This window comes from Molossus molossus, unplaced genomic scaffold (genome assembly GCF_014108415.1).
Source record: "Molossus molossus isolate mMolMol1 unplaced genomic scaffold, mMolMol1.p scaffold_m16_p_20, whole genome shotgun sequence".
Taxonomy (NCBI): domain Eukaryota; kingdom Metazoa; phylum Chordata; class Mammalia; order Chiroptera; family Molossidae; genus Molossus; species Molossus molossus.
The window spans coordinates 17200541-17488898 of NW_023425356.1; the positions used below are offsets into that span (position 1 = coordinate 17200541).

Consider the following 288358-nt stretch of genomic DNA (forward strand, 5'->3'; position numbering starts at 1 on the left):
AAGTATCCAGACCTGCTTCACTCCCAGCGACTCCAAAACAATGAGCCGATGTTATGGGCCCTCTAAGTGGAGGGCATCAGAACCCTCTACGCCTCTGCTCTTTGCATTCAGTTGAAGGCTGTATGTACCTATCACCCTTCCATGGCTGTACCCCACCCTCAGTGAGGGTTACCAGACTTATTAAATAAAAATACAGAAACCCACTTACATTTGGATTTCAGATAAACAACAAATACGTTTTTAGTATAAGTATGTGCCACATAACATTTGGGATCTGCTTATACTAAAAAATTATTCATTGTTCATCTGAAATTCAAATTCAAGTAGGTGTCCTATATTTTATCTGGCAAACTTCATAGCCTGAGACTCAGGAGGAATTCATAGGCCTTGGGATCCACTCGGCCTCCATGTCTCTCCAGAAGTCATTGGAGGCACTTTGTGAAGGAGAAAAGCAGAGAACTGGGCCTCTGCTAGGATCCTGGGATCCTGATCCGATCCTGTCTGGTCCCCTCATGCTTCTTCTGGGCCAGCTCTGGGTATCCATGAAATTACACCTTCTTGGTTCTTACAACTCTGTTGGCCTTTCACTGGCTGCATTGAGAAGATAAAGAGTGAAAGCTCACTTTCTAGAAGTGTCTAGACAGTCTGTAGAGGTCACGATGCCCCTTGTCCTGTGGCAGCACCAAATGCTCAGTATCCCGCACGACTTTCTAGGGGATAGTTTTGCACTTCTTCAGCCGTGTCCTCATGTGTCCTTGAATACCTCCACCCAGCTATGCCTCAGGTAATCTTCTAGTCCAACCCTCCTGGGTTTCCTGAAGTACCAGTGCCTCCAACACAGTCTTTAGAAATGTGTGGCATTTTTGGACCAAGTTCATTGTAGCTGGGTGTCTATAATTCACTTGAAGACACCTAGACATTCCAAGGTGTGTTTGATAGCAATTTTTTATTTTCCGTGCAACTGACCCAGTAATGACCTCCTGACCTCCTAAAAAAGAGAAGGAAGTTGGTCTGATGTGCTGAGGTTGACACCATTTTTCAGGCAACTCAGACTCCCGTCACCTCTGCTCCATTAGAGCATTAGCAGAACTCACTGTGTGCCAGGCACTCTCTTTTTTAAAAAATTAATTTATGTATTTTTGTTACAGATGTTTCTCCTTTTTCCCCCACTGACTCCCCTCCTCCACCCTCCCCGCCCTGTCCCCAGCTTTGTTGTCCATGTCCATTGTTCATGCACACATGCATATAAGTTCTGTGGTTTATCTCTCCCCACCACCCCCTCTTCTGGGTATTGTCAGTCTGTACCCCACTTCCATGTCTCTGGGACTAGCCCATTCCTCAGACTGTTATGTTCATTATATTCCACAAATAAGTGAGATCATACAATACTTGTCTTTCTCTGTTTGGCTTGCTTTGCTTAGGATAATACTTTCCAGGTCCCTCCATGTTGTCTCAAAGGATAAGAGATCTTTCTTTCTTACAGCTGCATAGTACTCCATTGTATATATGTACCACTGCTTTTTTATCCATTCATCTACTGATGGACATTTGGGCTGTTTCCAGATCTTAGCTGTTGTAAATAGTGCTGCTATAAACACGGGGGTACATATATTCTTTCTGATTGGTGTTTCAGGCTTCTTAGGGTATATTCCTAGAAGTGGGATCACTGGGTCAAATGGCAGTTCAATTTTTAATTTTTTGAGGTAACACCATATTGTTTTCCATAGTGGCTGCACCAGTCTGCATTCCCACCATCAGTGTATTAGAGTCTCCTTTTCTCCACACCCTCGCCAGCACTTGTTGTTTGATGATTTGTTGATGGCGGCCATTCTGACAGGTGCCAGGCACTCTTTTAATGACTTTATTTATAGTAACAAATTTAATGCTCCTAATAATCTTGAGATATGTGCTGTTATTATTGCTGTTTTATAGATGAGGAAATCGAGACAGAGATATATAGTAACTCTTCTAAATTCACACACATAAAACAGTTGCTAAGAAGTAAAAGCTGAAATTTGAATGTGGGCAGTCCAGCTCTAGAGTATATCCTATTATTATTATTATTATTATTATTATTATTATTATTTAATCCTCACCCAAGGATATCTTTCCATTGATTTTTTTTTTTTCCAGTGGGAGAGAAGAAAGGAGGGAGAGAAAGAGAGAGAGAAACATCAATGTGAGAGACACTCATCAACTGGTTGACTCCCTCATAACCCTGACTGAGGCTGGGGATTGAACCCACAACTGAGGCAGGTGCCCTTGACTAGAAATTAAACCTGTGACACTTGGGTCCACAGGCTGACAATCTAACTGCTGAACCAAACTGGCCAGGGCCCAGATTATATTCTCTTAACCTGTGTGCCACCTTTTGGCAGCCTGTACCCAACTTGGTTCAACTTTACATTGTTGGGACTAGTGCTGGCAACACTGTGGAGGGGCCGTCCTGACCGAGGAGGAGCCCTGTCCTGTCCTCCACTGTCCTTGTTTGGGAAGGAGAATGATTTACTGTCAAGATGTCTTCAAGGCCTAAGGGTGTAAGACCAGATAGTGAGCTCAGTCTGCAGTGGCCTGGAGCAGCCAGGACAAAGCTAGAAGCTCAGCTCCTGCTATGCAGGTGGTTCGCCTTATCCCATGTGCCTTGAATATTCCATCAGCTACACAGCCAGCCACAGAACCACAGAGCAATGCTGATATTGTAAGCCTGGGTACAGGCGGCAGCAGAGAGACACCGCTGGGAGACTGTGGCTTGAGTATGACGGTCATCTCGGAGAGGTGTAAAGAACCAGGAAGGCCTCTGTGTGAACAGCGTGATGTGGATGCCACCAGGAAGGCCCAGATGCAGCAACAGCTTGGCCATCTATCTGTTCTGCTACCAAAACACAATCTGTGGCCCTCTCAACACGTGTTCTGGTACACTACCATGGCAACCCTTGGACAAGACAACCCGTGCTTCCTGAAGCGCAGCTGTGACTCCTGAGCAGCACACGCCTCCAGAACTCCATCCATGGGACTTTGATCCCCGTCTGCCCTCTTGCCCAGTCCTGACTGTCTGATGCTGCATAAAGCCGGCACCCTTCCCTCCCTGTGTCGCTCCTTCATCCACTCCAGTCACTTGTACTCTGGTGGGTAAAAGAGAGTTCCTACGTCCATGGTCTGTCAAAGGACTGCTTTCCAACCAGAGCCTTGGACCTTTCAAGTCCACGTCCACCTGCCCACCACCCCTGGATGGAAGGCAAAGGCAGTGCTTAAGGAACACCTGCGTTCTTCTACCTCTTCCCCACAGCTGGTTGCTCCAGTGAGTGTCACTGCCACGGACTTTGCTTTCCGAATTTATTGTTTCTCTCCTCCTGGAATTACTTTCCTGCAAAACAGTGGCCTTCATCCTTACACTTTCCTGCACCATTTCTTCCAGCACTATTGATACTTCTGCAGCTAGATAGTACTTGGGAAGCTATGCACCAACTGAAGGAACTTTGATGAATGTGTCATGTTCTGGTACAGAGAAAGGTTTGAATACAGGATGCCATCTAATTGTCCCCCTAGCAAATCAAGTGTGAAAGGATTGTTGATAACAACACCACCAGCAACAACAGCTATCATTTAGAGCACTTACTATGGGCTGAATGCTTTGCATATATTTTTTCAATTAATCCTACAACATTGCAATGAGGAGGATACTATTTTGCCTCCAATTTATAGCTGAGAAAACTGATTGGCCAAAGATCCATGAGTAAGTAGTAGGGGCTAATTTTGAACCTCAGTTAATTGAAAGCCAGGCATCCAGCCACTCTGCTGACTTCCTCTATGTCCAGTCTCTTAGCTGCTGTTCTTTTCTCCTGATTCTCCAACCACCACCCCAGTGATGAGGGCGGGGGGACATGAATTGTGTTCCCAAGAGGGAGCAGACTCATTATGACATGGCTGACCACACCATCAGGACCATGGGAAAGAGTGAAGACATGTTTTAATTTGGCCCTTTGACACAGACCCAGCCCGAAGAAATGAGGAATTTGTTATAACTACTTTCCTGTTTTGTTCAGTGCAGTGATGGACTCCAAGCATCTACAACCACCTAGCTCATTAACAAACATTAGCAACCCCCCCATCCACCACCACCACCGGAAAAAGCCCAGGAAGTTGGGTTTGCCCTGATGAAGACACAGGAATCTGGATGGCATGGCAGGAAAATAGCATTTAGTAGAGCCAGATGACAGATTCTTCATGACAGTGATACATCATTTCTCAACTACTCTTTGCAGGTTTGCTTTTTTGTGTCCTATTTCAACTAAGAAATATTGTTTACTCTTCATGTATTTTCTCTTCTGCATAATTGTTGCTTATTTATAAATGCTGCTGCCTTATCATATTGCTCTGCTTTCTCATAGCTCTGGTTTGTAGAACCATAGTCCTCCATGGCCCCTACTTTATTATATGGCGTCCTTTCAACTTCAGTTTTCATCGGTAGTTTTCAACTACCTCATTATCTCATGTTTCTCAATTCAAATCCCAGAAGGAGAGAATCTGATTGACCTCATCTTTTGAATCTGATTGAACTCATCTTTTCCATTGAACTCATCATTTATGCCCTGGTTTTTGGAGGGGCAGCCCTCATGTCAAAGGCCAATCCTTGGTCCAATCAGGAGCCATCCCTGTGTAAAGAACAACCTAGCTCTGCTCTCAAAACAGGGGGCTGTGGGTGGGGCAGTTTCATCTTGAAGAGGAAGTTGGGTGTGGCAGGCGCTTTGTTGACATATCCAGTATAGGAGTGCTCCTGGGAGCCCATCTCTCACCTCTGAAAAGTGACTTCGTAGATTAAGACTTTTAATCAGGCATTCCCAGGAGAGCCCAGACAATGCAGCTGGGAATTTGCTGAGTTTGGAATTCCTCTTGGCGTACCATCTCCTTGTACTCTTCCTTCTGGGACTACCTTGATCTGTCAGCTTATCACCTGTTTGAAGTTGGCTTGTTTCTGGACTCCCTCTTCTACTTAGGTGAGTTGACTTCTGACTAGACTGCTTAACTCTTGGACAAGGTGAGTGTTTGGATTCAGCTTTGGTCTTGGATCATGGTTTTAGCTTGGATGAAATGGCCTCACCTCTTGCCCCTTTGGTCCCCTTACCCCCTCTCTTCTACTCAAACTTACTCTGCTCCAGGTTATCATTTATCTGAGGGTACCTTCCCAGCCCACCAACATATTCCTGAGGGAATGACATTAACAAATAGTTGGTGGCTTCAGTGAGAGCACTTTTAGAGGGATGATTGGGGCAGAAACCAGATAGAAGCAAGTTGAGGAAGTGGAAAGAGTGAGTATAAGACTATTCTGAGAAGTTTAGATGAAAAGGAGGGGAAGAAAACAGCTATGTGTCAAGAGTTGTTTTTTCAAATGTTTAATTTACTTCTGAATATATGACACATAATTTTGTAAAGCATTTTGAAAAATAAAAATGATAAAGAATACATTTATAATCCCTCATAATTCAACTACCCACATAATCATGATAGTTACTAATATTTGAGCACCTACTCTATAGAAGAATCATGCCAGTCACTTTATAAATGGTGTTGCTAGTCACTGTGTCATACAAAAGCCCAGATGAGCCAGAATGAAGACAGATAGGTCTTTGATGCAGAGCAAGACAATATCCCTTCCCCTCAAGCAATGATTGGCAGCCATTGATTTATAAGGGGACTGAGAAGCTTGCTGGGGGGAAAACGCAAATCCTGATTTCAGTAGTGTTTTAGTTATGGGTAGATATGTCTGGGGGGAGTTCCAGAGGTAGGCAGATTGCTGGTGGGTATAATGGGGCTCCCAAGGAGCACACAGCTTATTGAGGAAGAAGTCTGCCATGATAAAGCTGGGCTTTAGTCCTGGAAGGCCATGGCCAGTCTGGCTGTCATGGGGCTGGGCCTTACTCAGCTTCCCTGCATATCTTTCTAGAAGAAAACAAAGAAGGACTTCTGTGTAATAGAAAGAACCCTTTTATGACACTCTGCAGAGCTGTAGGGCCTGTCGGTGAGTGGGTAACTGAGTGTGGCACCCAGGAAGAGAGCTTTTCCTTTCACACTTTGAAAGAGGATGCTGGCAGACGTCACAGGGGTAGATTATTACAAATTTCTTACAAAACTAGCACCATGGGGCCAGCTGTGGTGGTAGAAACTCTTTTCATCTAACTTCAGCAAGGTTACAGTAGCTGACATCAGTTCAGTAACACTTCACCTTGAGCACTGATACTGAAGAAATGGACTCTCTTACTTCCTGTTTTTCAAAAGCATTGTTGACTAGGGGAACAATGCAGGGCTCCGAAGGGGGCACTGGTTGGGCTTCTAGTTCACTGTGGTGCTGTCAGAGCCAGCATCGTGGCGTCCAGCTAAGCCAATTGTAACAATAAATGATGATATGACTGTTTCAAGAATAGAGGTAGGATCTGGCCAGTAATGTCTTTGCACAAACAACACCTTTTCAACGACATCACCCTGTATAAAACCAAACACCCCTCCCTTCTCCACCCCGGAGTCCAGGTCTATAACACTTATCACCATGAGAGCAGTGTCTAGGTCTGTGTGTTTATTGCTGTGTCTCCAGAGTCCAGATCAGTGACTGGCACACAGTATTCAGTAATCACTGAGTTCATTCATTTTGTGGGTTTCCCAAAATGTTTGGGAAAGGATGAAAACTATTAAGATTTTTAATTAGCATCTGCCTGGCCTGTGTGGCTCAGTGGTTGAGTATTGACCCATGCACCAAGAGGTCACTGGTTTGATTCCCAGTCAGAGCCTATGCCCAGGTTGTGGGCCCAATCCCCAGTGGAGGGCATGCAGGAGGCGGCCAATTAATGTTCTCTCTCATCAATGTTTCTATCTCTCTCTCCCTCTCTCTTCCTCTCTCTCTCTAATCAATAAAGAAAAAAAATTTTAAAAAAAAAGATATGTGCTCTTTAAAAAAAAAAGGCCCTAGGCAGTTTGGTTCAGCAGTTAGAGCATCGGCCTACAGACCAGAGAGACCTGGGTTTGGTTCCTGCTAAGGGCACGTACCTTGGTTGCAGTTTGTCCCCAGCACCGGTTGGGGTCGTGTGGGTGGAAACCAGTCGATGTGTCTCTCTCACATCAATGTTTTTCTCTCTCTCTTCCCCCCTCTTTTCCTCCCGCTCTATCTGAAGATAAATGCAAAAATGTCCTTGGGTGAGGATAAAAAAAAAATTTTTTTTTAAATTAGCATCTGGATTTATAGCCTGGGGAAATCCAGGACATTTTCTTTCATTTATCATAATACTACAAGGCATGTACTATAATGTCTGTTAGACAGATGAGGAAACTAGGAATTAGAGCGAAAGCAACTTGCCTTAGGTCCCATCAACAATAAAGGCTGGGACAAGTATGAACCAGTATAAGAAGTAAGAAGGTCATGTAGGAGGTACTGCTATAACAAAGGCAAAAGCTATCAAAAGCCTTAATAAATATGGTAGAAATGGGAGCAGAAAAAAGAAATGGAAAGGAAAGAAACTGTGAAGATTGATTAGAAATGTGGGAGACATAATTCAACACATTACTGGAAGTAGCCCAAAAAGTCAAATGAAGAAAGGAAGATTTCTTCTAAGAGGGAGGTAGTTTCAATTTCTTTCAGAAAGAAAAGACTGGCTGGTTGAAAACCAAGAACAAAACAGACCAAGTAAGTTCAAGTCTTTGGAGCACTGAGTGAATCTTTTGTAAAGATACATTAATGTAGATTTCATACTTGAATTTTAATTGCAAAACAGATGAGAATATAATACCTTATGGCAAAAGAGTCAAAGTTGAGTCATAATATGGAGAAGAATCTGGCGGTAGTGTCCAAGGAATGAGTCAGGAAGCAGTGCAAAGCCTTGGGGAGAGCGGGTTCTCAACATTAGGACTCGGGGTTGTTAATCACGAGGTTCCCGGGCAACATGAGAGACCCTGCAGACAGGCCTTGTCTTAGGGGAAGGGAACTATTGGACCCAAGTAAGAAGGTCTGGCCCACTCCACTTTGCACCTCACTTCAGCTCATCAGCTGGTGTTGCAGACTATCCCGTGATCCTCCAGGGGATTTTGGAAAGGAAACCAGAGACAGATAACTGTCAGAGGGGCCAGCTGGGATGGCCAGCCACACATGATGAGAGGCAGACAGGGAGACTGCCTGTTAATGCATGTAAGAAGCTTCAAGAGGCTAAATCCATCCCTAGTTACACTAGATACTGGCTAGGGGGTGGCAGCCTGTTTGTTCATTCGATCAGTATTTACCCAGTGTTCTTTATAGGCTAGGCATTGTGCCAGGCATTGGGCTTAGTGCTGGGATGGAGCTACAAAAAGACTACTTCAGCCCTGGCCGGTTTGGTTCAGCAGTTAGAGCATCGGCCTGCGGTCCTGAGAGACCCGGGTTCGGTTCCCGCTAAGGGCGCATACCTTGGTTGCAGTTTGTCCCCGGCCCTGGTCGGTCGTGCGGGTGGCAGCCACTTGATGTGTCCCTTCACATCGATGTTTCTCTCTCTCTCTCTCTCTGTTCCTCTCTTTCCCTCCCACTCTACCTGAACAAAAAATGGAAAAATGTCCTCGGGTGAGGAAAAAAAACACACAAAAAAACAAAAAGACTACTTCATGATCTTTCTGCTCCCCTCTGGAGAAAGAATTGGAATGGCATCTGGCTCTCATTGGCACAAGGATTACGCAGGGCTCCATCTGCAAGAGACCGACATCGGCCTGGGCAGAGAGTTCAGATTGGGGACAGTGTGGTCTGGCTGATAACAATACTTATATTGTACTTGGAATTTGTTTATTTTCTATGCTCAACTTGGCGTTTTAAAAAATATTTAATAAGCGCCCTGGCCGGTTTGGCTCAGCGGTTAGAGCGTCGGCCTGCGGTCCGGAGAGACCCGGGTTCGGTTCCCGCTAAGGGCACGTACTTCGGTTGCAGTTTGTCCCTGGCCCTGGTTGGTCGTGCGGGTGGCAGCCACTCGATGTGTCCCTTCACGTCGATGTTTCTCTCTCTCTCCCTCCCACTCTATCTGTACAAGAAATGGAAAAATATCCTCGGGTGAGGATAAAAAAAAAAAAAAAAAATATTTAATAAGCAGCCCTGGCTGGTTTTGCTCAGTGGTTAGAGCATCAGCAGCAGACCAATGAGTCTCAGGTTTGATTCCAGTCAAGGGCACGTACCTCGGTTGTGGTTCATCCCGGGCCCTGGTCAGGTCTTGCAGGAGGCAGGGGTCATGTGGGAAGCAACCAGATGTGTCTCTCTCATGTTGATGTTTCTTTGTCTCTCCCTCTCCTTCCCTCCCACTCTGGAAAAAATATCCTCAGGTGAGGATTAAATATATATTTATATATATATTAGATAAGCAAGTTAACTACTTTATATTTTTTTATAAATGATTTCTAGATATATAGTTATGATATTGGGGAGGGAGGGGCTTTTGATTTTTAGTCTTAACAGCAATAATATGCCTAAATTGCTGGGCTTGACAATCATCTAAAACAACTACATTTCAAATCACTCAGTAGAAGCAGCAGCAAATCAGAAGAGGGCATGATCCGTCACCCCTTTATTACGTGGCCAGACCATGAATCACAGTGGAAAAGCCCCAGTAGTGTGTAAGGATTTTAAATCACTACAAGAGCAGAGGTCAGTGTGCAGATGCTCTGGAGAGATGATCCCACCCAGAACTCTTTAAGATGCAACATTTGGTAACCACTTGACTCATGAGGGCAGCCTGGCAATGAACTTCCCTTAGGGCGTGTGCCCTGTTTCACTCAGCCTGCAAGTTGGCCTACAAGATCACTCCTGTTCTCCCAGGCAAGAGTATTTGTCTTAATTACTCCAAGAGAATGGAAGAAACAGAGATGGTGTCATCAGTAACCCTAGGCCTTTGACTTAGTAAATAGAATAGAGATGAATACTCAAACAATTATTTGCTATTGTGGAATGTGTTTTCCCTAGTAACAACACGGTACATGTTGTAAGATCTCTGTAGTAGTTTATCTACCTCTGAAACACACATGTGGTTGACAGCTATACAGAATCTAGCCCATGGCTTTACTATAACTGGAACTCAAATTACATTGATTGAAAAGCATGTTATACCACTAGAAAGAGGGGAAAGAATGAATAGGAGAAAGAGCAAGAGGAGGAGCCAAAATAGAAGTTCACTTTTCAGCTGTGTTTAATTTTGGCTGTATGTTTATAAGTACAGGGTCTAGCTGAAAGACCTCAGTCTCTGCTCGGATGTACACAAGGATTCTAGGAGACAGAAGATTTTAGGATCCACTTTTTAACGTTTCTAGATCTGTGGTCTATATTATTTCGGTCTTAGTCCTATATCCCATTAAAAACTGAGGACATTTATTGCTATGAAGAATTTTAATCGGTGTAATTCAATCTTAACATTTATGAAGTGCTTACTGTGTGCCAGGCACTTTTCTAATCATTTTTTTGTTTTTTGTAGGTTTTTTGTTTTTGTTTTAATCCTCACTGGAAAATAATTTTTCCCCATTTTTAAAAAATTCAGATACAGTGAGGGGGGAGAGAGAGAGACGTGAGAGAGACATGTCGATTGGTTGCCTCCCGCACGACCCTCACCATGGCCGGGGACTGAACCGCAACCAAGGTACGTTTGACTGGAATGAATCAAACCCGAGACTGGTCCGTGGGCCGAGTCTCTACGGCTAAGCCAAACCGGCCAGGGCCATTTTGCATGTATTTACTCATTCAAATTTCACAAAACTCCGCCATAGGTATCATTACTGTTTCCATCGTACAGATGAGGACACTGAAGCACAGACAGTAAATTGTTCAAGATTTCATGACCAGAAAGTGACAGAGTCAGACTCACAACCAGACAGTGACTCTGGAGACCGGCCTGCAGCCACCTCGCTGCCTTGGCTCTGCAGACTCAGTTATCTGAGTGCTGATCTCCAAGGAAATGGTTTGTTAAAATAAGCCTCGGGTGTTTAAATGTTTGGTCCTCATTTGTCGCCCGTTGAAATCTGTTAACTTTGTTTCTACAACAAAGCGACAAGCCTATTTTTTTCAATCATCTTTTTCTGCCCTCTTTTTCACAAGCGATAGTAGAAACATTTTAAGAAACAAAATAAATGCAGAATTACTTTTGTAAGGACAAATGGTGTAGGGCCATTCTTACATAAACTGGGCCAGCATTCCACAACCTATTTTTAACAGGTACCCTTGCCTGTATGCAAAAACGGCCTACATACCAATGAAGTTAATATTCAATAATAACATAAAATTTGTTTATTTATAAATATGCATTAAAATTTTCCTAGATAGCAAAAGATAACTTTCATTTTTCTTTTTCTTTCTTTCTTCTTCTTTCCTTCCTTCCTTTCTTTCTTTCTTTTTACTTTCTGCTAAGTTTAATATTCTAATTCCATTTTCTTCACTTGAATAAAAATGCATTATCTAATAAAACAGTAAAGTGAGCTAGGAGTTAAAAGATCACATCTTTAGTGCCTCTTTCTTCTAATAAGATGTCAATTCTTCATTTATAAAACAAAAGTGAATATCTAAAATGCAGTTCTAAAAATATGACATTGTGATTCTTTAATAGTATTTTAAAATTTTATATACATATTTGGAGAAACAATTACATAATTTTTCATATAATCCTTGATTAACCAATGATTTGACTGCATTAGAAAAGAATAACTAAAATCCTAGATCCTAAATCTTATAGCCAAATTACCTTTTCTATTTATTTACTTATTTCATTTGATGGCTGAAGATCTCAGTGGAACTGTATATTTTTTTTCAATTACAGTTTACATTCAATATTATTTTATATTAGTTTCAGGTGTACAGCATAGTGGTTAGACAATCATATACTTTACAAAGTGGTTCCCCCATATTTGCAGTACTCACCTTGCACTGTACATAGTTATCGTGATATTATTGACTATATTACTTATGCTGTACTTTACATCCCTGTGACTACCCATTTGTACTCCTTAATCCCTTCAACTTTTCCAGTCAGGCCCCCAAGCTGCCTCCCTTCTGGCACCCACCAGTCTTATTTCTGTATCTATGAGTCTGTTTCAATTTTGTTTGTTTAGTTTGCTGTTTAGATTCCACATACTATAAGTGAAATCATATGACATTTGTCTTTCTTTATTTGATTTATTTTATTTAGCCTAATAGCCTGTAGGTGTATTCATGCTGTTGCAAATGGTAACATACCACTTTTTATGGCTGAGCAATATTATGTTGTATATATGTACCACAGCTTTTTATCCACTCATTTCTTTCTTTCTTTTTTTTTTAAAATCCTCATCTGAGGATATTTTTCCATTGATTTTCAGATAGAGTTGGAGGGAGGGAGAGAGAAAAACATCAATGTGAGAGAGACACACCGATTGGTTGCCTCCTGCATGACCACAACCAGTACTGGGGATCAAGCCACAACCAAGGTACATACTCTTGACTGGAATTGAACAAGAAACACTTTGGTTAGTAGGCCAATGCTCTAACCACTGAACAAAACCAGCTAGGGCTATCTACCCATTTCTTGATGGGCACTTGGGTTGCTTCCATATCTTAACGATTGTAAAAAATGTTGTAATGAACATAGAGGTGCATATATTCTTTCAAATTAGTGTTTTGGGTTTAGTTGAATATATACCCAGAAGTGGAATCGCTGGGTCATAAGGCAGTTTAATTTTTAATTTTTTGAGAAATCTTCATACTGTTTTTCATAGTGGCTGCACCAATCTCTCTTCCCACCAACAGTGCACAAGGGTTCCCTTTTCTCCACATCATTGCCAACACTTGTTTGTTGATTTATTGATGAGAGCCATTCTAACAGGTGTGAGGTGATTTATAATTAAGGTTTTAATTTGCATTTCTCTGATGTTTAGCAACACTGAACATCTTTTCATGTCTATTGGACATCTGAATGTCTTCTTTGGAGAAATGTCTGTTCAGATCCTCTGCCTACTTTTTTTGTTGTTTTTATTAATCCTCACCCGAAGATATTTTTCCATTGATTTTTAGAGAGAGTGGAAGGGAGGGAGGAAGAAAAAGAGAAACATTGATGTGAAAGAGACACATCAATTAGTTGCCTCCCACACGACCCCAACCAGGGCCAAGGATTGAACCTGCAACCCAAGTACATGGCCTTGACCAGGAATTGAACCCATGACCCTTTGGTCCCAGGGTCGATGCTCTAACCAATGAGCCAAACTGGCCAGGGCCCTCTGCCCATTTTTTTTTTTTATCCTCACCCGAGGACATTTTTCCATTTTTTGTTCAGGTAGAGTGGGGGGGGGGGGGAGAGGAACAGAGAGAGAGAGAGAAACATCGATGTGAAAGGAACACATCGAGTGGCTGCCACCCGCACAACCGACCAGGGCCGGGGACAAACTGCAACCGAGGTATATGCCCTTAGCGGGAACCGAACCCAGGTCTCTCAGGACCGCAGGCCGACGCTCTAACCGCTGAGCCAAACTGGCCAGGGCCCCTCTGCCCATTTTTTAATGCGATTGTTTGTTTTTGTGATGTTGAGATATATGAGTTCTTTATAAATTTTGGATATTAACCCCTTGTCGGATGTATCATTGGCGAATATCTTTCCCTATTTAGTAGGTTGTCTTTTTTTTTTTTTTTTATAGTTTCCATTGTTGTGCAAACTTTCTACTTTGATGTAGTCCCATTTGTTTATATTTTCTTTTATTTCTCTTGCCTAAGGATATATGTAAGAAAAAAAATATTGCTATTGCTAAGAACAATGTCAGAGATTTCGTTGCCTATGTTTTGTCTTAGGAATTTTATGGTTTCGAGTCTTAACATTTAAGTATTTAATCCATTTTGGGTTTATTCTTGTGTATAGATAGTATAAGAAGGTGGACTAGTTTCTTATCTTTTTAAAAATTTTTCTATCCTCACCTGAGGACATTTTTGCATTTATCTTCAGATAGAGAGGGAGGGAGAGAGCGAGGAAGAGAGAGAGAGAGAGAAACATTGGCGTGAGAGAAACACATCAACTGGTTGCCACCCACACAACCCCAACTGGGGCCATGGACAAACTGCAACCGAGATACGCACTCTTAGCGGGAACCAAACCCAGGACTTTCTGGTCTGCAGATTGACGCTCTAACTGCTAAGCCAAACCGGCCAAGGCCTAGTTTCTTTTTGTTTTTCTTTCTTCTTCTTCTTCTTTTTTCTTTTCTTTTCATATCTGTCCAATTTTCCCAACACCATTTATTGAATAGACCATCTTTACCCTAGTGTATGTTCTTGTCTCCTTGGTCCTATATTAATTGATCATATAGGCGTGGGTTTATTTCCGGGCTCTCCATTCTGTTCTGTTGATCTATGTGTCTGTTCTTATGCCAAGATCACCTTTTTTTTTTTTATTACTTATACCTTGTAAAATAGTTGGATATCAGCTAAGGTGGTACCTCCAACTTTCTTCTTTCTCAAGATTGTTGTGGCTATTTGGGATCTTTTGTGGTTCCATATACATTTTTGGATTATTTGTTCTAATTCTGTGAGCAACATTCTTGGTATTTTGATAGCAATTGTGTTGAATGATATTAATTCTTCCTATCCATGCTTTCATTTATTTGAATCTTTTTTCATTTCTTTCTTCAGTGTCTTATAATTTTCTGAGTCTTTACCAATTTGATTAAAATATTCCTCCCTGGCCTGTTTGGCTCTGTGGTAATGAGTTGCCTGAGGACCAAAGGGTCTTGGGTTTGATTCCCCAATGAGGGCATGTGCTTGGGTTGCAGGTTTGATCCTGGCCCCAGTTGGGGTTGTGTGGGAGGCAACCAATCGATGTGTCTCTCTCACATCAATGTTTCTCTCTCTCTCTCCCTTCCACTCTATCTAAAAATTAATGAAAAAATATCCTCTAATGAGATTTTTTTTGCAAATGTAAATGTGATTGTTTTCTTTGTGATAGTTCATTATTAGTATACAAAAATGCAACTGATTTCTGAATATTTATTTTATAACCTGATACTTTACTGAATTCATTTATCAGTTCTAGTTTTTTTGGAGAAAGCTTTAGGGTTCTCTATATACAGTACCATGTCCTCTGCAAACAATTGCAGTTTTACGTCTTTCTTTCCAATTTGGATGCCTTTGATTTCTTCTTCTCGTCTAATTGCTATGGCTAGGGCTCCCGGTACTATGTTGAATATGAGTGGTGAAAGTGAATGTCCTTGTCCTGTTCCTGAGCTTAAGGAAAAGACTTTAATTTTCCCCATTGTGTATAATGTTAGTTGTGGGTTTGTCATACAGGGCCTTTATTATGTCGAAGTATGTTTCCTCTATTCCCACTTTGCTGAGTTATCACAAATGGGTGCTTTTTCTCCATCTATTGATATGACCATATGATTTTTATCTTTTACTTTAGTTAAATGGTGTATTGTATTAATTGATTTGCAGATATTGTACCAAACTTGCATCCCAGGAATAAATCCCACTTGACCATGGTGTATGATCTTTTTAATGTATTACTGAATTTGATTTGTAATATTTTGTTCAGCATTTTGCATCTATGTTCATGAGGGATATTGGTCTATAATTTTCTTCTTTTGTCTTTGGTCTGGTTTTGGAATCAGGATTATGGTGTCTTTGAAAAGTGAACTTGGGAGCTTTCCCTTCTTTTGAATATTTTGGAATGATTCTAGAATATTTGGAATAGAGAAGACAGGTGTTAGTTCTTCTCTGAATGGCAAAATTCACTCGTGAAGCCATATAGTTTAGGACTTTAGTTTTTTGGGAATTTTTTGATTACGGATTCAATTTTGTTGTTGGTAATCAGTCTGTTCAGATTTTTTGTTTCTTCTTGATTTAGTCTTGGAAGATTGTATGTTAATAGGAATTTACTAATTTCTTATAGATTGTTCAATTTGTGGCATATTATTGTTTGTTGTATTTTCTTTTTTCTTTTTAATCCTCACCTGAGGACATTTTTCCATTTTTTGTTTAGATAGAGTAGGAGGGAGAGACAGGAAGAGAGAAAGAGAGAAACATCGACGTGAAAGGGACACATCAAGTGGCTGCCTCCCACATGACCCCAACCAGGGCTGGTGACAAATCACAACTAAGGTATGTGCCCTTGACTGTAATCGAACCTGTGACCCATTGGTCCATGGGCTGACACTCTAACTGCTGAGTCAAATTGGTCAGGGCTGTTGTATTTTCTTATAATCCTTTGTATTACTATGTGTCACTTCTGATTTTATTTACCGGTGTCCTGTCTCTTTTGGTTAAAGTTTTATCAGTCTGGGTTATCTTTTCAAAGGACCAGTTCTTGGTTTCATTGATTTTTGTATTTATTTATAGACTCTATTTTGTTTATTTCTGCTCTGATATTTATTATTTTCTTCCTTCTACTCAATTGGGTCTTTGTTGTTCTTTTTCTAGTTCCTTTAGGTGTAAGTTTAGATTGTTTATTTGAGCTTTTTCTTGTTTCTTGAGTAGGCTTGTATTGCTATGACTTTCGCTTTCAGGACTGCTTTCTCTGTGTCCCATAGATTTTGAGTTGTTGTATTTTCATTTTCATTTATCTCAAGGTATCTTTTGATTTTTCTTGATCTCACTTAAACCGATACATGTTCAGTAGCATGTTATTTAGCCTCCAAGTGTTTATGTATTTTTCAATTTTTTTCTTGTAATTGATTTCTAGCTTCATACCATTGTAGTCAGAGAAGATACTTGATATGATATCAATCTTAAATTTATTGAGACTTTTTTGGGCCTATCCTGGAAAATGTTTCATGTGCACTTGAAAAGAATGTATATTCTGCTGCTTTGGGGTGAAATTCAATATAAATATCAATTAAACCCATCTAGTCTAAAGTGTCACTTAAGTCCCCTGTTTCCTTGTTGATTTTCTGTCTGAAAGATCTATCCATTGATGTCAATGGGGTGTTAAACTCCACTACCATGTCTGTATTACTGTCAGTCTCTCCCTTTATGTCCATCAATATTTGCTTTGTATATTTAGGTGTTCCTATGTTGGGAGTATAAATGTTTGCAATGGTTGTGTTCTCTTGTTAGATTCATTTCTTTATCAATTTGTAATGTCTTTTTTTGTTTTGTATTATAGCCGTTGTTTTAAAGTCCATGTTGTCTGATATAAGTATTGCTACCATAGCTTTTTTGCCCTTCATTTTCATTTGCATAAAATATCTTTTTCCATTCCTTTATTTTCAATCAGTGTGTTTCTTTTGATCTGAAATGGGTCTCCTGTAGATAACATATATATGGGTCTTGTTTTCTTATTCATTTAGTTACTCTATGTCTTTTTATTGGAGCATTTAAGCCATTCATATTTAAAGTGATTATTGTTCGACTAGTGTGGCTCAGTGGTTGAACGCTGACCCATGCACCAAGAGATTGCCGGTTTGATTCTTGGTCAGGACACATGCCCAAGTTGTGGGCCAGATCCCTAGTGGGGCGTATGCAGGAGGCAGCCAATCGATGTTCTCTGTCACTGATGTTTCTATCTCTCTCTCCCTCTCATTTCCTCTCTTTCTCAAATCAATAAAGAAAAAAAAAATTTAAGTGATTATTGATATGTACAATGTTATTGCCATTTTATTATTTATATTTATGTTCCTTCCTTCACTCTCTTCTTTCTGGTTTAATGTTTGGTTATGATGATCTTTTTTAGCTTATTTATTTGTTTATTTTAAATCAATTTTACCTTTTTTTATTATTGACTTTTTAGAGAGAGAGGAAGGAAGAGAGAGATAGACACATTGATGTGAGAGAAAAACACCAATCAGCTGCCTCCTGTATGCCCCCTACTGGGGATGAAGCCAACCCGGGCATGTGCCCTGACTGAGAATCAAACCAGGACCTCTTAGTCCATGGCACAATGCTTAATCCACTGAACCACACTGGCCAGGCTATTCATTTATTTTTAAATCCTCACCTGAGGACATGCTTAGAGAGGAGAAGAAGAAGAAGAAGAAAAAGAAGGAGAAGAAGAAGAAGAAGAGGAAGAAGAAGAAGAAGAAGAAGAAGAAGAAGAAGAAGAAGAAGAAGAAGAAGAAGAAGAAGAAGAAGAAGAAGAAGAAAGAGGGGGAGAGAGAGAGAGAGAGAAACATCACTTGGTTGCCTTTCATACATGCCCCAACCAGGGATTGAACCCACAATGTAGGCATGTATCCTGACCAGGAATTGAACTGTTGACCTTTCAGTGCACAGGACAACACTCAACCAGCTGAACCACTTCAGCCAGGTTTTTGTTTTTTTGCACTTTTTGTCTTTGGGAGCTCTTTATTTCTCCTTCCATTTTATGTAATTTATTTATTTTTTGTTTAAAAAATCTTTTTAAATCTTCATCCAAGGTTATGGTTTGTTTGTTTTTTAAATTGATTTTAGAGGCGGAGGAAGGGAGAGGGAGAGAGATAGAAACATTGATGAGAGAGAACATCAATTGGCTGCCTCCTGCATGATCCCCACTGGGTATTTGGCCCACAACCTGGGCATTGCCCTGACCGGGAATCAAACCAAAGTGACCTTTTGGTGCATGGGTCGATGCTCAATCACTGAGCCACACTGGCTGGGCTTTTTTTTAAAACTGATTCTAGAGAGAGCAGAAGGAAGAGAGAGAGAGAGAGAGAGAGAGAGAGAGAGAGAAACACTGATCAGTTACCTCCCATACTCACCTTGGCCAGGGATCAAACTCACAACCTAGGTATGTGTCCTGACCAGGAATCAAATTTAGTTTGATGATGCTCCAACCAACTAAACACCCAGCCAGGGTTCTCCTTCTATTTTAATGATACACTCACTGGATAGAGTATTCTTGGTTACAGCTCCTTGCTTTTCATCACTTTGACTATTTTGTGCCAATCCCTTCTGGCCTGAAATGTTTCTGTTAAGAAATGAGCTGACAGTCTTATGGGAGCTCCCTAGTAGGTAACTGTCTTTTTTTAAAGACTTTTTCTTTTTCTTTAACCTCTGACATGTTTTTTAAATCCTTACCTGAGAATATTTTTTCATTTATCTTCCGATAGAATAGGAGGGAAAGAGAGAGAGAGAAATGTTAATGTGAGAGACACATTGATTGGTTGCCTCCTGCATAACCCTGATCAGGGCCAAGAACCAAACTGCTTTCAAGGTATGTGGCCTTTACTGGAATCAAACCTGTGACTCTTTGGTCCACAGGCCAATGCTCTAACAGCTGAGCCAAACCAACTAGGGCGACATTTTATTTATTAATTAATTAGTTTATTTATTTATTTACTTATATATTTATTTTTATCCTCACCTGAGGATATTTTTCCATTTATCTTTAGATATAGTAGGAGGGAGAAAGAGAGAGAGAGAGAAACATCAACTTGAGAGAGACACGTCAATTTGTGCCTCCTGCACGATCCCGACCAGGGCCAGGAACCAAACTGCAACTGAGGTATGTGCCATTGACCAGAATCAAACCCATGACTCTTTGGTCCACAGTCCAACACTCTAACCACTGAACCAAACTGGCCAAGGCTAACCTCTGACATTTTAATTATAATGTGTCTTGGTTTGGGCCTCTTTGGGTTCATCTTGTTTGAGACTCTCTGTTCTTCCTGGACTTGTGTGTCTTTTTTCTTCCCCAGGTGAGGAAAGATTTCTGTCATTATTTCTTCAAATAGGTTCTCAACCCTTTGTGCGCTCTCATTTTCTTCTGGTACTCCTATGATGCAGATGTTGTTATGCTTCTTATTGTTCCAAAGTCCCTTAAAATCTAATTTTTTACAGTTCTTTTTTCTTTTTGCTGCTCTGATTGAGTGCTTTCTGTTACCTCATTTTCCAAATTACTGATTTGATCCTCTGCTTCATTTCATCTGCTTTTGATTCCTTCTAGTATATTCTTCATTTTAGGTATAGTATTCATTTCTGAGTGGTTCTTTTTTATGGTTTCTATGTCCTCTTTTATGCTTGCTATCTCTTTGTTGAAGTTCTCACTAGGTTCCTGAACTGTTGTTTTGAACTCTGTATGTGGTAGATTGCTTGCCTCCCTTTCATTTAGTTCTTTTTCTGGGGATTTTTTTCTGTTCTTTCATTTGGGGCATGTTTATTTGTCTCCTCATTTTGGCTTCCCCTTTGTATTTGTTTCTGTGTATTAGGTATACCTAATATGTCTCCAAGTCTTGGTAGGGTGGCCTTATATAATAGGTGTCCTGTGGGGCAGTCTTTCTGATCAACTGAGCTAGGTGCTCTAAGAATGTCCTTTGTGTAGCTTATGTAAACCCTCCTGTTGTTGTTTAGTTTTGATTGCTTTTGGCCTATCTGTGGGTGGTTTTGGCCTTCAGACTGGCTGACTGTGAGAGTTGACCCTGACCACAGTGTATGACTTACTGTGCAGGAGCTGACCCTGTGAAGTAGAATTTGTCCCAGCAGGTTCTGGTACCTGCCAAGACATCCCTTTGGGTTTGCTACTTGTAGAGTTAATAAGGTTTCACTCTTGTGCACTGAAGCCAGCCACTGAGTATATTGGTTCTGGTACCTGATGGGAAGGATTCCAGTGCAGGTCAATGTCAGATACTGCTTGTAACAGGCTCTGGGCTCCCTATTAGGAGCTACAAAGTGATTCACAGTTGGTGGCTGCCTGTTGTAGGCCTGGTGTGTGTGGGAGGGGCCAAGCCATCTACTGAGCAGGCTTCCACCAGTTCTGAACCTGGGAAATATCAGCAAAATGCCCAAGGCACCCAAAGATTCGTCTCCACCTGCTGGCTGCCTGTTAGGTTCAGCCATTGAAAGAGTCTGTGGTGGTATATGAAATTTGTGAGGCAGGTTCTGAGTCTCCAGGCAGAGGTAAGTGGTGTATACCAGCTTGATATAGATCCAAGCTCAGCACCAGTGCTGGGTCTGAGGCCACTCAATAAAAGTCTTAGTGTTCACCAAGGCTAGCCACCACCTGCCTGGGGCCTGTGGGTCTTTGTAGTGGGCTGGGGTCTCAGGGAGTCATCTGGGTGGGGCCAGTAGAATTCATCAGGCTAAAAAAGATTAAGGTTTGGCCCTGTGAAGGGAGGACTCTGCATAGAAACAGTGGTACTGCTTGGGGCACTCAGGAAAAAATGGCCCTAGCCTCAAAGCCACACAAATCAGTCTCTTCCTGTGTGTCTCTAACACCTCCCAAGTCTGCCCATACCTCCTTAAGAGCCTTCCAAAAACAATTGCAATGCAGGATCACACTGGCTGCAGCCAGCAGACTCCTCCACAGGGTAAGAACTTGGGAGGGTGGGAATCAAGAGAGTGGGACTATTGTTTTCCCCCAGGCTGGTGCCACATGAAGGGGAGTACTTGACCCAGGAAAGATGACATCTGTGGGTAGCATAAGAAAGGGACTCAGTACAGGGACATTGGTGGCTGTCCGTTTAGCCTTCTCCCTGAAGCCACATAACACAATCTCTCCTTGTATGACTCCAGTCCTCTTTGAGCCTCTGTTCCTCTGCTGGAGCCCAGGGTAAGTGCCTGTGAACTAGATATGTATGCTGGTCCTTTGAGAGGGCACCTGGAATTTTAGCTGTCTCCCATCTCATCCATGTGAACAAAATCCCTGCTGATTTTCATAGCCAGATGTTACATGGGATCCTCTTTCCAGCATTGGTGCTGTGGGCTGCAGAGCTTAGCATGGGGTTGAGAGACCCCTTGCTCTTCAGGGGGTACCTTTGCAGCTGAGATATCCCTCCAATTCTCAGTCATATTCTCAACTGCTGCATGTGGGTGCAGGGCCAACCCTTTTCATGTTTCCACCTTTCCTACCAGTCTCAGCGTGGCTTCTTCTGTAAATCCTTGGTTATAAGACTGCTGTTCAGCCAGTCTTCAGTTGGTTATTCAGTCGATTGTTCTGTGATTGAGTTGTAATTCTGATTTGGTTTGGGGAGGAGGTGAATGTAACTTCCACCTATTCTGCTGCCATCCAAATACCTTTCATTTTCATTATCTGCCATTTTCTAAATTTAGTACACAATTCCCTCTCATTTCTCCCAGGTTTGATATAAGGCTAGCCTTTTCACATTTGCTTATTTTTTAGGGAAAAATCGGCAAAAAGAAGTGGATGGGGAAGTATTTAGACTATACATTAATTTGTGATATTTTAGTATTTTAGTAACTTATCATATTATTTTCTCCAGGTTCTGCTAGGGCCAGGGTGGGGAAGAGAAACTTATTGGAGTGATACTATTTCTTCTTCCTGTTATTATTTCTTGCATAGGCTATTTAAATATTTTTTATGACCATCTCACTTTGGAGATAAGAAAAGGAACAAGAAGTACATCCTTTTTATTGGGAATTTTCTTATAGAATGTTATTTTGACTTTCTTCGTGTGATAAAAGAGAAGCTAAAATTATATCCTGCTTAAGTTTGAAATAGTGCATGTTGGTTCAGAATTTACTGTGAATTTTAGAACTTCCTATCATGTCATAGTGATCTTGCCAGAGTGTTGTTTTGTTTAGTTTTGTTTTTTTATTACTGAGGACTGTTAATTTTAAACCACCAAATATTTCAGATACAGTTCAACAAATGAAAATGAGATGCTGTTAGTGGGTTCAGGGGTAAATGAGCCAGTGAGAATAAGCCCCTTAAGAGTAACAGCCTCAAGGAAATGGACCATTCAAGGATAGTCCTGTCTCTTCTCAAGTACTGGAACACTGTCAGACCAAGGCCTTCTCTGGAGGCGAAACTGCTACATTACACATCTTGTTTGTTTGGATGACATTGTGAGACCCAAATCCACCCTGTTAGCTCATTCTATAAGAACACGCCAAGCAACTGAAAACAGAGTCCCTGCTCAGCTAAGTCAAAGCCCAAGGGGTTACTAGCATCACAGGCTTCGCCCGCCCGCCTAGAGCATGAGAGAGTGTGAGAGAATAAGGGAAGGGTGGTACCACAGCTCGCTTTCTATTTGCGTCCACCGAACTACTAAACAGGCCTCTTTTTCTCTTCTAAAGTCTTGTCTTAAAGGAAGATCACTTTATTTATTTATTTTTAAACATTTTTTTTCCCTTTATTTGATTTTAGAGAGAGAGGAAGTGAGAGAGAAAGAGAGATAGAAACATCGATGAGAGAGAATATCAATTGGTCACCTCCTGCATGCCCCCACTGGGGATCGGGCCTACAACCTGGGCTTGTGTCCTGCCCGGGAATCATACCAGCGACCTCTTGGTGCAGGGTCAATGCTCAACCACTGAGCCACACCAGCTGGACAGGAGGATCAATTTAATTGACTCACTTCCAAGTTACTGTAGCTGGTTTACAACCCATTTTGTGAAATTATGCCCTAGTACGAATTTATCAGCTATATTTTATAGTAAAAAGGAACCCAGGGACATTGTTTAGTATGAGAATATGATCAAAGTGAGAATAGACAGTATCCTAAGAAATTAGATCATTTATATATTTGAGCTCAATACTCGATAGTGAATGTTATTTCTTTTTTTTATTTTTATTTTTTTATCCTCACCCGAGGATATTTTTCCATTTTTTGTACAGATAGAGTGGGAGGGAGAGAGAGAGAGAAACATCGATGTGAAGGGACACATCGAGTGGCTGCCACCCGCACGACCAACCAGGGCCGGGGACAAACTGCAACCGAAGTACGTGCCCTTAGCGGGAACCGAACCCGGGTCTCTCCGGACCGCAGGCCGGCGCTCTAACCGCTGAGCCAAACTGGCCAGGGCAGTGAATGTTATTTCTTAGGACAAAGCTAATATGATATTAAAGTTTAAGAACAAAATTTCTAATGTATTGGATTTAAATAATTATATTTCAGTACCAGTGGAGAAAGATGATGCGGAATATATGGAGGAAACTTTTAATTAAAAACTATTAATTTAATTTAATATTTTATTAATGAAGAAAAACAGGCGGCCTAGAAAGCAAGCAATCCAGGTTGGACGAAGAGAAGGAAAGTCTCCATGGAGATCTGGATAAAAATCAAAACTAAACTAAACTAACATACTTAATTGTATAGAAAATAGAATCAAGAGGCATATTACAGAGCTATTGAAGTATTTAGAATGAATGATTGTATAAATTAAGAAAAAATAAAGTATCAATAACTAACTCCAGGAATATTTGAAACCTTTGAATAAGAAAGAAAGCATGCCCTGGCCGGTTTGGCTCAGCAGTTAGAGCGTTAGCCTGTGGTCCGGAGAGACCCGGGTTCGGTTTCCGCTAAGGGCACATACTTCGGTTGCAGTTTGTCCCCGGCCCTGGTTGGTCGTGCGGGTGGCAGCCACTCAATGTGTCCCTTTCACGTTGATGTTTCTCTCTCTCTCTCCCTCTCACTCTATCTGTACAAAGATTGGAAAAATGTCCTCGGGTGAGGATAAAAAAAAAAAAAAAGAAAGAAAGAAAGCATAATCATGCTATACTACTTAGCTCAGCTCCCCTGCCCCCCAAATTTACATAGCCATAATCATGTAAACTCTGAATGTTGATTTACTTAAAAATTCTGATATAACTTAGGAAGAATGGGAATTACTATGAGATTTCTAAAACTATGTTCATGAGTTACTTTAATAACATTAAAAAAGAGAAAACCCTCTGGATAAAAGATAGCAAAATCATATCGGCAAAATACTACTAATATAATAATAATAATATGTTTTATAAGAGAGTTCACTGAAAGCTATAGTCTCAGCAAGAGAGGGATCACATAGAAGAAGGGCTAAGAGAAACCTTTGCTTTTTTTTTTCAGTAGAAATTGGCTCTGTTCCTAGAAATTCTGAATTTTAAATTCTGGTGATCGGGCCAGTGTTCCACTGATGAAGCAGAACTGGGAGAGCATATTCTCCTAAGTCAAAGATGTATGAAAATTACGAAGGGGACGGGGCGTAACTGGCAGGGCTTTGTGTATTCTGCTGAGCTCTAAGTAGAGAACTGACTGATTTAAGGTGGATAAAACTCAGGTTTCTCTCAAGCGTCTAATGTTTTCAAAATGTATTTGTCTTATCACTTAAAGGCTTAGAATAATAATCTAAGTTCTGTTTATTTTTCTCAAAAAAGGAATAAACCTGTGAGGAGACAATTCTGTATCCCTTTGGCAGGAAGAGCCTGTCCTTTTACCGTGTGAACAATTTAACCAGAATCCTTGCTCACTATTCAGAGAGTGGTTTATATAACCTTTGGGTCAACTTGTGCTTCATGGTGCACTAAGTTCTTGACACTTGCCTCTATAAACTGGAGACAGATTTGTTACTTGTATTACCAAATATTGACTGCAAACTTGCAAAAAAAAAAGGGAGCCTCCCTTATAGGATTACAGAATGTTAGAGCAAAAGGGAACTGATAGATGAGCATGACTAAGGCACCATTTTGTAGATGAAGAAACGGAAGCACAGAGTGACCTGCTGATGCCTCCCCAAGCTGGAACGCGAGCTGGCCTGGAGCTCAGCTCCCCTGACTCTCAGACCCGTGCTCCAGCACTGATGTCATGGAGCTTCTCTCTCACTGCTTGGTGAATGAGCAGTGTCTTAGCCACTGAAGGGAAAAATGAGAGACATAAAACTTGACATCAAGGAGCTCAAAATCTAATAGGGAGAATGGATATATAAACCACCCCCCAAAAGCATCATATTGCACTCAGTACACTGTTGCTAGAATGATCTCTCTAAAAATAGAAATGGAAACATCTGTCCCTGCTTAAAACCCTGCAGTGGCTCCTTGCTGCCAGGTAAATCCTCCTCGTTCTCTGACCTCTTGTCTAACCGCATCAATGTTCATGTCGAATATCAGCTGTAGAGAACCAATTACTTTTCCCTAAACATGCCATGCTGTTCCATTCTGCTAAGACTCTGCCTGGAATGCCATCTCCTCCTCCTCCTCCAGAAGGGTTAGCTCCTTTATAATCCGTTCCCTTAGGTTCCTCTCCTCTAGTCTCCATTCCACAGGTGGAATGAATCACTCCCTCCTTTGTTTATGGCGCACTGCCCTGCTCACACTTCTCCTATAGCACCCACTGTGCTTTGTAACACTGATTTTTAAAAAAAATTATGTATTTACTATTAACACTTATGTCTTTCTCTACTGATGGAAGGTAAGCTCCTTTATGGCAGGACCACCTTCTTTGTACCCCTAGAACGTAGCTCAGCACCTGGCTCATAAAAACTCCACTGACTGAACTGCCCACATGCAAAGTGCTTTGGCAATGCAACGGAAGGAGCCCCGTCCTGCACTCGGAGGAGCTGCCCAGAAGATAAAGTATGTGGACCATGTCTTAAATGATCAGTCGCCCATAAGGACAGAGGGTAGGGGTTGGCTCGTAACTGGAGGCAAGAATAGAATGCACAAAGGTGCAGAGGCCCGCGAAACAGTGAGAGCGGTGGCATATTTGAGAAATGTTAAGGAAGCCTGGGAGGATGGACTATGGGATATGGTGAGTTTGTTGCTGTTGCTAAAGTAGAAGTGTCTACAAAAGCCAGTCGGGGCCTGTGAAAGTCCTGGTAATCCATTCTAAGAAAGGAGTTTTGATTGTTACGAGGAGGTAGTAAAAGAGTTGTGAAGGTCAGCATTCAAGGGTGTGAATAATCGGATGTGCCTGCAGAGAGAAAGGACAATGCAGCAACTGAGCAGAGGCTGCTCTAGAGAGGGCTGGCCTGGCAGCTCTGAGTCCGGTGGGACATTGCTGGTCTGAGGGGTGAGAACTGAGGATGGTCCAGGTGAGAAAGTAACGGGAGCCAGAAGCAAGGCGGTCGAGAGGGAGGAAAAGTGAGTGACTAGAGAAACACAGCAGTGGTGGAATGGTGAGTGGTGACTGGTTGAAGATGAGGAACGAGAGAAAGAGAGGAGCATTTATCCTGAATGTTTAAATGGAAGGCAGTGTCCTGATATGGAATGCAGGAAGAAGAGGGTTTTGAAAAGTAACATTAAATTGAACTTGTGATGCTTGTGAGATACATACACGGACAGGTGAGAGAGCAGTTGGAATCACGTGTCTCATACTCAGGAAAGAGCATGGGTCAGGGAACCTGAAATGCTACAGGAATTCATAGGAGAGGAGGAGAGCTCCTGGAGATCATGTGAGTGACAGGAGAAGCCTTTGGGAAAGGAGGAAGGAGAGGAGCGCAACTCCGCAAAGACTGAATTGGTAGTAGACAAGAAGTAGGATCAAATCCAACGTGGAGTCATGGAAGCCACAGGACAAGAGAGTCTGTTCCACAGGGAAGAAAGAGTTAGTGGTGCTCAGACCAAAGAAAAGATGAGGAGGATGAGGACTGAAAACAGGTCCTGGAAGAGCTGTAATGTAAGGCTGCAAGCATGCTCACTGGGGTTTGGAGGAAGTCCAGCGTAAGCCAGCCCCAGCGCTGAGCCAGTGAGTCGGAGACAAAAGGCTCCTATTTCCTAGTCCCACCCAGTTCATAAGCCTGAAGTTGAATTCAACTATGATCTCTGCTAAAATGCCTTAGTCTCTTTAGGGCTAGTGAAATCAAGGTGGTTGGACTATCTCTGGCAAGAACTTGATAAAGAATTGAAGGGCTTTCACATTAACTTTATTCTTCATTTGAGTGAGTTGGGATTGGGTTAAGGAGGCATCTGACTAAAGAAGTAAGAGACAAACATGAAAAGGAAGGGGAAATAAGAAGCATTTGCTCTTTAAAAGGTGATGTGCCAAACAGTAGTTCTAGAACCGTTATCTTCCTGCCTCCACGTAGTCGAGGGCCTATTTACAGGAAAACTATAAGCTAGCACCGCCAATATAGGCTTCAGTGGGCTGGCAAAAAGTGTGGTCACCATATAGTTTTTTCCAATTTCCTCAAAACTGTTTTAGTAAGGGACTTGGTAAGTATGGGGACTCAAAGTGTGGTCTGTGGACAGTGTTGAGATTGAGAGAAAGAACTTAAAAACGGTCAGAGCAAATTAAGAATGCCGTGACGTACAAGCATTTCACCAGCGGACTCACCGTCGAGCAGCGTAGGGGTGAGCTTGGGTGCCTGGGCTTTAGTCATGTGCAAGAGGACCAGGTGTCAGACCACAACAGTCTGGAAATTAAAAAAACAAACAAACAACAACGAAGCCACAGATAGTTTGAGAAGCACTGCTTTTAGATCACAACTGATTTGTAAGTTAAATTTCTTAGTTAGTTTGGGACAAGGTAGTTGACAAAGAGCTTGAGCACACACCAAAAAATTAGACATAAAATGAAAGGAAATTAGAAGTCATTGTAGAAGATGTGACTTGGTGCTGGAAATGTCCAAAATTACCTTCTGAAAGACTGTCTAGATTAAATGCAAGCTGGCTTATTTTCAAAATTATTTTGTTCATTACAAGATTCCCTGGGTCTGTAACAGTACCTAGTACATGGTAGGCACTAAATAAGTATCTGTTGAATATTGAATTAGTTGTTCTAACTGCAATGTACAGAATAGATTGGTGGGGGAAGGTGAGCATTAGGAAAAACAGCCAGGAGAATTTAAAGACAATCTAAATATAGGTTGATGGGATTAATCAGCCTAGTGGACACTAAAATAAAAGAAAATATAGGTCTAAGAAATATTGAGAGAAATCTTGCGTTTTCCCCATCTGAGTAGGCAGCATGGCTATCCATTAGGGCCCAATTCAGAAATCTGGGGTCATCCTCGACTCTTCCAGTTGTCTTTGCCCCCAGTATTCTGTCAAACAAGTCTTTATTCTGACTTCTCCTCCTACTCATAGGGCGTTAGTTCAAGCTGTGGCTCCTGCCCCAGGCCTTTCAAAGTAGCTTCCTAGACCGTCTCCTGGGCAGGCTTTTTCCTGTCAGCCTTTCTTTCAAAATTGCCAGTCTGGTATTTTCACTGTTTTTGAAAGCCATGAAATGGCTCCCAATTTACCTCCTAAGCTTAAGCAACACCTCAACTCCGCGGTAGCACAGCCCCTTCCAAGGCTCTGTATCCTCTGGTACTTGCCTCACAACCCAGCCTTTTCTTCTGCTCCTGCTCTGGATCCTTGAACTCAGCAACGCGAGGCCGACTAAACCGGGGCCCAAGGGTGTGCCCTGCGGGTGTGTGCCTCTGTGCATGCTGTTCCTTTGACTGTCCCCCACCCCCACGCCCTGCTTACCACTCCATCTGCATTCGTTCCTATCGCTGCTGCGACGAGTTATCACAAACTTAGTGGCTTAAAAAAATGACACGAATTTATTGTCTTTTTTGTGAATCGGAAGTCTGAAATGAGTGTTATGGGCCTAAAACCAGTTGTTGGCAGAGCTGCACACCTCAGGAGGCTCCAGGAGAGAGTGTGTTCTTTGCCTTTTCCAGTTTCTCGAGGCCACCCACCTGTTCCGGCTGATGGCCACATCATTCCCACCTCTGCTGCCCTTGTCACTCCCTGCCTCTGACACTCCTGCTTCCTGTCACAGAGGGGTCCTTGAGATCACATCCGTCTCACCTGGGCGATCTGTAACCTTTCCCTCTTCCCTGAATGTGATCACAAAGTCCCCACTTCCGTGTAAGGTAGCTAGTCACAGGTTTAGGACATGGACATCTTTGGGGACCCATTATTCTCCTTGCCATACCATCCAATACCCATAGATCTCTTAAAGTTCAGCTCAGATAGCATTTCTCTCTGAAGCAGCCTCTGGTTGTTTTTTTTTTGTTTGTTTTTAATGATTTGAGACAGACAGACAGACAGGCAGAGAGATTGATTTGTTGTTCCACTTTTTTTTTTTTTCCTCACCCGAGGACATTTTTCCATTTTTTGTTCAGGTAGAGTGGGAGGGGGAGAGAGGAACAGAGAGAGAGAGAGAGAGAGAAACATCGATGCGAAAGGAACACATCGAGTGGCTGCCACCCGCACAACCGACCAGGGCCGGGGACAAACTGCAACCGAGGTACGCGCCCTTAGCGGGAACCAAACCCAGGTCTCTCCGGACTGCAGGCCGATGCTCTAACCGCTGAGCCAAACCGGCCAGGGCTATTGTTCCACTTATTTATGCATTCTTTGGTAGATTCTTGTATGTGCCTTGACAGGCATCAAACCCGCAACCTTGGCGCATCAGCACAACTCTCTAACCAATGGAGCTACCAGCCAGGAGTCTGAAGCATCCTCTGTCAATCCTTCCACGCAGAGCTAGTCACTCTATTTTGTGTCATATATGTGCTACCATCTGCATGGTAGCTGCATGGATTAGCTCGTATTGCACGCATTGCATTTTTAAACAGGTCTCTCCCTCTACTATACTTTGAGCTCTTAAGGGAGCAGCTTATTTCTCTTTGTATCACCAGCACCTGGTACAGTACCCAACAGATAGTACCTATGAGCAAATTTATTTTTAGAAAATGGATGTGCCAGGCACTGTGATGAGCCATTTTCATGAGCCCTAGAGAGGTCGATTTAAATGGTGACTGAAGCTTGTGAGTCCTCACTCTCCAGGGTCATCCGCCCACTCCCACCCCCACCCCTCCAAGCCTCACCCTCCAAGCTTCACCCTCACACCTACTATCCCTCAAGACACATGGACTTTCTAACCCTTCTTTTCTCTGCCATTCCCATCCTCATCTCTCTGAATATCTATTTCTTCTTCAAGGCACAAATGGAATTTTTTTTCTCCTGCAATGCTTTGTATGATCTCAAGAGAGAATTAACCACGTCCTCAGTTGGGTCGCTAAGCTATTTTGTGCGTATCTGTACTACATGTCTCACGTTGTGCTTTGCTTGGCTCTGTACATATCTATTCTCTCACAAGAGTGTGCAAGGACCACATCTTGTTTGTAGCAGCGATAGGTGTACAGCAAGTGATCAACCGTGTTTATTAACTTAAACAGAACATGTACATGCATGAGCACGGAGGGCTACAGGAAGGACTCAAAGATAAAGGGTGCTCTCAAGAAGAGTGAGGAAGGAGGAGGTGGACATGACACTTACAGAGCGTGGTGAAGACCAGCGTCAGAGTGACTGCCCTGGAGCTAGAGAGGAGAGCAGGGGCAGCAGCTCCGAAGGCCACTGAGATGCTGACCTGGGGAATCAATGAGACAGGCCACTGAGAGAGTCTAATGGTTCTAGGAAGCACGGCTTTGAGGGTTCAGTCAGGGCCTCAGGTCCACTCTGTTTTTAGGTTAGGAGAGGAAGGATCTCCAGAAAATAAATGAATTGAGGAAGAGGAAAACCAGACTTCTTATTCCACCAGCCTGTTTGAATGCCGGAGGACGTGACACCACAGCACAGCTCCAGGTCAGGCTGGAAGGCTTGGTTCTTTCATGTGATACAGAAGGTTCAAAGTATGGGGTACTTCTCAGGGCATACAGGGGCCAACTTGAGGCACTGCCCTGTGATAATCAGCTGTTTTCATCACTGGGGCACAGTCAGCCGGGTGGTCCAGGGGCTCTTAGGATCAAAGGCGAAATGGTCAATCTGGCTTCAGACCTGAGAGCGCTTTCTCCCCGATGGAACTTCTGTGGGTGTCGGGATTTCTCTGTGCGAGGCATCCTCTGACCCACTGGGCCAGTGTTTTCCACGCCTCTGCCTGTCTTGAATTTTGCTCTCCTGTCTTCCACCAAAACTACCTTCAGCTGCATTCTCCAACCTATGTCCTGCTTGGCTAACCTCTGTGGCAAGCTGTCGGACTTGACCCATACTAATCCTGATCTAGGCAAACTCCCATGCTTGCCACCTGCCTGGATGTCTCCCCAACCTGATTTCATCTCGCACCTAGGGCTGCGACCTGCTTCTGTTGTGTCTGCTCTGGTCTGCTAGGTCATGCCTCCTCAACCGGAGTGAGGATGGTTCTTGGGGAATTAAAAAAAAAACTTAATTTTTTCATGTATAAAGTACAGACATACATACAGTACATAAACTGATATAATAATATATCTGTGGTATTAAAATGTCATGGGAGAGAAATTTTGAAATGTCTAAAAAGGATGCTTAGGAGGGCAATCCAGGGGGAAAAGATTGAGAAGAACTGTGAGAGGCTATGAGACCGAAATTTGAATCACAAGAGGAACACTGGGAGAGTGGATGGTGAGCAAATGGAGGTAACTGGGGTTGGTCACTTGCCTGAGAAGTAGATTATGGAGAAGATTCCAATCTCAAAACAAATTTTGAGCTCTGTGGCATGAACTGTGTGGAAACCTTCCACATTTGTTAGCAGAAAGCTTCTCCTCATTTCAGACTCGGTGTACACAGACAATAGCAACTGTTGCGTTTCCATTGAGCTGGTAGCCTACCTAGCTCCTCTCAGCTTCAGCAGTTTTTATGCTGATTGTGCACTGGGAGGTGACTCCTCATTCACATTTTGCAATAGAAGAAAATGAAAAACACAGCCCAGCTTGTGTTTGTAGAAGCTCCTTTCATGGCAGCCTTTCAACCGGTTGGGCAATTTAAAAGATGCAATTGTAATCATGACTAACTCATTAAGATGCTTAGGGGAAACCTGAATATCCTTAACCTACTTTTGAAAAGAGAGGCAAGGGAAATACAGGGGTGAGAATAATCCAAGGAAAACAATTTCAAGTCGCTGAACAATAGGCAGACTCTAGAACCTCCTTAGCTTGGCTTGAGAGAGGGTAGAACCAGAAGTCTTCCTTAGAGGAAACCGGCAATCACTTGTGTCTACTTGCTCTTCTAGAGTATGACCTTTATTTGTTTTTTACTTTTAAAATGCTCTTCTTTGTTCTCTCGTAGCATTCATTAAGAATTTACCAGTAGCCTGGCCGGTTTGGCTCAGTGGTTAGAGTGTTGGCCCGTGGACCAGAGAGACCCGGGTTCGGTTCCTGCTAAGGGCACGTACCTCGGCTGCAGTTTATCCCTGGCCCAGTTGGGGGTCATGTGGGTGGCAGCCAGTCTATGTGTCTCTCTCACATTGATGTTTCTCTCTCTCTCTCTTCTCCCCTCTCTCCCTCTTGCTCTATCTGAAGATGAATGCAAAAATGTCCTCGGGTGAGGATAAAAAAAAAAAAAAGAATTTACCAGTCAGTCTTTGCATTTATACCAGTCGAATCATCTATGCTACGTATTCATCTCCTGCACTTGACTCCTGAGCCTTCCTACCTTGTCATGAGGGCTAAAGCAGGGACGATGTTGGGGAGGAAAACTGAAAGGGAAGATTCACAGTGTCCACTTTGAGTCTATAGCCAACTCCTGGCAGCTTATCCGTGGCAAATCTTGTTTTCTGCCTCTTGTTGACTTTATCACCCACTCAGTGTGCTTAGCTCTTTGATGGATGTTATCATTAGCTCTGTTTATTCACGATGCCAAGAGCACCAGTTGAACAGGGAACTATTCAGGAAAACCTCCTCTTTAAGGGTCAAGTTAACCAGGAAAAAAGAGAAACATTATTGTGTTTTATTAAAACTGGCTTTGTTTTAGAAATAGTCATTTATATTTAGTCAAACTAGTTGTAGGTGCAGTCAAGGTCTTACTCCTTCTTCCTGGTCATACTTTGCACTCCAGAGGGAAGAGAAGGGGTGAAGGGAATATTTTAAAACACAGCTTCAATGGGAATGGTAACCACAGGTAAATGAGTGATTTAGAGGGTAGGGAAGCATCTCTGCTCAGGTGCATGCAACTGAGAGGGACCACTGATTATAGGAGAGTGGGTGGGGACACTGGTGGGTAATTAGGCAGCTTTTCCAGTTCTGGATCATTTTCACATGGTGACTTCAACATGCTTTTAAAGTTTTCTAAATTCTTGGAACATCGGACTTACCTACTCAAACAACTCTTTCAATAAAGTGAATATTTCTAGGCTGCTCTGAAAATCAGGACACCTTGAATTTAATCCCTGCTATGACATTGGCTGACTCTGTAACTTTCAGCCTTTTCATTTCTCCAAGATGGTATGAAAAATGGAAAACATATAGGCTTTGGGATTATTACAACATGGGTTCAAATCCTACCTTGTTCAAATCCTACCCCTACCACACTGATCAGCTTGTTGACCTTGGATAAGTCATTTAATTTCTTTGAGCCTCAGTATCTTTATTGTTAAATGGAGATAAAGAGATCTACCTTGCAGGAATCTTGTGAGGATCTAATGAGATCATGTATGGAAACATCTAGCACATAGTAGTGGCTAAATAAATGGCTGCTTTCATAGGAATATCTGCACAGAGATAGGCAAAGGCTGGGTGACAAAGGGCAAGGCCTTCTGAGCTCATTAGCTCCTAGGTGCTTCCTTAACCTTATGGTATCATTAGAGAACAGAAAGAATGCAGCTTGGCCACATAGAAATCCAGGCCTGTACAAATCATCAAACAACAAGTGTTGGCGAGGGTGTGGAGAAAAGGGGACTCTAGTACACTGCTGGTGGGAATGCAGACTGGTGCAGCCACTATGGAAAACAATATGGTGTCTCCTCAAAAAACTAAAAATTGATCTGCCATTTGATCCAGTGATCCCACTTCTAGGAATACACCCTAAGAAGCCTGAAATACCAATCAGAAAGAATATATGTACCCCTATGTTCATAGCAGCACTGTTTACAATTGCTAAGATCTCGAAACAGCCCAAGTATCCATCACTAGCTGAGTGGATAAAAAAGCTGTGGTACATATATACACAATAGAGTACTATGCAGCTGTAAGAAAGAAAGATCTCTTATCCTTTGAGACGACATGGAAGGACCTGGAGAGTATTATGCTAAGTGAAATAAGCCAGTCAGAGAAAGACAAATACCACATAATCTCACTTATTTGTGGAATATAATGAACAAAAAAACTGGTGAATAAAACAGACCCAGAGACATAGAAAAGAGTATGGTTCAGACTGACAAACCTCACAGGAGAGGGGCAGGGTGGGGTGGGGATGAAATAAACCAAAGAACGTATATGCATGTGTGTGTAACCAATGGACATAGAAAACAGTGCTTGGTGGGGAATGGAATGGGAGGACGGTGTCTTCGGGGCGGGGGGGGGGGGGGAGAAACATCTGTAACAAAAATAAATTAATTCAAAAGAAAAAAGAAGTCTGGCCGGTGTGGCTCAGCAGTTGAACGTCAACCCATGCACCAGGAGGTCGCCAGTTCGATTCCCGGTCAGGACACATGCCCAGGTTGTGGGCCAAATCCCCAGTGGGGGGCATGCAGGAGGCAACCAATGGATGTTCTGTTTCCTTGATGTTTCTATCTCTCCCTCTCACTTCCTCTCTCTCTAAAACCAATAAAGGAAAAAAAGAAAAGAAAAAATAAATTCAAGCCTATTTTTTTGTTTTGTTTTGTTTTTTTAATCCTCACACAAGGATATTTTTCCGTTGATTTTTACAGAGAGTGGAAAGGAAGGGGGGTGGGGACATCGATTTGAGAGAGATGAGAGACACATCGATTGATTGCCTTCCACACAACCCAGACCAGGGCCGGGAATCGAACCTGCGACCCCTCAGTCGGTGGGCCGACACTGCTGAGCCAAACTGGCCAGGGCTAGGCTTGTTGTATTTCTGCAGGGTCTGGTCACCACAGAAATCAGAACGTGCCGGGGACCGGGGGCGGAGAGGATAGGGAGCGTGGAAAGGATCTGTTCGCCCCAAAGCAGACCGTGTGCGGCACTGCTTCAGCAGGAGCACAGACAGCAGAGGCAGAGGCTGCCGGCTGTGATGTGCTCACCAAACAAAGCAGCCAAGGCGTGTCCTGCTCAGTCTCCACACATGGTGCTCCTTAGCTCTGGATAAGGCCCCTGGAGAGCAGTTTGTCAAAAGCAGGAAAGCCAGCTGCATAACTGCCTCGGTCCCTGGAGCTGACAAACCAGTCTGTCATCAAAGAAAGAGAGAGTCATGGGAAATAAAAGCCGGTGGTTCATCCACAGTCAGGGAGTCAGGTGGGTGTGAGGTGGCATCTTTGCTCTTGCTCATTAACAAAGTTTCTCTTCATGTTCTCCTCCTCCTCTTTGCCTGCCTGCCCACTGCTGGGCTCCACTGGAGAGGCAGCAAGTCCCTCCCAGACCATTAATTATGTATTGCATGTGTACCCAACATTCATTCAACACACCTACACTGAATGTCTTCTATGAGAACAACAAGCAGTAAGATAGATGGGATGTAAAGTGCAGCATAGGGAACATAGTCAACAATATTGTAATAACTACGTGTGGTGTCAGATAGGTACTAGACGTACCGTGATCACTTCATAGGGTATAGAATTGTCTCATCATTATGTTGTACACCTGATACTAATATAATATTGCATGTCAACTATAACTTAAAAAATAAATTTAGCCCGGCTGGTGTGGCTCAGTGGTTGAGCGTTGACCCAGGCACCACGAGGTTGCCAGTTTGATTCCCACTCAGGGCACATGCCCAGGTTGTGGGCCCGATCCCCAGTGTTGGTGAGCAGGAGGCGGCCAATTGATGTTCTCGCTCATTGACGTTTCTATCTCTCCCTCTCCCTCCCCCTCCTCCTCGCCCTCTCTCCCTCCCTTCCTCTCTCTCTAAAAATCAATAAAAGCAAATATATTCTTTTATAATATTCTTTTAAAATAAAAAAAAAACAATAGAATCAGACTGTGCACTCAGGTAGGTCTCAATACAGTAGTCACATGTTCAACTAATTGTTAAATGATATATATAATATTCAGAAAGCCACTGTAGAGGAGCTTAGGGAAAGAACCAAAACTGAGGAGGGCCTCCCAGAGGAGATGACATTTGACCTAGGGCTTGGGCTGGACTTCCCCAGGTCACAGGGAAGATGCGGTAGAGTAGGTGCGGAGTAAGGGCTTCCGGAGAAAGAAAATGCCTGTGCCGAGGTGAAGAGCACACGAGCTCACAGCATTCTGGGACTGGCTGGTAGGCTGATGTGCCTGGAACATAGATGTGCAGTATGGGCAGCAGCCGGAGAAGAGGTAAATGTGGCCAGAATGCCAATATTTTTGGTTTGTTTTGCTTCATTCCAGCCTATGGAATTTGGGCTCTGACCACAGGGAATGGGAAGCCATTGGTGGGTTTTAAGTACAAAGTGGTAGGATTATACTTGTATTTTGGATAGTCTTGTGGCCTTCAGTGTAGTGAAAGAATTGAAAGAAGGTGAGACTGTACTCTACTTCCATGTCTCTGGGACTACCCTGTTCTTCAGACTGTTATGTTCATTATATTCCCCAAATAAGTGAGATCATATGATACTTGTCTTTCTCTGTTTGGCTTGTTTCACTTAGGATGATACTTTCCAGGTCCCTCCACGTCGTCTCAATGGAAGTAGGGTACAGCCTGACAATCCCCAGAAAAGGGGTTGGGGGGAAAGATAAACCACAGAACTTATATGCATGTGTGCATAACCAATGGACATGGACAACAAAGCTGGGGACAGGGCAGGGAGGGACAGGGAGGAGGGTGTCAATGGGGAAAAAGGAGAAACATCTGTAACAAAAATAAATAAAATAAAATGAAATAACACTTAGAAGATACTAAAAAAAAAAAAAGGTGAGACTGGACACTGGAGACCAGTGGAATAAATCATCGTTTGTATCGAAATGCTGTGAACTGGTCCAGGAGGAGGAGGACTGCGGAGTTCATTGGATCTGGCAGTTGAAGATCTTTGGTCGACCTAAAAGTAATTTTACTAGAACAATTCGAGCGGAAGCCAGGTTACTAAGCCAATAGTTCTCAAAGTGTGGTCTCCAAACCAATAGCCCTGGTGTCACCTGGGAACTGTCTAGAAATGCACATGACCCAGCCTCACCCTAGACCCCACCCCAAAGCTCTGGGATTGGAGTCCAGAAATTTGTTTTCACTTACCCTCTGGGCAGTCCTGGTGCATGCTCAGGTTTGAGAACCATTGACGTAAACAAATCTTACTCAACTCTTAACAGTAACTGAGCTGTCTGATATTCCCTAAGTAATTGGTAAGACTGTGGTCTTCCAGACTTCTGCAAGAGCTGTTTCCTGTCCGCTGTGTGCTCTCCCTACTCAGTGTCCACCTGGCAACATTGAAGTAATTGTTCCAGGCCTAACTCCCGTCACCTCCCGAGGAAGTCTTCCCAGTTGCCTCTCCAGACAGCCCTTCTGCAGATATTTTTGCACGTATTTCTATTATGACACATTTGTGTTGTGTGTTTTGGTTTACTATTTGTCTGCCCACTACCTAGAAACTCAGGAGTAGGGACTGCCTTGTTCATACGTATTTCCCCATTGTTTTCACATAGTAGATGCTCAGTCAGTGCAGGGAAAGGAAGCTACCCTGGGTTGAGGAGGTAAGAACAGCAAAGGATAAAGTACTCTTTTAAGAGGTTTGGGAGTGAAAAGAAATAGAAATTTGTCTGAGCCAAATTAATGTTGTATGTGGTGTGTACTGCATTAAGGCTGAAATAGAACTGTTGGCTGAAGAGATTGAACCAGCACAGAAGAGGTGAATGACGACGACAGTGGGGGCAAGAGGATGATGAGTGGCAAAGTGGTCTTGCAAAAGGCAGATGCAGGTGAAATCAATGGCCAAAGCAGAGGGATTAGCATTGGAATGAAGGGAAGACTTTTCTCTGAGATGTAAAAAGAGAAAGTGAAGGTGGGTGCATGAGAGATAAATTGTGAGGTTGAGAGAGAGGGGTTAGGGGGATTTTTATACCCCCCCACGCCCCAAGAGTGTATAAGTGGGAGGGCCAGGGAAGGTTTTACAGGGGAGGTGATATTTGAGCTAGGCGATGTCTTTACTGAAGTGGGAAGTGAAGCCTTTTGCTGGGAAGGGAACAGGGAACAGAAAGAGGGAAAGAGGCCCCAGGAGAGCGGTGCAGTCTTGCAAATGCCATGGATGTAGGGTGGGGGATGGTATGAGGTTAGAGAGCAGCAGCAGGGGTTTCTTTTGGGCTGATCCATTTCAGCTGCTGAAGGGCCCACCCATTCACCCCACTGGCCTTGGCAATGGAAGCAGTATGGGAGGACTGTCAGCAGGGGCTGACTCAGCAGTAAGATAGACAACTCTGGACCCAGAGCCCAATACCACTATAGAAAGCTTTCTAGCTCTGTGTATCATCAGTGCCGAAACACAGTGCAGAAACTCCAGTGCTACAATGACAACTATGGAGCAACAAAGGAAAAGGTGTATGATATATGAATTAGCTGAGAAAGCAGGATAAAAACTGCATGTATGTCTTGATTATAACTATTGGAAGTGTGCATATGAAGGAACAACTAAATAAAATAGTCCAAAGTGCTATTGGTGGTGGTATTATAGATGATTTTCCTTTAATTTTTAAATAATATACTTTTTTCATTTATAATTTAAACAAAGATATGGCAATAAATGAAATTAGTTTTTTCCCTACTGGCTTTTTTTGTTTTTTAAATGCACACTTAGGAGAGAGTATTTTAAAATAATAAGTTGTAGTGTGGAACCAACCTGCAAAATTGTCTGACTTTCGCTCATCTGAGGGGAAGAAGTAGGGACATGATGTCCCTGAGTTACCTCAGGGTTGGAGGCCGACAAGCAACACACTGGGTATCATGCTGTAGGGGAGCTCGAAGGATGTATGTAATCAAGCCTTTGTCTCAAGAAACTTGGGAGACCAGGTTTACAATGACGACAGGACATCTTTTCCATGCTCAAGTGGTAGTCCAAGCAATGATGGGATTGGATCCCGGAGGCAGAGGGGGAGGCGTGCGGACGACACAGAGGTCAACTGTGTGCCACTGGAGGTGGTCAGCTGGACCTGGGCTGTGCTAGTTTACTGCTGTGTGCTTTTGAGCAACTTCTCAGGTTTCACTGTCTACTCATAAACTGGTTGGAGCATCACACACAATAAAGTAGGTACACACAGTAAGCACTCCATAAATATTTACTGCTTTGACCACTGTTAACATGATTATTATTCATACTATGCCCAGCGATTGATGATGGCGGGAACTGACTTGGACTGGGGGCATTCTGAATTCTCTGGAGGGAGTTCAGAGATGGCTGAGGACACCGAGGGCACTTCTCTCTCGCCGTCCGAGCAATGCCGTGGGTTCACCCCAGGCCTTCGGGAGGGAAGAGGGAGATGTGCGATGAGGAACTCCACGTTGGTTCTCCTTCTGCTAGCGTCTGTGCTGCTTCCCCACTTCTGAACAGGTGCATGTCACTCCAGAGCACCCTTCACCTTCCTCCCCCTCTTCTGCTCTGGGTCTCTTCTCTTCAGCTCTTCTTACTTCCCTTTTCTCCTCAAAACCCTGAGTGATGGATGAGTAAGGAACTAGACTACCTTTGGCATGTTCCAAGTTTGCCCTTTTGAAACTTGAAGGCTGTCTCTTAATTCTAGTTTATGTAAGTCAGTCTGTGTTCATCCAATCCATTTCTTCACTAACTTAAAAAATAACTATACCCCCAACCACTGTCTTTAGTAAATACTCTTAAATGATAGTCATCAGTAGACAGACAAGGATTTAGGACCATAAAAGTCCAATTAAGGAAGGCTCTTTTGAGGTAATTATATCTTGCAAAACAAACAAACAAAAAAGCCCAAAGAGGTCTGAACTGTGCACAGGGCTCTCCTTGGCCATGAGGCGTGTTTTCCTGGACCCCGAGGCAGCTCTCAATATGGGAAGCGTTCTCTGTCTTGCTAGCACCTGTTCTTCTTGTCTTCCTTAGACTTTTCCTAAGTGTGATAAGAGGAAGGGAGTCAAAGCTGTGACAGAAAAATAATTAGACCAGTGGCCTGAGTAAGAGAATAGGGTAGTCATATTACATTATTCTTTTTACTTTATTTATTTATTTATTTTATCCTCACCCGATGACATCTTCCCATTTTTTTTCAGGTAGAGTGGGAGGGAGAGAGAGGAAGACAAAGAGAAAGAGAAACATCGACGTGAAAGGGACACATCGAGTGGCTGCCACCTGCACGACCAACCAGGGCTGGAGACAAACTGCAACCGAGGTACGTGCCTTTAGCGGGAACCGAACCCGGGTCACTCGAGACCGCAGGCTGACGCTCTAACCGCCAAGCCAAACCAGCCAGGGCACATTATTCTTTTTATTTTTTTACATTTAAGAATAGTTGGTATACAATCTCATATTGGTTATATTAGTTTCAGGTGTACAATATAGCGCTTCCACATTTTTATACCTTACAATGTGATCACCCCACTAATTCTAGTGCAGAAATCAGAATGATTAAAAACAAAAACAAGTTGGTATCCAGATCAGTACAGCCACCACCACTCACCTGCTGAGTTCCAATCTCACATTCCATTCCACATTGATTAATAATAATGATGTACGTTCAGCTTTGTTGGGAACTCTGTACATTTACAAGGTCATTATCTGTAGCAACAGATACCTGCGCTGAGCCCAGCAATTACCTCTGTCTCTGCACACGTACACGCCACAGCCCCGCAATTACCACCTCCCTCCCTGCACACATTAGCACACATACACAACACTGATTTGTACTTTCCTATAAAATTACTCTTTCCCTTTTTAATTAGAATGTTTTCAGAAGCAAACCCTATCGTTAAGGCCATGTACGCTTCTATTATAAATACCAGTTTGCCAGCCGTTAATTATCTCCTGATGAGTTACTTTAGAAGGAGGCTTTTTAATGCTTACTTAAAAAAATGGGATTTCTTTTCTTTACTTCTGATGCCCCCATCCTCACACTTTGTTAGCCATTTTGAATTCCACATAGTAAGAAAATATCCCTTTTCCTTCTGCTTCAGGGGACTTAGATGTGATCTGCACTCAGAGAATATGAAGATGTTTTCCTATACTTTAAGGTAGGAACTTTTTGTATGTCTGGACCTCACTGTTCAAGAATTTCTAGGCTAACCCATGCGGGAAGAACATAACAATGTTGGGTAGAAACAACTGGAGTCTCTGAGAACAAATACCATAACATTTCACAAATATCTAGAGTTGTATAACCATTGTAGTGACTGAGGCATTGCACTCATCCAAGAACATGGTGGTTTGATAATTATGCAGTTGTGGATTTATGCTGCCCTGTGTTAGGGAGAGATACTGGTGCATACAGGTCAATCCTTTTTTTACATTATTATATATATGACTTAGGAATTGAAGTGTAATACCTCCCAGCATAAAATACTTAAAATAATTTTTGTGGTTAATCCTCACCCGAGGATATTTTTTCCATTGATTTTTAGAGAGAGTGGGAAGGAGGGAGGGAGGAGGAGAGACAGAGAGAGAGGGAAACAGAGTTGTGAGAGAGACACAGTGACTGATTTCCTCCCTCATACACCTGGACTGGGCAGGGGATTGAACGGGCAACCCAGGTACCCTTGATGGGAATTGACCATTCTGTGCACAGGCTGACACTCAAACCATTGACCTCCACCAGCCAGGGCTAAAATAAAAACTTAAGTCATGTAATGCTAAAGTGAGCATTCCTATACTAACTTTCCTGCTTATCTCATGGGTAGCAGAGCATTTTGGATTCCTAGGTAAGTTTTATAGGTACCATTTGTCATACAGTACATACACATGGGGAGAGTTAAATATACAAGGACAATCTTAAATTTTCCTCTCCTTGATATTAGATAGAAACAAACACATTTCTAAAAGGGCAAAAATACATCAAGAAGCCCAAATTACAATTTTTTATATTGCTTATACTCCCCTTTTTTTTTTTTAATCGTCGCCCGAGGATATTTTTCCATTTATTTTCAAACAGAAGAGGCGGGGGAAAGAGAGAAACATTGATGTGAAAGAGACACATCGACTGGCTGCCTCCTGCACAACCCTGACGAGGGCCTGGGACTGAACCGCAACCAAGGCACATGCCCTTGACCGGAATCGAACACTTGGCTCTTTGGTCTTCGGGCCAGCACTCTAACCACTGAGTCAAACTGGCCAGGGCCATTGCTTATACTCTTAATCAGAGCAGAGACAATTGTGCCTATGCTCATTTAAAGGGTCTAACTGGTTCCTAATTCTAAGAGTAGTTTGAATGTGGTGATTGACTCCTGTCCTCTGCAACTTGTCCTCTGGCTGAAGCGGGTGGCTCTCTGAGAATGTACACTTACTCTATGCCTTTTGCAAGGCAAAGAATCACCTACTGTGGGGTTTACAAACACCACCAAAAGATGGTTCTGTGTCTACACTGTTTATGGTTCAGTAGTATAGGCCACCTCAATTCATTCACATCTTGTAGGCTGGGTGGGGACTGTACAAAATGAAAGTGGCCTTAGAATTAATCTCAGTGCTCTCTACTTCCCCTTAAGTCCTGTGCTTTATTTCTGCTGTAGTTATGTTGTTTGTGTGTTGTTCCCCACCCCCTTCAATGCTCTATGATCTCCAGAGAACAGAGGCACAGGCTGATACATGTCTGTACTGCCACAGAGTCAAAGATGTGCTTGGTAGCAGAGGGGCAACTCTCAAAAAGTGCTTTTAAATCAAAGAGTGCATTGCTTACTTAGGCTACATAGTTACACAGTGTCAGCTTGTTCTGTACCAATATGGAAGTGATAGGAAGCTGGTGGACCTTTGCACAGAGGTCTCTACACTAAAATCGTCTTGAATGTGCTTCACACTGTTGCAGGAAAAAAGAGTGGGATGAAGTGGAATCAGAAGTCAGAAACTGGGTTCTGTCTCAGCTCTGTCACTAATTAGTTATTTAACCTTGGGCAGACACTTAAACTCTATCTCAGTGTCCTCATCTGTGAAATGGGGATAATAATGACTGGCTTGTCTATTTCCCACGGTTGCTTTGATAGTCAAATGAGATACATACCTAAAAGTGTTTTTGGAAAGCCTACAGCACAGCACATATGCAAGGCATTATTTTGTAAAGAAACCTCCCTTTTAATTCATGCTTCCCTAAACACATCCCTGGGTTCCTGGGGTACATGGTGAGATATGTGGAGTAGCTTAACCTATGCTTGATATGTACCCCAGAATCTCTGCTACAACAGCTATAGTGTTTCACTGACTCAGCATGGGATTCTCCAGAACACCTAGACTTTGTCCCTCATTCATCTCTCTCCATTCTGCATTTATTTAAATAAATATTTAACACTCAAGTTATTTAAAACATACATTATCGAGCACGTATGTGCACTAACTATCATGCTAGGAACTGGAGCAAAATAGAGAAATCACACAGGATCCTGCCCTTGAAGGATTGTACAGCCTATTGGACCTGAGAGAGCAGATATGAGAGCAACTAAGTAACCAATTCTGCATTTGTTTTGGGAGGCGATTTTGTATATGAGCTTGAATTAGTAAAGAAATATGTGTATATTTTTAGTTTTGACTAAAATGAAAACTAGTGGTGGTCCTTACTCATGTTTTTCTACTGCTAATGGTCTGTAGATTTTAATCTGAGCTTGGACACAGATTTTTTTTTTCAGATGAAAGTTGTGAGATCCCATTTTTCCTTGTGTCAGTGAGGCTATGGAATTTAAGGAATAGCAAATAGCTATGATTAGTTATAGGATCAACTGAATGTTTTCCTGCTAATCTCTCCTTTAAAGAAGGATTTACTTTGACTAGAAGCACTGTTCTCGGAAAAGACCATTCCCAATCCAGTTGAGCAATTAAACTGCTGAATACATTTGGAGCTAATATCTCCAGGCAGCTCCTGGTGTTTCATGTCCTCAGCTGCTATTTGAGTTTTATTGTTTTTGTTTTTTTATCCTCACCCAAGGACATTTTTCCATTTTTTGTTCAGATAGAGTGGGAGGAAGAAAGAGAGAGAAATGTCGATATGAAAGGGACACACCAAGTGGCACCGAGTGGTTGCCACGCAACCGAGGTACGTGCCCCAGTGGGAACCGAATCCGGGTCTCTCTAGACCGCAAGCCAACACTCTAACCGCTGAGCCAAACCGGCCAGGGCTGCTATTTGAGTTTTGAGACACCACCATAAGACCCCCTGGCTTCCAAAGGGATCAGGGAAATAGTGAAATAGCCACCTAAATGCACAGTGGAATTTTGGAGAAGGCCAACAACAGAAAGCATCTTTCCTGGCAAGTCCATCCTTTTCATCAGTCTCCTACTCCCAGCCCTCCCTAAAGCAGTCAACAGTCCCTGCTGCTACTAAAATTTCCCCACATCCGGCTACATTGATCTCTTATCTTGCCTGCTTATCTAATCTATCTAACCTCCTTTTCCTCTCCCAGTACTTCCTATGTCCATCATGCCTCAAGATACCAAAGTCATTGCTAATGCCTTGATCCAAGCAGTTAGTAGTCTTAGGAGCCGATGCCCACCTTTCCTGCATTCCCACAGCCCCTGCCTAAGTCTGTATCTTCCCACTTCAGGGAACAGGCTCTGGTCTCTACACTTGTTCCCTTGCCTGGAACAGCCTAGATCACTAAACGCGAGAAATCCTCTTCTTCTGTACCTGATTAATCGTTTGGTCTTTCAATTCTTAGTCCAGCTGTGGAGGTTGTCCTGGAAGCCTCCCCTGCCCACCCCTGGCTGGGGCAGGACTCATAGTCCCTCGGCTGTCACACTCGTCTCTCTTTATCCTCTGCTCCTCACACAGGATCTGGCCTGTGGCAAACATTCATCCGAATGCTGGTCAGTGGGTTGGATGTACTCGTTCTCATCTCTCAGTCTTTGTGGATTCCAGTTTTTTCCCTTGATTTTCAGCTCCCTTTTTGTTTTGTTTTTACCCATTTATATCCAGAAATTCTTTCAAAACATGTCTTTACTAACACCTTTTCAGTCACAGCCTCACTTTCACTCGTCACATTTACTCTTTATTCTTCTTGTCATGATGAGAATGTATGCAATAAGTTTAACATTGTAACAAATCCAAAAACTGTTCTAAGTGAACATAATAATCACTTTTCTTAAAATAATCACCTTGAAAAATTGTGCACCTATTGTCACAGCAATGTCACAGCCAGTCTTTCTGGAACTGCTCTTTAGGGATAATCACATTTACATTTTTCTAAATCTACTTTAATGGTGATGTCTAATCCTTGAAGGTGATTTTAAATATACAGTCAAGCCACAATAAAGTATATTTAGTGAGTAAAGAGAATGATCAAGCTGATAACTCTATGCGTCAGCCAATAAAAAGTAATGTTAAACCCTGGCCAGTTTTCTCAGTGGTTAGAGCATCGGCCCTCGGACCAAAGGGTCATGGGTTTGATTCCAGTCAAGGGCACGTACCTGGTTGCAGTTCGGTCCCCAGCCCTGGTTGGGGTCGCGTGGGAGGCAACCAATCGATGTGTCTCTGTCATGTCAGTGTTTATCTCTCTCTCTCTCTCCCTCCCACTCTATCTGAAGATAAATGGAAAAAAAGCATATTTGGGTAAGATACTTAAAAAAAAAGTAATGTTATTATCTTTTCCTGAACATATTTGCAACGAGGGAAATTCCAAAAACAATCTGACTATGTTATTTTTGAAAAGAGTTTCTAGCATCCCAAGGTGACTACTTTTAATAATAGCACTTGCTTATCTATTATAAAGTGCTTATTAAAATCCGGTTGGGAATCTCACAGACCTATGATCATACTAACTTGTACTTGTTTAGTGTTATTTCTCATTCTAGTCCATCTATTATGTGATAGACACTAGGAATGAATAAGGCCATGGTCCTTGTCCATAAGGAGCTCCTAATCTAGTTGAAAAGACAGAAATACAAACAGTCCTGTGTAAAAAATAGATATCAGTGTAAGATAAAGAAGGAGTACAGTGGAGGGACTGTCTGTGAGGGGGAGGAATTTGTTCCAGTGTCGGCGAAACCCTCTCAGGACTGAAGGATGAATAATTAGAAGTTCACCAAGAGGAGGAGGGAAGGGACTACAAGAGTCATTCCAAGTCAAGGGAACAGAAGGTACAGAGACTGAAACAAGAAGACATGTTTGGGGGAATCTCAAGTCACTCAATACAGTTATTGTGTAAAGTTCACAATGGGGCAGAGAGGACAAGAGAGGGGAGCCAGTGAGGAAAAAGCCTTGTATTGATCATTTTCAGAAGTATGGACTTGATCCTGCAGGAGCCAGGGAAAGGCTCTGTGAATGGGATTTCCCCTCCCAACAGGATCATAAACGTCCACATCTAATTAGTCACATAGGGTTGCCTGTACTCACCCTCCCACCCCCGCCAAGTCTTTTTTGTTTGTTTGTTTTTCAAGATTGTCTCATATCCATCCCTTTCTTTTCATTTGACATCTACCTCATTAATTCAGGTCTTCATCATCCCATGCCAGCAGCAACCCTCCTTTTCTTAATTATTTATTTATTTATTTATTTTATCCTCACCAGAGGACATTTTTTCCATTTTTTGTTCAGATAGAGTGGGAGGGAGAAAGAGGAAGAAAGAGAGAGAGAGAGAGAAACATCATTGTGAAAGGGACACATCAAGTGGCTGCCGTCCGCACGACCCAACCAGGGCAGGGGACAAACTGCAACCAAGGTACCTGCCCTTAGCGGGAACCGAACCCGTGTCTCTCTGGACCATAGGCCGACGCTCTAACCACTGAGCAAAACTGTCCGGGGCTTAATTATTTTTTTAACCCTTACGTGAGGATATATTTATTGATTTTAGAGAGAAAGAGAGAGGGAGAGAGAGAGAAAGAAGGAGAAAGAGAGAGAGTGAAAAAACATCAATTGGTTGCCTCTCGTACATGTCCGAACCTGCAACCTACCTAGGTATGTGCCTTGCCTGGAAGTTGAACCCACAACCTTTTTGGTGCACAGGATGATACTCCAACCAACTGAGCCACCCAGCCAGGGCACCCCCTCCTTCCTTTTCAGCTTGTCATTCAAGGTCCTATGTGATCTGGTCCCAAACCCCTTTTCTCCTTGACTCCTGTCACTGCTAATAGAGCCAGAAGTCACCTACTGCTTCCCTTATCTGTACCCTTACTTTTAAATTTTTTTTTTTTCTTTATTGATTTTAGAGACAGGAAGGGAGAGGGAGAGATAGAAACATTGATGAAAGAACATCGATAGCCTTCCTACTGCATGCTACCCACTGGGGATGGGGCCCACAACCTGTGCATGTGCCCTGACTCAGAATGGAACTGGTGACCTCCTGGTGCATGGGTCGACGCTCAACCACTGAGCCTCACCGCCCAGGCTGTACCCTTACTTTTATGGTGGCTCTCCCTTGAATACTCTACTCACACAAACTTTTGTAGTTGTTGTTGATTGCAGCTCTTTTCTTACAAATAACAAGCCCACTTGTACTCATGCCTGATCACATCCCCCACTTTCCTGCCCTGGCAGTAACCAATATTCTGGTTCTATTCTTTTACTATATACTGGGTGGTATGCATCCTTAAATAATATATCATATTGTTATGAAAAAATTAAGTAGATATATGTGGCATACTTTATATCTCCTTATGCAATTAGTTTTTTTCACTATCATTTTATTTTTTTAAATTTATCCCTATTGACATTTGTGAATACAGTCTTTTCAATTGGTGTATATCATTTTATAAATACACCATATATTATTCATTCTTTTATGGGTGGGCATTTAGGTTTCTAATATAGGGCTATTATAAACAATGTTACAATGAATATCCCTAGCTGGTCTTCTTGTCCTTACAAATTCGACCGACCTTTTAAGACCCTGCTCTCATCCCAGCTCCTCCACGAAAGCCTGCCCTGAATCCCGCAACCCACAGCAGCAAAATCCCGGTCCTCAAAAGTAGCCTGTGCCTCAAGCGTCTTTAGTACCATTCCATTGTGCTGAGCAAACGAATGAGTGAATGAATGAGTGAATGAATGGTGCAGCACAACCCAGTTGCTGGCTCTGTTCATTTTAAGTGGGCTTTGGCGCCCTACCCCTCATTTCCTTGACAGCACCGGTCCTCTACCGCATTCCCCTAGTGAGCCCAGGAATGTGTGGGTGGGTGGGTTTGGGGGCGATACTAGCGCACTGGGTGAGGGCTGCCTGTCCCTGCAAGTTCAAGATCTCGGAAAGCCTGCGGTCCGAACTTCAGTGTCCGCCTTCCGCGGAGGCCGGGCCCAGCGAGGCCCTCCGGCGTCGATGGCGTCCAGGCGCGGGGACCCGACGCGGGTCGGGGGTGGCTGAGGCTGGCTGAGGACCGCTGAGGACTCGTAGTAGATCCCTCCGCGCGCGGCTCGGGCCGGCGCTTCTTCCTGCGGGAAACCCCTGGGTGCCGAAGGCGGCCGGGCCGGGCCCGGCGACAGGGGGCGGGGTTTGAGGTGGGAGGAGGCGGCCGAGGCGGAAGGACACACGAGGCGGCTTCGCTGCACACCCGAGAAAGTTGCAGCCAAACTTCGGGCGGCGGCTAAGGCGGCGGCCCCGGACCGACTGACTGGGGGAGCAGGGAGTGGAGGCACTCAGCCTGAGTTTCGGGGCGCAGCGCGAGGCTGTGAGCCGCAGAAGTAGAAAGAGGGAAGAGAAAGTGGGGGCTCCTCTGTCGGGACCCCCTCCCCATGTGGATCTGCCCCGGCGGCGGCGGCGGCGGAGGAGGCGACCGAGAAGATGCCCGCCCTGCGCCCGGCTCGGCTGTGGGCGCTGCTGGCGCTCTGGCTGTGCCGCGCGGCCCCCGCGCGTGGTGAGTATCGGGCTGTCGGGCTGGGGGTGCTGCCCCCGCGCCGCGGTCCGCGCACTGCTGCCTCCGTCTCGGCCGGCCACCTGGGGCGACCCTTCGGTCCCCTCTTTGCGAGAAGGCCGGGCTCGGCCGTGGGCTCGGAGTGAGGCCACTTGGTTCCCGAAAGTTTGGACAGCGTGGGGTCCCCTCCCTGGGCGCGTCCCCTCCCCCGCGCTCCCCGCCGCCCGCTTCCCTCGGTGGGTGGCCCCACACACACCTCCTCGGCGGGGCAGCGAGGCTCAGAAACTCCCTTTCTGGAGCTCGGAGTTCGGGGTGTTGGGCAGTCTTGCCCTTTTGGTTCCGCGTTTCCTGGGGTTAAAGGGGAACCGAGGGCGGGCTGCCGGTAACACACCATCGCCGGCCGCGGACCGCAGAGGGGCTGAGCACAGGAATGCCAGGTTCTGGCCTGGAGGCGCGGGGGCAGGGCCTCCCAGCCCAACTGCTTGCACCTTCCAGCCCGACCGAGTGTGCCAAAGGGGAGGCACACAATCCGGGTGGGTGGGGTTGGTGTGGATGGGGCCAGGGTTTTGCGGTGCGCCTGGGTCCTGACACCCGAATCCGTCGTCCCGAGGAACCCGGTGGGTTGTGCTCGAGTCTCTGAAAGGTGGAGGCAGGAACAGTAGGAAAACTGGTGTGGCTGCATGCTGGGCCACATGATTTAAAAATCTCAACTGCTGTTTATTCTTTCCGAGGCGCGGAGCTCGGGCGCTGTTTCAGAGTCTGTGTCCAGCCCCAGGAATGTGGTGTGACGATCACCAACTCCTCCAACCTGGCAGCCGCGGTTGCTGCTCTTTTGGCAGGTTGGGGGTAGGGCAAGGGAGGGTGAGGAAAAGTGGAGACGTTAATTCATAGTGCTTCCTTTAGAAACCCTCTTTATGGCTGAATATTTGCAACAGTCTTTCTGAACACGGTTGGATCAAGGAAAGGAAAACAGATCATTTTTTTACCCATCTCACCCACAGTCTCAGATTCCAAATTTCTTCAGCATGTTTAGTAGAAAGAGTTTGGGCTTTGGAGCCCTGTTCTGTAAACCTGGGTTCAAATCCAGCTCTGCTGTGTGAACTCACCAATAAAACGGGAATGAAATTACTCAGCTAATAGGATTAATTAAGCTAATGTATATTAAACCCATGGCAGTCAGAAGGTATTCATAAAGTCCTTTCAGGACAGGGCTGTGTTTTATTTATCTCTGAACTCTCTGTTTCCAGTGGGATGGTGGCATGTGTATGTTTGTTGAATTGAAAGTGGCCTAATCTGAAGGAATCTTTACCTTGACCAAAAAAACTGGTAATGAGCTATGTCTCTTTGCAAAGAAAAGGTTAAGAAGATGAGCTTCAGAAAAATTTGCTCTTTGTTCATTGTTAACAGGCAGTGGACATGCCACTCACAGCTGTTTAAAGAGAACAAAGTTATCACAGTGCTGAGTTATTTAGCACCAACCAGATTCTTTTTGGAAAGTTCAAATTCATAACCCTCTAGGTCCTTAAAACTTTCAGAAGTGGATGAGGAGACTGTGTGATGATAAAGCAAACCTGTTGCTTTGGGAACATTTAACAAAACACATACAATGGTATTTTCGCCCTTCCTTTTTCTTTGAGTGAGACCTTTAGTATATGTGTAGATTTAGAATAGAGAGGAATATAAACAATGGGCTACTCTGAGGGTTACTATCCTTGGTCTACCATTAACTTATTTTAGTAAATAACTTCATCTTCATGATTTGTAGTCTCCTCACCAATGAAATAGAACTAAAGAAATAACCTACTTTAGAGAGTTGGAGGAAATAATAAATAATGATTGCAGAGCAATTTGCAAAATTAAGTGTTAAATGATAAGACATAAAAAACAGAATTATTCAGACATACAGGGCTTCTCGCATTCTAGGACCTCAGTACTAGAAGATTTCCTCTTTTTAAAAAATCTTAATGCAAGGACGTGCTTAGAGAAGGGGGTTGGGGGGAGAAAGAAACATTGATGTGAGAGAGAAGCATCAATCAGTTGTAGTTGCCTTTCATACGTGCCCCTACTGGGTATCGAACCTGTAACCCAGGTATGTGCCATGACTAGGAATCCAACCAGCAACCTTTCTGTGCACAGTACAACGCTCAATCAACTGAGCCACTCTGGCTGGGCAGATATGCTTTTTATTTCTGCATTGGTAAGGTATTGCTATTACTAGCTAGCTTTTAGGTGGACAAGTTGAGTGTTAGTCAATTAGCTCAAAGGACAGGATTTAGATAGTTTGACTTTTAGGCAGGTGTTCTTCAGATGCTAAATTGCAATAGAAGACATTAAAAAAACCTGTTTCTTGGTACAAATCTTAAATCTTTTCAGAGTCTGGCAGTGATGGCTTTTTGACTCTTCTTAATCTTCTATTATTATTGTGTTTTGCCAAGTTACCAATTGTAACATACCATTCCAAACTTTTGAGTATTCCTGTATTTGGCTTGTGGCCAAGTGTTAATTTAAACATCAGTAAGTTCCTAAGGCAAGGAGCTGTCAACCCATCTGTCTGATTGTCTAAACAGCTATCCAGGACCACCCTTTGCTCCTTGTTTTCTTTTGCTTTGCAATGTGAAGTGACTCCCGGTTTTGCTGCCTGCTAGATAACTTCTCAGCTGCATTCGTCTCTTGCTTTTAAAAAAATATCACAAAGAGCAGTTGTGTTTTGTGTTTTTTTTCCTCAGAGATTAAACTATTTTTCTTTTTACTTCTTCCTATTCTTTCTATATTATTATTCCTTTTGGGGAGGAAAGGGGAGGAAGGAGAGTGATTATTTCTAGCCTCTCTTTTTTTTCCCAATGTTTGGATTTGAAAAAATATTTTACCCACATCTTTGCACCATTTCCGCTCTCCTGCCTCTTTTGTAGTCTTCTTGTGAGATGGAGGAGTAACTTCTGGTTCATCTGAATTGTAGTTGCCGACTTTGGGACCTTTAGAAATGTTTTAATTCAGTGGGATATGTTTGGGTGCTTCAGAGCACCCTAACAATACATTTTAAAAATACCATACCCACAGAAATTTTATTTTGCCCACAAAATTTGCATTGATCTAGTTCCCACTCTTTGATGCCATTCCTCGTCATCCTCCTCCTTACTCTGTCCACTGTGACAGAACAAAGCTCTGTGTCCTGGCTGGGGTGATTGTTGGGCTTAACTAACACCCAGGGATTCTAATACAGTAGGTCTGAGAATCTATAGTTGTCAAGGTTTACAGGTGATTCTAATATAATAACTTGGTTGGAACCCAGTGATAGTTCGTTACTCTGCCTTCAGGTGTATATATGGGGGTTGTTGTTCTTTTTTTTTTTCCAAGATGGAAACAGTCTGGAATTTCTTCTTTCTTTTTTTTAAATCCTCACCCAAGGGTATTTTTCTTTTTATCTTCAGATAAATAGAAAAGAAGGGAGAAAGGGATATATATATATGTCTATATATATATAGGGATATATATATATGTCTATATATATCTAGATATCTAGATATATATGTGTATATGTGTGTGTGTGTGTATATATATATATATATATATATAGAGAGAGAGAGAGAGAGAGAGAGAGAGAGAGAGAGAAACATCGATGTGAGAGAGACACATCGATTGGTTGCCTCTCGCATGACCCCAACTGGGATGAACCACAACCAAGGTCCCTGTCCTTGACCAGAATCAAACCTGAGACTCATCAGATTGTGGGCTGATGGCAAAAGAAACCATTATATATAAATTGCATTTAAGCATTCTGCAATATATAGTGTTCTTAGTGTAACTGGAGTGCAAATTATCTACATACACAAATGAAACATTTCAGAAGCAAGTGGAGTAAACAAAAGCACCAGTTCCTTAAATTACACTTGATCACATACATGAGCAAGTCTCTGTGATAGTTCATCCTGTTCCATGGAAGCAACACAGGTGCCAATAGATCCCGTCTGACCTGTAGTAATTCCACATTGAGATCAAGGCCAGCTTCACCTGCCATTTCTTGAAGCAGCACATCCACTTGGCTTTGTGGTGTTGTTAGGGTTGTAGTGCTGCTACTCATTGTGTCTTCCATTTGTTGTGTTTGAACATCTACTGTTTCAAATTGGTGTTCAGATTTTTCATCAGAGCAGAAATCTTTTCAAGGTTCGTATTCCTCAATGTAGCATCCATGGACTAAACTACACCTGTCATGGACTTGGTTACCTTGCCCATTGTTACTGCAGTTTGAACTCTGGCTGCCACAGCATCAACCCTAGCACTCATTCTCAAGAAATTAATTGCTTGGTTCTTCTGGAGGATTGCATTTTCAGCATGTATTCTTACAACTTCTGCATTGCCTTTCTGAACAGCCTTTTTAATCGTGGCCTTTTCTTCTTTACCACATTTCTTGGCATTCCTTTTAAACTCTTTTGCAGCAAACTTCAAGTTAAATAGGTGTTTCTCCATATTCAACATGGGCCCACTTTTTTGGGAAGGCGACAGCCTGGGCAGCGGCACAAGTTTGATGTGAGGGAGCTCAGTATTCCCGTCTTAGTTCAGAGGTGCAGCCAGCCTGGCTCCTAGGTTTGAGATCCCACTTTTTGTTTTGGCCCGTTCTTCTTAATTTCAGTAATTTCTAGTATGAACCTAACCTTAGCCATTCCAGAGTTTAACCCTCTGTTTAACATAAAAGCTGTAGAGTATAATGCTACTTCTTTTTGTTCATCTGGGCACAGTAGGTCCCCATTATCTCTTTAGAAAGGCTTTATATATTTGAATGATATTATAAGCCCCCTCCCTCCTTTTTCTTCTCTGTTATCTATTTTTCTTCAAGCTTCATTCATTTATATCATTTGAACCATCTGTTTATTTGCCCTAAGTGGTTTTAGAGTAAAAAATTCTAAGCCATGATTTGGATGAGAAGATAAGAGATTTTACATAATCCAGATATTGAGTTTCTATTCCTTATTTCTTTTTTTAAAAAATGTGTATATATATATGTGTGTGTGGGGGGGTATACATATATTTTTTCCTATTTATCTTCAGTTAGAGGGGTGGGAGGGGGGAGAGAGAGACAGAGACAGAGACATCGATGTGAAAGAGACACATTGACTGGTTGCCTCCTGCATGACCCTGACCAGGGCCGGGGACAAACTGCAACTGTGATACGTGTCCTTGACGGGAATTGAACCCATGACTCATTGGTTCTCAGGCTGATGTTCTAACCACTGAGAAAAACTGTCCAGGGCTATTCCTTATTTCTTGATATTTCTATCTGGATGTCACAACTTGAACCTGTCATTTTCTTCTCACCCTTTCCCAATTCTCCTCCTCTCGTCTTCCCTTTCTCTGCAAATGACTTGAAAGTCAAAAGGTTTCCTTTTCTTCTACTTTTCTCTCTTTATGTATGTATTTTATATGTAAAATATATGTATGATCTTTTGGAAAGATCACTGGACTAGGAGCCAGAAGGATGGAATTCTCCTCCGGGTCTGTTATTAATTAGTCTTGTAATCTTGTGGAAGGGGTGCTGTTTGGTCCTCCATTTGCTCAGGTACTTTGTCCGTAGTCACTGAGCCAATTACAGAGTTGAGACTAGATTCTTTCTCTTCTGGCCCTCAGTCCAGTGCCTCATTTACTCTCCATATCACTTTAATCTCTTGTACAAATGAGCCCATGTACACAGAGACACTTAGAACATCCTCAAGTGCTTATTGTTAATGTGTATTTCTTGAGGGGGAAAAATTGTCTTTTCATTTATGTGTTTATTCTAATTCTCCCACCCCTACCATTGTACCTAGCACAGTGCCTTGGCCTCTAATAGGCTGCCAGTAAAGATTTATTCAGTTAAACACTAATTTTAGTTATTTTCTTATTTTGCATTACTGTAGTACTCCCAAGTTTTGTATTTTTTTAAAAAAGTATTTGCAAGAGTTATTTGGGGAAAAACCAAATTTTTCCCTTCCCCAGATACTTTATTTAAACGTGCTATTTTCAGCTGCTCTCTCTTTCTGTTTTCTTCTCTCTCTCTTTTTGATCACTTCTGCAATTCATAAAGGTCACTTTGACTTTGGAATTCAGCCTCAAAGGCACTGGCATCCACCCCCTGCCTCTCACTGGAGTTGCTTTTACTGCTCCCTGCCTATGTTAGTGGCCAGCAGTTTCTGTTATTTTGTTCAGAGTGTCCATGCCTTCTTGTAATTTGATCATTTTAGGGACTATTGGAATAGTATTTAACATTTTTTAAAATTAGAGTTAACTAAGTTTATGTTTCGATGATATTTTTGGAGATGTTATTCATTGTGAGTTGGATATTGCAACTTGTACTCCACTAAGAATAGGTACATTTAGTAAAATTTATTTGTTTTTCCCCACCAAGAGAGTTCCCAGAAAACCATGACCACAGACAAAAACTCTGAAAAGTGAGACAATACATAAATAGGTAAAAATGTGAGCGAACATGCGGTATGTGAGCTCTCTCTGCCAGGGGAATGCTCCTTGAGGGCAGGCCCGATGGCACCTGCGCCCCTCCCTGGCCTGCGGAGCCTGTGTGTGTACGCCCAGCACGCAGTCGGCCAGCAGTGCGTTCTGGTCACAGCACCGAAGGTTCCTGCTCTGCCCTTTCCACCTCTGGCGCATTCTGGAGGACAGGCTGATGGTGAGGCAGGGGTGTGTCTTCATGTTCATTTCTCCTTTGAAGAGAAAGATCAGTCGAAAGCTGACCCCACCTACAGACTTTTATGCTATCTCTTTTTATTAATTAATGGGTAGCTGAAATTTTCCTCCTTGTTGACTTATGTGCTGGCAGGAACTTTACATTTCACCGAGTCCTTTTGTCCACTCCATGCTGGAGGTCATCCTCTACAACATCCTGGTCAAGAGGTGGCCTACCTTCTTTCTGCTTGCACACCTCTCGTGATAGATGATAGCTCCCTGGCTCCGGAGGCCGGTCTGTCCATCTTCCGACAGCTCTAATTCTTAAAGAGATCTTTTTCTATTCATCTGTCTTATTATGACTTTCCTCCATTTTCTCAGGAACCTGTCTTATTATGATTTGCATCTTCTCAGGAATTTTTCTCAAAAAGTCATAAGCCTTGTGTGGGTGACAGTATCTAAAAGGGGTACATGCCCTTTACTGAACTGACATCTGCCCCTCTGTAGGAGTTCAGCCCAGTGAGGAGCATGGAGATGATCCCATCTTGGGTGTTCTCCTGGACATGTGACTCACTGGGTCTGGAATAGTGTCTGAGAATTTGTATATTTAAGAAATAGCCTAAAAAAGCCGTGGTACATATCCACAATGGAGTACTACGCAGCTGTAAGAAAGAAAGATCTCTTATACTTTGAGACGACATGGAGGGACCTGGAAAGTATCATCCTAAGTGAAACAAGCCAAACAGAGAAAGACAAGTATCATATGATCTCACTTATTTGTGGAATATAATGAACATAACAGTCTGAGGAATGGGCTAGTCCCAGAGACGTGGAAGTGGGATACAGACTGACAATACCCAGAAGAGGGGGTGATGGGGGAGAGATAAACCACAGAACTTGTGTGCATGAACAGTGGACATGGACAACAAACTGGGGACAGGGCAGGGAGGGAGGGGGAGGGGGGAATCAGTGGGGGAAAAAGGAGAAACATCTGTAACAAAAATTAATTAATAAAAAATAAATAAATTAAAAAAAAAAAAAGAAAGAAATAGCCAGGTACTTTTGACATTAGGGAAGGTTTGGAATCACCAAGGAGTGAATCGGAGGAAGCCAAGGGCTTCTTTCTGTTTGTTCTTTGATAGTGCTAGTGATGTGGGTTGCTTTAACTGGGTCCTGTGGTCATTTTTCTTTTTGAAAGTGTCTGCTTTTTGCTGAAACCCTAGGTCACTAGACAGAGGAAGCTGCCCAGATATCTCCATAAGGCTAGTAGTTATTTTGTCTTAAAAAAGAATCTGCAAACTACTCGAAGTTGTAGGACTGCTGTGTGTGTGTGATGCGTGACTGTGATGGAATGTCCCTCCATCAGAACATTGGCTGCAATGCCGGAATACACAGGTGCTCCACAGTCCTTTTGGTATCCACTGAGGAGTTCTGTCCTCAGCCTTGTGAATGGCGCTGCCTTTGAGGATGTCTGCTTTGTTAACCCATGAACACATGTCTCATGTCAAGGGTTTCCTCCAGATGTGTTAGTGCAAAAACATATAAAGGTCACGTATTCAGGCAGCTCTGCTTTGGGGTATCTGGGCTGCTGAAGCAACTAGAATTGAAAAAGAAGAATGAAGGAGGAATTAAGGACCTCTTGAGCAGAACAGAGCAGTCTGCGAGGAGGGGCCCACGGGTGCTCCTCTGACAAAGACACTGATGTTGAACTTGATAGGAAGAAGGAAGTGGCTTCAGATCTGAAAGGATATGCTCATGACCTCTGGATGGGACGAACTGGTGTTTATTGGTGGTGGCAGGAGGTTAGCTGTAGCTCTGTTCTGTTTCTCCTCCCCTCATCTTTGAGGGGAATAGCAGCTGTGTGGCAGAAAGTACATCATGACCTTAAAAAGAAGAGTAAAGCCAAGGAAAGGGGAATGATAAAAGACATAGGTTGGAGTTAGAAAAGTGAAGCAATTATTGTATTAATTTATTTCTATATGTTGATATGTTTCCATATAGTATTCTGGTAGGAGCGCTACTTATTAGCTCTAAGATTAATTATCTTAGTAATTCTCTAACCTCTGAGCCAAACCGGCCAGGGCTATCTTAGTAGTTCTCTTAATGGTATGTTAGGGAGGTTTGTGGTGTGTTTTCATACTTAATTTGTGTATTTCCCTTAGAGTCATGTGGTAGGGAGTACAGGGTATTCTGTTCTAGATGTGTGGGAATCTTTGACCAAGTAGAAGATAGGGTCCTGCTCCCAAGGAGCTGACATCATCATGGAGACAAAAGCACACAAATAGGAATATGAAGGAGTCATTTAGTGACTTCTCTCTATGTTCTAAAAGCAGTTTCCTGCAGTCAGGGTGACTGAGAGCTATAGGTCTGGGAGAGTCAACTCCAGGTCTGCCAGGGAACAGTGACCCCCAGCTCACCCTTGCTGGGCTTGTGTGCTGTTCTCTTTTTCTGCTGTAACTGAGAAATAGAAAAAACTTGACTTGGGGAAACACAAAGACCCCTTTGTCTGGTGAGGGTGTAAATATAAGTTTGGCACATGTCGTGGCGTCTGTTATGTCTATTAGTTGGTTTGTGGCAAGAGACAGGGCTGTGTTTTCAGTCCTGATGCCAAGCCTGATCTAGACTAGTTACGGTGGAAGTATCTTCTTTGGAAGATCTAGTTCCCAGTGACAGTAACTGAAGGAACTTCTCTCACAGCCCGGCAATGACTTAGGTGTGGCCTGGACACACCCAGAGTTGCTGCCTTAGGTGGGTGGCATTGATTAATCATTCTAACATCTCCCTCACCCTCTTGTACTTGTCTTGGCAAAACCCTGTTCCACCAGCTCCTCAAACTTTGGGCTTTACTAGATAGGATTGAGCAAACTCTTGGGTAGGAGTGTCATTTTACTGTCCCTTGACACTGATGGACTACAGACCTGTTGTCTTGGTCTAGCTCTGGTGCTCTTGGTCTTCAGCCCAGGCAGTGAGGGACCTGGATCTCTCTTCCCATTAGACTAATGCACCTTCCCAAGAGGCCTGCCTTAGGGCAGTTTCTGGTCTTCATCTCAGTTCCTTTTGTAGGATATTGGCAGCTGGGCAGTGGCTCTGGTTCTTTGAATACATCAGCCAAACATCATGCCAAGACAGACTCACTGTCTCACAAAGACAGGTTGGATCTGAGGGTGTTGCAGAACCTGTTTCTGGGTGAAGAGTAGCACTCCCATCCTCATATACTTATTCATATGAAGAAAGTGTGTGTGTATTTTGTGAGGTAAAGAAAACATGATGAAAAAAAACACATGATGATAATATTTTGATTGGAATCAGATATTGTCTTCCTAATAATGTGTTGTCTTTTTTAACAAATAGCATCCTTTTAAAATACAATTTTGCTTGCTGAATAAAATGTTGTATGAAAAGCTGTGGTTAGTCCTGGCTGGTTTGGCTCAGCGGTTGGAGCGTCGGCCTGTGGACCAGAGTCCTGGGTTCAGTTCCCGCTAGGCCCTAGTGGCTGGGGGCACACACGAAAAAGAAAAGATGTGGTTGCATTCCTAGTACTACCTTGTTCAGAGGCAGGTACGTTTTAAAGTTTGCTTCTTTTTCATCTCTTTTTACTCTCATCCCTCTTTTATGAGGAGATTCTGAAAGGCTTTTACACTTCAAAGATGAAGTGTAGCCTGTTTTAACTAGTACCCGTATTATTTACTCACTAATATATTCTGTTGAGTTTTTGAATATGAATAGTTAGAAAACTAGATAGTGCTAAGGTTTAAATTCTCAAAATGGTAAATGTGGTAAACTGCAAAGAAACTTTTAATTCTTTGCTTTCACATGCTTTTTTTTTTGTCCAGAAAATGTTGAGACTCATTGAAGTATGAGGACATCTATATTTTGATTATTACTTTTTATTATGTTTTCCTTCACTGTGAGTATGCCTTTATTTGCTAGATCTTCTTTAATTGGAAACATTAAGGACAGTTCGTTTATTACAACATTTAAAGCACTTTCTAATCTTTATGAGCATTATTAGTGAAAAAACATGTCCTGTGAATCGTGCAAGTCTTTGGCACTATGTTACTATTTAAAGTAAGTAACAATATTTCATGGCTCCTGTGACACATACTTTCTAAGAGATTTAAGGAAAATGGTTGTAACTACAAACAAACATTGTAACACTTGAAGGTAGGTTTACATAATAACAGCATTATTTCTTAAGTTTACACTTAATTAACTCATCTATATTTTGTCAGTTTATTCTGGCACCTGTACAGGATTTACCGAGGTGGTGGGGTGGTATTTTACTGTTACTGTTTTGGTGTATATCTTTCGGTCTTTTTTCTACCTTTAGTTTAAAAAAGTCGTTGATTCATAAGATATATGCAATTTTCTGTTCTGCCTTTCTTCAGTGGTTATAAATTTTTTCATAAATTGAATTTTTATGGTTAAATAATATTCTAATTAATAAGTTTACTATGTTTTGATATTTCTTCTTAAGTTTGCCTGTATATTTGGTTGGTTCCATCATTTTTTTTCTGTATAAATGCTACTAATCATTTTTATATAGAAAGAAATTTTCCTGCTTAGAATTTTTTTTTCATTAAGTTAAATTTCCAGAAGAGACATTAATATGTCAAAGAGAGTGATTTTTAAAAATCAGGAAAAAGGATTTAAAAAATCAGGAAAACATACAAGAAAATAAAAATGTCCAATAATTCCACCATCTCCAATCAACACCCACAGTTAATATGTTGATACATTTTCAGTGTTTTCTTGTGTCTGTTATTGTAATTGGGATTTTAATGTGCATATAGTTTTATTATCTGCTTCTGTACCACTTAAATATTGTGAACATTTCCCCACATACATAAATATAAATGCTCTTTAAGAATGTGGTTTTTAAGTATATATAATATGTGTGTGTGTGTTTGTGTATATATATTAATTAATTGTTGTTACAGATAGTTCTCTTTTTCTCCCATTGACACCCTCCTCCTGACCCCACTCCCCAGCATTGTTGTCTATATCCATTGGTTTATTTTGTTCATCAGTTTGAAATGTTCATCCGTTACAAAAAAAGTGAGATCATGTGATACTTGTCTTTTTCTGATTGGCTTATTTCGCTTAGCATAATACTCTCCAGGTCCCTCCATGTAGTCTCAGAGGATAAGAGATCTTTCTTTCTTGCAGCTTGTAGTATTCCATTGTGTACATGTACCACAGCTTTTTTATCCACTCCTCTATTGATGGACACTTGGGTTGTTTCCAGATCTTAGCGATTGTAAACAGTGCTGCTATGAACACAGGGGTGCATATATTCATTTTGATTGGTGTTTTGGGCTTCTTAGGATATGTTCAGAGAAGTAGGATCTCCTTGAGTAAAACGGCAGTTCCATTTTTAATTTTTTGAGGCTTTGTAGTATAACCTGATATCCGATATTATGATCCCTCCTACTTTGTTCTTCTTTTTCAAGATTGCTGTGGCTATTTGGGGTCTCTTTTGGTTCCATATAAACTTTTGGAGTATTTGTTCTAGTTTCATGATATATGTCATTGGTATTTTGATGGGGATTGCTTGAATCTATAGATTACTTTAGGTAGTATGGACATTTTAACGATGTTAATTCTTCCAATCCATGAACAAGGTATATGCTTCCACATTTTTATATTTTACGTTATTTCTTTTTTCAATGTCCCTGCCCTGTAGTTTTCTGAGAATAGATCCTTTACTTCTCTGGTTAAATTTATTCCTAGGTATCTTAGTTTTTTTTGCTGTTGTGGTAAGTGGGATTGTTTTTTTAGTTTCTCTGTCTGTGAGTTCATTATCGATATATAAGAGTGCTGTTGATTTCTTTTTTTTTTTTTTTTAATCCTCGCCTGAGGACATTTTTCGATATTTTGTTCAGATAGAGTGGGAGAGAGAGAGAGAGAGAGAGAGAGAGAGAGAGAGAGAGAGAGAGAGAGAAACATCGACATGAAAGGGACACATCAAGTGGTCGCCACCCACACGACCCAACCAGGGCTGGGGACAAACTGCAACTGAGGTACGTGCCCTTAGCAGGAACCAAACCCGGGTCTCTCCAGACTGCAGGCCGACACTCTAACCAACCACTGAGCCAAACCCACCAGGGCTGCTGTTGATTTCTTGATGTTGATTTTGTATCCTGCTACTTTGCCCAATTTATTTATTAGCCCTAGTAGATTTTAGATAGTCTTTAGGGTTTTCTGTATACAATATCATGTCATCTGCAAATAATGACAGTTTCACTTCTTCCTTTGCAATTTGGATTCCTTTTATTTTTCCTTCTTGTCTAATTGCTGCAGCTAAGAGTTCCAGTACTAGGTTAAATAAGAGTGGTGAAAGTGGGCATCTCTGTCTTGTTCCTGTTTTTAAGGGAAATGCTTTTAGTTTTTGCCCATTGAGTATGATGTTGGCTGTAGGTTTTTCATATATGGCCTTTAATATGTCAAGATACAATCCCTCTTTTCCCACATTGCTGAGCATTTTTATCAGAAATGGGTGCTGGATTTTGTTGAGTGTTTTTTTTAGCATCTATTGATATGATCATATGGTTTTTATCTTTCATTTTGTTTATGTGGTATATCACATTTATTGATTTGCAAATATTATACCAGCCTTGCATCCCTGGGATGAATCCCACGTGGTCAAGGTGAATAATATTTTTGATGTATTGCTGGATCCGATTTGCTAATATTTTGTTAAGGATTTTGGCATCTGTGTTCATCAGGGATATTGGCCTGTAGTTTTCTTTCTTTGTACTGTCTTTATCTGGTTTAGAATTATGCTGGTCTCATAAAATTAGTTTGGAAGTCTTCCTTCTTCTTGAATTATTTGAAATAGTTTTGAGGAGAATGGATGTCAGATCTTCTTTGAATTTTTGATACAATTCCCCTGTGAAGCCTTACGGGCCTGGGAAGAATGTGGTTTTAAAGGCTGCATACTGTTGTACCTTAAGAATCAATTGTATTGTATTGAAATTGAAATCTATTTGTAGTTTCCAATTTTTATAATTATAAATAATGCTATAATGAAAATTTTTATATATAACCCTCTGTAGGAATATTTATTTCATTAGCATAAACTCCCAGAAGCCAAATTATTGTAACATAGAGTATGGACCGTTCTGTGGCTTTTCATACACACTGCCAAATTCTCCTCCATATAATTTGATCAAGTTATACTTCCATCAGCAGAATATCAGTGTTCCCCCAACCATTGTCATCATTAGTTTTATTTGGAAAACTCTACCAATTTGATAAGTGGTAAATGCTACTTCATCCTAATTTGCCTCCCTGACTACAGTGATGGTGAATGTTTTTTCATATGGTCAGTAGCCATTTGTATTGCCTTTTCTTTTATTTACTTATTTTGGTAAATTGTTTATTTTACCCATCATGGTGTTTATTTTTGGTTACTGATTTGAAAAAGCTCTTTAAATTTTAAGTATATTACTCCTTTGTCTGTCTTAAATGTAGTACAACGGGTATGGACAGGTTAAAAACTACATAGCATAAAATTGTTACCAATATTGTTATAAAGTTATTGATAGGTTAATTTCTTTTTTTATCCTATGATTTCTAATGAGCAGGGTCAATTTTCTGTGTATTTGTTAACTGGAATTTTCTGTAGCTACTTAAAAATTGTAATCTGACTATATCATTAATCAATAATCTGTCAGTTGTATATGCCCAGGGAATGTACATTTACTTTAATACTTTATAAAAGGACACTGGAGGAAAACAGTATATTCTGGAGCCAAATATGTGGTTTTGAGTGGGCGGTGGATAATCTGCTTCTGTCCTCTCTTCCTAGACATCCAAGATTGTGGAAGTAACATCCCTGAAAGGCAGCTCTAATGCATTACTAAATCTGACATTTGACCTAATTGATCATTGTACAGTGGTCTAGCCAGTCCGTGTGGTCAGACAACTGGGTGACTAAGATTCCCTCCCCTTTCCCTCACCAAATTGATTAGTTGTGGGACAGAACTGACTGAATCAACCTGTTGTTTTGACACCCCATGGACACCACCTGTTTTTTCCATTTCTCCGTCCAGCCTCCCACTGCCCTAGTGCAGTGCTGTGTGCACAGTGGGTAGGAGATCAATGTTGTTGCTGAAGAATGTGCAATAAAAAAAGAGTAGATTGCTTTTTGTTTCACATTTGTGTGTTCTTAAGACACCCTGCTGCTTTTGACATTAAGAGCTCCAGCTGAACTGCTCTGTGCAGAAGCCCTGCAGGTCTTATGTGTTTGATTCAGAGTAATTTCAGGCAATATGAATGCTTTCTTAAGTATTATTGGAATTTACTGGGCTGGTTGTTTGCCAGCTATTACCATATTTAGTATGAGGAGACCTGGAGAACAAGGAAATGCACATTTCTGGACATTTCTGACCAACCAAAGAAGGAAACCTCTCTTGAAATATTGAGACTTCTTTTTAAAGGCGTAGTTAAGAGAGCACCAGTTAGAGTGGAATTCCAGTTTTGTCCAGTGGTCTTTGTTTCTGGGCCTGAGCCACAAAATTAATTCACGGACAATGATAAACGAGATTTGTTAGGGAAGCTCTTTCTCACCCAGAAGTCTAATATTGTTTCTGGGAGGAAATTAGAGAATTCCTATGCCTAGGCTGTGCAGTGAGAGGCTTAATCAGCAAGAAAAGCTGTTGATTAAAAACAGGTTGATGGGTGTTCTTCTCGTCTTTCTTCTCAAAGGCTTATTAGTTTTCTGCTTTGTCATGGTCGGAATTTGTTTTGCCCAGTCCTTTCCCTCTATGGCTTAACATTTCTCTGCCTCAGTTTTCCCATTTTAAACATGAAGACAATATTTGGAAGGACTAGTCAATACAATTAACATAGCACTTATTTTTATAAAGTAAAACAACTCCAAAATGCACATAGAGTTGACAGATGTGCGGCTGCCTCACCCACAGTTTCCTCCGTCAATCCTCCCCAAACCTCGATGGAAACTGAGCCTCGGAGGGGTTAGTTGGCTTGTATACCATTGTTTGGCCCTAGATAATAAGTGACAAAGCTGGGACTTGAATTGTGGTTTGACTTTTAAACCTTAGCTTAAATTTTTTTTTTTTTTGTCAAATTCTTACTATGTGTTTGTCATTCTGCTAGGGGCTTTACATGCATTTCCTCATTTGCATCACATGGTTATCCTTTGAGGTAGACAGTGTTTACCTATATTACAGATAAGGAAATTGGAGCTTTGATTCATAGCTCTGGGTATTGGGGTGAATCTCATGGTTAGTGAGGGATGCAGCCAGGATTCAAACGTCTGTCTGGCTCCAGGGCCTGCAGCCAACCATGGTGCTTTGTGTGCATTAATACAGTTACACATCACAACAACCCTACACGATGGGGAGTAGATAAATTGGGGAAACTGAGGCCAAGAGCATGCACAGGAAAATGCAATTAATAAATGGCAGGGTTGGGATATAGAGGTAGGTTTGTCTGTCTCTACAGTCCTTACTCATTCCTGTACACTGGAGGTGCATGTTTTGATAATACGTAAAACTAAACATTAGTTAATAAGACTGTCAGTATTTTGAATGTACGGGCTAGCTGTTAAGGAATTGTATGTATCTTCTGAATAAATAAGCAGTGAGTGGGCATTCGTTGACTGATGGACCTTGCCTTCTCTCAGCTGATTTTTGTCACCAGGACAAGCAAGCTGAGTTTGGGCTGAGAAGAGTAGAGTTCCCATTAAGGATGAGTATTTTTTTTGTTTTTAAATATCCTCACCTGAGGATATTTTTTCCATTGATTTTTAGTGAGAGTGGAAGGGAAGGAGGGAAGGGGTGAGAGAGAGGAGAGAGAGACACATCAATTGGTTGCCTCCCACTTGCACCCTGACTAGGGCCAGGGATCAACCTGTAACCCCCAGCCCTTGACAGGGAATCGCACCTGAGACCCACACCGGCCAGGGCAAGGATGAGTCTTTAAGCCCAAATGGGCCACAGCTATGAGCTTTTCAGAGGGCTGCTCTCAGGAGCAATGGCCTGACTCCTGAGGGCTGTACTTGGGGGCGTTCCTGTCTGTATTTCTGGAGACTTCTCTTTGCAAGGGGTTGTCAGCTAATGGGGAAAGAGTGGGAATACATGCAGGTCTGGCTCTAAATGTACTAGCCCTGAGTCCTGGGGAAAGTTCCTTAACCACTCTGTGCCTCAGTTTTATTATTTATAAAATGGAGAGAATAGCAGCATGTACTTGTTAGGGTTGTTACGAAGATTAAATAAGTTAGTGAGTGTTAAATTCTTAGTACAGTACCTGGCACATAGTGAGGGGCAGTGAACAGTAGTTGGTGGTGGTGGTATTTTATGTTGCTGTATGGACTGGGTTTTTGTTGCTTTCACTTTTCTTTGTCAAAAGTGGTGAGAAATAGGAACTTCACTTTGGTGGCATGCAGATTGTTCACTGGTTTCTGGTGACCCTGTGAATATTTAGGGGTATTGTATTTGAGTCTGTTCCCTTAATGGGGTATACGTCCAATTAAATGTCTGTCAGTTATGAAAAGCATTCATAGGTGTTAATTTATTTCCCTGTTATTTATTAACCAGGCACTTGTGGTTGGATGCTAGTACAGAAACTGATTTTTCTGAGGCATAGCTTTGAGGACAACATCAGATCCAACACTTTTGCTCCCTGATTTCCGGTGCTATGACAAACATCATGTACTGTCCACTGTTACTATGTGGAATACTAGCCTAAAGCCAAAATATTTGATGTTTTCATTAGCCTTATAGCACTTAATGGACTATCTCTGTTTGATATTTTTAAATAATAAAAATATCCCAGGGTCTGTTAGTGAAAGTTCAGGGGCTTCTGGAGATTTTGGGATCTTAGGCTGGGAATCAGCCATGTAGTACCATCCTTGTTTTACAGATGAGGAAACCAAAGCCTGAAGAAGTGAAGTGACTGGCCAAGGGCCTAGAGCAAGGTCAAGGTTGGGGCCAGAATCCACTCTCTTGTTTTCTAGTCAAGCAGTCTTTCCTCTATACCCACTACTCAAATGATGTCTCAGTGTGTCCACCCTCTGCTTTCTGAGATCCGAAAGTGGAACAGTGAAGGAGCGGGAAGGGTGTGGCAGTGGAGAAGGGGGCCTTACTGAGCATGTCAGTGACAGAGAGAAAATATCTGTCTGTGAGCCCCTGCCTGTCCGTTTAGACACCTCTGTAGTGGTTAAGGCAACCCAGCAGGGCTGGTGTCATTAGTGATTCAGGACTGGATTAGCCAGGACTGGTGGAGTTACTTTCTCAGGAAAGGGTTTCATATTTTAACATTTGTTTCCTATGACAGTTTGCTTATTCTCAAGTTTTGGCCGCCTTGAGCAAATGGTTGTCAGGTTTTTTGTTTTGTTTTGTTTTAAGACAAAACTCCAAATTTTATTTTGCCAAGTTAGTAAACTGCCTTCTTCCTACCACTCCCTTTTGCTCACTATGTAATTATTTCTAAGACTTTGTTTTTCACTTGTGGGAGTACTGTGAAAGGTTTTCTTTTATAGTCCGAGATATTTATAATTATGTGTAAGCACACTGTTTACAGAAAACGTAAGTGGTGTGTATGTTAGCTCATGTACCCTTAAAACACTTAAAATATTTTCCAATAATTTAAATCCTTTAAAAAAAAGCAGCTGAAGCCACTTACAGTAAAAGAGGAGGTATACACTAAGGATAGCAGTCTTTGAGTATAATTAATAGAGAGAAATGTGAGTGTCACTTGGAGGAACTGGGAGTACTTGCATGCCAGTTGACCAGGGCAGGCCTCCTTATTAACAGAGTGAACAAAACAGACAAAAATCCCTGTCTCAGGATGCTTGTAAGAAGTAACAATAGCTTCCATATACCGAGGGTTTGTTACGTGACAGATGCTTGGGGAAAAGTACTTTGCCTCTTTCCTTTAGTCCTCACAGTAGGTGTTGTGATTCCTGTTTGCGGATAGGTTAAGGGATGGTCACCCAGCTCACCCAGTTGCCAGTGGACAGAGCAGCAACTGGAGCCCCTCTGCCCGGACTCCAGAGCTCACACGCTTCTCCACTCAGTCATGCCATGGTCTGTCCCGCAGAGAGTTATGTAACTTCGGATTTACTGAGATTGTGTGTACTAAACTGACTTAAGTTTTGCTATTCTTAATCTCTTTCCTCGTAATGAACATTTTCATACTGTGGAAATGATTTAAACTTCAAAATTCCATTTGAGGAGTTGCAGCTTTTTCTAAATCTTTTTGAAAGGAGAAGAATGGATTTATGTTTGTCATAACCCAAGGAAGGTTATTTAGTGTTTCCTTCCCTGTTAACTTCTTTATCCTAAATGAAATTCTTTAGTAGATTAAGAACACGAATGAATGTGTAACTTTTTTTCCCCTTGTTAATAAAAACCATTTTTAGAGATTGAAAATGGCAATCCAGAGTCGTATTTATGCCAGTCTTTTTAGTTACAGATAGCTTTTTCTTGACTGTGCACTTGTATGCTTATTGTATCATTCTGAAAAGGATGTAAGAGACCATGTAAAATGATTGGAATGCCTCAGCATATGAACAATGGACATAGCCAATTACTAAAACGACTGAGTACTAACCTATCTCGGCCTGGGAACTTTGGAATTAACTGTGTGCATTTCTACACATATCATTATAGAAAAAGCACGAGGATAACCTTGGTTTTTTTCTTTTCTGGGAACTTTTTCCTTATTATTATCCCCTTTGTTACTGAAAATTGGTGGTTGTCTGTACTAATAAATGAGAGAAATCTGTTTGATACCAACAGATAAACCCTTCTGTTTTAAAATACAGTCCTATAGCCCGGCTGGTGTGGCTTAATGGTTGAGTGTCCACCCGTGCACCAGGAGAGTGCCACTTTGATTCCTGGTCAGGGCACATGCCCAGGTTGTGGGCCCAATCTCCAATGGGGGGGCATGCAGGAGGCAGCCAGTCGATGTTCTCTCTCATCGATGTTTCTGTCTCTCTCTCCCTCTCCCTTCCTCTCTCTCTAAAATCAATAAAGAAAAAAAAAAAAAATACAGTCCTATATGTGAATGCTGAGACATGTGGGTCCTTGCAACCCTACTGGGATTTCTCTTTAAGGTTGAATTGTGTTAGCTGCCAGTTAAATGGTGAAGGAGAGACTGTCCAGGGATATTGAGGATAATGAGAGAGATAAATGACAGTGAAAGTTGATTGTTTACTTTAAATTATCTCTTGGAATGACTTTTAGATACCCTTCCCCACTACATTTTGATTTTGACTTCAGTGTACTTAGTTTTGGAACCAGCTAGACCTGGCTCTGATTCTCAGCTAAGAATATTGGGCAAGCCACTGAACTTAGAGCTGAGTCTCAGTTCCCTTCTTTATGTAACGGGAATAATAGTAGTAGCACCTAACTTGCAGAATTGTTTGTGAATGTTAGAAACATTTAATAGCATGGTTCTGAGCACAAAACAGGCACTCAAGTGCCAGGGCCCCCAATGTTTTGAACTTCATTAGCCTCATGGTAATTCCTCGTTTGGAAGATACAGACTGGGAATACTTGTCTCCGGACTCTCTTGTTTCAATGTTCTTTTAATGATTCCCTTTAGACTCTGCTCCAGTGCCAAGGCAAGATTATGGGTCACCTAAAAAACAGAGGAAAGCACTATTGTTGAGTAATTTCAAGTTTATAGATTAACGGTGTGAATTGAAACACTTCTGCCTGCTCATAATTTGCAGCATCTTGCACCTTGCACTTCAGAAGCAATGGATTCACAGAGAAAAATATTTAGTGTTCAAATCAAAGCCAGAAAACTCTCTCAATAAGGAGGATCTCCTTGGTTGGCTTACTTGTTTCGATCTTTCACTCGAGTCTTCATGGAAATCAGGTTTGAAATGTTAGAAGCAGTTGGTTCCCAGCATTGGGAAGGCTTATCTAATCAGGCATGTGAAGTGGCCTGTGTCGGTTTCTGTGCCAGAGGAGGCTCGGGGAGGTGGGGAGATTATCACTCTTGTTTGTAATTCCTGAGCATTGTTGAGACACTAGCAGAGCAATGGGGAAATAAAAAAAAGATTTTTGAAGTTGGTTACACTAGCATATATTTATCTCCCACCCCCATTTAGGTACATATATTTATCTTCCACCCCCATTTAGGCTGGTCTTATAATATAGGTATATGTGACTAATTTGAATCATATAATTAATAGTTAATCATTTCTGGGTTAGATGATGAGGATTTTTTGTTTCACAGAATTTAGGATTGGGGATTTTACATAAAATAATATTTTACATTAAATTGTGCTTTCCAGTTTATGGTCACTTTTCTAAACGTGATTTTATTTGAACCACAAATAAACTCTGCTAAGGAAGGAGAGCCGATGATACTGTTTTACAGATGAGAATAAAAAGTCTCAAATAGCTTATGGGAATTCCTCTAGATCACATGGGAGTATATGGCAAAGTCAGGATTAGAACCCAGATCCTGGTTTCTAGGGCAGTAGTTCTTGTTTCATTATACCGCATTGTTTCCATAGTGTCCCTAAATCTGAATCTGTCCCCATGATATGAAAGGATTCTCTTCCTTTCTGTTTGATTAGCTGTGTCAGAGCAGGTCAGCAATGAAGCAGAAGCTGAGGGTTCTTTCCCCAAATGGGTCATTAGCTTTTCTTCACACGATTCTATGCCCGCAGTAACCAGTTGTCCCTGTTACCTAGACAGGATGTTGATCCAAAGTAAAAAAGTCATCACAACTTTCATGTGTTCTGCCAGTAGTGGACAATGTCATGTTCATTCCCATGCACTTTGTGCTCTGATGTCTGCTTCTTAGCACCTCTCCTCAGCTGTTTTTAATACCTCAAGCCTCAGTTCTTCCTGAGTGGCCTGAAGTGACTTTGCTGTTCCTTAAAGTTTAAGGTCTCTCAAGAGCACACAGCATGAGCTTAATGCAATTTCATTTCATAGCTCTTGGCATTTCTCTCCTTAATCATCATAACCTTAAATTTAAACAGAGTATAAATTGTGTGTACTGAGAGGCATGTCAATATTGCACTGTCATTTATGTAAGTGCACTTTAGCATTTCGTCTTTCCTTTTAATCAAAATGAGGAAATAGAAAATGTTTTGTTATGGTAGTTTTTACACATACACCCACAAGGAAATGTGTAGCTAGCTTCTGTGGGAACTGTAACTGATACATTTCAGGGAAGAAAATGCATGATGGGTAAAATTTTAACTCTGCCAAATGTTCGTGGGGCAAGGAAAATGATCAAGCTCACACATTGCACTTCAGGTTAGCTTGCCAATTCGAAGGCTATGAACTTGTGAGTCTCTGCCTTGGTTATATCTGCTAGTGTGGAAGCATGCTTGCTTTCCACAGAGTGCCTTTCAGAAGGGGTGCTTTCCATTCGAGGGAGCCCTCTCAGCAAACGTGCTTTCAGGTGTACAGTGTAGGACAGCTTATTGCTGTAGGACAGCAGTATGGAAGAATTTGGCACTTACGTGTCATGAGAGCCGGGATTCCCCATTCTCCATCCTGAGAGCTTCTATAGCAGGGTTGCTCCTGAGGCACTTAGGTTATCCAGAATGTATATCATTTGTTCATAGAAAATTAGAATTGATTATATTTTTTATTTATGATAGGTTGAAATTAATAGACTTGTTACATTCACTGCAGTAAGGGAATATTTATGGTATGGGTAAAGTTTCAAATTGGATGATGTGAATATTTGAAATAAACAAATATCCCTGGTGTGTGTGTGTGTGTGTTGGGAGGAATAAACTTTGGAACTCTTTTTTAAATATTACTTTATAGTAGTGCCTGTTCTCAGTTGGCAGAGAGAATAACTATCTAGAATGTTGCTCAGATCTAGTGAAAAGATTTAGGGAAGTTGTAACTAGTTTATTACCATCTGTGGAGTGACATAGATCGACACACCCAATTACACAAGACCCGAGTCTGAGAACTGTTGATGTGCAATCATCCCATCAGCATCTGGTCGTCATTATCAACAACAATAATGGCTCCACTATTTCTTTGGGGCCACATGAAAAGACAGTGTGCCCATAGCAAAGGGTAAGTCATACCTGACAAAAATATAGCCCTTGTTCCCAGACTTCTCTTTAAATATACCCATTTGTGAAGTTTTGAAGTAATTCACTCTATTTATTGTTTTTCATAAATTTTCCTTCTTAAATACCATGTCTTTCCACTTCAAATTTTTGCCAACCCAAACCAGGAAGGGCCAAAGTGCTATGGGTCATTTTTCTAACATATATCTTTGTCATTCGAGAGACGTCACAGCTGTGGTTTCCTGCTGCTCTGTGTATGAAAGTATTCAGCATTCATTCTGGTTTACACTTATGTTACAACTGCTATCAAACGACTTATGAGCACTTCCTAATGTAAATCATTTTGGTGAGTGGGAGGGAAGGAATTGTTTCACAGGAATAAATTTGCATGTTGAGAAGATACTATCTTATAGTTTGTAGTAGCTAAGCACTTTCATGTGCTTTATCTCTTTCACTAGGCTGTGTGTTCATTTGTGGAGATGGAGTCAGAGACCCTGTGAGACCTAATCCAAAGTCACCCTATAGGTACCAGGACGAGCTGGAGAACCAAAGCTCGGTCTTCTGTCTCTCTCTCTTGATGTGTAACTGGATGATTATTTTATTGGCAGAAATATGGAATCGCTCTGTTTTTAAAGGGTACCCTTTTGCACTTGGAAGGTATGTTAGCAATTCTTTCCAGAGTGGAAAGAAGATAGTTATATTTTCCTCTCTTTTGACAAAATCATGTGTTTTCTTTAAATCTTGTTGTTTCTAAATAGAGTCTGGTGGCACTGCAGGGCTTCTGACTAAGGGGCCTTTTGGAAAATTAAGGTTTTATAGAAATTAGCAAGCTTTTCCATTACTTTCTGAAGGAGCAGACTATATCTAGTCATGCAGATGTGTTCTTTGATTTATCAACACATTACCTTATCAACATGTTAATTTTGGAGTTTTAGTACTTACCTTCTTCCTGAAGCATATATCTCTGCACAGAATGGTTACTTACTAGTTCTCATTGATTTGGCAGGCGGTCACATGTATGGTGAGTGTTGGTACAGCAGTGCCATATAACTTCCGTGCCAAGGTTGCTCTTTGCAGAGCTCTTTGGCTTTGAGACCTAGCTCATCTTTTGAGAAGTGATGTAGAATTTTAGGAAGCGTCCTGAGCCTGTGGTCAGAAATCCTGGTATGGAACAGTTGTAAGTCCAGGGAACATGCTTAGCTAAGAGACCCTTTAAGAAATAGATTTTGCATTCCTTTTAAGAGGCAGGCCTTGTGCTGAATGTGAGTGGTTGTTTCAAAGGGCTTCTTTGTCTAGTTTAGACTCCTGTTGGTGAGCTGAGGAGAAGCAATTCTTGGGAACTTCCCTTGGAGGTTATAGCTGGCTCTAAAGAGTCTTGTTTGGATTAGATGAGTAACTAGTTCCTAGGACTAATGAACTTCCCAGGGGTCCCTTTGGCTGAACATGTAGCTCCCTGGGGTTGCATATGGTTCCAAGTCATCATGTTTTGAAATAGTGGTTTTCAAACTTGAGTGTGCATCAAGTTTTGGAGGGGTTGTTAGAACACAGATACTAGGCCCACCCCCAAGGTTCTGATTCTGTAGGTATGGAGTGGGACCTGGCAATTTGCATTTTTTATAACTTCCCAGGTGATGGTGCTGCTGTCCGGGGAACTGCACTCTGAGAACCATAGACTTGGAGCAATGTCAGGTGTTTTGAATTTTAGGGCAGAGGGAGCTGTGCAAGCTTGGCTGGAATCTTTTCACAGCTCTTCTAGTGCACGGAGGGGAGCTTCCAGTTGTATTAATTCATTCATTCAACAAATATGTGAGTGTCCACTATGTGCCAGGCACTGTTGTAGTTGTTAGGGGATGTGTGAAGAAAGAAAACAAAAATCCCTTCGTTCGTGGAACTTCAGCGAGCATAGGCCAGGATTAATCTGATACCAGTCCTGCTAGTTATTGGAGCCTGCAGACAGGCCTGTTGCTTTTCCTAGCTCCCTTCCACTTACTTTACTTTCTTCTGGAATCTTTGCATTTAGTAATAAACATTGCTGTTATGAGTCATCACCATGGCTTCTGATTGAGTGCTTACTTACGCTGTGTGAGACATAGTGCAGCTAAGTGCTTCACATTCGTTACCCATTTCATCTTGAGAACAACCTTGGTGTTTTCGTCCTGATCTAAAAGATGAACTTTGAAAGTGTTGGTAGCGTATCCAGGATTATGCCACCGGGTACTGGAGCGGGTCTGCCTGCATGCGAGGCCCCGCTCTTTACCACCCTGTGTTTGTTAGTCCAGCTTGTTTAAGCTGCAGACTGTGATCACTAGTGGATCATGAAACCAATTGGGTAGGTCTCAACCAGCACTTTTCTGAGGGGAAAGTGTAATAGAATAGAAAATAGTAAGGATAAGCATTGTTTCTTGAAATTTTTGTTTTCACTGTGTATATATATATATACATGTGAATATTGAGTTCTGACTTAAAATATATTTCTTACAGTAGAACACAGTCAAACATGTTTATAAGCTACTGCCTTGTTGACTATGGGATCATAGGTCATCAAATCGTTTTTTAAAACAGACTACAAATTTAGGTGTTAAAAACGTAACTCAGTTTCCAAGAGCACAAAAATAGTCAGTGGTACAAAGACAAGGTGTCTGACTTTTAGCCCCTGGCCCACTGATTACTTAAAAGTGTACCATACTGCCTGGAAATTGAGTATTATCTTTCCATGTGATGGGAAATATGCCACAGATGTTGACAAAACCTGAAAAGGGAAGTTAATGCAAGCCTGCTCTAGGTAGGTGAAAATTCTGCCATGGAGCCCCCAAAGTCTGCAGATAAAGATATAACATTTCTGCCCTGGCCGGTTTGGCTCAGTGGTTAGAGCATTGGCCTGTGGTCCAGAGAGACCCGGGTTCAGTTCCCGCTAAGGGCACGTATCTCAGTTGCAGTTTGTCCCCGGCCCTGGTTGGGTCATGCGGGAGGCAGCCACTCGATGTGTCCCTTTCACATCGATGTTTCTCACTCTCTCTCCTTCCCACTCTATCTGAACAAAAAATGGAAAAATGTCCTCAGGTGAGGATTAAAAAAAAAAAAAAAGATACAACATTTCTTCTGCTAGTTCTGGTGTGCTTGATAGGATGAAGATGATAATAGAGTATTAACTAATGGTGCCAGGCTGTAAGTGCGTTTCCTATAGTAACTCATGTAATTAGTAATTATTTTGACAATGTGGCTGTGGCTGTTTTGAGTGAGAGGGGGCATCCTCTACCAGTCTGAGTTAACACTTCCCTATGTTGTCCTCAGTTCCTCATTTTGTTCCTGCCGAGTTCAGAGCTATTTTCCTCACGGTCTCAGCTTCATTTTCTTGTGCCAGACCATATACCATAATTAGATGGGTAATTTAGGTCCCTGTAACTTTCCCCCTTAAATTAGTATATTGCTGATTTGCATCAGGGGCAGGGCTGTGGATCATCAGCACGATCAGGTGATAATATATGTTGGTCCCTGTGCAGAATGCCGCCCCAACACTACATGAAGGGGCTCACAGTCTGTCCAGGAGTGCTAGGGGACACTTGGAAATAACTTGAGAATGCTTAAAACCCTTCCAGCAAGTGTGCTTTAGCATTGTGCAAACAGTCAGTGGAAGCTGAGGGTTTGCAAAGTCAGGGCCTCGCCAGGGAGGAAGGCACCGGCTGGGATTGGCAGGGAGGAGAGGCTAATGCATTCTCATTAGAAGAATGACACATAGAAGCAAGTAAGGATGGGATGAAAACCTTAACTTCTGAATCATAAAAATTGAATGAGAAGGAGCTTAAAAGGCCTAAAGAGTGAAGTGATTGACCTTCAGTTAGATGTAAATGAAGTAGAAACACCAGGAACATGTACCAGGTTTATCCAGTTTCTTTGCATTTCCCCCCAAATGCTATGTGTGTCCTAGTTGTGAAATGCAGGGGAGAAGGCAGGAAACACCAAACTTTAAAAAGAGATGGATGACCCAAGAAAAACATTTTTTTGGAGCATAAACACTCCAAGTAAGTAAATAGATATTTATAAATTATATACATGTACAACTATTAAATCATACATGTCTATGTTAACTCTTAGTAAAGTGTGATTATATGTTTTTTAGACTGTAAATATGTAGACATTCTAAAAGTTTTTTCTGGTATTCCAGTGAATGATCTTGCCCCCCTCCACCTCTGGGATACACATCTCATTTTGCAGACCACTGGTCCAGAATGAAAATTGAAGAGTTTAATGTTAGAGCTATTGGTTCTTGCATTAGGTAATTTTTTTTATTTTTTATTTTTTACTTTAACTATTTCTAATGTCCCTCTGCAACATAGTTTTTGAATCGAAGTTTTGAATTAAAAAGCCATCTTTCCAGAGTGGAAGAGATAAGGATGGAGGATGTATGTGAATTAGGTTGACTCTCTCCTTGAGAAAGAAGGCTATTTTATCCAAGGAGAATGAATAGCTTTCCCTTTCATGGTCTGTGTTGGTGAAAGACTTGTGTTTGATGTCATTAAGCCTTCCTTCCCCTCTATTATAGTGATTAACCTGCTTCCTAACCCATAGTAGGGTTTGGCAAATGTTTGCTGGTTTTAAAAAAATGCTTTCAGCCTTAACAAGGCAACAAACTAGAAATGACAGTAACAGAATGGAGAATCTACAACACTTTCCTATGGAATGCTGTTGAATGATACTGGTACCATGCAAAGGTTGTTGATTTGTTGCAGGTGTTGAGCAAGACTTGTAATAAGTCAAGACAATACATTATTTTATTTCATTTTTGGCTTATGGGGATTAGCTAAAAAAAAAAAAAAAGATGCTGAATAAATGCAGTGAATGATTATTTTGGTAATTAGAAGAAATTCCATTTTTTGTAATGAAATAAAAAGGAATAACACTGGTCATTGTGGAGAGACTCTGGAGAGCAAATTAGAGAGAGAGATAAAACTCTCTTTGGCTACACAACAGAGCCAGGCAAACTCAGGGACATAGTCTATATATGTAGGTATTTCCAAATGTTTTTCTCAGTTGTGTAGATGCAAATCATTTTAATGTTAGAGCAGTTCACTTCATTACTGTTACTGGAAAAACGAGTTAAACCAAGCACATGTCCTACTGAGGGTGAGTCAACAGTGCCATTTTAGCATAAGGAGGGACAGCACATTAAGTGAGTTATTCCAAGTCCTGTGGTTTTCCTCCAGCTGAGCAAAGACAGCTGTTGCTTCAGAAGTGGGGCTTAGATACAAAAAAAGAAGTTGCCCATTTCCTTTCTTTCTCAATTATAGCCTTTTAGTTTTCTTTTTGCTTGAGACTTTTCAAAAATCCCTTTTCTTCTTAGATTTCTATCATCAGATTTCCTGAGTTAGAGAGTATATTATTTAGTATAGACTGATTGTAGTTTAAAACTTTATTTTGAATTCATCTACCAAATTCATGGAGCAGGGTTGGCATACAGTAGCAGATATCCTTTAAAAAACAATGTTTCATAAGGAAACAGAAAAGCAATCTCTTATCATGTCATCATTCCTTACAGTTCTTTGGTGGTGTGGCCATGAAGTAAGGTGGTATTTTATGGAACAATATACCAAACTGTAGTGATGAAATGTATCCTTTTGACTCTGGAAGACAAGAGTCTGGTGTTCTCAGCTTTGTGGAAGAATAGTGCTGTGAACTGTCACAGGGGAGCCAGTGTTATTAAGGGCATGTGTCTGGAGCATTTATTTCTTGGTTTGGGAAGGTGAGTTTTTGTCTCATTGTCCCCTCTCAGTTGATTCCTTTAACTGGAGAGAAACAGACCAGATGAAGAAAATATTCTCTCTCATGGCATCTTTGGTTTACCACATTAGTTATTCCCCACCTTCTCTGAGTAGCAGGCCACATGGTTCCTGTTTAGTGGTTCCGTTTTCACCAACTTAACTGCAGGTGTGTTCTTTGAAGGGCTTTGTTTCTTATCAATTACATTACGGATAGCTTTATCAAATAGTGATGGGTTGCCTACTTTTAATAAGGTCACCATTTTTAAGAGTAAAATCTTGTCAAGATGAGGTGTGATCATTGTTATGCTCTAGTTCCATAATTCCCTTTGCTTGTGGGATGCCCTTCTGTTACTGAGAAGAAATGGTATCTAGTTACAGTTTTACAAAGGAAGAACGCTATACAGTTTCACCCATTCTTTAACTCACAGGGTAGTTTGTTTTTGTGTTTTTCCTGAGAAATTATACGTAGCAGTAGATTGAAGCCTAGAGTTGGCAAGTTTTCAAAGTGGGGTTCTTTTCTTGTGGAGGTAGGGCTGATACTGATGAATGGATGTCCGTCCTCATTAGGGCAAGTTTATGAAGAGTGGTCCTGAAGTGCAGCTTTGGTGGCCCCTCTAGTCCTGGGAACTCAGCCTTGGGTTTGTTTGGAACAAACATGTGATCATTAGCTGATATTTGGCATAAATGTCTTTTATGGACATAGCTTGTATGTAGGTGTTTATCTACATGAGAATGTTATAGTCACAAATGTGTACTATGGAGGTCTGAAAGTTTGGGTAGACATCAGGTTTTTCTAACTGCACCTCAACAGATATATTGAGTGAAAGGATGCTGGACTACTGGATAAAAGATTTGTGTTCTAGTTCTGGTTTGGCCATCTTGATTTGAATGACTTGGGGCAAATCTCTCATTTTTTTGAGTTGTAATTTCCTTTTCTGTAAGGTGGTGTTAACCAATTTACATGCACTACAGGGTTGTTGTGGGGATCAGATGAGAGTGTATGAAAATGTTTATAAATTATGAGGGCACTTTTATTATAGCATTGTCTTTGCCCAGTCGGTGTGGGTTCATTCAGCCTTCTCAAGGCTGAGAAATTGAGGGTTGTGAGCTAACTTTTTGATTTGTTTGGCCAAAGTGTCACATTGATTGGCCTTGGAATGCTTGTAGGTTTGAGTTGGGAACACAGACAAAAATCAGCTGAAAATTCCTGCCCATTAGCAGCTGGGATGTTAATCCTAAATACATGTTGCTAACTCAATACCAGCTCTGTCTTTAGTAGGGCAGGTGCTTGTTACTCTTATTTTATTGGAAGGACACTGACCAGCCAACTAATACAGGATATGATGAGCTAATTACTGAAATTTACATCTTTGGAGTTATTCCTTAAGGGTAAGGTACTGTGTCTATGGAAGGATGCTGATTTGGGGTTATGTTCTGTGGAGGTGGAAGGGAAGCGCATTGTGCTGAAATGTATAAACTTGTCTTATTTAACATTATAAAGCCAGATCGCATGGAGGGGGAGGATCTTGGTTCACTTGACATTTTAAATATAAAACTGAGAGTATTTGAGACTTTCTGTGATAACTTATATTTAGGCCCAGAGCCAAAGTGATTACAGGGCCTTGGTTTTAATATTTTTGATGAGGTAATGTGTGCTTTGGTGGGAGGAGAAATGTTATTTAACCACTAGCACTGCACTAATAACCACATTCACTAAATCCTTTGTCCCATTGCTTGAGTTGAGGGTGACTTGCTTTAATACCGGTTTCCCAAAGGACTTAATCCTGTTAATGTGCTGAGGTGATGGTGAGAAGGACATTCCCACTGAGCCTGAGTGGTGTAACTGGTAAAACTCCCTTTGTAAGTCCCTGTGTTTAACGTGGTGTTACTCCTATGCCCCCAGAGTGAAATGAATTTTTATTGAGGAGGATATTTGAAGAGTAATAAACAAAAGAGATTAAATTATCTCCTCTGCCAGGTCATTGTGATCTTAGAAAGCTAGAATAAACTATCATTTTGCAGATTATATTTTTGTCTTCTTTTATGGGAAATTAACGAGTTGTTTACGTTTTCTTGGAGGGAGATAGAAAACTACTGGCCTGCTCCTTCAACAGTTTGTCTTGGCAAACACTTTACAAGCGTTTTCGATGGGCCTGGCATCACAGTGGGTTGAAGCTAGGTTGAGCAGACATTGCATAGGTGTTGCCCAGTCCAGGTCTGTCTTTTGCTGGGACTCCCTTGGGGTGCCAGGCAAGAGGAATGGCAGTAAAGCAAATGAAATGGATTGTGGGCCAGGCATCTGCTTTTTAAAAAAATTGCTCTAGGAATTTGTGACTTATTTATGAAAGTTGGGAAAGCACTGGTCTCCAGAAAGTCAACACTTATTACAGAATTTACTCTCCCAATTTTTAATTTAATATATTGGAGTTTAGGTCATTTCTTTTGCCCTTTCTGAGAACTCTAGACTGAAGCTGGAACAGGAGAAGTCTTTTGGCCTCTCTAAAACCAAAAAACAAAAACATACCCACAACCTTTGTCAAAGGCAATGTGACTTTTGGGTTTGCTGAATCAGGTGTTGCTACAAAGGAAGACACCTAGATCTCCTGTTTTTGAACACAGAAACAGGGAAAGTTGTAAGGTCATTTATTGGTATGCACCCATTTTCTGTCTTTGCTGCCTTTCTTTGCTCATCCAACAATGATTGAATGAGCAAGAATGGACATGAGCATTTGCAACCCAGATCATTGACTGTTGTTAGTGTTTTGGGCTGTTTTTATTAAATTGACTCTTAAAATTTCACAGAAATTAAGTAGTCTTGGAGATCAATTCTTGCTTATACTCACAGTCAACAAAGAATATGAGTAGTTGAAAGGTTCATGGAATTGGAGGACAGGGGTATTTAAGAAGAATTGATTGAGCATTGAAATTATGAGCTCTTGCCCTGACTGGTTTTGTTCAGTGGTTAGAGCATTGGCCCAAGAACCAAAAGGTTGCAGTTCAATTCCCAGTCAAGGGCACATACCTGGGTTGCAGGTTCAATTCCCAGCCCTGGTTGGGGTTGTGCAGGAGGCAACCAATCCATGTGTCTCTCATATCAATGTTTCTCTCTCCCTCCCTCCTCCCTCCCTTTTACTCTGTCTAAAAATCAATGAAAAAATATATTCAGGTGAGGATTAACTTAAAAAGAAAGAAAGAAATAATGAACTCTTCATCAGTTATCTTTAAGTATACTTTTTTCCCTATTGACCATGGAGCCCAAGTTATGGTGGTGTGAATTGGCATTGATTTGTGCTTGAAGAAACAAAAGAAGGGAGCAATTAAAATTAATAAAAATCAAAGTTTGGGGCTGTATTTCATGTTTTTTTTTCCTGTCAATATTTAATAAAGACTTAATATGTTTCTGCTATCTTCTTTCCTGTTCCAAGATTTTTGCCCCAGGTATGTTCTCTTGAAATGAAGACAATATGCTTTGACCATTTCCAGATTTTTCTTTGCATTGCTGGTATCTGTGCTTATCAGGGATTTTCTACATATGAGTCCAGGGTTTATAGAACCTTTTGAGCTCTTGGGTTTTCGCAGTTCTCGGTGAGGTGTACAGGAATTTGGAGTTGACTATTGTCCACTGGCCCTGGCCAGTTTGGTTAAGTGGTTAGAGCATTGGCCCGTGGACCAGAGAGTCCTGGGTTCGGTTGCCGCTAAGGGCACGTACCTTGGTTGCAGTTTGTCCCTGGCCCCAGTTGGGGTCATGTGGGTGGCAACCAGTTGATGTGTCTCTTTCACATCGATGTTTCTCTCTCTCTTCCTCCCTTCCTCCCTCCCGCTCTATCTGAAGATAAATGCAAAAATGTCCTCGGATGAAGATAAATATATATATATATATATATATATATATATATATATATATTGTCCACAGGCGAATAAGGTTAGTTTTGGCTGAAGGTATAGAACCTCTGTGACCCAGATAATAATATAGAAATAACCTAAATGTTAGGACCTTAACTTCTTCAAACCATGGCTTCAGAACAGTTAGTTCTACATGTAGTGGGACTCAGACTCCTGTCGTCCAATAGCACAGTGCAGTGATTATGGTGTTCTGTTAACTCAATTCTTGGTAGCTTTCATTGCTTCCAAGGGTCTTTTTTTTTTTTTTTTTTTTTTTAAAGGCTGTAGGGAAGAATGCCTGTGGGGAAATCTGAGTCTGTTTTCTGGATTTCCCCCATTTGGTTTTGGGAAGTTTCTATGATTTTATATAATAACATACAACAATCTTAAGTTTTTCCATTTTCATTTTTAACATAATTTTGTAACATTTTCTTTTGGGGGGTCTACTCTAAATGAACAAACAATAGAAATTGTCTATTGCATTTAAAAAGCATTCTCAAACAATTAAAGCTAAAAGAACACTTTGTTTCTGTTGGGTGGGTATCAAGAAAATTATATATATTTATAAAATTCTTTTCCAGCAAGGGTACTTAAAAGTATATATTTGAAATTAAGGGCTTTTTAAAAAATGAAGCTGTACTTAACAAAGTCTTTAAAAAGCTTTATAAAGGGAACATTTACTAAAAGCACAGGAAATTGGTGACAGGCAGAATTTGTCGCTGATAACAGAACAGATAATAGATATAAAATAAGACTAAAATAACACCTCGGATTGCCCTTTTTTGACCACTAAGCAGTGCATAAATATATATTGACCTTTGTGTAGAGAATAATTTAATGTCTAGATATGATATAACTTCTTCCCCTCTGTTGGGTTTTATTATACCTAGACCCTGAACCTTTTGGAAATGTAAGCCCTGTAATTGTATTGGTCAGTGTCATTTTACAAAGGGTTAGATACTTAAAGCAAAGAAATACTTGGAGGCTGTTTGGATCAGATTGGTGCATATTGTTCTACGGATGTGTATCAGTGAATCTATTCAAGGGGAAAATGGTTTGTACAATGAAAACATATTATCTTAGCTTACTGTTCACTTGGAATTTTTATTGCTATGTTTTCTGTATTTGCCATTTAGATGTAAATTATTTTGGCTTCTATTCAACCCATTTTAATCAATTCTTAACATAATACACATGGCCTAAGATTCATGGGGTAGGGTGGGTGAGGGTGTGTCTGCATTCATGCAAATTTTGAGGCAGGAATTTCCAAAGATGTTTTAATTTTGTGAGGATTAGAAAGGCATAGTTCCACTCTTAACTTCATCCTATTAAAGGCCGGGAAATCTGCACCATCTCATTTTACTTTTCTACTTTTATACAAGTGTATTAATAGGATTAATAAGCACAGTAACATTTGGGTATACCCATGCTTATTAAAATTGGAGCCTTAAAAGGAGAAACATCTGTAACAAAAATTAATTAATTAAAAAATAATAAAAATTGGAGCCTTAGAACATATCAAATACATAAAACTGAGTTTGCTAATAGGTTTTGTCTTAGTTACAGAGAGCTGTTCATTGAATATCTTATATGAGTGTTGAGTATACCTGCTGTGGTCCAGACACTGGACTAGGTCCCAGGAAATACAAAGATGAGCCAATCATGGTCAGTGCCTTTAAGGAATTTGCGCAGAGGTAGGTGAGAGAGATGGGAAAGTCAGCCCTTATAACACATCTGCCTAGGATGTAGTGAGAGAACAGAGGAGGACTATCTAAATCAGACTGGAGGGTCTCTGAGGGCTTCTTAAGCAATGTAATGCTTTTTCTATGGTATGAAATATAAGTAGGAGTTAGCGAGATGGAGAAGGAAGGAAGGGAGGGGAAATATTTTCCAGGTGGAAGAATGTATATGTGTGGTGATCACTAACAAATTGGCCACGTCTGATTTATAAATATATGTGGATTTTTTAAATCTTGCACTTCATATGGAAGAGCTAAATCCATTTTCATCCCCCACACTGAGAAATTAAAATTTAGTTCACAAATAAATTAAAACTTTCTGCAGTCTTTAAAAAGAAAGAAAAATAAAAGAAAAAGGAAAAAACACAGTGTATATTATACGTCAATATAGCACAGGAAATATTGATGGATTTTGTTTTCTGAAATTATAAAATAGGACAAAATTGGAATTTTTAAAATAAAAGATTATTCTAGCCCTGGCCAGTTTGGCTCAGTAGTTAGAGTCATCAGTCCACTGACCAAAGGGTTACAGGTTCAATTCCTGGCCCCAGTCAGGGCCCTGTGGGAGGCAACCAATTGATGGGTCTTTCTCACATTCGTGTTTCTTTCTCTCACCAATTGATGGGGGTTTCTCACATTCGTGTTTCTTTCTCTGTCTCGTTCTCTCCCTCCCTTCTTCCCTCCTGCCCTCCTCCCCCTCCACTCTATCAAAAAATCAATGGACAAGTATCCTGGGGTGAGGATTAACAAAAATAATAATAATAATAAAATAAAAGATAATTCTAGATTCATCAACTCATTAGGAGGAACTTACTGGGATGAATATCTTTAGAAAACAAAACTTCTATTAGTAATGTCAAAAATACCCTAAGTTATTTATACTCACTTTTTGTTGGTTATATTTTCTTAAATCAAGGCATACCTGTTTTTAAAAAGCAGTACTATTTTGCTATGAACCCTATAGGCTAAATCTTAATAATCTCTTAAGTAGGAAACACATTTTCTGTTAGATGATATCTGTAAAGGGCATAGAACTCCTTTGAACGTTATCAGAAAAATAAAATTGGTATCTCTTTCTTGTTGCATTTACTTGCCTTTTAATCAAGACGAATTTCAAGGAGAAGACAGATGTTTCTTCTTTTTTTTTTTTTTACTTAAATGTACCACTTGGGATTTGAAGCTTCTGCACTTTTTCTGTTTGTTTGGATTTTTTTTTTTTTTTTCATGGCTTGATCCCAAAAAATGGAATAAAAAAATGTAGTGAAAGTTTTGTTGTTTGAAATTGCAGGGTGCTACAAGAATTATTGCAAATCCCTGATGTCTCCCTGTCTGCATTCAGTTCTCCTGTTTTTGACAATAATGCAAGCAGTCATTTCAGAGAACTGTGCTTTGTTCATTGCACGGAGCCTCTTCCAGACACCATGTGCCTGAAGCAACAGCAGCCAGCCACAGCCCAATCCTGGGGTGCAAACTCAGGCTTCATCTTTCTCAAGTGCTGCTACTTGAGATTTGCATAAACGTTGAAAAGAAAATTAAAAGGGCCCTGTAGACCTCCTCTTCACACATTTTAGGAAGCCCAACTTTAAGGCATTAACATGTCTTTTGAGTGAACAGTGGATATAAGTGAAGATACCACACCGCAGACAGGGAGCAGGGTATGAAAAAAAGCATGTGGGATAGACAACAGACAGGCTTATTTGAAGAGGCTACAAAGCAACAAGTAATGCCAATTTAACATGATTACATGTTAATACAGCAAGTGAAACAGAGTGAAGGCTGCTCAGATTACACCTGCTGGGGTGCAGGCTTAATTACTCATGTCAGAGATTCCTAAAACAAAGGGAGGCTTTTAAGCAGGTGACAGGTACCTGGCACCATACTGAAAGCCCTGGAAAACCTAGGTAAATGCCTAGAGAAAATTTTAGGGGTGATTCTGTCAAGTTTGTATACTGCGGGCCTCTCCCTAAATGGGCAAATCCTGAGGCACTGGAACTGGTTAAAATCAATGACAGCTTATTCTGTTGTTCGCAGTTGTGTTTTCAGGCAAAACCTTGGAGATATTTTGGGTTTGATTCCAGACCACTGCAATAAAATGAGTTGTAATCTATTTGCTGGTGGAGGGTCTAGCCTGTATATACAATTGAGGCTGATGAACTTGAATAAATACTAGACTCTTGTCTGGACTGAGTTACACTTAGTACTAAACAACAAGGGTTAATTGCTTAAAGGTTCTTTTTGGAGTGATTCTGCCATTGTGTTAAGAGGATCTGCTAGAGGAATATAATAAAAGCAATTTTTATTTTGTTCATATTAGAGTCATTTGGTTAGGTCACATTCCCTCTGTCCCTACCCCTAACTTCCCTCTGTTAGATTGTATAGACCTTGAGGATAGGAATTGCTTTATTCCTGTTTATTTCCATGCAATGCCCAATTGAGGGCCATGCTCACAGTAGTTCAACAAATATTAATAGAACTGTATTAAAATAGAATGACATTTTTGCTCATATATTATGTATTTTACCTTTAGCAAATCACTTTTGTTTTTATCCTCACCCAGGGACTTTTTTCCATTTTTGTTCAGTTAGAGTGAGAGGAAAAGAGAGAGAGAGAGAGAAACATCGATGTGAAAGGGACACATTGAGTGGCTGCCTCCTGCACAACCCCAACCAGGGCCGGGGACAAACTGCAACCAAGTTACATGCCCTTAACGGGAACCGAACCAGGGTCTCTCTGAACTGCGGGCTGATGCTCTAGCCGCTGAGCCAAACCGGCCAGAGCAACATTGCTATATCTTTTTATTTTATTTTTTAAAGAGTAGTGACCTTTGTTTGTTGTTTTGATTATGTAGTAGTATATCTTCTATCGGACTACCACTGATGGCAACTGGGAAGAATTTATTCCATTTATTGATATTTCATCGTAAATCGCCTAGGGCTCTTGTGCTTTTCCAGATTTCTCAGTTTGTTTCAAATGGAGTTGATTGCTATACCAGGTTTCCCTAAATACGCCATTTATTGTGCAACCAAGAACTGAAGTCCCTATTATGTGAGCTAGCCGTTTTTGAGCTCTTACCGTGTATCAGGCATTGTTTTATGCTCCAGTGTATTAATTCAGTTAATTCTTAGAGCTCTAAGAGATTATTTGACCGATGAAGACACTGAAGCACAAAGAGGATCCAGAGAGAGAGAGAAGTAAGTGGTGGAGCTAGAATTCAAACTCAGATCCCAATTCAGCCACTAAACTACATTGCCTCAAATCTGCAGAAAAGAAGAAATGTTTTCTATTCTCCAGATTCTTAAAAGTGAACAAGCAGAGAGAGTTAGAAGACTATAGAATCAATTGCTAAGTTATGAGTGTTATTGGAGTAGGGGTTGGCCTATGAAGACCAGAACCATCAAGAGGATGCTTTGTGGGTGGGGCAGGGGTGAGCTAGGCCTCAGAGGAATGAATACAGTTTAGATAATAAAGGGGAAGTAGCAGTCAGAGGAAGCTGAGATACAAGTGGAGGTATGGTGATCTGTTCAAGCAAGAGAATGCAGAGACTGCATCAGAGTGGTGGGAGTCATATTGGGCAGGAAAGGTAGGCGGCCTGCCATCTTGTAGGTGCACATGAGGGTTTATTTTTTATTTTTATTTATTTTTAATCCTCACCTGAGGATATTTTTCTATTTATCTTCAGATAGAGTGGGAGGGGGAGAGAGAGAAACATCGGTGTGAGAGGGACACATCAACTAGTTGCCTCCCGCACAACCCCGACCAGGGCCAGGGACAAACTGCAATCGAGGTACATACCCATGGCCGGAATCGAACCTGAGTCTCATTGGTCCTCAGGCCGATACTCTACTGCTGAGCCCAGCCTGCCAGGACGAGCACGAGGGTTTAGACTAGAAGTAAGAAATGGCTTGTCTCTGGAGGAAAAACGCCGAGCTTGGCACTGTGTGAAGGTACTGCATAGACCTCTCAGCTGGTTCTCCTGAAGCCAAACTGAGAGTAAGTTCTAAGAATTAAGAACTGAGTCATTGCAGATTAGAGCAGCGATTTTCAACCCCCGGTGCCACAAGAATTTTTAAAACATGTAGTGCCTGACTATTTAGTCCGGGGCACTGATCTCTTTTCCTTTAGATTATTAAAAAAAAAAATGGTAACAGCCAACACAACGAGCGTTCCAGTTTGAATGAATCAAAATTATACTTATTTTTTTGTCAAATCAGCAGAAAACCTTTTTTTGGTGTGCTGTAGAACTTTAGTAATTAGTTTATGTACCACGAGATGAAAACGTTAGAAATCGCTGCAGTCGAGAGTGGTGGAGTGACACGTAGCAAGTGGTGCTTCTGGGAGGTGAGATGCAATCAGAAAATCTTACCATTTTGGGGAGCTGAGACAGTGGGTGTCTTCAGCCTAGTTTAAAAAGGGGTAACTTGAAAAAGCTTATATAAGAAGGGAAAAAAAGCGTTTATCTCTGAAACATTGTATAATTTTGACTTTTTTTCAGACCTAAATCTGATTGTGTCATGTTCTTTGCTCAAAGCAGCCCAGTAGTCTACCCTCACCTTGGAGGGGAGCAGTGCCCTCACCCTGTTTGCTTCCCTGGCCTGTCTCCTGTTACTTCCCTCCTTGCTTAATAATTTGTAGCCATAAAATCTAGAATACCAGACTCATTCCTGTCTCAGGGCTGTATACTTGCTGTTTCCTCAGCCTGGGGTTACTCATATGTTCATGATTCTTGTTCATTTAAATCTTAGCTTAAAGACACCTCCACAAACAGGCTTTTCCTAGTCATCCAGACTCTGTGATTACTTTGTATCCCATAACTGGGTTCTGTTTCCAACAGAATCTATCACTTACCACCTTCTGAAATGATTTTGCTTATGTATGTATGTATGTATGTATATATATATATGTATGTATTTATTTATTGTCTATTCCTAATAGAAATAAGGGACTTTATTTTGTTAGCCATTGTATCCCTGACATCGGGGCCTGTACCTTATGTTGTAATAGTAGATGCTCTGTATGTTCTGAATATTAGAAGACTAGTCCCTAATATGCTGCCCAGAAAATGTGTGAAAATTGAAAATTGGTTTCTAGATTTTATGTCACATTGCCCTGTGATGGAGTGGTGAAATTGAAATCTGCTCCTCCTGCTTTTGCCTCTTGTCGCGGAGGGGACGCACACACACACATGCGCGTACACACATGCACATACACTATGAGATTGATTTTAGCCAGCCAGTATTTATTGAGTGATTACTGCCATTTGTGGCTTAGAATGAAAATTTGGGGAAAAGTCACTCTTTTTGTGAATGACTGGTTTCTGAGTCTATTAAAACGTCAATTTAAGCATCAGTTCTTCAACAGTGGTATGATTAAGCATTTTGTTTTTTGCTCTACAAATATAAAGCTGTTTTCAATTTTATTGTTCAATTGACATGTTTTACATTGGGAAAAAAGTAAGTTGCAGTTTGAAAGGAGGTCTTTCCCAGTCACTGTCATGGTTTTGAGTGATCAAAGTTTTAACTTCTCTTTGTATAGCAAGTAATTACAGTATTCATTTAGAAAGCCCCCAGGCAAAGTCATGAGTCTCAAATTTTACTTTATTTTTCTTCAGTTTATTCAGGCAATATGTTATCATCTAGATCATCCAAGATCTCCAGTGGATTAAATAGTTTTAGGGGAGTCCTTAAAGTGGACTCTCATGCATTAGCACAGTTGTTCTCAGTGTTCCTTCTACCAGTAGCATTAGCATCACCTGAGAACTTGTTAGGAATGCAAATTCCCAGGCTCTCTCTAGACCCACTGAATCAGAATCTGTGGGGGTGGGGTCCAGCAAACCCTCCAGGTGGTTCTGCTGAACACTAAAGTTTGAGAACTGTGGCTTAGTAAATGTTAAAGGTTCAAGGTAGCATGACTCTACAGATTAGCCAAATGGCATTAATTATTAGCCTTATGAGCCCACCTTCTTTTTGGTCACTGAATTTGATTGGTTTACTAAGGCTAGACTGTAAAGTTATTTGGTAGATTGATTGCCACATATTTACTTTGTGGTGTTTGTATTTCTCTGAACCTGTTACTGTATTGATTTGCCAGGACACTTAATAGGGACAGAATGTGATTTTTTCTTTTTTCTTTTGCATCCATTGCTTTCTGAGTCATGGGCCACTGGGTCCTTATGCTTTTCTGGACAAATTTCTCCAGGTACCAGGCATGCCATTCATGTAGTTTTAATGAGGGAGGTGTCACTACTGGGTCACATGGGACCTTCAGAAACATTCAGTTCACCCTAGATTGGTTTACAGGTAGGGGAATGAGCCCTCAGGAGGTTGTGCTTTGCTTGTAGTAAGTAGCACAGCTAGTGAGTGGTACAGGCAGGATTTCAGGTCTCCTGACTCCCTCTGCTACACCAGGATTCCTGCAGGGGGAGGACAAAGCTGCAGTTTGCTCTCTGCCTGTGGGACATTTCTTTCCTACTGAGAGGTTTTCTCTTTTATTTAAAGAAAAAAAAGCAAATAGTAAAAAGTCAGGAAGTTCTCATTGAAACTAATAAAAATGTCCAAAGAGAATGAAAAAACAACAACAGAAAACCAGTTTGAGAACTTTGGTATGGAGGAAATAACCTGACATTAACTGTTTTAATTATAGTTGTTGCATTGGGCTTATCAGTGTGGGAAGAGGGAAGTGGGATATAGACAACAAGATGACCCCTTTCCCAAGTCTGCCTGTTCGGGCTGCAGCCTAGTGCTGCCTGTGTGATCCTGACAGCAGTCTTCTTTTTTTTTAAATTTTTTTTTCTTTATTGATTTTAAAGAGGGAGGAAGGGAAAGGGAGAGAGATAGAAACATTGATGAGAGAGAACATCGATTGGCCGCCTCCTGCATTCCCCACACTGGGGATCTGGCCCACAACCTGGGCCTGTGTCCTGACCGGAAATCGAACCAGTGACCTCTTGGTGCCTGGGTCGATGCTCAACCACTGAGCCACACTGGCTGGGCAGCCGACAGCGGTCTTGAAGAGGGGAATGGAGTCAGTAAGAGACCTGGGTCCCAGGCCCAGCGCTGCCAAAGTTAGTGGCGTGATGCCCTATGAAGAGGTCACGGAACCTTCTTTGACCCTCACTTCCTAGTAAATGGGTATAATAATGCCTACCCTGCCCATCCTGAGGAGAAAAGTGGCAGATAGTGGGAAGCAGTGTATCCTTGTATTTAAGAGCACAGATTCTCATGAGACCTAGAGTTTCTAGGTTCAAATTCTGACTCTTTAATTCACTGGTGTGATCATAGGCAGGTTATTTACCCTTTCTCTGGAATGGGCATAATGAAATTAACTACTTCATAGTGTTACTGGCATTAGAATTTTTGGGTTCTCCAAGATAGAAATTGAGAGGCAACCCCAGAGAACTTTCCAGGCAGAGTTTGTTAAGCTTATGCTCGAGCACAGGGCGGCAGCGCAGGAAAGGAAGCCTCTGAACGGGCTGGGGCTGCCCTGCCTGCTGCTTTCGTACACGCGGACTACATGGGCCTGCGCAGAAGGCGGCTCGTGAAGGCTTGGGGAGTGGCATTTTTCATGTTGGGGCAGGGTGACTTTCTCCTCCTGTTGGGTTGCTTGACAGCTGCCTCTGCACCTGCACTATGAGGCCAAGGTGGTGGTGTAGCTCATTGCTGCCACCCCAGGAAGGGCGTGTAGTGGCCAGACCTTGATCAGCTGCGCATGTGGACCAGCAGTTTAAGCAGGAATTTAGAAGGGCGAGAAAATCTGCTACCCTGCGTTTTTAAGGAGGGAGTAGAGGGGTAGTTAATGCCCTTGCGTTCCTTCTAGCTACCTGGTCTCATCTTGGCTTCTTGGCCACCAGGTATTTTCTATTCCAGGGCCAAGTTTCTGTACTATCTCAATTGGGTTGATGGGAAGATTGAATTAGTCTATGTAAAGGACAATACCTGGTATTTAGTAAGTGATATGTGTTATTGTTATTACTGTTTTTTAGTATTATTTTAAGAGATGAAATTTCTGTAAACATATTCTCAAGTAATTCCATCACTTGATAACAGTACTGGGCAAATACAGGGATCTTCTACAGTAATTGTTAATGGAGGAGGTTTCTTTTTTAATGTTTTTGTCTTTATTGATTTTAGAGAGAGAGGAAGGGAGAAGGAGAGAGAGATGGAAACATCAATGAGAGAGAACATCGATTGGCTGCCTCCTGCATGCCCCCCACCGGGAATTGGGTCCACAACCTGGCCATGTGCCCTGACCAGGAATCAAACTGGCAACCTCTTGGTGCACGGGTTGACACTCAACCACTGAGCCACACTGGCTGGGCATAGAGGAGTGTTTTTTTTAACATGCAGTTTGTGCCTGGGCCCTGCTGTGAAAAGAAGCTGGTTTTGATGCCCAGGAAGGGCAGACCTTGAGACTCTGATATTGTGCCTTTTATTCAGAGAGTGGTGTGGCTAGAGGACACTCGGTTGGAGACTTCCCAGTTTTACTTTCAGGTACTTCTATGTGAACCATCCCAGGACATGGAAATCTTAGTAATCTTCCCAAGAAAGTTCATGAACTTTAATTTTTACTTTTATTGTTTGACTAGGTTTCTTTCTGTCTTGCCTTGTCAGTTGTTATTAGAATTATAATAAGCATTTTGGTGATGAAAATTCTAACTCTAAAAGCTAAACAATCAAGGTATTGTAATTATATCGTTAGTGAGGGACAGACATTGGGTAGCTTTTCTCCTCTTTAGGCTTAAATCAGTGAAATTTTCTACTTTTGCTGTTTATTTCTGAGTAATCTGTTTTTGGGAGGGATTAGGGTGGTGAAATGCCTTCTTGTTGTCTTGTAAAGGGATTGGGTTTCAAGAATTTGAGAATTATTATTTTGTCTGTATGTGTACATGAACTTTTTCATTTTCTTTACTGTGATTCCCTCTCCTCTACAATCTTTATTCATGGTCTGTTCTCCTTAAAGTTAGAAATTATGTTTTATTTACTTCTCTATGTATTCTATTCCATTTCTCCTTTTTCCTCTGGATCCTAACATAATGCCTGGTGCATATATACCAGGCTCTCACTACATTTTATTGAATGAATATTGTTGATGTATCTTGATTACTTCTTCAAGTGGCCATTTCTGAAACCTAACCTGAAGGCTTAAGTAATTAATAAATATTGTGGTACCTAGACCTGGGTAGCTACCTAGTAGCTTCCCAGGTCTTTCTAAATATGCTTTGATGAATCTTTACATTATTTTTCTGAAGTATCCCAGTCCCAAAATGCTCATGGCATGTCATGGATATTATAGCTTGTATTTCCCTAGTATCACTTGGAGATAGGGATATAATAGCTGGACACGGAGAATTAAAAACATCATCTAGACTGTAAAACAGTTATTGTGGGAGGATACACTGGAATGAGCTTCCATGCTTCTATGACCCCAGAAGCCAAACAAACAAAAAAAAATACCGATTAAAACTCTAAAAGGAAACCCAGGTCAGGTTGGATATGGGAATGAATGTTGACCTAGATTGGATAACATTTCTTTGATGTCTGAAGGTTATGATTTGTGACTTATTTCTAATGTATGTTTGTTTCTATTTTTAGCATTGCAATGTCGAGACAGCTATGAGCCCTGTGTAAATGAAGGAATATGTGTTACCTACCACAATGGCACGGGATACTGCAAGTAAGTTTTTCTCTGTGCTTTTTCTTTGTCATATATTTTATTTTATCTCAATAGGACACTGGACAAGATTCAGTTCTGCTCTTCTATTTTTAATATGTCTTTGAAATGTTATAGGGTCTCTAATTTTCCTGATATAGTTCTAGTGTGGATGGAAGGATGTGGTTGTCAGGTAAATGGCACATAAGAACTCTATTACTTTATTGTTATCTTTCCCATTATGAAGAAGACTTTTTAGTGAGTATTTTGAATGACTAAGCTTGTTTTTAATTAACTAAGCTACTTAATATATATTGAGTACATTTATTTATTTATTGTTAAACCTCATTCAAGGATATTTTTCCATTGATTTTTAGAGAGAGTGAAAGGGAAGGAGGGGGACAGAGGTTTGAGAGAGAGAGAGACATATGGATTGGTTGCCTCCCTCACGACCCAGGGATCAAACTTGCAACCCAGGTATGTGCCCTTGACCGCAATCGAACTCACGGCCTTTCAGTCCTCAGGCTAACACTCTAACCACTGAGCCAGACCAGCCAGGGCAATTCTCTTACATTTTGTAGTTTAAGGCAAACCCGTAGAATCATTCCTAAACATGTTAGCTGTGATCTTATTTTTAAATCAAACTAAATGGATATTAACACTTTACTTCTGCCTAATGTACATGAATATTATAGCCATATGACTATCTTATGTTCTCGTGTGAAAATTCTGAAAGAGGCTGTGACGGAGGAGATGCACACTTGCATGTAGGGACGGGGCAGGGGCAGGGGCTGGGGTGAATGCCGTTGTATGGGCTTGAAAGAATAGGGGTGAGGAGTAGGACTAGAGAGCACAGGCTGGTTCTCAAGAGGGTTTCTTTTCTTTTTCTCCCAACCATGTAGTTAGCCATATTTTTGTTTGTGGAAGCCTGTGAAAGATAATCTCATAAATAGCTTTTCTAGGTTTCCTATGACCATTTTTTCCCTTCTACCTCAATTGAAAATTTTTGATAGGAACATGTATTAATTCTATTTATGTCATGGAAAATAAGATTTGATAATAAGAAATTTATGTTCCTTAACATTTTTATGGTGTGTGTGTAAAATATATATATATATATAGCTTTGGTTTAGGTATCTGTTTAATAGACGTTTTAAGGGAGTTTATCCAACACATTTTTGTTTCTTCTCTGGATCTTTAATCAAATACCATAGAGATAATAATGACATTTATTCCCGTTAAGTTGATTCTGACGAGGATCTAGCTTCTTAATGTCATAAACAACAATTTTTTCCAAGTCAGAAAGAATTTTCTTCACTGAAGTGAAATATTTTAAGCTGTGATGAGAGGCTTAATAATAGGTTGTTTGGATTGGAATAAAGATCACATTGGAAATGAAAACTTTTATGTAACTGATTACGTGCTGTTTACTTAGTTTCCCTAGCTGAAAATAACCCACCTCAAAACATGGGGTGCATTCTCCTCTTAGGGATGGAAACACAACTGGAGATAATAAGGGAAGGAACTAAATACCTTAGAATTGGCCACTGAAATCTTGTTTCAGCCCTTTTTACATCTGGTGTCTTAGTTACGTGCTTTATTCTATCATTCAGCTCTCTTGTGATAGTTAACCCATTATATTATGATCATTTGTTGATATATTTGTATCTCCTACTAGGTTGTGAAATCCTGGTCTTACGTATCTTTGTACAGTTATAATGCATAGCATGTAGCTAGTGCTTAGCAATGTGCTTCTTAAACCAAAAAGTACTTAGTAGATATCATAATTTGCATTAAAAAAATCTATTTGTCTTAAATAAAAATAAACTGGTCCTCTCCTATAAGGATGTTGTTTGCTTCACATAGTATCTGGGATGGTAGTATCAGAGAGGCAGTTTAGTTTACTTCCAAACTATTTGGAGATAATTCACCTTGGGGACGTGTATAGGGAAAATTCAGATAGGTTCTAAGAGTTAGCCTGCGTCTTGTGGTCTGACATAGGGAGAGAGGGTTGCTAGACCAGTTTCTGAGCGCTTACCAGGAAGGACACCGAGGCCCACCGGTGGGAGCAGACAGGGCTGTGGGCTGCCTCTGTCACTCTCCAGCCAAGGGGAGAGAGCCGAAGCTGCCCTCAGGTTCGGGAGGAAGCACTGCCATGGAACCGGGACCCACTTTGTGAATGACACAAACGGAGCTGCCTGGATTCTGTCCCTGGATACTCATTGTCGACGGGATGGGTTGCTTATGGACGTCGTTCTGTCTGGGTCCCTCAGATACCCCCAGCCCTCTTGGAGGGAAACTCTTCCTGAGAGAGGCAGAGTAAGAAAAATAAATGGGCGAGGCCATCCTTTCGTGAGACCAATATGAACAACAAAACTCAGGAAAAAAGAGTGTTTTTCTACCTCAGTAAAAGTATTTAGCATCTTCAAGAGTGGCAATGTCAACATGAGTGGAACCGCAAGGACGGTATCAGAGAGGCCGTCAGTCATCCCTACAATTCCGTGCCAATCTCCATAGAATGTTCAGCAAAATTTTAAATAGAAATAACATCTACTTAGCAGACCTTTCAATGTAGCTCAATCAACTTTGCTTTTTTCCCTGGGGAAAGGAGGTAGGTAATCCAGCTTGTTCAGTAAATATTATTTTCATAGAATGGTAAATGAATATTAGAACACTTAGAAGGTTTGGAAGAATTACATCAGACATGCGGGACATGTGATTATCTTTTTATTTATGAGATTGCTTAGTGGATTAAGAAAAGAAAGTTAAAGCCGAATCCCTTTGGTGGAAGAGTGGAAATTAATGGAAAACGTTTTAAAGTAGAAGGTATCTTAGTGTCTGTTTAAAGAGCGTAATGCTCCCGATTCAGCTAAAATATAATGGTTGTTTACAGAAATTATAGGAATCCTTGATAAGATCACATTGACAGATGAGGCTAAGTACTTGTAAAGGTTAGTTTGTACACAGCTCAGCTGTTTTTTTCCTCACTGTTAGGAGCCTAAATAGTCAATCACTCTGTGATTATATTGGGTTGCCAGACAAGGAGAGCCTGTGTAATCTTGCATAAATCTCAATTACTGCTCCTAAATAGTTGTTGTCAGATCTTAATAAAACCCTCTCACTACAGAGAGATAAGACATTTCATTCTCTGCCTTGTCCTACTGGGAGGTGTAAATATATAATTAAGTTTAGCTGTCATTAATCACTTTCAGGTTGTTTGTTTCAGACATTCAGGTGTAAACCGTTCCAAATCCCAATTTGATTAATAATCATTGGCAACTCAAGTTTATGAGAATGTTGGGAGTGGGTGAGGTTATGATTTGTAAAATTCCCAAAGTGTGCATTTTTATGACATGTTTATCATAATTATTTAAAGTCCTTGTCTGCCAATTCTTAATGTCTGGCTTGTCTTTGGGTGTGTTTTTATCAACAATTCTTTCTCTTGATTGTGGGTACAATTTTCTTTTGCTTCATATTTGTGGTCATTTTTGTTTTTATTATTGATTGATTGATTGATTTTTTTTTTTTTATAATCCTCACCAGAGGATACTTTTTCCATTTATCTTTAGAAAGAGTGGAAGGAAGGGGTGGGGGGAGAGAAACATCAGTATGAGAGAGACATTGATTGGTTGCCCCCCACATGTCCCCGACCAGGGCCGGGGATGAACCACAACCGAGGTACGTGCCCTTGGCTGAAATTGAACCCGTGACTCTTTGGTCCGTGGGCTGATGCTCTAACCACTGAGAAAACCGGCCAGGATGATTGATTGATTGTTTGAGAGAGAGAGAAATGTCGATGAGAGAGCACATCAATTGGTCACCTCCTGCATGCCCCCCACTGGGGATTTGGCCCACAACCTGGGCATGTGCCCTGACCGGAAATCGAACTGGCGACCTCTTGGTGCATGGGCTGACGCTCAACCACTGAGCCACACCGGCCAAGCTACAATAGTTTTTATTATTTACTGGACATTGTGAGTGATGCATCTTAAAGTTTATCTTCTACTAATGCTGAGTTTTGTTCTAGCAGGCAGCTACGTTATTGGAAGGTCACTTTGAGCCTATGAAAGATTTGGTTTTAGACTTTGCTCTGGTGGGTCCGTTTTGCCCTTAGTCTGATAGTTTAAGTCTTAGTCCTGGAATATGGGCTTTACTCTCAAGGTATAACTCCTAAGGGGGTTCAGTGGAAACTTGAAGTGTTTCCCAAACCCAGGGCATTTCCCAAGCACCTCTACTTGGTAGGACTTGAATTCACACCTCCCACTATCCAGAACCATGCTCCACCTTTCAGCCTTCCTCTTGCTTTCTCTGGGTTCCTAAATATCATCGTGTTCATGCATAGTCAGGAGTCATTTGCAGATCTGAGTGGAGTTGTGTGCATACTGTGGGACCACCCCTCAGTGGTGCTGTCTTTCCAGGCTCCTCAAATTGCAGCTGCTTGGACAGTGCCAGACACCTTTGCTCAGCCAGTGAGACTTCCTTTTCTGCTTGCACCCTGTTCCTCTTCTGCTGCATGGCAGCGGAATACCTTCAGGGAGAAAGCTGTATAAGTGTAGGTTTTACATAGTTTGCTTTTCTTTTTTTGAGTCTTATATCCCTTCTAGTTTTTACCTGCTTTTGGTTGTTCTCTGGTACCTTTATTATTTTGTCTAGAGTTTACAGTTATTGAAAGCAGGTGAGTTGGTCTGATATGTTACTCAGCCATTAATTTTAATGATAAAAATTATAGTTATAAAGTAGTCCTTCAAAATTGTCTATATACCCCTTAGGAGGTAACTAGCACGGTGTTTGTTAAACAAGGAAAGTCACCGTGAGTTACATGGGTTCCTGTGGATCGGGGATTGCTTTTGAGAATTGCTATTTTTTGCTAAAGTATCTCACTAAAAACAACATTTTAAAGTAAACCATTATAGCCCTGGCCGGTGTGGCTCAGTTGGTTGAAGCATTGTCCCATATACACTGAAGGGCCATGGGTTCGATTCTCAGTCAGGGCACATACCCAAGTTGTGGGTTTTATCCCTGGTCGGGGTGTGTACAGGAGGCAACTGATCAATGTTTCTGGCATTGGTGCTTCTCTCTCTCTCTCTCTCTCTCTCTCTCTCTCTCTCTCTCTTCTTCTCCCTTCCTCTCTATCTAAAATCAGTGAAAAAACATCCTCGGGTGAGGAATAAAAATATAAAAATAAAAATTAATCATTATAAATATGTTACAAACTACTACAACTTTGTGTCACATTCTATCTAAAATTTGCTAGCTGTAAGAAACATTAAATATTAATGACCAACGATGTTCCTTGCCAGGATTAGGGAGTAATGGTGGTGGTCCAGGCCTCCTGCAGCCTTTGCTTTTGTCCTCTTGATAAGTTTCTGTATAGTCAGGGGAGAATAGACACTCGGAATCTTCCAGAGCCTGGCTTGTGCAGAGGATGCATTCGCAGTGTTTGTGTGGTGATGGTGCTCCCCTAGAAAGGCATCTTCAAAGGTCATGGCTGGCAACACGTTCCCTTGCTTTCGCCTGGTTAGGGGATTCAGTGCTCGTCACAGGCAGTGGCAGGTCAGAGAAATGCCCTGGGGAAAACAGCAACTGTTAAGTCCCTTTCTCTTTCTCCTCTGCTGAGACTGGCTGTGCCAGCACCGTTCCTTCAGGTGCGTGTTGTTGAGCAGAACATCACATGCACAGCTTGGCTGGCGATGCTAGCGAAAGCCTGGCCCCCTTTTCATAATTCTCTTATCTTTACCCCAAAATGAAGAGTGCTACCTTTTGGCTCACTAAATACCTTTCATAGAGTAATTTTTGTGTGTATTTTTTTTTAAATGTGATGCTTAAGGACTTATTAATTCAGGAATTATGCAGTGCATGCTATTTATGTAACAATATAACAGATAACTCAAGTCTGTGGTAGTAATTAATTGATATTGTTATCACATTAGTTCACACTTCTTTGGGAAGCCATATAATAATTATCAGTTTGTCACTGGTAAGTGGACTAAGGCATCTGAGAGAGCCCTGCTGGTGATGGAGAGGACACAGGATTTTAGGTCAGATAGACTTGAGTTTGAACCATAATTCCTGTTGTAACTCAGGTCTTTGATAAGTTAAAGAATATTATGCTAGCTAATATTTATCAAGCACTAATTATGTACCAGGCTCAGTGCTCAGTTAGCTCTTTACATGCTTTTTAGTCCTCATATGAAGTAGTTACTCTTTTTCATTTTTTATTTTTATATTTTGAAGTAGTTACTCTTAATATCCCTGTCTTACCAATGAATACATGGAAACTGAGAAAGGTTAAATAATTTGCCTAAGATCACATAACTCTTAAATAGCTGTCTTCTTAGAAAATGTACTATATCTCTGAGTCTCAATTTGCCTCTGAGTAAAATGGCACAAAATTACCTATTTTAAAGTGCTACTACAAACTGGCTTTCTGTAAAGGAAAGGTGGAACATTTGAAAGATCAGGGATATGATAGAAAACTCTACTTTATATTCCTGGTTTTAATATAGAGACAGTAGCATTAGATAGGCCTAGGCAGCTCAGAGAATACTAGGTGTTGATCCTGCTTGTAGCCATGTGAGTGTACGTGGACCAGGCTCTTGTAATGCTGCATTTCTGAGAAGTGACCTTTGACTGGAAATTTCAGTGAAATTACTGCAGATGAAATGTAAGAAGAAGGCAGTGAAGGTGAGGATAGGGGATATTGTCCATTAAGATGTTTTTGGTAGTGAGAACTAAATTAAAAAACTTAAAACTTCTTCCTTCTCTTTCCTAATGGAAGATGAACAAGTTCAGACAGATTTTATGCAGCTGTGAAATTGAGACAGGTCAAATGCAGCGACTTCTGATAAATGTTGCTGCCAGCACATCATCACCTGCTGTTAAACACGGCGCCTTCCATTTGCACGGTGAGGTGCAGGTGTAGAGGGTGTGTCCTGTGAGGCTGTCCTTGTTGAAGACTTGCGACCTGGACCTCAGACAGTACCACTCACATGTGATTCTTCTGACTGAAACATCCCTTAACAAGTATACTAAGTGTTCTTCGGGAAGGTCTCATAAAGAAAGTCTTGATTATCAGCTTCTTATCAATATATAACAACAGAATTCCCATACTCTTTTAACTAATCTGTATTCTTTAGGTTGGAACCTTCATAAACGTCAGCGTTAGGTGTAAGTAGGAGAAGGGAGTTCTTAGGCTAGGACTTATCCTTTTGCCTGTCTTGGGTAACTGCCAAAAATTAAATCAACTAATTTTGGCCTGAAAACCGGGCATGAATAGATGTGAGTTTAGCTAGACGTCTTTCAACAGAGCCCCCAGGTTAGCCATAATCCCATGTAAAGTTTCTTTCTTACTGTCCCACAGTGGCATGTCAGGAACATTAATTTCGTGTAGGAATTCTTCTGCCTCCTTTTTTCTTGTGGTTAAACAGGATGAGAAATACTTCTCTTTCAGGACCTTGAGTAGCTTAATTAAATCCTTCATTTAAAATTTTGGCTATTTGTCTTTCATCAAGGCTAGCAAGATTGAAATCAGAGAAGTGGAGGATATCAGAATGTGATAAAAATGTAATTATCTAGAAATTTCCAAGTACTGTTTTCTTTGTCAGCTACCATAAATGTGTGTGTGGTGGAAGTTTTCATTAAACCTCTTCTCAACATGCTGTACCTGGGAATTCTGTAGCTGGGAATGAACTTGAGTGCCTTCTCCACCCCCACTGTGTGTGTGTTGCGTGAGCATTTTGTTTTCATATTTGTCTTAGTTATGTTTTACTTTACATCTTAATTTATGGTGTACTACAGATTCCCTGGGGCTTCTCAAAGTTTTCCATACTTTGCCATTGTCAGTAATTTTCTCTAGCACTTTATTCTCTGTGTCCAAAAATGTATTATTGATTCTTAAATGGGTGGGTGCCTTCAGCCTTTCCTCATTGATGCAGTTATATTCTGTTTAAAACATTCCTCTCCCAATCAATGTCCTACTTGGATCTTTATGTAAAGGCTTTTATAAAAGAAAAGTGAAAGCAGAGACTAATAAGGGTATTATTTAAGTGACAGGTGGTATTACTCAGTGAACACATCCAGCTGGAATATTATCTAGTTTTTTTTCTTCACCTAAGTATGAGGAGAAGGTGGGTGTTAACGAGAAAATACCCTAGTTAGGACTTACGCGGAGCAGTAGCATTTAGGGTTCTGAATCTGTATAGATTCAGGCCACTTTCCTGCGGTTACCGTGTCTGTAAACGTGTGTCCCGAGCGCTGAAAGTCAGACACTCTGAGACACTGTCGGATCCTCACTCTTGTCCTAGTCGGCTCTGGCTGCTGTAATAGACTCCCACAAACTGGGCGGCTTGAACAACAGACATTGACCTCACAGTTCTGCAGGCTGGGAAGTGCGCGATCAAGGTGCCGGCTGACTTGGTTCTCTGTGAGGGCCTTCTTCCTGGTTTGCACATGTCCACTGCCTTCTCACTGTACCCTCACATGGTCCCTTCATCTACGTAGAAGGGCACTAATCCAATAGTGCGCACCCTACCCTCATGACTTCGTCTCCCTAAACCTCCTGAAGGCTCCACCTCCAGACACCATCACATTGGAGATTAGGACTCAACATATGAATGGGGGGGGAGTGCAGGGGGGCAATGCACAAACATTCGATCTGTAACTCTTAAAAGAAAATTTAATTTTCACCACGCTGGTATTTATTGAGCCAGCCACTATGACTGTGAAGAGACAAGAGGCCTGTGCCGTCTGACTTCCAGTCACAAGCACACACACCTTGCCAGTGTCTGGTGGCGAATGTTGTGTCTCTGGCTCAGGACATGTTGGCAGTCCTCTGACATCGTGCCGTCTTGTGGAGATGAGGCATACTTGTGCGTATAAAATAAAGGCACTGTGGGGATTCAGACAAGGGGGCAGCTGTGGGACAGAAGACTAAAATCAGAGGTGTTTTATTGGGTAACTTAGTTATAAATCTGAAAATACTGACGCTGCTTCAGGAGGTGGATAGGGAAAGTGATGGAAGTGGAAGGGCTATCGTTCCTGGAATAGTCATCACCAGTATCCTCATCATTTTTCCTTAACGACAGCTTTAACATTTTTCTACATCTTGGTTGCTCTCTCTGTCTATACTTCAGTTTATGTGAGGTTTACCAAACCGGTAGGTGGATTAATCTGGTTTCATAGCAACAGACAAGTGCTTTAACAAATCATTTCTTTAGCAGATGTTGTCTGGAATGCTTGCAGATAGAATGTCTAGAGTGAGGGATGCGGGGAGGCCTGGGGGCAGGAGGAGAGGGCAGCTGGGCAATCAGACCTTTCTGGGCTTGGCTGTTGATTCTTGTGCTGCTCCCAGAACAGACAGCCAGGCAGGCTTGGGGACAGTTTATAGTCAGAACTCAAGCATCTCTGAGGCAGGAGGAAGAATGGGCTGGGATCGGAGGAGGGATGGAGAAGCAGAAACACTAAGACAGCATCAATCTCTATACACAGCGTAGTGCATGGTCTTAACTGAGAATCCAAGCATCTTGACTTTAAACCTCCTCTTTCCAGCATATCACCGGCCTGGTCCAGTTCAGTTCAGGGATCCAGAGAGATGCAGCATCTGTTAGCCAAATCTTTGGTTACCCCAAATTAGCTCATGTCTTTTACTGCTTGTTTCCTCTGATTATATAGTACATATCCAAACCCTCAATTATCCAGAATAAACCAGGGCTGCCTATTCTGCCTGGAAAAAATTTGACAGTGGTTATGATTCTTCTGCCTAGACCATGGTAGAGCCTTAGCCATTTAATCACCTGTCCCTTTAAGATTTTGAAATGCTGGTTCTTGTTGTGTAAGCCAGACACGTCTCCTTGAGGAATCATTCTCCTGGGCAACTAGCCCCTTGTGAAACCTCAGACCTCTTGAAAAGTACCTCAGGAACCTCTTTGACCTTAATTTTTCTTCTTTAGTCCTATTCGTGTATAATTGCGGTGTCTAATTCTCTTTCTCATATTGTTAGAATTTATAGCCTTGAATTTCTGGGTCAGTCTTAAAAAACTGGACGGACTTGATTACTAATGAAAAGTTGACTCATTTCCTTCCAGGCAGAGGCTGACACTGACTCTCCGAGTTCATAATTAGTCTCCGTAGTAGCAAACTCTAATTATGGAATCTCACCTGTTTCCTAAAATTTAAGCATCACGAGCTGGGGAAGTAAGCTAGGCCTTTGTGTATGGAGAGGATACATAAAAATGATACCTGGAAAAAGGTCCTGCACGAACTTAGTTAAGTGGCCGATTCCCTGCACGTTTGAATGGGGTGCATCTCTTCCCAGACCATTGTCTCACACACACCCCAGTCATTTTAGCCTTGTGCAGTGTATCAGCAGCTTGGATTCCGTGAAGAGACTGCAGGGCCTGCCACTATTCTGTGCTGAGGAAACAGGCTCTCCTGTTGGCCAGTGGTTTGGGGAAGATGCTAAGACTTTTCTTCCCCTTTTAGGTTCAGGATTCCTTTGTATCTTCCATATCTTGTTTAAATATCTTTTTCTTTCTCCTTTGCTTGTTCTTTGCTTCCACATACTTCCTGTGAGGGGTTAGCTGAAAGTGTAAGTTGTGCAACAGCTCATTTGTACACGCATGCATGGAACTGTGTGCGCTTACAGGGATAATAGGGCAGCGTGAAGGATGTCAAAGAAGAGACTCAAGGTGCACTTGTCCCAGGGCGCCCTTGCTCAGAGCGGGTTGGTGGTTAAGACATACACAACCACTGTGACCCCAAGCAGTAACATCAGCAAGTATCATTACATCCTTGGGTGATACTGCTGAGGGAATTCAAAAGCCACAATTGTAGAGTCATGATGAAGGGACTTTGGTGAGCACCTTTTATATGTGAGGAGCCCACGGCTCAATATGGCCAGTGACTTAGCCTGTGTTATGTAGCTAATTAGAATGTATACTGGACTAAAAGTTGTTTCTCCAACTTCACTAGGTGATGGAAAGAGTCAGGACTAATTCTTTTCATTCTTGGTACCAGCCTTCAAGGAACTGATGTGGGTGAATGTTTTATTTATTTATATATATATATGGGGAAGGGGAGAGAGAGAGAATTAAAAAAATAAAAACTTAGGGCTTTTCTGAGGCTGTTTTTCTGAAAGACCAATCATTTTAACTCTACCTATACATTTTTATTTTTTAACATTGCATGAAACAAAGCACTGGAAGTTCTTCTGAGTCCCTCACATAACTAGCCTATGTGAAAGTCCGAGGGGCCATGGAACATACCTAAATGGAATCCTATAATTTTAGAGCTAAAGAAACTATTAGAGATTATTTTCCTTTAATACATGAGGAGGCCGAGGCTCAGAGCGGTAACGTGGCTTGTTCAAGGTTAACATCCAGTAGCAGATCTAGGGCTGGTCAGAGGGAAAGTTTGTTGAGAGTTGCTCTATGGTCTTGGATGAGAGATTTTTGTAAAACAATGTACTAGTTGTATTTTTATGAATATATATATATATGTATATATATTTGTTCCAATGTGTCCTAAAGATATCTCACCTACCCCTTGACATGTCTTTTTTTTTTTTTTTTAAGCAGAGTGGTACAGGAACGTGTAGCCTGTCAAGTGAGGCTTTGCCCTGACTCAGTGTGGTAAGGGAAGTGCACTCAGTGTCAATGTGAAAACAAACATAGGCTGTGATTTATACTATGGTTTCGACTATAATACAGCTCTTTGTTTAGATTTGGGAGGTGTTTTTTTTTTTGGTACGTGCCCCTAGCGGGAACTGAACCCAGGACTCTGGTCCATAGGCCGATGCTCCAACCGCTGAGCCAAACCGGCCAGGGCTAGATTTGGGAGTTTTGTTTTGGAGCTTCTGCTTGGTTGCTACATACAGGTCCGGCCTGGGCCATTTCAGGCTTCACAGTGTCTGTTGTGCTTGTTAGCTCCATCTTTTCGGTTTTGGGGTAAATGTACTGTATTCTCAGAATGCATTTATCTTCACTTTAAATAAACTTGAGTGTATTTATTCAGGATGCTTGTTGGATACTCAATTTCTCTGGTTTGGAGATTTGGAAGGGCACAGATCATTGTAATATCTAAGTTGCTTTTTTTTTAACCTATTGGGCCATAGTCCTGTCTTTTAAGGGAAGTGTAGTGGTTTTGTCCTGATGTAGACACTGTTATTTCTTTTCCTATAAGTCCACTATTTTTATCTGTGGGTCTAATTAAGGACATTTACATGGGATTTTGTATTGTTTCAGAGCATTCTGAAATTGTATTTTCCAGTTATTCATTGAACTGTTTTGCATACCTGCACCTAGGATTACTTTGAGAATGATTTATTCAGAATCTACAGAGAAATACTTTTAGCGCTCTTAAAGTTTGAAGAAAAGCAGATTTCTCTCCAGCTTACTTTTACATTCACTTTTGGTTTTATATGATTTGGGTACAATTATTTTAAACTAGGAATCTTTTCAGATCAAACCATAAGCTTTTGGAACTGTTTTGCTTTCAGGCATTTTGGGAGTTCAGAACTTTGAAGGTACTCATCCACTCACATTGGAGAACAGAAAGCAGGCACCACACTTACTTTTCTCCCTCGAAATCTTGTCTGATTTTCACTGCTCAGTCTCTGGTCCAGCAGTTCACGCTTCTGAGGCTGTACATGTGCCATCCTCGGGGCTCCAGGCCCTGGCGATGCATGTAGTCAGTGTTTTATCAAAGATGACCAAAAGCAAAAGAGAAAATGAAGACTCTGTGTGTGAGTGTGTGTGTTAGTTAACTTCATATTTTGGGGGGAAATGTGATTTTAAAAAATCTACTCCATGCAGCATTGCCTGGCCCACTTTGGATAATTTAGGGGTAAGTGAGGGTTAAGAAGTCCTCTACATTATCAGGAATATTAATTAGTTTTGATAATCTTTGGGTAAGTATCTCAACCTAGTGGTTCCCACATTTTCAGTATAAAGGGTCTTTCTAAGGTCTAAAGATTCCATGGACTCTTGTATTTTGCCTTTTGGCTTCTGTTAAGAATATGAGCACTAAATAGTTGACCGCTTTCTATGTGCCTGTTACTGTGTGAAAAACCCGGAGGATGGCAGTGAACAAGCCATACTCCGTTGGGGAGGACACATATTCATAATGAAATATGATAAGAGCTATGATATGTTTGGGTTATGGAAATATACAGAGGGGTATTGAGCCTATTTCTCTGAGGAAATGGGCTTAGCCATGAGAAGCAGGTGGGGAAAGTTTTAGGCTGAGTGAGTAGCATGTACAGAGAGGTCTGGAGGTAAGAAGCCATGTGCTGTAGCACATTGTGGGAGCCGCAAGAAGCTGAGCCTGGCAAGAGTGTAATGCATGAAAGAGAGAGGACCATGAGACGGAGCCATGTCTCAGTCTCTTGTTTGAATGCAATGCATAATGGCAAAAGCCACTAAGAAATCAATAACCATTTTATAATACCTTTATATTTTAATAAACATAAGAGCATCTAAAATCCACTTAAATATGGACAGGACATTATTTAGTAGTCTAGAGAGAGTTTTATAAGCATTTGCAGGCTTCTTGCCATAACTATTCAGTTCATAGGTTAACTCATTCGTTTTTGCCTGTTACTGGGAAGGGTGCTTTCTGTCAACGCCTGTGTTCAGAGTACGTGTGCCATGCTTTAATCACAAGTGGACGTTTTCTCAGGGTTCAGTGCAGCGAAGTATGGTAAGGTACTGATTGTGTGCGAGAAGACAGGGGCAAGACCACCTTCTGTTACAACAGCAACACAGCTCTTCAGCACCGTTTGTGTGCCCTTGCCCAATCTTTCAAGAGATGATTGAAGAGACTGGGTGCTCAGTTCAGCTTTTGAGTTCTGATAAATGAGCCCAGACTGTAAACTGGAAGATAAGGGCATTTGCAAATTCTTGGGTAAATAAAGCACGGTTTCCCATTGCAGTGGTAACTGATTTCATAGTCTGTGATGAAGATGAATGATGCTGTGAATTAACAGCTTCAAAGCTTGTACCACTGCAGCTTCTCTTGGGTTTGGATTTACTAAAATCAGTGTGTGTTTACTACTTCATTCAGATGGGGGCAGTAAAAAGTCTGAACACATGAAAACCAAGTGAGGTGGTGTTTCAGATGATTCCCAGCCTCACAATTCCCCGTGAAATGCTTTTCCTGTGGGAAACTTTTAATTTGGAAGCATTCAGCCTAATGTGGGAACCAAGATTAACATTTTCTGAAATACCTCTACAAGAAAAGCAGAAATGTTCTGTTCCGGAAGCTGAATTTACATAGTAGAAAAATAGGCTGTCCTGCAGTATTTGGCAGTTTTTGTTTATTAGTTGTGGCAAAAAGGGGTGTGTGTGTGTGTGTGTGTGTGAGAGAGAGAGAGAGAGAGAGAGAGAGGGGGAGAGAGAGAGAGAGTTGATTGTCTATTTGTCTTTGTTTCCTTTACACCCAACCAGCAAAGCTCTGGAAAGTGTGTTTTACCACAAACCAGCCCAGTTCTGGTCCTAACTCTATACACAAATACTTTTTTTAGTTCTTTTTGTTTTTCCTTCTTGCTGAGTAAGCTATAGTGGGTTGGGGGGGAGTGGGAGTGGGAAGAAGAAGTCAACACGACAGAGCTGCTTCCCTTTTCTCCCCCTCTTCACCAGGAAGTGAACTAGAAGTCTCCATGCATATGTTTCTTTCCTTTTTTTTTTGTTTACAATGTCAGTAATTAGCATTACCCAGAGTTTACACAGAGTTACAGAATTAACAAGTTGACAGTCTGATGAGATGTCAAACTGGAGGTGCTGGGAGGAGCGGGACCATGAGGTTAGACGAATAGGTTGGGCCTCTTGAATGCCAACCAGAGAGTTGATTCTGTAGGCCCTACGGCATCTAGAAGTTTGTAGCCAGAGCCTTGGGAATTCAATGTAAAATAGGAACTTTCACTGGTTACAGTTAGCCTTGGCTGTTAGCAATTATTTTTATCTACTTTAACAGAGAGAGCAGGGGTGGGAGCAGGAAACTAAGCTGGCATTATGGTCACAGAAAAGAACAGGGTGATTTGGGGCCTTTCAAACTGCAGACCTTTGTTATTGACCAATGCTTAATTTGGTTTCTGGGTTTTGTCATTTTTTCTCCCCCTGCCCTTACCTCATTTACCTTAACAACAGTCCCCCCATCTAGAGCTCAGCTAGGGCAGGCAGCCACTGCGGATTGGGGGGCCAGGAGGCCCAGAGCAGAAGAAAGTGGGTTGAAAGCAGAGTTCTGTTTAAAGAATTTTCTGCTGGAAACTAGCCCAGAGGGAGTAAAGAGGAGCTTTAATGAGGAGCAGCTGCAGGGCCGACGCAACCCACACGAGACGTTTTTTCCCCTCCGTTCCACATTCTGTATAGTTTTTTAAAAATCATGGTTTTGAAATAGCTGTTTTGTAAAGCCCGCCCCTCTTTTTCTTCTCCTTGTATGTGGTATGGTTTTGCTTTGTTGTTCTATTTTTTTTAATGACCAAATCCTCGCTAAAAAAAGCTAAAGGCAAAGCTGCAGCAAAGCCCTGGATGCAACTTGGGCTCGCCCTGCTGATACAGAACGTTCGGTGGAGAAAACAAGGACAGAGAACACTGTCTTTTATTTGGAAAAGGGGCTTATTTCCTGCTCAGACTTCAGTCATCTTGGAGCTGACACGCTGCTACAGTGTTTTCAGCTTTTCTCTAGACGAGTGGCTATTCACTTAGGAAGCTTGAAAGAACAATTTTTTTTCTGTCCTGTATTACTAGGGAGACTGATCCTGAGCTGCAGCCATTGCCAGATAGATTGGAATTGCTATTCAAATCCCAGGGTCGTTGAAGTCTGTAAAGTGGCTACATGTAAACGGATCCAGGCTGTCCGTGACATGTGAGAGCTGAGGTCTGGTTCTCATCTGTTTTACTGAGGGGGCCATGCGGGCATCCTTTCCATTGGAAAGTGTTCTAGTTCCATTAGGAAGAATCCCTTATTTTTTTCTTATTTTTCTCCCTCCTTCCCTCCCCCTCACCTCATTCCCCATGTGTGTATTTGAACAGTAACAATGAAAGAGTAGACCTCTTCATGTCAGAAATGGCAGACCATTTTTTAAAAGGCACTCATACACACACATACACACACACACACACACCTGAATGACCTGAGAAGTATTCAGGTCAGTTTGGGGAATTACTTTATAGAAAAAAAGCACCCCCAACTCCCCCTGTATTCACCGCCGCCTCTGTGGATGCTATTCTTTCCGAGTTCCGAAGCTAGAGACGGGCAGGAGAGGAGGAAGTCACTGAGGGAACCACAGACAAGTGATAAATTCCCTCCAGGAGGGAGGTGTTCAAATAGTTTTGGGCACAAAAGGCAGCTGTTAGATTGATTCAGTTATATTTTAGAATTTTACATTTTATATTTTACATAGACCTTTATTCAAGATGTAGACCACTTTCTAAAAGTTTTTACTGGGGTAACTTAGTACGACTACAGATTTGTGAGGGAACTTGGATGACTAGCTGTATTTCCAGCCTCTAACCAAGCGCAGCTTGAGCCGTCTCAGGAACAGAGTTAATTAAACTCCTGTTTTCAGGCAGAGCCTTAATTCTCACTCGGATTAGCAGGGTATGTGGTGTTATGTGTATTACAGTTGAACAGGGATTTATGGAGTTGAAAGGCCTCTGCCTTAGGAAACACGGGTCCTTTATTTCTAGCAGTCGAACTTACCCATTTCTCCCCTTTCTTTCCATGTCCATAGTTCTGCTGAGTCTCCTGTGGATTGAGGGATAACCTTGTACCTCGGGATGATTCGTAGGGTTGATTTGGCCTGTGTCCTACCAGGCAGAGTTCAGTGTGGGGCTGGAAGAGGGTTTTTAGCAGATTTGGCCCAAGAGACTGACTTTGTCATCATATGACATTGTACCTGCTTGGAATCAGGTGCCTCATGGTACACAGGGGCTCGTGGCATGCAAGGCACCTGCACCAGGGTCTCAAGACATGCCCTTCCTCTCCCGACACACAGAAAATCAAATGGGAGCTGGACAGAGGCCCAGGAAAGACGTAACAGTGGCTAAGATGACAGAGCCACACTGGTAGAAACACCATAGGACATAACATGGCACTGCGCCTGCTGTTGGAGGGTCAGAGATGGGCAAGATGGTTCGGAGGAGGCCAAATGCAGGACATAGGTTTTGAGCAGATCTTTGAAGCAAAGGTGGAAGAAAGGAACATAAATGAGACATAACAAGGGAAAACACAACGTTTCTCACTAGAAAGCAGGAAGATTTTTACATAGGGAACAGCAGACGAGTGCGGAAGTAATCTGGAGTGTGAGTTAGGGACTACTAAGCAGTAAGACAGCCGGTAGGAGTGGGGCAGACGAGCAGGTCACAGATTCTAAGGGACTTGGGTTTGAAGGGCTGGGCACTGATGCTAGTTGTGAAGGGTTATTCTTTTTTTTCCCAATATTTTTTTGATTGATTTTAGAGAGGAAATGAGAGGGAGAGAGAGAGAGAGAAACATTGGTGTGAGAACGAGACATTGATTGGCTTCCTCCTGCACACCCTGCACCGGGGATTAAGTCTGCAGCCCAGGCATGTGCTGTGACCGGGAATCGAACCAGCAACCTTTTGGTGCATGGGACAACACCCAACCAACTGAGCCACACCAGCCAGGGCCTCCACAGGTTCGATTCCAGTCAAGGGCACGTACCTCAGTTGTGGTTTGTCCCCGGCCCTGGTTGGGATTGTGTTGGAGGCAGCCAGTCAATGTGTCTCTCTCACATCGATGTTTCTCTCTCTCTCTTGCTCTCCCTTTCTCTCCTTCCCTCCCACTCTATCTAAAGATAAATAAAAAAAATATCCTCGGGTGAGGATTAAAAAAAAAAAGTGAACACAGCTTTAGGCAATAATAGTAGAAACATAGTGTCCAGGTGATGATCCAGTTCTGTGCTGGTCTAGTAAGAACATACGTACTATGTTTTTTCCATTTTGGGCCGCACATTTTAGAGAGGTTTTTGATTAACTAGAATCATCTAGTTGGGGGAGCAGGATGGGTTTGATGCCTCTGCTACCTACAAGCTGTGAAATCTTAATCTTTCTAAGCTTCAAGGTCCTCATATACAGAATGGAGATGATAATATAATACACTGTTATAGGGAATAATACAAGCTGTAAAATGCTTAGCAAATACAGAATACATAGTAAGTGCTTCAAAAATGTTAATGACTATTATTACTACTATTGTTATCTTAAGCATAGAAGAGCCACTAAAATAGTGAGGAAGTCGGAAAATAATTGTATACCGAGGAATGGGCCAAAGCACTGAATCCTGGAAAAAAGAAAACAAAGAGTCAGCACAGCTCTCTTCAGATTCTTGAAGGGCTTCCATAGAGAGCAGAGGCTTGTTCCTTTTTGTTCTAGAGGACAGGGGTAGCCAAGAGGTAGAAATTGTAGGGAGGCAGAATTTAAAAAAAGATATAATTCATATACTATTAAATTTACCCCTTTAAGTGTACAATTTAGTGGGCTATAACATATTCACAGATATGTGTAACAATTACCACTATCTAATTTCTTTTTGAAATCCTCACCCGAGGATATTTTTCCATCCATCTTCAGTTGGAGTGGGGGGAAGGGGGGTGGAGAAATGCAAGAGAGACACATGGACTGGTTGCCTCCCGCATGACCCCGACCAGAGCCAGGGACTAAACTGCAACCGACCATTATCCAATTTCTAAATATTTTCATTAACTCCTCTCCAACCCCAAGAAGCTCTCTAGTCCTTAGTAGTCATTCTCCATTTCCTCCTCTTCCCAGCTCCTGGCCGCACTAATCTATTTTTTAATTTCTATGGATTTGTCTATTCTGGACATTTCATAAACATGAAATCATACAATTTGTGGCCTTTTGTGTCTAGCTTATTTCACTTGGTATGGTGTTTTCAAGGTTTGTCCAGGTCATAGCATGTATCGGATCTTTATGCCTTTTCATGGTCAAATAATATTTTATTGTATGGATATACCACATTTTATTTATCCATTCATGAGCTATGGACATTTAGATTGTTTCTCCTTTTTGGTATTATGAACAGTACTGCTACAGACATTCTTTATAAATTTTTGTATGGACTTATATTTTTGGCTATCTTGGGTATATACCTAGGAAGGAGGTAGAATTTTAAGAAAACATCAAGAAGAAAGAGCTTTCTGACAACGGGAATGCCCACACCAAAGACTGTTCTCTTGTTGAAGTAGTGAGCCAGTAATTTTATTTTACTTAATAAATGCATAGTGTTTACTATGTACTAGATATCATTCTAAGTTTTTAATTATTTAAAAGCCCTATGAGGTAGGTATGATTAGTCAATACATTTTACAACAAGGAGGGTTTAGTGATTTGCTCAAGATCACTCGAGTAAATGGGAAACTGGGATTGAAATCTAGGTGGTCTGGTTCTAGAGTCTGTACTCTTAATAGCAGGAACAATAATTTCAACATTTATTAAATTCTAACTATTTCTCAGGCACCGTGCTTCACTGTTTGCACTCAAGAAGAGCTGGCAATCATCTTTTAGTGATATTTTAGAAAGAATTCTCTCACTGGGTAGAAATTGCTATAGGCTGTCTTGAATCCCAAGGTTCTGTTATTCCAAGGATGGATGGAAGCAGGGAATGACCCAGCAGTGAGATGTCTGTTCTGAGGCATTGAAGACAATCAGAATATATGAATGATAGTAGTGTAGGGATTCAGTTAACAAAGTTGTCAGAACATGGTAATAAGTTACATGTAACTTAAAAGGATTAACCAAAAGTATGCTTTGAGATTATGAATGGAAGCCTTAGAAAATTGGAGGAATTTGAATTCTCATGGAAGAATGATACCACTTTTGAAATGTTTTAATTCAAGTACTGGCAGTATAGATTAGGGTAAGCAGATGACTTTTAGTAAACTGCACATATGGAACTGGAGCTGTATATTTGGGGGTCATATACATGATGGTAGTTCTTCAAAACTAAATGAAAAACAGCAATAACAAATGCATATGCGAGAACAGAGTGGGACAGACTTAAACTTTAAGGCGACCATAAAGATGGGGAAGAGGAGAAGAGGAACCGGCAATCTAGACTGAGCATTCACTGAACTTTGAGATAGTCAGGAGTCACAGAAGCCAAACATAAAAAGATTAAAATGACGGATGGTGTGCCTGGCAATACCTCCTATAGGAGAGAGAATTTCCTTTTGATGAAATCTCAGATGAGACTACTGAAATTGACAAGGGAAAGTCATTGATCTTAGAATCTAGTTTCTGGGCAATAATTAGAATGAAACTTGTGTTACAAAGAGACAAGAAGTAGATGGAAAAGAAAGGAAAAATACTTTTGAAAGTAGTTACCAAGGTTTGGCTGTGAAGGAAGAATTTATAAAGGGAAATGGGGCTTAGTGAAAAATGTAGATTAAAAGAAACTTATACATGTTTTAAGGTAGAAAGAAACGGATGTCTAGCCCTTTAGAACATAAAGTTTAAATAAGAAATTAAGTCTTCATTATTATACCAACAATAGGTCTAGTTTCACATAAAAATAAGATGTGGTTCTATGCATGGACTTTAGGAGAATAAGTCGTTATGTTGATCATATCTAAATGTTATCTCACTAGAGTAAAACTAAATCCTTCTTAACAGGGGCCTGAAGGCCCCTCATGATACACCTTTCAGTCACAGCCGTCGTCTGTTTTCTGTTAATTCTTTCTCTTAACCCCTTTGGCAGAACATGCCAGGGCTGTTCCCTGTTCTGGGCTTTTGCATTTGCCGTTCCCTCTGCCTTGAACACACTTGCCCCAGATACCTGCAAGGCAGGTCCATCACCTCAGTTAGGTCCTGACTCAAATGTGCCTTTTCAGGGAGGTCTTCTCTGGGTTTTCCTATTTCAACCCCAAATACATGACTTTTACCTAAACCCTACCATCCCCTAAACCCTACCATCCTCAATTCCATCACTTCTGTCCCTCTTCTCTGTTTTACATTTTTATAGCACTTAACTCCACCTAACAGATTATATATTTTACTTACTAATTTTGTTTTGTCTTCTCTCACTAGAATTTTCACCTCCACGAGTCTGCATTTCCTAGCACTAGAATAATGCCGAGTATGTAAGAGGCACTTACTAAATAAATGTTTGTTGCCTGAATGAATGAGTGCAGTATTCTTTGTGGAAACAGATATGAGAACATTCCTTTTCATCATCAAAACATCATTATTAATAAGCATGTAGGGTGCTATTTATAGAATTAGGCTTCATATATTCTCACTCAGGAGCTGACACACTTTTTCTGCACCAGATAATAAGTGGTTTCGTGGGCCATATAGTCTCATTGCAGCTATTCAGCCCTGTTATTGTAATGTAGAAGTTGCCATAGACAATCTATAAATAAATGTGTGTGCCTGTGTTCCAATAAGACTTTGTTTATGGACACTGAAATTTGAATTTTACGTAATTTTTAAATGTCATGAAATATCCTTCTTTTGATTTTTTTTTCCCCCCAACCATTTAAAAATATAAAAACCATTCTCAGCCCATGGGTCATATACAAAAATAGGCAGTGGGCCAGAGTGGACCCTCAAGATATAGTTTGCCAACCTCTGTTTTTACTGGTTTCCTAAGCATACTGTAGTTGAAATTTATTTTTCCATATAGGGAGCAATAATATAGATTAAATCCTAGTAACAGATCACTCAGGAATACATTTGTTTGGCTCCAGAATTTTTCGTAGTATTTCATTTTTGTTTTCCTGAGAACCCTATGGTTCCGTGGCATGTTTATGATGCTGCTATTTCAGTGAGTTTGCATTCTCTGAGCAGATGCCACATGATAGTGTTGGGGAGGCCAGGGTAGTGTAATAGTCCAGGAGCGAAGCTGGGCAAAGCCCACCCACGTGTAAAAGTTTGCTATTATTGACAAGGTGAGTAATTCCCATGGGTGGGCCTCGAGTGTTGTCAGCCAGACTTCTTGTCCAGAGGGCCACAGTCCCTGGGAATGAGAATTGTGGTGCAGTCTTTAACATTATTCCGAACAAATGCTTTTAATAATATAGCTCAGGCTTAATTTTAGCTAGGCTACGCTGGCAGTTTTTACTCCCCTACTTTAAAAAAATCAGGAAATAACTTATTCTATTAGCAAATCAAGCTGATTTAAGTAATGTGTCATATTTTCCTTAGTAAGTACAAAAAAAGAAAAAATGCTTTTCATTTGCACGACATTTTAACAAAAGATTTTTTGCATACTTGATTTTATTAGATTCTTATAACAACCCCATGGTGTGTAAGTAAGTAGCCTTATTAACTGTTTAAAATCTGAGAAAACTAATACTGAGGTTAAGAATGTTGTCCAAGGCCACGACACCAGGACTCCACATCGGCCCGACCATACGAGGTGCAGACTGCTTGCTGGAAACTGGACCCAGTCTGTGGTTTCGGTGCTGGGCCCTGCCCCCACTGCCTCCCCTTCACTAGCTGTACCTGCTCCTGGAGTCGCTCGCGGCTCCGGCTGCTCCTGGCTCTGCTGCGCTCACACAGCTCTGGAAGGGGCAACGGAGCGCCCTGAGTACGCCGCTGCCACCGTAGCTCCTTGTCAGCTGTCCCTCCTCAGCCATGTCAGCCATGCGCAGTTCTTCTGGGCACATTCCGTCTCAGTTTCCTGATGTCTGGTTCTCTTCTCGTCTCGATAACTGTGACCTCTGAGGACTTTACCTTGCCAGCCAGTGGCTAATTAAAAGCACTGGGTATGATTGGCAAAGACAGGAAGGGGTAAAACATGACAGACGGCACCAGTGCCTTGAGAGGATCAGGACACGATGGTTGGACTGAGGAAGCTGTGGTAGGAGAAGGTGATTGTTTGTTTGCTTGCTTGCAGGTTTTCATTTATTTATTTATTGTTCAATTACAGATTACTTTCAATATTATTTTGGTTTCAGGTGTACAGCTTAGTTGTTAGATAATTGTATATTTTACATAGTGTTCTCCTCGACATTTCCAATACCCAGTGGCACCGTGCGTGGTTATCGCAACCTTATTGACTCTGTACCCTGCTTCACTTCACTTGTCCATGACTGTTTTGTGACTATCAGTTTGTACTCCTTAAGTCCTTTACTTCTTTCTCCCAGCCCCACAGTCCCCCTCCCAGGAGCTGGTTTTGAGGGGGAAGATGTAGGGTTTAAATGTGTTATCTTTAAGGTAATGGTGGAACAGCGTTCTAGATTTAGTTTTCTGTGCTCCAAAAAGTAAAATGGAGTAGTTTGAACCAAATATCTGGGGTGACAGCCACATAGTAAAATTTGTAGTTAGAATCTAAGTCATCCATTGTATTCCTTTTAAATGCTTCTTAGAGAGAGGTCCCTTTTAAACAACCTCTTCGTTATGAAAATGGTGACTTTCGATGCATTTTTCATGCTGTTCATAAAAAGTTTTCATGCCCTTGCTGGTTTGGCTCAGCAGTTAGAGCTTCAGCCTACGAACCAAAGAGCTGTGCGTTCGATTCCAGTCAAGGGCACCTACCTTGGTTATGGTTCATCCCCAGCCCTGGTTGGGGTCATGCAGGAGGCAACCAATCGATGTGTCTCTCTCACGTTGATGTTTCTCTCTCTCTCCCCCCTTCCCACTCTATCTGAAAACAAATGAAACAATATCCTCGGGTGAGGATTAAAAAAATTGTCATAAATATTTCAGGCAATTTGGGATGGCTGTATATGTTATGAATCAATGGGTGGCATATACAGAAATTCCTCAACACACCATATGGAAAATGTTATAGAATGTTATTCTTGAATTGTTTTTCCTTCATCACTTTGATGTCTGTATGGTACCTTGGATATTTTTAATGTCATTTAGTTATATGTTGTGTTTTTCTTTATTTGGTTAAAAAAAGAAGTGGCCTACTACTTACATCTTAATAGACTTTACTAAGAACAAAAGCCCTTGGGAACGTTCCTCATTTCTGTGCCTCTTTTTCTTTCTTTATCATAGTCTCAACCCCCGACCATAACCCAGGGATCTAGACTAATTGATGTCTCAGTGGGAACAAGAAAAGGAGAATTTACTGCTTCTTAATGCTTAATTGAGAGAAGACACATGGTTTTATGTATTTTTTATTTTTTGCTGCTGTTGTCTATAAGAAACCCATTTACCATTTTTTATTTTCCAATTACAGTTGACATACAATATTATATTAGTTTCAAATGTATACCCTGGTGATTAGACATTATATAATGTTCTAAGTGATCATCCCAATAAACCTCACGCTCATCTGATACCATACATAGTTATTAGAATATTATTGATTATATTCCCTATGCTGTACTTTATCTTCCCATGACTGTTTTATAATAACTGATTTATATTTCTTAATCTCTTCATCTTTTTCACCCAAACCCCATACTTCTTCCATCTGGCAACAGTCAAAATGTTCTCTGTATCTACGAGTCTGTTTCTGTTTTGCTTGTTCATTTATTTTGTTTTAAAAATTCAGTAGTTGATACTGTGTATTTATTGTCATTTTATTATTCATGTTTTTGTTGTTAATCCTCACCCAAGGATATTTTTTCCATTGATATTTAGAGGGAGAGGGACACAGGAGAGAGAGAGAGAGAGAGAGAGATAGAGAGAGAGAGATCGATGTGACAGAGACACATTGATTGGTTGTCTCCCTTATGCACCCTGACTGGGGCCAGGGATCAAACCTGCAACCCAGGTACGTGCCCTTGATTGGGAATTGAATCTGCAACCTTTTGGTATGCAGGTCAACACTCTGACCACTGAGCCACACTGGACAGGGTTATTGTTCATATTTTTTATCTTTTTCTTTTTAAAGAAGGCCCTTTAACATTTCATGTAATACTGGTTTGATAGTAATGAACTCCTTTAGCTTTTTCTTGTCTGGGAAGCTTTTTATATGTTATTTGATTCTAAATGATAGCTTTGTTGGGTAGAGTAATCTTGGTTGAAGGTTCTTTGCTTTTCATCACTTTGAATATTTCTTGCCACTCCCTTCTGACCTGCAAAGTTTCTGTTGAGAAATCAGCTGACAGTTTTATGGGAGCTCTTCTGTAGGTAACTAACTACTTTTCTCTTGCTGCTTTTAAGAGTCTCTTTGTCTTTAACCTTTTGCAATTTAATTATGATGTGTCTTGGTTGTGTGCTTCTTTGGGTTCATCTTGTTTGGGGCTCTCTCCACTTCCTGGATTGTATGTTTATTTCCTTCACCAGGTTACAGAGATTTTCTGTCATTATTTTTTCAAATATTTTATGTGTCACCTACCTAGTATTCTGTCACCAGCCTAGACTCAAAAGGACATGGAAATATGTGTTTAAGTTCTCTAAACACTTCTCCTCAAGCGAGGCAGTTTTACAATTGTACCTTCAGGTCTTTCAGTTCTCAATCTAGTGTTTTTTGACTGGAATGCATTATCTTGTAAGCTTTCATGGATTACTTTCTTTTCCTCACAGATGTCCAGAGGGCTTCTTGGGAGAATATTGTCAACATCGAGACCCCTGTGGGAAGAACCGCTGCCAGAATGGAGGGACGTGTGTGGCCCAGGCCATGTTGGGGAAAGCAACATGCCAGTGTGCCCTGGGGTTCACAGGCGAGAACTGCCAGTACTCAACCACCCATCCCTGCTATGCATCTCCCTCCTGTCTGAATGGAGGCACCTGCCACGTGCTCAGCCAGGATGACTATGAGTGCACCTGTCAAGTTGGTTTTACAGGTATCAAATGGGACTCCTATTCTCAGTATGTGTCTTTATTTAGCATCTTTTAGATCTTGACATCTGGCTCTTAAGGGTCCCCCAGCTTGGTACATACTTAACATTATAGTAAGGAACTGGAATGTTCCAGACAACTATTTTTAGCTTCCTTTTGGAGAATTTTAAGAGAGGAGAAACAGAAAGAAAAAGAGTCAAATACTCAGAAGTATTTGACTGCTTAAAGTATACATGTCAGGATTGGGGACCAGAATCACATCACTGTTGCTGGAAGAAGAGCTGTTTGTGCTATTAATTACTTACTTCTTGAAATCTCCTCTCCCTAGATGTTCAGGACTTTCTGAACTCTGATTGTTCCTTTTGCTTCTGCATTGCTTTGTCCTTGTCCATTGCATTTTTGTGTTCCTTGGAACTCTGTTTTGAGGCCTCTTTTAACTCTATGAAGCTCTCCCAGGGAATCTCAGTATCTCTGGTTGCTTGAGCTGTCCTCGCCTTCGTCTTCATCATTTGCCGATGACTCTGGTAGTCATCTTTTTTGCTTCACCCTGACCCTGACATTCAGACTCATATTCCTCACTATGTATTGCATATTATCCTTGGAAATTCAACAGATATCTCAAACTCAACATATTAATATAACTTGTGGTACACTCCAAGTACTTCAAACTGGAAACTCCCTCTCCATCACCCTTACCCCTCTTCGACTCAATCATCCAGTCCACCCTCTGAATGACCTCTCACCTGTTTACTCCTCTCTATTTGCTCTCCTACTCTACACCCGAGGTCCCTGTCATCTCTCACCTGGACTCCCACAGCCATTTCCTTACTGGTGTCTTTGCCTTTACCATCTCCACATCTTGTTCACCTGTCACATTGCCATGTCTTTAACTATAAATGCAAATCCTCTCATGATCTCCCCTGCCCACAGTGCCTAACGACTTCCCATTATCCATGGGGTAAGCTGCAAACTCTTTTACATCGTTTCCATAGCCCTTTACAAGTCTAGACCTTACATCTTTTTATAGCCTCACCTCCCCTACAAGCATCTAGCTTTAGTCATGCCGTCATTCTTATCATTTCCTGAAAATGTCATATTTCCTGTTGCCTCCGTGCTGTTGCACACCCCTTTGCCAGGAATGCCCTTTTCTATAATTGGTAGTTGCTCAGTGATATTTAAAACGCTGTTGTACTAGCCCTTTCATGACTCCTTTAGGCAGTTAGCCTCTGCGCTCTATTATTTTATGTGTCACAATTTATTGTAATTAATTTTTTACATGTCTCTCATCTGACTTGATTATGGGTTCTTCAAAGGTAGGTCTGAGCTTTATCCAAAATGAACCATACATGTTTATTGAGTTAGATGAGAAAAGGAGAACCGGCTCTGGCTGGTTTGGCTCAGCAGTTAGAGCGTTGGGCCAAGGACCAAAGGGTTGAGGGTTTGATTCCCAGTCAAGGCCACGTTCCTGGTTTGCAGGTTTGATCCCTGACCCCAGTTGGGGTCATGCAGGAGGTAACCAACTGTTGTGTCTTTCTCATATTGATGTCTCTCTCTCCCCCTCCTCTCTCTCTCTCTCTCTCTCTCTCACACACACACACACACTTTCTCACTCTCTCTTACCCTCTTCTACCCTCCCTTCCATGCTATCAAAAATCAATGGAAAAATATCCTTGGGCAAGGATTAACAAAAAAGGAAAACCATTTTGTTCCCTATAACACCAATGATTCTGTAAATCTAATAAGCAAAAAGTGAAAAACTCTGAAAACTAGACTGGATCAGTTAGTTTGGAATTCTTGTTCTATTTATTTTCCATTAAAGGGTGTTGGTAGGGGTAAATAATAGTCAGGAGATCCATTAGCTCCATCATGACTGTGACTGCATCGAGGCTGGGAGTCACTGAAGAGATTTGGTGGTTGAGAGAAGAGAGTCAAACCTCGGTTCTCCCATCTCAAACGGTTCAGTTCTCCAAGTTGTCAGGGAAATCATGTCTCGGTTGTTGAACAAAACTTTGGTTCTCGACCTGAAAACCCTTTCAGCATGACACAAAACATCTCTCAGGCCACAAACAAAGGAGAGAATTCAAGTCAGTTTACTGCTAAATCTTTGGTTGTTAACATCTCAGGAAGTTGTACTGTGAATATTTTTATGTTGTTTTTTGGCTTTTGTTGTTGGCAAAATGGATGATTATTTAGCACAATTTTAAAACATAAAGGGACCATCAGGAGTGCTAATACTGCTACGGGTGTGAAAGGAACAATGACCACAGGCAGTTGAAGAGGTAGAAACACTGTCGATGATGTGGACGAAGGGAAGCAGTGAGCTGGTGGCGGGGCCTGGAGGCAGTGGGGTGTGGAGGAGCGAAGCCGCTGCCCTGAAAGACCCCCGGAAGGGCGCCCATGCCATCCCTTCAAGGCCAGTAGGGGAGGTTCGAGCCTGTGAGAAAAGAAGTGTTTGCTTATAGATCAGAGAGCACATTAGACATGCACTGTATATAAGAAAGGTTAAAATGAAGTCATTTGGGGGTCTGGAAAGAATTAATTCAATTTACATTCTTTCTAATGGGAAAAAAGGATTCAGTTTTTGAACGAATCTTTTCTTGAACAGCCTTCCAGCATGAATTAGGTTCAAGAACTGAGGTGCCACCGTAATTCTTTCTCGATGATCAGTTGTGAGTTGTGTTGCTCCACAAGGCAAAGGGAGGCCATGCCCATTTAAAACAGTTTAATCCTGCCCTGGCCAGTTTGGCTCAGTGGTTGGAGCATAGGCCTGCGGTCCAGAGAGACCCGGGTTCGGCTCCCGCTAAGGGCACGTACCTCGGTTGCAGTTTGTCCCCGGCCCTGGTTGGGTCGTGCGGGTGGCAACCACTCGATGTGTCCCTTTCACATCGATGATTCTCTCTTTCTCTCCCTCCCACTCTATCTGAGCAAAATATGGAAAAATGTCCTCAGGTGAGGATAAAAAATAAAACAGTTTAATCCTAACTAGGCAAAATGTCAGTAATGCCTTCTGTTTTTTTTTTTTATCCTCACCCTAGGAGTCTCTCTCTGTCTCTCTCTCTCTCTGTGTCTCTGTCTCTGTCTCTCTCTCTCTCTCTCTCTCTCTCTCTCTATATATATATATATATATATATAATTTAAATGTTACTCTGAAATGACCCTCAAATTAAAACTTCTTCCTTTGCATTAAAAGGACTTCTTCATGTTCTGCAGGGTTCTGGTCATCTTTTCACGTCACTACTTTGGTCTGTCACAGGTCAGGTTCACCCTTTTGGTTGTGTGATAGCCTCATACCCTTCCTAATCAGACTTGATTAGCGAATGTCCACTCTTAGATGAAGAAACAGAGGCAGGAAGTGAATGCCCATAGAACATAACATCTATGGGAAACCAAGTTCAGAGACCTTTCTTTCAGTTATAGGCAAATATTCTGATACACATGATTGTCAGAAGTAACCATTTTAATCTCCTCTCCACTGCAGGTAAGTACCTCTCAGTGGAATGAAGAAATAGTAGGAAGAAAAATAGTAGTTTTTTTTTCATTTTCTCTCTGCTTAGCACCCTGAGATATGTATGTTGTGCCCCACTTTTTATGGCATCTTTCCCCATTGACTTGATATCCATGGTGGGCAGAGGGCACCTCTCTGTGCTCGGATGTCATCTCTCTCTTAGGAAAGCTATCTTGACTCTCACTTGCTTCCTGATGAGGGTCAAAAATTTGGTATTTCCTTTGACAAGCACTTGGAGAATTACAAATTCCGGAGGTTCTCACATCTTTTGTTTAAAAAAAAAAAAAAAAAAAGCTTAGCCCTGGCCAAGGTTTGGCTCAGCAGTTAGAACGTCCGTCTTCAGATCAAAGAACTGTGGGTTCGATTCTGGTCAAGGGCACATACCTCAGTTGCAGTTTTGGTCCCTGGTCCTGGTCAGGGTCTAGAGGGAGGTAACCAATCCATGTCTCTCTTTCTCGCTCTCGCTCTCGCTCTCTCCCCTTCCCACTCCCATCCTCCCACTCTATCTGAAGATAAATGGAAAAATATCCTCGGGTGAGGATTAAAAAAAAAAAAAGCTTAAGTTAATGACAACAAAAAGCCACATAAATAACAAATTTATTAGCAGCATGGGCGTGTTTTCTCCTCCCTTTCTACCTCTTTCTGCTTTGCGTCCTTGGAGTCGTGCCTTAGAATCTAGCACATTAGAGCCTGCTGCTTCGGGTACTTTCCTGCCTGAGAGTCCACAAGAGTTCCCTTTCTAGACCTTTAGTCTCATGACAGCTTCTAGTTTGGTGTAGTTTTCATATACAACGAGTCACAGATTCTTCATGCTCTTCAAACACATCAAGCAATATTTATAGCCAGACTACATGTAATAAACTGTTTCCCAGAATATGTGTGCATGTGTATTATGCTTAAAGGAGAAAGTAGTATTGACCTGTTTATGTCTTCCAAGAGGTCTGTTTAGTAGCTATATACTGTAGAAAATATCAATACACTTTATTCATTCAGAGAGCTTAGGAATTCTCCATGTAGTAACCCCTGATGCCACTTGTTGGGTAGGGGGGGGGGTGTTGAGGATGGGGCTGACTCCCACTTCTGAGAGCAGTACTGATTCTCTTATCCTTCCAGGTAAGCGGTGCCAGTGGACTGATGCCTGCCTGTCTCAGCCCTGTGCCAATGGAAGTACCTGCATCACTGTGGCCAACCAGTTCTCCTGCAAATGCCTGGCAGGCTTCACAGGGCAGAAATGTGAGACTGATGTCAATGAGTGTGACATTCCAAGACAGTGCCAGAATGGTGGCACCTGCCTCAACCTACCGGGTTCCTATCAGTGCCAGTGCCCCCAGGGCTTCACAGGCCAGCACTGTGACAGCCCCTACGTGCCCTGTGCACCCTCGCCCTGTGTCAATGGAGGCACCTGCAGGCAGACCGGTGACTTCACTTTTGAGTGCAACTGCCTTCCAGGTAAGGAGTCCCCATGGCATCCTGGGGTTGGGAGGTGCACCTGCTGCACTGCAGGAGGGTGGTGGGTGTGGCTGAATTGGTCCTTTAGGAAGTATCCTTCCCAGCAGCAAAAAGGGGAAGTGAAAATTTTGTGTGAGGTGGGTTACTGGTGAGGGAGGAGTTTTATGGGCCCAATGTGGTGTATAAACTGAGCAGGGGGTGATTTAACATGTCAGGGTTTATGATGATGAGTGGCTAGGAAATTGTTTACTGTCCTTTTTGGAGAAACAGTAAGAAATAAGATAAACAGCGGTGGGAAAGGGATAGGCAAGTCTGTAGAATGGCAAGTCAGTGAGAATTAGACATTGAAAAATAGGTGTGGTTAGTGAAGTGCTTTAAACTGAATTAGCAGTAATGGGTGATCAAGTTTCCCACATGCTTTTACCTCTAAAAAAAATAGTTTCCTATCTACTTAAATGTACCCACCTATCTTTCTGTAATTTTCCCTGGGCTTCTGGCCCTCAGAACCTCTCCAGGTATCCTCTCTGACTTTGGGGTAACCCTGCCCTGACTTGAAGCTAGATAATTTTGGAACTAGGGTGGGGGGGGGTGCTCTGGTAATCAAGGAGCACTTTATGATGAGCACTGATAGATTATATGCGACACAATTATACATGACTCTGAAATAGAAACAAAAGGAGGAGCAAAGGGTGAGCGTGGGGGCCCCGCGTTCGTTCCGCAGAGGTAGAGAAGGGCGTGAGCCTGGCCAAGGCTGTCCGCGCGTTATACAAGTGATGAGGAGGCTGAAAACCGAGAATTTTGATTGGGAACAGACAAGCAGCTGGAGCAGATGAATTACTAAGCAACAAAGATTCTGTTTTTTATACAGATATCCTCAGTACAAAAACGAAGGAAAACTGTTGGGGTGCATAATGTGCTAAACAAGCAGAATTGCCTCAAAAGGTTGTTCTCGCTGCCTTTTCGGAATGGGAATCTTTGATTCCGGTGTCAAGGATGGTTCACAATTAATGGGGTTGTGTGTTTTATTTCTTGGGGATTAAAGGTCATATGTTGGTCCCCAGTATAAGACCAGATGGTAATTTAGTCATTTTATTCAGTAACAATGTATTGACTGCCAGCTGTGTTCTAGGCACTGTGCTGCATGCTTGAGGTACATTCAGTACAAGACACTGCAACATGATAAAAAAGTTGGTGCTACTTAACTGTAAACCACAAGAGTAAGCTGTTATTGTCTTATTTTCAGTTTCGCTTTCAATGAAGAATAGCTAATACTATCATTCTAGACACTAAATAAACTTTTATTGACATACTACTGTCATCTACATTAGAAAGAATAATTAAAAGATATCTTTCTTTACTCCTGCTTTCATTTTGCAGGGATAGGGAATGTCTGGCCAGTACCAGCTCACATCACTCGCCTCACCAAATCAGCCTGACCCAACACAGCAGCTCGTTGATAATTCTGTATGGCCCTCGAATGATGTTACAAATACCCAAATAGCCTTTGGCAGAAAATAGGTTCCCCACCCCTGTAAGGGTTAAGTGAGGAAATAGAAATGTAAACAATTTAATTTTACAAATATTCCAATAGTCTAATATTCTATTAGTCTACTAGGCTAAGTGGCTAGTATTGAGTTTAGTGTGATTTATTGTCGAAGGCTAAATGTGTTTTTCAGCTTCAAGAGAATTACTTTTAATAGTTGCCTAGAACAAGAGGTTGATTTGGCAGCAAAATACGGACGGGAAGTTCGAGAAGTCAATAAAGGAAGTTTTTAGCTAGGAGAGAGTGATTACTCACTCCCATAGTCTCTGCATTGTTATCCATTAGCCACGATAAGAACCTTAGGGAATTCTGAGAGTGTGTCCAGGAAAGGATCTGTCAAACCAGAATAGTATCTCCTCCTTGAGAAAGGAAATAACCAGGGATTCCACAGCCGAGAGGCTGCCAGGGCTAGTGGGCTGGAGTGAGGAGAACTTGGCTCTCTCTTACGCTCTGCTTGTAGTTTAAAGCAAGACATTTATTTACTCACTGATGAAGAGTGTGTGTGTGTGTGTGTGTGTGTGTGTGTGTTGGGGATGCGAGGGGGTGGGGAAATTTGGTGACGAGAAAACTAACATTTATCTAATGCCTTTTATGAGTCAGGCACCATGCCGGGTTCTTCTGCATCTGTTAGCTCATTTACACAAAATCTTGGAGATAGGTATTATTTTTCAAGTTTTCCCTGATGAAGCAAAGCATGTTAGGAGATGTCAAGTGATTTACACAAAGTTGCACAGCTGGCATGTGGTCAGGCTGAGTCCTGAAACCCAGGCAGGTTCTTTCCAAAGCCTGTGCGTTTGCATCTTGCTGCGCCCCCTGCACTACTTGTCTTCCCTGAAGGTGCTTGGAATCTGTATGGAACTTTCCTTGAACGCTTTGAGGTGTTTGAGTTAAAAGGAAAAGTAGGTTCATGCTATGAGAAAGAAGAGATACTTTTAGTTATGATCAACTAGTATCCATTATCTGTCAGCCTATGTATGACATCTTGCAGACATTTAAAAATAGGTAGACTGGTTCTTGCCTTTCAGAATCCCATGATCTATAAAACAGATGACATCAGCTTGGACTTTGTATAGAAAGAAGTTATAAAAGAATGCAAAGCAATAGATGATACAGTAACACTGTGAATAAATAGGTATTTATGCAGTTTGTAAGATTTTCTGTTCATTGTTTTTATGTCCCAGATGGAGTTTGGAAAATATTAACTATATTTCCACATAGGAAATAATGCCTGGAAGATTTTTTTTTTTTTTAGAAAGTTTCTTGATAATTGCAATACCTTTCTCCTTGCCCTTCCCTCCATTGCCCTCCACACTATTCTAAACGACTAAAATGTTACTTAAAATGATAATCACCATCTCAATGTAAATAACACCCTTATTTGAAGAGAATCAACATTTCACTTCTAAAAATGGGGAAACCAAGTCAGCAGAAGGCAGAGTAGCTTGTGAAGGTGTTCAGTAACTCCTAGGGGGCTACTTCCTGCCCCAGCTCAAGTCTTCCCACATCCAGTTGAGGCCTACCCTGATCACTCTGTTTCAAATTGTAGCCATCCCTAAACCCCCTTCATTACTGGCCCTCGTCTACTCTTTCTTTTCCTTTTCTATAATGCTTATCATCTTCTTACTATATAATTTGCAGTATATAATTTATTTCATATGTCTATTGTTTATTGTCTGTCTTTTCCAAATTCTGCTCCCCCATTCCCTCTCCAGAGTGAAAGCTAGGATCTTTGTCTATGTTGGTACTGTATCCCAAACACCTATAAACAGTGCCAGGTACGTAACAGGCTCACACATATTTATTGACTGACTGAGGTTAGTATAATATCACAGTATTGAGAATGTAACTTTGTGTGGTCTTCTCATTTTCTTCCTGGTGTCAGGCGTCTCAGACATTGTTTGGCTTCTTTTGTTTTTGAATTCTGTAATACTGGATAAGAATTTTAGAGTGCTTTTCAACGGAAAGTCAGTGAACCCCACATGAGTTAGTGATTATATTGGAATGGTTTAATTATAGTTCTTTTCCTGCAAAGGACACTATTGTTGATTTTAGTGTTATTGTAAGACTCCTGGGGGGAATTAAAATCGCAAAAATGACTCATCTTTTGTGACAAAGAAAGAAGTATTTCTCTATAGAGGGAAGAAAAAAGAATATGTTCAAGAAGGAACTAATAGACTTAAACCAAGGAACCATAGTTCATCTTCCCCTTGAATCAGCAACTGTTAACGTCCAGATGTTCATGAGCTACCATTAAGTAAAGCATTTAGTAGATGCCCTGAGGAGGGGCACTCAGCCATAAGAGCAAAGTAGAAAATAAATTATTGAATCATTGATTTCCAGTATTTTAGGGTTAGGGCCAACTAGTGGGGAGAGAATGAGTTAGGCTGGTTTTGTGTTTGTGGATCTTTAGAAGAGTCGCCCAGATAATCAGAAAACTGGGGGTTGTTTGAACCTACTGGCCGCGCCTTGTAGTTCGGCTGGATTGAACAGTCCTCAGGTACTTTCCCTTTTCCTCCCCCCCACACTTTCATTCCTCTGTGATTTTTTAAAACTTCATTAAAGCTGTCTGATCGGTCCTCTCCAAACAATGAACATTTATCTTTTGGAAACCACCCCTCTACTTCACAGGGGATTCTGGGTACTATCCCTGTATCACTAAAATAAAGCTCGATGAGCACATGGCATGGCTTTTGTGTCTGCTCTGTCGTTGCTGAGCTTAAAAACTGTTAGAAATAATCCCTCCTGCATTCCCATACCCGGGGCATGTTCTCTCGGGCATGATAGTAACATCCTGGCAGGTTTCCCTGGAGCAGATGCTGAAAGCTGCTCATACCCCTATTCAGGGCGCACTGATTTAGTTCCTGTGCCATGGGCCCCAAGTCCAGTTTTACTAGGTATCCTTAGAGGTGTTTCCTGTTCTCCCATGCTCAGTAGTTTCTCCCATGCTATGTCCCCAACTTTCTGTCACCTTCTCCCCTATGCACCCCCAACTTTTATAGAGAATTTCTTTGTAATGCATCCCAGGCACCCATTTCACTGAAATGCATTCTCTAATCCCTACCCCCTTGGGGATTGGAGACCCTCTAGCATTTTTTGGCAGCCTGTGTACCTCTAGCAGATTATTTGTTTATCTTTCCCAGTAGACAGTCTTGTTTTAACTCCCTCACCCCACCCTCACCCTCTGATACCCAGCTTAGTACCTGGCACAAAATTGAGACTCAGTGAATATCTGACAAGTGAATGAATTGAATGTGGTAGAGAAGAGAATCCCTATATTATAACATTTTTTAAAATGTACTGAATTTATTATTATTTTTGAATCCTCCTATTAATTTCTGTGACTTCTTTGGTGATAAAGTTAGAAAGGAAAGTGGAGAGCATTGGGGAGATCCCAGGAGGTGCAGCCTGGGTGCGTGCTGTAGAGAGGGGATACGTGGGCAGTCATGGGGGTCAGTGAGCTCATCCGGGCTCATTCAGAGGATGGAAGACATATACTAGGAAATTCAGTTGGACCTAGATGGGACCAGTTGCTTTTGTGACAGGCTTCTTTCCAAGGGGCTGGGTGGAGAGAGAGTCTTGTAGACTTTTACCTTTTTGCCTTGGTCCCCGCTATTCCAGGTATCCCTGTTTTTTCCCTCATTAATACCTGTGCATGGAAGCTTTTCCTGAGGGCTTGCAGCCTGGCCTGAGAGAATCCTGGTTGTGCCATCTCATCTTCTCCTTTTTCTCTCTTCTTTATGCCCCTCCACGTAGCCTTTCCACCCTCCCACCTTCTGGGGTCTGAAAGGGGGGAGAGATGGATGCTCTCTTGAGAATTGCTGTTCTCTGTGTGGGATGACAAGTTCAAAAGACTCTTCTGCTCCCCTCCCTCACTGTCATGACTTGTCAGTTACATGGCCCACAGTTTTATAACAGCACGGTCTTAAAATGTTCCTTCTAAGTTTAATTTCTCTGCTTGTAGCCTTTTAAGGACGTGAATTGGCTTTAAGCAGTAGATTCCTTTTTCTACGGTCATGGGAGCCTCTGTAAGTCTGCTACACCCATCCCACACACAGGTCTGAGACTTGTCTGTTTCCTTTTCCCCTAAAACCTTAAAATATATTTTAAAGAAGTGATTGCACTGTAACTTATTCGTATAAACCTTACCCTCTACCCCCCTTCATAGACTTCCTTACAAGAATTTGCTAGCTATTTCCAAAAGGAGGTCTGTATCTCTATTTTAAAAGTATAAATCCTGTCTTAACTTTGGAGAACTGATTTGGCTTGAGTTTTTCTCAGACACGGGAACTTTTGACCTAAGGTCAGTTTTTTAGATGATTGAAAGAGACCCCTGAGGTCCCATGGAACATACTGATTGAAACTGGGTAAAGTTCCTAGTGTGGTACAGACTCCTACCTACTAGTCACGTAAGCTTAGATTTGTGTTCCTTATAGTAGATAATCTCTAAGGTATGCTTTGATCCCATTGATTAATAGTATTTGCTAATATATGTAGAACAGTTATTATGCATCTGGTACTATTTTTAAGTGCTTTCCCCCTTAATATAAGAGCTTTGTTGAGATATAATTTGCATATTGTATAATTCGCCCTTTTAAAGTGTAAAACTCAATGGTATTTAGTATATTCACAGATATGTGTAACCATCACCACAGTCAATTCTAGAGCATTTTATCTCTCCAAAAGAAACCCTGTACCCATGGTAGTCACTCCCCATCCTCCCTGCTCCCTCCTAGCACTGGGCAACTACTAATCTAATTTATGTCTCTATAGAATTGCCTGTTATGGATATTTCATATAAACACATAATATGTGATCATTTGTGATTTGCTTCTTCCACTTAATGTTTTCAAAGCCCATTCTGTTGGTGGTGGTATCAATACTTCATTCCTTTTCATGGCTGAATAATATTCCACTGTAGAGATTTATCACATATTATTTATTTACTCATCAGTAAATTGACATTTGGACTGCTTCTACTTTTCTGGCTATAATGAATAATGCTGCTATGAACATTCTGGCACAAGTTTTTGTGTGGACATATATATATATATTTATTTATTTATTTTTTAATATTTAATAATTTTATTTATTTTTTTGTTACAGATATTTTACCTTTTTACCCCATTGGCACCCCCACCCCACCCCCCCTCCACCCTTTCCCCGGCTTAGTTGTCCATGTCCATTGGTCATGCATACATGCATATAAGTTCTGTGGTTTATCTCTTCCCAACCCCCCCCCCCATCCCCTCTTCTGAGGGATGTCAGTTTGTGCCCTACTTCCATGTGTCTGGGTCTACTGTATTCCTCAGACTGTTATGTTCATTATATTCCGTATATAAGTGAGATCATGTGGTATTTGTCTTTTTCTGCTTGGCTTCTTTCACTTAGGATAATACTTTCCAGGTCCCTCCGTGGACATATATTTTAATTTCTCTTAAATATATACTTAGATGAAGAATTACTGGGTTATATGGTAACTATTTAACCTTTTCAGGAACTGCCAGACTGTATTCTAAAGTAGCTGCACTATTTTACATGTTAACCAACAGTGTATGAGGTTTCCCAATTTCTCCACATCTGTCTTTTTGGTTATCGCCATCCTAGTGGGTGTGAAATAATATTACATTGTAGTTTTGATTAGAATTTTCCTGATGGCTGATGATGTTGAACATGTTTTCATGTGCTTATCAGCCATTTGCATATCATCTTTGGAGAAATGTCTATTCAGATCTTTTACCCATTTGTAATTGGGTTGTCTTTTTATTACTATAGTATATATTTTGTATTTTTATTATTGTTTTCAGAGTTCTTAATATATCCTAGAAACAGATCTCTTATTGGATATATGATTTGCACATATTTTCTCCCATTCTGTGAGCTGTCTTTTCACCTTCTTGGTGATGTCCTTTGAAGCCCAAATATTTTTAATTTTGATGAATTCCAAACTATCTGTTTTTTTCTTTTGGTTGTGATTTGGGTCATATTTAAGAAAGCTTTGCCTAGTCCAAGTCACAGAGATTTACTCCTGAGTTTTCTTCTAAGAGTTTTATAATGTTGACTCTTACATTTTGAGTTAATTTTTGTGCATCTTAATTCTTTTGCATGTCAATATTTAATTGTTCCAGCACCATTTATTGAATTAAGGGTTTTTTTTTTTTTTTTATGCCTAACTCATTTCATCTTTACAGTAGCCCTTTGAGGTAGGTCCTGTTAATTTCCTCAGCGAGGAAAGGGTTAAGTGTCTTGTCCACGTTCACCCAGGTGATGCATCGTGAGGATGGGGTTTACCCAGGCGCTTTGGTCTCAGCGGCCATGCTTTCGCCGTGAATGAACTCTGCCACCTCGCTCCTTGTTTTCTGTCTACCTGGGTCAGGAAAGAACTGCCTCACAAACAGTCAGTCAGTCATACAGAGAAAACATTTTATTTCTTATATGTTGTGGTTATGCTGAAATGCTTCTGCTTTCTTAATTTGTCTGTGGTTGGTGAATTCAGTTAGTTGTACAATTGGTTCACAGTTTCCAATCCTAACAGTTTGGTTACAAGGGCTTTATCATCTCCCTCACACCCTAGTCAGTAATATTTAGTCTTAGTCATCAGAGATCAGATTAGGGGGAGGATGACCATTACCAGTTCTGGAACATCACTAGACCACACAACTTCTAGCAGTGGTGGGCCAGGAGTCCCATTTCCCTCCCACAGTCGAAAACGGAATCTTTCGCTTTTCTAAAGACTGTTTCCATTAAGAGCACTAGACTAGGAACAGAGACCTCACTCAGTTCTTGTTCAGGGACTGCTGCTTGGTGGACCTGCAGATTTGTCCTATATTTATGTAATTTATTTGTTTGTTTGTTTGTTAATCTTCACCCGAGGGTATTTTTCCATTGACTTTTTTTTTAAGAGCGTGGAAAGGAGGGAGGGGGAGGGGGGAGAGAGACAGAGACAGAGAAGGAGAGAGAGAAAGAAACACTGATGTGTCTGTGAGAGAGACACATTGTTTGGTTGCCTCCCCACAACCCTGACTAGGGCCAAGGGGCCAGGGATTGAACCTACAACCCAGGTACATGCCCTTGACCTGAATTGAACCCGTGACCCTTTGGTCCAAGGGCCAATGCTCTAACCACTGTGCAAAACCGGCCAGGGTGACCCCTCACTTTATCATAACATTTTCTGACTCAGTCCATTTGTAAGACTTTCATAGGAATAAACAGATATATGAGTAATATGATAATTTTTTAAAAAAATCTGAGTCTATAAAATTTTTCATAGTCCTTTTCAAGCTTCCTTAGTGATTCATCTTCTTGAATGGCCCAAGTAGCCAATATAGAGAGGAACAGAATTCTATTCAGTCAAGTTTTCACTTATCCCCATCTTCTGTGAGGTGATTTCCTTTGGTCTCTGGGGAATTGTCTTGGCCACTTGATTTGTCTTATTTTATATGACTACCACTGCATTCAGAGAAACAAGCCGTGTTCCGGTGTAACAGAGCAGATACTGGTACCACCGTAGCTTGTGGTAAAATGGACAAAGCCAAGGTGTGACTGATGTCTTTCCCACCCATGGGCTGTAAATGCCCTGGAAGAGGGACTCTGTCTCTTGTACTCAGTTATACCCCAGTGCTTAGTGTGAGAGAGGAACCTTCAAGGACATTTCTACAGAGGTCAAGTACAGAGTCATACTGTATTTCAAATAGGATAATGTTTAGTGACTATTCTCTTGTTTTAAAGCTGGTAGTCTTTTATTTTAATAACTAAGGGATTTGGTAGCAAGGAGAGAGAAAGGGACAAGCCCGATATATAAATTACTGTGGTTAGTTAGGGTGACGTTTGATGTGCTAGTTTCATTTTTCATAAAAGGCGGAAATCAAGAGGAAGGAAGCAGTGCTGTAGATGTAGAGAGGAGGGTGAAGAATTTGAAGGCTGGGAAGTTTAATTAGTAATAATGCCACCCCATTTTCAGATAGCTTTTTATATTTATATTGCATTTGGCCTGAAATGCGGCACTTACACAACCTAGAAAGGCAGGCCAGGCAGGTGGAGCCAGCCTGACTCCACAGATGAGGAAGCTGATTCAGAGTCGGGAATTTACCACATCTTAAGTCGCCTGTAGATAGTGAGGTTGAAACTTGACTTACATCTTCAGACTTTAAGTTTAGTGTTTTTCTTATGCCTGTCACCCCCTCCTAGTTTTCCCAAACAACCATCTTGAGGGGGGGGGAATGGGAATTTAAATCTAATTAGATAACTTTTTATCTGTTCTTCTCATTAATCTAGCATGGAGCTGGAGTAAATATAATACCCTTTTTTAAAGAACCAGTAAATAGCTGTCCCAAGTAAGATTTATCTTCACTGGGATTTTATTTCATGAAACACTGATGAGGTAACTGTGAAAGCATGCCATTGGCATAATGAGTCACTTTAACTGTCTAGCTTTGCTGGGGGCAAGAGAAGGCAGAAAATTGGGGAATTTTTTTTAATATAGTGAGTTCTGGGTTGAGCAACCTGCTGGCTACAGAACTGAAATAATGAAGTCAGTCTGTTCTGATGCCCATGTCCTGCAGCAGGAGGGAAGATTTCTTCTCTGCAGAATTCATCATTTTCTCTTCTTCTCTTACCAGGTTTTGAAGGCAGCACCTGTGAGCGGAATATTGATGACTGCCCTAACCACAGGTGTCAGAATGGAGGGGTTTGTGTGGATGGGGTCAATACCTACAACTGCCGCTGCCCCCCTCAGTGGACAGGTATGTACAGTGGCACATCAGCCAGGCCGGGGCGTGGACTGGTAACCAGAGACAGGCTGTTATTGAAGTAGGCACCTTTCACTAGGGTCTCTGTGCTAGATCATTGTGCTAACCGTCTGTGTTCTCCTGTGTTCCCTTAAAGAAATCCGTTCACAGGTATTTACTGGGCGGTTGCTCTGAACTCAGCACCGTGCTAGGTGTTATGGCAGATATGAGAGAAGAGCATTACTGGTAGACTTGGAGGTTATCTGGGAAAAGCAGCACATTGCCTGGAACATAGCAGATGCACAATAAATATTTGAGAGGAAAAGAACATGCTTATGTGCAAAAATATAAATGTTTTTTACTACACACACAGATGGTAGTTATGTGAGGTAATGGATGTGTTAACTAATCTTATTGTGGTAATTATTTGCAACATATATATATATATATATCAGATAATCACATTAGGTACCCTAAACTTACACGATGTTATATATCAATCATATCCCAATAAAGCTGGGGCAAAAACACTGCAACTTGTCAAGTTTGGTGTAGTATCAAAGAATATTCATAATTATATGAAAAGGCTTTTAGAATACTCCTCTTCCAACTTAAAAACAACAACAACAACACTACAAGTTATAGAGACCTCAAGAGTTCAGAGGATTGTTTGCTCACACACAGAACTCGGTCCCGTCTTACTGTTGTGTCCTATAATTATGCAAAGGACTGGACAGATACTTTTGATACATTTTTATGACACCTATCTCTACTTTTTCCCTTTTTGTGTCCTTTTGGTACACAGGACAAAATAGACTTTGTTTTGCCTCTGATATTAGAAGAGTAGTCTTGCTTAATTTTACAACTTCTTGGAGGTTTCTGATATTGTCTTAGGCAGAAGTTTGTCTATTGTCAAACTTCTGTTTGAAAGTTAAGTGAGTTTTTGCAGACATTTGGATCCAATTTCTGTTTATTTATCTAACTGAAAGTAGAGGCATTTAAGACCTGATTAAGTGATTAAGAACTGAGCCCCTTGGAGAGAAATTGATTGGTTTACTGTGGAAACCCAAGAATAACTTACAGTGTAAGGCAGAAACTACAATACCAGTGAGGGATGGTGCCCAGCAGAGAAGTCTTGGTTTTGGATTGCTGCCAACACTACCTGATATTTAGTACCACGAATTGCTTCCCCTTATCTGTAGCAGCTAATTATTTAGAGTACTTTTTAGAGTTGTAGACTATGAATAAAAAAATAGTTAAAAGGGTTTTTTAACTTCAATAACATGATTTCCTGGAAAGGCACACATTTCTGCTTTTAATCCCCAAACTGTCCTTTTTTAATACTTTCCCACTGGGTTTCCTAGAATTGGATTTCCCCTAGAATTTCTTCTGTCTTGATCCTAGGACTTCACTCCCAACACTCTGCTCTTTCTGTCTTTCTCTCTCTAGCTTTTGCCTTTTCTCTGGTAGATTTTTCTAAGGCCTTTTTTTCCCCCCCAACTTAAAAATTACTATGCTCCCTCCCCCATTCCCTGCCACTCTCTCTGAAAAAGTCAATGGAAAAACATATCTCGGTAAGGATTAACAACAACAAAAATTACTATGAAATTTATTACATGACAGTAACTGGAAAGATTTGAATTTTTTTTCTCCTTAATGTCCCTCACAGTGGGTAAGTTGCTTGTGAGGACTTGACCATGTCCTCCTCTCCCCCTAGACCTGTGTGGGAGTGACTCTGTGTGGCCTCAGGCTTCTGATGCTAGTCAAGATGAAATGATATTGTGATGTCGTTGCTGATTTTCCATTGATACTGCACTCAGTTTCCTGCTTTGACATTAATTAGAAAGACCCAATCTTGGGGGAAACTTTCCTAGTGAAATGATAATTTACCAAAATTTCTGACCCCAGGATGTTTAATAAATACCTCTTTTCTGTGAAGACGTTTCTTTCTCTATGTGTTGTATTTCTAGAAAGGATAGCAGAAATGATGGGTAAGTTCAGTGTGGCCATATCTAATTATTATGTCATTTAAAGTGAACCTCAGTCTTTGGTTTCTCACCACCATTTTCCTATATGTCTCTCCTCCAAATTCTTTGACTTCCATTGGTGACCTTGTTTTTTGCTATTTTCATCAGCAACAGGATAAAGTCCGAGATTCTTCTTCTTCATATGAGTGAATTCCTTCCTGGCCCCAGCCCTGTCTGCTTCTCCAGGCTTTTCATGTATCCAACAGTACTTCATATTCCGGCAATAAGAACTATTTCCAGTTCTGTATCTACCACATCCTGTGTCTCTGTTTATGATGTTCCTTTTCTCTGGATTTCCCTTATGTCCTCCCTGCTTTTTACCTGCCTGGCTCAGGTTAAGGGGCTGCCTCCTTCAGGAAGCAGCCTGACCCCTTTTACTCCTCTCCAGGCTAAACCCAGTGTTCTCCTCTGGGCTTGCTCCCTATCCCACACAGTCCTCTGTGATAATGTTCATCACATGAACATTGGCATTGTCGTATGCCCGGGGTGTGGGAAGTATCGAGTTACAGGCTGGTAGTACGTTCTATAGATGACATCAGTTCCTAGAGCTCTTTACAGACCTATGTTCTAGTAGCATGTAGCTGACCTGTTACCATCCAAGCCCCCACCTCATTATAAAAATAGAAAAATAATTTGGAGTCTTAGGGTTCCTGTTTCTATTGATATTAAAGCTATAAATTCAGATTAGTATTTTCTGCTTTATACAAATTAAAGGAATGACTGGGGCTGGGAGCTGGGAGTTAACTAATGTTTATTAGCACCCAAATACAGTGCTAATTGCAGTGTTTTATTCTGTATAACCTTTGCAATAATGGTTTTAGGAGTAGAGTTTGTTAAATATCCTTTTTACAGATGATGATTGATCTTGGAAGGGGTAAACAGTTTGCTCAAGGCACAGAGTGGTTGGGCTAGAGTTTGAACCTAAACTTGCTGAACTCCAAGTCAGCCTGTGGTCTTTTCCTGTACAAATTTACTCTATGGGTATCTTTTAAATTTTTTAATTTTATTTTTAAGAACTTTGATTCTTTTTAATTGATTGAAAGTTCAACTTATAGTTACATTATTCTAGGATATGGTGATTTACTCTTTGTGTTTTTCCGTTTTAAAAGTTTATCTAGTTACTTTGAGGTTAGAAGTTAATATTAAGTGAATATTTTATATTTAGTCTGGTGGTTTTTTCATTATATCTAAAAGCTTTACTACAACTTTATTCATAATCCTCTTTACAATTTCCAGCTGTAGAGTTTAAGCATGAACTGTTTGGTCTGACTTTTGACAAAATAGACTTTTTTTTTTGTTAATCGTCACCTGAGGATATTTTTCCATTGATTTTTAGGTAGCATGGAAGGGAGGGAGAGAGAAACATCAGTGTGAGAGAGACATATCGATTGGTTGCCTCCCACACAACCCAGACCGGGATTGGGGTTCAAACCTGCAATCTAGGTACATGCCCTTGACTGGAATTGAACCTGAGACCCTTTGGTCCACAGGCCAACACTCTAACCGCTGAGCCAAATTGGCCAGGGCAGGCTTTTGACAAAATAGAAAAGGAAGGAGCAGGCTATTCGTTTAGGGAATGAAGTTTCCAGCTATCTGAAAAAGGATGGATGGGATTATATAGATGAAAAACCTAGGTATCAATTTGAAATAAATGGAGATTGGGGAATTTGCCATGTTTTTAATGAGAAGGGCCTGATACATACTGTGTTGTATGTACACATGCATAGAAACCTTGGTCTTATGTAGCAAGTTTTAGACTTCAGATGACCAGAGCTTTTTTCCAAGTCTATTTATGGTTTGATTTCAGGTGAATGAGTCGGCTCTCCCACCCCACTTAGTTTGGGAAGGTTTATTTGCCATCTATGGAACTAATACCTCTTCGTTACTATTGGGCTTTTGAGCAAATATATGGTGCAATAAAAAGCTTTCAGAGTTTTTCATTTACACAGCAAATAATTATCTTATAAAACATGCTAGATTATGCTGTCTGATGTGGCAGTCACTAGCCACCTCTTGATAGTCAGCACCTGAAATGCGGCTGGTCTGAAGTGATGTGCCACAACTGTGAAATACCTGATTTTGAAAACAAAGCAAAATAAGTAAAACGTCTCATTAGTAATGTTTTAAATATTGATTAGATGCTTAAATGCGGTTTTAGATATATTGCGTTAAATAAAATATAACATTAAAGTTAATTTTACCAGTGTCCTTTCCCTCCTTTTTTTTTTTTTTTTATCCTCACCCGAGGATATTTTTCCATTTTTTGTTCAGGTAGAGTGGGGGGGGGGGGGGAGGGAGAGGAACAGAGAGAGAGAGAGAAACATCGATGTGAAGGGACACATCGAGTGGCTGCCACCCGCACAACCTACCAGGGCCAGGGACAAACTGCAACCGAGGTACATGCCCCCAGCGGGAACCGAACCCGGGTCTCTCAGGACCGCAGGCCGACGCTTTAACCGCTGAGCCAAACCGGCCAGGGCTCCTTTCCCCCTTTTAAAGTGCTACCAGAGCCCTGGCCAGTTTGGCTGAGTGGTTGGAGCGTCGGCCTGTGGACCAGAAGTCCCGGGTTCGGTTCCCACTAGGGGAAAGTACTAAAATAAAATAAAGTGCTACCAGAAAATGTAAAATTACCTCTGTATCTCTGAGATATTTCTAGTGGACACGCTACTTTCGTTGCAGAGATGTTCTGTAGGTATTACTATTGCGGCTACTTGTGGGTGTGTCCTCTCGGATCCTGGTGGTGGAGGGTGGACTGTAGCTGTCTGTAGAGGGGCCTGTGTTAGCTTCACCAGAGGGAAGCATGGCGGCCGTTTCTGGCGTGGTTTCCGCGTCAGTGGTGGGCAGAACTGTTTTTTGGCCCGACATAGAACTTTTTTACCTGACGTAGCTGTGTAGACTGGTATTAGTTTGTGCCTTCAAAAGCTACCCCCCTTCCTGACGAGCTAAAACCCAGGTAGAAGAAAGAAATGGAATTGGGGTTGGACAAATGATTAACTTTTTTATTGGTGTCTTATTGTAGAAATAGGTTCTTTACAACATGGAAATACACCCGAGGATTCGAGGGAGCCTGAGCGCACGTGGTTTTACTGTTTCTGTATTTGGCCACAAGCCACCTGCCATCTTCGGAGAGAAGGTCTGCTCTGGCAGGTAGCCACTTAGGAAAAAAATTCATGAAAGGCCCCAAGTGAACTAAGGCAGTGTAGATTAATGTTTTGTCTGCGTAGATTGTTATTTGAATTTTCTTTTTAAAGGTTCATTTCCTTCAAAATTAAAGTTGCCTCTAAACTCAACTCACAAATTCCTCTCTGGCAGCTTTTGGTTTTGGGTTCACTCCTAGGGCAGATGTGATTTATTTTCCTGTGCTTGTTATTAACCCAGACATGTAATTTCAGCTTGGGCTTGGAATAGTGCTGAGGGACACTAAGCAGAAGTGAACAATGGAAGTTAGGTGGCCACGGGTCCAGTGAACTGACCGCGATTTCTCTCAGCTCTCCTTCATAACCCAGCGAGCCTGGAAAGTGGGTTGAGATCCCCTTTGCTGTTGGTTGCTCCAAATGCAGTAAAATTTTTTTTGCATGAATCAGCAGGGAACATGAGGCCAGAGGCGCTGCGTGAGCTCCTCATGGCTGGAAGTGGCGTCTTTTCGTGGTGGTGGTTTGATTTTGAACTGGATGTTCCCGTTCCAGTCTGGCCTCTATTTGGTGACAAGCTAGTCTCTGGGATGAGGCTTCTCCCACACCACTTTCCTGCTCCTTCTGGTTGAGAGTGGAAACTGTAATTATAGCTGGGGTTGTAGACATTTTCTCATTTGCGTTCTGTGTGGGGGAATGGGCCGATGCTCCTCCCATTTCAGTTTCCTTGCTGCCAACTTGATTGTGAAGCCTCGATAAAGCCCGTTTTCTGGAATTCTGCTTCTGCACCCCAGTTTCAGTTTGCTGTCAGCTGGGCAGACTGCAGGAATGCTAACCTGAAGCACCCTCACCCCAGAGCTGATTAGTGGTTGTATTGGTGGAAACAGGGGTGAATGGTTCATGTAGCCCCCCACTAAATGCAGGAGGTGAGACTGAGGGATCTTTTCTGCCCTGGCCCATGACTCAGTGTCTGGCTTTGGCTGCATTCCAGGCAAGATGCGGTTTCACTTCCTGGCTTTAAAGCCCTCACAGAAGGGTTGTAAGGTAGCTTCAGTAACAGATATTTATTGAATAACTGTTGTAGTCAGTGTACTATGCTGGATGCTGTAAGGGACATGAAGAAATATATCAATTTCTACCTTTAAAGAAGGGCCAACTTTACTAGAAAGAAATAAGTCTACGTAACCACAACAGGAGGTAGAAAGCATGAACAGACATGGGTTTGAAAGGATGGATAAGAATCGGGGCCATCAAAGTATTCCATTGGATGAGGCAGGAGACTAAGAAGAGTTAACTTCTGTTTTGAATCTGAGTAATGGGAGAATGTGGGGACCATTGACAGAGAAATGGGCTAGAGATGATGGTGAGTTTGAGGTGAGTTTTCCGAGTGAAAAACATTCAGCTGTAAGACACAGGAGGTCAGAACAGAAGTAGGGGCTAGAGACTCAGATTCTGAGTCTTATTTTTGGTTGCCTTGGGAATGTATCAAGTCTGTAAGGGTAAGTGTGTGGAGTGAGAAGAACCGAGGGTTGGGACCTGAATTGTGAGAAATGTCTGCACTGAAGAAAATGGATGAGGAAAGGGATCCAAGGAAGGAAGGTGAGAAAAGGGGATGTGAGAATTGGGAAGAAGCTCGCCATTGTAGCATCCCTGAGTCGGGCGTGCACTTCAAGAGTAAGTCCTTAACTCATCCCTGCGTGCCTCTGCTGTGGTGCCTAGAGCATTGTATTGCTCGTCCGGGTTTATATGCTTGCTTCACCAAGAGGGCTCTCGGTCTCCGGAGGGTTGTGAACTGGTGTTACTAACTGGCATTCCCAGGGCCAGTTTTAACAATTGGTGGTTGTTGAATGAATGACAACCAGGAGACTCAAATTAGAATGGTAATTGCACAGAGTTAATCAGAATTTTTGAAGTAATTGGAGATCTTCTAAAATGTAGTTTCAACGTAGAGAAAGAGACCAGATTGCAAGGGGTTAAAAAGAAAAGTGGGTGTTGAGGAAGGAGGACGGGGGGGGGGGGGGGGGGGGGCGTAGACACTCAAGATACTGTACAGCTGGAAAGGGGGAGGGGGAAGTGCAGGGCCAGAGCTACAGGGGACAGAAACTTCCCTCGTGTGACTGACCACAGAACTTTGGCTGGACTAAGATTTAAGACAGCTAGAAGGGGGTTGGTTAGTGAACTAGATTATTTAGGAGGGGCTTACTTTTACAAGTTTTAGTGAGGGATAAAGTAGGTGAAATGGTTGTTGGGAATGGAGAAGGGGGGAGATGCAAAGTTATAGTCAGAGAGTGTACCAAGTTTGAGATTTTGGAATTGGAACAACGAATATCATATAATGAGATCCAGAATGGGAGCGTGTGTGTGATGCGGAGTAGATGTGGAGGCCCGTTGAGCTGGGAAGATTAAGAACTCTTGGCTCAGATGACGTTATTGGTGCCCAACCCAGATACTGGTTTCATGGGAGATGGGAGAGGAAAGAGTGAGACGAACACAAGCCATGTGCTTAAGTCACGTAAGGAGGGGGAAGTGGTCCATGAGGACAATAGATGGAGGTGAGGGATTTAAATTATAGCATTTAACGTTCCTTTTATCTTTAAAGGTATTCATGTTTAGAAAAATTTAGATTTGAATCCATTTCTCTATTTTTTAGTGTCAGAATGAAACTGTGTACCAAATGCCTTTTCTGTAAGGTGAGGAGTAATGTTTCTTCACTCTCCAGATTCCGTTTATATGACCTTGCATTTAAATATTCATATAGTATTATCAGTATTGAATTTTAAACCTTTATACATATTCTTTAAAAATCTTTCTTGAGACTTACACTGTTTTATAATCCAATTTGTCATGTTTTAGACTTAGTTCTATGTATAACTTGCTTTGTGTTAACTACCAGTACATTTCATAGCACAACCTTTCCATTTCTGAGTTATTTATTTTAATTTTTATTTTTTCAGGTAAATAGTACATCTTTGAGTATTTTTTCCCCCCAGAAAAACTAAATGTTGGCCTATCTTCAGAGCGCTTGAATTTTTGGAAAATACTTTTTGATTTAGTTGCCTTCCTACACAAATGGCATCTTGCCTAGATAATGAATTCTTGGGTCAGATTAATCTAATCAGGTTTCTAGACATTGTTCCTTTGCTTCTTGTGAATATTATAGGGAAGTCTGATGTCAGACAAGTCTGTCACTCCTCTCTCTCAAATAAAATCTTTAACCAATATTGGTTACAGGTATTTTATCCTACTACTTTTTGAGCCCTTTGGATCTGCAAACTTAGGTCTGTTCTTCACCTCAGAAAATATTGTCTTTTTCATCTGTTCTTGTGTTTTTAGGAACACCTATTCTCTTTATATTAGGTCTTCTTTCAGGTCCTTTTTTTTTTATCCTCACCTGAGGACATTTTTCTATTTTTGTTCAGATAGAGTGGGAGGGCGGGAGGGAGAGAGAGAGAGAGAGAGAGAAAGAGAAACATCAATGTGAAAGGGACACATCGAGTGGCCACTTGCACAACCCCAACTTGGGCAGGGACAAACTGCAGCCGAGGTACGTGCCCTTAGCGGGAACTAAACCCAGGTCTCTCTGGACGGCGGGCGGAGGCTCTGACCCTGAGCCAGACCGGCCAGGGCTGCATTAGGTCTTCTTTCTTTCCCATGGCCCAAGTCTTCTCTGCCACTATTTAAATTTGCTGTTTTTTCTTTTGCATTTTACAAGAACTTCTTAAGCTTTTCCTTCATAACACTGATTTATTTTTCTTCACTATTAGTTCTGACTTTGTAGCTTCCAATTCTGATTTTTATTTGAACTGCATTTTATATTATTATAATATTTACTCATTGTATCTAGGTTCTCTCTCTTTCTGCCTTTCTCTCAGCCTGTCTCCTTTTATCCGAATCTGATGTCCTAAATTGTTTTAAATTTCTTTTTAGACTTAGATATGTCTAAATTTCTTGAGAATACAGAATCAGTTCTTTCTAAAATGTCTTAGTTTCTGGAAGTGAATATTTTTTCACAAGTATGCTCTTCATCTGTGTCTTATGTGGTACATTCCCCATCTTTCATGTTTCATAATGTTTTACTAGGTCCCATGTTGTTTTTTCCATTTTACTCATTCTGCTCGTAGTAGCTGCTTGCCCATAAACAGAGTAGGTTGATTCTCTTTTGAAACCCTGCTGCTGTTAGTTTTCTCTCCAAGGGAAGTGAGGGGCTCTTTATGTAAACTGCCCGACAGCCCAGCAGCCCATGGAGTGGGGGAAGGACCAGATCATGTGTGCGCCTCCTAACAGGGGGACTGAAGCTTGGCACCGTTTTCTTCTCTGTGTGGAGAAGCCTCTGTGCCAGGGCTCAGCTTTCTGAACGTCCCATCCTTTGCTTTCCATACACAGACTGAGCCTGGATGCTCTTTGGTGCTGCTGCATCCGGAATTTGCCCCAGATGCACCACAGCCCTTCTTGTTGCTATAGTGCCCTCGGGAGCCCTGTAACTCCCCAGTGTTTTAAATTGCTGTTAACCTGGAAGGGGGAGATGGAGATCAGTCCATTCTCCCCACAGCAACAAAGTGGGCTTTCTGAAACACAAATTGGATCGTGTTGTTTCTCTGCTTAAAACATTTCTTTGGGTCCTTGTCTTTGGATAGAGTTCCAAGGCTCTGCAGATAACTCCCTCTGTAGCCGTCTCTCCCTGATGCATACCTTGTGACTGAGCCACGCTGATTTTTTTCATTGCCTCAAATGAGACACATTCTGTCTTCTATTCAAACCTAATGCACGTACATTTCCTTGAGTCTGAAATACTCTCCACTTCACCCCCTTCCCACACAGGCTCTCACACACATACACACTGTTATACAACCTGGTTAACATATGAAGTCTCTCTCCATCTCTTTCTCTCTGTCTCAGTAATTTAAAGTTTATTCAGCCATAATGCAGCTTACAGTCGTCCCTCGCCACTTCCTGCTTCTACTTTCGTGGCTTCACTACATTTGGAAAAACCGCAATAGAGTGAAGCTGCAAAAGTCAAAGCGCGAAGTGTTGAGGGACGACTGTATATAAATAAAGAATCCTACTTCGCGGAACTTCATTGATCACGGTAGAGTGTGGAACTGATTAACCGCGATAAACGAGGGCTGACTGTATTCTGACTTTAAGGTAGTATTAGATGGCATACTTCAGAGTCTGTTCCCAAAATACTCTGTTGTATTTATCTCTGTCTGTTTTAAGATTTGTGCAATGTCTGGCACTAGGGAGTCATCTGGATTTGGGTTACATAGCAGTAAACAAATGGACAAAAGAAAGAACTTTAGAAATAATTGAAGCAGGAGACCATCATGACCTTAGAATATGGAGCCAAATGCTGTCATTACTGTTAATATTTGGTTGTTCAATTCATGTTGTTAATGCAGACTTAGGTGGTTTGAAGGGGTAGTCTATAGGAAAATGAATTGTTCGAAAATAATGCATTGCCTTGATATGGAATGCCATTAGGTCCCACAAGGCAACATGCACCAATCAGAGCTGTTATTGCCCTCTATATAATTGGTTGTTTGTAAAACCATATTTGTCTGTAAGTTCTGTAGGGTAGAAGCTGCAGCTATTTTATTCACCATTATATTCCCAGTGTGTAGGTCAGGCCTGGCAAATAGTATGTACATATTTGTTGAATAAGTGAATGAATGAATTGGGGCATTACATTTTCCATTTGTTTCTGACCCACCCTCACCCCTCCACATTTAGGGCTGTTATTGGATTCTTTCAGGGTTTTCTCTCTTTACCTCCTTGAGATACTTTAGTGTCTTTACTCAGTGTGGACCAGGCCTTTACTACATCTGTAAAACTGGACTAATTGTGTGAGAGGATTACATTTGAAAATCAGTCTTGTACCTAGAAATAGCTTAAGGAACAAATTTTTACTGTTTGAAGTCAGTAGCAGCAGTAGGGAATTAAGAAAACATGGATTTCTTGCCTATTTACTTTCATGCAGATGGAAGCAATTGAAAGAGAAGGACCTCTATCAATGAGGGCTGACTGGCATTCAGATGACACGATATTGTACATAGAACACCCTAATGACTCCACCAAAAACTGCTAGGTTTAATAAATGAATTCAGCAGAGTAGCAAGATACAAAATTAACATTCAGAAATCAATGTCATTTTTATACACCAATAATGAACTCTCAGAAAGAGAAACTAAAAAAACAATTCCATTTACCATGGCAACATCAACAATAAATAAGATACCTAAGAATAAACTTAACCAAGGAGGTAAAAGACCTCTACTCAGAAAACTATAGGACATTAAAAATAAGAAACAGAGGAAGATACAAACAAGTGGAAGCATATACCATGTTCATGAGTAGGAAGAATTAACATCATTAAAATGTCCATATTACCCAAAGCAATATACAGATTCAACACAGTCCCAGAAAAATACCATTGATATATTTCACAGATCTAGAACAAATACTCCAAAATTTTATATGAAACAACAAAAGATCCCCAAATAGCTTCAGCAATGTTGAAAAAGAAGAGCAAAGTTGGAGGGGTCACAATAAAGATATCAAACTATGCTGCAAAGCCATTGTAATCAACACAGATTGGCACTGGCACAAGAACAGGCATATAGACCAGTGGAACAGAACAGAGACCCCAGAAATTGACCCACACCATTATGGTCAATTGATCTTTGACAAAGGAGGCAAGAGCATACAATAGAGTAAAGATAACCTCTTCAATAAAGAGTGTTGGGAAAATTGGAGAGGTACATGCAAAAAAAAAAGAAAAAAAAGAAACTAGACCACCAACTTATACTATACACAAGAATAGACTCAAATGGATGAAAGTCTTAAATGTAAGTCATGAAACCATAAAAATCCTAGAAGAAAACATAGGCAGTAAAATCTCAGACATCTTATGTAGCAGTATTTTCACTGGTACATCTCCTAGGGCAAGAGAACCAAAAGAAAAAAATAAACAAATGGGACACATCAAACTAAAAAGCTGCTGCACAGCAAAAAAACAAAACCACCAACAAAATGAGAAGGGAACCCACTGTATGGGAGAACATATTTGCCAATGATACATCAGATAAGATGTTAGTTTATAAAATATACAAAGAACACATAGAGCTCAACACAATAGTAGGAACACAATAATCCAATTAAAAATGGGCCCTGGATAGTGTGCTCATTGGTTAGAGCATTGGTCCTTGGACTGAGGGTCATGGGTTTGATTCCCAGTCAAGGTCATGTACATTGGTTGCAGATTCAATCTTCAGACCAGGCTGGGGTCATGCGGGAGGCAACTGATTGATGTGTCTCTCTTGCATCAATGTTCCTCTCTCTCTTTCTCTCCCTCCCTCCCTACCTTCCACTCTCTCTAAAAATCAATGGAAAAATATCCTCAGATGAGGATTAAAAAAAAAAAAAAATGGACAAAAGACCTGAATACACACTTCTCAAAAGAAGATATACACATGGCCAATAGATATGAAAAAATGCTCGTCACTAATCATCAGAAAGGTGCAAATAAGAATTTCAATGATGTATCACCTCAGCACCTGCCAGAATGGCTACTATATGTAAATCAATGAATAACAAGTGTTGGCGAGGGTGTGGAGAAAAGAGAACCCTAGTACACTGCTGGTGGGAATGCAGATTGGTGCAGCCACTGTGGAAAACAGTATGGAGTTTCCTCAAAAAATTAAAAATGGAACAGCCGTTTGACCCAGAGATCTCACTTTTGGAAATATATCCCAAGAATCCTGAAACATCAGTCAGAAAGAATATATGCACCCCTATGTCCATAGCAGCCTTATTTACAGTAGCTAAGATCTAGAAATAGCCCACGTGCCCATCAGCAGATGAGTAGATAAAAAAGCTGTGGTACGTTTACACAATGGAATACTATGCAGCTGTAAGAAAGAAAGATCTCCTACCCTTTGAGATGGCACGGATGTACCTGGAGAGTATTATGCTAAGTGAAATAAGCCAGTCAGAGAAAGACAAGTACCACATGATCTCACTTACATGTGGAATCTAACGAACAAAATAAAGTGACGAACAAAATAGGTTCAGAGGCATGGAAGCATGGAATAGACTGACAGATCTCAGAGGGAGGAAAAGGGGGTAGGGAGGACACAAAGAGATTAACCAGAGAATTTATATACCAGTATGCATAGCCCATGGACACACAGACAATCGTGTGGTGAAGGCCTGGGGTGGGGGGTGGGGTGGGATGAGAAGTTTTGTGTATCATTTGGTGGATGTAGATAAAGAGATGATGGAATCTTTGGGAGTCTGAATAGAATAGAGACACCCTAAAGGTGTGAAAGAGATAAATTGAAAAATGATTATTATTTTGGGAGCAGAGTGACTTAAGAGAAGGCAGGAGCAGATAAACATGTGTTTAACACATATTTTTGAATACTACTCAAAAATATTAGTAGCTGGGCACTGTGCTAAATGTTGGGGATTTACTGATGAGATAAATGGCTATCACCAATTTTTTCTACAACTTACAGTCTAGTAAGGAACACAGACATAAATTAGATAATTATTTCCAAATTATGAATTGTAATAAATACCTTTAGAAAAAGAAGCACAGCATGTTAAGAGGCAGAAATAACAGCTTGGGGTAGGCAGGTAATGTGTGTTTGAGAAGGTGACATGTCAGCTATGGATAGCAAGTCAGAATTAATTAGAAAAAGGTGGGGATAAGAGTTTTCCAGGCACAAGGAACAGCATGTGCCAAAATCCCTGAGGGAGGAAGGATTGTGATAATTATGAAATGAAAAAAAAAGTCAGAATGTAGAGCTTGTAGTGTTTCCAAAGGAGAGTCTGAAGAGGTAGGTACAAAACCTGGATAGGATTTGGAATTGTATCCTAAGTATAATGGAAATCATCAATGGGTTTGAACAGGCAAATGGCATAATCCACTGTATATGTAGATATCGTTATGGTGACTTTTTAGAAAATTTATTGACCCAGATGCACGGAAGCCAGGATTTTGAGGAGTGAGGAAAAAGGTGATGGCATCTAGGAATAGTAGTATGAGATTCTTGCATCATCCATACATGTATCCCTCACCCTATACTATCCCCTTAGCTACTGCATACCCAGGCCTGGTATACACAAGTGCACACACACATTCTCTCATTAGGCAGACCCTGCAGACTCCAATATTTATTCAGAATGCTTCAACCAGCTTCAGTCCCAGCAGGCACAGAATGGTCAAGCTTGTCCCCTGTTCCTTCACTTCGGCAGCGGAATGGAAAATGTCTGCCTTGAAATGGGAAGATGAATCTCGACCACTCAGGAGCTTGGGAGACTGCTAGTTGGAGGGGGACACTGGGGACTGAATTCTTTGATTTATCCTCAGAAGAGGAGGTAGCAGGGTCAGGGCAAGGGCCAACCAAGCTCTTTTTTAATGTGTTCTCAGTGGTGATTGTTGCAGTGAGAGTTGACCCTTAACAGGGCCGTTGATGTGATAAAACTTTTCCCACACACTTCACAGTTGAGAGATGACTAGGAAGGGAGAGGGCTTCTTCCCAAAGTGCTAAGGCTCAGTGATCTTTTCTTCTCTTTTTTTTTTTGCCTCCTCCTCTTACTTTCCAGTCACTTGTGACGCCAAGGCAGATTGACGGTTTGTTTGTGGTGTCTTGAGAGAGCCACACGAGCTGTTTGTATCCCAGTGTATTGCAGCTCACAAATGGTGTCTGTTTCGTGGTCCGTGGCCCACAGCCCACTGGGCCAGAGCTTGATGCTAATGAGGTCCAGGTCGTGGTTTCCATTTCAGTACAGCCCTCTTGGGTTCACTGTTACATTTACGGCCACAGTTGTACCCATAGGTCCCCTCTGGTTTTCAGTCAGTAGGACAGGGCAATAAGAGATCGGCATGAAAGCGATCCTGTTCCTCTGAAGCCAATACAGCCTACTTATTTTCCAGCAAAAATTCAGAATGCCATCTTCCTTAGCACTACTGGGGCATTTTGCTCTTCCTGTGTTTTTCCATCCTTCCCTGTCCCTCATTAGTCAGCGCAGAGCCCCCTTTCCCAAGTTGAAGACTAACTTGATCTGCTGTTAGCACTTAATGATTTCCATTTTTAATTTTGTCTTTCTAATTCTTCTTCCAACTAGCTATGCAAAGGTGGACAAGTCACTGTACCTCTCTGGTCCTGGTTTCCCCATCTGCACAAATGGACACTGTAGATTAGGTCCCAGGTCTGTTTCACCACTGATACCAGGTGTCTGGTGCAGTGTGTGCATGTAAACTGAGGCGAGGCAGACGCAGGCCCTGCCCTCGTGGATGTGAATTTGGAGACCTACCTAAGTTACAGGAGAGGTCAAAGGATAAGAAGTAACTAGCCGTATAAATAAGAGGGGGAAGAATATTTGAGCTGGAGAGAATAGGCTATGCAGAGGCTCTGAGGTAGGAAAGAAGTTAATGTTTAAGAAACCAATAGTAAGCCATCATGGCTGGAGTAAAATATGTGAAGGGAGGATATGTATTTGAAATATGTGTATTTATGAGGCAAAACTATGAGCCAGAAAAGTATTAGTAGCTACAGGAACCTCTAAGCATCTGAGGTGTCAGCAAAGGATGTGGTAGTGTGAAGTTTCATTCCAAGTTAGCCCAGACTCGTGGTGGCAACAGAGAAGGTAATTTCTAAAAACAAGTGATTTCTTATTCTTTTATCTGGCAGGTGAAATTACTAAGGGGTAATTGATGCCCTCAAAAAGTTGCCCAACTGAGCTTTGTACAGCATATTTTGGAGTTCACCAGCAGAGTTTGTGTGTGGAGACAGATGATGATTCATGCTGAGACTGTTTGGATTGAAGATTTAGTAGCGTGGTCAGGCACGGAAACAACACAGCTCTCCCTTTTCACCAGAGGCTTTTATGTGCTGGGTAGCTCATAACTTAGTGCTCTCTCCTTCTTTCCCTATTAACAGTCAGTCCTTTGCTTTTAGTTCCTCCTATATTCTACTGGCAGACTAATCTTCAAAGGCAATTTGACCCTGTCTTCTCCCACCCATGGACCTATGATAACTCCCTTTGCTTGTATCCAGTTCAGAATCCATAGTTGAATTCAAAGCTTCAGATGACCTCCAAACTTCTTCCTTTTATTAATTTATTCATTCATTCATTCATTTAATCCTCACCCAAGGATATACCCATTGATTTTAGAGGGAGGGAGGAGGGAGAAGAGAGAGAAAGAGAATGAGAGAACGAGAACATGGATTGGTTGCCTTCACTGTGTGCCCTGACTGGAGATAGAACCTGCAGCTTTCAATATACAAGATGATGTTCCAGCTGAGCCACACTGGCCAGGGCCAACCTTCTCCTTTTAAATCCCAGCCAAAAAATACACATCAGTTGTTTTGATGATCTTCAAGACTTAACTGTACCAGCCTTCATGAGCACCTCCCTCCAGCCCAGGATGTAGTAGGAAAAGGTAAATGATCTAAATGCACCCAACCCTTCCAGATGATCATCAAGAACCTTTTCTACTTCAGTATTTAGTGACCTTCTTCCTGTATTCATTTCTAACAAGGGTGTTCTTTAATTGTCTCGAGCTTCTATGCCTTCTCTGTGCTTTAGAACTCTAGGATCAGGGACCTAGTTTGTAGATCTTGCTGATCAAATCCAGGACTGGATACTTATCTGTGCTTAGTGCAGAAAGCAGTAGAGTTAGAATCAGACTGATCTGGCTTTGAATGACATGCTCACTTACTGTATTATGACCTTGGAAAGGTTACCTTACCTTTCTGAGCCTTGCTTCTTATTTTTAGGCTTCTGCGTTGGTTTCCTCCTGTGCCAAAAGGGTGGTAACATTAAGGAAACACAGTATCTCAGTAGATGTCCCATGGGAATTTTTGAACAAGTAACTGGAGTAACCACTGGGTTACTGTTTTCTACCTTCTGAATTTAAAAACTGGTTGATAGAATTGGAGTTAGGAGGAGAAAAAAAATCTGGGTGAAATGAGCTTGAGAAGGAATGTTGTTCTGGAGAAATGTGCCTGAAACTTTAAAAAAAAGGATCCATTCTGGAGAATTCTGACAAGTCAGTGTGCTCTTGGCTGTAGATTTGATCTTTCTATTGAGCAGTATCTAACAGATATGCAGTCCTAAGGTCTTCAGTGATGGTATTTAATCTTCAAAAATAAATCTCATTAAAAATAGTGAACTATACCCAAAGTACATTTAATATTTGGATAGTAATTTGCACTCATAAGTTTTCAAGTAATCGGATTGTGTGAGTCATGATTCTAATGCTCACTTTCATCCTCTCCACTTCCCCTTGCCTTTGTGTGCTTGGGAACCTGAGACACGCAGAGCTGCTTCTGACAAGGTGAGATTCACATCTCGTCTTTGTTAGGAATTTTAGAGCAGGTGGCTCTAGTTCAAATCCCAGCTCTCCTTGATTACAGAAAACTTCACACTAGGCAAGTTATTGTAATTCTCTGAGCCTGATTCCTCAACTATAAATGACATAATTTTTGTTACAACTCAAGTGCAGTGCCTGCCTCATCATAGGCAATTAGTGACTTTTTTTTTTATTCTCACCCGAGGACATTTTTGCACTTTATCTTGAGATATAGAGTGGAAGGGAGAGAAGGAGGAAGAGAGAGAGAGAAACATTGATGTGAGAGAGACACATCGAGTGTTTGCCACCCACACGACCCCAAATGGGTCCGGGAACAAACCTCAACCAAGGTACGTGCCCTTAGCGGGAACCAAATCCGGGCTTCTCTGGTCCATGGGCCAGTGCTCTAACCATTGAGCCAAACCAGCCAGGGCCAATCAGTGACTTTTGATTTTCTTTCCCAAGAGTGCCAAACTTGCATTCCAAGCTCTGTTTATTTACCTAGTCTGTCTTATTACAATATTTAAGTGTCTGGTTATTATAATGCATAAGGAATACATGAGATATTTTTAAACACAGTGTCTTATATTCAGAATTATCACAGAGCTAGTAAAAAAGAAGAATAACATCCAAATTGCTCACATTCAGCAAGTCATTTTAGTTTGAGGGTAGCATAGATATTTAAGTTAGCATAAGTGTAAGAGACAAGATTCTCAGTAATTCCCGGTTACAGCAACTCTTTACCTACTTCTTGGTCATGTTTTTATTTCTAAATCCCACCTGTATCCTAATTACACATCTCTCTGTATCGAAGGTAGCATGCCTGTCAGTGCAGTGAGGGAGCAAAGCTTTCTGTGATAAATTACATCATCTTCCCAGGGGGAAGTCATTGCCAATGCTTGCACTCACTCATGCAACTCACACACTCACGCACCTCAACTCACTCATTCATTCGGGTTCCTCAGCACTCCCTCGCTCTGCATTAGTTAATACTATGGATTGCAGCTGACAGATCCTTATCTGAAGTTAGGGAAACCCACTGCGAGGGACATCTTTCAGAACAGTTGTGCTCCTGAAAGGGTTCAGGGCAGTTGGGTTTCAGGAACAGTGGAACCATGACCTTGAATGCACCACGAGTCTTTTTCTCCTACGCACGTCCGATTTGCTCCTCTTATTTTCTTTGTTGACTGGCCCCTTCATCCTTTTGGTCCATGTGGCAAAGGGTCCCTTGTCCAAAAGTTTGGAAAGAGACACAGGGATGGGTAACTTGTATGAAATGCCCATCCTATATCAGTCAGTTATGCCCAGAAGGGCATGATCATGTAAAGACACGGTGGCTCCTTCAAGAATTACAGTGATGAAATGGGATGAGGAGAGGAGCACAGAAGGGGTGTGCTGAGCACATTGTTCCGGAGATGCCCACACACTTGTCCTGTCATCCTAGGCAGTGGGATCTTAGATGGGGATGCAAAAAAAAAAAAAAAAAAAAATACTCCTGAACCGAGGGGTTGTTGATTGCAACCAAGTGATGGGAGATAGCTGTGCAATTAAATAAGTGGAATAGAGTGATGTTGGTTTTGTAATACTGGGTGCAGTAGTGAGTGTAAAGTATAGTGTCATAATGGAGGTAAAGAACGGGTGTTCAGTTAGGTTAGATCTGACACAGCGAGCTTCTGCTAGCAGTGATGGCTGCACAGCTGGGTGCATTGCAGGCTTCCTGAAAGTACCGGAACTGATTGAATTACTGTTAGGTATTTTGGGGACTAGGGGTAGCCTCGGCATTTTCTGAGTTTAAGTGAGCATCATGTGCTTTTTCATTAAGAGGTCCCTTCATCGGAATACCTTTTGAATTATTCATTGAGTTATTTTACAAAGAGAAAGAAGGACATCTTCAGGGTTTTTTGTTTTTTGTTTTTTTTAGTTTTAGCCACCTGTTGTATTGTGTTTTAGAGAATTCAAATGACCTGAATATTAGTGCCTTTTGCTAGCTCTCTAAACTGGTATTAAACGACCTCCAATAAGATCAGTTCATCAACTTCTTATACAATTTAGCGGGCCTGGCACTGAACTGCTTGTTAATCACAAATTTCTTTTGTGTAAGTTGAAGACATACTCTTGTTCCTTGTCATGGGTCCGAGAGCCTTTGCCCTAGTCCCCCATCCATTGCTATTGTAGTGACCTGCAGCGAGTCCACAAATGGCCTCATGTTTATCATCCTTCAGTTTGCTCTTTTTCAGGCAGAGCATACTGATCCTTTTTCCATCTTTTACTACATTGGGTCTTTAGTCCACAATTCCACATCTGTGAAGCTTGGGTGCCTCAGGTTGAGCACAGTTTGCTTCAGTCTCCTTGTTTTGGCTTTGTTTTTCCATATTTTACCAAGGCTTTTATTGTCCTTAATCTTTTCTCTCTACATTTTCTTGCACTTACCTTCATTTTTAAATTAAACTTCTTATTTGGAGATCATTGTAATTGCACATGCAGCGATAAGTATTAATACCCTTTACTAAGTCTCCCTCAGTGGTAACATCATCTGGCATATCATTGTTCAGTATTATAACCAGGTTATTGACGTTGATTGTCAAGATACAGAGCCATTGCCATAACATTTTGACTTTTACATTCCTTCTCATTATTCTTTTTCTTAACTCACCTCTTAGACTCTTCTCTCCTTGCTCTTCTCAGTTATATATTCATTGTCCCAGGGATTTAACTGAATCAAGAATCCTAAAAGATTTATCTTCTCTTTGATAGCTTGGCTAAATTCTCATGTTGTCAGAGTTTCTAGGGGTAGCAACTCCCATTTTTTCCTTTAAATCATTTGCCTAGAATTGCCTGGCCGGTGTGGCTCAGTGGTTGAGCATCAACCCATGCACCAAGAGATCGCTGGTTTGATTCCTGTTCAGGGCACATGCCCAGGTTTTGGGCCCAATCCCTGCGTGGGGCATGCAGGAGGCAGCCAGTCGATGTTCTTTCTCATCAATGTTTCTGTCTCTCTCCCTCTCCCTTCCTGTCTCTCTAAAGTCAATAAAGAAAAATAAATAAATCAATCATTTGCCTAGACTAGATATCATTTGGATGGCTTAAGGTGGCCTTAAAATTCATGAGAGAACCTGATCTGCCGTGAGTCTGCTTGGCTTAATTCCAGGCCAGTCACATTAGGGTGAAGGATATGTGGGGGCTGGTATGGTACTAATCCTTCGAGACCTAAGAGCCCTAATCAAAGGCACTTCCCCCCAAAGGGCAGTTCTGCACGGAGGATGTGGACGAGTGCCTGCTGCAGCCCAACGCCTGTCAGAATGGGGGCACCTGCACCAACCACAAGGGAGGCTATGGCTGTGTGTGCGTCAATGGCTGGAGCGGAGACGACTGCAGTGAGAACATCGATGACTGTGCCTTCGCCTCCTGCACTCCAGGCTCCACCTGCATTGACCGCGTGGCCTCCTTCTCCTGCATGTGCCCAGAAGGGAAGACAGGTAAGGCCAGCAGAAGGCCAGAGCTGGGGGAGAGAGGGGCCGCGAGCAGTCAGGATTTCTGCCTTCTTCTCTTCCATTCTGGTAACTGTGTCCTTTTAATTACCGTCGGTAGGAACATGTCACTCAAGAATGTTCTGGAAATGTAATCTCTAGCCAAAGTGCTATGAAGTCAGTCTTTTTCTTTATCACTTGTGGCTCTCATCTTAACTCTGTGCACCTCAGATTTTCATCCTAAAAAAATGAAAGTTAGTCACTACTGCCTTGGGAGCATCTGTTGACCTCCTTAAGATCGTAGGCTGAAAAGCACTTCAGAAATTAAGACAAAATTACTAATAAATGGATGTAGGGACTCCATATTAAGAAGAAATAGCCCACTGACTCAGAAGGAGTTGGCAGGACAGAGCATTTAAGTGCATTCCAGCTCTCAGTGTCTACAGAACCAGTCCTCTAAGGGGGGATTTTACTGACTCGGAGTTAACAGCTTCTGGTTCCCGGAGTAGAAAGCAGTGAGTGCAGGAATGTCGTGGAAGAAGGCAGTGCAGGTGAGAGAACTCTGTGCCTAGCAGTTGTTCAGTGTTCTTGTAGCTGTGCCTTTCCAAGAGGCCCGCCTCCAGCTTTGTAGAAGAAGCGTAGCTACCTGTTCTTAACCTAATTGCAGAGTGGAAAATCCCGTTCCCATGTGAACTATGTAGAACACGGGGCCTGCTGATATCTTCAGCGTCCTGAGGGCCCTGGAGCCAGGAATGTTGGCACTCTTAAAAGGCTGCCCAAGCACAGGCTGATGATGCTCAGCTGTTTCTTGTGTTATTTTTTCCTTCTGAGGCTAGTGAAATGCTAATGCCTCCATGATCACCAGGTAGCATGATTTTGGGAAGAAGGTTGCCAAATAAAATACAGGATGCATGCAGTATTTTGGACATATAGTAGAATATTCTCTGAAATTACTGTTGAACTGGGTATCCTGTCTTTTTGTTTGCTCAGTTTGGCAGTTTTGTAGGAAGCCTATCACCATTTTCCTGTCTCTGTCATCGAACCATCTCACTTTATGGCCTGTAGAAAACTCTGCCCTGAGGAGAGGTCTAGCTCAGGGCTCAGGGTCAAGGACACCAGGGTTGTCTAGAGAAGCTCCTTACTTGGCAGCATGTTCCTGAGGGACAATTAGCCAAGGGGAAGTTTTCTCAATCTCCATAGTGCATTTTGGTGAGACAATGTGAGGTTTTTCCTCCTCCATGAAAGAGACAACTCTTCCCCAAGTAGAGACATTTTCTCTTTGTTCTGTGACAGGTCTCTTGTGTCATCTGGATGATGCATGCATCAGCAATCCTTGCCACAAGGGGGCACTGTGTGACACCAACCCCCTGAATGGGCAGTATATTTGTACCTGCCCGCAGGGCTACAAAGGGGCTGACTGTACAGAAGACGTGGACGAGTGTACCATGGGTGAGTTTACGGACCTTTCCTCTTCCTCCTGCATCAGTTGAGCTCGGCAAGCATTTAACCTGAAGTGCATTTTACTCTGGGAGCATGTTTCCCCAACCTCCCGTCTGTTACTTGCCCCCTGTTTCCAACTCTCCTTTCAGCGTAATCATATATTTTTTTCTGGGAATTGAAATACATGGACGGTCGGTACTTGATTCTTAATGTAAAGCCCAGCCTCAGAGACAGTTTGGACAAAAGAGCAGCAGAGACACATGAGAATGAGGTTGCTTAGTCTTAGTCATTTTTGATTTGTTAACAAGAAAACAGGACTTTGAGGACCAGACTGTTGAATGCCTGGCCCTAACATTTGTAACGGTCAGTCCCACCTCTGTCGTCCGCACTTGTGGAAACTCCATCGCTTTGATCCTGGGGATTGGGTCTTGTGTCTTTCAGCCAATAGCAACCCTTGCGAGCATGCAGGAAAATGCGTGAACACAGACGGCGCTTTCCACTGTGAGTGTCTGAAGGGCTATGCAGGGCCTCGTTGCGAGATGGACATCAACGAGTGCCATTCGGACCCCTGCCAGAACGATGCCACCTGCCTGGATAAGATTGGAGGCTTCACGTGTCTGTGCATGCCAGGTACTGGGGCCCACCCGTGTGGTCTAGACAGGAGGCACCACACTGCGCTTCTCTTAGCTGAAGCACTCAGGCGGTGCGGCCACTCCATGAGCCCTGCCAGCGATGGCGGGCTCCAGCCGAGGGCCCTCAAGGAGTGAGCCAGTGCTCGAGCCCTTAGAGCTGTGGAGACCCAGCCGAACAAGCCCATTATATCAAAACTCAGATACATGTGAGAGAGAATTTCAGAAGTGAATGTATTTATGCAAGTATTTATTAATAAAGTATTCACCATAAGAATCCTTTAAATAGCAAGCTTATCTGATTCCCTTATGCATTACAAATATCATGCCGTTCCATTTAAAGAAATACATTTTACCCATAATTATGTAAGAACCTGCCATTTATCCTTGGCGATGTCACATGATGACTGGTTGTACTTTGGAGCTCTTCTGCAGAGACTGTTTCTTGACTTGTCAGAGAGCACAGCTAGAGCAGCTCACAAGGAACGTTGACAGCGGCTGCTTGCCCCATTAAGGATGCGAGTCACTCGAGCCGTGGGTGGCCCTCCTGACCTTGACCTGCACCCTGAGAGCAACAGCATCTCTGACTCAGCTGGTCTTTAGGAACCAGTAGTGGGGATCCCCTGGGCCTGGGGCTGTCCTGAAAGCAAAGCCTGGACTGGTCAGAGAATGTGGCCCAGTCTTTGTTGGCATGTTAGGTGTTACCAGTGTCTTTGGAGGTAACCTCTTCACAGTGACACAATATCCCAGAGGAGTCCCCTGTGTGATCTGTCACTATCATGGCATAGTCCCCTGGTGCTCTGCAGAAATGTTGGTGTTCATAGAGGATATAGTCATCTTTGTGAGTTTGTGCTTTCTTGGCTGGAATATACTTTCTCTCTAAGCCACTTGTGTGGTTCGTTTTGTTCAGGTTTCAAAGGTGTGCATTGTGAATTGGAGATAAACGAGTGTCAGAGCAACCCCTGTGTGAACAATGGGCGGTGTGTGGATAAAGTCAATCGCTTCCAGTGTCTGTGTCCGCCTGGTAAGTGCCCACCACCTGCGCCTGTTATCTCTGAAAGCGCAGAGCTGACTGACACAGGGAGGAGAGGGGAGGAGGGAGAGAATGTGTGTGGGCTCTGCATGAGGAAGTCATTAAAGTGAGCACGTCAGGGTAGGAGAGTGTGTACAGAAATGGGGAATTTGTTTCAGCTAGTGTGTCTTTCAAATCCTTTGTGGCCAGAAGTCCAAGTCTGTTCTGAAAGACCCATGACCTCTCTGTCTGTGTATATATTTCAGAAAATTCATATCTCACAGAGGACTTAGTTTTAGGCTATTCAGGATTTTACTTGCCTCCCATTGGTTATTAGTCTTGAAGCCCATGGCTGAGATTATTATTTTTAGACATTTCACCTCTGAGTCCAAAAACAGACAACACAAGACATTCTTTCCAGAGAGTGCTCTGCCGTCCTTGCTCCCTGAAGCTGGTGAAGACGTGCCAGATTGTCTGCCATCGCTGTAGCACCTCTCGTCGTTTCGGAGAGACGCTCCCTGCTCCTCCGACACTGCCCTTGCTTGTTGGAGAGCTTCACCTACAACCGTTCCGTCCCTGTCTGAACTAGAAGGGAAGTGTATGTGGGGAAGAAACAGGTGGAGACACACACAGGTGCCTCGGGTGCCTTGAGCTTCACCCAAGTATCCTCGCTACCTACCGGGGAGAATAATTTTACTCTTGCTGACCCTTTGGTATAAGCCCTGCCAGGAACTGAACCCAGCACTTCTCAGGCATCGTTCCCAGAGCGAAGGCAGACATAGGATAGTCCTGTGACTCCTGTCATCACTGTCCCTTTCAAGGTTTCACGGGGCCCGTTTGCCAGATTGACATTGATGACTGCTCCAGCACTCCGTGTCTGAACGGGGCCAAGTGCATCGATCACCCGAATGGCTATGAATGCCAGTGTGCCACAGGTGAGGTTTCCTCCGTTTACCCTCCTGGGGGGTCCACCTGAACAGAACAGGAGACTGCCCTCCTCCAGCTGCCCTCCAGGCCAGGCCACTGGAAGGGGCGGTGCTGTTTGGAGACATCCTGTCCCAGCGTATTTTTTCTGCTCTCACTGTTTCCTTCGCAACACCTGCCGCCTTCTCCACCACAACCGTGGCCTGGCCTGGACATTTCCATTTGGTGTCCATGGCTCTCTGGGACAGACTTTGGCAGCAGCGAGTGTCCAGCTGGCTTGACGTACTCCTTTGGGAAAGGGAAGAATTCCAGTTGAAAGCTATTTTTCACTGGGGCCTCTCAGCAGGAGGCTGGTTGCTGGGTTTCGTGAGCCAGGCCCAGGGACCTCGGGGCTGTTGTCAGGGCAGAGGACCCCTGCCGGGAGGACACGCATGGGGAGTCGGGTGTTTCTCAGAACAGGTGCGAGAGCTCCGTCTGGGGGCCTGAGCGCTCTCCTGAGTTCTGCTACTAGAGGGAGAAAGAATCTGTTTATAAGTGCTCTCGTTTCTGATCTGTGGCCACATTTCTCATTTTGGAGTGATCCAACGAAGCCAGACGTCCCCTATTACATATCTGCTTCTGCCCAGACCAATATGGTAGAAATGGACTAGAAATGATTAGAAAATATGATTTTCCCATTTCTTTTTTATCCCACTGTTTAAGAGCGAAAGAAGGTAGGAATATAATTCAAGACATTGTTTTTTATTTTAGAAAATGAGTTCTTACATAATTTTGTTGTTTTTATTAATCCTCACCCCAGAATATTTTTCCTTTTTTTTTTTTTAAGAGAGAGTGGAAGGGAGGTGGCTGAGAGGGAGAGGGAGAGAGAAAAAGAAACACTGACGTGAGAGACTCACATTGATTGGTTGCCTCCTACATGACCCTGACTGGGGCTGGGATTGAACCTGCAACCCCAGTACGTGCCCTTGACCTGAATGGAACCTGTGACTTTCGGTCCATGGGCCAATGCTCTAACCGCTGAACCAAACCAGCCAAGACTTAAAGACTTTGAAACATTATGTGCATTTTTTTCTGATCACAGTAAAGCAAACTATGTCACGGAAATACACAATTAATATTTCAGTACTAGTAGAACACTACCACTCATTAAGCCTACTTAGATAGGTCCTGTCAGAGGAACCACTTACCTTCCCTCTCTCTTCAGGAACTAGTCTCTGGTTGGAGAAGTTCCAGGTTCTGCCCTCCTCTGGCAGGGTTATGCTCACAGAGAGTGACCTTCCTAGGAGAGAGGTGAAGAACCTTGAAGTCTTGTTGAAGAGGGAGAAGATTAATGTCGCATGAAGGAGTTTTTATTTGTCCCAATTTCATATAAATGCTTGTAACTTGTTCAAACAAGTATTTATTGAAAACTTACTATTTATGCATAGTACTCTGGGAGCAGTTGAGAAGAATGAAGAAAAGTTCTTTGTTCTTTGAAGTCAGAATTGGGAAGATAAGGTCCATGGAACCATTAACACAGTCCCTGTGTATTAGGTTTGGGAGGAAGGGAACATAGATGTAAACATATGCAGGGAAGGTACCGAGAGCTGTTCCCCACTGAAGCCCGGTGTGGGACGAAGGTGCAGTCGAAGCATCTCTGCCATGACAACATCGATCACTTAGGGAACGGTGTTTGAATTCTACACATTTTATTTGAAGAACTTTCTTTTACGCACAGCTCTCTAGGCCTGCCTTATGAATCAATGCAGATACTTTCAACAGCTCAGTCCTGCAGAATGAAGGAAGGCCTGGGAGGGGTAGGATACGTAGAGGTGGCTACAGTTATGTTCGTGTGTGGAATTTCTGCCTCAGTTTTTAAGCCTCGTTGGTAAAATTCCTTCTAAGGATTCACTGGCGTGTTGTGTGAGGAGAACATCGACAACTGCGACCCCGATCCCTGCCATCATGGCCAGTGTCAGGACGGGATTGATTCCTACACCTGCATCTGCAACCCGGGGTACATGGGCGCCATCTGCAGCGACCAGGTGGATGAGTGTCTCAGCAGCCCCTGCCTGAACGAGGGCCGCTGCATCGACCTGGTGAACGGCTATCAGTGCAACTGCCAGCCGGGCACGTCAGGTAAGCCTGCTGTCTGTTTTCCTGGAGGTCTCGCTGCTGCTTAGGCAGTTACACAGATGTCTCAGCCTGTCTTGGCATATGCTTCCACGCCTCAGAAACAGTTCTTTTTCGGAGAAGCACAGCCAAAGCCGCAGCCAGAAACGTCTCAGAGGGAGATGGCTGCAGCCAGGGAAGAGATTAAAGACAACAGCTTTACAGAGCTGGTGACTGTATGTATGTGCTGTCCCTAAAAGGAGGCATACCACTTCAGAACAGCTGGAACGTGATTTAAAATGGAAAACCTTGCTTCTGTGGCTTGATTTTTATTGTCTTTTGCCTAGAACCTCCACCACAGGCGAATAAGGTTGTTCCTCCCCAACCCCCTTTCTTCACCCTCCCTCCCTTCTGTCTTTCCAGGAGTTTTCTCTCTGTTTCAGAGTCCAGTGTGTTTAATGTGACACTTTCCCCCTGCCGTCTGTGTGTGGTGGGCTTTGGGCGATGGCGGGGATCGTGAGGGAGAGGAGAGACTGCAGCACCCCGGTCGTCGGGAATTAGGATGCAGAGCCACCGTTTCTCACCGGGCTCACTGCCGTTTCCTGACTCCGGTGAATGACTGTTTGTTAGTTGTGAGGGCATGCTGCTCCTTGCTGGGGGAATGTTGAATTATTTTCTCAGGCAGCAGCATTTCACAGGTTTCACTGGATTCTGTTTTACTTATTCGAGGAATAATTATGGTCACAACTGTGGTTAATGGACAGAGAAGTACTATGTCTCAGATCAAAGGAAAATGTATTAGTGGAAGATTAACTAGTGTGAGCCTTTGTTAGACGGGAACCTGCCAGTACAACGGAGTGATTTATTGAGAACTCACTCTCAATTTAAGGAAAAGGGCCTAGGTAGGGGGCAAAGGTGGGGGAGGTGGTTAGCTGCCCTCATTTTATTTTGTTATTTCCAAACGCATTCCTTCAAACTTGTCAAGGGCCCTGGGCTTCGTCCAGGACCTCTACATGCCAAGTTTGAAAACAAAGTCCTTTTTGAGTTGCTCAAGCATATGAAAAACATCCCATGCCTTCACAGTTGAAAATGCCTTCCCCCTCCCCACATTTAGATAACTCACTAGCGGGGCTGAATAGATCTTTGTGAAACCTTCCAAAAGCAATTTGCTTCCGGGCTGGTCCCCAGACATGAGAAATTGCAGTACGAAAAGAAATTTGAGAGATTTACAAGCAGTTGAATGGATGCTTTAGAATGGCGGGGCTGTTTCAGGCCTTGCTATCGTTTCCATTGTAACAGGCGCACTGGGAACCTGGGTGAGCGGTGGGTTAGCGAGCGCCCTGTTCTCTCTGCGATTGTATCACGTGGCAGGATGTATCAGGTGTGCTCCCTGGGGAGGACGGCGAAGGCAAGGTGTAAGTAGCTGTCACGGAGAAAGCGAGAAGGGAGTGGGAGTGGTGTGCCAGCAGCACAGAGGAGGAAGGCCCAGCGTACTCCCGTGGCTGTCAGGAGAGCTGGCAGAGACGCAGCCACATCAAGGAATCCGGTACGGGTGGAGGGAGGCCTGGCCGTAGGGCCCTGGGGAAAGGCTTTGTCCAGTTGATCGTCATGAGTGGACTCCGGCGTTCTAGAGTGAGAGCCCAGGACCCATTCAGGTGTGGTCCTGGTTGGTCGGTCGAGGTTTGGAGGAGTGTGTAGACAGAAGGGCCTCTTCACAGTTTGCTGGTTCTCACTGGGCACTGAGTGGGCAGATGAGCCAGAATCACTTCTTTCACCCGTCTCATGAGGGACGTGGCTTTAAGTAAGTTATTTTTGGTGTGAAGTCACAGACTCCAATTTGACTAGCTTAAAGAATTGTTAACAAGCAAGCAAACAACAATGACACAAGTAGAAAGAATTTAGTGAAAGCACAAAAGAGCTTCTTACGGATTTCAGGTGAGTTTGGGACAGTAAGCTTTGCAGAGACGAGCAGGAAGCAGGGCCATCTGCAGATGAGCCACAGTGCTCTATTCCACTGAGGAGGTCTCATTGGCCCCCTGGGCCGCGTGTTTCTTCCTGCCCAAACAGAACATGGTGTTGGGGGCTGAGTCGCCCTGGACCACCTGGCTTTCCAGGGCCTGCTTGGTCTAATGGTCTGATGGGGGTATTGGCAGTTGTCAGTCAAGGGCTGGCCCCATCCTTTAAAGCAGTGGCTCTCAACCTTCCTGATGCCGCGACCCTTTAATACAGTTCCTCATGTTGTGGTGACCCCCAACCATAAAATTATTTTCGTTGCTACTTCATAACTGTAATTTTGCTACTGTTATATCTTAGGCGACCCCTGTGAAAGGGTCATTCGACCCCCAAAGGGGTTGCAACCCACAGGTTGAGAACTGCTGCTTTAAAGGTACCCACTTGATCATATGATCTCACTTATCTGTGGAATATAATGAACGTAACAGTCTGAGGAATGGGGTAGTCCCAGAGATGTGGAAGTGGGGTACAGACTGACAATCCCCAAAAGAGGGGATGGTGGGGGAGAGATAAACCACAGAACTTATATGCATGTATGCATGAACAATGGACATGGACAACAAAGCTGGGGACAGGATGAGGAGGGAGGGGGAGGGGGAATCAGTGGGGGGAAAAGGAGAAACATCTGTAACAAAAATAAATTAATTAATTAATAAAAATAAAAAAAATAAAGGTACTCACTTGTATACAAGGACTGTGGAAACCCTTGCCTCCTTTGTGAGTAGAGAGGCAGTATAGCCTCATTGCTCACAATGACCAGTACAGTGTGGTGAAGAACAGGGTCCAGAGAGCCAGGTTCAGGTCCCATTGTGCTGCTGTGAGTGTACAAGTCGTGCTAAAATAGGTGTAGCACAACTTGATTTGGGGGTTGAGTAAGAAGATTAGAGAAAAGTTGCATAAAGTGGGAGGCAGAGTACTTTACACATAATAATGGCTCAATAAATTTTTGATGTAAGTATTGTTAATAAATATTAATACAAAGTATATCAATATTATGGCATTTTGTCATGGAAATTTTATTTGTTAGTTTATAATCCTTTATTACCAGGCTTTATTTTTTTAGGCTTTTTAACCTACCAAGGTATTTTATTTATTTTATTTATTTATTTTTTATCCTCACCCGAGGATATTTTTCCATTTTTTGTACAGATAGAGTGGGAGGGAGAGAGAGGAAGGGAGAGAGAGAGAGAGAAACATCGACGGGAAGGGACACATCGAGTGGCTGCCACCCGCACGACCAACCAGGGCCGGGGACAAACTGCAACCGAAGTACGTGCCCTTAGCGGGAACCGAACCCGGGTCTCCCAGGACCGCAGGCCGACGCTCTAACCGCTGAGCCAAACTGGCCAGGGCTTAACCTACCAAGGTATTTTACGATACCCAAAAAGCATCACTAAATTCATGTTAAATAAATCATGAAATAGCTTGAGTATTTTTACCAAATGATGCTAACAATAGTGATTGGTGTATCTCCACTGTTTTGTTACCCATGTGTTTAGTTAAACCTTTCTTAACATAGCCAAACTCTACAGTTTATTCTGGGAATAGACCAGGAGGAAGGCAGCATACTCCACAAGGAAGTTACCAGACTCTTTAAAATTTATCCTGAGCTTAGCCTAGAATAATGACTGTCAGTTTAAAGTTTATGGTAGTTGGATACAAGTTCCAAAATTCTAATTTTCATGTGAAAGCTTAAATTTTATCTTTGGAGTATAATACTATCAGGGTTTTGTTGTTTGTTTGTTTTTTCCACTTAATGTGAACTAAATAGTTAGGTCTGAACAGCCCTGGTTTGTCTTCAGTTGTAATGAAAATAGGATTCCATGTAAAAAGCAACTGTTTCAGTTCAGAACTCAAACAATCTCACAACTGCTTTTCCTGGAGACAGCTCTGTACTTTGGCCTGCCACAGAGTTCCTTATGGATTTCCTCTTTCAACGGCGGGAGTATGTATAGTCAGGGGTCACGATGTAATGAAAGGATGAAGTTGGTAATTTTGACTACTTCACCAAAGTCATTCCTAAGTGAACCTTTGTCTGGTTTTTTTCTGTGAGTGCTTGGAGGTGAAGCATACAGTGCCCACCCCTGCAGTGCAGTGGCCCTGATGTGACTCCTGCTACGATGCTAGGAGTCCTGCGCCGTGGCTTTCGCACATGAATGCAAACACCAGCACAGTGGAAAAGGCAAACGGGCTTAGTTCAGTGAATAAGATCCACTTGCCCTCATGATCCCGCTGGCAGGGTCTGGACGGCTGCACTTGTAGATTGCTGCTTTGCCCGTGGCTGGCTGGATACTCTAGCTTTCCTAACACCTAGCATCGCAAGCAGACATCCTTGGTGTTTCTGTGGTCACAGTGCATGGTTCCTCTTTGCTTTTATCTTTGCAGGTATTAATTGTGAAATCAATTTTGATGACTGTGCAAGTAACCCTTGTGTCCATGGAGTCTGTATGGACGGAGTTAATCGTTATCGTTGCGTCTGCTCACCAGGATTCACAGGTAATCTTTTTGTTGGGAGGTCCGACTTTCAGCCCCATTACATTAGAACAGTGCTTTAAAAATGTTTCCTATCTCTTTGTCTCTGGGAAGGAAGATTAGACGTTTGTTTCTGTGTTTCTCTGGCCCACTTTTCTACACAGGCCTTCCCTAAACTGTAACATGAAACTTTTCATTAGTTAGGGGTTTTAGACCATGTGTTTACAGCTACCTGAAAAGAACTTTTAATTAGACCCTGAATTTGTCACTCACTGTGCTTGAGTCATAGAGCTTGCAAAGCCACCTTTGTTTTTCTACATTTAGTAGTGAGTGCCCTCTGTAATGGCATAGCCATCGTAAAAGTCGATGAAAACACAATACTTTTTTCTGAGTACTTCTTCTTATGGGATTTTGTTGGCTGAAGCCAGCACCAACCTCATTTGGCTAGCACAACTGAGATTGTTTTTCTCCCCAGAGGAACAAAGTTAATGCCTAAAATAAAGTTGGCTAGAATCCTTTCTAAATCATAAGCAGCTAGAGCATTACACATGTACACATGTGTACACACACATCTTCTCTTTTCTCGTTTGTTAATCAGATTACCTTTAACTTTTACTCTCCTGATCAAAAAGTGCTAGAGGCTACCGAGGAAACCTGAGGCCCCGTACACACCCGCAGGCGTATACTCTGCCTCCCCTGGTTTTTCTAGACAGTGCTGTACATAAGCAGGCACTAACATATGATGTGACCATTTAATAAATACCATGTGGTCATTTGCAACCAATCTGAGAAACTTCCCTCAGAGCTTTTTACTATGATGTCAAAAGGCAATCAGAGCCAAGTAAAGTAAATGTCTGCCTCCCACTTGCCTGGAACTTACATTCCTCTGCATTTCACAATCTTTTTCTCCTGCTTTGTGTGATTGTGGATGCTGGGGAAGAAGGTGGGTGGCCCGCATGGGTCCCTGTAGTCCCTGTTCACTGGGAGATCACTCAGAAGACAGGTATAATGAACGCCCTCCTGTTTAGTGCCCAGAGGGTGGTAGCCACAGGTAGTTCTGTGTTCTGAAACTAGTTACTCCAAGATTAAGTGACAGCCAACAGAGTACACAAAAATTCATGCTAGATAGGACAGTAGGTACATTTTTGTTAAATGAGTAATAGAATAGTTACCATTTATTATAGACTTGTTTTGAGCTACGCATTAAATTAAGTGCCTGATCTCATTTAATTGTCACTGCTGTTATTATTCCTACAGTTGTGGTGAGAAACCCAGAGCTTAGAGGTTGAGTATTTTACCAGTGCACTGCAGCTGGGGTTCCACCCAGGGCCCTACTCTGGAGCCCACGCTCATGCCCACTTCCCTGCACAGCCTAAGTGGTGCCTGTTGTGGTTTCTTGTTAGGTACATAAACCTCAGACCAAATTTCTTCTTTTTCTTTTGAAATGTCTGAATCATAGTCTCTCTCTTTCTAACATTCAGCAAGCCAGGACGGCCAAGGAGGGACGAGGACATAGCTAAAAATATTCTAAAATAAACTTAAGGTGTAGTATGAGACGACATAAGCAAGAAATGGAATGTTTTGATTCCTGGGTGGTACTCTGTTCTTGGAACTGTTTTCTAGTCCGTTGGGTTTTTTTGAGGGGGGGAGATTTAAATCAGTTGCTGAAAATATCAGAATCAACTGTGGTATATATTCAGAGCTGTGAATGTGAGGTGCTTTATTCTTTTCTTTGTTTTATTTTAATGCTATTTTAAAACAGATTTAAGAGAGTTTTTAAAATTAAATGTATTAGGGTGACATTGGTTAATAAGTTTATGTTGTTAATAAATTGGTTAATAAATTTATATAGGTTACAGTTGTATGATACATCACCTGTGTATTACATAGTGTGTTTACCACCCAAAGTTATATCTCTTTCTGTCACCATATATTTGACCCCCTTTCCCTTCCCCCACCCCCTTCCCTCTGGGGACCACCATACTGTAGTCTGTGTCTGTGAGTTTTTGTTTGTTTGTCTGTCTTGTTTATTTGTTGCTTTCAATGTTATATCCCACATGTGAGTGAAACCATATGGTCCATGACTTTTGCCATCTCACTTCTCATGATATTCTCAAGATCTATCCATGTTGTTGCAAATGGCAGTCTTTCATCTTTTTATGGCTGAGTAGTTCTCCATTGTACATATGTATGACATCTTTATCCAATCTTCTATCAAGGGACACTTTGGTTTGTTTCTGCGTCTTGGCCACTGTGAATTTGCTGCAGTGAACATAGGGTGCAATATCTTTATGAATAAATATTTTCAAAATTTTCAGGTAGACCCCCAGAAGAGGGGTTGCTGGATCATATGGTAACTCTATTTTTAATTTTTTGAGGAACTTCTGTACTGTTTTCTATAGTGGTTGTACCAGTTTACATTCCCACCAGCAGTGAATGAGGGTTCCTTTTTCTCCACAACTTCTCCAATACTTGTTATTGTTTGTCTTGTTGATAATAGCCATTCTAACAGGTGTGAAGTGGTATCTCATTGTAGCTTTGATTTGCATTTCTTTGACAGCTAGTAAAGTTGAGCATCGTTTTATAGATCTGTTGGTCATTTGTATGTTTTCTTGGGAGAAGTGTCTCAGGTCCTCTGCCCATTTATAAAAATTTTTTAAATTTATTTGTTGATTAGAGAGAGATTTGTTGTTCCACTTAGTTATGATTGGTTGATTCTTGTATATGTCCTGCCTGGTGGTCAAATCTACAACCTTGGTGTATCACGATGATGCTGTAACCAGCCAAACCCTGTCTGTTTTTTCAAATTGGATTGATTGTTTTTTGTTGTTGAGTTGTATGAGTTTTTTCTATATTTGGGGGGGCAGGGGACTAATTCCTTATCAGAGGTGTTGTTTGCAAATATCTTCTATTTGGTTGGTTGCCTTTTTGTTTTGTTGAAGGTTTCTGTACAGAAGCTATTTAGTTTGGTTTTTTTTTTATCCTCACCCAAGGACATTTTTCCATTTTTTGTTCAGGTAGAGTTGTGGGGGGGGGGGAGAGAGAGAAACATCGATGTGAAAGGGACACATCGAGTGGCTGCCACCCGCACAACCAACCAGGGCCGGGGACAAACTGCAACAGAGGTACACGCCCTTAGCGGGAACCGAACCTGGGTCTCTCAGGACCGCAGGCCGACGCTCTAACCGCTGAGCCAAACCAGCCAGGGCGGAAGCTATTTAGTTTGATACAATCCCATTCATTTATTTTTGCTTTTACTTCCCTTGCCTTTGAGGTTAAATTTATAAAATCCTCTCTAAGACCAAGGGCCATAACTTTAGTAGCTATGTTTTCTTCTGTGTAATTTATTGTTTTAGGTCTTATATTTAGGTCTTTGAATCATTTTGAACTAAGTTTTGTATATGGGGACAAAAGCAGTCTGTTTAATTTTTTGCATGTGGCTTTCCAGTTTTCCTAGCACCATTTATTGAACAAGCTTTCTGTTCTCCACTGTATGTTTTTGGCTTATTTGTTGAAAATTATTTGCCCATATACATGTGGTTATATTTCTGGGCTCTCAATTCTATTCCATAGGTCTGTGTTTCTGTTGTTGGTTGGGTTTTTTTTTTTTTGCCAGTACCATGCTGTTTTGATTATTGTTGCTTTGTAGTATAATTTGAAGTCAGGAAGTGTGTTTTTTTCTCAGAATTACTTTGACTATTGGGAGCCTTTTGTGGTTTCATACAAATCCGATGATTTTTTGTTGTATTTCTTTAAAAAATGCCATTGGGATTTTGATGGGGATTGCATCAAATCTTTATACTGCTTTGGGTACTATGGCCATTTTAACTATGTTGATTCTTACAATCCATGAATATGGAATATCTTTCCATTTCTTTCTGTCTTCTTCAATTTCTTTTAAAAGTATCTGGTAGTTTCAGTGTATAGGTCCTTCACATCCTTTAAGTTTACTCTTAGGTATTTTATTCTTTTTGTTGTAATTGCAAAAGGAATTTTTTTTTTCATTTCTTTTTCTGAAATTTCATTGTTATTATACAGGAATGCAATGGATTTGGGTACATTAATTTTATATACTGCAACTTTACTATATTTGTTAATTGTTTCAAATGTTTTTTGTTTTGTTTTTTTTTGGTGGACTCTTGAGGATTTTCTATATAAAGAATTATGTTGTCTGCAAAAAGTGACAGCTTTACTTCTTCATTCCCAATTTGATGCCTTTTATTTCTTTCTCTTGCCTGATTGCTCTGGCTAGGACTTCTAGTACTATGTTGAATAACAGTGGTGAGAGTGGACATTCTTGTTCCTGATCTTAGAGGAAAGGCTTTTTGTTTTTCACCACTGAGTGTGTTATTAGCTGAGGGTTTGTCACATGGCCTTTATTATATTGAGGTACTTTCCTTCTATACCCATTTTATTGAGTGGTTTAAGCGTAAATGGATGTATCTCGTCAGATGCTTTTTCTGCATCTAGCAATACGATCATACGACTTTTATTCTTTATTTTGGCAATGCGGTATATCACATAAGTCAATTTGCATATGTTGAACTATCCTTGTACCTTTGGAATGAACCCCTCTTGATTGTGAAGTATTATCTTTTAATGTATTGTAATCAATTTGCTAGTGTTTTACTTAGGATTTTTGCATCTGTATTCATCAGAGATATTGGTCTGTAGCTTTCTCGTTTTGTGTTATTCTTGCCAGGTTTTGGTATCAGGGTAAAGTTGGCCTCATAAAATGTGTTAGGAAATATTGCTAGTTCTTCAGTTTTTTGGAAGCGTGGAGAAGGGTAGATATTAAATCTTCTTTGATGTGTGGTGAAATTTACTAGTGAAGCCATTTGGTTGTGGTTTTTTACCTTTTGGGAGGCTTTTGATGATTGTTTCAATTTTCTTGCTGTTGATCGGTCTATTTATATTTTCCAGCTCTTTGTGATTCAGTCTAGGAAGATATATTTCTAAGAACATGTCTATTTCTTCTTGGTTATTGAATTTGGTGGCATATAGTCTTTCAGAGTATTCTTTTATAGTCCATTGTGTTTTTCAGTGTCTATTATTACCTTTCTTCTATTTCTGATTTTGTTTGTTTGAGTCTTTTCTCTTTTTTCCTCAGTGAGTGTAGCCAGAAGTTTGTTGATTTTATTAATCTTTCCAAAGAACCAGCTCTTTGTTGCATTATCTTTTGGTATTGTGTTTTTGTTCTCCAGTTTATTTAATTCTACTCTAATTTTTATTATTTCCTTCCTTCTGCTGTCTCTGGGCTGCATTTGTTCTTTTTCTAGTTATTTAAGATATAGAGGTAGGCTGTTTATTTGGGAATTTTCCTGTTTCTTGAGATAGACCTGTAATGATATAAAATTCCTTTTTATTACTGCTTTTGCTGCATCCCAAAAGTTTTCATATATCATATTGTCATTCTCATTTGTCTCTATGTATCTTTTATTTCTCTTTTCATTTCTTCTTTGAGCCAGTCATTTTTTAAGTAGCATGTTGTTTAATCTCCACACATTCGTGGGTTTCCCACTTTCATTTTGCTGTTGATACACAATTTCAGAGCATTGTGGTCAAAGAATATGCTTGGTATGAATTCAGTCTTATTAAACTTGTTGAGGCTAGTTCTGTATCCCAGCATATATACTACCCTTGAGAATGTTCCATGTGCACTAGAGAAGAATGTGTAACTTGCTGTTCTGGCATGAAAGCCTCTCTAAATGCTGGTTATGTCCATTGGTCTAATGTGTCATTGAAGGCTGATATTTCCTTACTGATTTTCTGTTTAGATGATCTGTCCATAGCTGTCAATGAGGTATTTAGGTCCCCTAAAATAATTGTGTGCTTTTGTCAGTTTTTCCCTTTAGGCCTATTAATAGTTGTTTTATATATCATGGTGCTTATATTTTGATGTGTTATGTCTACTTGATTTATTGTCCCCTTTATAATGATAAAATGTCCATCTTTGTCTTCCATTACTGTTTTTGAAATTTATTTTGTCAGATATAAGTATGGCTACACTGCTTTTCTCTGGGTACCACTTGCTGGGAAATCATTTTCCACCTTTACCTTGAGTCTGTATTTTTCCTTGCAGCTGCAATGTCTCTTGAAGGCAGCATATGGTTGGGTTTTGTTTTTTTATCTAATCTGCTACTCTGTGCCTTTTTATTGGTGAGTTTAGTTCATTTACATTTAGGGTGATTATTGATACATGAAGATTTTCTATAGGCATTTTATCTTTTGTTTTCTGGTAGCTATGTGTCTTCATTATTTCTTTTTCCTTTCTGTCTATTGTTTTAGTTTGGTGGTTTTCCATGATTTTTTTCCCTTTGTTTCTTCTTTTTTTAATGTTATGTGTCTCAGTTATGGGTTTTTTTTGTTTTTGTTTTTTGTGGTTACCATTAGGCTTATGCAAAAGAAAGTTTCATATATACAGTAGTTTTTTTCTTCTGAATACATCTTATCAAGGCAGTTTTTTCAGACTAAAATCTTTGTTCTCCTCAGACCTCTTTATACTTACTGATTGAATGAGAAAAACAAGGAATCATGTGATACTTCTGTAAACTACTTTTCAGTTTTACAATTTACTTTTTCCTTTATTTTCATATTCATTATTTTGCTGACTTATAGTCCATAAAAGTAGATAGGTTGGGTAAGAAACCAAAAGCACATGCAACAATGGAAAACAAACAAGTGGGACTACATTAATCTAAAGAGCTTCTGTACAACAAAGAAAACAGTAAAAGGCAACTTACAGAATGAGAGAAAATGTTTATAATATATAAAATCTATATAGTATATATACATGTTTACAAAACAACATATCTGATAAGAGGTTAATATCCAAAATATATAAACAACTTATATAACTCAATAACAAAGAAACAATTAATCCAGTAAAAATGGGCCAAGGACAAGAAAAGAAAGGTCTTGTAGCTGTGTATGGTGACAGGTGTTAATTAAACTTACTGTGGTGGTCAGTTTGCAATGTATACAAATACCAAATTGTTATGTTGTATACCCAAAACTAATATGTTTTATTCAATTATACTTCAGTTATAAAAACACAATAGGCAGGAGTTGCTAAACATAATTTTAGAAAATATTATTGGAAATTTTCCAATAATTTTTAGGTAGAAGACACTAGAAGTGTCCACACTAATTCTCAGAGCTATACAATTTAACCGGACTGTCAGAGCTATACGATTTAACCAGACTGATATTTTAAGCTGTAAATCATTGTTTGTATTTAGAAATCTGATATCATCGGAAACAGGTGAAGTTTTGAACGCTTCACAGTCTACCAACCCCTAGTGAAAGGTTAATCACAAGTAACAGATAGACCAGTATAGCTAATCCTCATTACAGTGCCATTATGAAACACTGGAAAATCACCAAAATACAATAAAAAAACATAAATGTCAGTTTTATGATCTCTTTTCTCTCTCAATCTGTTACAGTAGTTTCTTATCAGTAGTGAAGTATATAAATGTCTACAAATTATAAACTTGTAAATGTTGACCATGCAGTTGATTTGGTTCCCTGGCCCTTAGCCAACCCAGTGCTGGCATATCCTGCACAGGTGCACTGCTGAACGACAGGTGAGGGGCATTGCACTGAGAAAGAAGGGGTGGACAGCGCATTCATGCCTGTAGCATGGTTTAAGTATGATCAGGAACCCAGACTGCACATATGAGAAAAGGACCAGAGACTATGGAGGAAAGTATAAACAACGTATATACATTCAAAAAATGCATAAATGATGAAAGAAAACAAATAAGTGTTTAGAATTAGGGGGGAAAGTGGGCAAAAGACCTGAATAGATATTTTTCCAAAGAAGACATATGGATGGGAAAGATGCCCAACATCGCTATCAGGGAAATAAAAATGAAAACCACAATGAGATGTCACCACGCACCTGATAGGATGGCCATTATTAAAAACACACGAGATATAACAAGTGTTAGCTAGGATGTGGAGAAAAGGGAACCCTTGTGCACTATTGGTGGGAATGTAAAATGGTGCAACCACTATGGGAAACAGTATGGAGGTTCCTCGAAATGTTAAAGGTAGAACTATCATATGACCCAGGAATTCCATTCCTGAGTATATAGCCAAAGATATTGAAATCAGTATCTTTAAGATGTATCTGCACACCTGTGTTTATTGCAACATTATTCACAATAGCCAAGGCATGAGGAAAAAATCTGAATGTCTATCAATGGATGAAGGATAAAGAAGATGTGGTGTGTGTGTGTGTGTGTGTGTGTGTGTGTGCGCGCGCGCGTGTGTGTGTAAATACAATGGAATGTTATTCATCTGTGAGAAAGAAGGAAATCCTGCCATTTGTAACAACATGGATAGATCTTTAGGACATTATGCTAAGTCAGTCAGTCAGATAAGGACAAATACTGTGTTATATCACTTATATGCAGACTGTGAAAAAGTGAAACTTGTAAAAAGAGTAGAATGGCAGTTACTGGGGCTGGGAGAGAGGTTGAGGAATTGGGGAGATGTTCTTTAAGGATATAAACTTGCAGCTGGTAGATAAGTTCTGGGGATCTAATGCATGGCATAGTGATGATAGTCAACAATACTGTATTAAAAACATCAAAATTGGTAGGAAGATAGATCTTAATTCTCACCACAAAAAAAGAAATGATAATTAAGTAACAATAGGGCGTAATCATATTGCAATATGTAAATGTATCAAACCTTAAACTTACACAATGTTACATGTCAGTTATATCTCACTAAAAATTAACAAAACAAAAAAGTAGCTGTAGAAGTTTTATTATCCCCATTTAACAAATGAAGCAACTGAGAGATAGAGCTAATCTCCATGTTATCAGCTAGTGAGTCACACAGCTAGGACTGAGTTCCCAGAAGGCAGGGACCTTTCTCATCATCTTTTCAGCCAGTGTGTAAAACAATGTCTGGCACAGGGGAAACACTCAGAAAATGTTACTGAATATAACTCAAATATGGGACCTCTAACATCAGACTTGAGTCTGAGCAATCCCATGATTCCATTCATCAAACACTAATAAACACAAGGTGAGAAGCATTGGTTAACTTCTTGTTTAGTAGTTACTGAGCCCAACAAGTTCCATAGCCTCGTCTGGGCATTTCTGATGCTGAGTAGAAACTCCTCCAGGGTAGGAGCTGGCTGCTCATGCAGCTGTTAGCTCACATGGCAGACTGCACAGGGTGACTCAACTCTCGGCTAAAGGAGGGCTTGCAAATTGATTCTTGAAAGAGGTTTGAAAGCAAATGAAGAACTTGGAAGGAGTGGCTTCTGAGAAGATGCTTCCAAAAAAGGACAGAAAATGAAGGCTTTGCTCTCTCACTCTCCACCGCATTGCAGGCTCAGGATAGCTCACATCTTGGTACCATTGGTAAACATCTAAAAAATCAGAGGCTGAGGCTAAGGAAGTCGTATTTTAAAATAAGTTATTAATAAAACACTTAAGAGGAAAACAGCAACCACTACCAGATTATGGGTCTTTACCACAGAAACCGCCAGTCATGGTTTAGAGAGCAATGGAGGGTGAAAAAATGTTAATACCCTTACTTTAAAGGGTGTGTATCTATTTCATTTGGAATTTCCTGTTCTAAATGCAGGGTTACTCTTTCTTAAACAAAAATGAATAGTGTTTTTTTTTGTTTGTTTGTTTTTTCCTGAGTCAGAACATTATATTTTTTGAAATTTGTCAATTCATAAGTTACTAGTTGCCACTCATTTTCAGAATTATGGGTTATTTCTAAGTCTTACATCACTTTGGAGTATATAGTCAAATCTCAGTTATTCAAAATTTAACAAAACAAAACTCATATAACTGGCAAACTCTATTCAGCTTAAAACAATCAGTGTTAAGGTTATGGCAAACATCTTTTCAAAGTATAATCTTAGGCATGTTTTAGAGGATGAACATCTCACTTCAATTGTATATATTCTAAGCATTTACAGTATTACATGATGATAAACTAATAATTGTCTGCATCAGAGTTTCTAAAAATGTAGTATTTGAACCACCTGCATAATTTAAAATGTGGTTCGCTGGACCCAGCCCATCAGAGTCCACGGTGAGGGTCCTAAAATCTCCTGAAAGTTACTTCCAGCAATTCTTTTTGCACATTGAAGTTGGAGAACCACTAGTCTAGAAAGACTCTGATGGTTTTCTCAGTTATCAGAGAACAATAAAATTATACTGTATTTAGAATATTCTTCCTGAGGCGGATGGTGGATTAACACAACTCTACAAGTGAAAGCAAAATGGCTTTTCTTTTTAATCAAATTAATCATTACATTAAAACTTCACTTACTAGGCATCCCAGTTAATTGAGATTTACCGTGTGTAGCAATGTTAAGAGGTTGGCTAACTGGAAGAATGAATTTTCAGTAAACCAGCTGAGAACAGTGATAAGATAAGCTTCTTTGAGAGTACTCAGAGCAATGTCAAGGACTTTGGTAACTTCAATGTTCTTTTTCTAAATTCTTGTGAAGTTTTGTCTTTTTCTAAGATGTAGTGAAGAAGAAATATGTCAAAACACTACAACACAATTCGAGCATTTTGTTAACTTTGCTTCGTATCAAAAGACAATACTGTTTGCTCCTCCCCCTCTTGGCACTAAGTGCTTTGGGGTGTTTTATTCCTTAAATAAGTGCCATTCGGCGCCTGTGTAGATGAAGATGTCAACACAGCATGTCTCAGTTCTGTGTCTATTCCCTAAACATTTTGGATTTGACAAAACTGTCCCCCTTCTCTACAGGGCAGAGATGTAACCTTGACATTGATGAGTGCGCCTCTAATCCCTGTCGCAAGGGTGCCACATGCATCAATGACGTGAATGGCTTCCGCTGCATATGCCCCGAGGGGCCCCATCACCCCAGCTGCGTCTCGCAGGTGAACGAGTGCCTGAGCAACCCCTGCATCCACGGCAACTGTACCGGAGGCCTCAGTGGGTGAGGAGCGGCCGTGTAGTATTCCTTCCTTTTCTTTTCTTTTTAAATCCTCACCCAAGGATATTTTTTCCATTGAATTTTGGATAGAGCAGGAGGGAGGAAGGGAGAGAGAGAAGGAAGCATCAATGTGAGAGACACGTTGATTGATTGCATCCCGCACCACCCCAGCTGGGGCCAGGGATCAAACCTGCAACCAAGGTACGTGCCCTTGACTGGGAATTGAACCTGCGACTCTTTGGTCCATTGGCTGACACTCTAACCACTGAGCAAGACTGGCCAGGGCTATAGTAATCCTTTCTTACTGACCTGTGTCGAGCCAGTTGGGTTTAAGTTCTGGCCATACATGCAGACGGGACCTGAGCTGAGATCTGGCTGCAGAGTGTGGAGTCTGTATCAAGTCTTCCGGATCGCCTCTTCACTACCTCCCACGACCGAGCAGGTGGGCGGGACAGGGAGGAATCCAGGGTTGTGTTATAAGTCTTTGGAAGTTGTGCTTTTAATACTTATTGCACGATTGAGTTCTGAGGGATGTTCTCTCTGATTTTTTCCCACTTAAGCTCAGCCCCATCCTAGCACATTACCAGTGTGTGCCTCTAAAGTAGAGTAGGCCTCCGCTAACTCACGGTGTGGCCCTGATAAAATGTGCACGGTTTGCAGGCCCCAGAGAGTGATGTGATATGTCGTTAGGTAATTTTCTAGAATCACAGAGGGTGACATTAGGTCCCCTGAGATAGTCTGTATTCTTGCTGTGCTTGCCAGAGGACAGGGCCCTGGCCATGGCCATTGTCATACTTCTAACAGGTGAAAGAATGAAGTGTTTAGAGGAGAATGGGATATCAAGTCATTTCCAAGATGAATTTTCTTAGCATTCCTGCTTCAACGTTGGGCAGCCTTCAAAGCGTCCCACCCACCCACACTTTCCTAAGAACCTCCAGACAAGGAAGCCACATCTCCTGACACAGCATTCTAAGTGCTAATGATGTTCACATTGTGAACAATGTCCATATACTTCAAATACCTGTTTCTGCTCAGTACCCGAGGTGCTCTCTGGGGCAGGGTTTCCAATCTGAACAAAGCATATCTCAGAAATCAGACATTCCAAGAGCTCTTTGGAGTGGCCTAGAGTCTCTGATACTAATCTACTTCCTGGGTGTCTGTTTTGCCTCAGAAACAAATGGTCCTACGGTTTGCTTTACTTTCGTTTCATAAAAAAGAAAGAAAAAATGTAGATTTATCCATGATAATATGTCTTTCAGATTGGTCCAATATGTTGTACCAACCTTGCTCTTTGCATACAAAAGCTCAGTGTAATTAATTAATTTATCTAGCATCTTTGTGAATCAGGGAAGCACAAGGAAGGAAGGTCATTTTCCTCCACATGGCCCCATAGGATCCCCACCGTGTTCATGGTGATCCCCACATATAGGTCCCAAGAAGGGGAGAAATGAGATTAACTTATCTTCATCTTCTCTTTCTCTTATTTCTTCACCACGTCCTGTATTTGACTCAATTGTGTATTCATTTGCCATAGTAAAGAATTCTGTCTTCTTTCAGATACAAGTGCGTCTGTGATGCAGGCTGGGTTGGCGTCAACTGTGAAGTGGACAAAAATGAATGTCTTTCCAATCCATGCCAGAATGGAGGCACTTGTGACAATCTAGTGAATGGATACAGATGTACTTGCAAGAAGGGCTTTAAAGGTGAAGGCAAAGTGCACATTTCCATCTCCCTGCTCTGCCCCGTGTTGCTGCATACTGCTTGGGTCTCGTCTTTCTTTCCCTTCTTTCTGTTCATTCACACAGCAAACATAATTGGAGCACCTAATATCTATGAGGCACTTGGGGAATAAAAACATAAATAGATATAGATTCTACTTTCAGCATGGCAGAGAGGGGAGCTATCAGAAGAGGACTATTGAAGGTGAGCAGCTAGGACTCCAGTTACACAGCTTGGAACAGGTGTTCTAATTGTAAGCTTCTTGGTGCAGGTTTGATTCTGTGATCATTCAAACGAGATATTGGTAGTAGAATGAAAACATTGTCTCACTGTAATTTTGACAGCAGTAATATCATGGAAGGATTTGTGTGTTCAAAACCTTCTAGCAAATTCTCCCACATGGTGAGATATTCTTATTTTATTTTTTGTTAATCCTCACCCAAGGACATTTTTCCATTGATTTTTAGATAAAGTGGAAGGGAGGGACGGGGAGAGAGAAACAGCAATGTGAGAGAGACACATTGATTGGTTGCCTCCCATAGGACCCCAACCAGGGCTGGGATTGAACCTGCGACCCAGGTATGTGCTCTTGGCCAGGAATCAAACCCTCAACCCTTGAGTGCACAGGCCAATGCTCTAACCACTTAACCAAACCAGCCAGGGCTGGTGAGATATTCTTAGATACATAGTTCCCTGTGGCTTCCTGGAAAAATACATAAAAGGAGTGTACTGTGTAAAATTATGTTTTCAGTTGTCACTGTTGTATTTCTGCCATCAGTTTTCTCTTGGAAACTCATGAAAGAGAAGTGAGGGTAAATCATTGATATTTGAACTGCTCTATTCACTTAGTCATTTAATTTCCCACTCAAAAGTTGTTCCAGGCTACTGTGAATCATCAGTGTGTTTGGAGTCACTTTATTTGATTAATTGAAAATTTTCTGAAACCATATTTTCGTCATTAATTTACTGATATATTACATTACATTTGCAAAGAAACGTTTAGATTTAAAAGCACTCTTATGTTTTTATCTCACTGAGACTTGTTCACCAACGAACAAAATCAAAATGAACAGTCCATAGTTGTATGGCTGTTGAATAGCCCTCTGCACTCTCAGATCATCACTTTTTTACAGTGCTCTCGTTCCCTATTTCAAGCTCTGTACCAGGCCTCACTGAAGATGCAAAGGAGGGTAATAGTTGGGTTCTGTCCTGTCCCCATAAATGCTTATTTACTTTTCTCTTTTTTTTAGCGGGAGTAGACTTTATGTCTTGGGTCAGGGAAGACTGCTTTGGGACTTCAAGTACTGCCACAGGACTGCCTCTGAAAGAGGGGGCGTAACTCGCTTTGGTGAATGTATTCGGGGATGTAACCCCTTGATGGCGCACACCCCTTCTTAAGCTCTGCCCAGATACTTTGTATACAAAGAGCTTATATTTAGATACAGCAGCAAATTTTTGGCCTTAATGAACTTCTTGGTTCATTATTGAGAAATTACTTGTGCTGTATTTGGGGGTGCATTAGACTTTCAGGATATTAGAACATACTGTTCCTCCATTAGTATTTTAGCCAATTAAGCGCTGTTTTTTTTACTGGCGTACTGTATGTCAAGGACTTGTCGCTGAGATGAATGAGCAGGTGTTTCATGTTTACCACTAAGAGGATTGCTCAGCAATTCAGGTAATGAGGAGGCTGACAGAAACTCACTGCCTTTGGTTTTTCCCCTTTTCTGTCTTCAGGCTTTAACTGTCAAGTGAATATCAACGAATGTGCTTCAAATCCATGCCTGAACCAAGGAACCTGCTTTGATGACATAAGTGGCTACATTTGCCGCTGTGTGCTGCCGTACACAGGTGAGCCCCACAGGTGCAGGGACAAAGGGGATGCTCGGTCTCCTTGTCCTTCCACACCTCTGAGTCTCAGAGAGGGGATCTGTGGGGCCCTGGGGCTGCTCTGGGGAGACCCCCGGTAGCCTGTCCTGCCCTCACTGCCTGGATCTTGAGAAAACAGTGTGTGACCTCCTTAGATGCAAGTGCTGGGAAGACTCATTTGCCTTCTTTGCTCCTTTGCTTTTCATTATGTATGGTTGGAACTGATGCATACCTGATGATTTAGTCCGTTACTGTGAACGGACCAGTGTCTCCATGGCCCATGCTCAGCCTTAGTTTCAGTGACAAGGCTGCCACATTGCTAATTTACTGTGTGCCAGACATTTTATATACTTTGGATTATTTACTCTAGTGCTCACAGTAATTCAACAAATAGAAGTTCCTATCACCATTTTACACCTGAAGAAGCTGTGGCACAGAGAGGTTACTTGCTGAGGGTTACAGAGGTAGGTGGTAGACCTAGGATTCACCCACAGGTCTCTGAACCCAGAGCTGGTCCTGAACTGCTGTTCTTCTCCTCACATTCAGCACAACTGCGTCTCATTCAGAGAGGTGTTGCCCCTGGATGGCGATCACACACGGGAGACATGGGCGTGACTTCATTTTATGCCAGGTGTTCTTTGTTTCAGGCAGTATTTTAGGTGTGTGCCTGGACATTTCTGCTTTGTGTTCTCCTGCCTCGTTACTGCCATCTTGTGATTGGTTGTATTTGTGTGGCTTGTTGACCTCCTCGTCATCCCATTTTCTTCATCTCTGGGAAACAAAACAAGACACATGGATGATGGCTTTGCATGATCCTCCAGTGTGCAGCATGCAGGCAGGAGTGTGCCTGGACCCTCACTACCTTGGAGTCTTGAGCTATTCATAGCTGTCACTAGTGACACTGAGCAGTATAGAGTGGCACGTGGCCTCAAGCATGACTCCGTGACCCGAAAGACTTGATGCTACATTGTTCCCTATGCGGGACTGTAGAAGAAATGTTCATGTAGGGAAATGGCATTTAGCCAGCCTGGGGAATAAAATCAAAGTTATCAGAGATCCCTAGCTATCCCCAGTCAAAGACAGTCTGCGCCATATCATTTTATAGTGACAATGCCATTTTTGTTGGCTATGAGAAGATCATGTCACTTGCTGCCATAAAGACTAAGAATTGATGGCTACGGGACATGTAAGCAGATGTCACTCTGCTCAGCCACGTTATAGTCTTATATATACAGTTCATCTGGAAATTACTTATTTTGTCTTCTTGCTATTCAGATACTATAAAACTATTTGACTATATGCAAATGTCAATCAAGTCAGAGCCAAGACTCAAAGGACCATAGGTCTCTCAGATTGCAAAGCTTTAGACTTGCATTCAGAGAGCATCCTTTGATATAGTATTTGGGGAAATTTACGTTTCCCTGGCTAATTTTCTGTCCTAAACTCTGTCATTTGCTTTGCAGGCAAGAACTGTCAGACTGTATTGGCTCCCTGTTCCCCAAATCCTTGTGAGAATGCTGCTGTTTGCAAAGAGGCACAAAACTTTGAGAGTTACACCTGCCTGTGTGCTCCTGGCTGGCAAGGTAACTACATGGGAGTGGAGAAACCAGAAGTTTTCAAAAAAGTGGTCAGATCAGCAGAATATATGGAAGGCTCTGGTCTTTGTGCAGGAGCTAACTGGAATGAATTAGAAAGCCTTTCCATTTGCGTGTCTATGGGGTCCCCTAGTGGCTGGAAGACTCCAACCTGAGTCAAACCATGATGTCCTGCAGGAAATTTTGGCACCTGTGCAGCAACTTGCCAGGGGCACAGAAGCCTTAAGGGACTTCCCAAAGCAGGAGACTAACCAGAGTACCCTTGGAGTAGCCCATCCGCCCCAGCAGAAGCTCGGGCACCACCTGAATCTCTGTGGGAATCAGCTTCCAAAGATCGGACCATTCATTGCCCCCATGTTTCTAGGTCCGCGGTGCACAGCTGACATCGATGAGTGTCTCTCCAAGCCCTGCTTGAACCATGGTCTCTGCCATAACACCCAGGGCAGCTACATGTGCGAGTGTCCTCCAGGCTTCAGTGGTATGGACTGTGAGGAGGACATCGATGACTGCCTCGCCAGTGAGTATGCCAGCCAACTCCTTCGCCCCACTCCCCCCGGGACAGAGAAGCACGCAGGGAACACAGAATAGCACAGTGGAGGCAACTGCCTCTCTGCGCTAAGACTGGCCACCCCGATCGTTTATCATGTCTTTAATATTAGTATTTTTTAAATCTTCTTTTGGAAGCGAGGAGCTTTAGGAGCTCAGGCAGCGGAATCTCTTCTAAGCATTTCCTTAGTGGTTTACGTTGACGAAGTAGGACAGCGCTATGATGGCTCTTTTTTCTAAGCAGGTCTGTTGAGGTACAATTAACATTTAATACACTGTCACTCTGTTACATGACATGGCAACTGAAACTATCACTCAACATAATGAACATACCCATCCTCCTAAAAGTGTCCTCATCTCTTGTAATTTATTCCTTCTTTCCACTTCCCTGTTCCAGGCAGTCAGAGATCTACCTTTGTTACAGATTTGTTTGCATTTTTCACAGTTTTATATAAATGGAGTCATATAACACAAAGTCTTGTTTAGGATAAGGGAATGTGACTTATCTTACTCAGTGTATTATTTGAGGCTCCTCCATGTCGTGTGTGTTAGTAGTTCATTCGTTTTTACTGCTGAGTAGCTTTCCATTGTTTGGATGTGCGACAGCTCACTAGTAGGACATGTGGCTTTTTTACAGTTTGTGGATATTACAGATTAAGCTGCTATGAGTGAGCCTATATGGACATGTGATTTTATTTCTCTTGAATAAATATCTAGATGACAGGTGAATACATGAATTATGTAGTAGGTATATGTTTAACGTTTTACAAAATTGCCAAAATATTTCCAAGGTGGTTGTACCATTTTCTTTCTTATAAGCATTGTATGAGACTGCCGGTTAAATCACAACCTCAGGAACACGCGATATGATTACTCATTTTCATTTTAGTCATTCTAGTGGGTGCATGTAGTATTTCAACCTTCATTTTCCTATTTGTGAATGATGTTGAGTCTCTTTCATGTGCTCATTAGCTGTATAGCATACTTAGTGAGGTGTCATTCAAATCCTATGCCTATTTGTCTTATTGTTGAGTGAGAAGAGTTCTTTGTACCCTAGATCAATATTCTGTCATAAATTTGCATTACAACTATTTTCTGCCAATTTTTAGCTTCTGTTTGATTTTTTTTGAAGAGAAAGGATTTAATTTTGATAAAATTCAATATATCTATAATTTTCTTTCATAGTTCATGTTTCTTATTCCTTGTTTAATAAATCTTTAACCCAAGGTCACTGAGATTTTATCTTCTTTGATTTCTTCTGAAAGTTTTAGTACATGATCTATCTTGAGTTAATTTTAACATATAGTGTGAGTTTTAAAGGGTGTGTGTGTGTGTGTGTGTGTGTGTGTGTATTCTTACTCGAGGATATTTTTCCATTGATTTTTAGATAAAGTGGAAGGGAGGGAGGCAGAGAGAGAGAGAGACATCGATTGGTTGCCTCCTACATGACCCCAGTGGGGGCTAGGGACTGCACCTGCAACCCAGGTACATGCCATTGGTCCAGAATCAAACCAGACCCTTGGATCTACAGGCTGACACTGCAGGCTGAGCCAAACTGGCCAGGGCTAGTTTTGAAGGTTTTAAAGACTTTTTTTTCTGTTCTTGCTAATAAACTCCTTACTATTAATCCTAGATTAATTTAGCTTCTAGTTTAATTTAGATTAGGATTTTTTATAGAGATAATCATGTTATCTCTAAATAAATAACTACTATACCTTCTATTTTTTTGAAATCTGTATGCATTTATTTTTTCTTTCCTTATTGTAATTTAGTATGTCCTAGGTACAGTTGATGGAGAGTTTTTCTTTTTTCCTTTATTGACTTTTAGAGAGGGAGAAAGGGAGAGGGAGGGAGAGAGAGAAACATTGATGAAAGAGAACATTGATTGGCTGCCTCCTGCATGCCCCCCACCCCACTGGGGATTTGGCCCACACCTGGGCATGTACTCTGACTGGGAATCAAACCCGTGGCCTTTTAGTGCATGGGTTTACACTCAACCACTGAGCCACACCAGTCGGGCAGTTGATGGAGAAATTTAAGGGATTGGGATCAAACTCTTTGGATTTCTTTCCCACACTGATTAGTATATGAATCAAATTTTTCAGTATTTAAATTTTTTTTCCTATTTGAAGTAGGACTGGTAATGTCTATAATTAGTTTTAAATAATTTAATAAATTATAGTGGGTTTCCTAGTAACTTTGTGCTGTAAATAAGAAGGGATAATATGCCCTGGCCAGTTTGGCTCAGCGGTTGAGCATCGGCCTGCAGACCAGAGAGTCCCGGGTTCGGTTTCCGCTAGGGGCACATACTACCAAAAAAAAAAAAAAAAAAAGAAGGGGCAATATGATTTTTACAATTGCTCTAGTAAAGATTACAGATGAGCCTTTAGTTTTCTTTTTATATTTATAACCTGTCTTTGCAATTATATTTTAAGGTCCTTAAGGGTAGGGGCTACATCTTATTTTTCTTGTTCTGATTTGAATGACACTTAAATTGCAGAGGATAGCCCCATGATGGTGGCTCAAATGTTGTTGATTAACTGCTATGAGTGTAAGGCGTTCTAGGATTGAGCTATGTGATATTTAAAATAAAAATTGAAAAAACACCTTTGCTTCCTAATTCTGACAAAACCTAAAAATTAAAAACAAAATAGAAAGGAAAGATGAATGGCAGGAAGGGAGGTGTTTTAGGTGTACAACATCATAATAATTCGACCGGTTTGGCTCAGCGGTTATAGTATCGGCCTGCAGTCCAGAGAGGCCCGGGTTCGGTTCCCGCTAAGGGCACGTACCTCGGTTGCAGTTTGTCCCCAGCCCTGGTTGAGTCGTGCAGGTGGCAGCCACTCAATGTGTCCCTTTCACGTCGATGTTTTTCTCTCTCTCTCTTCCTCTCTCTCCCTCCCACTCTATCTGAACAAAGACTGGAAAAATGTCCTCGGGTGAGGATAAAAAGAGTTGGAATGGTTGCTGCTCTTAGTGTGACTCAGTTCAGGTCACTCACCTTTATGAGTCTAAGATGAAATTGCTGCTGCTGTTCAGAGCCCTAATTCTTTTGTGTAATGTCTTAGATCCTTGCCAGAACGGAGGTTCCTGTGTGGATGGAGTGAATACTTTCTCCTGCCTGTGCCTTCCGGGCTTCACTGGGGACAAGTGTCAGACGGACATAAACGAGTGTCTGAGCGAGCCCTGTAAGAATGGAGGGACTTGCTCCGACTATGTCAGCAGTTACACTTGCAGGTGCCAGGCGGGGTTCGAAGGAGTCCACTGTGAGAACAACATCAACGAGTGCACTGAGAGGTGAGCCCCACGCCCTCGGGCCCCGGTGTCTTATGGGAAAGAGAGAGCACAATACTGGGTTGTGGGGCAGGGGTAAGGCATCCACTTGGGTCCCAGTCCACTATCATCTCCTAGTGCCCGGTCCTGATTCCTTGTAGATGTGTAGTTAGCAGGTCAAAGGTCAGGGGTTGACAAGCTTAGTGGGATGGATCCTTATTTATTTCTAGATTAGGGAACAGAAAAAGCTGTAATTCTGAACAAAAGAAAAATTCTCCGCTTTGTCTTTTGTTCCTATTAGTTGATAATTTAAACATTCCTATTTCTTTTCAGAGTTGTCATCACTGTTTAAGTAATTTCTGGGAGGTGTGTTTTTCTTCATTATTATCAGCAAATTTGTTCTATTTCTCTTTCATAAAGAGAGCCATAGTCAAGAGCTGTCTGTCTAGCACTTTTCTTATAAATTAAATTGACTTAAGGGGAAAGTGAAATATGATGTAGAAGAACTTTCGAAACCTTCACTTTCTCTGCAAATCTCTCATCAACTCAGCCTTTTAAATACTCCTCTCAGCTTCTTGGTTGTGGATCGGAAACCGGGACTCAAGGCCAACTGGCAACCAGTCTGGTTCAGAAAAAGGTCAAATTTACTGGAAGTAGGTGTTTGGGATGCTCAGGAGTATTTGCCTTGGTAACATCTTAGATTCCAGGAACCTTGCTTTTTAAATAGCAGGTCAGAGGACCAGGTTACGTAGCTGATGGTGCTCTCCTGTTGGCTCCTTAGCTCCTGTTTCAACGGTGGCACGTGTGTCGATGGGATTAACTCCTTCTCCTGCTTGTGCCCTGTGGGCTTCACTGGCCCGTTCTGCCTCCACGAGATCAATGAATGCAACTCTCATCCTTGCCTGAATGAAGGAACGTGTGTTGACGGCCTGGGTACCTACCGCTGCACCTGCCCCTTGGGCTACACTGGGAAGAACTGTCAGGTAATTAAATATGAGCCCACGCAGCTTCCTCAGAGAAGCAAAGAACTATACCTATTTCTTGTCTAGGCAGAACAGTCCCTCCTAAAAGAGAAAATTCTGGTCTCAGGAATGTCCCTGAGATAAATCAGGTTGACTTCTTAATAGCTAGTAAATTCTAAAATAGTGACGCTGGCAAGATTGTGCGGATTAACAAATATAAGATTGTTTACAGTGAGAACTGCAGGAAAATATATGTGGGAAATAAGCACATAGTATTTACATTGAAAATATAAAAAGGGAAAAAAGAACAATAAAAAAGTTAAAATTTTAAAGGTCAGATGTACTATCTAAGGGGATAATAGGTATCATATCTTACATTGTTGTAACATCCTGAAACCAAGCTATTCGCATATCTTTTAACTTCAAAATATATAAGTATACCATTTTATAGACTCTTAGGATGGAAAGACCCCTCAGAACCAATTAGTCCAGCCTTTCATTTCATGGAAGGAGAAACCAAGTCCCAGAGGGACAGACTTAATTCTTCCAAGGTTACATACCAAACATTGTGTTTAATTTTATGCTATTTTACCTCTTAAAACAATGGTAAAATGATAGAATTAGGGATAAATGGCCAACTTTAACTAGCTTTACAGGTCCACTTCGGTAAGGCTTTGTCTATATTGGACATGCAAATATACCATCTCTGCACATTAAACAGCTTGCTGCCAATTCTGAGGATCTGGAGGACATTCTTCACTGGATTCTGTTCTCGTGGTGTGGGATAGTAAATGCTGGTGGACCCCTCTGCCCTTCCCCCACCGCCCCCGTTTTGCACAGTCTATTGTGAACTTGCCTTGTCTCCCAGAGGCCAAGCCCCGTATGGGTGCTGTGGGCAGAGGTGCAAGTCCGCTGGCACTCTGCCTCATGTTTGTCAGAAGCCTGATTTTCTCCCCTCAAAACAAGCTGTTTGACAATTTTTAGCTTTATTAACATGCTTTAAGTCCTTTTACTCATGTTCACCACAGACCCACGTGGATTTCTTGCATAGGCTTAGCAGAGGGAGTTTTCACGTCTGACAGCTTTGACTCTTGCTTTCTAGCCCAACAGGGTGGCCATAGATCTAGATATAATCATGATATAGGGAATAACAACCTATTGGGCTGCCTCAAATTCTTAAATTTCTCTGGTAAGAACTTTTTAAATAGCAGAGCTGAGAAGAATTGAACTATATAAAATGATTAGATTACTTGGGAATACTGGATCTGGTTTAAGGCTTGGGGCCTGGAGAGTATTATGCTGAGTGAAATAACCCAGTCAGAGAAAGACAAGTATCCCATGATCTCACTTAGTTGTGAAATCTAATGAACAAAATAAGCTAACAAATAAAAAAGATCCAGAGACATGGAAGTGGTGAACAGACTGACAGCCCTCAGAGGGAAGGGGAGAGGAGGGCAAGAAGAGATAAAGCAAAGAGTTGACATGCATATGTGCATGACCAGTGGACACAGACAACACTGTGGTGAAAGCAGGGGGCGGGGGAGGGTGTCGGTGGGAGAAGAAAGGAGGAACCTCTGTAATATTCAACAATAAAGATAAATGTAATAGATAGCAGAGCTAAGAGGGATTGGACTATATAAAATGATTAGATTATTTGGGAACATTGGATCTAGTTTAAGGCTTGGGTGAGGGCTTTAAAAAAATTAATGTGCTTTTCCTTGATGTATTGAAATGCTGTGTAACTTATGTTCTCCGTTGCTGGGATGTGGATGTTGATGTGTGTATGCCTCTGTTTCAGACTCTGGTGAACCTCTGTAGTCGGTCTCCATGTAAAAACAAAGGCACTTGTGTTCAGGAAAAAGCAGAGTCCTGGTGCCTGTGTCCGTCTGGATGGACTGGTGCCTACTGTGACGTCCCCAACGTCTCCTGTGAGGTGGCAGCCGCCCAAAGAGGTAAGCTCTGCCCCCTCGAGTCCAGGGGGCATTCCTCGGAGGTACTGACTGGCCGGCAGCATTTTAGGGCAGGTATTGTCACTGTGGGATGAGAGGGAAGGGCAGACAGTACTGGGTGGGCAAGGCTCTGGCAAAAGGCTCTGAGACGCAGGATGAAATGGGCAGAGAAACAGGTTTAGAGATTCCAAAGAGAAATGTATTTTTACACCTCTTCTTTATCCATTCATCTATCAGTGGGCATCAATTGTTTCCATATCTTGGGTGTTGTGAATAATTCTGTCATGAACATAGTGGTGCACATATCTTTTCAAATTAGTGTTTTCATTTTCTTTGGATAAATAACCAGAAGTGGAATTGCTGGGTCATGTGGGAGTTCTATTTTTAATTTTTTGAGGAACCTCCATACTGTTTCCCATAGTGGCTGTCACAGTTTACAGTCCCACCATCAGTGCACAAGGGTTCCCTTTTCTCCACGTTCTCACCAACACTTGTCATTTGTTGACTTTTTGGTAATAGTCATTCTGACAGGTGTGAGGTGATATCTCATTGTGGTTTTAATTTGCATTTTCCTGATGATTAGTGATGTTGAACATCTTTTCGTATGTCTGTTGGCCATCTCTCTGTCTTCTTTGAAGAAATGTTTATTCAGGTCTTTTGCTCATTTTAAAAATGGAAAAACATTTTTTAATGTTGAGTTATATGAATTCTTTATATATTTTGAATATCAATCTCTTATCAGATATAAGATTTGTAAATATTTTCTCCCACTTACTAAGTTGTCTTTTCATTCTGTTAATGGTTTTGTGGGTTTTTGTTGTTGTTAATCCTTCACCAAAGGATATTTTTTTCATTGATTTTTTTAGAGAGTGGAAGAGAGGGGTTAGAAGAGAGAGAGAGAGAGAGAGAGAGAAACATCAATATGAGAGAGATATATCAATTAGTTGCTTCCCCCCCCATAGGTTGGGGATTGAACCTGTAAGCCGGGTATGTGCCCTTGACCGGTGGGTGGGCCGATGCTCTAACCACTGATGCTCTAACCATGTTAATGGTCTTTTGCTCTGTAAAAGCTTTTGAGTTTGATACAGTCCTATGTGTTTATTTTTGCTTTTGTTACCCTTATCTGAGGGGACATATAAAAAAATATATTGTTGCCCTGGCCGGTTTGGCTCAGCGGTTAGAGCATCGGCCTGCGGTCCAGAGAGACCCGGGTTCGGTTCCCGCTAAGGGCACGTACCTCGGTTGCAGTTTGTCCCCGGCCCTGGTTGGTCGTGCGGTGGCAGCCACTTGATGTGTCCCTTTCACATCGATGTTTCTCTCTCTCTGTCTCTTCCTCTCTCTCCCTCCCACTCTATCTATACAAAAAATGGAAAAATGTCCTCGGGTGAGGATAAAAAAAAATATATATATATATTGTTAAGACCGATGTCATTGAGTTTACTGCCTATGTTTTTTTCTAGGAGTTCTATGGTATCAAGGTTTACATTTAAGTCTTAATCCATTTTGAGTGTATTTTTGTATATGGTATAAGAAAGTGGTAGAGTTTTATTTTTCCATATATCTATTCAGTTTTTCCTACACCATTGATTGAAGAAACTGTCCTTTTCTCATTGTATATTCCATCATAGATGAATAGATAAAGAAGATGTGGGGGGGTGTGTTTGTGTGTGTGTGTGTGTGTGTGTATATATATATATATATATATATATATATATATATATATATATATGGGACTATTACTCAACCATAAAAAAGAGTGAAATCTTGCCATTTGTGATAGCATAGATATCTAGAGGGTATTATACTAAGTGAAGTAAGTCAGAGAAAAGGAAATATCATATGGTTTCACTTATATGTGTAATCTAAAACAAACAAACAAAACAGACTTATACATACAGAGAACAAACTGATGGTTGCCAGGCGGGAGGTGGTGGGGGATGGTTAAAACACGTGAAGGGAATCAACAGGTACAAACTTCCAGTTATAAAACGTGCCATGGGGATGTGGTGTACAGCATAGGAAATATAGTCAATGGTATTATCATAATTTTATATGGTTACTACAAATGTAGATGGTTACTACACTAGTCATAGTGATCACTTCATAAGATGTATAAATGTCGAATTATTATGATGTTGTACACCTACAACTAATGTAATCTGTTGTACACCAACTACACTTTAATAAAAATAAGAACTGTATTTTAAATGATGAAGGCATAGAGTATTCTACATTCAGGGCTTGTTTATTTCTAATACATGTCTGGTGTTGAGAGTCCTGAATTAGAGAAAAATAAAATTTGATGTGTCAACTAGCTTGATTAGTTTGCTCATTCGTTGATCTGCACCTGACGTGTCCTGTGTCTTCTGTGATGTCTCTTCCTCCACTGGGTTTCTCAGGGTTGTCTGTTGACAGCTTGTGCCAGCACTCAGGTGTCTGTATCGATGCGGGCAACTCGCATCACTGCCAGTGCCCCTTGGGCTACACCGGGAGCTACTGTGAGGAGCAGCTTGACGAGTGCTCGTCCAATCCCTGCCAGCACGGAGCCACCTGCAGGGACTTCATTGGTGGATACAGATGCGAGGTGCGTACCATAAGCAGGCACACATCAGAGACCTCCCAGAAGCTGGTGCATCTACTGTGAACATTAGCATGTTGAATTTAGCTGCTCTGTCTTATTTTACAAATTTATACTTTTTTTATCGATCACCATTACAGTGTTGACTGGTCCCTGTGTCTCAGTCCCCTGTGCCATAAGTTAACATAGCTCCAGTGAGATACTTTCATAGAGGTCTGGAGCCTCACTTCCACGGGGTTGCCTCTGCTCATTTTAAAAATCAGAGCCCAGTGTTCACTACCAGAGTGCGTTTCACAGGTCCACCCCGCCTAGTGGCCCCTGGCATTTCCCTGAATGGCAGGTGAGATAGGAGAAGTTACTTTGAGGAGTGTCCCTTTGACCCGTGCCATCTTTGTGTACAGTCATTGATCAGTCAACTAATAATTCTTTCCAAAAAATGTTGCTCAGCCTGTTCTGTGTAGCGGTATACTGAGTATTGCATGTGTCTATTCGAGTAAGTATGTGTCATCTTAACATCTGAGAAGATAATGGTTTCGGCAAGATGTTAACAAAATACCAGAGGCGTGAATTTGATACTGATTCAGGCCACCAAGCAACAGAGTGAGAGGAGCTTTGCTCTGCTTCCTTTCATAAATCCGCCAAAGATGGCCCCTGTGTTTGCCTCTAGGCATTTATTTCTTCATAGCAGGCTTGGACCCTGGGACCTGTTCGCTCAAAAGCCTCCAGTGCTGAACTCGAAATTTTAAACATAACTGTAATAAGCAGATTTTGAGCCATTGTGAGCCTTCCTGCTTTGTATATTCTGCAAAGCAGCACCCAGTACCTGCTGGCCATAGCTAAGATAAGCCCCAGAACATAGAGACCCCAAGCCACTGCTGCCCTTCCGAGCGCTCCGGCCCGGAGACTCAGGCCTGGCTGCCGAGGGACATCACCAAGCACGGAAGCCGTTCTCAGTCACCCCTTCCCTTGGAGCTCACTGCACTCCTCTCTTTATTCCCGCATTTGGATGATCTCATGCCATGAGGGACTTCCCCACATTGACACCTGTCACAGCATTGCCCAAATAAAGCCACCTCATGGTCAATATCTTTTTTTCTTGATCGGCCCTGTAATCCCTCAAGCACCAAGACCTACCACGGCTTGCTAGCCTACCTCCCCTCATCTCATCCCTATCTTAACCAGTTTCTCACACATGCATGTGGTTTCCTAAACCTAGAGGTTCAGGAGGTGAATAAATGCAGTATCCGTACTACCATCCACACACGATTTGACCGAGTCAGCATCCTCATCGTATACAAAGGGGTGCATGTGTTAAAGATGGGACAGCCTGCACACGGGGACAGAGTTTTGCATATGGGGTCATACCTGCAATATCCCTCAGTACTCAGTCCTCACCATCCCCTTACAGTAGCTGATTCAGCTGGAGAGGTGAGTGCTGGTCAGCCGCAGCCAGCCCTGCACAGGGTGACTGCTGGGAGTGCGATGCTGCCAGAGAAGCATACAGGGGCCGGGCGGAGCCTGGGGCCGAGGGTCGCAGTGACGGTCCAGATCTCACTTGCTCTCGCAGTCTGTTTCCAGCAGTGGTCCAATGTTTCTTGTCTCTGTTTGCCTGGCAGTGTGTCCCAGGGTACCAGGGTGTCAACTGCGAGTATGAAGTGGATGAGTGCCAGAATCAGCCGTGCCAGCACGGAGGCACCTGCGTCGACCTGGTGGACCACTTCAAGTGCTCCTGCCCGCCGGGCACTCGGGGTATGAAATCAGCCTGCCTTTTCCCCGCTCGGGGCATTCTCTAAGTTATAAGTCCAATTTTAGTGTTGAGGGTTTTTAAAAAAAAAAAAAAATCACACATTTAGTTCTGAATCCTGATAGTTCAGCCATTTCATTCTCTCATCCCTTGCCTGGCTCTGAAGTTCTGTCTCGTGTTCTTAGTACTGTCTGGGTCTTATTGATGTCTTACGTTCCAGGACACACAGAATGTGGAAATCATATGATGTTGCACCAAAACTAGCCTGGTTGGCAAGATTTCTGGGAACTTCAAGGGAAAACAACCAGTAGCCTCTTAAATAAATAATTCACATTTACCAGCTTATTTATTTTTTAAAACTTGCCAAATCTTGCCTCCCTAAGGTGGGAAAATGAATGGATGAAAACATTGGCCTAACTTCATAAGCCCAGGGAAGGAGTCTGATAATGGCCTAAGAGTTGCAGTGAGTCCCACAGAGACACAACCTAGACTTGGCAGGGTGGAGCCGTCATCCTGCTGTGGCCTCTGCCTTGGAGAGGAGCTTGGAGTCTTGTTTGTTAGAAGAGATGAGGTTATATTGGTACCTGCTCTGAGCAGCCTGGGGGTTGGGGGGAGGAAGGTTGTGGGGTAGTAAGAGGCTATTCTCTACAGTGGGAAATTCATTCTCAGTGTTAAAGAGAATGTCAGGGAAGTATATATACTATCTTAGACCTTTGTGTCAGTGAGTCTGGATAATTTACCTTCCTTGTTCAGAGTTTGGCTAAATTAAAATAGAAGCGTACCCTGCTAGTAGGCTAGTTATTGAGCAGTGAGGTTAAAGGGGAAGAGAAAATGAAGGAGAAGCAAGCCTTTATTTATTTATTTTAAATCCTCACTCAAGGATATTTTCCCATTCATCTTCAGATAGAGTGGGAGGAAGAGGGGGAGAAAAACATTGATGTGAGAGAGAGACATCAACTGGTTGCCTCCCATAAAACCCTGACCAGGGCCAGGGACCAAACTGTGACCGAGCTACGTGCCCTTGACCGGAATCGAACCCGTGACTCTTTGGTCTGCGGGCCGATGCTCTAACTACTGAACCAAACCAGCCAGGGCAGAGAAGCAAGCCTTTAAACATTTAAAGATTTGTCCTGTGAAATGGAGAGTTGTTTTCTGCACTAAAAATCATTAATTGAAAGAAAAATAGGAGCCAACTTTGATTCATTATTAGTTTGTTTCTTTGAATACTTCCACTGTTTAGGACCAGCTAGGATTCTTGTGGCAGCAAATTAATCCCCAACTTTCAGTAGCTTAACACAACTATGTGTTTTTTTTTTCTTTTTCCTTTTTGGTCATGCAAACTCCTGAGCATGTTGGGCTGCCTCTCTCTATATTCTAGAGGTGTGGTTTGAAATACTCGGCCTTCAAGGCCTCCACAGGAGAGGCAGACGGACAGACCTGTAGGGTGATGTAGCAGCTTTCACCCATCACCCTTGCTCACAGTATATTGGCCAGAATTAGTAAAATGGTCTCAACCTGACTCCAAGGGCAACTGGGAAATGTGGGAGAGCACATGGACGTTCACTGGACAGTAACCTTTGCTAGCCCGTGAACTTTTACTAATTAGAGGTAGTTTTAGGATAGACCATTTCTTAAGGCAGCAAACGTTCTCTGTTCTAACACATCTGTTAAGAATGACTTAAACAATGGTTTTGCTATTATTATTGACAATCTTTTTCTCTTGGCATTTTGAGCATGTCATCCCCTGCTTTTTGACCTCCATGCTTTTTAATGCTAAATCAGCTGTTAAACTTATTGAGGCTCCCTTGTGATAGTTACCTCTCTCCTGGCACTTTCAAGATTCTCTTTGTCTTTGTCTTTGAAAGTTTGGTATTGTATGTAGGTGTGGGCCTCTTGAGTTTATCACATTTAGAATCTGTTGAGTAGTATATACTACATATATTTGGTTAGGTGTGTGGAGTTGTGTTTATTTCTTCTGGCTTGATTAGTAAAGATTATAGGAGACCCCCAAGACCCATGACCACATCGTGAAACAACCACAATGGTTGTTTTTGTTCCCACACTCCTGAGCCTTGGCTCTTGGCCCGGGGGCACCTCCAGTTCCAGTTACTGCAACAGTCTGTCTGTCCCTACCACTTGGCTTCGGGCTGAGGCTGAACTCCCGTTTCCTTGTTAGATCTGTCCATTACTGCTGGTTCCATTCTGAGGGAAGATGAGCATCTGTGTTCATTTCACCAGCAGTCCCTAAGTGCAAACACTCTGAGAGAGGGAGCACATACTGGTTTTATTTTTACTTTCTTGTTTGTGATTTAGTTTGTCAATAGGCACTATATACACATGGTCCAAAATGGTATACATACACACACATAGAAGAAGCATTCAGTGAAAAACTCCTCCCTGTCCCCCTACCTCATCCCTAGTTCTCCCTCTGCCACAAATAGGTAACTGCCACTTTTTAAAAGTTTCTGGTGTATCTTTCCGGAGTTGTTTTTTAAGGTACCTTCAGAATATCTGTATGCATATAGAAGCCAAATACAAAGAAAATTTTTCCTTATTTCTTACTCTGAAGATAGAATATTAGACACTTTTATAGTGAAATGCTGGTATCTTTTTTATTTTATTAAAAAATTTCAATGTTGACATTATTTGCAGGTGCCCCCCTTTGCCCACCTCACCCACCCGCGCGTCCTCTTCCCTTGGCCTTCACGAAACTCTTGTCTGTGCCCATGGGGTATGGATATATATGTTCTTTAGCTAATCCCTTCACCTCTTTATTCAGTCACTCCCACCACCCTCCCCTTGGGCACCGGCCAGTCTGTTCCATGTATCCATGCTTCTGGTTCCATTTTGTTCATCAGTTTATTTTGTTTGTTAGATTCCATGTATTAGTGAGATCATATGGTATTTGTCTTTCTCTGACTGGCCTATTTCACTTAGCATAATACTTTGCAGGTCCATCCGTGTCGTCTCAAAGGGTAAGAGATCCTTCATTTTTACAGCCACATAGTGTTCCATTGTGTCAATGTATCTCAGATTTCTTATCCGCTCATCTGCTGATGGGCACTGAGCTATTTCCAGATCTTGGCTATTGTTAATAGTGCTGCTATGAACATAGGGGTGCATCTATCCTTTCTAGTTCTTAAGATATATTCCTGGAAGTGGGATCGCTGGGTCAAAAGGCAGTTCCATTTTAAATATTTTGAGGAAATTCAACACTGTTTTCCACGGTGGCTGCACCAGTCTGAAGTCCTACCAACGGTGCACAAGGCACACACTCTTTTGCACTTGATTTTTTAAAACTTAATTGGAGATGTTTCAATATAAAAATATGGAACTCCTTTAATCGTTTTTATCCTGCAGAATTCCCTTTTATGGGCATGCCATATTTTACTTAACCAGTGCCCTAGTGGTAGAAATTTGGGTTGTCTCACATGTATGTAAAATAAATTTTTGGAAATGGAATTGCTGGACTAGGGAACATACACATTTGTAATTTGGGTTGATGTTGCTGAATTACAGTGTCTGAGCATACTTCTCAGTGTGGATGAGTGTATTCTCATTTAAGAGTCATTTGGTTTCCTTTTTCTGTGGTTTCTCCATTCATATCTGTAATGCTTTTTTTTCCCATTCCATTGTTGATCTTAATATTTTACTGAGGTTAGCTGTCTATGATACAAAATGTAAAAATATATTTCCCATATATTGTTTTTTATCTTTTTTTTTTTTTTTTTTTTTTGGTGTGGTGATTTTTTTTTTTTTTTTCATGTAGAGCTTTTTATTTTAATCAGGTTGAAGTTATCAATCTTTTTTTAGCTTCTGGATTTTGAATCCTAGTCAGCAACACCTTCCACACACTAAGATTATAGAGGACTTCTCCCATACTTTCTTCAAGTACTAGAACACTGGGGCGCTTTCCTTATGGACGCTGATTTTCCCAACACAGTACACTGGACATTTGAACTTTATACAATGATTTGAGAACTTTACCAAGTTCTAAATTCCCCTGTATATTTCGGAGTTTTCCTCTGCTTTCCTTTGTTGTTCTGTTGTTTATTAATTTATCAGTACACTCTAGTGGTTTTAATTATTGTGGATTTTCTTTTCCAAAGTTTTCTAGGCTATGTTTATAGTTTATTTTTCCATATAACTTTAGAGTCAGATTGTCTGTTAAAAATCCTATTGTTATTTTTTATTGGGGTCACATTAAATTTATGAGTGTACAGAAAAACAGACATCTTTAATGATGAGGAGTCTTCATCTATTCCTCTCCTTTTGTGTCTTTCATGACTATTTTGTTTTTTTATTATTATTTTGTTTGTTTTTATTGATTGTTTAGAGAGAGGAAGGGAGAGAGAGATAGAAACATCGATGTAAGAGAGAAACATCAGTTGGCTGCCTCCTGCACACGCCCTACTGGGAAATCAAGCTCACAACCCCAGGCCTGTGCCCTGACCGGGAATCGAACTAGGACCTCTCAGTTCATAGGATAATGCTCAATACACTGAGCCACACCAGCTGGGCCTTTCCCGACTATTTTAAAGTTTTCATATAGGTGTAGTACATTTCTTGTTAAGATTATTCCTAGATATTTTACCATTTGCTATTGCTATTGAAAATGAGGTCTTCTCTTACATTTTTCTTTTTCTTTTTAGTAGTACATCTTACATCCGTGTATGCTATAAATTCAAGTGATAGGAATACAGAACTGCTTTTCTTTCTTTCATAACTTTTTTAGTTGACCATGGGACCATTTCTAGAATAGTCATTGCTTTCTTTTGTTTTGTTCTCGAAAGTATTTACAGATATTTATACTGTATGGCTCATTTGCATTTATAGTACATTACAGTCGGCCCTCGTTTATCGCGGCTAATCGGGTCCAGACTCTACTGCAATAAATGAATTTCCGTGAAGTAGGGTTCTTTATTTATATGCAGTCGCCCCTCGCCACTTCGTGCTTCGACTTTCGCGGCTTCTCTCTATCGCGGTGTTTTCCATTATAGTATAGTATAGATTTGAGAAACCACGATAGAGTTGAAAAAGCCACGAAAGTGCGAAGTGGCGAGGGATGACTGTGAATGAGTTCTGTGTTAAGTAAAATAACCTTTGAGCTCTCAACAGGATATTTTCCCTCTATTAATATAAGAGACTAGTACATTTACACTATTTTGCAGAAAAATTGTGAATGAGTATTAAACTTTAAAAAGATCATTCAAAATTTAGTTTTAATTCTTACCAATATTTTTACATACTTGAAGTCTGTGTAGTTTATTGTTATGTTCTCTTTTGAACTATTTTGTATTTTGAATCATGATGAATAAATTAACAAAAAATTTTAAGTCTCTCTTGAGCTCCAGTTTCCTGGTGCTCCAGGTGAGACAAATAATGCTAGTTACTCCGTGGAGACGGCGTCGCTGAGTGGGAGAGGGATGTGCAGCCCTAAGCATATTTTCCTTTGCTGCAACTGGCCCTCAGGAGGATGGTGGCCGTCATGAATCGCGAGTGTGCTTTGCCCTCCTGCGCACCCTGAAAGGTCCCACCACAGATCGAGGAGAGGAACCCGAGTAATTTTGAAAGTGGCAGCAAGTGAGGCCCTCCCTTGCTGGAAAGCAGTGTTCCAAGATTTGGTCTAATTCTCGCTCTCTCCTCTTCCCTCCAGGCCTGCTTTGTGAGGAGAACATCGATGACTGTGCCAGGGGACCCCACTGCCTTAATGGTGGTCAGTGTGTGGACAAGATCGGGGGCTACAGTTGCCGCTGCCTGCCTGGCTTTGCCGGAGAGCGGTGCGAGGGGGACATCAACGAGTGCCTGTCCAACCCCTGCAGCTCCGAGGGCAGCCTGGACTGCGTGCAGCTCACCAACGACTACCTGTGCGTCTGCCGCAGCGCCTTCACCGGTGAGCACGTCCCCGGGCCCGGCCCCTCTGCTCGGCGGGTTCTTCTGCAGGGCGCTGGGCCTGTGGGACACCTCCCAGACCCAAGGGAGGTTTTCCTTATACAGGAAGAACTAGAGCTCGTTCAGGGCCCAGATTTTTTCCTAGGTCTGTGCTCCATAGGTGGTATAATCAATTTTTGCCTTTTGTTTTTCTCTTTTGCTTTACATTGATTTTAAATACATGTATGTATGCATGTTTATGTATGTGTGTATATATACACACACACACACACACACATATATATATACACACATGTATAGTATACATTTATGTAGCAAAAATATAAAGAATAGAATGTTGGGAGTAGTTGAGCAAAATAACTTTTTTTTTTTTATCCTCACCCGAGGACATTTTTCCATTTTTTGTACAGATAGAGTGGGAGGGAGAGAGAGAGAGAGAGAGAGAGAAACATCGACGTGAAAGGGACACATCGAGTGGCTGCCACCCGCACGACCAACCAGGGCCGGGGACAAACTGCAACCGAGGTACGTGCCCTTAGCAGGAACCGAACCCGGGTCTCTCCGGACCGCAGGCCAACGCTCTAACCACTGAGCCAAACCGGCCAGGGCAACATTTTTTAATTGTGGAAGAGCACATGTAACAAAGTTTACCATTTGTAAGTGTACAGTTCAGAGATACATTCACATTGTCCTGCTGCCATCACCAGCTTCCGTCCACAGAGCTCTGTTCATCGGAGCAAAGCAACATTTTGTTTTCAGGAGCCTCACTTTAACTCTGGTGTGGTCACTCTGCCTCCGTTTGGCGTGTAACGGCCCTAGTTACTGAGAAGTCGCTGCTCACCTCTGGGACCCGGAGAACGCAGGGTCTTCCAGGATGTGTAGGGGAGTGGGTCCAGATGGGGAGGGCTTGGCCCCAGTCCGTTGATGGGGTGTGCCCGGGAAAGCTGTGGCGGTCACAGGGCGGCCTGTGGTCCTAAGACTTTTCTCAAGCTTTTTTTCCCCAATCACAGAGCATAAATATGACCAAGTCCTGCCTCAGAATAGGGGCTCTGTCGTAGGCACTTACTAGTTACTTCTGGGAAAGGGCAGTTTGGTGACTTTTGGAGACTAAAATTGTCACCTGTGTCGAAATGTGGCAGTATCATCAGATACTCAATTTAGAAATCTGTCTTGAATTTCTGGGGCCATGTCAAATCTTATACACACTGTAGTTGTATTCCCTGGGACTCAGGTAAAAAGCTGCAGTGTTCTCCTTACCTAATACTTTGGTAAGTTGGACTCTGCCACACTCTGGGCCCGTCTCTAGACTTCTTTCCGATTTTAAAGCTACGTCGCCTTTAAGAACTCTGGAACTGGATAGGGGATGGGAAGGATTTTGCAGTATGAAAGATGCCTGGGTGCAGTATCAAAAGAGAGACAACGTTGTGAACGTCATACTTACTGAGGTAGCGCTGGGTGGAAAGAGGGTGCACAGTCGTCCAGCCTCAGGTCAGCCACCGTGTCCGTGGAGACCAGGGAGCGCTGCCTCCGTTCCTGTGTTGCTGCTGAGGCTTCCTTTATCCGCAACAGTGACGGGAGTGGGGACCACTTCCAGTCGGGGTTCCCGGCCAGTGGTGGTGTTCGTGCATCTTCCACACTCTGAATTGAGCTCACTGATTGTAATACCTGCGGGGTGCTGAGCCCCGTGTCCCTGCAGAGGCTCTTGGTCCGTGACTGCTGCTGTGAGTTGAAGAGACAAACATCTGTAATCCTGACTCTTGGTTCTGGTCAAGAATTATTACTGTTTGAATTTCCTTTTTAAAGCCGCCTCTTCCCTTCTAAGTCACTGCAGGGCAAACGGCACCTGTGTCCGCTGTTTGCCAAGCGGCCCCAGCTGTGTGTCCATGTCTCCCCCACGATTTCACTCGCTTGGCTCACTTTATCTTGGAGCACTGGGAACATGAACTCTGAGAAAGCTGAGCTGTGTTTTAAAGCTGTGCCAGTCAGGTTACAGTGAGGCCAAAAATGATCCAAAAGAGTTGTTATGGATGAAAATTCTATACACACATTGCAAATCGCCATTTATATGTGTTGGCCTGAGGTAGCCTCTCCTATGAAGTAGACGATATTAACAAAATGCAGTGAACCATTTTGCTAAATGTTTCTTTTGACCATGAAAGCTAAGTGCCTTCATAAAGAAGCTGTCATTTTGCTTTTTTTTTTTTTGGTGATTATTTCAGAGTAATTTTCATATCCATCTTGTTTCATGAGCCCGTTGGGAATGTATGCCATTGTGCGTGCAGTGTAGACAAGACGGGTGAGGAGCTGGCCTGAGCCAGGGTGGGTCAGTCACAGTGAGATCCGGTGAGTGTTTTCTTCATGCCGCAGGCTCAGAGCTGACTTCTCCCACCTCTTGCTCGTCTGACCCTTTGGCCAGCTCACGTCCTCACAGTGTTCTGCTCAGTCACTCACAATTACTCCTTCTGCCTTTTAAAGCTCCTTTTTATTCTCTGCTTTGAGGTCGTCACTGTGAAACTTTCGTCGATGTGTGTCCCCAGATGCCTTGCTTGAATGGAGGGACATGTGCTGTGGCCAGCAACATGCCTGATGGTTTCATCTGTCGCTGTCCCCCGGTAAGTGCCGTGTCGCCTACTTAAAGAGCATGCTCTCTTCAAGGAGTCTGACAAAGCCCAGCTTAAGCCTGGTTTAAAACTGTGGGGAGCTTTCTTAATGTTAGCTCCCTCAGAAGAAAGTGCTTGGGTTTTCCATTTGGAGCTGTTAAGAACCTGAAACGGGCCTGGCCGGTTTGGCTCAAGGGTTAGAGTATCGACCCGTGGACCAAAGAGTTGCAGGTTGGATTCCCGGTCAGGGCACTTACCTGGGTTACAGGTGCTGTCCCTGGTCCCTGTCAGGGCCCTGCGGGAGGCAACCAATCATCGTGTTTCTCTGACATTGATATTTCTCTCTCTCCCTCTCCTTTCTACTTTCTCTAAAAATCAATGGAAAAAGTATATCCTCAGGTGGGGATTAAAAAAAAAAAGACTGAAACAGTGAGTTTCCTAATCTGTGACTGTCAGTCTTCTGAAGCACCAAGGGAAAACCGCAAGAAGTGGTAGCATGTGCCCTGGAAAGGACTGAGGACTATGGTCTCTGCGTCCTGGGCCTGCACGGGGGTCGCCGTGCTGCCCAGCTTGGGGCCAAGTTGCTTGGAAATGCTACTCTGCTTCCATTCCTTAGCAGGGGCCCTGGAGCAGGCTGCTGCTTAAACTGGAAGGAGGCCTACTGCTTGCCATTTGTGGTGCAGACTCTTGCCACTGCCAGAGGCAGAAACCTCCCTCAGACTGTGAGGGAGACACCAGAGGGAAGCCTGGGCTGCGCAGGAAGTCGAGGGATGAGCTGACGGGGGTTTCATGTCCCTGGCACTCAGTGCGATGCCCGCACCCACATAACGTTGTTACCTTGGAGACGAAGCGGTGGTTAGGGAAGGTGCTGTGGACACAGGTCACCTGCGTCTTATCCCACCATGACCTGTGCGCTGATTTGGGCGTGATCTCTTCCATTGGTAGAATCCACCTCACCCCGTGGAACCTTTAGCCCTGACCTACAGGTTGACTTGAAGAGGTCTCTTCTTGGAACGTAGTCCAGGAGGCTGCATGGAGGGACCTTAGCCCCGTGTCTCGCCTTTACCTCCCAGAGCTGTGGCAGAGGGGCTCGGAGGGAAAATGGGGCCTGCCCTCCAGAATCGACCCACCCTCCTCATTTGCTCCCTGATTTCCACAGGGATTCTCTGGGGCGAGATGCCAGAGCAGCTGTGGACAGGTGAAATGCAGGCGCGGGGAGCAGTGTGTGCACACGACCTCAGGACCCCGCTGCTTCTGCCCCAACCCCCAGGACTGCGAATTAGGCTGTGCCAGCAGCCCCTGCCAGCACGGGGGGAGCTGCTCCCCGCAGCGCCAGCCTCCGTACTACTCCTGCCAGTGCCCGCCGCCATTCTGGGGCAGCCGCTGCGAGCTCCTCCCGGTCCCCACCAGCACCCCTCCTGCCACCTGTCTCAGCCAGTACTGTGCCGACAAAGCCCGCGATGGCGTCTGCGACGAGGCCTGCAACAGCCACGCCTGCCAGTGGGATGGGGGCGACTGTTCCCTCACCATGGAGAACCCCTGGGCCAACTGCTCCTCCCCGCTCCCCTGCTGGGATTACATCAACGGCCAGTGTGATGAGCTGTGCAACACAGCCGAGTGCCTGTTCGACAACTTCGAATGCCAGGGGAACAGCAAGACGTGCAAGTAAGGGTCCAGGGCCCCTCGGCGCTGAGGGGGACTGTCACTAACACCTCGGTTTCTCGTTCTTGCTGCTAACCGCTCCAGTGCTTCAGCCCGAGCTGCCTCTGCTTTGAGACTGGTGCCCCGAGGCGTCAGCCTTGCCCCATCCACGCTGCCCTGGCTCTCCCTTGCTGACAGAGTCCAGGAATGCTCATTGCACAGCCACCTCTCTCTGCCTATTTTTGCCTTCTCACCTGCTGCTCTCGTGACCTCCTGGGGAAGTAACTTTTGGAAGGTGTTCCCCACTCTCAGGCAGCCTCTCACATGACCTGCCTGCAGGACGGATGGAAAGGTCTGTACCTCGGTCTGCTCGCCCCGCTCCTTTCCCTGCGACTGGGTCTCCCCCGCTGGAGTTTTCAGGACGCTTAAGCTAGATTAGGCCATCTGACCTTCCTGTCTCCACTCCGCAGTCACGGGGTGCTCCGTGCTTAGGTTTGCCTGTTCGCCGTCTCATTTCATTTGACTGGTGAATTCTCAGCAACCTTGTGAGGCGAGGTGTTGTTACCGCCTTGCACTGGCGAGAGGACTGAGGCCTGGGAGGTTGCAGGGCCCCCAGAGCACGCACGGTGCTTCCTCAGTCCGTGTGCCAAACGGCGTCACTGCCCCAGGGTGGGGTCGGGTGGGGGGTGTCGATGAAATGGTTTGTGCAGCAGTTAGGTCTGGGGACTCGGTTTCTTCTTCCTAGTATTGGAAAGAGTTGGATGTGGCGTTCTGTGTGGGCCACCTCCTGCGCACCTTCCACAGTTCAGATTCAGTCTTGATTGGGAAGGAAATAGGCCATGTCGACGTGGTCTGTGTATAGCAACTATTGATGGCTCAGAGCTGTGTGTCCAGGTTCTATGTCCAAAAACCCGTGGTTCCCTCCCAGGGGCAGTGGATACGAAGATAGAGGCAGCAGGGACCGGGTTGACGTTCATTTTAGTATGCAGCTTTGTTTAAACATCTAACTTAAAAAGGTGATGCGCTGCCAGGGGGGCCGTAAGCCCAGAGCCTGTGTGGCACAGTGTGTCTCGTCCAGGGGCACTCACTGGTTGGTGTGGCACAGACTACACGCTAAGACGGCCAGGACGGGAAAGCCAAGGAAGGCGTCCCGGGCCTGGCGGGCCTTATCTGGGCCACGGATGACGGGTAGGAAAAAGCTACGGTAGTTCCCAGTAGAAAACCAAACAGAGTTCCAGTGTCATCTGAGCCCTTTCCTTGCTCTGCGCCCCCTGCCCAGGTATGACAAGTACTGTGCAGACCACTTCCGAGACGACCACTGTGACCAGGGGTGCAACAGTGAGGAGTGCGGCTGGGACGGGCTGGACTGTGCTGGTGACCGGCCCGAGAACCTGGCAGAGGGGACCCTGGTCATTGTGGTGCTGATGCCGCCCGAGCAGCTGCTGCAGGACGCTCGCAGCTTCCTGCGGGCCCTAGGCACCCTGCTGCACACCAACCTGCGCATCAAGCAGGACTCCCGGGGGAACCTCATGGTCTACCCCTATTATGGTGAGAAGTCCGCCACCATGAAGAAGCAGAGGATGGCACGCAGATCCCTTCCTGAGGACCAGGAACAGGAGGTGGCTGGGTAGGTTTTTGGTTTCTGAACTCCTTAAAGCTTAATTTTATAAAGCTGAGTGCTTCGATACACAGAAGTCGTAACTGAATCTATAAAAGGCAAAGCTGAGACACGTAGAACAGCCCACCAAGTGAAACACATGCGTGATCCCAGTATTTATGTTCAAGGGTAAAGGTTTGCCTTGACCTTGGGAACCAGCAGGAGGCAGGACGTCGGGAAGGCCTCCCCGAGAGCTAGGCTCAGGCGAGGCACCAGGTGCCTCAAGTCCCTTCCGGAGGACTTCTCTCGTATTAACCGCTGCTTCTCAGCTATGTGCTGCCTAGGTCAGAAGGCCTGGGTTCAGCCAAGCCAAGGGAGGTGAGACATTTCTAAGTAGGAATTCTAAGGGAAAAATATTTTAATTTCTGAGAGCTTTGTGGAGGAGGCAGCATCACAGAGGGCAGAGACCGATGCTGAAGGTGATGAGGAAGACCTGTGCAACCCTTCCGTACTCCACATCGTGTCCCTTTTTCCTCTTTTCCCCCGGCACCCACAGCTCTAAGGTGTTTCTGGAAATTGACAACCGCCAGTGCATTCAGGATTCAGACCAGTGCTTCAAGAGCACGGATGCAGCAGCAGCTCTTCTGGCCTCTCACGCCATCCAGGGCACCCTGTCGTACCCTCTCGTCTCTGTCGTCAGTGAGTAGCCCTGCTGTTGGGGGAGGGTCGCCTGGGGGCAGAGGAAAGGGCACACTTTCAACGTGCAGCTGTGTTTCAGGGCCAGTGAGCTCCGAGCCTCCCTCCACGTCAAGGTGGAGCTGATTCCCAGGGGCTGGTGTCCTGTTCATACCTCGCTGTCGCTTGCACTTCCAGGTGAATCCCCGGACCCCAAGCGCACCCAGCTGCTCTATCTGCTCGCCATCGCCGTGGTCATCATCCTGTTCATCATCCTGCTGGGGGTTATCATGGCGAAACGAAAGCGAAAGCACGGCGCGCTCTGGCTGCCCGAAGGGTTCACCCTCCGCCGAGACTCGAGCAACCACAAGCGCCGTGACCCAGTGGGACAGGACGCCGTGGGGCTGAAGTAAGACAGTTTGCCGGAAGCCACTACTCACCGCAGCAGTCGTCAGGGCTCGGTTGGAAAACCAGACCGTTTCCGTCTCAGTTCTGAGCCCTGGCATGCCCCAGTGTCCCCCAGGAGCACGGCCAGCCGTGCCCGTTCTGTGCGTAGGATCACTGGCACTCAGTGTGCATGCTGAGGCACACTTCTGTCGTAAGCTCCTGATCAGAGGGAAGGAAAGGATGTTTCCTCTGGTAATGGGATGTAAGATGCTGCCCACCCTTTCCGGGCCACAGCCCCGAGAGGTCTGAGTATAGCAGTGAGTGTGTCACGGTGGGGAAAGTATGGAAATCCTCCGCACTAGCTGATGATACCTCTGCTCTTGTGTTTCCCTTCATAATCCTGGCGAATCAGAAACCTCTCCATGCAAGTCTCAGAGGCTAACCTCATAGATTCTGGAACGAGTGAACATTGGGTCGATGATGAAGGGCCCCAGCCGAAGAAAGCCAAGGTAAGTGGGCCGTCAGCAGCCATTATCTGGTCACATTTCAGTGTCTGTCCTTGGTACGTTCGTACAGTGTCCCAAACAGGAGCGATAGTCTTTACATGTTGCCCAGGCAACAGCTATCCCAGGTTGTCGTGAAAGGCAGGGATCTCCAGGCCTTTGATGGCCTTGGGTCACCCGCGTATGTTTTCAATAAGAACTCTAAAAATAGTAAAAGAACGTGCTTTCTTCCTGAAGTGCCACAGATAGTCGTCAGGTAAGGACTGAGGTGCGTCATTTCCTGCGTGGCTACATCGCTGCCTTATTCTGTCCGGGCATCTCCCCTTCTGGAAGGGGGGGTGGAATGAACAGTGGGAGAAAGCCAGCGACCACTCACTTTAGAGGCTCCTCATCTTGAGCCCAGGAAACTAAAACCATTTAGATGTAAGAGGTAAACTGGGTTGAAGTGAAGGAGGAGGCTCTCCGTCCGCAGCTGTGTGTACCGGGGTGTGTGCACCTCCCATGGCTGTTCCGAATCAGCCGCGGAGTGAGCCCCGAGTATCGCCGGCGTGCTATGGGCATGATGGCGAAGGGCATGGCTTTATTACCGGCGGAACTGGATTCAAGTCCGAAACTCTGCTGCTTGGTTTGGCAAGTTATATCACCTCCTTGTACTTCATTACCCTTATTTGTAAAGGAAGGATATTAATAATTCTTTTCTCTGTGAGTTATTGTGAAGATTAAATACAGCAATATGCGTCAAGTGCCTTGCCTGATTTCTGTCACATACTAGATAGTCAGTAAGGGTAGCTGCTTTTCAAAGTATAAGAATAATAATTACTGCTCAACAAATATTTCCTGAGCACTTGCTCTGTGCAGGGCGCTGTGTTCATACCGGGAGGCGGCCTTGAAAAGGGCTCGTTCCCTGTTCTCAGGAGCCTCCCAGTCCAGTGGCAGAGACTGCTGGGCAATCCCCAGGGAGCACCCAACACATGGTCGTTAGGGAGAGCTGACACAGGACAGGTGGGCAGGAGCCACATCAGGGAGCCGTGGAGGCTGACGCGGACACATCTGGAGGATTAGGGTCGGAGCTGGGAGAAAGCTGGGTGGGAGGCTCTGACTAGCTCCAGGTCCAGTTCCTGGGGGTGAGCCAGGTTGACAGTGAGCGAGGCTGTCCCCTTTCAGGCTGAAGATGAGGCTTTACTCTCGGAAGAAGATGACCCCGTCGATAGACGCCCATGGACCCAGCAGCACCTCGAAGCCGCAGACATTCGCAGGACACCATCGCTGGCTCTCACGCCCCCACAGGCAGAGCAGGAGGTGGATGTGCTGGACGTGAATGTCCGGGGCCCAGGTCAGCACCCCCCACCTCCCCCTTCACGAGGCCCTGCCCGCCCTTGGCTCTCTGTTATCATTCCCGTGTTTGCCCTGCTTGGTGCTACGCCCCAGCCAATTTCACAGACAGATCCGCCGGAGGAAGCGCGTGCTTAAGGAATACGGGCGCGCAGAAACGCAGGCACACACCTGAGAGGAAAGGGGAGGTCACACTGCGACACTACAGCGTGCTCGAGCACGACAGGCTGGTCCTGTGGGGACATCTATCCCAAAGCAGAGGGACAGAGGATTACTTTAACTGATGCCTTAATGCCTATAATTCTGTTGTACTGAGTATTTTTAAATGTTGTCCATTTCAAAACCATAGCACTTAGAAACATGAACAGAAAGCTGTTTAACTTAGAGAAGTTAAAGCGTGTTTAACCCCCTTATTTCTGTCTCATTACTGCTATAAAAGGGACATTATCAGAGGACGAGTAGGTGGCCAGTTACCACAAGAATCTCAGGGTCTTTTTTCCCAATTGAAAAACCTTACTCAGATTGAGCTATCCCGACAGTGCGGTTAATTGAATACAAGTGTCTTTCTCCTCCTTGAGTACTCTGGGATTTCCCTTGCCTGTAGATGGGTGCACCCCGCTGATGCTGGCTTCCCTCCGAGGAGGCAGCTCAGACATGAGCGACGAAGATGAAGATGCAGAGGACTCTTCCGCCAACATCATCACAGACTTGGTCTACCAGGGCGCCAGCCTCCAGGCCCAGACAGACCGGACCGGTGAGATGGCCCTGCACCTCGCAGCGCGCTACTCGCGGGCCGATGCTGCCAAGCGCCTCCTGGACGCAGGTGCAGACGCCAATGCCCAGGACAACATGGGCCGCTGCCCTCTCCATGCTGCCGTGGCGGCTGACGCCCAAGGTGTTTTCCAGGTGAAGAGCTGATCTGTCCCGAATTCTCCGCCTTAAGGCATTTAACACCCCATTCATTCACTCAGTGACTCTCCGAGAATAAAGCTGATGGCAGAGTCATGCTTGCTAGGTGGGAAGCAGAAAAGGGGAGGCAGGCAACTAGACCTGATTATCTGCAGCCAGCATCAGGTAACACCAGTCTTCTGATTCTGAATCACAGTGGTTTTTGATGAACCAAATGCTTCCCAAATGCGTGAATCAGTGGGAGTGATATCCATTCCAAAGGCTTTGAGAGTGTCAGCTTCTGCCTGTAGGCTTATCCGATACGGGGTTCCACATACTCCTTTCTGGATTTCTTTACATGGATTCACGCTCTACTTCTTGATGCCCTTTATTGTACCCTTAGGAGGAAATCGGAAGCATTCTGTACACTGTAATTGAGGTGGTGATATTTTCCCAAATCCATCTTCTCTCTATACAAAGTAGAAGGACTTCACTTTACATAAATCATTATCTCTTGAACACATGTTTATTTATTCGTTCATTCATTCATTCATGGTTTCTTTCATTCACTCAGCAAACATTTGTTGATTGACCATGGTAGAAACTTGGGCACAAAAATAACAAGACATTTCTTGTGTGATGCTCCTTTCTTCTCTCAGCTTCATTATATTCTTTATCCATGGGACTCTCTTATTTGTACTTTCTTTTCTAGATTCTGATCCGCAACCGAGTAACTGATCTAGATGCCAGGATGAATGATGGTACCACCCCCCTGATCCTGGCTGCTCGCCTGGCTGTGGAGGGCATGGTGGCCGAACTGATCAACTGCCAAGCAGATGTGAACGCGGTGGATGACCATGGTAGGGATGGGGCGGGGGTTGGGAGTCTCACCTGCAAAGCATCCTCGAGGAGGAGAGTCGTTATATGATCCTCAAAGACCTGTCTCAGATCCAAATTCACTGTAGATCCATCCATTCATTCATTCATTCTTCCTTCTAACATACTGAGCTCAGAGAACTGAGCCGTTGGGAGGTGTGTAGATGAAGATGGGAAGGGATTGTTAGCGAGGGTTTAGGGGCCTCAAAGCAGGTCTTTGCAAGGTTTGCCTGTGTAAGTTGCCTAGCATGCCATTCTTGACGTGAGGGCATATGAGAGCTGAACTCACTGGGGAAGGGAGTACTGTTAGCTATCCTAAATATACATTCTGGCATGTAATATGTAAATAAGTTACTGTCTTCAGTGTGTGACAGGGTAGATTCTGCCATGTGGAGGACAGGGTACCACGGACTAATGATCCTTATACCTAGAGGTCTTCTGAAGGCTGAGCCTCGTGCACTGAAGTGTTTCTAGAACAGAGGGGAAGAAGATAATACTTAGACTTCTCCTTGTGGGCCCCCACAGAGAACTGACTTCCGCTGCTCTCTGGGAAGTTCCAGGTTTGCTACGTCCACTAGGAGTGGACGTGTCCTCCTCCTCTGTCTGCTTATACAGCATTTCTCCTTGCAGGAAAATCTGCTCTTCACTGGGCAGCTGCTGTCAATAATGTGGAGGCAACACTTCTGCTGTTGAAAAATGGGGCCAACCGAGACATGCAGGACAACAAGGTACAGTCTGGGCTCTGAGCTGGGGGCAGGCAGAGCAGTGCCCAAACGTGAGGCCCCCCCTTTCTCCCGTAGCTCCTCTTGTGGTGAGTATAGACAGGACGGAAGCAGGCTGGGCAGGAACTGGGTCCAGAGAGCTGGAGGAAGGGTAGGGGGCTTATCCCGGGAAGGGTGGGGTTCAGTCCTCTGCCCACTCAGTGCTCAGTCTGATCCAGGCCGTTCTGTAAATAACTTGGGGTAGCCTTCTCTGCGTTTCTCTTCCTTGACATTCCCCTCTCTGCGGTTCTGGTTCTGCTCCTGCTAACTTCCTTTTCACTGTTTCCATGCTGCTGTTTCTTCTCTTGGACACCAGGTATTTTCCTGTTTGCTTTTCTTCCTCCGACTGTTCTGTCTGCTTCCCCTCTCTGGCTCATCTTCTCTCTTCTCCTCTTTTAGTTCTTTTTTGTGTATGTTCTTTCTCTGCTTTCTTTTACATTCTCTCATTTTTCTCGACTCTGTACATGCTTTAGATTCTTCTCCTCTTACCTTTCTTATTTCTAACTCTTTCTCTTATTTTACTGAGCTCAGAGCTCTTTTAAGCGGCTCTCTGGCTCGGTGGCAAGCTTGATTTCACACATTCCCACCTGAGAAGACACTGCCGTGAACCGGCCCAGCTGGCTCTCTGGGTAGGGTGAAACAATGTTAGTCTTATGTCTAAAGTATAGCTATCCATTCAGCACATAGCTAGAGGTACAGTTTATCTGTGGTATTAAAATTTTACTCAGAGAGGCAGCTTGGAAAAAAAGTCTAAGGAGGGGTGATGATAAAAAGATTGAGAAACACTGCCATATTCTCAAGAGAGTTACTGAAATGTGCTCTTTGCGGCCCTTTTCTGTAGGAAGAGACACCACTGTTCCTTGCTGCCCGGGAGGGGAGCTATGAAGCTGCCAAGATCCTGTTAGACCACTTTGCCAATCGGGACATCACAGACCACATGGACCGCCTGCCCCGGGATGTGGCTCGCGAGCGCATGCACCACGACATCGTGCGCCTGCTGGACGAGTACAACGTGACCCCGAGCCCTCCCGGCACCGTGCTGACTTCCGCCCTCTCGCCCGTCCTCTGTGGGCCCAACAGGTCTTTCCTCAGCCTGAAACACACCCCCATGGGCAAGAAGCCCAGACGGCCCAATGCCAAGAATACCATGCCCACCAGCCTCCCTAACCTTGCCAAGGAGGCCAAGGATGCCAAGGGTAGTAGGAGGAAGAAGTCGCTGAGTGACAAGGGCCAGCTCTCTGAGAGCTCAGTGACTCTGTCCCCCGTGGATTCCCTAGAGTCTCCTCACACATACGTTTCTGACACCACATCCTCGCCAATGATTACATCCCCGGGCCTCCTACAGGCCTCACCCAACCCTATGTTGGCCGCTGCCCCTCCGCCTGCCCCGGTCCATGCACAGCATGCACTGTCTTTCTCTAACCTGCATGAGATCCAGCCCCTGGCTCACGGGGCTGGCACTGTGCTTCCCTCGGTGAGCCAGCTGCTGTCCCACCACCACAGGGCGCCCCCCGGCAGCGGCAGTGTGGGGAGCTTGAGTAGGCTGCACCCAGTCACTGTCCCGGCAGACTGGATGAGCCGCATGGAGATGAATGAGAGCCAGTACAACGAGATGTTCGGTATGGTCCTGGCACCAGCTGAGGGCACCCCTCCTGGCATAGCTCCTCAGAGCAGGCCGCCAGAAGGGAAGCATTTAACCACCCCCCGGGAGCCTTTGCCCCCCATTGTGACTTTCCAGCTAATCCCCAAAGGCAGCGTTGCCTCCCCAGCTGGGGTGCCCCAGCCTCAGTCCAGCTGCCCTCCAGTTGTTGCAGGCTCCCTGCCCACCATGTACCAGATTCCAGAAATGGCTCGTTTGCCCAATGTGGCTTTCCCCACGGCCATGATGCCCCAGCAGGATGGGCAGGTTGCTCAGACCATTCTCCCTACCTACCATCCTTTTCCAGCCTCCGTGGGCAAGTACCCCACCCCCCCCTCACAGCATAGTTATGCTTCCTCGAATGCTGCCGAGCGCACGCCCAGTCACAGTGGTCACCTGCAGGGGGAGCATCCCTACCTGACCCCATCCCCAGAGTCTCCTGACCAGTGGTCAAGTTCGTCACCCCACTCTGCTTCTGACTGGTCAGATGTGACCACCAGCCCCACTCCTGGGGGTGCAGGAGGAGGTCAGCGGGGACCTGGGACACACATGTCTGAGCCACCACGCAGCAACATGCAGGTTTACGCGTGAAAGAATCTGCCTCCGTAGTAGGCACAGAACTGCCTACTGTACATGCTGCTGAGGACAAATGAAGGCCATCTGGGAGGGCAATGAAGAAATCTCTGGAACCAGCTTCTGGAGGCAGAAGAGAGGAAATGTGCTTACCTTTCAGATAACGCAAGGGAAGCAGTTCCATCAACTTCGGTGGGTCTGTGCAGGGTTTGGGAGGGAGGACAAGCCTCCTTCTAACCTCTTGCCCATCAAGCCAAGTCTGTGGAGATGCAAGATGAATACAAGACTTGGGACCATGTTTACTCTCTTATTTGGAGAACAGGACCAATGCCTGGTGTAGCTCGGACTGCAGCTTGGACTGCATTTTACGCCATGGGGGCTGCTGCCATATCCAGGAGAAGATTCTGAGTCCAGTCCTACTGGGAATTGTGCCCTGGAATTCTAGCTCAATCAGTCTGTCTCATCTTCTCTGCCTTGGAAATGCTTCTGACTTTATTTGGTGCTTTAAGTTTGCACCTGTCTGGTTGTGGCCCCGCCAGAAGTCAGAGGGCCTGGCCTTCGTGCCTTTAATCATTCCTGCTCTGGAACGAGACTTTGCCTCCTTCCCCGCCTGTTTCCAGAGTCCCTGCAGGTCTCACAGGGTTTACTTCGGTTATGGTTCTCAGCATAAACTTTTCCAGTACGTTTCTTTAGAAAATGGACATACTGCATCCTCCTACACAATTGCGTTCCTAGAAGAGGAGCAAAATATTTTTCTTTGAACCCAATTTGGGGACAGGAGATCCCTTCAAGAGGCTGCACCTAGGTCTCTGGTCTGCATGCAGGGCTTTGTATAAACCTACGGGAGGAAGGATAAGAACCATGTTTCCATTTGTGGGCCTAGTCAGTGTGAACTTTTATCCTTGGCAGTATGCTTACTATGACTCCCTTTTAGAAAAACCAGACAAGGATTTGGAATGTTGGAAGGAGCAAGAAATAAAGTAACTGACACAGGAAGTAGTCCCCCCACTGACGCCCCCGCCCTTCCTGCTGGGCTGTGCTGGCCTCCGGTGTGAAACACGTTCCCAGGTCTTAGAGTCCTCGGGTGCTGCCCTCATTCACAGCAGATGAAGCTAGTCTGTGAGCTGAGCCTCTCCTCCCGCCAGTCCTCACAGAAGAAAGGGTCTCAGTCTTTCCTCACCTAGAATGGAACTTTCCTCTGATCAAGGGAGCCCGCGCTGTCTTCCCTTCACCCAGCGAGCAGTTTACTTCCCGATTCTCTCTGATCGCGGGCCCGTCGCCAGTCTTCCTTCCACGTGGTGTGGTCTGAGTTGCTGTGTACCCAGTAGGTTCTCACTGAACGCAGGGATTTTCAATGTGGAAAATGGAATGTTGACCTAGTTTTGTAGGGGCAGAGCCAGCCTATGAGAGGGCTGGAATGGGAGGAACTAGGAGGCAGCCTTTGCTGTTGTTGCTACCATTTCGCTTCCTTCGCAGCAGTCATGACATCTCCTTTTAGGTAAGACACTTACCAAGGACGTTTTTCCTTCCTGTAGCACCCATCTAGATGACGATGGAGAGTTACAGACTCAGTTTGGAATTGCATCTCATCGAAGTTTGCTCTTGGTATTTGTGGTCTTGGCAATTTCCTGGACCCTCTGTCAAGGGCAGAAGTGTTCTAGTTAACACTAGAAGTAGAAAGATAATAGTTTTCCCGCCGTCTCCCTGAGTCAGCAAATAACTGGTCCTATGGCCACACTGTCACATCTACCTGGTGCTATGATGTCATGACACCTGGATAATTTGTTCTAGAGCATTTGGTAGATATTAATAGAACTGCCTACTCTGTTTTGGTTTGAATAATCTTCATTCCTGCCTGGCTGACAGTGTTCAAATGTGCTTCCCACTTACTTGATTGACTGCCTGTGGCCCCATATACAAAGTCCTGTGTGTCTGTTAGCATGGCCATCTGCTGCAAATGATTTTCTTCAGTCCTGCCCAAGTTCATGAGCCAACAGAAGTCATTAGTTCTGCTCTAATATAAGCAGATTGCTTATTCATCCTGTATTTTATTTTCTCATGTGGCAACTCCATCAGCCCCTTTCACAGTATGTAACACTTTATCATTCTAAATTCGGATTCTATCCTTGGACCCATTTGTTAGCCCACAGATGGGAGAATCTGTGTGCCTGAGTCACCCCTCCACCCTGCCCTGCCTTCACCCTGTTCCAGCCCCACTCACCGACAGTATCGGCCTCCGATCCGGCAGCTGGAATCTGTCGTAACCTCCTCCCTCTCCAAGCACTGTGTAGATCCGACTTGCCTCTTCTCCTTGGAATCCCCTGGGTTTCAGGGAAGGGAGTGTGAGCTGCCATTGCAGACCACAGGCTTCAGCGATAAAGAGAAGGTACTTGCTTTCAAGCACTTGTCAACCGCTTGGATTTTAAGGACCCTTGAATTGCATCATATCTAATGAAAGAAAAGGTAAGATGGAGTCTCACTTTCCCATTTGGTTCTGAATGGCAGACTAACTTTTAAGAGGACACAGCTTTTATGTCATTTGTAGGTCAACCCCCTACTTTTGATTTATTTTTATAAATTCTTCCTTTGATTCTTCTGTCATCCTCTGGGCATATATTTTTTTGTTTATTTCTTCTGTTTTGTGTTAAGCATCATTCTCTGACTACATGATGGTGAGAGAGAGAGAGATTTGAGGACAGGAGAGACTCAGAGTTAAAGATTTTAATGTAATCAGTCAGCTGCGATGCTCAAGTCCAGTATACCATCTCACCATTAAATTTGCTCATTCGTAATTCTTGTACAGAAAAGAACCAAAGGTGAAATGTGTTGTTGGCAGGTGGTTTGGGGAATTTGGCCTTAACCAGTATATTGAATGCATGATAATTATTTGATGGGACGTGTTCTACTCCCCTCCCTCACTCTCTGGGACTCCGGCTCCTTCCCTGTGTACATTTCTCCTAAGAATGATATTATATCTGTTTGTATGAGAAGTCCAGTAACCGATAAAATGACTGCATATTCCTAACTATACATAGTAAGGAAAATGCACACTTTGTTTTTACTTTTCAAAGTTTCATTCTAAAAGTAGTTAAGATGAAATTTATATGAAAGCATTTTTATCACAAAATAAAAAGCTACATGTCAAGCTCAGTGGCGTGGCCGTTTTAATATTCCATCCCTGCGTGCCTGGTCCTGCAGAGGTTCCCTCGTGCCATTTGCTTCGAGAGAGATCCTTTTCATTCTGAGTCCCACAGGGCCTAGGTGCTGCCTTTCTTTCTCCAGGCAGATCCTAAATAAATGCTTTTGAAGAAGAAGCTTCTGGAAAATAGGAAACATCATAAGACTGGGTCACTTTTCTGAACACTGGCAACAGACACTTGCTCAGGACGAAGCGCCTTCCGGTGGAACTGGAGGGTGTGTAAAGGCAGAACTGCAACTTGGGATGGAACGCACGGTGGTGGTGGTGCTGGTCCACAAGCTTAATCAAATTAAATTTTATATGGAACTTAATATATGCAGTCACAATATAGTATTTTGCATATAAATATGCTACCAAGTTCATTCACTTACTTGTAAGTCAATCGAGTGAACACTTGAACACACATATTTGATGTTGGTGATCTCTGGGCGTTAGTAGTCTTCTATCAACTTCAGCATTGAGTTTATTTCCATATTGTATTTGCCAAAACTTCTGAATCACACACATAATTGTAAAGGGCAGCAGTATTTTTTTTAAATGACTGACTTAAAATCTTAGGATATGGCTCAGTGAAGCAGATGAAGAAGCCTTATTCACGTTCTGCAAAAAGGGTGTTTAACACAGCGGGCAGCACATACGGTTATCCTGGGAGCGTTAGTTTTACATAAAACACACTGGCGTCTTCATGTTGGGGTTTTATTTATTTTATTATTATTTTTTAAATTCTCACCCGAGGATATTTTTCTATTTATCTTCAAATAGAATGGGAGGGAGGGAGAGAGAGAGAAAAATCGATGTGAAAGAAACACATCATTTGCCTCCTGCACAACCCCAAACAGGCCTGGGGACGAACCGCAACCCAGGTACATGCCCTTGACTGCAATTGAACCTGAAACTCGTTGGGCCGACACTCTAAGCACTGAGCCACACCGGCCAGGGCCGTGTGGGTCTTGGGATGGCGTGGAAGAACAGTGAACTGGAGAGCTAAGGAGTGGCTCGCCCAGTCTGGTCTCTGCAGGCTGGCCCTCAGGGCTGGGGTTCCTCCTCAGACTTGCCCCACCGACGCCAGCTCCAGGAGTCTGGCCCACCCCCACGCCCTACCCTGCCACTGCCAGCCTGCAGTCCTCGCCCTCGACGGCGCGGGGCGAACGCGGGGCCTCCAGCCACGAGGTCCAAGGAGGAGAGCAGGCTGAACGTGGCTGTCGTGTCGCCGCCAGAACCATAGATTTGGACACCAGGCCCTGGTCATGCCATGCAGCTACCAAGGCTCACAGCCCAAGCGAGTTCCTGTCTCAGAAGGTGATGAGTAGATCAACGTCCTCGATGTCTCACTGTCCAGGGTGTGACAGGCTGGGGGGGGGGACTGAACACTGCTGCAGGCCAGCTCGGGTGCTCAGGGTATTCATCTCACCTGAGGGGCAGTATTTTAAAAATAAAATAGGAATCAAGTGCTTGCAAAAGCCCTGAAGAGAGGGTTTGTGTGTGTGTGTGTGTGTGAGAGAGAGAGGGGGAGTATTCAACTTTGCCTTCTTTTGACTTAGAGCTTAGAGGACACATTTAAAACGTGCATCAGTCTAAGTCCCACCTGAAAGCGTGGGCAAACTGAAATGAGGATAGTACAAGAGCGGGGATAGTACAAGAACGGACTGTTGACGGCAGGACTGTGATGAAGGGTGTGTGAGGTGTTCGGGAACCTCGGCGGGCGGCACAGGAAGCCGGCATCAGCAGAGCCATGACCGCTAGGTCCACAGGGATGAGCGTTGGGAGAGGTCACTGAACCTGGAGAGCAGGACACCTCAGGAGGAGCTGTGGCCTCTGTCAGGAACACAGTGAGCCCTGGGCCCTCACCACGAGGAAGCCAGGGAATACATACCCAGATCTCATTCCCCAGCCCACCTCCGCCCTGGACTTCCTGTTTGCCGAGTCCAAAAGAAAGTCTGAAAATACAGGAGCTGTTGGATTTGACCCGTTGATACAGTCAGCTTCCTGGGTGGAGAGCTTGGCGGGGAAAGGAAGAGAGTGGATCTGATGGTGCAGACATGTGATCTCAAACATTCTCCCTCCAACGGTGACATTTCTAAGAAACGTCCACTCACCGCCTGCCTTGATGGGCCAAGGTGGGGTGCAAAGGGAAAGGAATGAGGTAGTGATCTACTTACCTGTGTGTTTCTTCACCATTTTGGCTTTGACCACCCAAACTGAAGACAACCAAAAGCAGCAGGATGGATACATTATGGTCCCTTCATTCAATGGATTTTTACATGGAAATGGGGGGGGGGGGCAACAATATGAATTGTCATTGACATACATTGAACAAAGGAAGATAAACAAAGAATACGCTTTGTATGATTCCCTTATGTAAGTTCAGGAAAAACAAACCAGTGGTAAACAAATCTGAATAGTGGGTACTTTTGGGGGAGAGAGTTCTTGACTGAAAAGAGGGCACGAAAATCTTTCTGAAGTTGAAGAGATCTCGACCAGAATAGTGATTACATAAATGTATACATATATAAAATTTCCTTAAGATTTGTACATTTTACTAATGCAAGTTATTCTTCAAAAAAAATGTATCCACAATAGCTGACAAACATATAAACACCTAATATTATAAAATAATATAGTTATATATCTATAATTTGTTATAAGATGTTAATACTTTATCATTTGTTTCAGAGGTTTGAAGATGATATAATACTTAGAGCTAAGATTTCTATATTTCCCTCTCTAGTTCATCCCCCTCCTTTTTCCCCATTACTTTTCGTAAGTTCGGTTTATGGGGACTATTTAATTCTTAAAAATATTATTTGCAATAGTTTATTTATGAAGAAAATGTTTTCACATTCAGATGTATAACATGTGGGCCTGCATATTTGCGAGATTGATTCAGTGAGCGAGGCTGGCCGGTGGGCAGCTGGCCGGCCGGTGGGCAGCTGGGTAGTGTTCCTGGCGTCCAGCTGGATAATTTGAGTCCATCGGGGCCCTGGCTTGCATTTCAGCACTTGTCTGTGCAGCATACATATGTTTTGAATTGATTCTGCGTTCTGTCATCTGACTGGATTTGCAAGAATGTCACTGTGAATCATCTTTCATACGCTGATTTCAGACAGTTGAGGCCAAGCAAATACCAGGGTAGAGGCATTCACGTCCTGCCTCTCTGTGGTGGGATTGTCTCACGTCCCCGTCTCTCTCCGCCCTGATTCCTTTCCCTTGCCTCTGGAAATAGGTTGAAGAACGTGGCCTGGCAAATGGTGGACACCAACCATTAATCACGTGAGATAAGAATCCGTGTTACCGTGGCCTTTACAGGGTTTTACATGTAAACGTGGGGAAGGAGGGAGAGAAGCTGTCTGCATCCGAGGTGACTTCAACTGGACACCTGGCCAACCCGAGAAAACTCTGAGAAACGACCCCAGCCCAGTAGGAATTCAGTAAATAAATGGCATAATTAATTCATAGAAAAATCTTTGTTATAAACAAAAAACATTTGGGGGATTAATTGAAGAGAAGACCACAGGTACAACACACACACACACACACACACTCCCATATCCCACATACACACAGCAGTAACCTTTAAAGAAATCGACTTCCTGCAACTATTACCAAATACCCCCCACTCCTGAAAAGCGGAGTGCTGCTTTTTTGTCAATTACAGCTTTAGCTCTGCTCTCTTCTTGCCATCAGCTAGATAAAAATCCTAAATCTATCTCACCGTGCCCACAGCTTAGACACGCAGTTCTTTGAACCCATCTCAGTGTCCTTTAACACATGTCCAATTTCCATAATAAGCCCTCCTAACACTCACTTGCTGAGACACCCACATTTCCCCTGGGGTGCGATTTCCCCTGCAGCAGGGAAAATTGTTAGTCTCAAGGGTGCTCCTGCTGGCTTCCTACAGGCTGTGCTCAAGTCCAAGACAAAGGATCCCCACTCTAACAGCTTGTTACGGACAGAGCACCAACAGTAACAGTGAGACCGCATGGATTTACTCAAGAATATCTACAACATTCACAAAAATTCAGCCTGTAGGAAGTCATGACAGAATCTCAGTTTCAAAGAATCAGTATCACACAGTTCTCTCAACAGCACCATCGAATTAGAAACAAAAAGGTAACCGACACTATATATAAAAATTCTAAAAACTCACAAGTCAGTTATTAATACAAATATGTTAGAAGATATTTAGAAATGGCACTAAAACACTTATTAAATAGTACCACTATTTTTGAAATGCTAATTATTAAAACTTAAGGAAAGCAACTAAAGTTGTAAGTGGAGAAACTCTGGCCTAAATACTTAGATCACAGCACAAAGGCTAAGTCAGTAACCTAAGCATTTTATTCCAGGAATAAGACTAAGAACCACAGACTAAATCAAAAGAAATGGAAGCCAGGAAATAATCAAGAAAAGCAGAAATTAATGAACTAATAGAAAAAAAAAGTAGTAGAGACAAAAGCTAGTTCTTTGAAAAACATAAAATAGAATACTCTTTTTTTGTTGTTATTTTTAGAGAGGAAGGGAGAGGGAGAGAGAGCTAGAAACATTGATGAGAGAGAACATTGACTGGCCGCCTCCTGCACACCCCACACTGGGGTTTTGGCCCACAACCTGGGCATTTGCCCTGACCAGTAATCGAATCAATGACCTCTTGGTGCATGGGCTGATGCTTAACCACTGAGCCACACCAGCCAGGCTGAAATAGAATACTCTTGCAAAAATCAACAATAAGAGAGAAAAAATGGCGGCGGAGTGAATGGAAGCTACACAGACCATCTCCCAGGACCAAACTGGAATTACAACGAAAATAAAGACAAATTGTCAGGAAGGGGCAACCGAAAGGCAGTTTGGAGGACCACATAACCAGGGACACTGGTAGGCTTGCGAGGACACAAGAGGGGTCTGAGAGCCCACAGTCCACAGCGGCCTGGGCTGGGACCAGCGACCTCAGCTGGAAGCTGTGCCCTCGGCTGGGTCCTATGGCCTCGGCTGGGACCTGCGGCTGCCTCTGCTGGGTCCTGCGACCTCGGCTGGGTGCTACACCCTCGGCTGGGAGCTGCAGCAGCCTCGGCCGCCCTTAGCTGGGAGCAGCGCCCTCGGGTAAAAGTCCCAGGTGGCTCCACGACGCAGAGCCCGGACAAAGGCTAAATTGGCAGCAGCCACTCAACTTGGGCTCCAGCAGAGGGAGAGCAGACTGGACTGGAACTGTGTGCAAACACTGGGGATTTGGAGGGTGCTCAGAGCTTTTGCTGAGTTGCAGCCACGCAGGACTGTGGTCATCTTACTCCTTCCCAGGGCCCTGGGGAGAGGTGGAGGCCCCTCCCTCGGAGATTCAACCCCACCCGGTGGCCATTGAAATGTTAATTGAGGTCCATTAATAACCAGCATCTGCCCCACCCTCTGGAAATCCTCTTACACTGAGCACCAGAGGGAGTTTTTCAGTCAACTCAGAAACCAAGATTCTTCAGGTGACCTCTACTAATAGCCTCCAGGCAAAAAAGCTAGAGGATAACTACCATTCCCTGGGCTAGCAACTCTAACCAGGAAAGTTAAGACTTGACAGTGGTGTTTAAAGCGGGTCCTCCCTGCCTCATCCAAACCCAGGAGAGGGAGTCACAAACAGCAGAACACCAACACCCACAGGGAAAATATGGCAGACTCCAAAGCCCACTGTGATAGACAAAATGGTGAAAAACAGAAACAAAAGCCAAATGAAAGAACAAGAGACCTCTACCAAAAATGAGATAAATGAGGTGCAGTTAAGCAATTTAACAGAACTAGAATCCAGAGCCATGATCTTGAGAAAGCTCAACAGCATATGTAAGGACATGAGCACCATGAGTAAAGACATAGAAATGTTGAAAATCAACCAGTTGGAAATTAAAAACCACTAAGAAGAAATGAAGAATGACATATCAGAAATAAAAAACACATTGGAAAGTCTAAATAGCAGAGTAGAGGAAGCTGAGCACCGGATCAGTGAATTAGAAGACAGGGTAGAAAAAAATCAATGAATCAGAAAACCAAAAGGAAAAAATAATTAAAAACAGGAAAACAGCTTAAGAAAACTGTGGGACAACTGAAAACGTAATAACATTCGCATCATAGGAGTCCCCGAAAAAGAAGAAAATGAGCAAGGATTAGAGAATATATTTGAAGAAATAGTGACAGAAAACTTCCCTAATTTGGTGAAGGAAGAAGGTATTCAAGTTCAAGAAGCACAGAGAGCCCCAAGTAAAAAGAACCCAAACAGGCCCACACCAAAATACATAGTAATCAAAGTGCCAAAAATTAAAGACAAAGAGAGAATCCTAAAAGAAGCAAGAGAGAAGCAACAGGTTACCTACAAAGGAAACCCCATAAGGCTCTCAGCTGACTTCTCAACAGAAACACTACAGGCCAGAAGGGAATGGCATGAGGTAATCAAGGTCATGAAAAACAAGGATCTGAATCCAAGACTACTCTACCCAGCAAGGCTATCATTCAAAATAGAAAGTCAAATAAAGAGCTTCCCAGACAAAAAAAAAGGCGAAGGGAATACATTAGCACCAAACCAACACTGCAAGAAATGTTAAAAGGACTGCTGTAATTAGCAGAAGAAATGGGAATAAAAATATAACCACACTAAACAAAAATGGCAATAAATAAGTACATAATCACCTTAAATGTAAATGGATTAAATGCTCCCATAAAAAGACTGAGTAGCTGATTGGATAAGAAAGCATGACTCATCTAGATGTTGTTTACAAGAGACCCACCTCACAACAAAAGACTCACATAGGTTGAAAGTGAAGGGATGGAAAAAAAATCTTCCAAGCAAACGGAAAGGAAAAAAAAAGCTGGGGTAGCAATACTCATATCTGATAAAATAGATTTCAAAAAGAAGGCCATACTAGACAAAGAAGGCCACTACATAATATTGAAAGAATCTATCCAACAGGAAGATATAACCTTCATAAACATACATGCACCCAATATAGGAGCATCAAAATATATTGAAAATCTTCTGGAGGAATTCAAAGGACAAATCGATATCAATACAATCATAGCAGGGGACTCCAACACCCCGCTGACATCACTGGATAGATCCTCTAGACAAAAAATTAGCAAGGAAACAGAGACTCTAAATGAAGAACTAGACCAAATGGATTTCATAGATATCTACAGAGAATTACACCCCAAAACTACAGAATTCACATTATTCTCAAGTGCACATGGGACATTCTCAAAGATAGACCACATGTTAGGTCACCAACTAAGTCTCTACAAGTTCAAGAAGACTGAAATCATATCAAGCATCTTCTCAGGTCACAATGGCATGAAACTAGAAATCAATTTCAAGAAGAACATACAAAGACATTTGAACACATGGAAGCTAAATAGTATGTTATTAAACAATGAATGGGTTACTGAGGAGATCAAGGAAGAAATTAAAAACTTCCTGGAAACCAATGTAAATGAAGACACAACAGCACAAAATCTATGGGATGCAGCGAAAGCAGTTCCGAGAGGGACGTTCATAGCACTACAGGCCTACCTCAAGAAACAAGAAAAAAATTTAATAGACTATCTAACCTCACAACTTAAAGAACTAGAGAGCAAACAAAAAGAAAACCCCAGAGCAAGTAGAAGAAAGGAAATAGTAAAGATCAGAGCAGAAATAAATGACATAGAGTCAAAAAAAAAAAAAAAATTCAAAGGATCAGTGAAACAAAGAGCTGGTTTTTAAAAAGATTAACAAGATTGATGGACCCTTAGCTAGACTCACCAAGAAACAAAGAGAGAGAACCCAAATACACAAAATCAGAAATGAAAGAGGAGAAATAACAACTGACATCATAGAAATACAAAAGATCGTTAACAACTACTATGAACAATTATAGGCAACAAATTCAAATATCTAAGCAAAATGGACAAATTTCTAGAAACACAGAGTCTCCCAAAACTGGACCGGGAAGAGATAGAAAACTTGAACAGACCAATAACAACAGAAGAAATTGAAGATGTAATCAAGACTCTCCTAGCAAACAAAAGCCCACGCCCGGATGGCTTCAGGGGGGAGTTTTACCAAACATTCAAAGAAGAACTTACACCCATTCTCCTCAAACTATTTCAAAAAATTTAAGAAGAAGGAAGACTTCCAAATTCGTTTTATGAGGCCAGCATAATTCTAATTCCAAAACCAGAAAAAGATACTACAAAGAAAGAAAACTACAGGCCAATATCCCTGATGAACATAGACGCCAAAATCCTGAACAAAATACTAGCAAATCGGATCCAGCAATACACCAAAAAAATTATCCACCATGACCAAGTGGGATTCATCCCAGGGATGCAAAGCTGGTATAATATTCACAAATCAAGAAACGTGATACACCACATAAATAAAATGAAGAATAAAAACCACATGATCATATCAATAGATGCCGAAAAAGCCTTCAACAAAATCCAGCATCCATTTCTGATAAAAATGCTCAGCAATGTGGGAATAGAGGGATCATATCTCGAAATAATAAAGGCCATATATGAAAAACCTACAGCCAACATCATATTCAATGGGCAAAAACTAAAAGCATTTCCCTTAAGAACAGGAACAAGGCAAGGATGCCCACTTCCGCCACTCTTATTTAACATAGTACTGGAAGTCTTAGCCACAGCAATCAGACAGGAAGAAAAAATAAAAGGGATCCAAATTGGAAAGGAGGAAGTGAAACTGTCATTATTTGCAGATGACATGATACTATACGTAGAAAACCCCAAAGACTCCATCAAAAATTTACTAGACTTAATGAATGAATTTGGCAAAGTAGCAGGATACAAAATTAACATCAACAAATCAATGGCACTCTTATACACCAATGATGAACTCACAGAAAGAGAAACTAAGAAAACAATCCCATTCACCATTGTGGCAAAAAAAAATAAGATATCTAGGAATAAACTTAACCAAAGAAATAAAGGACCTATTTGCAGAAAACTACAGGTCATTGAAAAAAGAAATAGAGGAAGATATAAAAAAGTCGAAGCACATACCCTGTTCATGGATTGGGAGAATTAACATCATTAAAATGTCCATATTACCCAAAGCAATCTATAGATTCAACGCAATCCCCATCAAAATACCAACGGCATACTTCACAGAATTAGAACAAGTACTTCAAAAGTTCATGTGGAACCAAAAACGACCTCAAATAGCCACAGCAATCTTGAAAAGAAAGAACAAAGTTGGAGGGATCACATTACCTGATTTCAGGTTATACTACAAAGCCACTGTAATCAAAACAGCCTGGTACTGGCACAAGAACAGGCATATAGACCAGTGGACCAGAACAGAGAACCCAGAAATGGACCCAAGGCAATATGCTCAATTAATATTTGACAAAGGTGGCAAGAGCATACAATGGACTAAGGACAGCCTCTTTAATAAATGGTGCTGGGAAAATTGGACAGCTACTTGCAGAAAAATGAAACTAGACCATCAACTTACACCCAACACAAGAATAAACTCGAAATGGATAAAAGACTTAAATGTGACTCATGAATCCATAAAAATCCTAGAAGAAACTGTAGGCAACAAAATTTCAGACATCATATGCAGCAGAATTTTCACTGACACATCACCTAAGGCAATAGAAACAAAGGAGAAAATGAATACATGGGACTACATCAAACTCAAAAGCTCTGCACAGCGAAAGATACAGTCATCAAAATGGAAAGGCAACCCACTGTATGGGAGAGCATAATTGCCAATGATATATCAGATAAGGGGTTAATTTTCAATACATATAGAGTGCTCATACAACTCTACAAAAGGAAGACAAAGAACCCAATTAAAAAATGTGCAGAGGAACTAAATAGACACCTCTCCAAACAGGACATACAAATGGCTAAGAGACATATGAAGAAATGCTCATCATCACTAATCATCAGAGAGGTGCAAATTAAAACAACAATGAGGTATCACCTCACACCTGTCAGAATGGCTGCCATCAACAAAACATCAAACAACAAGTGTTGGCGAGGGTGTGGAGAAAAGGGAACTCTAGTACACTGCTGGTGGGAATGCAGACTGGTGCAGCCACTATGGAAAACAATATGGTGTTACCTCAAAAAATTAAAAATTGAACTTCCATTTGACCCAGTGATCCCACTTCTAGGAATATACCCTAAGAAGCCTGAAACACCAATCAGAAAGAATATATGTACCCCCATGTTTATAGCAGCACTATTTACAATAGTTAAGATCTGGAAACAGCCCAAGTGTCCATCAGTAGACGAATGGATAAAAAAACAGTGGTACATATACACAATGGAGTACTATGCAGCTGTAAGAAAGATCTCTTATCCTTTAAGACTACGTGGAGGGCCCTGGCCAGTTTGGCTCAGCGGTTAGAGCATCGCCTGCGGTCCTGAGAGACCCGGGTTCGGTTCCCGCTAAGGGCATGTACCTCGGTTGCAGTTTGTCCCCGGCCCTGGTCGGTTGTGCGGGTGGCAACCACTCAATGTGTCCCTTCATATCGATGTTTCTCTCTCTCTGTTCCTCTCTCTCCCTCCCACTCTACCTGAACAAAAAATGGAAAAATGTCCTCGGGTGAGGATAAAAAAAAAGATTACGTGGAGGGACCTGGAAAGTATCATCGTAAGTGAAACAAGCCAAACAGAGAAAGACAAGTTTCATATGATCTCACTTATTTGTGGAATATAATGAACATAACAGTCTGAGAAATGGGGTAGTGCCAGAGACGTGAAAGTGGGGTACAGACTGACAATCCCCAGAAGAGGAGGTGGTGGGGGAGAGATAAACCACAGAATTTATATGCATGTATGCATGAACAGTGGACATGGACAACAAACTGGGGAAATGGCAGGGAGGGAGGGAGGGGGGATTCAGTGGGGGAAAAAGGAGAAACATCTGTATCAAAAATTAATTAATAAAAAAAGAACAGGAAATAAATAAAATGAAATAAAATCAACAATAAAATTATAACGAAGGTACAACTAAGAAGTGTTAGGGAAATAAAAGTAGGATTTTAGGGCAGACACAGATTAAAACTCACAAATATAAGCAAATTTATTCTAATATCTTTTTTAAAAAATCAGGCCTGAGTGCTATACTAGGTCATTTCTACCAACATTTAGAAGAAGATAATCTCTATCATAAACCTTCTATAGAATTAACAATAAAAAATCCGTCTACTAATTGTATGAATCTAACATAACTTTGATAGCAGAATCCTACAAGGATAATACAAATGAGGAAAACTATGGGTCTATCTTACCTAAAAACAAAGATGCAAATATTATAAATCAGTTACTACCAAACTGAAACTAGCAATGACTATTATATACATCCATCACAAACAAGAAATTTTTCTGTCAGGAAAGAAAGGATTGTTAACTTTAGTAAATCCATTAATAGATGTCACCAATGTAAGGAGAAGGCTTACACAATCGATAGGCTCAATAAAGTATTTGGTAAAATTAAATCTTCATGATAAAGATTATGAAATGGAGCAGAAAATTAAAAACAGAGAGAATTTGCCCGGCTGGTGTTGCTCAGTGGTTGAATGTCTACCCACGCACCAGGAGGTCACTGGTTCGATTCCCAGTCAGGACACATGCCCAGGTTGTGGGCCCAATCCCCAGTGGGGGGCATGCAGGGGGCAGCCAATCAATGTTTTCTCATCAATGTTTCTCTCTCTCTCTCCCTCTTCCTCCTCTATGTCTAAAAATCAATAAAGAAAACAAAAATTAGGGGGGAAAAAACAGAAAACTTCTTAAAACGAATAAGGGTATCTACTGCAAACAACAGCAAACATTTACTGAATGATGAACTCATAAATTTGTTTCTTTAATGGGAGGTATAACACAGATTCATTCTCTCAGATGTTCTGTTCAACTTGGTCTGGAAGTCCTAGTTGTAGCCAGGAAAGAAAAAGAAGTCGTTGCTTACAGACCATCTGACTCTACAGTCATGTGTCGCTGAACAACGGATAAGTTCTGAGAAGTGCGTCGTCGGGTAATGTAATCACTGTGCGACATCACGGAGGGCACTTACACACCGAGATGGTGCCGCCGCCTGCACACCAGGCTCTGTGGTCCAGCCTACTGCCCAGGCACACACCTGTACAGCATGCTACTGTACTCAATACTGTTGGCAACTGTAACACAATGGTGAGCATGTATGTATCTAAACATAAAAGAGGTACAGTAAAAATCCCGTATCAAAGATTCTGAAACATGGTGCACCTGTGTGGGGCGCTCGCCGTGAAGGGAGCCCGCAGGACTGGGAGCTGCCTGGTGAGTCAGTGAGTGAGTGGTGAGTGACTGTGAAGGCCCAGGGCACTGCTGTGCAAGGCTGGAGTCTTTATAAACACTGCACATTTACACCATACTACATTTATTTTTTTAAAAGTAGTATTGAGAAGATAAAAAAAAAAAGTGTTGAGCTATGACACTGCAATGGCTATGACATCACTAAATAGTAGTAGTCTTATGAGACCCCTGTGCTCTATGCTGACCATTGACTGAAATGTCACGATGTGGAGAATGACTTGATACATAAAAAAGTTACAGAGAGCCCAGCCAGTGTGGCTCAGTGGTTGACTGCTGACCCATCATGCACCAAGCAGTCACCGGTTCAATTCCTGGTCAGGGCACATACCTGGGTTGTGGGCTCAATTCCTAGTAGGGAGTGTGCAGGAGGCAGCCGATCAATGGTTCGCACTCACATGGATGTTTCTGTCTCTTAATCCCTCTTTCTTCCTTTCTAAAAATCAATAAAAAAAAAGAGTGAAAGAGAGCCCTCGCTGGTTTAGCTCAGCGGTTAGAGCATTGGCCCGTGGACCAAAGAGTCCTGGGTTTAGTTCCCACTAAGGACATGTACCTCGGTCGCAGTTTGTCCCCAGCCCCAGTTGGGGTTGTGCAGGTGGCAACCAGTCGATGTGTCTTGCTCATGTCAATCTCTCTCTCTGTCTTTCTCTCCCCCCCTCCTTCCTCTCTTCCTCCCATTCTATCTGAAGATAAATGCAAAAATGTCCTCAGGTGAGGATTAAAAAAAAAAAGTTAAAGAGAAAGTATAAACTATTAAAACCGGTTGCCATTAAAGAGGACAAGATAAACTTAAAAAAAAAAATGGAATCTTTCCCATTAGTGATTAGTTGAATCAGACCAAATGGTGAAGGAAATTGCATGCATTCTGGCTGTAGGGTACAGAAGTCATCTGTCGATGTCTGGTGAGAAAAACTGGGTTGTTGAGGGGTATGGATTTAGGGGCACCTGTTGACTTAATGGAGAAAACTGGAGGGAAAAAATGGTTCAGCAGTTCCATCGGCGACTCGGGAAGACTCACCCTGGAAGCATGTCGTCTGCATTCCTTGTCCAGGCTCAGCCATCCGGGCGAAGAAAACAGAGCACTGACGAGCATTCCGTACTCTTGCCTCTCCTGACTAGCAAACCTGACTTCTCACCAGACTGTGCTGATTATCAATGTATTGCCACTTGCTCTACAATCTTCCCTGCTGCCTGTTCTGTGAAAATTCATCTGCTAGAGGGCAAAGGTTAAGCTATCAGTAGAGGGTGCTAAGAGAGACATCTTAGGAGTAAAGGTTTTCCTTCCTGGTTCCAGGGACTCCCCTAGGGCCCCTCCTGTGCAGTGTAAGCAGCTCCTGACAGGCAGGCACTTCTGCATCGGGCATCTGCCGTGATGGCAGCCAGAGGCACCGGCAGCCTGTACCAATCCCAGGCACCCATTTTTCCTCAGCTGCTTTTGTGGTAGAGCACACTAGATGCCCTGTTGGTACACCTCCTCATGTGCTCCATCATGCCTCAGTGAGACACCTTCCTGTGAACAGCTCTCCCAATACCTTAAAGGCTAGGGTTCTAGCAAAATCTACCAGAATGGCACCTCAGCCATTTTTCTCTGCCATTCAGTGACCAAGGCTGTGCCTCCAGAAAGATCTCGATCCCAGCCCTAGAGGTGGTAGGTGTACTACACATATTATATTTATTATATTATATAATTCTATAATATATTATTATATTTATTATGTTATATATTTATATTATTGTATTTATATATCATTTCAAATCTGCCATATTATGCATTATATCCATTATTGCAATATTCTTTAGAGTTCTCTGTACATTTTAATAGCCAATCTCCAGTTATTCTAATCTTTTGTTACAGTTAATGAATCTTTATATTACATTTTCCCTCTTAAATTACTGTATGGTTTCTGCCTCCTGACTGAACCCAGACTGAGAGATACAGAAAAGGTAATTCTTGTAGAGAGTAAATGTTGCTCTGTATTGTGCTTAGTTTTACCCTAATATTAGTAGGTTAGAGTCATCTTTAAATCTTTATAAATTTTCTTTAATTCTTTTCCAAAGGGACATAATGAGTCAAGATGGACATCTCAAACATGTAGCTATTTCTTTTGAGCTTCTAGGGGAGAAAAAATGTGATGGGACAAAATACATCTGTGGTATAATTATTTATAGCTACTATTTCTATCCCTGCAACAGTATCATTGCAACTCCAAGCCAGTCTGGCAACCTAAAGATTAATGACTTCAAAGCATATGTAATCTTCTCATCTCCAAAAATAGACCAAAAAACTATATTGAAACTTTCTTTCATTGTGAAATATGTACAGAAATAAGCATAACAGTTTTATTTTTATTTTTTGGTGAATCCTTGCCCAAGAGTATCTTTCCATTGATTTTTAAAGTAGAAGGGAGGGAGGGAGGGAGAGAGAGAGAGAGAGAGAGAGAAACACCGATGTGAGAGAGACACATCAATTGGTTGCCTCCTGCACAACCCCAACCGGGACTGGGGATTGAAGCTATAACCCAGGTATGGGTCCTTGACCAGAATTGAACCTGTGACCCCTCGGTCCGAGGGCCGCCGCTCTAAACACTAAACCAAACCAGCCAGGGCAAACGTAAGTTTTAGAAATAGTTTACCAAATATGTACATCAAATGCTATTGTTCAAGAAACATATTACCAACACCATAGCACTCTAGAAACTCCACCAACCATCCTCTCCCCTCCCCGAGTCGTTCCTCAGGTAGCCCGTTCCCTTCTTCCAGAAGGAACAACTCCCGGAGAATCGGGTAACCATTGATTTGATTTATTCAAATCAATTTTGCATGTATCCTTAAAAATAAAGTTAGATTTTTCCTGATTTTGACCTTTCTGTTCATTTGTGTTTTGTTTTTCCTTGTTTGTGATATTCATCCGTGTTACTGCATGAATCTCTGACTCATTCTCTCTGCTCTCACTGCAGTTAATGGAAACTAGGGTTGTTTCTGGTTTGGGGAACATTGCTACCTCCATGCACCCCAGAGTACAATATATACACATTTCTGTAAGGTATACACCTAGGAATGGAATTTCTGGATCATAGGACATATTTTCAAATATATGAGATAATGCTAAACAAGTTTCTAAAGAGGTTTTACTAAATTACACAAGTGTATAAGAGTTTTTATCATCTACATCTGCACTATAACTATATCATCAATCTTTCGAATTATTGCTGACTTGATGGGTATAGCATCATATAGCAGTTTTCATTTGCAGTACTCTCTTTAATAACATGTTTGAGAAACTTTCCATTTGTGGATTGGCTACCTGGATTTCTCTTTTGTGATGTGCCTATGGAAGACTTTTGCCCTAGATTATCTGTCTTTTTTCATTGGCATTTCAGAACCGTTTATAGTACCCTTTTTAGTCATAGGATTTTTCAGTATTTGATCTAATGATAAGACAAAATCATTCCACATTTAGGAAAAAGAATCGTATTTCATACAAAGAAAACCACAAATGTACTAAAATAAATGTGTTAAAGCACATATTAGGCAGACATTTTTACAATCACAGGATGAAGGAGGACAGAAGAATGACATGAAACTCAGAAGCTAGAAGGGCTTAAAATTTTCTGCATGTTGAAAGATACTATAAAAGTTGTGTGACAAAAAAAAAGATTGGTGGAAGTGTTTTACAATATATAAATAGCTCCAACAAGTGAAAAAAAATAAAGAAGCACAGAAAACTATGTAATAAACTATGTAATAGAATAGTACGCAAAGGATATGAACAAGAAAACTTAAAAATTATTTAATAATGCATCATATATTTTTATTAATTTATTTTTGTTACAGAGGTTTTTCCTTTTTCCCCCATTGACACCTTCCTCCTCATCCCCCGCCCCAACCCATCCCCAGTTTTGTGTCTATGTCCATTGGTTATGCATACATGCATATAAGTTCTATGCTATATTTCTTCCCTCCCCAATTTCCCTGCCCCCTTTTCTGAGGACTGTCAGTCTGTACCCTACTTCTATGACTCTAGGTCTATTTTGTTCATCAGTTTGTTTAGTTCATTATATTTCAGAAATAAGTGAGATCATGTGATATTTGTCTTCCTCTGCTTGGCTTGTTTCGCTTAGGATAATACTTTCCAGGTCCCTCCATGTTATCTTAAAGGATAAGAGATCTTTCTTTTTTACAGCTGCATAGTATTCTATTGTGTATATGTTCCACAGCTTTTTTATCCACTCATCTACTGATGGACACCTAGGCTGTTTCCAGATCTTAGCTATTGTAAATAGTGCTGCTATGAACATGGGGTACATATATCCTTTCTGATTGGTGCTTCAGATTTCTTAGGGTATATTCCTAGAAGTGGGATCACTGGGTCAAATGGAAGTTAATTTTTTTTTTTTCTTTTGAGGTAACACCATAGTGTTTTCCATACTGGCTGCACCAGCCTGCATTCCCACCAGCAGTGTACTAGAGTCCCCTTTTCTCCACACCCTCGCCAGCACTTGCTGTTAGATGATTTGTTGATGGCGGCCATTCTGACAGGCGTAAAGTGATACCTCATTGTTGTTTTAATTTGCATCTCTCTAATGATTAGTGACACTGAGCATTTCTTCATATGTCTCTTGGCCATTTGTATGTCCTGTTAGGTCCTCTGCACATTTTTTAATTGGGTTCTTTGTCTTCCTTTTGTTGAGTTCTGTGAGTACTCTATATATTTTGGAAATTAACCCCTTATCTGATGTATCATTGGCAATGATGTTCTCCCATACAGTGGGTTGCCTTTCCGTTTTGATGGTTGTTTCTTTTGCTGTGCAAAAGCTTTTTAGTTTGATGTAGTCTCATGTGTTCATTTTTCCCTTTGTTTTTCTTAAGTGTTGTATCAGTGAAAATTCTGTTCCATATGATGTCTGAAATTTTGTTGCCTGCATTTTCTTCTAGGATTTTTATGAATTCATGAGTCACATTTAAGTTTTTTTATCGATTTTGAGTTTATTCTTGTGTATGGTGTAACTTGGTGGTCTAGCTTCTTTTTTTTTTTTTTTTTTTTTTGCATGTAGCTGTCCAATTTTCCCAACACCATTTATTGCAGAGGCTGTCTTTACTCCATTGTATGCTCTTGCCTCCTTTGTCAAATATTAATTGAGCATATTGTCTTGGTTCAATTTCTGGGTTCTCTGTTCTGTTCCATTGATCTATGTGCCTGTTCTTGTGCCAGTACCAGGCTGTTTTGATTACAGTGGCTTTGTAGTTCAATCTGATATCTGGTATTGTGATCCCTCCTACTTTGTTCTTCTTTTTCAAGATTGCTGTGGCTATTCGGGGCCTTTTTTGGTTTCATATAAACATTTGGAGTATTTGTTCTAGTTCTGTGAAGTATATTGTTGGTATTTTGATGGGGATTGCATTGAACCTATAGATTGCTTTGGGTACTATGGATATCTTACTGATGATAATTCTTCCAATCCATGAACATGATATATGCTTTCATTTTTTTTTTTCTCATATCTTTCTTTATTTCTTTTTTTCAATGACCTGTAGTTTTCTGTGAAGAGATCCTTTACTTCTTTGGTTAAGTTTATCCCTAGTTATCTTAATTTTTTCTGCTGCAATGGTAAACGGGATTGCTTTTTTAGTTTCTCTTTCTGGAGCTTCATTGATGGTGTATAAGAATGCCATCAATTTCTTGACATTAATTTTGTATCCTGCTACTTTGCCAAATTCACTTATTAAGTCTAGGGGATTTTTGATGGAGTCTTTAGGGTTTTCATGTACAATATCATGTTATCTACAAATAATGACAGTTTCACTTCCTCCTTTCCAATTTGGATCCCTTTTATTTTTTCTTCCTGTCTGATTGCTGTGGCTAAGACTTCCAGTACTATGTTAAATAAGAGTGGCGAAAGTGGACATCCCTGTCTTGTTCCTGTTCTTAAGAGAAATGCTTTTAGGTTTTGCCCATTTAGTATGATGTTGGCTGTATGTCTTTCATATATGGCCTATAGTATGTCGAGATATGATCCCTCTATGTGGGCATTGCTGAGCATTTTTATCAGAAATGGATGCTGGATTTTGTTGAATGCTTTTTCAGTGTCTATTGATATGATCATATGGTTTTCATCCTTCATTTTGTTTATGTGGTGTATCACATTTATTGATTTGCAAATACTGTATCAGCCTTGCATCCCTGGGATAAATCCCACTTGGTCATGGTGAATAATTTTTTTGATGTATTGCTAGATCTGATTTGCTAATATTTTGTTAAGGATTTTGGCATCTGTGTTCATCAGGGATATTGGCCTGTAGTTTTCTTTCTTGGTAGTGTCTTTTTTTGGTTTTGGAATTAGAATTATGCTGGTCTCATAAAATGAGTTTGGAAGTCTCCTATCTCCTTGGATGTTTTGGAATAGTTTGAGAATGGGTATTAGATCTTTTTTAAATGTTGGTAAAACTCCCCTGTGAAGCCATCCAGGCCTGGGCTTTTGTTTACTGAGAGTTTCTTAATTACATCTTCAATTTCCTTTGTTGTTATTGTTCAAGTTTTCTATCTTTTCTCGATTCAGTTTTTGGGAGACTGTGTTTCTAGAAATTTGTCCATTTCACCTAGATTGTCCAATTTGTTGGCGTATAATTGTTCATAGTATATTTCAATGATCCTTTGTATTTCTGTGGTGTCATTTGTAACTTCTCTTTTGTTTCTGATTTTTTTCTTTATTTGGGTCCACTCTTTTTGTTTCTTGGTGATTCTGGCTAAAGGTACATCGATCTTGTTTATCTTTTCAAAGAACCATCTTTTTGTTTCATTGATCTTTTGAAGTGGTTTTTTTAGTCTCTATGTCGTTTATTTCTGCTCTGACCTCTACTACTTCTTTCCTTCTACTTGCTCTGGGTTTTTCTTTTTATTTTCTTTCTAGTTCTTTAAGTTGTAGGGTTAGAGAGTCAATTGGGAATTTTTTTTTGTTTCTTGAGGTAGGCCTGTAGTGCTATGAACTTCCTTCTAAGGACTGCTTTCACTGTGTCCCATAGATTTTGTGTTGTTTTTTGTTTGTTTTCATTGGTTTCCAGGAAGTTTTTAATTTCTTCCTTGATCTCGTTGGTAACCCATTTGTTGTTTAATAACATGCTATTAGCCTCCAAGTGTTTGAATGTTTTTGTTTTAATTGAGTTCTAGTTTCATGCTATTGTGATCTGATAAGATGTTTGATATGATTTCAATCTTTTTGAATTTGTAGAAACTTACTTTGTGTCCTAATATGTGGTCTGTCTTTGAGAATGTCTCATGTGCACTTGAGAAGAATGTATATTCTGCAGCTTTGGGGTGAAATGTTGTGTAAATATCAATTAAGTCCAACTGATCTAGGTTGTCATTTAAGGACTCTATGTCATTGTTAAGTTTTTGTCTGGAAGATCTATTCAGCGGTATCAGTGGGGAGTTAAAGTCACCCACTATGATCATATTGCTATTGATCTCCCCCTTGAAGTCCTCCAGAAGTTTTTAAATATATTTTGGTGCTCCCATATTTGGTGCGAATATGTTTACCAGGGTTATATCCTCTTGTTGGATTGATCTGTTTAATATTATGTAGTGACCTTCTTTGTCTCTTATTATGGTCCTTGTTTTGAAGTCTATCTTGTCAGATATGAGTATTGCTACACCAGCTTTTTTTCATTTTCCTTTGCTTGGAAATTTTTTTTTCATCCTGTGTGAGGTGGGTTATGAGGTGGGTCTCTTGTAGACAGCATATATACGGGTCGTGTTTTCTTATCCAATCAGCCACCCTATGTCTTTTGATTGGAGCATTTAAGCCATTTACATTTAAGGTTTTATTAATAGATAGTTATTAATTGCCATTTTTATTTTATGCCTGTGTTCTTCTTTCTCTCTCTCTCTCTCTGTTTCTTCTTCTTCTTACAGCAGTCCCTTCAGCATTTCTTGCAGTGCTGGTTTGGTGGTGGTAAATTCCTTTAGCTTTTTTTTTTTTTTTTAATCTGCAAAGCTCTTTATTTCTCCTTCAATTTTGAATTATAGTCTTGCTGGATAGAGTAGTCTTGGATTCAGACCCTGGCCTTGCATTACTTTGTACACTTCATGCCACTCCCTTCTGGCCTGCAGTGTTTCTATTGAGAAATCAGCTCTCAGTCTAATGGGAGTTCACTTGTAGGTAACTTTCTGTCTCTCTCTTTCTTTAAGATTCTTTCTTTGTCTTTAGTGTTTGCCATTTTTATTATGATGTGTCTAGCTGTGGGTCTTTGGGGGTTCATCTTGCTTGGGACTCTCTGTGTTTCTTGGACTTGTGTGATTTTTTCCTTCACCAGTTTAGGGAAGTTTTCTGTCATTATTTCTTCAAACAGGTTCTCTATTCCTTTCTCTGATTCTTCTCCTTCCGCTACACCTATAATGCAAATGTGGTTTATTTTGTATGGTCCCACAGCTCCCTTAAACTCTCCTCCTGCTTTTGAATTTTTTTCCCCGTTTGCTGCTCTATTTGGGTGTTTTTTTCTACCTTGTCTCTAAGTTGCTGATTTGGTCTTCAGCTTCTTCTAATCTACTATTGAACCCTTCTAAAAGTATTTTTCATAACAGCTATGTCTATTTTTCATTTCCTCTTGACTTTTATGCATAGCTTCTCCCTCTTTTTTTAAGCTCAAGTAATTCCCAGTGAGCTCTTCATAATTCTTATTAAGTTACTTGTAGTTCTCACCAAATTATCTGAGCACCCTTATATCATTGCTTTGAATTCTTTATCTGACAAGTTGCTTTCTTCTAGTTCCTGAAGTTCCTTTTCTGGTGATGCTGCTTCTTTTTTTTTCATTTGGGTGGTGTTTCTTTGTCTCACCATTTTAGCAATCTGGTAGTTCTAAGCCAGGTGAGGGATGTTGGAGTGTGTAGGCAGGTCAGTGTGTATCAACTAAGGCTGCTGTGCTTCTCATCCTGTTTTGGTGTATGGCTCCTCTTGTGTGCTGTGGGTCCTGGAGGGTTGACACCTGGCAGCTGGTATTGGTTTGTTGTGCAGGTCTAGGCTCCCTGAGACTGGCTGCTGCTTAGGCTGGGGCACCGCTCTTGATCAGCTTCTGCTGATGCTGCTGGGGATGGGTCTCAGCTGCCGATATGTGCTGCTGTTGCCTGGGGTACACAGGTCCATCTGGTGCCCTGCTGGGGTGTGTGGGTCCCACTGGTATGTTGCTGGGGTATGTGGGGTTCTAGCTGTTAGGGTGTGTGGGTTCCACTGGCATGCTGCTGGGGTTCATGGGTCCCTCTGGTACACTTCTGGGGTGTGTGGGTCCAGCTGGTGTGCTTCTGGGGTTCGTGGGTCCCATTGGTATGCTTCTGGGGTCTGTGGATTCCACTGGTGCACTGCTGGGATTCATGGCTCCCTTTGGTATACTGCTTGGGTACGTGGGTTCTGCTGGTGTGCTGTTGGAGTACTCACACAGTTCTGCCTGGTGGGGCTCAGCTTCTGATCAGTCGCTGCAGGGGGTGAGTGTCAGCTCCTGGTTTGCGCTGCTGCTGCTGCTGCTGCTGCTGCTGCTGCTGCTGTTGCCAGGCAGGCTCTCAGGTCCCAATCCTTTACTGCTTTTGGGGGCTGAAGATGCTACACACCGGGGACTTTGCTGCTGCTGGGGGGAGGGGTTCCACTCCAACTCTGCTGCTGCAGTTGTCAGGGGCAGGTCTCAGCTGCCCTAGCCCTGCTGCTTGGGCTGAGGCACTGCTCCTGATCAGCCTTTGTTGATGCCACGGGGGATGGAATTCAGCTGCTAATCTGAGCTATGAATGCCTGTTGGGGATGGGGCTCTACTCCTATCCAGTCACTGTTGCTGCAGGGGAGGGTGGGTGCTGGGCTCCCAAGCTGGTGCTAGTGCTGCTGTGGGCCTGGGCAAGCTGCCGCTGCTGATGGGGGTGGGATTCCAGCTCCCAGCCGGTTTTGGCTACTGCAGCAGACACCTCAATAGTGCTGCTACTGTGCACTGACCATGTTGACACAGCTGAGTCCACTGGAACAATGGTGCAAGGTGCTCTGTGGACTCAGGTCACTCGGCCCTAGCTGCTCCCTGTTTCCTCCTCCCAGGGAAGACCCTGGATCTTCCAAAATGGCAGGGCCTCCCGGCTGCACGTGCCACTTACTGCAGTAGCTGGCTGCTTACCTTCCACAGCACAGGAACCTTCTGCCCCGTGTCTCTGCACTGCTCAAGGTTGGTCGTCCACACTCACATTCACTCACACTCTCACACACTTTCACACACTCACCCTCGCTCCAGTCTTGCCTGCCACTATCTTTGCAGCTATCTGTATTATATATTTGAAAGTGTTAAGAGAGATCTTAAAAGTTCTCATTATAAGAAAACTATGGAACTATACGTGTTAGTGAATATTAACTGGACTTATTGTGCTGATCATTTGCTATAGACATCAAATCATTATGTTGTGCACCTGAAATTAATATAATGTTATATGTCAATAATATCACAATTAAAGAAGTTTAAGTCACCCTGGCCAGTTTTGCTCAGTGGTTAGAACATCAGCCCGCAGACCAAAGGGTCAGGGGTTGGGTTCCCAGTCAAGGGCACTTACCTGGGTTGCAGGTTCAATCTTCGACCCTGGTCAGCATCATGCCGGAGGTGACCAATCAATTTGTCTCTCTCACATTGGTGTTTCTCTCTCTCTCTCCCACTCTCCCCCTGTCTCCCACTCTATCTAAAAATCAATGGGAAAATATCCTTGAGTGAGGATTAACAACAACAAAAAAGTTTAAGTCGATTGGGATTAAGCTATTATAATATGCTCAAACTCACTGATAATCAAAGATATTAGCTGTGTTTTTCTAATGTAAATCTAGATTAAAAAGTTGTATATCAAACACTGCTGGAAGAAGCAAGGATAGCTCTGCTGTCTCATTTTGTAGCTAATAGGCACATGTGGCAATTTAACTAAAATTAAATAAAGTTTAAATTCAGTTGCTCAAACACAATAGCCATATTTCAAAAGTTTAATAACCACAGGTGATTTGGGGCTACAGTATTGGGTTATATTAACATTTCTATTATTGCAAAAAGTTCCACTGAAAAGACTGAAACCATCAGGGAGTGTAATAGGAAGCCCTAGACATGCCTGCTCCCACAACAAAGCAACAAAATATCTGTGAGAAACCCAGGAACTACTCAAAGTTTCCTGCAAAGCAGGTGAGTACAAAGCCAATGACATAGCAACTAGGTTCGGCATTTGCAACTCTCTCCACTTTCTCTCCCCAAACACACACACACACACACACACACACACACACACACACTGCATCATAATTGGGAGGAAATCCTCAACTCCAATCATCTCCTTGGGGAGAAAAAGAAGTAGAATGTATGTACAAGTCCAACTGAAACTCCGGGGGCTTTAGAAGAGACCAGTGTCTGTCTTGCCTATATTCCTGTACTGACAGAAAAAGGGTGCCAGGTTAAGTGGCCTGGGAGAACAAAGACACAAACTATGCACAAGGGTGTGCAGCACCACAATCAAACAATAGGAGGAGCCCAAGGATGGTGATTTACTACTTCACCACGGAAGCTACAATATTACACAAAGAAGCTAGAGGGAGCACCGAAATAGAAACTGGCAAATTTCTTCAAATTATACACAAGCTCAGAAAGGATATATGCGTATTTTACACACACACACAGACACACACTTGAGAGATATTCAGAAACTCTAGCCTGGCTGTGTGGAGAAAGTCCATTCTTTATGACACCAGACAGCAGTCTGGTAGGGTTGGCTTGCTATTTTATTTCATTAATTAATTAATTAATTATTTTTACAGATGTTTCTCCTTCCCCCCCACTGATAACCCCTCCCCCTCCCTCCCCACCCTGTCCCCAGCTTTGTTGTCCATGTCCATTGTTCATGCATACATGCATATAAGTTCTGTGGTTTATCTCTCCCCCCACCCCCTCTTCCGGGGATTGTCAGTGTGTACCCCATTTCCTCATCTCTGGGACTACCCCTTCCTCAGACTGTTATGTTCATTATATTCCACAAATAAGTGAGATCATGTGGTATTTGTCTTCCTCTGCTTGGCTTGTTTCACTTAGGTTAATACTCTTCAGGTACCTCCGTGTCATCTCAAAAGATAAGAGATCTTTCTTTCTTATAGCTGCATAGTACTCCATTGTGTATATGTACCACTGCTTTTTTATCCATTTGTCTACTGATGGACATTTGGGCTGTTGCCAGATCTTAGCTATTGTAAATAGTGCTGCTATGAACTTGGGGGTATATATATTCTTTCTGATTGGTGTTTCAGGCTTCTTAGGGTATATTCCTAGAAGTGGGATCACTGGGTAAAATGGCAGTTCAATTTTTAATTTTTTGAGGTAACACCATATTGCTTTCCATAGTGGCTGCACCAGTCTGCATTCCCACCAGCAGTGCACTAGAGTCCCCTTTTCTCCACAGCCTCACCAACACTTGTTGTTTGATGATGTGTTGATGGTGGCCATTCTGACAGGTGTGAGGTGATACCTCATTGTTGTTTTAATTTGCATCTCTCTGATGATTAGTGATGTTGAGGATTTCTTCATATGTCTCTTAGGGTTGGCTTATATTTTACAAGCCAAAATTCCAAACACTACAGCAAAAACAAAAATATAAGATGGACAAATATACAACCACAACATGTTTGGATGAACCAATAACAGCTCTAGATCATGCCCCAAGAAATGGAGCTATATAAATTGAAAAGAAGGAATTCAGAATTGCTATTATAAACATGCTCAATAAATTAAAAGAACAGATAGATAGCTAAACAAATGTAAGAATATGTGGCATGAGCCCTGGCCGGTTTGGCTCAGCGGTTAGAACGTCGGCCTGTGGTCCTAATAGACCTGGGTTCGGTTCCCGCTAAGGGCGCGTACCTCGGTTGCAGTTTGTCCCCGGCCCTGGTTGGTCGTGCGGGTGGCAACCACTCGATGTGTCCCTTTCACGTCGATGTTTCTCTCTCTCTCTCTCTCTCTCTCTCTCTCTCTCTCTCTCCCTCTCTCTCTCTCTCTCTCTCTCTCTCTCTCTCCCCCTCCCCTCTACCTGAACAAAAAATGGAAAAATGTCCTCGGATGAGGATGATAAAAAAAAAAAAAAAAAAAAAAAAGAATATGTGGCATGAACAAGTTAGAATATCCACAAAGAGAAACTAAGATGAAGAACCAAACAGATATTCTTTAAATGAAGAACACAATATCTGAATGGAAAAATGCCTTGGTGGGACTAAACAGCAAACTTGACAAGTCAGAATGAAGAGTCAGTAAACTCAAAGAGAGGACTTTATAATTAATGAAATAGAGGAAGAATCAGAAAACAATGAAAAAAATCCTATAGGACTTGCAACCTATCATCAAATGAAACAACATGTGCATTATGGGAGTCTCAGGAGGAGAAGAGAGACTATTTGAAGAAACAGTAGCCAAAAATATCCCAAATCTGAGAGAAATGGACATACACATACAAGAAACTTAAAGAACTCTAATTAAGATAAATTAAAGAGACCAACATAGAGAAACTTTCTGTTTCTTTAAAAATTACAGATGTCATACCCTGTCCAATTTGGTTTAGTGGTTGGAGCATCAGCCCGAGGACCGAAAAGTTGCAGGATCAATTCTAGTCAAGGGCATATACCTCAGTTGCAGTTCGATTCCTGGCCCTGGTCTCCCTCTCTCTCTTCCTCTCTCTCTTCCTCTCTCCCTCCCTCCCACTCTATCTGAAAATCAGTGGGAAAATATCCTCAGGTGAGGATTAAATACCAAAAAACATTGCAGATGTCCCTCATTCCTCCTCTCCTTTGACTCCCTCCACCCTGCCACTGCCCCACCCGGCCTTCTTACTCTAACTATTAAAAGTCACAAATAAAAATAGAATGTTAAAAACTGTGAAAAAAAAAACCAGGAGGAACTTTGGCCGGTTTGGCTCAATGGTTAGAATGTCTGCCTGCGGTCCAGAGAGAACTGGATTCAGTTCCCACTAAGGGCATGTACCTTGGTTGCAGTTTGTTCCCAGCCCCGGTTGGGTCGTGTGGGTGGCAACCACTCGATGTGTTCCTTTCACGTTGATATTACTCACTCTCTCTCTCTCTCCCTCTCTCTCTCTCTCCCTCCCACTCTATCTGAACAAAAAAAAAAAAAAAAAAAGGAAAAATGTCCTCAGGTGAAGATAAAAAAAAAGCAGGAAGGGGTGGGAGAAGGGAAGAGGAGGGGAGGAGGTCAATGGGGAGAAAAGGGGAACATCTGTAATAATTTCAACAATACAAAAAAACTGTGAGATAGTGGAAAATGGCAGCAGAGTGAATGGAAGCCACACAGACCGTCTCTAAACTAAACTTATAACTAAAATTATAACTAAAATAAGACAAATCGTTGGGAAAAAGCAACAGAAAAGCAGCTAGCAAGGATCATATAACCAGGGACACTGACTCAATCCTGGTGGGATTGCGGAGGCACAAGAAGGGGGCTGGGAGCCCACAGAGGGCAGTGGTCTTAGCTGTGAGCAGCACCCTCGGGGTTAAACTCACAAGCAGCAACACAGCACAGAGCCAGGACAGATGCTAAAATAGCCACAGCCACTCACCTTGGGGTCCACAGAGGGAGGGCAGACTGGACTGCAACTGTGTGAGGACACTCGAAATGTGGAGGGCACTCAGAGCTTCTGCTGAGTTGCAGCCATGCAGGATGGTAGCCATATTGCTCCTTCCCAGGGCTCTGGGGAGAGGCGGTGGCCCCTCTCTCAGAGATTCAACCCCACCCTGTGGGCCATTGAAATGCAAATTGAGGCTCATTAACAACCAGCATCTTCCCCACCCTCGGGAAATCCACTTACAATGAGCACCTGAAGGAGTTTTTCACTCAACTGAGGACCCAAGGCTCTTCAAGTAACCTGGACTGCTAGCCTCCATGCAAAAAGCTAGAGGATAACTGAACCATTCCTGGGCTTGCAAATCTAACCAGGAAAGTAAGACTTGACAGTGGTGTTTAACATGGGTCCTCCCTCGCTCATCCAAACCCAGGAGAGACAGCCACAAACAGCAGAACACCAACACCCACAGGGTAAATTTGGAAAGCTCCAAAGCCCAGTATGATAGCCAAAATGGTGAAACAGAGAAAAGCCAAATGAAAGAACAAGAGACCTCTACCAAAGATGAGATAAATGAGGAGCAGTTAAGCAAGATAACAGAGCTAGAATTCAGAGCCATGATCTTGAGGAAGCTCAACAGCATAAGTAGGACATCAACACCATGAGTAAAGACATAGAAATGTTGAAAATCTATCAATTGAAAATTAAAAACCACCAAGAAGAAATGAAGAATGACATATCAGAAATAAAGAACACACTGAAAGGTCTAAACAGCAGGGTAGAGGAAGCTGAGGACCAGATCAGTGAATTAGAAGACAGGGTAGAAAAAATCAACCAATCAGAAAACCAAAACAAAAAACAACAACAACAAAAAAAACAATTAAAAAACAGGAAAACAGCTTATGAGAACTGTGGGACAACTGGAAACATAATAATATTCGCATCATAGGAGTCCCTGAAGAAGAAGAAAATGAGCAAGGGTTAGAGAATATATTTGAAGAAATAGTGACAGAAAACTTCCCTAATTTGGTGAAGGAAGAAGGCATTCAAGTTCAAGAAGCACAGAGAGCCCCAAGTAAAAAGAACCCAAACAGGCCCACACCAGTACACATAGTAATTAAAATGCCAAAAATTAAAGACAAGGAGAGAATCCTAAAAGCAGCAAGAGAGAAGCAACAGGTTACCTACAAAGGAAACCCCATAAGGCTCTCAGCTGACTTCTCACAAGAAGCATTACAGGCCAGAAGAGAATGGCATGAAGTAATCAAGGTCATGAAAAACAAGGATCTGAAGCCAAGACTACTCTACCCAGCAAGACTGTCATTCAAAATAGAAGGTCAAATAAAGAGCTGCCCAGACAAAAAAAAAAAAAAAAAAAAAAAAAAGGCTAAGGGAATACATTAGCACCAAACCAGCACTGCAAGAAATGTTAAAAGGACTGCTGTAATTAGTAGAAGAAATAGGAAGAAAAATATAACCACACTAAACAAAAATGGCAATAAATAAGTACATATCAATAATCACCTTAAATATAAATGGACTGAATGCTCCCATAAAAAGACACAGAGTAGCTGATTGGATAAGAAAGCATGACTCATCTAGATGTTGTTTACAAGAGACCCACCTCACAACAAAAGACTCACATAGGTTGAAAGTGAAGGAATGGAAAAAAATCTTCCAAGCAAACAGAAAGGAAAAAAAAAGCTGGGGTAGCAATACTCATATCTGATAAAATAGATTTCAAAATGAAGACCATAACTAGATGACGAAGGCCACTACATAATATTGAAAGGATCTATCCAACAGGAAGATATAACCTTGATAAACATATATGCACCCAATATAGGAGCACCAAAATATATTAAAAATCATCTGGAGGACTTCAAAGGAGAAATTGTCAGCAATACAATCATAGCAGGGGACTTCAACAACCCGCTGACATCACTGGATACATCCTCTAGACAAAAATTAGCAAGGAAACAGAGACTCTAAATGAAGCACTAGACCAAATGGATTTAATAGACATCTACAGAGAATTCCACCCCAAAATTACAGAATTCATATTCTTCTCAGGTGCACATTGGACATTCTCAAAGATAGACCACATGTTAGGACACATACTAAATCTCTACAAGTTCCAGAAGATTTAAATCATATCAAGCATCTTCTCAGACCACAATGGCATAAAACTAGAAATCAATTGCAACAAGAACATGCAAAAACGATTGAACACATGGAGGCTAAATAGCATGTTATTAAACAATGAATGCATTACCAAGGAGATCAAGGAAGAAATTAAAAACTTCCTGGAGCTCTGGCTGGTTTTGCTCAGCGGTTAGAGCATCAGCCTGTGGTCAGGAGAGACCCAGGCTCGGTTCCCGCTGAGGGTGCATACCTCGGTTGCAGTTTGTCCCAGGCCCTGGTTGGTCGTGTGGGTGGCAGCCACTCGATGTGTCCCTTTCACGTTGATGTTTCTCTCTTCTCTCTCTCTTCCTCTCCCTCCCTCCCACTCTACCTGAACTAAAAATGGAAAAATGGACTCGAGTGAGGATAAAAAAAAAAAAAACTTCCTGGAAACCAATGAAAATGAACACACAACCACACAAAATCTATGGGATTCAGCAAAAGCAGTTCTGCGAGGGAAGTTCATAACACTACAGGCCTACCTCAAGAAATAAGTAAAATTTCTAATAGACTATCTAACCTCACAACTTAAAGATCAAGAAAGCAAACAAAAAGAAAACCGCAGAGCAAGTAGACAGGAGGAAATAGTAAAGATCAGAGCAGAAATAAATGACATAGAGACCAAAAAACAATTCAAAGGATCAATGAAACAAAGAGCTGGTTTTCAAAAAGATTAACAAGGTTGATGGACCCTTAGCTAGACTCACCAAAGAAACAAAGAGAGAGAACCCAAATACACAAAATCAGAAATAAAAGAGAAGTAACAACTGACACCACATAAATACAAAAGATCGTTAACAACTACTATGAACAATTATATGGCAACAAACTGACAATCTGAACAAAATGGACAAATTTCTCAAAACGCACAGTCTCCCAAAACTGGACCGGGAAGAGATAGAAAACTTGAACAGACCAATAACAACTAAGGAAATTGAAGAGGTAATCAAGACTCTCCCAGCAAACAAATGCCCAGGCCCAGACAACTTCATGGGGAGTTTTATTGAACATCCAAAAAAGAACTAACACCCATTCTCCTCAAACTATTTCAAAAAATTCAAGAAGAAGGAAGACTTCCAACCTCGTTTTATGAGACCAGCATAATTCTAATGCCAAAACCAGAAAAAGACAAAGAAAGAAAACTACAGGCCAATATTCCTGATGAACACAGACGCCAAAATCCTGAACAAAATACTAGCAAATCAGATCCAGCAATACATCAAAAAAACGATTTACCATGACCAAGTGGGATTCATCCCAGGAATGCAAGGCTGGTACAATATTCGCAAATCAATAAATGTGATACACCACATAAACAAAATGAAGGATAAAAGCCATATGATCATATCAATAGATGCTGAAAAAGCATTCGACAAAATCCAGCATCCATTTCCGATAAAAAAGCTCAGCCATGTAGGAATAGAGGGATCATATCTCGACATAATAAAGGCCATATATGAAAGTCCTACAGCCAACATCATACTCAATTGGTAGAAACTAAAAGCATTTCCCTTAAGAACACAAACAAGACAGGGATGCCCATTTTCACCACTCTTATTTAACATGGTACTGGAAGTCTTAGCCACAGCAATCAGACAGGAAGGAAAAATAAAAGGGATCCAATTTGGGATGGAGGAAGTGAAACTGTCATTATTTACAGATGACATGATATTATACATATAAAACCCTAAAGACTCCATTAAAAATCCTAGACTTAATAAATGAATTTGGCAAAGTAGCAGGATACAAAATTAACGTCAAGAAATCGATGGCATTCTTATACACCAATGATGAACTCACAGAAAGAAAAACTGAAAATACAATCCCATTTACCATAGTGGCAAAAAAATTAAGATACCTAGGAATAAAATTAACCAAAGAAGTAAAGGACCTATTAGTAGAAAACTACAGGACATTGAAAAAAACAATAGAAGAAGATATAAAAACGTTGAAGCCCATACCTTGTTTATGGATTGGAAGAATTAACATCATTAAAATGTTCATATTACCCAAAGCAATCTATAGATTCAATGCAATCCCCAGGAAAATACCAATGACATATTTCACAGAACCAGAACTAATACTTCAAAACTTCATATGGAACCAAAAAAGACCAAGAATAGCCACAGCAATCTTGAAAAAGAAGGACAAAGTAAGTGGGATCACAATACCAGATACCAGGTTATACTACAAAGCTACTGTAATAAAAACAGCCTAGTACTGGCATAAGAACAGACATATAGACCAGTGGAACAGAACAGAGAACCCAAAATGGACCCAAGACATTATGCTCAATTAATATTTGACAGAGGAGGCAAGAGCATACAATGGAGTAAAGACAGCCTCTTCAATAAATGGTGTTTGGAAAATTGAACAGCAACATGCAAAAAAATGAAACTAGACCATCATCTTACACCATACACAAAAATAAACTTAAAATGGATAAAAGACTTAAATGTGACCTGTGAATCTATAAAAATCCTAGAAGAAAATTTAGGCAACAAAATTTTGGACATCATACACAGCAGAATTTTCACTGATACATCACCTAAGGCAACAGAAACAAAGGAAAAAAATGAACACGTGGGACTACATCAAACTCAAAAGCTTCTGCACAGCAAAAGAAACAACCACCAAAATGGAAAGGCAACCCACTGTATGGGAGAACATCATTGCCAATGATACATCAGACAAGGGATTAATTTACAAAATATGTAGAGTACTCATAAAATTCAACAAAAGGAAGACAAAGAACCCAATTAAAAAATGGGCAGAGGAACTAAATAGACACCTCTCCAAACAGGACATACAAATGGCTAAGAGACATATGAAGAAATGCTCAACATCACTAATCATCAGAGAGATGCAAATTAAAACAACAATGAGGTATCACCTCACACCTGTCAGAATGGCTGCCATCAACAAATCATCAAACAAGTGTTGGTGAGGTTTTGGAGAAAAGGGGACTCTAGTACACTGCTGGTGGGAATGCAGACTGGTGCAGCCACTATGGAAAACAATATGGTGTTACCTCAAAAAATTAAAAATTGAACTGCCATTTGACCCAGTGATCCCACTTCTAGGAATACATCCTAAGAACCCTGAAACACCAATCAGAAAGAATATATGTACCCCCATGTTCATAGCAGCACTATTTACAATAGCTAAGATCTGGCAACAGCCCAAATGTCCATCAGTAGACGAATGGATAAAAAAGCAGTGGTACATATACACAATGAAGTACTATGTAGATGTAAGAAAAAAAAGATCTCTTATTCTTTGCGACGACATGGAGGGACCTGGAGAGTATCATCCTAAGCGAAACAAGCCAAACAGAAAAAGACAAATACCACATCATCTCACTTATTTGTGGAATATAATGAACATAACTGTCTGAGGAATAGGGTAGACCCAGAGACGTAGAAGTAGGGTACAGACTGATAACCCTCAGAAAAGGGGGAGGTGGGGGGAGGGAAGAGATAAACCACAGAACTTATATGCATGTACGCATAACCAATGGACATGGACAACAAAGCCGGGTACGGGGTGGGGAGGATGGGGAGGAGGGTGTCAGTGGGGTAAAAAAGGAGAAACAACTGTAACAAAAATAAAATAATAACAATAATAATAATAAAAACAGATAAAATCGTAAAAAAAAAGAAGTAAAGGACCTGTTCTCAGAAAACTACAGGACATTGAAAAAGGATATAGAGGAAGGTATAAAAAAGTGGAAGTTTTGTTCATGGATTGAAAGAATTAACATCATTAAAATGTCCTTACTCCCCAAAGCAATTGATAGATTCAATAGAATCCCCATGAAAGTACCAATGACATTTTTCATGGAACTAGAACAAATACTCCAAAAGTTTATATGGAACCAAAAAACACCCTGAATAGCCACAGCAATCTTGAAAAAGAATAACAAAGTAGGAGGGATCACAATACTGGGTATCAGGTTATACTACAAAGCCATAGTAATCAAAACAGCCTGGTACTGGCACAAGAACAAGCATATAGAATAATGGAATAGAGAGAGAACCCGGAAATTGACCCAAGACAATATGCTCAATTAATATTTGACAAAGGTGGCAAAAGCATACAGAGGAGTAAAGACAGCCTTTTTAATAAATGGTGTTGGAAAATTGGATTGCTACATGCAAAGAAATAAAGTTAGACCACCAACTTACACCATATACAAGAATTAAATCAAAATGGATATAAGACTTAAATGTGACTCATGAATCCATAAAAATCTTAGAAGAAAATGTAGGCAACAAAATTTCAGACATCATGTGCAGCAGAATTTTCACTGATTCAATGTCTAAGGCAAGAGAAACAAAAGAAAAAAAAAAATACATGGGACTACACCAAACTCAAAAGCTTCTGCACAGCAAAAGAAACAACCATCAAAATGGAAAGGGAATCCACTATATGGGAGAGCATAATTGCCAATGATACATCAGGTAAGGGTTAATTCCAAAATATATAGAGTACTCATACAACTCAACACAAGGAAGACAAAGAATCCAATTACAAAATGGACAGGGACAACAGGGCTGGGGAGAGGTCAGAAAGGGAGGGGGAGGAGGAATCAGTGGGGGGGAGGGGAAGGAGAAACATTTGTAACAAAAATAAATGAATTAAAAAATCAATCAATAAATAAATCAGAAAAAAATAAAATTATATGTTACTAAAAAAATAAAATAAAAAAATGAGCAGAGGACCTAAATAGACACCTCTCCAAACAGGACATACAAATGGCCAAGAGACATATGAATAAATACTTGAATAAAAAAGCTGTGGTATGTATACACAATGGAATACCATGCGGCTGTAAGAAAAAAAGATCTCTTATCCTTTGAGACAACTTGGCGGGACCTAGAGAGTGTTATGCTAAGCAAAATAAGCTGGTCAGAGAAAGACAAGTGTCACATGATCTCACTTATTTGTGAAATATAATGAACAAAATAAGTGATGAACAAAATAGACCCAGAGACATAGAAGTAGGGTTCAGACTGACAAACTTCAGAGGAGGAGGTAGGGATGAAATAAACCAAAGAACTTATGCATATAAGCCTAACCACCAACTAACACCATATAGATGGACATAGAGAACAATGCTGGGGGATGGGGGAGCAGGAACCGGGGGACAGTGTCAATGGGGGAAAAAGGAGAAATATCTGTAACAAAAATAAATTAATTATATAAAAGAATATATTTCTCTGTTAAAGATAAATATTTGTAAAAATAAAGAACCCCAGCCCTGGCCGGTTTGGTTCAGCAGTTAGAGCATCGGCCTGTGGTCCAGAGAGACCCGGGTTCGGTTCCCACTAAGGGCATGTGCCTCGGCTGTGGTTTGTCCCCGGCCCTGGTTGGTCGTGCGGGTGGCAGCCACTCGATGTGTCCCTTTCACGTCGATATTTCTCGCTCTTTCTCTCTTCCTCTCTCTCCCTCCCACTCTGTCTGAACAAAAAATGGAGGGATGTCCTCGGGTGAGGATAAAAAATAAATAAATAACCCCAAAGTATTATAAGTAAATAAATAACATATATATCGCCCTGGCTGGTTTGGCCCAGCAGTTGGAGTGTTGGCCTGCAGACCAGAGAATTCCAGGTTCAGTTCCCGCTAAGGGTACATACCTCGGTTACAGTTTGTCCCCGGCCTCAGTTGGGCTTGTGTGGGTGCAGCCACTGGATGTATCTCTCTCACATCGATGTTTCTCTCTCTCCCTCTCCCTCTCCCCCTCTCTGTTCTCCTCCTTCCCTGCCTTCTACTTTTTCTAAAAGTCAATGGAAAAATATCCTTGGGTAAGGATTAATAAAAAAAATTAAATAGATTTTTTTTCTAACTTTAAGATGTTTTATGCAATTGCAATTATAACCACAAGGAAAATTAACCATGAGGAAGATATGTATAGAATATACACAAAAACAAATTAATAAGAAATCAAAACATGTCACTACCAAAAAAATAAATAAAACAAAGAAAGACCTCAAGAGATTAAAAAACCCACAACAAAACAGCTTAAGAAATACAGGAAATAAGAGCATACAGTGGAGTAAGGACAGCCTCTTTAATAAATGGTGCTGGGAAAATTGGACAGCTACTTGCAGAAAAATGAAACTAGACCATCAACTTACACCCTACACCAAAATAAACTCAAAATGGATAAAAGACTTAAATGTAACTCATGAATCCATAAAAATCCTAGAGGAGACTGTGGGCAACAAAATCTCAGACATCATACGCAGCAGAATTTTTACTGACACATCACCTAAGACAATAGAAACAAAGGAGAAAATGAACACATGGGACTACATCAAACTCAAAAGCTTCTGCACAGCGAAAGATACAATCATCAAAACGGAAAGGCTACCCACTGTATGGGAGAACATCATTGCCAATGATGTATCAGATAAGGGGTTAATTTCCAATACATATAGAGTGCTCATACAACTCCACAAAAGGAAGACAAAGAATCCAATTAAAAAATGGGCAGAGGAACTAAATAGACACCTCTCCAAACAGGACATACAAATGGCTAAGAGACATATGAAGAAATGTTCATCATCACTAATCATCAAAGAGATGCAAATCAAAACAACAATGAGGTATCACCTCACACCTGTCAGAATGGCCGCCATCAACAAATCATCAAACAACAAGTGTTGGCGAGGGTGTGGAGAAAAGGGGACTCTAGTACACTGTTGGTGGGAATGCAGACTGGTGCAGCCACTATGGAAAACAATATGGTGTCACCTCAAAAAATTAAAAATTGATCTCCCATTTGACCCAGTGATCCCACTTCTAGGAATATACCCTACGAAGCATAAAACACCAATCAGAAAGAATATATGTACCCCCATGTTTGTAGCAGCACTATTTACAATCGCTAAGATCTGGAAACAGCCCAAGTGCCCATCAGTAGACGAATGGATTAAAAAGCTGTGGTACATATACACAATGGAGTACTACGCAGCGGTAAGAAAGAAAGATCTCTTATCCTTTGAGACTACATGGAGGGACCTGGAAAGTATCATCCTAAGTGAAACAAGCCAAACAGAGAAAGACAAATTTCATATGATCTCACTGATTTGTGGAATATAATGAACATAACAGTTTGAGGACAATCCCCTAAGGAGTGGGGAGGTGAGAGAGGGATGAACCACAGAACTTATATGCATGTATGCATGAACAGTGGACATGGACAACAATCTGGGGAAGGGGCAGGGAGGGAATGGGGAGGTGGGAATCAGTGGGGGAAAAAAGGAGAATCATTTGTAACAAAAATTAATCAATAAAAAAAAAAAAAGAAAGAAATACAGGAAATAATGTTCTAAATTGTAGTAGTAAGTTCTCTCCTATCAGTATAACTTTAAATGTAAACAAATTAAACACACCAATTTAAAGACATAGACTGGCTGAATAGATTTAAAAAACAAAAAACAAAAACAAGCCCTGGCTGGTTTGGCTCAGCGGTTAGAGCGTCGGCCGGTAGACAGGAGAGTCCCGGGTTGGGTTCCCACTAAGGGCGCATACCTTGGTTGCGGTTCGTCCCCAGTTGGGGTCGTGTGGGTGGCAACCAGTCGATGTGTCTTTCTCACATTGACGTTTCTCTTTCTCTCTTTCTCCCTCTCTCCCTCCCGCTTTATCTGAAGATAAATGCAAAAATGTCCTTGGGTGGCCCTGGCCGGTTTGGTTCAGCGGTTAGAGCATCGGCCTGTGGTCCAGAGAGACCCGGGCTCGGTTCCCGCTAAGGGCACGTACCTCGGTTGCAGTTTGTCCCCGGCCCTGATCGGTCGTGCGGGTGGCAGCCACTCGATGTGTTCCTTTCACATCGATGTTTCTCTCTCTCTCTCTGTTCCTCTCTCTCCCTCCCACTCTACCTGAACAAAAAATGGAAAAATGTCCTCGGGTGAGGATAAAAAAAAAATGTCCTTGGGTGAGGATAAAAAAATTTTAAAAATCAAGATTCAACTGTAGGCTGCATACAAGAGACTAACTTTTTTTTTATTTATTGTTTTATCCTCACCCGAGGACATTTTTTGTTTTTTGTTCAGACAGAGTGGGAGGAAGAGAGAGAGAGAAAAAAAAAAACAAAACACCGATGTGAAAGGAACACATCTAGTGGCTGCCACCTGAACGACCCAACCAGGGCCTGGGACAAATTGCAACCGAGGTACATGCCCTTATCGGGAGCCGAACCTGGGTTTCTCTGGACTACAGGCCAACGCTCTAACCACTGAGCCAAACTGGCCAGGGTGAGACTCACTTTATATCTAAGGACTCAAATAGGCTAAAGTAGAAAAAGATATTCAATGTAATTAGAAATTTAGAGAGGGTTGGCTCTAATTATATCAAACAAAACGGACTTCAAGGCAAAAAATAGTCACAAAGGACAGGAAATGTTACCATGGTTCACTCGTTATTAACAAGAAGAGAGCAAAGGCAGTGGAACGTTGCTGAGCCTGGTCAGCTGGGAATCAGAGGCCTGACTGTTTAATCGGAAAGCCACAGCTTCACACCTCCCTCCCACCCTCATTCCCCACAGACCACTGGGGGAAGGGATACAACAAAGGGGGGATAAGACCTAGGTGAGCAATAGAAGTGAAAATAGCACGGGGCGAGGTGCTTGACCATAAAGGTCTGTCAGTCTAACCTGGAAAAGAGGTCATTGGCTAGGGGGTAGGAGGCCATGTAAACTTGGGAAGCTGATTAGTTATTCTGAAAAAGCTTGTGGTTAAAATTCCAGGGGAACAAAGAGCTCTTTCTCTCTCTTTCTCTCCCCGCCCTCCTCTCTTCCTCATGACCAATGCACAGCCCCCACGCTCACCTATTCTCTCCCACCTGTTCTCTGCATTGGAGCCATGCCATGTGGCCCTGGCAGCTGCATGGCTGACATGCAAACTCCAAGGGGAGGCTCCAAGTGGAAGCCTAGGTTCAGCAGCAGGGCAACGAATTGCAGCCAGGAACACAAGCTAAGCTAGCCAGATGCTGGACTGGGCCTAAGCTTTAACATGGCACTAGATCTCTGGACATTGACTCTGTTTTTGGCCCTGATTTTCCATGGTGGAATTCTCCCACGTGTGAGTCCTTAAATGCTTTTCTTATGGTTTCATAGAAGAGCCTTATTTCAACATAAGGATATTATATTATTATAAAGTAATTTGACCATGAAGATACAACAATTATAAATATTTATTCACCTAACATTAGACCGCCCTAATATATAAAAGAAACATTGACAGAACTAAAGGGAGAAATGGACAGCAACACAATAAAAGTAGAAGACTTCAATAACATAATTTCAGTTATGGATAAATAAATCAACCAAAGGTCAATCAGGAAAGAGAGAGCTTGAACAACATTATAGATCAATTGGACATAACACACACAGCACACTCTACCCAACAAGAGTAGAATTGACATTTTTCTCAAGTGCACATGGAGCATTCTGCTGGATGGATCACATATTAGGTCATAAAATCAGCTTTCACAAATTTAAGAAAATCTAAATTATACAACGTTATCTTCTACTACTATATTGGAAGGATTTTAGAAGTAAATAGTAGAAGTAAAGGAAGAAAATCTACAAATATGTGGAAATGAAACAATGAACTTGTAATCCACATATTAGTGAAAGAAAAAAAGCAAAAGGAAATTTAGAAAATATATGAAGACAAATGAAAACATACCCAAACTTATGGGATGCAACAAAAGAAGTACTTAGAGGAAAATTTATAGCAGTGAATGCTTACATGGAAAAGGAAGCAAGAGCCCTGGCCAGTTTTCTTAGTGGTTAGAGCATTGGCCTGCCATCTCGAGAGACCTGGGTTTGGCTCCCGCTAAGGGCACGTACCTCAGTTGCAGTTTGTCCCTGGCTCCAGTTGGGGTCGTGTGGGTGGTAGCCAGTCTATGTGTCTCTCTCACATCGATGTTTCTCTCTCCTCTTCCTTCCTCTCTCCCTCTCACTCTATCTGAAGATGAATGCAAAAATATCCTCGGGTGAGAATAGAAAAAAAAAAAAAGGAAGCAAGATCTCAAATAGACAACCTCACCTTATAACTCAAGGAACTAGAAAAAAAGAGAAGACTAAACCAAAAGTCAGCAGAAAGAAGGAAATAATAGAGATTCGAGCAGAAGTAAATAAAATTGAGGGGGAAAAGGCAGTAGAAAATATCAATGCAACCAAATAGGTTTTTTTTAAAAAGATCGACAAAATTGACAAACCATTAGCTAGACTAATGCAGAAAAAAGAGAAAATTAAAATATCTAAAATTAGAGATAAAATGAAACGTTACAATTCATGTCTCATAAAGAAAAAGAATTATAAGAAACTACTATGAACAATTATATGTTAACAAATTAAATAACCTTAGAAATGGATAAATTCCTAGAAACAAACAACCTACCAAAGATAAATCATGAAGAAAGAAAAGGTATAAACAGGCCTGTAACTTGTGAGGAGACTGAAGTAGTCATAAAAAACCTGCCACCAAATAGAAGCCCAGGATCAGATTGTTTTACTGGAGAACTCTATCATTTAAAGTGTAATTAACACCAGTCCTTCTCAAACACGTCTAAAGAACTGAAGAAGAGTCACTTCTAAACGTATTCTGTGACCCACCATTGCCCTGATACCAAAATCAAACAAAACACAAGAAAACTACAGACCAACATCCTTGATGAATAGTAATACCAAAGCTGTAAATAAAATACTAGCAAATGGAGTTCAATAGCAAATTAAAGGAATCATATTTTATAACCAGATGGGATTTATACCTGGACACAAGGATGACTCAACATATGAAAATCAACCAATATAATACACCTCATTAACAAAATGAAGAACAAAAACATGATTATCCCAATCCATGGAGAAAAAACATTTGACAAAAGTCAACACTTTCATAATAAAAACATTCAACGGACTAGGAATAAAAGTATACTATCTCAACATAATAAAGCCATATATAAAAACCTCACAGTTAAACAAAAATAAATTAATTTTAAAAATAATAATAATGTTGAGTTAAAAAACAACTCACAGTTAACATTATACTCATTAGGAAAAGCTTTTCCTTTAAGATCGGGAACAAGTAGACAAGGATAATCGCTCTCGCCACTACTATTCGACACAGTAGTGGAAGTTCTAGGCAGAGCAATCAGACATGAAAAAGAAATAAAAGGCAAACAATTTGGAAAAGAAGAATGAAAATCATATCTGTTTGCAGATTATATGTTTTATATATAAAAACCCTAAAGTAGCCACCAAAAAACTATTAGACCTAATAAATAAATTTATTAAAGTTGCAGATTATAAAATCAACACCCAAAACCAGATGTATTTCCATAAATTAACAATGAACAACCTGAAATGGAAATTATGAAAACAATTCCATTTACTGTAGTCTCAAAAAGGATAAAAGATTTAGGCATAAACTTAACCAAGGAGCGAAAGTCTTATGCATTAGAAACTATAAAACATTGCTAAAAGAAATCAAAGAAGCTACTTTTTCAATCAACATGCATTTATTTTATGCTACCCTATCCCTTGAACAGTAGAGATGCCATAAGAGTTACGTAAATAGAATAGTATACAGCCATCTATATGTGGTTAGAAACCTAACATTTTTACATGTTAAAGCTCAGACAGATGTCAGGGATCATAAGACGATCATGCTATACCAAGCAGAGTTAGCCATTTTTTTACACTTTGTAACAGGCAATAATTTTATATAAATATCCTCAACTCTGTGCTTTTAGAAAATTTTTTTTATTTTTCAATTACAGTTTACAGTCAATATTATGTTGTATTCATTTCATGTGTACAGCATAGTGGTTAGACAGTCATATACTTTACAAAGTGTTCCCCCTTGATATTTTCAGTATCCACCTCGCGCCATACATAGTTATTACAGTATGTTTGACTCTATTCCCTATACTATAATCTACATCCTCATGACTATTTTGTAACAACCTATTTGTACTTCTTTTTTGTGTTGTTGTTGTTGTTTTTTTTTTTTAAAACAAAACAGAACATGATTATATTTAATACGCAACTTTGGTACAACCAAAAAATAAAACACCACAGTAAAATAATAGCAAAAAAACACGAGAAATGGTTAACATCTTCAATCATAAACAAGCTCTTAAAAACCAGTAACAGAGGCACTATAATCCAAGAGAACTGGAAAAAAGAAAATGAAATAATACAAATGACAACTAAGATGAATAAAAAGTAAAAGGATTAAGAATCTTAATCAATTTGTACTTCTTAATCTTTTTACTTTTTTCACTCAATTCCTCAACCACTCTCCACTCTGGCAAACATAACTCTCTTTTGTTTTGTTTTTTTTATCCTCACCTGAGGACATTTTTTCATTTGTTGTTCAGACAGAGTGAGAGGGAGAGAAAGAAAGAGAGAGAGAAAGAGAAACATTGACGTGAAAGGAACACATCGAGTGGTTGCCACCCACATGACCCAACCAGGGGCAACATCAATGTGAAAGAGACACATCAACTGGTTGCCTTCCATGCATGCCCAGATTGGGGCAGGGGATCAAACCTGTAACCCAGGAAAGTGCCCTTGAGCAGGAATCGAACCCATGACCCATCAGTGTGTGGGCCAATGCTCTAACCACTGAGGCACACCAGCTAGGGCTGTGCCACAGTTTTTTATCCTCTCATCTATTTTTTTTTTTCATATTTTTCTTTATTGATTTTAGAGAAAGAGGAAGGGAGAGAGAGAGAGAAACATCAATGAGAGAGAACATCGATCGGCTGCTTCCTGCATACCCCTATTGGGAGGGAGGGGGAGAGAGAAACATCAATGTAAGAGAGACACACTGACTGGTTGCCTCCCACACTACCCCAACCAGGGCTGTGGATCAAACTGCAACCAAGGTATGCGTACCCTTGACCGGAATCGAACCCAAGACTCTTTGGTGTGTGGGCCAACACTGTAACCACTGAGCAAAACCGTCCAGGGCTCTTCTGCCCATTCTTAAATGGGATTTTTTTTTGTGGTGTTAAGTTATATAAGTTCTTTATAAATTTTGGATAATAACCCCTTATTGGATGTATCATTGACAAATATCTTCCCCCATTCAGTAGATTGTCTTTTTGTTGTGTGAATGGTTTCTTTCTTAGTTTGATGTAGTTCCATTTGTTTAATGTTCTTTTCTTTCTCTTGCCTGAGAAGATATGTAAGGAAAAATATATCTACAAGAAATGTCCACAATTTTAATGTCTATGTTTTCTTCTAGTTTTATGGTTTCAGGTCTTACATTTAAGTCTTCAGTACAGTTTGAGTTTATTCTTGTACATTGTATATGATATAAGAAGGTAGTCTAGTTTCATTTTTAACATGTATCTGTCCATTTATTGAATAGACTCTTTTTACCTCATTGTATGTTCTTGCCTCCTTTGTCATAGACACAGATTAATTCACCATACAGGTGTTGATTTATTTCTGGGCTCTCTATTCTGTTCTATTTATCTATATGTCTGTTTTTATGAGTACCATGATGTTTAAATTGCTATGGCTATGTAATATAGTTTGATATCAGGTGTGAATATTCTTTTAAATTCTTGCCTCTTTCATGCAGAGAGAATCCATTCAATCATTAAGTCCGGTAGAGTCTCCATTCCTTCATATATATTTTTCTTTCTTTTTTTTTTTTTGAAGCTCTCCTTCTCCAGAGAGACACCAGAGATGACTGGTAAAGAATACAGGCTCCAGGGTGGAACTGCCTAAATGTGTGTAATGACTGAGTCACAAACATCACCATCTGAGACAAATACAGTTTCAGTTTCCTCACGTGCAAACTCTGAATGATGACAATAGAATTACCATTGTCTGCAAAATAGGCTGAAGAATTAACAGGCTGATTCGTGCAAAGAGCCTAGAACAGTGCCTGGCACACAGTAACCCTTCCACAAATACCCTGTTTCTTATAAGCCCAAGTGCCGTTATTTCTGGACCAGGGGAAACACTGCTTGTAAGGATTGTTACAAGAGTTTCTTGATGAGTTTTCCTGACTCAAATCTGGTCCTTTTTAACCTTTCCCTAGAAGCAGCCAGAATGAATTCCCAAAGAATAATGGTCTTCTTGTGACAGAATTCCTCAACAGAATTTATGACCTTGTGATTTATCCTTTCCGTGGACAAGTCCCTCCATTGTTTGAGCAGCGTCTTCAATAGACCTTGGGATCTCCTTTCTCACCCATCATTTATACTACAAACATAAACAACTGTTTGTCTTTCTGTGAAAGTTCCTAGGCTTTCCTTTCTCAGGTACTTTTCTCTTCCTAGATTATCCCACCAGTGGACAAACACATCACTGATCACTGGCGCCCCAACAACACGTGACAGAAAGAACCACTGGGCAAAGTGAAGCCTTCTGGGAAGCTTGCTCTTGCCTGAGGCCAGGTGCTGCGCGGGGTGGCCCGGGGTGGGGCTGTAGCGTCTACACTGATATTTTCAGGCTTCGCTGCTGTTTTTGCAGACCAGGCTCCTGCGCTTTGTCACAACCCAGCCCAGTGGGAAACGGAATGATGTGGTGGCAATGCGGGCAGAGAGGCCTATAAAACATCCTATTCCAGCCCATGGAGAACCTCAGGGGTGTGCTAGGGCCTATAGAAACAGATTAAACGGGCACGGGACACAATCTGCCTTAACAAGTTCTCTTTTCTTCCTATTTCTCTATTCCTTCTCCTTTTCCCAAGCTACTATCTGACTTTCACCGTCCCTCGAGCCAATAGTCCCTCTTTCTCTTTCACTCTCGTGCATCTTTGTCTCGTTTCTCCCACGCGCGCCCAACGGCACCGCCCAGAAAACGAGTTAGATGCCTTGGGCAGAACGTGCGCCCTGACCCATCGGAGACCTACGCTGGCCCTCCAGGACACCCTGCTCACCGAGCCCTGCACTCGGCGCGCCTCTAGCGGCGGTGCCTGGAAGTGCAGGGGCTGACTCAAGGGGGAGCAGAGCTGTGCCATGAGGTCAGTGTCGACCTTACTTTCCCAAGGCCATTTGCTCCCAGCGCTGGTCTTGGCGGTGCTCCTCGTTGACTCCCTCGGTGAGGATTTACTTTTCCACCCGGAGTGGGGGTTTGACTCGTATGAAATCACCATCCCCAAGAAGCTGAGCTCCAGGGGAGGGCAGCAGGTTGGGACCAAACACATGTCCTACCTCCTGCAGTTAAAAGGCAAGAAGCATGTCCTCCACCTGTGGCCCAAGAGGTTTCTGTTGCCCCGGCATCTGCCGGTTTTCTCCTACACAGAACAGGGGGAACTCCTGGAAGATTACCCTTATATACCCAGGGACTGCAACTATGTGGGCTTGGTTGAAGGAGCTGAGGATTCTGTGGCTACTTTCAGTACATGCACAGGGGCTCTCCGAGGCATATTGACAATTGATGACAAACATTACCAAATGGAGCCCCTCAAGACCTCTTCCAGTTTTGAACATATCATATATTTTCTGAAGAACGAGGAGGAATTTCGGGATCATATCTGTGGCTCAACAAATGATATGCCACAGCATACGGCAATAGCCCAGCTATCGCCTAAGAATATGGCTAGGAAGAGTGACGTTACTGGACCCTCTGTAGGCCAAAAATACTTCGAATTAGGCCTGCTCTTTGACCATGACAGATTTTTGTTTTCTAATTCCAATCTTACTGATGTCACAGATGATGCCATTCTTCTGACTTCAATTATGGACACTTACTTTCAGGAAATCCGTACAAGAATACACCTGAGTGCCCTTGAAGTATGGACAGATAGAAACAAAATAGATCTTACTAATCCAACTTTACAGAAAACTTTAGGCCAATTTTTGTTATACCAAAGAAATGTACTTAGTTCTAAGCTTACAGTAGATTGGGCACAACTATACATTAAAAGACATTATATCGATGCTCTTGCATGGTCCTGGGGAAAAGTGTGTACTGAGAGATATGCTGGATCTGTAAGTGTTTTTCCAGATAAAAATATCCTTGGACCTGCCACTTGGGGTGCTCATAATCTGGGTCATAGTTTGGGAATGGCCCATGATGACGAATACTGCAGATGTAAGGGTAGGCGTACTTGCATTATGGGCACTGGACGAACCGGATTTAGTAATTGTAGTATTATCCACTTTTTTAACCACGTACACAGAGAAGCAAGTTGTCTAAATAATATCCCAGGACAAGATTATGTGATTAAGAGATGTGGAAACAAAATTGTGGAAGACTATGAAGAATGTGACTGTGGTTCATTGGAGGACTGTGAAGAAGACCATTGTTGTGAGCCAGGCTGTAGACTCAGACAAGGTGCCAACTGTAGCACTGGACTCTGCTGTTATAACTGTCACTTTCGTCCGTCTGGGTATGTGTGTCGGAAGGAAGAAAATGAATGTGACCTTGCAGAGTACTGCGATGGTGCTTCAGCTTTGTGTCCAAATGACACGTATAAGCAGGATGGAACCCCGTGCAAGTATGAAGCTCGTTGCTTCAGGAAGGGGTGTCGGTCCGCATACATGCAGTGCCAAAGCATTTTTGGGCCTGATGCCAGGGAGGCTCCTAATGAGTGCTATGAAGCGGTTAATTTAGTAGGCGATCAACATGGGAACTGTGGTATTGTGGGAGCTAGTGACTATGTAAAGTGTACCAAGACAAATGCGATATGTGGCAGGATACTGTGTATAAATGTCAACACCCTCCCTAGCTTGCCAGATCATACTAGTATCACTTCCACTCATCTGGGGGATGAAAATCTCCTGTGCTGGGGCTTAAGCTATCGTCTGTCCTTGGTTCCCATGGGAATTCCTGACCTAGGTGTGGTAAACGATGGTACCGCCTGTGATAAGGATCGGGTATGTGTGAACACAACTTGTTTGAGTAATTCAGTCCTGGATTTTGACTGTTTGCCTGGGAAGTGCAACAACAGGGGCTTTTGCAACAATAACAAAAACTGCCACTGCATGTATGGCTGGACACCTCCGTTCTGTGAGGACGAGGGGTACGGAGGAAGTATCGACAGCGGGCCCCCGGGACTGCTGAAAATGGAGGTGCCCGCCTCAGTTCAGGTCGTGACCCTCATGGTAACGCGCCTTACTTTACTATTCATCTCGGTGGTTATCGTGTTTTTCAGTGGGTATATAGGAAGTTATTTTAAACCCAAAGAAAAGGAAACACCACCAGCTGACACTGAAGATGCAAAACCCAAGGCAAAAAAAGTAAGAATAGATCAACCCTCGATCAGGAAATCCACAAGCTTTTGATAACACAGGGTCATGTGTTGAACAAGCTTATTGTTTATCCAAATGGCTCTTCATTCTTCTCCAAACTCTTTTTTACTTGTTTTTCCTTCTAGTTTTAATCAGCCAATAAATGATATTCTTGATTGGGAAACAAGCCAGTGCCTGTTGCTTTCCTGGTATTCACTTGCCCCTTCGCTGGTGATCAAGGTTTGCATGTCCTAAGAAGGTGCCCCGTGGCTTTCTGAGCACGGGAGCTCTGCACGTTGGCAGCCCACAGAGCTGCAGTGGTCTGCACAGCACAGCCCTGCCTCGGAATTCCAGCAAACAAAGGGATCGTCCGCCTTTCTCTCTGCCTCCCTCAGCGTGACCGGTTGGAATGCCTGTGCCTGGGTCCCATGCTGACCAGGAAACAGTGACCTCCACATTTTAAAATTAGAAAGCGAGTCTGGCTGGTGTGGCTCAGTGGTTGAGCGTCGACCCATGCACCAAGAGGTCGCTGGTTCGATTCCCGGTCAGGGCACATGCCCAGGTTGTGGGCCAAATCCCCAGTGGGGGGCATGCAGGAGGCGGCCAGTCGATGTTCTCTCTCATCGATGTTTCTCTCTTTCTCCTTCTCACTTCCTCTGTCTCTAAAATCAATAAAGGAAAAAAATTTTTTTTAAATAAGTAAAATAAAATTAGAAAGCAAACTTTACGAGGGGTGTTCCTCAGATAAGTATTTCCCCCTGTGTGGTCACTGTCCAGGTCATTGCATCTCTCTGGTGTGTGGTCTCTGACTCAGTGCTTGGGGTCACCTCAGTTGGGTTAAGGACACTGATCTACAACAACTCTTGCTGTGCACCTCAGTCCATAAGTGGTGACAAGCCCTGGCACTATTCAGAGGGCACGGAGTCTGCTCCCAGGGACAGGTCCTGTGTGCATGTGCGCTGGGGGACACCTGGTCCAGGTTTGCCACACCCCTGAGTGGAGCAGAGGAGGGTGAGGGGCGCCTTCACTCCAAGTGCCCCGTGACTGGGGGAAGGAGAGGAGGACTGAGTGGCCCCTCCGAGGACTCAGTGTCCACTTCTCCTGCCCTGTGCGGGTCTCATCCTTCCAGAACCTTGTCAGCGCAGGTGTTTTCCGTCTTGTCCTAGTCTGAGGCTTTCTGCTGTCCTCTCGCCTGGCCCCACGGCATCTCCTTCCTCACACGAAAGCCCACTGCCCCCGCCCCGATGGCCCCTTCCCTAGCCCCATGGATCCTCTGACTACAGAAGAAGTTGAGGAAGCCTCGCAAAAGTGGTTCCCATAGACTGTTTGGGGCTGTTTTCACTCAGGACACATAAAGGTAACTCGTGTTTTGTGGTTATCGAGCTCGGTCATCACTGGAAACTGTTGTAAGGAAGCAAGGACATTGAACCACAGCTGCGATACTGGTGGCGTTTGCTGAGTCACTGCATGCCAGGCCGTGTTCTGCGTGTCTCCCGTGTATTGCTGTCATGCTCGGAACAGGCCTGTGAGGAGAAGGTGTTTTCCTGCTTTCTGAAGGAGAAATGGAGGCACAACAAGGTTAAATCACCTGCTCAAGTTTCCATAATTAATCAGTAATGACATTTTTCAAGGAAGCATTATGTAAGTATTAGAAATGTGAATTTAGAGAGAGGATTTACTTAAAAACATTTCCTTTGGCCTACATCTACCCATTTCCATTGGGAAATGTTTTAAATAAAAATTTTAATTGTGATAAAATGTACATAATATTTACCATGGTACCCATTTTTTTTCTTCACTGCATTGAGAAGTAATTGACAAATATAAATGTATAGACATAAAGTGTACAATGCGGTGACTTGTGTACATTGTGGAATGACTACCAAGATCAAAATAATTAACAGATCTGTCAGTTCACATAGTTCATTGTGGGGGTGGGATGATGAGAACGCTTGAGAGAGCTCTAAGGAAACTTCAGGTATATTATTAACTACAAGTATTATTAACTACAACCATCATGCTGTACATTAGAGTCTCAGAACTATATGACTTTCAACTGAAAGTTTGTACCCTTTGGCCTACATCTACCCATTTTCCCCTTCCCTCCAGCCTCTGGCAACCACCATCCTATTCTCTGTTCCCATGAAATCAGTGCTTTAAAAGAAAAAACTTATATATAAATAATACCACATAGAATTTGTATATCTCTGTCGGGATCTTTTCAGTTAGCGTAATGCCCTCCGGGTTCTTCCACATTATGGCAAATAGCAGGATTTCTTTTTTATGGCTGAATAGTAATCCATTGTGTACACACACACACACACACACTCACATCACATCACATTTTATTTATCCATTTATCCAGTGAAGGAGATTTAGGTTATTTCCAAGTCTTGGTTAATGTGAATAATACTGCAATGAACAGAAGAGTGCAGATATCTCTTTGGAATGCAGATTTAATTTTCTTTTTATATATATACCAAGGAACGAGATTGTTGGATCATCTGATAGGTCTATTTTTAATTTTTTGAGAAACTACCATACTATTTTTCATAGTAGCTATATCAATTTACATTTTCACCAACAGTGTTTAAGGTATCTTTTTTCTCCACATCCTTACAACACTTGTTATCTCTTGTTTTTGTTTTTAATGATAACCATTGTATAAGGTATGAGGTGATTTCATATCGTGGTTTTCATTTACATTTCCCTTATGATGAGTGCTGTTGACTATCTTTTCATATGCTTATTGGCCATTTAAATGTCTTCTCTGGGAAAATATTTATTGAGGTCCTATGCCCTTTTTTAAAAATTGGATTATTTGCTTTTTTATTATTGAGTTTATAAGTTCTTTACATATCTTGGATATTAGCCCCATATCAGATTTATGGTTTGCAAATATTTTCTTCCATTTTCTAACTTGTCTTCAACTTGCCGATTGTTTCCTTGGCTCTGCAGAGCTTTCTAGTGTGATGTGATTCCACTTGTTTATTTTAGCTTTTTGTTGCTTGTGCTCTCGATGTCTTATCCAGGAAATCATTTCCAAGACCAATGCTAATGATCTTTTCCCAAATGTTTTCTTCTAAAAGTTTTAAAGTTTCAGGTCTTATATTGTTTAGTTTAACAGTAGTATATTGTGAAACCAATCTCCTGATTTAACTTGCAAAACTAAACCTTTATATCCATGAAATAACAACTTCTTATTCCCCCTTCCCTGCGGCCTCAAAAACCTCTATTCTGTCTCTATGAATTTGAGTACTTTAGGTACCACATAAGAGTGGAATCACACAATATTTGTTCTTTTGTGCCTGGCTTATTTCACTTAGCACAATGTCTTCGAGTTTCACCCCTGTTGCGGCATGTGTTAGAATGTCCGTGCTTTTTATGGCTGAGTAATATTTCATTGTATGTACAGATGATTCCCAACTTATGATGGTTTGACCTATTTTATTTTAATCCTCACCTGAGGATATGTTTTCATTGGTTTTAGAGAGAGAGAAAGGGAGGGAGAGAGACAGAGTGAACCATCGATGTGAGAGAGAAACATTGATAGGTTACCTCTGTACATGCCCTGACTGGGCATCGAACCCACTACTTTTTGGTGCACAGGATGATGCTCCAATGAACTGAGCCACCTGGCCAGGGTTTGACTTAAATGTTTGATTTTACAAGAGTGTAAAAGTAATATTCATACAATCATTCTGTTTTTCACTTTCAGTATCATAATCAATAAATTATATGAGATATTCAAAATTTCACTGTAAACTAGACTTTATGTTATTTTCCCCAACTGTACACTAAATAGGTATTCTAAGCACATTTAAGTAAGTTAGAGTAAGCTATGATGTTCAGTAGGTTAGATGTATTAAATACTTTTCTGATTTGCTATATTTTTAACTTATGATGCATTTATCAAGACATAACCATATCTTAAGTCAAGGAGCATCTGTATATACCACATTTTGTTTTGCTACATATTCGTCAATGGGCATATGGGTTGTTTCCATCTTTTGGGGGGAGGGGTACCAAATTACTTTATTTGAAGGAATGGTACAAATGAAAAGGTGTAAGTGGATGATTTGGTACAAGTTATAGCAAAGGTAAAGGTAACCCCAACATGCACATACTGCTTTGGTGACCAGAGAAGTCACTCCCCTGGCTATGGGAAGCCAGCCTAAGGCTTAGCTCTCATCACTGTCTCCCAGGGTGTGCTTGCCAAAGAGATACTCTGCCATGCCAGTTTCAGGGGCCCCCAACCTGCGCAAGTTGGTTACGTGGTCACCCAGTTCTCTGATGGATTTCACCTGCTCATTCAGGTAGTGAGTTTCAAGGAAGTCACACAAGTGAGGGTCATTTTTGTCATTAGCCAGTTTGTGCAAATCCAGTAGTGACTGAGTCACACTTTTTTTCCCAAGTGTAACGCACACTCCATCACATTCAGCCCATTCTCCCAGTCGTCACCGTCTGGTTTCTTGATATCCTGGAGGAAGATTCAGCCATCTCATTGGTTCTGCAGCTTCATCAGTTTCTCAGCATGTTCCCTCTCCTCATGAGATTGGTAAAGAAAATGTTTGGCAAATTTCTTCAAAGCCACATCATCGCAGTCAAAGTAGTAAGACATGGACAGGTGGACGTAGGAAGCGTAGAGCTCCCGGTTGATCTGGGGTGGATGGCGGCCTCGGAGTCCTGATGGTAGTTCTAGTGCCTGCGAGGTGGACACAGTGGTCGTCATGGTGGGCAGCTATGAAGTAACACCATACTGTCTTCCACAGCAGCTGCACCATTTTACTGTCTCACTAACAATGCACAACAGTTTCTGTTTTTCTACATCTTCCCCAACATCTGCTTTTTTTTTCCTCACCCGAGGGCATTTTTCCATTCTTTGTTCTATCTGAGTGGGAGGGAGAGAGAGAGAAACATCGAGGTGAAAGGGACACATCAGGTGGTTGCCACCCACATGACCCAACCAGGGCCAGGGACAAACTGCAACCGAGGTACATGCCCTTAGTGGGAACCGAACCCGGGTCTCTCTGGACCGCAGGCCGACGCTCTAACCGCTGAGCCAAACTGGCTAGGGCAACATCTGCTATTTTTGTGTCTGGGGGGGTGTTTGTTTATTTTTGTTTTTGTTTTTGGTACTAGCCATCCTAATGGGTATGAAGTAATATCTCCTTGTGGTTTTTATTTTCATTTTCCTAATAATTAGTGATGTTGAGCATCTTTTCATCTATTTATGAGCTATCTGTATATCTTCTATAGAAAAATGTCTACTACAGTACTCTGCCTGTTTTTTAAAATAATTTTTATTTTCAATTAAAGTTGATATACAATATTATATTAGTTTCGGTTGTACAACCCAGTGACTACACATTTATATCACTTACAAAGTGATCACCCTGATAAACCTAGTACCCATCTGACACCATACATAGTTATTATGATATTACTGACTATATTCCCTAGGCTGTCCTTTACATTTCCATAGCTGTTCTGTAACTACCAATTTGTACAACTTAATCCCTTCACCTTTTTCACCTGTCCCCTAACACCTCTTCCATCTGGCAACCATCAAAATGTTTTCTGTACCTATGAGTCTGTTTCTGGTCTGCTCATTCATTTATATTATTCTTTAGATTCTGCATATAAGTGAAATCATATGGCATCTGCCTTTCTGTCTGACTTATTTCACTCAGAACAACATCCTCTAGGTCCATTCATGTTGTTGCAGATGGCATTTTTTTTTTTTTATTGCTGATTCATATTTCTTTATCCATTCACCTATTGATGGGCACTTAGGTTGCTACCATACTTTGGCTATTATAAGTAATGCTTCAACAAACATATGGAAGCATAAGTCTTTTTTGATGTACTGTTTTGGGTTTTTTCAGATTCTTACCCAGAAGTGGAATTGCGGGGTCCTTTGTTGTTTCTTGTTAAAGTCTTTGTTTTAAAGTCTATTTTATCTGGTATAAGTATTGCTACCCCAGCTTTTTTTTTTTTTTTTTTTTAATTTTCATTTTCATGAAATATCTTTTTCCATTACTTTACTTTCAATCTGTGTGTGTCCTTTTGATCTAAAGTGATTCCCTTGCTCAGCTGGTGTGGCTCAGTGGTGGAGATTCAACCGGCACCAAGAGGTTGCCGGTTCGATTCCCAGTCAGGGCACATGCCCAGATTGTGGGCCAGATCCCCAGTGCAGGGTGTGCAGGAGGCGGCCAATTGATATTCTCTCTCATTGATGTTTCTATCTCTCTTCCCCTTTTTCTTCTTTTCTCCCCAAAATCAATAAAGGGGAAACATTTTTTTTAAATAAAGTGGCTCTCTTGTAGACAGCATATTTACGGGTCTTGTTTTGTTATCCATTCAGCCACCATATTTTTTTTTTTTTGGAGAATTTAATCAATTTGCATCTAAAGTAATTGTTTAGAGATAATGTATTTATTGCCATTTTATTATTCATATTTTTCATTTTTCTTCTTCTCCTTAAAGAAGACACTTGAACATTTCTTGTAATACTGATTTGGTGGTGATGAACTCCTTTATCTTTTTCTTATCTGGGAAGCTCTTTCTGTCCTTCGATTCTAAATGATAACTTTGCTGGATAGAGTCATCTTGGCTGTAGGTCCTTGCTTTGCATTACTAATATATTGTGCCAATCCCTCTGGCCTGAAAAGTTTCTGTTGAGAAATCAACTGACAGTCAGTCTTATAGGAGCTCTCTTGTAGGTGACAAACCACTTTTCTCATTCTGCTTTTAGGATTCATTTTTGTCTTTAACCTTTGGCCTTTTAATTATGATGTGTCTTGGTGTGGGCCTCTTTGGGTTCATCTTGTTTGAGACTCTGCAGTTCTTGGACTTGTATGTCTGTTTCCTTCACCAAGTTAGGGAATTTTTCAATCATTAGTTCTTCAAATAGGTTTTCAATTCCTTGCTCTCTCCTCCTCCTGCTACCCCCATGATGTGAATGTTAGCGTGCTTGAAGTTGTCCCAGAGGCTCTTTAAACTAGCCTTATTTGGGGGGGTTCCTTTTTCTTCTTTCTTTTTTAAAATTTCTATTTTTTTATTTTGTTTTAACTTATCTTTATTGTTGAATTTATTACAGATGTCCTTTCACATTTTTTCTCATTGACCCCCTCCTCCCCAATCCCGCCCCCCTCCTACCTTCCCCACGCTATTGTCTGTGTCCAGTGGTTATGCATATATGCATAGAAGTTCTTTGGTTTATCTCATCCCACCCTCCCTCTCCCCTTCCCTTTGAGGTTCATCAGTGTAACAACCAATTTGTACTTCTTAATTCCTTCACCTTTTCCACCCAAACCCCCAGCCCCCACCCATCTGGCAAGCAACAAAAGTTTCTCTGTATCTATGAGTCTGTTTCTGTTCTCCTTGTTCATTTTGTTTGTAGATTCAATTGTTGATAGATGTATTTATTGCCATTTCATTGTTCATATTTTTGTTCTTATTCTCCTTCAAGAAGACCCTTCAACATTTCATATAATACTGGTTTGGTGGTGATGAACTCCTTTAGCTTTTTCTTGTCTGGGAAACTCTATTTAGCCATTGATTCTAAATAATAGCTTTTCAGGATAGAGTAATCTTGGTTGTAGGTCATTGCTTTTCATTGCCTTGACTACCTCTTGCCACTCCCTTCTGGCCTGCAAAGTTTCTTTTGAGAAGTCAGCTGACAGTCTTATGGGAGCTCCTTTGTAGGTAATGAACTGCTTTTCTCTTGCTGCTTTTAGAGTCTCTCTTTGTCTTTAACCTTTTGCATTTTGATGATGATGTGTCTTGCTGTGGACCTCTTTGGGTTCATCTTGTTTGAGACTCTCTGAGCTTCCTGGATTTGGATGTTTGTTTCCTTCGCCGAGTTAGGGAAGTTTTCTGTCATTATTTTTTCAAATAGGTTTTCAATTTCTTGCTCTCTCCTCCTTCTGCTACCCCCATGATTCAAATGTTAGTATGCTTGAAGTTGTTTCAGAAGCTCTTTAAACTAGCCTCATTTTGGGGGGTTATTTTTTCTTTTTGCGGTTCTGATTGGGTGTTTTCTGCTTCTTTGTCTTCCAAATCTCTGATTTGGCCCTCTGCTTCATCTACTCCACTGTTGATTTCCTGCAATGTATTATTCATTTCAGTTATCATCTTCTTCATTCCTGACTGGTTCTTTATTTATGTTTTCTATCTTCATTTTTATGTTTTCTATCTCTTTGTGAAGTTCTCACTAAGTTCATCTACTCTTCCTCTAAGTTCATCTATTATCATAACCAGGGTTCTGAATTCCACATCTAGTAGATTGCTTGTCTTCATTTTGTTTAGTTCTTTTTTCTGGAGTTTTGTTCTCTTCTTTCATTTGGAAAGTGTTTCTTTGTCTTCTCATTTTGGCACCTTCCCTGTGTTTGTTTCTATGTATTAGGTAGAGCTGCTATGTCTCCTGGGCTTGGTAGAATGGCCTTATGTAGTAGATGTCCTGTAGGGCTCAGCCTTACCAATAACCTGAGCTGGGCATTCCAAGTGCATCCTGATGTGGGTTGTGTGCACCCTCCTGTTGTAGTTGAGCCTTGATTGCTGTTGGCATGTCAATGGGAGGGATTTACCCTGAGGCCAAAGTGCTGTGAGGACTGGCCATAATTATAGAAGAGGATCTGCCATGCAAGAGCCAACTCCATGGAGCAGGACTCCCTTCAGTGGGGCTCTATTGTCCAGTGACTCTGCCTTGAGTGTGTTGCTCATGAAGGTGGTTGGGTGGTGCTCCAGCATGATCTGAAGCTGACTACCAGGTGTTCTGGTCCTGGGGCCACCCAGGAGGTGCAGGCCAAGACCAGCTGCTATCTGTGCCCTGCCAGGGGCCACCCAGTATGAGCTACAGAAAGACCTACAGATGGCTATCACCCATACTGGGCCTGGACGTTCCCAGGAGAGGCTAAACTGTGAACTGATGCCAGCTGCCACTAGTGCCAAGCCCAGGGACATTTAGTAAGAGGTACAGTACATGCCAAGGCCAGATGCTGCTTGTTTGAGAGATTTTAGGAAAGTCTGAAGCATGAGTCAAGACAGAGCATTTGTATGTGGAAGCCACTGGAAATGATTGGGTAGGCCTGAAAGTTGGTTGGGGTGGGGTCTTAGGAAATCACTAGGGTGAGGCAAAAATGTTAGCCCGGTTGATGGATACCCAGATATGGCGCATGCCTGCCGGCTCTGTGCCGGAATGGCTTAACAAAGGAACAATGGGCTCTGCCAGCACCTCTGTCTGAGAGAAAGCTGCCCCTCCAATTCCTGCCCCAAAGCCAGACAGTTCAGTTCCTCTTGTATGTCCTTAGCAACTTTCAAGCCACCGACTCAGTGCTGGAGCTTGGAGCAAGTTCATGTCTCTGCATGGGCCCTATATGAAGAACTGCCTGAGACACCAGCAATGCTCTGTCTCCCTCAGCCACAATCCCTGCTAGTTTTTACAGCCAAAAGTTATGGGGACTTCTCCTTCCAACAGTGGAACTCTGGGCTGGGGGGGCTGGTATGAGGCTGGGACCCTTCACTCTCCAGGAGGGACCTCTGCAGCCAAGATAACCTAATTTTTAACTGTCACACATAGATGTGAGACAAGCCCATTCAGCATCTCTGCCCCTCCAACCAGTCTGGATATAGCTTCTTTTTTAAAACTTCAATTATAGAAGTTCTGTTCAGCTAGATCTCAGATGGTTCTGAATGAAAGTTGTTCTGTAGTTTAGTTGTAATTTCAATGTGGTTGTGGGAAGATGACAGTCCTGAATTCACATATGCTGCCATGTTGACCAGAACCCTCCTTAGCCTAACTTTTCTTAAATTTATTTTTTATTGTTGACAGTATTACAGATGTCCCCCATTTTTCTCTTCTTTGTCCCCTCCACCCAGCACCCGCCCCCACCCCAGGCTTTCACCACACTATTGTCTGTGCCTGTGGGCTATGCATATACATATAAGTTCTTTAATTAATTTCTTCCCACCCACCTTTTTACTTCCCTCTGAGATTCATCCATGCCTCTGAACTTATTTTGTTCATTAGATTCCGCATATAAATGAGATCATGTGATATTTGTCTTTCTCTGACTGGCTTATATCAGTTAGCATAATAATCTCTAGATCCATCCATACTGTTGCAAAGAGTAAGAGATCCTTGTTTTTTACAGCAGCATAGTATTCCATTGTGTAAATGTACCCTCATCTACTAATGGGACTTGGGCTATTTCCAGATCTTAGCTATTGTAAATAACACTGCTATGAACATAGGGGTGCATATATTCTTTATGATTAGTGTTTCAGGATTCTTAGAATATATTCCCAGAAATGAGATCGCTGGGTCAAACAGCAGTTCTAGTTTTAATTTTTTGAGGAAACGCCATACTGTTTTCCATAGTAGCTGTACCAGTCTACATTCCCACCAGCAGTATACTAGGGTTTCCTTTTCTCTACATTCTCGCCAGCATTTGTTGTTTATTGATTTATTAATGGTACCTATTCTGGCAGGTGTGAGGTAGTTTTAATTTGCATCTTTCTGATCATTAGTGCCGTTGAGTATTTTTTTTATATGTCTATTGGCCATCTGTATGTCCTCTTTGAAAAAGTGTCTATTCAGGTTCTTTGCCCATTTATTATTGGATTGTTTGTATTCCTTTTATTTAGTTGTATAAGTTCTTTATATATTTTGGGAATTAACCCCTTATTAGATGTATCATTGGTAAATATGTTCTCCCATACAATGGGTTCCCTTTTCATTTTGATAATGGTTTCTTTTGCTTTCAGAAGCTTTTTAATTTAATGTAGCCCCATTTGTTTTTCTTTTGTTTCTCTTGCCATAGGAGATGTATCAGCAAAAATTCTGCTATGTGAGATGTCTGAGATTTTACTGCCTATGTTTTCTTCTAGGATTTTTATGGTTTTGCACCTTACATTTAAGTCTTTTATCCATTTTGAGTTTATTCTTGTGTATGGTGTAGGTTGGTGATCTAGTTTCATTTTTTGCATGTACTTGTCCAATTTTCCCAACACCATTTATAGAAGAGACTGTCTTTACTCCATTGTATGCTCATGTCTCCTTTGTCAAATATTAACTGACCATATTGATGTGGGTTGATTTCCAGAGTTTCTGTTCTGTTCCACTGATCTATATGCCTGTTCTTGTGCCAGTACCAGGCTGTTTTGATTACAGTGGCTTTGTAATATAGTTTGATATCTGGTATTGTGATCCTTCCAACTTTATTTTTCTTCCTCAAGACTCCTGAGGCTATTTGGGGTCTTTTTTGTTCTATATAAAATTTTGAAATATTTGTTGTAGATCTATGAAATATGTCAATGGTATTTTCATAGGGTTGACTCTATAGATTGCTTTGGGTAGTATGGACATTTTAATGATGTTAATTCTTCTAGTCCATGAACCTGGTATATATCTTCCTCTATTTCTTTCTTCAATGTCCTATAGTATTGCGAGTGTAAGTCTCCTACTTCCATGGTTAAGTTCCTTCCTTGGTATCTTATTTTGATGTTGTTGAAATGGTAAAAATGAGATTGTTTGTTTAGTTTCTCTTTCTTTTTATTATTATTATTTTTTTAATCTTCACCCAAGGATATTTTATATATATATTTTTTTTCTTTATACGTATTTTTTTTATTAATTTATTTTTGTTACAGATGTTTCTCCTTTTTCCTCCATTGACACCCTCCTCCGATCCCCCCCGCCCCCCCTCCCCAGCATTGTTGTCTATGTCCATGGTTAGGCATACATGCATATAAGTTCTGTGGTTTATCTCTTCCCTCCCCCACGCCCCTCTTCTGAGGTCTGTCAGTCTGTACCCTACTTCTATGTCTCTGGGTCTATTTTGTTCATCAGTTTGTTTTGTTCATTATATTCCACAAATAAGTGAGATCATGTGATATTTGTCTTTCTCTGATTGTCTTGTTTCACTTAGGATAATACTCTACAGGTCTCTCCATGTCATCTCAAAGGATAAGAGATCTTTCTTTCTTACAGCTGCATAGTATTCCATTGTGTATATGTACTGCAGCTTTTTTATCCACTCATCTTTTGATGGACACTTGGGCTGTTTCCAGGTCTTAGCTATTGTAAATAGTGCTGCTATGAACATAGGGGTACATATAGTCTTTCTAAATGGAGTTTCAGGCTTCTTAGGCTATATTCCTAGAAGTGAGATCACTGGGTCAAATGGCAGATCAATTTATAATTTTTTTGAGGTAATACCATATTGTTTTCCATAGTGGCTGCACCAGTCTGCATTCCCACCAGCAGTGTACTAAAGTCTTCTTTTCTCCACACCCTCGCCAGCACTTGTTGTTTAATGATTCACTGATGGCAGTCATTCCAGCAGGTGTGAGGTAATATCCCATAGCTGTTTTAATTTGCATCTCTGTGATGATTAGTGACATTGAGCATTTTTTCATAATGTCTCTTGGCCATTTGTATGTCCTGTTTGGAGAGGTGTCTATTTAGGTCCTCAGCCCATTTCTTAATTGGGTTCTTTGTCTTCCTTGTGTTGAGTTGTATGATCACTCTATATATTTTGGAAATTAGCCCCTTATCTGATGTATCATTGGCAATTATGCTCTCCCATGTAGTGAGTTCCCTTTCCATTTTGATGGTTGTTTCTTTTATTGTGCAGAAGCTTTTTATTTTGATGTAGTCCCATGTGTTTATTTTTTCCTTTTTTTCTCTTGCCTTGTATCAGTGAAAATTTTGCTGCATGTGATGTCTGAAATTTTGTTGCCTACTTTTTCTTCTAGGATTTTTATGGATTCCCAAGTCACATTTAAGTCTTTTACACATTTTGAGTTTATTCTTGTGTATGGTGTAAGTTGGTGGTCTAGCTTCATTTTTTTTTTTTTGCATGTAACTGTACAATTTTCCCAACACCATTTATTGAAGAGGCTGTCTTCAATGGACTGGGAATCTTTGGTCCATGGGCCAATGCTCTAAACACTGAGCCAAACTGGCCAGGGTTATCTTTAACCTTTTGCGTTTTAATTATGATGTGTCTTGGTGTGGACCTCTTTGAGTTCATTTCATCTGGGACTCTCTGTGCTTCCTGGACTTGTATATCTGTTTCCTTCACCAAGTTAGGGAAGTTTTCTGTCACTATTTTTTCAAGTAGTTTTTTTATTTCTTGTTTTCTCTCTTCTCCCCCATGATGCAAATGTTGGTATGCTTAAAGTTGTCCTAGAGGCTCCTTATGCTATCCTTAATTTTTTATATTCTTTTTTCTTTTTGCAGTTCTGATTGGGTGTTTTTTGCTTCCTTATATTTCAAATCAATGGTTTGCTTCTTGGCTTCGCCTACTCTACTATTGATTCCCTGTAAATTATTCTTTATTTCAGTTAGTGTATCCTTCATTTCTGACTGGTCCTTTTCTATGCTCTTGTCCTCACCAAGTTATTTGAGCATTCTTAAGTGTTTTGAACTCTGCATCTGTTAGATTGCTTATCTCTATTTTGTTTAGGATTTTTTTTTCTGGAGATTTGTTCTGTTCTTTCATTTGGGACATGTTTTTTTGTCTCTTCATTTTGGCTGCCTCCCTGTGTTTGTTTCTATATATTAGGTAGAGCTGCTACATCTCCTAGGCTTGGTAGAATGGTTTATTATAGTTGGTGTCCTGCAGTGTCCAGTGACACAGCCTCCCTGATCACCCCAGCTGGGCCCTCAAGGTGCACCCCTCGTGTGGACTGTACACCCTTCTGTTGTAATTGAGTCTTGATTGCTGTTGGCCATCAATGGGAGAAATTTACTCAGGCTGATCAGCTGCAAAGAATGACTGTGACCACTGACCTCTGACCACCTTCGAGGATCAGCTGTGCAGGAGTCCACCACACAGAGCAAGATTTATTTCAGCAGGGCTCTGGTACCCACTGAGTCCATTCCTTGAGTGTGTCACTTGTGGAGGTGGTTGGGTGTGGTGCTCTGACGTGGTCTGAAACTGTCCACTGGGTGTGCTGGCTCTGGGGCTTCCTAAGAGGCACAGGCCAAGGTCAGCCACAGCTGTATTCTACCTGGGCCACCAGGCATAATAAGCTTCAAAGCTATCTGCAGATGGCTGCTTCTTGTTAAGCTTAAAGGTACCCAGGCAAGGTCAAGCTGTAAACCAAGGCCAGGTGCTGCTAGTGTCAGTCCTGGGGCCACTTAGCAAGAGGTATGGGGCTCACTGGGGCCAGAGGCTGCTTGTTTGAGAGATTTTAGGAAAATCTGAAGCATGAGCCCAGACAAGCCATTCCTATGGTAAAGCCACTGGAAATAGCTTGGGTGGACCCCAAAGTTGGGTGGGGCAGGGCCTCAGGGAATCACCAGAGCAGAGCAAATAGTGTGAGCCAGGTTTCTGGAGTCCCAGATATGACCCCCATCTGCTGCCCTCGTCCGGGAAGGGCTCACCACAGGAACAAGGGCCTCTGCCAGCAAGTCTGGCCAAAAGAAAACTGCCCCTCCAGTCCTCGCCCCGATGCCAAACAAGTCAGTTTTTCCCTGTATGTCTCTGGTACCTCTCAAGCTGCCTCCCCGACCCTGGAGCCTGGAGGGTACAAGCCCGATTAAGTCCATGTGCAGGCCCTTTAAGAGGAGCTGCCTGGGACTCCAGAAGCCTCAGCCTCCCTCTGCCTCAGTTCCCACTGGTTTTTACAACCAGAAGTTGTGAAGAATTCTCCGCCTGGCACTGGAACCCTGAGCTGGGGGCCTGGTGTGGGACAGGGACCCCTCACTCCTCAGGGAGGACCTTCCCAACAGAGGAGTCCTCCTGATTTTTATCCACCACACGTGGGTGTGGGACCGGACCGTCACACCTCTGCCTCTCCTACCAGTCTTTTTTTTTTTTATCCTCACCCGAGGATATTTTTCCTTTTTTTTTTTTTTTGTACGGATAGAGTGGGAAAGGAAGAGAGGAAGAGAGAGAGAGAGAAACATCGATGTGAAGGGACACATCGAGTGGCTGCCACCCGCATGACCAACCAGGGCCGGGGACAAACTGCAACCGAGGTACGTGCCCTTAGCAGGAACCGAACCCGGGTCTCTCCGGACCGCAGGCCGACGCTTTAACTGCTGAGCCAAACTGGCCAGGGCCCTCCTACCAGTCTTGATATGGCTTCTTCTTTAATTTCATAGTTGGAGGACTTCCAAGCAGCTCAATTTCTGGTGGTTCTGAATGATGGTTGCTCTATAGTTTAGTTGTGCTTTTGATGTGGTTGAGGGAGGAGGTGAGTACTATGTTTACCTACCCACCATCCTGACCAGAAGTCTGTAATGCATGTCTTACCACTGGCTTTGCCATATGTTTTTGTGAAACCATTCTTAATCTTTTATGTTCATTTCTGTGTATGTTAGGTGTCACGATTAAAAAAAAATGTAATTTTAATAATAATTTCTGGCCCTGGCCAGTTTGGCTCAGCAGTTGGAGCATCAGCCTGCAGACCAGAGAGTCCTGGGTTTGGTTTCTGCTACAGGCACGTATCAAATAAAATAATAATAATAATTATAATTTGTGTTTTCTGAGAAGATAAGATTAAATATGCTTTAAAATCACTAATCTTTAGGTTGACAGATTATCTTAGAGTTATAAAGATATTATTGAAGGAATGGTGGTAGCAGATTAAATATGGCTAATATTTTTAACTTACATGTAAAAATTTATATGATCACTGTCCTTTCCTATTTTTTTTTTAAGAATTGCTCCAAGTTCTAGAGATGGCAGTCATGATTCATTAGGTCCCTTTTTGAATATAATTAGTTTTTAAAAAGTAGGTTTGAAGATGCCTCTAACTTATTGATATTAGGATAAAACTAAGCACAACACAGAGCAAAATTTATTTCTCTACAAGACTTAGTTCTTGTATCTATCAGTCTGAGTTCAGTCAGGAGACAGAAATCATACAGTCATTGAAGAGGAAAAATGTATTATAAAGATTTATTAACTGTAACAAAAGATTAGAAAAACTAGATTGGCTATTAAAATGTAAAGAGAATGCTAAAGAATATTGGAATACTGGATATAATGCATATCATAGCAGATTTGAAATGATATAAAATATAGTAATATAATATAAACAATACAATCATATAGTATAGCATACTATATAGTGTAGTATTCCTGCTACCTCTAGGGCTTAAGTAGGGCATCCGAGGAACAGTTATTCTCCTTCCAAGGCTGGGATCAAGATCTCGTAGGAGACATGGCCTTGGTCACTGAATGGCAGAGAATAATGGCCGAGGTGCCATTCTGGGGGATTTTGCCTGAAACCCAAACTTTAAGGTACGGGGAGAGCTGTTCATAGGAAGGTGTCTCACTGAGGCACCATGGGGCACATGGGAACCAAAATGGAGATTTCCATCCTACGGCCACAAGGAATTGAACTCAACTGACAACCTCAGTGAACTGAGGAATAAATTCTTTCCCAGAACCTCCAGAAAGAAGCAACACCTGCCGAGAACACCTGGGGAGACCCTAAGCAGAAGAACCAGTTAACGCGCCTGCACTTTGAACATGTGGAAATTGTGAGATAATAAATAGATGTTTTTTAAGCCTCTAAGTTGGCCCTGATTTATGATGCAGTAATAGGAAATGAAGTGAACTGAAATGGAAAGACTTTGGAGTGGTGACAGCTACTAAACTGTGAGGAAGGAATGCCTGGCTACTGGATGGGGCCTATCACTTTTTTTTTTTTTAATTGTATATTTGTTACAGATGTTTCTCCTTTTTTACCCCATTGGCACCCCCCCCTCCAGCTTTGTTGTCCATGTTCATTGGTTATGCATACATGCATATAAATTCTGTGGTTTATCTCTACCCACCCCCCCATCACCTCCTCTTCTGAGGGTTGTCAGTCTGCACTCTACTGCTATGTTTCTGGGTCTACCCTATTCCTCAGACTTTTATATTCATTATATTCCATATATAAGTGAGATCATGTGGCATTAGTATTTTTCTGCTTGGCTTGTTTCACTTAGGATAATACTTTCCAGGTCCCTCCAAGTCGTCTCAAAAGTTAAGAGATCTTTCTTTCTTACAGCTGCATAGTACTCCATTGTGTATATGTACCACTGCTTTTTTCTCCATTCGTCTACTGATGGACACTTGGGCTGTTTCCAGATCTTAGCTATTGTAAATAGTGGTGCTATGAACATGGGAGTACATATATTCTTTCTGATTGGTGTTTCAGGCTTCTTAGGGTATATTCCTAGAAGCGGGATCACTGAGTCAAATGGAAGTTCAATTTTTAATTTTTTGAGATAACACCATATTGTTTTCCATAGTGGCTGCACCAGTCTGCATTCCCACCAGCAGTGCACTAGAGTCCCCTTTTCTCCACACCCTCGCCAACACTTGTTTGATGATTTGTTGATGGCAGCCATTCTGACAGGTGTGAGGTGATACCTCATTGTTGTTTTAATTTGCATCTCTCTGATGATTAGTGATGTTGAGCATTTCTTCATATGCCTCTTGGCCATTCGTATGTCCTATTTGGAGAGGTGTCTATTCAGCTTCTCTGCCCATTTTTTAATTGGGTTCTTTGTCTTCCTTGTGTTGAGTTGTATGAGTACTCTAAATATTTTGGAAATTAACCCCTTATCTGATGTATCATTGGCCATGATGTTCTCCCATTCAGTGGGTGGCCTTTCCATTTTGGTGGTTGTTTCTTTTGCTGTGCAGAAGCTTTTGAGTTTGATGTAGTCCCATGGGTTCATTTTTTCCTTTGTTTCTGTTGCCTTAGGTGATGTATCAGTGAAAATTCTGCTGCGTACGATGTCCAAAATTTTGTTGCCTACATTTTCTTCTAGAATTTTTATGGATTCACTGGTCACATTTAAGTCTTTTATCCATTTTGAGTTTATTTTTGTGTATGGTGTAAGATGATGGTCTAGTTTTATTTTCTTCTTATTATTTTTTTGCATGTAGCTGTTCAATTTTCCCAACACCATTTATTAAAGAGGCTGTCTTTACTTCACTGTATGCTCTTGCCACCTTTGTCAAATATTAATTGAGCATATTGCCTTGGGTCCATTTCTGAGTTCTCTATTATGTTCCACTGCTCTATATGCCTGTTCTTGTGCCAGTACCAGGCAGTTTTGATTACAGTCGCTTCGTAGTATAACCTGATATCTGGTATTGTGATCCCACCTACTTTGTCCTTCTTTTTCAAAATTGCTGTGGCTATTCGGGTTCATTTTTGGTTCCATATGAACTTTTGAAGTATTTGTTCTAGTTCTGTGAAATATGTCATTGCTATTTTGATGGGGATTGCATTGAATCTATAAATCGCTTTGGGTAATATGGACATTTTAATGATGTTAATTCTTCCAATCCATGAACAGGGTATGTGCTTCCACTTTTTTTTATATCTTCCTCTATTTCTTTTTTCAATGTCCTATAGTTTTCTGAAAATAGGTCCTTTACTTCTTTGGTTAAGTTTATTCCTAGGTATCTTAATTATTTTTGCCGCAATGGTAAATGAGATTGTTTTTTCAGTTTTTTTTCTATGAGTTCATCATTGATGTATAAGAATGCCATCGATTTCCTGACATTAATTTTGTATACTGCTACTTTGCCAAATTCATTTATTAAGTCTAGTAGATTTTTGATGGAGTCTTTAGGGTTTTCTATGTATAATATCATGTCATCTGCAAATAATGACGGTTTCACTTCCTCCTTTCCAATTTGGATCCCTTTTATTTTTTCTTCCTGTCTGATTGCTATGGCTAAGACTTCCAGTTCTATGTTAAATAAGAGTGGTGAAAGTGGACATCCCTGTCTTGTTCCTGTTCTTAAAGAAAATGCTCTTAATTTTTGCCCATTGAGTATGATGTTGGCTGTAGGTCTTTCATATATGGCCTTTATTATGTTGAGATATGATCCTCTATTCCCACATTGCTGAGCATTTTTATCCAAAACGGATGCTGGATTTTATCGAATGCTTTTTCAGTGTCTATTAATATGATCATGTAGTTTTTATTCCTCATTTTGTTTATGTGGTGTATCACATTTATTGATTTGCCAATATTGTACCAGCCTTGCATCCCTGGGATGAATCCCACTTGGTCATGGTGAATAATTTTTTTGATGTATTGCTGGATCTGATTTGCTAGTATTTTGTTCAGGATTTTGGCGTCTATGTTCATCAGAGATATTGGCCTGTAGTTTTCTTTCTTTATAGTGTCTTTTTCTGGTTTTGGCATTAGAATTAAGCTGGTCTCATAAAACGAGTTTGGAAGTCTTCCTTCTTGAATTTTTTGAAATAGTTTGAGGAGAATGTGTGTTAGTTCTTTTTTGAATGTTCGGTAAAACTCCCCCGTGAAGCCATTCAGGCCTGGGCTTTTGTTTGCTGGGAGAGTCTTGATTACCTCTTCAATTTCCTTAGTTGTTATTGGTCTGTTCAAGTTTTCTATCTCCTCCCGGTCCAGTTTTGGGAGACTCTGTGTTTCTAGAAATTTGTCCATTTCGTTTAGATTGTCGAATTTGTTGCCATATAAATGTTCATAGTAGCTGTTAATGATCTTTTGTATTTCTGTGGTGTCAGTTGTTACTTCTCCTCTTTCATTTCTGATTTTGTGCATTTGGGTTTTCTCTGTTTCTTGGTGAGTCTAGCTCAGGGTCCATCAATCTTGTTTATCTTTTCAAAAAACCAGCTCTTTGTTTCATTGATCCTTTGAATTGTTTTCTTGGTCTCTATGTCATTTATTTCTGCTCTGATCTTTACTATTTCCTTCCTTCTACTTGCTCTGGGGTTTCCTTTTTGTTTGCTCTCTAGTTCTTTAAGTTGTGAGGTTAGATAGTCTATTAGAGATTTTTCTTGTTTTTTGAGGTAGGCCTGTAGTGCTATGAACTTCCCTCTCAGAACCGCTTTCGCTATATCACATAGATTTTGTGTTGTTGTGTCTTCATTTTCATTGGTTTCCAGGAATTTTTTAATTTCTTCCTTGATCTCCTCAGTAACCCATTCATTGTTTAATAACATGCTATTTAGCTTCCATGTGTTCAAATGTCTTTGCATGTTCTTGTTGCAGTTGATTTCTAGTTTCATGCCATTGTGATCTGAGAAGATGCTTGATATGGTTTCAGTCTTCTTGAACTTGTAGAGATTTAGTTTGTGTCCTAACATGTGGTCTATCTTCGAGAATGTCCCATGTGCACTTGAGAAGAATGTGAATTCTGTAGTTTTGGGGTGTAATTCTCTGTAGAAATCTATCAAATCCATTTGGTCTAGTGCTTCATTTAGAGTCTCTGTTTCCTTGCTAATTTTTTGTCTAGAGGATGTATCCAGTGATGTCAGCGGGTTGTTGAAGTCCCCTGCTATGATTGTATTGCTATCGATTTCTCCTTTGAAGTCCTCCAGAAGATTTTTAATATATTTTGGTGCTCCTATATTGGGTGCATATATGTTTATCAAGGTTATATCTTCCTTTGGATAGATCCTTTCAATATTATGTAGTGGCCTTCTTTGTCTCTAGTTATGGCCTTCATTTGAAATCTATTTTATCATATGTGAGTATTGCTACCCCAGCTTTTTTTTGCTTTCCATTTGCTTGGAAGATTTTTTTCCATTCCTTCACTTTCAACCTATGTGAGTCTTTTGTTGTGAGGTGGGTCTCTTGTAAACAACATCTAGATGAGTCATGCTTTCTTATCCAATCAGCTACTCTGTCTTTTTATGGGAGCATTCAGTCCATTTATATTTAAGGTGATTATTGATATGTACTTATTTATTGTCATTTTTGTTTAGTTTGGTTATATTTTTCTTCCTATTTCTTCTACTAATTACAGCAGTTCTATTAACATTTCTTGCAGTGCTGGTTTGGTGTTAATTTGGTGTTAATGTATTCCCTTAGCCTTTTTTTTTTTTTGTCTGGGAAGCTCTTTATTTGACCTTCTATTTTGAATGACAGCCTTGCTGGGTAGAGTAGTCTTGGATTCAGATCCTTGTTTTTCATGACCTTGATTACTTCATGCCATTTCCTTCTAGCCTGTAGTGCTTCTTGTGAGAAGTCAACTGAGAGCCTTATGGGGTTTCCTTTGTAGGTAACCTGTTGCTTATCTTTTGCTGTTTTTAGGATTCTCTCTTTGTCTTTAATTTTTGGCATTTTAGTTACTATGTGTCGGTGTGGGCTTGTTAGGGTTCTTCTTACTTGGGGCTCTCTGTGCTTCTTGAACTTGAATGCCTTCTTCCTTCACCAAATTAGGGAAGTTTTCTGTCACTATTTCTTCAAATATATTCTCTAACCCTTGCTCATTTTCTTCTTCTTCAGGGACTCCTATGATGCGAATATTATTACGTTTCCGGTTGTCCCACAGTTCCCTTAAGCTGTCTTCTTGTTTTTTAATCGTTTTGTCCTTTTGGTTTTCTGATTGGTTAATTTTTTTCTACCCTGTCTTCTAATTCACTGATCTGGTGCTCAGCTTCCTCTACTCTGCTGTTTAGGCCTTTCAATGTGTTCTTTATTTCTGATATGTTACTCTTGATCTCTTCTTGGTGGTTTTTAATTTCCAATTGGTTTATTTTCAGCATCTCTATGTTCTTACACATGCTGTTGAGCTTCCTCAAGATCATGGTTCTGAATTCTAGCTCTGTTAACTTGCCTAACTGCTCCACATTGATCTCATCTTTGGTGGAGGTCTCTTGTTCTTTCATTTGGCTTTTGTTTCTGTGTTTCACATTTTGGCTATCACAGTGGGCTTTGGAACCTGCCATGTTTTCCCTGTGGATATGGGTGTTCTGCTGTTTGTGGCTCCCTCTCCTGGGTTTGGATAAGCAAGGGAAGACCCACGTTAAACACCACTGTCAAGTCTTACTTTCCTGGTTAGAGTTGCTAGCCCAGGAGTGGTACTGTTATCCTGTAGCTTTTTGTCTGGAGGCTAGCAGTCGAGGTTACTTGAAGGGTTGTTAGTTGATTGAAAAACTCCTTAAGGTGCTCAGCATAAGGGGTTTTCCCGAGGTTGGGGCAAATGCTGGTTGTTAGTGAGCCTCAATTTGCATTTCAATGGCCCACAGGGTGGGGTTGAATCTCTGAAGGAGGGGCTGCTGCCTCTCCCCAGAGTCCTGGGAAGGAGCAATATGACCATTGTCCTGTGTGGCTGCAACTCAGCAAAAGCTCTGAGCGCCCTCCAAATCCTGAGTGTTTGCACACAGTTCCAGTCCAGTATGCCCTCCCTCTGCTGGAGCCCAAGGTGAGTGGCTGTGGCTGTTTTAGCCTCTGTACGGGCTCTGCACTGTGGAGCCGCCTGGGAGTGTAAACCGAGGGCGCTGCTCACAGCTAAGGCGGCTGCCGCGCTGCCGACCCTGGGCTCCCAGCCCCCGTCTCGCGCCTTTGCAAGCCTTATCAGGATGGAGTCAGTGTCCCTGGTTATATGGTCCTTGCAAGCTGCTTTTCTGTTGCCTTTTCCCGTCGATTTGTCTGTGTTTTAGTTGTAATTCCAGTTTGGTTTTGGGAGACGGTCTGTGTAGCTTCCATTCACTCCGCTGCCATCGTGGAATCTCCCTCACATCTTGATCTAATTCGTTTTATAGCCTATTAGGTGAGAAGCTATACACAGACACTGGCACCCAGACGGATCCTGTGGAAGAAAGGATTGCATGGCACAGAGTAGACAAGAGCACCGTAAAGTTGACATTACTGTATTGTAGGATTCAATAAAAAAGACTGATGGAAGTCTCATGATTTATCCTCTTTTGTATATAAATAAGTTAATATGCAGAAAAGAAATAGACAGTAGAAAAGAAAGGCAGAGTTACAGCAGGAAGGCAGTTTACATCCTTGTGGTTCGTCACGGCTGTTCCACCGGAGAGCGGTGAGCTGAGTCTTTCTCGGGCTAGTACAGAACCTGGAAGATGTCAGAGACCGGACCCGGAGCACACTAGCTGGGCTGTTGACTAGGTATGCTTCCTTCAGCTGCAGATATGAGTGTGTATTTCCATTGCCACCGCAAGTACCCTGCACACGCTTGTGGCTGCATTGCAGGGTTTCTTCTTCCTCAAAGAGACTCAGTCTTTCCTCAGTCAAGGAGTTCCAGGTCCAGGAACTGGACAGGGGGTCACACATTCCCACTATGGTGACAGTCAAGTCTCTGTTGCCCCAAACTAGAGTTTTTGTAAGTATTGTTTGTCTTTTAATCCTTACCTGAGGATATTTTTTTCCACTGATTCTTTTATTTATTTATTTATTTATTTATTTATTTATTTATTTATTTTTTATCCTCACCCGAGGACATTTTTCCATTTTTTGTTCAGGTAGAGTGGGAGGGAGAGAGAGGAACAGAGAGAGAGAGAGAAACATCGATGTGAAAGGGACACATCGAGTGGCTGCCACCCACACAACCAACCAGGGCCGGGGACAAACTGCAACCAAGGTACGTGCCCCTAGCGGGAACCGAACCTGGGTCTCTCAGGACCGCAGGCCGACGCTCTAACCGCTGAGAAAAACCAGCCAGGGCTCCATTGATTCTTTATAGAGGGTGGGAATAAAGGAGGAAAGGGGGTGGGGAGAGAAACATCGATGTGAGAGAGACACATTGATTGGTTGCCTCCTGCACGCTCCCCAACTGGGGCTGGGATCAAACTTGCAACCTAGGTACATGCCCCTGACCAGGCATCAAACTCGCAACCCTTTGGTTTGTGGGCTGATGCTCTAACCGCTGAGCAACATGGGTTAGGGTGAGAGTTTTTTTAATTATGTAAATCAAACAATTTTTTATTAGGCTTCCCATCTGTTTTACTCCTAAGGACCCCAGAATAATTCATCACCAGCACATATCCCTGCCCATCAAGGTAACTATTCCCACCTTGTCTCCCGATGGGTAAGTGGCACCTCCTGTCCTCTGCTTCTCCAGACTTCTACTATGCCCACCAACACCAGAAAGCCAAACCATGGCAACGCCTCCCACCATTACCCCTAGCCCACAGAGAATATGCACATGGATATTCTGGATGCCAGTGTTCCTAACATCCATGCGATTCTAACTGCCTTGGTGCAGAGAGTGTCTTCTGCATATTCTGGTGGGAGGCAAAGGCGCGAGGGGAGAAATACGATGCAGATCTACTGAAGACTGGTCTGTAGAAGAGGGGCCGCTGAAATAATGGGTGGATGCAGCCACTGCCAACTGCTCGGTGCCGGAGCAGGGACAGAGGGGGAGAGACACTGACCCTGCTCTCCCCCACCTTCCGGGCTCCGTCCGTTGCCTCCCATTGGCCAGACCTAACTGGGAGCCTGCAAGCAAGGGAGCCCGGGCATGCCTCCTGAAGGGGACAGCCTCCAGGGGCCCAAGGCAGGACAGAGAGGTGAGTGGAGAGTGGATCTGGGGGCAAGTGGTAAAGATGGTGATTGGGGAAGAGCAGGAGAATGGCAGATAATAACATTAAGTATCACCAATATCATACCTTCTAGGCATTGTGTTATTATCATGTATTAAATGGACTTAATCATCACAAAATCTCTGCAGGTTAGAACTGCCACTGTCCCTGACTTGACAATGAGGAATCCAAGGCAAAGCACGTCCACAGTCCGTGCTCACGTTCAGAAAAGAAAGCTTAGAATAAATCACTAAACCAGGAGTCAAGGCATTGGGTTTTTCAACTCTCATTCCCACAGACATGTTACGAAGGGCCAACCATTTCACGCTTTTATTTTTTTAATTAATTAATTAATTAATTAATTAATTAATTTTTGTTACAGATGTTTTTCCTTTTTCCCCCACTGATTCCCTCCACCCCCTCCCTCCCCACCCTGTTTCAACCTAAAGGGTCAGTGGCATTGTGGCTGGGGTAGCCATGTGCGGTTATGTGCCGAGCAATACACAGAATGCATTCTGAAGGGGACAGCCTCCAGGGGACACCCTAGGGAGCCTACGCAAAGGGCGAGAGGGTAGAATAGATGCCCCAAGGGAAGCCTAGACCCTGCGATCCCAGAGTCACCGGCTGCACCAACCACTGACGGCTTCTCGTTTCCCCCGCCAAAGCCCACAAGGCCCGGCCACGCTTTGTTTCATCAAGACACTTCCTTATTCTTGCAATAAACCCACTTGAATTTGAGCTTGCTGGGGTATAGTTCTCCTTCACCATAAACAAATTTTAACTGTGGCAGTCTCCAGTGAACTGCGAGCACAAGTCAGGCCTACCTGGGCGTCAGCTCCATTCTCGCTCCCATGAGGTGAGGAAGGGATACCAGTAACCTCTAAATGGCTCTGACATTCTGTAATTCTGGCTCCTTTTCAGCTACTTTGTTTTTGGAAGCACATATCCTCAAGGAGCCCACTGGACACCTTCTGTTTCCTGTGTCCAAGCATTCCTACAGCTATTTCAGATAAGAGGTTCTTGGGTTGTGCATTCACAGCCTGAACCGGCTCCGGGACCATCTGTGCCATGGCCAAATGTTTGCTCACTTGATGTGTACCTAAAGGGAAGAGACAGATGCAAAGCTTGCATGTTATAAATTGTGTCATCGTTAAAAGGAGACAAGCGCAAGACTTTGCAATAAAACCATAAGATTTATTAATTTTATAGCTGAACCCCATGAAGGATGTCCATAAAATCCTTATCTGAAGAACGTTTAGGAAATTGTTGAACAAAGACATCGTCATTCAAAGAGATATAAAGAGGCTTTCTCAGCTAAGCATATGGGCTATCTTAGAAAAATAAACAATAAAAAAAAAACTATCTCTGCTCTAGAAAAGCAACTGGTGGCTTCTTCCAAAAAACTTGTGTATATGACTCTACTCTTTGACCCATGGGCTCAAATTTGATGCCCCCTATTTGCCTCTTGGCATTAACCCTGCATTCCTCTTTTAAATCTTATCAAGAACCGGATTCCTAGAAGTGATTTTTTTTTACCATCCTTACCATCAAGGGTTACCTAGAAAGAACAAGAAATCTATTTCCCTGCACAGGTATAATGATTCACCATGAGACACTTCCCTACCGGTGACCCCAGAGCCTCCTCTGCCCTAATCCCTCGAGTACCCTGTGTGGTCTACAGGAACTCACACCGGTCCTAAGGATCCTTACACAATTAACCTATGTTCTAAAGCCCAGGGTAATGGTGGTGGTGGAAGTGTCCCTGGATCCCATATTCATGCTCCTGAAGTCATCAGCCACATCACCGGTTAGAAAAAAGCACACATGTAGATGGAAAACCCCTCTGGAAGGAGAAAAGCTTTCTCCCCTCTCTTGCATGATTGGTGGGGATGTAAAGTGGTTTAACCACTTTGGGGAAAATTTTGGCAGCTTCTTACAAAACGAAACAACTACCTTTTCTATTACTCAGTAATTCCTAGAAATTTATCCAAGAGAAATTAGAACAGGTCCACAAAATAACTCATACAAGAATGTTCATAGCAGCTTTATTGTTAGAGCAAAAATTGGAAACATCCAGGTATCTATCAATAGAATGGATCAAATATGATATATTCATTCCACAGAATACTAAAAGAGAACAATGAAAAAGAAACATTACTGCTACACAAAACAACATAGATAAATCTAAAACCATTCTATTCAGTGGAAGAGGCCATGCACAAAAGATATGTACTCTTTCATTCCTGTGGTAGAAGTCCTGGAATTTAAAACGAATCAATGATGGAAAAAATTCGAGCAGCACTTGCCTATGGATGGGGTAGGAATTGATTGGGGAGAGGCATGAGGAATTTTCTAGGGTAATGGAAATGTTCAATACCTTGGTAGGGGTTTGGTTTACGTGTTCATATCCACTTGTCAAAACTCTGCAAATGGATACTAAGATATGTGCATTGTATGTAAATTTGACCTCAAAATTAAAAAACTGCAAATA

At 42.0% G+C, this 288358-nt stretch overlaps 2 protein-coding genes and 2 pseudogenes across 4 annotated transcripts; 2 read left to right on the top strand and 2 right to left on the bottom strand.

Annotated features, from left to right (window-relative positions):
* Window positions 1-48969: 48969 nt before the first annotated feature.
* Window positions 48970-215572, top strand: NOTCH2 (notch receptor 2). Of its 3 annotated transcripts, none has more exons than XM_036271970.1 (34): window positions 48970-49295; window positions 92944-93025; window positions 118465-118724; window positions 123338-123673; window positions 133832-133954; window positions 154701-154934; window positions 156219-156374; window positions 156807-156995; window positions 157905-158018; window positions 158828-158941; window positions 160815-161048; window positions 165420-165530; window positions 176268-176460; window positions 178015-178160; window positions 179914-180027; window positions 181509-181628; window positions 182005-182157; window positions 185255-185483; window positions 186241-186442; window positions 188220-188373; window positions 190770-190954; window positions 192565-192697; window positions 198349-198585; window positions 201084-201196; window positions 202344-202849; window positions 204105-204452; window positions 204979-205121; window positions 205296-205506; window positions 205897-205993; window positions 207152-207320; window positions 207924-208225; window positions 208920-209067; window positions 209714-209811; window positions 210686-215572. In XM_036271970.1, exons 1-34 carry the CDS (start codon window positions 49223-49225, stop codon window positions 212072-212074), a joined length of 7416 nt encoding a protein of 2471 aa, XP_036127863.1. In that variant the 5' UTR covers window positions 48970-49222; the 3' UTR covers window positions 212075-215572. The 3 variants fall into 3 exon arrangements, with proteins under 3 accessions (XP_036127863.1, XP_036127862.1, XP_036127864.1); XM_036271969.1 differs by lacking the exon at window positions 48970-49295 and adding an exon at window positions 49544-49825; XM_036271971.1 differs by lacking the exons at window positions 48970-49295; window positions 160815-161048; window positions 165420-165530; ... (20 more) ...; window positions 209714-209811; window positions 210686-215572 and adding an exon at window positions 49551-49825 and having other exon boundaries at window positions 158428-158935.
* LOC118636971 lies at window positions 53174-53765 on the bottom strand (annotated as a pseudogene).
* Window positions 215573-259359: 43787 nt separating the features above from the next.
* Window positions 259360-261630, top strand: ADAM30 (ADAM metallopeptidase domain 30). The gene has a single exon (XM_036273219.1). It carries the CDS (start codon window positions 259360-259362, stop codon window positions 261628-261630), a length of 2271 nt encoding a protein of 756 aa, XP_036129112.1.
* A 4098-nt stretch (window positions 261631-265728) lies between these two features.
* LOC118637660 lies at window positions 265729-268340 on the bottom strand (annotated as a pseudogene).
* Between the last annotated feature and the right edge of the window lie 20018 nt (window positions 268341-288358).

Bases quoted from the DNA above. Each gene is read 5' to 3' on its own strand.
- ADAM30 (XM_036273219.1), top strand. From the start codon at position 259,360: ATGAGGTCAGTGTCGACCTTACTTTCCCAAGGCCATTTGCTCCCAGCG.
- NOTCH2 (XM_036271969.1), top strand. From the start codon at position 49,723: ATGCCAGGTTCTGGCCTGGAGGCGCGGGGGCAGGGCCTCCCAGCCCAA. The intron at 180,028-181,508 runs GTGAGCCCCACA...TTTGCTTTGCAG, and splicing joins CTGTGTGCTGCCGTACACAG to GCAAGAACTGTCAGACTGTA. The intron at 181,629-182,004 runs GTAACTACATGG...CCATGTTTCTAG, and splicing joins GTGTGCTCCTGGCTGGCAAG to GTCCGCGGTGCACAGCTGAC.